The sequence below is a fragment of the Euprymna scolopes genome, chromosome 11 (genome assembly GCF_053919585.1).
Source record: "Euprymna scolopes isolate OS-2025 chromosome 11, ASM5391958v1, whole genome shotgun sequence".
NCBI lineage: Eukaryota > Metazoa > Mollusca > Cephalopoda > Sepiida > Sepiolidae > Euprymna > Euprymna scolopes.
The window spans coordinates 107,982,277-108,229,776 of record NC_136492.1 but is presented as its reverse complement, the minus strand read 5'-3'; the positions used below and the strand labels follow the sequence as shown (position 1 = coordinate 108,229,776).

The 247,500-nt window shown below is 34.2% G+C and overlaps 4 protein-coding genes across 7 annotated transcripts in view; 2 read left to right on the top strand and 2 right to left on the bottom strand.

Annotated features, from left to right (window-relative positions):
• The window catches only part of LOC145288057 (uncharacterized), an 85,181-nt gene extending 70,600 nt beyond the window's left edge, over positions 1–14,581 (bottom strand). Inside the window, exon 1 of the mRNA XM_080136092.1 lies at positions 13,140–14,581. The gene's annotated coding sequence lies outside the window, so the exon portion shown is untranslated. The remainder of the gene's footprint in view (positions 1–13,139) is intronic.
• The window catches only part of LOC145288055 (serpin B10-like), a 60,911-nt gene extending 11,693 nt beyond the window's left edge, over positions 1–49,218 (top strand). Inside the window, exons 1-2 of one of the 2 annotated variants that reach the window (XM_080136088.1) lie at positions 30,821–30,865; positions 48,047–49,218. In XM_080136088.1, coding sequence (XP_079992214.1) covers positions 48,080–49,186 — 1,107 coding nt within the window. In that variant the 5' untranslated portion in view covers positions 30,821–30,865; positions 48,047–48,079 and the 3' untranslated portion in view covers positions 49,187–49,218. Of the gene's footprint in view, positions 1–30,820; positions 30,866–48,046 lie in introns of those variants that run through there. The other variant, XM_080136087.1, reaches the window with a different exon arrangement.
• A 16,777-nt stretch (positions 49,219–65,995) lies between these two features.
• LOC145288052 (uncharacterized) lies at positions 65,996–138,582 on the top strand. Of its 3 annotated transcripts, none has more exons than XM_080136084.1 (12): positions 65,996–66,150; positions 70,876–70,964; positions 78,671–78,939; positions 82,281–85,901; positions 91,758–92,850; positions 102,355–102,444; positions 107,952–109,437; positions 114,463–114,628; positions 123,297–123,506; positions 128,920–128,970; positions 129,181–129,249; positions 135,465–138,582. In XM_080136084.1, the coding sequence occupies exons 2-12, from the start codon at positions 70,903–70,905 to the stop codon at positions 136,979–136,981; spliced, it is 8,634 nt and encodes a 2,877-aa protein (XP_079992210.1). In that variant the 5' UTR covers positions 65,996–66,150; positions 70,876–70,902; the 3' UTR covers positions 136,982–138,582. The 3 variants fall into 3 exon arrangements, with proteins under 3 accessions (XP_079992210.1, XP_079992209.1, XP_079992211.1); XM_080136083.1 differs by lacking the exon at positions 65,996–66,150 and adding an exon at positions 66,281–66,407; XM_080136085.1 differs by lacking the exons at positions 65,996–66,150; positions 128,920–128,970 and adding an exon at positions 66,285–66,407.
• Positions 138,583–139,397: 815 nt separating this feature from the next.
• LOC145288054 (dynein light chain Tctex-type 5-like) lies at positions 139,398–198,378 on the bottom strand. Its single transcript, XM_080136086.1, has 6 exons — positions 197,883–198,378; positions 166,728–166,851; positions 163,855–163,948; positions 153,224–153,314; positions 146,555–147,260; positions 139,398–140,803 (listed from the first exon to the last, which is right to left on the bottom strand). Exons 2-5 carry the CDS (start codon positions 166,836–166,838, stop codon positions 147,092–147,094), a joined length of 465 nt encoding a protein of 154 aa, XP_079992212.1. The 5' UTR covers positions 166,839–166,851; positions 197,883–198,378; the 3' UTR covers positions 139,398–140,803; positions 146,555–147,091.
• Positions 198,379–247,500: the final 49,122 nt, after the last annotated feature.

The window sequence follows — 247,500 nt, the reverse complement described above, 5'->3', positions numbered from 1 at the left end:
ACCACTGCATTCCCCCCTCGGCAGCTCACGATGTGACACGATTAGAAGAGAAAACTAAGGAAAAGACCACAGAAACAGCATTGGGGATGGTTGTCAAGCGAAAACAATCTGATGTTGCAGGTCTCCTATAACTTGTTTGACTATTGTACTCTTGGCCTGAATCACCACAATACAACATTTACTTTAAGGACTACCCTACTTAAAGATATCTCCAATGTGTTTGAAATTAAAATTTTTGTTCTTCATAAATTCCTTGGCAGAACAAAATAAAAAAAAAAAATTAAATTAAAAAGAAAACACTTAATGGAACGAACCCTACCTTTTTCTAAAGAATAGACCACCCAGTGTTTTCCTATTTGTTCATAACCGAAAATATGCAGGTCAATCGTTAAATGAGAGTGGAATTTAAATGAGGGAAGAATCAATAAGGATGGAGTTTGGGAGTGGATAGTGCCCTATCAAGATGAATAGGACTTTGGTGGGAGGCCAAGAGCAAAAAAAAAAAAAAAAAAAGCATGGGGAGTGGGTATCTTAGAGGATATCTATTACCAAATCAAAACAAGACTTGTTCACTAGACTAACAAAGAAGCTAACTTGCTGACACCTGATATGACAAGAAAGTACATGCACTATACCACGGCCACCGAGATATAGAATGCTTGTTAACTGAAAAATGCCTGCAGGCAATGTAGGTAAGATTTGTCAGACTGTCACTGTCGATAATATATGAGGGCATTTTTAAAAAGAGCATTAAAACATGTTAAAAAAGAAAAGAAAGGAACCCAATTCGATTAATAATGAAACTGAACTTTATTCAATATAAAATATAAATATTATCTATGTAAAATTATGTAATTTTAAATCAATATACAATCTAATACTGATAAAACTGAATTAGGAATTTAGGGAACAAACAATTAAAGAAACATATTCAACACAAACAATTCTTCGTCTTCAGGACAAGATCAGTGTAGTATCTGTTCTGGTGCTGCAATTCACCTTTTCTGTCCTCGGTCGGTGGAGGAGAAATCCTTCATGACTGAGACAATTTTTATTTTTGTTCTTATCCAGTGTGCCCTTTATTGGGGAGCTGGATTTTCCTCACAAGATTATATATATATATATATATATATATATATATATATATATATATATATATATATATAACTATTGCTTTTAATACAGAAATTATATTTAAAGTTTTGGTTTTCTGTTCTATGTCCATTTTTTCCCATGTTTTTCATCAAATTGTGTTGTGTATTTTCATCAGGTTAGGAATCCTATACTCCACTATAGACTTCATTTTCATATCAGTGCAGAATACATGAATATGAAAATGAAGTTCACATAACTAAAGAAATAATCTTACCATGATGTGAACATTGGTTAAAAACTAAGAAAATATAGTAAACATCTACGATATTAAATCAGGGTGGTGATGAATTTGGGAGGAGACATCATTATTATTATTATTATTATTATTATTATTTCACTCACTAAGAGTTGTCTCACAGGCCATCATCAGTGATTGCTCACTGGCAGTAACCTGTGGTGTTCCCTGGAGACCATGTGACAACAAGTCTCTCCAGATTTCCAGTGTTCTCCACCTCTTAGCTACTTGTGCAGATGATTGCACGTTGTCGCAACAACCGTTTGCCATTGATTTCTCGTTGGCATCAACCATTGGTGTTTTCTGGGGTTTGGTTGACAAAATGCTTCCCCAAGGTACCAGATTTGAACTGCACACTTTCAGTAGAGATCTAATTAGTATTCTCCCACTTCAGTCTTTCCATCCTCTCTGACTTTCATAACTAGTTGGTGTGGTGCCAGTCGATGTCATCTACACCAGTTTTAAAAAATATTTTTTATTGCTATAATAATAATAATAATAATAATAATAATAATAATGGCGCTTGTGCAGTATACTCACAATGCTATATTTAAAATAGTACTTCCAAGTGTAATTACATTTTTATGGTATTTTTTTCATTAAATTGTTAGGTGAAAGTGCAGAATAGTTAGAAAGCCTCTCCCCCATTAAGAATGGCTTTCTAAATAAGACGTTATTATTTCAGCACAGTGCGCACAACATCTATTTATAAGATAAAAGACAAGAAAATATGTTGACTAAAATATAATGTACTCTTTACTTTTAGTTCATATCAAAACTTTAAAATAAAACTGATTAGTTAATGAATTTTTAAGATGAATTTGTGATCGTATGTCTCGGGAGAGAAAAGAGAATTTCCATTTCATTTCCTATTTCAGTCATGGACATTATTTACAGTTAAAATGTTATAAAACAAATAAACAAAACTTTAAATTTTAAATATATTTAAAAAAAAATAAATTACGCCTGGTGTGGAAATTATCTTCCTCCATCTTTCTTTCCTTTTTCTTTCCTTCTTTCTGCTGCTCTGTTCTTCCTTCCTTTCTTCTTAACCCCTTTCCTACCCCCTTCCCTAGCTTCCCCCTTTTTTATGTCACCTGACTCCCTTATGCCCGTTGATTGGATGAGACGTTTTCGTGCTAAATTGACGCATGTGTGTGATATTTTGAGTTAAGTGGTCAGTTGTGAACAAGGCTTCGAGGAGACCAGAACTGTCAAAGGTATTCCCTGTCGGTCTCGGATAAAAAGGGTACGCCTGGAATTTACTAAGGCGTTGAACAACTCTGTCTTGACGAGACATTAAAGTTGTTGAAAAGAAGAACCTAGTTTTCTAAGACACTTGAAAACTAATACTATTATCGAGAAAAGATAATAGAAGTTGTTGAAAAGAAGAACCTAGTTTTCTAAGACACTTGAAAACTAATACTATTATCGAGAAAAGATAATAGAAGTTTTGAACAGAAGAACCTAGTTTTCTAAGACACTTGAAAACTAATACTATTATCGAGAAAAGATAATAGAAGTTTTGAACAGAAGAACCTAGTTTTCTAAGACACTTGAAAACTAATACTATTATCGAGAAAAGATAATAGAAGTTTTGAACAGAAAATTCGCCGCAGGGAAGTTTTCGAAGATACCAGAAAACACCAGAATATTCAGCCTTAAGAAATTTCGACCTTGCTGAAAGGACTACGAAAAACGAATTTCCAGGAAAAAGAAAAAAAAAAAGGGAACTTTTAAACAACACAAACTCAAAAAATAAAACCCACAAGGAACGAACTTTCTAAATGTTCCATTCGTAAAAGGGCGCCCAGAAGCTTCCAGTAAGTGCTCCCCTCCTTTCCCCCCCTTCTTCCTCCTTCTCTATCTCTCTTTCCTTCTGTTTCCCTTCACTCTCTCCCCCGTTTTGGTTACTACTACAAGGACTCTTGTAAGCCAGATGGACATTTTTGGCAGCCCATAGAGGTCACTACTTTTTCTTTAGATATCTTTGTTAATAAATTCTATTTCTCCTATTTTTCTCTTTTTGTTTGTAATTTTTTCCTTCAGTTTCAGAGTTAGTAGTAACGATTAATTGTTTAAGAAGAATTAACTTCCACGGGAAAAAGTGGATAATAAAATTTCTTCACTCGTGCTAAAATATTGAATTCAGCGATCGTTTTAGTTAAAAAAAAACAACAACAAAAACAAAAAAAAACTGTTGTGAAAAATGCTTCTAACTTTAAAATATTTGAAAATACTCAATGAAAAGTTTTATTTATTATTAAAAGAACGGACTGAAAAATGTTTTCATATAAAAATTGTTTGTTTTGCAGTTTAAAAAAAGAAATAAAATAAAATATTCGACTTTTTTCGATAGACATATAAGAAAAGTTGAAAAACAAGTTCACTTACTGTTATATTTTGTTAGATTAAAATTATCCCAATGTGCAATTATTATAATTGCAATTATGTAATTATCCAAATGGAGAATTGTTCTTTCTCTTTAAGAGAAGAAAATACATGCACGTTTGGATTACCTTCATAAAATTATCACAGCCATTCTCTAAGTTTTTGAATTCTGACAAATTTAATCTCTTTCTATCACATCTTATCTTGACCTTAAGCTACTGCTTGAAGAAAGGAATCAAGGTAATGTATCTTTAGCCATAGCTATTGGTGGTTGAAAAGGTTTCTTGTACTTATTAAAAGAAGTAAGCTTAGTTTTGGCAGCATTAAATGTTACCATCTATTTTTGACCCCATTCCACTACAGACCAGAGGGCTTCCTCTAGGGTTTCGACTATTGCCTTGGATATGTGTCCATTTGTTTTCCCTTTGTGCCTGTTATAGAGCGTGGTGTGATCAGCAAATATACCGATCTCAGAGACTATTTGATCAGGGAGGTCATTCATGAATATCAGGAATAATAAAGATCCAAGGATCGATCAGTATTTATATTATATTGTTTAGATGTACACCCATCGAGGACAACCTGGATTATTCTCTTATTTAAGAAGGATTTAATTATGTTGAGTATTCGTCCAGTCGAGCCAAAATCAATTCATGGTGCATTTGTGCAAGTGGCCTGACCAGTAGAATATATAACACAATATGAAGCTTGTGTCACCCCATCTAAGTAGCATCCCATCGAAATTTAGTTAAGAAAGCATGCTATTAGTTCATGTTTGTATCTCCTACCCAGGTGATTGACACAAAATTTGCCAACAAGAACACATCTAGCCATCTAGCTAAACACCTTTGATCCTCTAGTTTGTCACAACCTTGTTTATCTTTGGATCAAGGATGGGATTCCAATCTTCCATTAAAATTAGGTACTTTGGAACAAATGTTAATTACAAGTGTTAATTTCAATGCCCTATATAGTGAAAACATATTACACTTTGATCCTAGCCTGGAAAAATGCCTGAATGTTAGGAAAACGGCAAGTTAGAGGCTTATGACTAGAATGCTGTTTTAGAAAATTAATGGTTTTAATATTTCATCACACACGCAGGTAATGGAGATTTGGTGTTTCTAACTGAAACTATGAGGGACATTCCAAAAGTAATGCCTCCTATTTTTATTCCTGCTGAATGGATCAGAGGTGATTGCAAATGACATTGCTATGATGAATGAACTTATGTATTCATGACCTGAAAGTTTCATCTTTCTGTTGCAGGTATCGATGGTGTGAGGCTCTAAGAAAGCAACCTCTGTCATGAACATGTCTCAGAAGTAGAGATGCATCACTGAATTCCTCTATGCAGAAAAAATTGAACCGATCAACATTCAACGGCGTGTGTTAAACGTGTATGAAGCAGTTGATGTCCCCACAGTTGAGAGATGGATCCGTCGATTTCAGAGTGCCGACAGAGATGGGAGTGACAAAGTGCACTCTGGACTTTTACAACCGAAACATTGTTCATTGCTGGCAAAAAAGTGCATTGAGAATGGTGGTGACTATGTAGAAAAATAAATTTTGAAGCAGAAAAGATCACTCGTTTTAATGGTACCACTCCCGTTTTCATAGCTCTTTAATGTTTTAGTTTTTGAGTTAAAAAAATAGGAGGCCTTATTTTTGCAATGACCAGCATATGTCATTGAGGAAGCACAAGTGCAACAAGTTCATCTGGGCACATGCACAGGGATGTAACATTTTAAGTGATGGGACAGCAGGTGAAGGGTGGTAGACTGGGTGTGGGACCCAGTAGGTTAGAGACTCTTTTTTGAATCGTATCTAAAAGAGAGAGAGAGAGAGAGAGAGAGAGAGAGAGAGAGAGAGTAGTGGTTGCATGCATGGGTGAATAGTGGCTTTGTAAAGATATGGGATAGTGATAAGTTTTCTAGTCCAGTAAAGGGAGCACACTTTATTTGCAGTAAACTTGGCAGTACCTTATATATATGTGTTTTTATTCACATTATCTGTGCATGTTAAGCCGATGAATATAAATGTTGGACTCAGAGATTGGTAAACAGTATGGGCCTATTAGATTAGAGGCTTTTTTGATCCCTATCTAAGAGAGAGAGACCATTTATGGGTGAATGGTGGCTTTGTAGAGATATAAGATACAAACAAGGTTTCTAACTCAGTAGAGAGAGCCCACCTTTTTTGCAGTAGACTTAGCAGTACCTTACACGTATATGTTTTCATATTATTTGTGAATGTGAAGCCAAAGAATTTAAATGTTGGACTCTCAGCAAACACCTACTGTTATGTTTACTTCAATTTCCTCTGTAGGCCAGCGTTATTGTTAATTTAATCTATGACACTTCTGTTCCTTAAAAAATTCAGAAAATTTAAAAGAGAATTAGGATTGTCTTTGTTGTGGTATCAATACTTTTGTGGATTATTTTATAGTGACTAACAATATCTATTAAAGGCAAACTATAATTGTCCTGAACTGTAAGGATGGGCAAAATAAGTAATTCACATCTTTTTCCAAACAATGTTAACATGTCAGATCATGTCTCTTGTATCTCCGCCATCTTGGATTTTTATTTTGTCTGTCAGTTTTTATGGAAATCAATGATTTTAGAATGATTCAATGTAAAAACTACACCCATAGTAAACAATTTGTTGCATACGATAAATTGAACACAAGTTGCTATTGTAACCCATAGCTGGGGGTAAATTCTGGGCCAATACCTTTCCTATCGGTATTAGTGCATTAATGATCTTTCCATTTTGAAAGCATGATGACTGATAACTTCACAAAATGAATGCTAACCATTAGTGATGGGACGATTCCAATATTTTTCTCCGATTCTATACAATTACCGATTCTATACTAAATTCCCTATTCTGATTCTTTATAAATTTCTAAATATTTAACAATAGTCGTTATTCTTATTTTTCTGATCCCCAATTAATCATCCCAACTGTATTAACCATACTGCACTATGTAACCATGTTAAAAAATACTTAACACCTTTTTTTTTAATTAAAGATATATGGACACATCATTCAATAAGTCCTGGGTTTGACATATAGATGGTACCATTAGTAAAAAATCCATACGATTTTTATAAAATACTAACCTTCAGGCGACATGTATGAAACTTTTTGCTCAATCAGATTATTAGTTTAAAAATTAGTTATTTAAGTGAAGCTACTGTTAAAGATTTTCAAAACAATGGAAAAATCCGATTTTTGTGCAGTGATAAAGCATTGCTTTTTGCTGGGGAAAATACTATTCAAGTAAAGAATTGGCTTAACCAGTGTTATTCAGACTCTGGTCTATCAGAAATCTACGACTCCAAAAAGTATCTCATCCCTGATGCAATCCTCTATCTGCATAAGTACCAGATACATCCTAAAATGTCTCTTGTATCTCAGCCATCTTCAATTTTTATTTTGTTTGTCAGTTTTCATGCAAATCAATCATTTTAGAGTTATTCAATGTTAAAACAACACCCATAGTAAACAATTTATTGTATACCGTTAACTGAACACAATTTGCTATTGTAACTCGTAGCTGAGGGTAAATTTTTAGGCTTTTCCCAGTATTGATGCATTAATTGGTCTTTTTTTAATGTAATGATTGATAAGTTCGCAAAATGGGTGCTAACCATATTGCGATATGTAACTATATGAAAAATACTGAAAACTTTTTTGATTAAAGATGTCTGAAGACATCACTCAATATGTCCCGGTCCTTGCATACAGATGGTGCCACTAATAAAATACCCATATGATTTTTGTAAAGTACTAACCTTCAGACTGCATGTATCACAATTTGAACCCAATCATATTATTAGTTCACAAATTAGAGTTATTTCAGTGAAGCTACTGTCTCAAATTTTCTTAATAATGGAAAAATTTGAATTTCGTGAGTGTATTGTAATGTGACTAAAAAGAAAATACTTGACAAAAAAGAAAATAGAGCCCCAGTGCCCTCTTGGTGTGACTAGTCCCGAGAAATTCAACCCCTAGGCCAAGCTAATTGTCATAATACCTACGGGCACTGATTAACATTACCAAGTATACCAACTAATAATTTTAAGGGGGCCAGTGTGTGTGTGTGTGTGTGTGTGTGTGTGTGTGTGTGTGTGTGTGTGTTTGGCTAGACAATAAAATTTTGCAATATTCATGTGAAAATAACAAGTAATAATTGTTGGTTAAAGATATTTCCGGGCAAGAGGGAAGGTGTTGATTCGCTTTGGAAATTTAATTGTGTGTGTGTTTGGGAGTTACATAATAAATTTAAATGCACTGACCAGTGAAAATGACAAATAAATAGTTGTTTAGATCTAAGATTTAATTCTGTGCAGAGTTGAAGCCAGTTCATTTATGATTTGATCGCTGAGTAATAAAAGTGAACGCACTGACAGGGTGAGCGTGCCTTTGATGATTGGTTGTTTTGATTGGCTATTATTTTTTTAAATTATTATTAAAAGGTTTGCCCTTGTGCAAAAAGGGGGAATTCCATTTCAATTGAGAATAAAAAGAAAATGTCAACTCGGAGAGAGTTGACCATTTGATCGTGGTGGTCATGGGGTTAGTTTCTTTGGAGTTTGAATGAAAGAATTACTTTTAAATTATTGTTAAATGTCATTTTGATTGATGATAAGAAAAATCCTCAAAACAGGAGAGTTAAGCTGTTGACTCCAGCTAAAATTCAGGACATGCTGTTATCACATGCCATTGGGAAAACTTAAATTGCCTCAGCTAATCTGGCATGTTAGATTGACTAATCCACTTTTACATCAGTCGATGTGGCACACATTGATTGGATGATTGAAAGGAAAGATCACACATGTGTCCAATCACATTTTTGGGATAAACAGCAGTGCAGAGTTGTTTTCTAGCAGTCAGTTTGGAGAGAGTCACTCCATTAGTCAGCTGTCAGAGAGTATTCCAGCAGTTCAGAGAGAGGTAGTCAGGTCCAGACTCCTGCAAAATAGCAGCTTCTGTCATAATTCCATCACAGCATCTGTAAAATCTCTTGGAATAAAGGAAAACCAGATAAAGGAACAGTATGTCAAGATCAAAATGGCAAGGCATCCCTCCCCTGACATTTGAAAAAAAAAGTGAAAAGCAAATTAAGTTAGAGAGAAGGAAAAATAAAAAGAGAAAAAAAAACAAAAAACAATGGCGCCTGTCACTGAAGTTTGTTGATGATAACATTGGTACACACAAAATTTTTGTTTGTTTTATATTATTTGGATTCGTCAGATTACTGGTAAATAAATAATACGAATAACCAATCCTCATCTCAAAAATTAAGAAACGTCATATCAATTTGTGTTTTTTTGTCAACTATATTCTTTTTAGTCTCGTTCTTTTTAATTGCATATTGTATCAATTATTGATTTTGATTTGAATAAAATGTTAGAAATACAAACCACAGCTTGCGTCCTTTGCTACATTAGCAAGTGTAGTTTCCGTTGCTTTATTTCTGATTGACATCATATCGGCCTTTTGAGTGAACCCATTGCATTTTCATAACGAGAACGTTCAGGAACCACTAGAACTTTTCTTTTGTCCTATTTGTATTTTATTTATAACATTGCGCGGTTGGCTGTCAGTTTAGGATCACAGCTCCGTCACTTATTGGAGCAGCAACCAGGCACTTGCCAAGCAGAGCAGAATTATAGTATATAGCATTGTTTTCTGATTGGAAAAAAATGCTTCAAGCAAAATGACTGCTTGATAAGTTTTATTTGGCTTCTGTTTCATCAAAAACAATGGTTAAGACGTGGTGCTGTGGTATTCAGTTGTACAAGCGAAATGCGTTAAATGCTCTGGTTATCCAATTCCAGCAGTTATACCAGAAACATAAAAACGTTCACAAATTCATTTTGGTCAATAGTAAATTGATGCTGTATAAGGTAACAGAAGTTGAAGATATCAGTGGGCAGTGTATTCATAATTTTGTATCTGCTGTGTTCAAAGTGGATACAAAAACAATGTATGGACGATTCAGAGTGTTGTTTGCTACTGTTTCAAAAATGTTTTTACATCAATATGTGACAATGGATGAAACATGAATCTATCATATCACTCCAGAGTAAACTGATAATCAACTAAGTAGACAACTGCAGGGGAAATTCCTCCAGAGTTACCAAAGAGAAAAACATCAGCAGGCAAGCTTTTGGCCTCTATATTTTGTTCATCGATTACCTTGAAAAAGGATTTAGATTTGTTAGAGAGATAGACATGAAGCAACACCAGAATAAAGAGTTGCATTATTAGCATAGATGCTAATCTTTTGAATAACATTCTTAGGAAGATCGTTGATACAGAAAATAAACAGTATGTGGCCTAGAATAGTGCTCTGAGGAACATCACAACTGACAAGAAAAGAGAATGAGGAGGCACGATACAGAGTTACCCATAAGCTTCGATCAGAAACAAAGAATACACTACAGCAATGGATAGATGTGCACGTTCTTTGAAGATCATGCTAGAAAAGATTCTCATTCTGAACTTTTCACGCACGCGCAAAACAAGATTACAAAATCTTATACTAGAAAGCACTCTCTGTGTTTGTACCGAAAGTGTATATCTAAGGGGAGATAACTCTAGCTTTACAGCTTAAATCAACCCAAATTATTAATATAATCTTATGATATATGATATATTAATATAGAAATACTAAGAAATAAAGATTTACAAAGTGAATGGTTAATGTCTATGATTTATTTTAATAACTAGCCTGGGTGCCCGGCGTGACCCGGGTTTTTGGAGGTGTTTGTTGAACAAAAAATAAAATGGTAGTAGGCAAGAAGGATTAATCCAGTACTGCAAAGGAGGAATAGAATGTGAAAAAAAAAAAAACATGACTTCTTTGCCGTTGTGTCCATCGGCAAACTGGAAGTGGTGAAGGTTTAAATTAAAGCTAGTCAATCGAAAAGAGGGGATTACTTTCGAAAATATTGGCAAAAAAAGCGAGCCCTCCTTATAGAAAAGTGTCCAGTTGAGGGTGAAGGAATCTATGTTTTTAGCCGATTCTTGATATTTGTTGTCTGAAGGGTCGAGCTTCAAAACGATACTGATCTTGTGAAAATCCGTTGCCTCTGTCGAAAGTTTTAGGCAGATATACATACATTTAAACAAGCGGGTAAGATTTATATTATAGATGAACAATTGTCTTGTGTTATTGATTTCTCATATTAGTGTTAAGTTGTTGGGCAATCAAGAAGTCATGATTATTTTATCATATTTCTCTTAATCTGTCTGTCTGTTTGTCTGCCTGTCCATTCCATTTTTTCTCAAAAACAACTGGAGCGATCTGGTTGAAATTGTGTCTCGATATTGGTTATGATAAGATGCAGTAAACTAAGTATTATGGCATCCGTTAGAAATTAATAGAGATTAGTATTTAAGTTCCACTTTTTTTTGCAAACTACTGAGCCAATCTGGCAAAAATTTTGTATAGACTAAGTTGCAGCAAACTAAGTATTATGGTATCTGTTCCATGCACAGAGATGAATAAGAATTAGCATTTAAGTTCAACTTTTTTCTCTGAAACTACTGGGTCGATTTAGTCGAAATTTTGTAAGAACGTTTATTACTATTAGGTTGCAGCGATTAATAAGGATTAGTATTTTACGAGAAAATGAGTAAAATTTTAACTATATTCAACCATCGATTTGACATAAAGCATCTATTCTAAGTCAATTTTACCCGTTTTTAACAAGCGAAAAATCTAGTATAATAACAGTATAGATACATGCCAAGTTCCAAATATCTCTTTTTTTTTTTACCTACCAAACACTTCTTTCAAAACTTTGTCACATTTTTATAGACCTGTTTCATTATGCAGAAACAATCAATTATTATTAAGCAGAAACAATCAATTATGACCTGTTTCATTATGCAGAAACAATCAATTATGATTATGTTAATATCGTATACTTACCAGAAAAATATAAATTTTTTTAGTTAGAAAAAATATGCATGACAATATGTCAACAAAAGAAATTTAATTGAAAATCCAGCATTGCGTATTTCATAGGAGACCAAACAATATATATATATATATATATATATATATATATATATATATATATATATATATATATATATATATATATAAACTACTTCATTTACTCACATAAAATTAATATACGAAAGTATAGATTTATGCGTGAACTTTAAGTATTTACTTCAAAAGTGCTCAATACGTAGGTAGAGCTAGTTAGTAATTTATAAAATATATATGGCGATTAAGCTACACTGAATATTCGGCGTTTCATCCACTTTAGGATTCGTCAGGCATTCGGCGTTTCATCCACTTTAGGAATCTGTCAGGCTTATGCCTTACGAATCCTAAAGTGGATGAAACGCCGAATATTCAGTGTAGCTTAATCGCCATATATATATATATATATATATATATATATATATATATATATATATATATTGTTCATGTATATTGATATTCATAATATTTGACTAAGTCGATCTATAACAAAATATATCAATTTTATGTCAGGACAACCAAAAGTAAAGAGTTAATAATAAATGAGAGTTCAAGTGAATAAGGAGTTGTTTAGTTTGTAAGAGGAAGTTGAGCAGACATGTTTATTTCAGTTGACACCATGTGAGTCTGCAAGGGGCAATGTGTTTAGTAATTTGTGAATGTTACATGTTGCATCTGATGAAAGTATTTTGCCCAGGAGGCTGGATGTTAGATGTACTCATATCTCTCAGACCCGAAAAAAAAAGAAAAAGAAAAGAAAAATACACGACAGAAAAAGATGTTTGGGTTTTATATATATATTTTTTTTATAAAATATGAAGGTGAATATTATTTTTAATATTTTTACCCCTGTGATTGATTGAGAGAAGCTATTGATTTGAGCATTTGTCTAATTGAGAGAAAATACTTAAAAAACAAAAAAGTTCACTGTTTTTTTTGTTTTGTTTATTAAGTGAGTCAGACTTCTGCATGACGATCGTGCCTCAGAGTTGTCCGGTTTTTTCATTAAATCACGACTATCGTAATAGATGACCGTGATTAAATCCTCTTCGTTGGACACAGCCTTTCCTTAAGCAGATTTTTATCCTGTTAGCATGACTCATCGCTTGCATATGAAAACGGGGAAAGGGTTATGTAGAATAAATGACGACAAACGTCCATTCTTACATTAAAACACAACTTTATTGATTATAGTAAGAATGTAGAAAGAGACGAAATTTAATAGTGAAATGAGTGTAGATATGAGAATTAATTTCCTCAGATGCTTTAGAACGCGGCAGAGAGCAAAAAAAAAAAAAAAAAAAAAAAAAAAAAAACGAAATGGATAAAAACAAGCCTTACCTGATGTGATGAATTTCAGTCTTCTTTGGTAGGGGTTGCGAAAAATATGCCCATTTCTCGCGTCTCTGAGAGTCTAGTAGTTTTTTTTGAAGTGTTAAATTGCTTCTCTTTGGAGAAGCTAATAAAAGGGAGCAGAAACCATTTATTTATGGTATCTGGAAGAATAAAACTCCATTAACGGAGCCAAACTATTTTAGTTCAAGGGAAGGCGATATTCATCTAAAAAAATTCCTATCGCATTAGGAAAAAATTCTTGGGTAAAGGAAAGCATGGTTGACCTTGAAGCAGTCCCTTTTAGGGAGATACTTAATTTAGCATCTTGCCTCTAGCAGTGTGTTTTGCAAAGAAAGCGAAAATGTCTGTAAGTTTTAAAAAACTGCGCACGCAGGAAGTTTTAGAGGTCCAATCAAAAGCCTAAAAAGAAAACATGGCATTCAGCGCCTCAACCAATAAGGCTCGCCTTCTCGTGTACAATTTCCAACAATGAAAAGTTAGGCAGTCCTATGAGAGAAGAAAAGAGTTCATGTATGTGTGTTGGGGTTACTGTTCTACAGTTAGCCATGGCGGATTTTTTTTTTTTCAATCAGTTTTCACCCCAAACAAGGTACAGTGTCACTTTAAAGTAGGGGATACTATTGGGGATATAAGTTTCAGGGGCATTATGGAGGGAGATAAGCAGCAAGATGTTTGTTCACATTACACTTGAACTTCTGCATGTCAGTACAGTTGGGAAAGCAGAATCCTGGAACGGAGTTCCAAAGTCTAGCAGTTCTGAGGAAGAAACTATTGGAGCAAAAGGCTTTCTTACACCTAGGATCTCTACTGTGAAGGGATGGGATTTTAGCTGCTTGTCGGGTTTGTCGAGGGTATTCACGTCGAGTGGGTACAAGTGCTTGTAGTTCATCAGAGCATTCACCATTAAAGTACTTGTAGAACAGGCAGAGGGATGCAACATTTCATCAGTGGGACAGAGGCTGAAGCTTAGAAGACAGTTAAGGAACTATCAGATTGGCGACTCTCTTTTGAACCCTGTCCAGGAGAGAGACAAGTAGCAGATGCACCAGCCCAAATATGACAACAATACTCCATACATGGGCGAATGGTGGCCTTATAGACGTAAGGATACTTTCAGGCATAAATAGTTTTCTAGCACAGTAGAAAGAGCCGACCTTCTTTGCAGCAGCCTTGGCAATGCTCTCAATGTATCTATTCCAGTTCATGTTTCCTGTAAACGTTAGGCTAAGGAGTTTAAAGGAAGTACTTTTGGGTAATGTGTATTTGGCCATTGCTATATGTGTTAGAGAAGGTTTCTTGTAGTTATTGAAGGAAACAAGCTTAGTCTTGGCAGCATTGAATGTGACCATCCATTTTTGTCCCCATTCCACTACAGATTGGAGGTCATCCTCTAGTGTTTCTGCCATTTCTTTAGATATATGTTCATTTGTTTTCCCCACGTGCCTGTTATAGAGTGGTGTCATCAGCAAATACACCCATCTCAGAAACAATTTTATCAGGGAGGTCATTTATGAATATCAGGAATAATAAAAGTCCAAGGATAGAACCTGTAGCAGAGTAGGAACGTGCGTATGGTGGCTATATGCAAATACCAAGTCATGTGTTAAAGGACATCATGGTAAGGAAAAAGAAAAAAGACAATAAAAAAAGAGAGCATGTTAGAGAGGATGACCACGTAAGTGATGTGGGTCACGTCACAGCTGTAATGAGAAGTCATGTATGGCGGGAGAATGAGGAATAAAGGTTTTTTTCTTAGAATCTGAAACATGAGTTGAAGTTCTTTCCTCCTTCTTATTCTTTGTCTCGTTTGCAACTGAGTTTATAACGTGTGGGTCTTAAGTGTCTACATGTTAATGCATATGTAAATGTGTGTACTACATTACACAAAGACCCAGGCAGGTTCTGTTGAGCCCCAAGAGAGAAGTGTGTTGTCAGCCAGAAAGGAATAAGGAGTGTAAAAATATTTCAACCCAACAATCTTTTGTAAGACTGTGAAATATAAGATTAATTAATCTGTGATTTACTTCATCTCATTGTTCGCGCACACACACACACACACACACACACACACACACACACACACACACATATCTATAATATAAAGCTGAACGTCTCTGTGTGTGTCTGGTCACGAATAGGCTCCTATATGGTTGACTATTATAGAAAATTGATCACATATAATGATAGAAGATGTATCAAGACACAGGAATGGGTATGTTTGATCTGGCATAATGATGATTCATTAAAATTGTGGGGGTCTGCGTACGCGCCTGGTCCTGGTCCACAAAGTATGGAAATAAAAAATTAAAAAAAAAAAAAACGTTTACAAGTGTTTTTGATATAGACGTACATAATAATACTTTGATAAGTATGCTTTAACTTTAATAGGGATGGTATAATAAAATTGTGGGGTCTGCGTTCGCGCTTGGCCTCCATAGAAGTGAAATAGGCACAAACTTTAATAAAGACTTTTCATATCTATCTGCGTAAGTATACTTTGATAATTATGTTTCAGTATGGTATAATAAAATTATGGGGTGTTCGTTCGCGCCTGACCTCCATAGAATGGAAATATATCACAAAGTTTAACAAGGTTTTTTAATACAGATCCACAGAATATTGTGATAAGTGTTTCAGTGTGAACAGGTATGGTATAATAAATTATGGGGTTTATCTATTTTATTTTTACTTTCATCATATTTTGCTTTGGATTTAATGCCTCCAAATTCGAAGCTATCTCTTTACAACCCTTCCTTTTGATAACCTATCATACTTTCATAAATCAGAGTCCATTTTCTGTAGCGTTTCGATTCTGGCTTGAGGCAGTTGCCTGTCTAGCCGCATTGATGAACTGTGACATAGTGAAACAGTACTGTGTGTGAATGACTATATATATATATATATATATATATATATATATATATATATATATATATATATATATATACTAGCTGTATCCGGCCACGTGTTGCTGTGGCTCAGTTTGTTAAAATGAACACATTCCTCAAGAAAAATTGCATTTTGTTCGTTTATTTACTTTTATTATTTTTTGCAATTTTTTTAATCAATAAAAGTTATTTTTTTCCCCCAAAAAAAGATTAATTTTTTACCATAAATTGTTAGGTGAAAGTTTTTTTTTTCAGGAAAACTTGCACTTTTTTTTTTAAAGAAATTTGGCAGTAAACGTTTCTCTTTGAAAACGGAATTTTTATTATAAAAAGAACAGATGAATGCTTTACATGAACAATGTAAATAGTTATGTGAATGTAGAGAAAAGTTTGATTCTTTTTTTCATGAGAATGTACAAATTATTTTTTTTAACAGATGTTCAGAAAATAAATAGAAAAATACTTCCATCATTAATTATGCAGAAAAATAAATAAGATGTTGATTTAGTGTTTCAACATCATGCTTATAAATTATGATAAAACTTGCTAAGTATGCACTGTTTTACGGTTGTTGTAAAAATGGAACAGAAACTTAAATTTCGCTCCGTTTTAATTTTTCTTAATTTTTTAATTGTGCCCCCCCCCCAAACGAATATAATCAAAACAGTAACATTCAACAATTTTACTTTATGTATATAAAACACAAAATATTTAAAAAAAAAAAAAAAAAAAGTTAATAACGAAAGGGAAATAATTCCATTTTTAAACGAAAAAGTCAGTTTGGTATATCTTTTTGTTATTTTTTACATAAGTCCAGCTTTCACATTGGAAATGTCGACATTTATAGGCTGTCGGGTACGTTTACAACGAATAAACACTCCAATCTAGTAGATGTATCAAAATTTTTGTAGGAATTTTTGACACCCCTATCACGAAACTGCGAATAAGATATAAAAATCTCGTAATTTCTCTTTTAAAACTGGGTTGTTTATTTTCTTTATGGATTACACTTCCAAAATAAACTATTAAAGTTGTTTTAAAAGTAATAGAAATATTTTTTTTATTTAAAAAAAAAAACAGTAATGAATTTTCCTAACTCAATATTTTTCAATTTTTAAACTTTAAAAATCTATCAAAATTTTTCTATTGATTCTATTTTTACGATATTTTCAGGATCAATGTGAAATTTTATGCTCTTTCCAATAAACCGAATATAATATTTTAGACAAACGTTTTTTTTTAATCCACGCCCCCCCCCCATTTACAAGTGTCTATTAAAAAGTAAATAATTAATTTACACACCAAAGTTTTATATATCACAAATTGAAGAGAAAAGGTCAATAAATAATATATTCAAATTTAAAACAAAAAAAGTAATGTTTTTTAGAAATTTACCCGTAAAGTTCGAAGTTTTTTTTTTTAAACCACGTTGTTTGTTTTTTAAACCACGTTGTTTGTTTTTTAAACCACGTCGTTTTTTGTTTTTTTTAATGAAACCTTGGTCTTTGCTCCTTTAATTGAAAAAAATTAGGGCTTGAATTACATTTTTCGAGTAGTTATAAGCTTGGAAAGACAGGGGGTAGAATAATTCACGCCTCCCATTTTGAAATGTCTATTAAAAAGTAAATAATTAATTTACTCACCAAAGTGTTATATATCATAAATTGAAGAGAAAAGGTCAATAAATAATATATTCAAATTTAAAACAAAAAAACTAGTGTTTTTAGAAATTTACCTGTAAAGTCCGAAGTTTAAAACCTTTTTAAAAAAAAACACGTTGTTTTTTTTTTGTTTTTTTTGTTTTTTTTAATGAAACCTTGGTCCTTGCTTCTTTAATTGAAAAAAAAAATTAGGGCTTGAATTACATTTTTCGAGGAGTTATAAGCTTGGAAAACGGGGTGGAATTATTCACTATTTTTCACGAAATTTCTGACACACCTACCAATCTACCCATGTTAGAACGGCTTTCGGAATAGACACCCCTAACCTTGCCAGCATACCCGAAAAGCTATAAAAGTTGACGTGTCGAATGTGAACGATGAGTTGGACGTAATGTAAAAATGTACCGAATTTAAAAGGGAACGAAATTCAAATTTCCGTTCCATTTTTACAACAACCGTAAAGCAGAGCATTCGATGCAAATTTTACATAACTTACTGTATTAATGCTATTTTTTAAGCAAAAAAAAAAATATATATATATATATATTTAGGTGTGGCTATAAATTCCTAAACTCATGTCACCCTAAATAATTTAGGTGACTGAAATAGGAATCTAATCGAATCTTTAATTTCCTGATAGTATGTGAGAAATTTATTTTTCTTCGAGTTATATCGAATTCATTAATACGGACTTTAGGGGCTTTTTTTTTTTTAAATTATTTTTTATTGTTACAAATTACGATGCTTTATTTATATAAAATAAAAACAAAAATAAATTCTTGCGTTTTTTATTTACTACTGAAAACTATAACTTTAGTAAAGGTATTTTTTGTTTAAACAAAATAAAACATTTTCACTAAGAGTTAAGTAAAAATAATTAGTTCATTATATTCTGCGATCATTATTTGATAAATACTGAAATTTTCATTAAAATTGGTTAATTTCCTGATTTTTGGTGAATTTTTAAGTAAAGGGAAGGGTCAGAATGTTTATACACTTTGAGCGTCGGCATTCATTGTCTGTCCCTACCATTTTTCGATGAATATTTGATAGCAAAGCGACCACGTGTGGTTAATTTAAATCAAATTTCAATCACATGGTTACATTATCAATAATCATGTGAAAATTGAAAATTTTTGAATTTGAAACCCATTGAAAATTTACCGATATTGTAAACACATTATGTTTACATTAAGCCTGTGAGACCAAAATATCGTTTTCTGAGATTTAAAAAAAAACGTGAGATCAGGAGAAAGAAATGTCCAGAAAAAAGAAATTTTTAACTTTTATTGTCTGAAATTTTCAAAAATCGCTAATTCACCCCCCCAAAAAACCTCCATATTTTAACTTCCTACAATAAAAAATGATAAATATAGTATATTCAATATATAAAATGTTCCGTGTTTTCTCACTATATGTTTCTGGAATTATATTGAAGCGGTTAGCTCCCCAGAAGGCTTACATATTTTATGAAGCTAGTTTTACCTGTTTTTTTTTCAGAGAGGGTATTTTTTTTTTTGCAAGAAACAAATCATAAACTCAAACTTTTTATAATAAAAGTTAAATTGAAATATGCTGCAAATTAAACATCACAATAATGGTGCAACATATTTTGAAATTAGAAAAATAAAAAAAACGAAAAAACTTTGTTTTAGCATGTTAAAAGTATTTAGGTTGGTAGATAATTAAATTCTACTGTATTGGTATAAGTTTTTTTTTTTTGCTGTTGTTTCTCGCTTTTTACAATTTTCGACTAAATACTTCTAAATTAAGCGGGATTGCTTAGATCGTATTTTAAAATAAACTTCGGAGGTTGGAATGCCCTCCCCACCTAAAATGTAATTGGAAAAATCGATTTTATAGCGAGATTTAAGAATGGTTAGCCGAAAAAAAGTGAAAAACAAAACAAATAATCAATAAATAATTGTTACCAAAGGCAATAAATAAATGCTACTTTCTTTTACTTAAAAAAGATTTGACCTCTGCAGTGTCTACCAAATTACTCAGACAATTTCTGGTCTAAACATTTGAAATTTTACATAAAAGGTATTTAGCAAGCTTTTTAATCGGTTTGGGTCGAAAATTTGAGCTACAAATATATAAATGTATGTATGTATGTATATATGTTTGTATGTCTGTCTAAAACTTTCGACAGAGGCGACAGGTTTTTACAAGATCAGTATCGTTTTAAAGTTCGACCTTTCAGACGACAAATATCAATAAATTGGCTAAAAACATTAATATCTTCGCCTTCAATTGCTTGTTTTGCCAATAATTTTGACAGTAATCCTCTCCTTTCGATTGTATAGCCATAATTTAAACCTACGTCACTTCCGGTTTGGCGGTGGTTGTAACAGCAAAGACATCAGTTTTTTTTGTTCTTTTCCTCTTTGACGGTATGGGTTCGAGCCTGCCTTCCTACTACCATTTTTTTTTATGCTCAACGTCGTGACCATCGTCATAGATGGCTTGTCAGCTGAAAAATGACGTCATCGCCATAGGTCCTAGCTAGCAAGATAAGTGGAACACAGACTGTCGATAATGAGCAGACACTTTTTACAGAAACCGTTAGAAAACTTCAAAATTGGATTAAAAATGATAAACATGATACTTTGTACTGAAACTCATCCAATATTACTAATAAAAATATTAATAATAAAAAACGAATTGAAAGGGAGAAAAGTTGTTAAAAAGTTTAAAAAGAAAAGGAATACGATTTGATTTGTATGTAACTGAAGTTTATTCAATAGAAATAAATAAAAATGAACAATAAATATTTTTAAATCAAAAGAACAATATTTTAAAAATCAAAACTGAAAAGCAAACGATAAATTAGTTTAACTGAAATACAAAGAATAAATTAGTTTAACTGAAATACGAACAATAAATTAGTTTAACTGAAAAACGAACAATAAATTAGTTTAACTGAAAAACGAACAATAAATTGGTTTAACTGAATAACGAACAATAAATTAGTTTAACTTAGTAACGAACAATTAGTCTAACTGAATAACAAACAATAAGTTAAAAATTAGATTCAAACAAATGTTAGTATAAACAAAGTTACTAAGGCAGAAATATTTCAAACATTGAATATTAAAACTTTTCAAAAATCTGTTGTAGAATTTAATTAAAAGTTTGAATTTTTCTTTTTCTGATATATTTATTTTTTTTTACTAATATTGTCATTCTCTTTGCGACAAAAATTGTTTATAAGGGAATTCGATGAACTCCATATCAGCATTTTTTTCAATTTGCTGAATAGTGTGACTCTCATCACAAGAGTCAACATGAAATAATCGATTTTGATCAGCCAAAATATAGAAAGTTATGTACATGGCTAATTTTCTCTGATGAATCAAATATAAAAAAGAATCGCATTTTGTAAGTTTGTTTATAACTATATAATTATATAAGACAAAATTATTAGTTATATCATTTGGATATAGCAGAGAACCTCTGTTAATACCCTGAAAGTAGCTGTTTAATTCAGCTATTTCTTCAACAGCCTCTCTCCCGGATATTAAATTTTTGCAGCTATTGCATTTCAGTTTTTTGAAAACTGCATGACAGCAATAACCTGCTAAGAATAATATAACAGGAAGTACTTCCTTGCATTGTTTAACATCATCTTCTGTTACATCTATGTTTAATTTATAAACATGTAACTCTTGCTCCCTTGTCATTTCATCCCAGTTAGTTTCTTTTAAATTTTTCAATTCAATAGTTCGATTATTAATTGGTAAGCTCAATTTTAAAACTGACAACATTCTGAGTTTTTTTTTCAAATTCATACACCTGACGTATCGATATATTATGCTGATCTCCACTAAGTTGTTGATACTGGCCAAACCTTGCCTCAAGGTTATCTGTCTGAAACTTTCCTGGTAATATATACACCATGTTCAGTACATTTATACAATATTTAGTCAATTCTAAAATTGCGTAAGTAGTATGGTGCAAAGCAGTATATGTTTCCTTTGTTAACTTACCAGTTCTTCCAGGAATGCTATTCCAAGTTTCTAACCAGTCACAGAACACATTTAGGAAACTATAATTATCACTATTTAATGTAAGTGGATTAGCATATTTATTATGAAGTCGACAACCTTTATATGGTGTTTTCACATTCAGTATTGTCCACCAAATATAAAATATTTGAATGTATTCTGAGATTTCTGCATAATTTGGCAAGCATTCCTGTTTTTCTAAGGTTAGCAAACCTTGAATAGTATATTCGTTGAAAATTTGCAAAACCAAATTAACATTTTGCCTTTTAAAAGTTGTCGGAGAAAGAGATTTTGAAGTCAACTTATAGCAATATTTCACAAGTGATTGAGATTCTAGGGCATAAAGTTTATGTAAACTAGAAAATGGAGCACTTTGGATGTTATCTAATTCATGATTTCCATTATAACAAAACTTTGGGAACATTATGCATTTATGTTCATCTTTTTGGCCAAGCCAATTGTTTCTAATGCATTTTAATATATGCATTGAGTCGAATAAGAAGAAAAGAGGGCTAGACGTTCTAACTAGATGGGGATGTACAATTGAAAGCTTTGATGGGCTACAAAAGAAAGACATAGTTTTTTTATTTATTGCATTATTATCTATTATAACAGATAATACCTTAAACCCTATATCTTCTAAGTGAATTATTACATGTTTAATTATGTCAAATAAGTTCTCAGCTAGAAGACATTTAGTTGGCATAACATGCACAACATCCTTATATTGTGAGAATACACTGCTAAGCATAAAAGCAAATGCACTTGTGGCAGGTTCATTGCTGTTGTTAGCTAAGCCAACAATATTACCACCTTTATAATCAAGATAAGGTTTGAGATATATTTCATCAACAAGTAAAGATACTGTGATGTCATTCTGCATTAGTAACTTGAACTTACTTTTAATATACATGAGAAAATTGTTATCGTGTTGTTCAATGACAGGATTCATAGAAGTTGATAAGGTTAATCTTCGAATGGTTGAATAGCATGGTAAAATTACATTTTTAGTGTCTCTTAACAGTCTATACCCTCTAGAGGAGCAGTTATATAATAAGGAAGAAAATACCATCATTTCACTCGAATAATTAACCTTATTCATTGTCATTATGTTAATTTGTTCATATATGAACTTAATGGCATTAAAATATTTAAATGATTCATCTTGCACTAATAGCAAAAATGATAAGATTAATTTTAATAAAGAACTTATATTAGTAGTTTTCATTTCCTGTTCTTCGATGTCCATTTTTTTTAATGTTTTCCATCAAAATCTGCAGAGTATTTTCGTCTGTTACATGTTTAAGAATTCTATACTTCCCTATAGCACTCATTTCCACATCACTACAGAATACTCTAACGACCAAGTCCGGTTCAATCACCATAGACATTTTTATTTGGGGCATGGGCATCTCTTTATATGGCATATAATGATGGCATTGCCTTGCCTAATAGAAGTCCAATAATTTTTATCTATAAACGTTAATTTTTTATATAAATCATCAATATTATGGAAAGTTTTATGTTCCGTAACTCTAAATCGTCAGCAACACTTTCACATAATGCACGCTTAAGAGTAGAATTTTCTAAATGCATTTCCTTTGCATTAGGAGACTCTCTAAAAGTGGTTGCTGACGATAAATAGGAGGGACAGTTTGGTAATATTCGAGGAAGAGCACCATCCTTAAGATAAGGATTTTTTAATTTAACACTAATTGTCTTTCCAGTCCTTTCATCAAATGCTGATGCCTCTCGCTGTATGTCTTCAGCTCGAAAATGAAGTTCACATACCTAAAGAAATAATTTAAAAGAAAATCGTACCATGTTTGACTTAATACAAAAAAAAAAAAGAAAATTACATGACAAAAAATGATAAAATAAAAAAAATAAGGTAAATGTGCAGAATTAGTTCACCCTCGAAAAATCCTTTTAAATTACCACTTTTATAGGTTTTCGGGGGTGCTGAAAACGAAAATAATGTTTAAAATTACGGCAAACTAATAGTTTCCAAGATATAAAGAGATGTTAGTTAACAAAAAAAGGGGGGGGGGAAATGATTTAACCTAAAAGACCACCCACTTTATGGCCAATTTTTTTTTTTTTACATGGGTAACGAGCAATTTTTTTTTAAATTACATTTTCGCCTCAAACAAGGTGAAGTGCCTCTTTGAAGGGTCTAAAAAATGGAAATTTTGGATATAGGTTCCTTGGACATGGATCTAACTTAATAACTTGATTTGAGCCCCAAACACTAAATGTTAAGGGGTCATAACAGGGGTCAAATTTTTTAAAAAATTGACCGCTGCGGTCTCTACCAAATTACTCAAACAATTTCTGGTGTAAACATTTGAAATTTTACATAAAGGGTCTTCAGAGATAGGGCAAGCTTTTTAATCGGTTTGGGTTGAAAATTTGAGCTATCAATATATAAATGTACGTATGTATGTTTGCATGTCTGCCTAACAATTTCGATAGAGGCGATGGATTTTCACAAGATCAGTATCGTTTTTAAGCTTGACCTTTCAGACGACAAATACCATAAAATTGGCTAAAAGAATTAATTTCTTCACCTTCAACTGGGCACTTTTCTACAGGAAGGGATCGCTTTTTTCACTGATATTTTCGAATGTCATCCCCTCTTTTCGATTGTCTAGACTTAATTTAAACCTATGTCACTTCCGGTTTGGCAGTGGTCGTAACAGCAAAGACGTTATGTTTTTTTCACGTTCTTTTCCTGCTTCGTGGTTTGGGTTCAAGCCTGCCTTCTTACTACCACTTTTTTTTGTGTGCTCAACACACACCTCCACACACCTGGGCAACGCCAGGCACCAATGCTAGTAATAATAATTTGTACATGCAAGTTCAATCTATTAGTGAACATATGATTTTTTTTTCTGCTTTGAACATTTTGGATAGAAACCTTGCACACCAACAACATTTGTTCAACTCCAATTGAATTTATCTTTATTCTTAGAAATGTCAGTTACATTCGTAAGAAACAAGATTATAAAATATTCTGAACATATAAACACAAACTGCTAATATCTGATCATCAAATGCTGAAAGGCCAGGCCTTAGTCTGTGATAAGGACAAAACCCCGTGACATTTGACTAACCACTGTTTTCGAGCTGTGATGATAATTTTACAACCGGACATCTGTTGGATAACCCCGCCTTTTTTTTCAGTTTCCTTATCTTTTTGTTTTTGCTGGGGATGGGTATACCACCATTAGCGTGGTGGCAGGGGGGGGGCGGGGGGCCAGGCGTCCCCCAGCCAAGGTTTCTGGAGGGCGCCAAAATGGGGTTTTAGGGGGCGCACCCTTTGTAGGAGACCCAAGAAAGTTTAAAATAAAGACCTTTGTTCCATTTCTGAGGCTGTTTGGAGGGCAAATTTAGCATTTCTATGCATTTGGAGTGTATGTGTATCATCATTTGGAGTGTATGTGTATCAATCTTTCCCTCAATACTGGAGTTAATACCATCGGGGGCAGGCATGGCTCCAAGGGGGCATTGTCCCCCCCCCACAAAAGATGATTTTTGTTCCATAATGCCCTAGGGTGGGGGGCATACCATCGGTGCCAGACAGGTGAGAATGGTTAACAGTTTCACATGAATATTTTATTGACCTTTATAATTATTAAATAAAGGCTGACCACTCCATCAGCCGGATTGCACTTAATGGACACATATGATAATAATTGAATGAATATGAATGAATAAATGAATAAGCTGATTTTATTCTGGTTGGTCCCGAAAAACGGCAGTAACGTCAACAAAATCATAAAGTTTGTGCCGAAGAAAAGTTAGCTGTTATATTTGGTCAAAATATTAGTTGCATGTTGCTACAGGTACCCAATATACTGATTAAATTTGATTTTTCGAACAACAAACCTGCAGTTAGTACCAATTGTACTAAGTGTATTTTCAAATTGCAAGAAAGGACCACCTAGAATGCCACAGTTAGTACCATTTGTACTAAGTGTATTTTCCAAACTTGGGAGGGAACCACCACGGTACTAACCGGCATACTGTCTGACAATGATGGTATGACCCCCCCCCTGAATGCCCCCCAAAAAATCGAGAGAAGGGCAATTCTTTAGCATAAAGTAATGCATTTTAGTGCTAAAAATGCATCAACGGGGGCATCTGGAGGCCTTAAAAGGGCAATATTTTCCGGGGCTCCACCCTGTACCCTGCTGGGGGGCTTACAGCACCCCCCAGACCCCAGCTGCATTTTTTTGCGACTTCGTCGCTCATATCCGACTTCGCTCGGCCGTTGGGGGGGGGGGGGCGCCAAATCAGTGATTGGCCCCTGCAGCCATCGACCTCCCACCACGCGTTTGTATACCACCTGATACCAGACATTCTATTACCATATATTTTGTATACTATTTCAGAGACTTGAACCGAGAGATCTTTTTAAGATTCTTACTGTCCCTTTAAACACAATTGTTTGTATCTCCCTTGCTTATTTCAAATGATGGGCTTATCTGACTTTTTTTTCTTTTTTGCCGGCTCCTCACAACTTTAAATGGTTTTGTCCGAAATCTAGAAAAAGGCACGTCTTTTACTTGCTAATTTTTGGGTGATGAGATGGATTTATGCTTATTTATACACAATAGTATTTATTATAGAGTAGGTGACAGCTACTGTACAATCTGATGGAAGACGGTTACTATGCAATGCAACACAATGGAGTGTATAAATATTTCCACTGGATTATCTGTAAAAAGTTGAATATCTAATGCAGCAGCAAGTTCAGGGAACACATATACCAGAAAGAACAGTTGGAAATAAGTCATTCACTATTCACTATTCTTACAGTTATGTACCTAGAAAACAAAGTTATTAAACCTGACATTTATAGTCTATAGTAAGACAAGAAAGAGAAAGTAGCAACTTTAGTTGAAGTGAGTGTCCCTAATGATGCTGGCTTAAATAGGGCTGAGAGACAGAGAGACAGAAAGAGACAGAGAGAGAGAGAGAGAGAGAGAGAGAGGGTAACGAAATACCAAACTCTTATGTACTACATAAAAAAAATGAAATCTTCGGAAGATCTCCATCATTCCAGTAATTATAGGAGCAATGGGATTCATGAAAAAGATTTTCAACAACTACCTGGTGAATATAACCAGTGGACCAAGTGCAAGAGAAATACAAACGATTGCAATTAAAGGAATGGTTAGAATTTAGAGTAGCTCTTGATTGAAGTGTTTGAAATAATAGATCTATGCCTGGCATTCCGTATGATGTACATACTCCTGAGGAAAATTTTTTTAAAAAATGATAAGGAAATTGAAAAAAATAAAAAAATAGATAGAGTGTTATATTAGTTAAAATTTTTCCATGATTTTAAATGAATTAATAGTCAAAAGAAAACATTTTATTGAATTATTTTTCTCTCGATTTAGACTTTACAACTCGACATAGGTAAATGTGTAAGAGAGTCGCTGACGCTAGGAGCAGCAGCAGCCACATAGATAAGCAAATGATCAAGCTGGCTGTGCAAAATGACGTCACACCAGAGACAAAAGGACACGCGTGGATGCAGAAGGGTCTTTGGAGAAGTGGTGTCCGGGATGTGACGAGTGAAGCATGTGTTCAAGGCATGTCCGGTGTTCGGAAAAGCATGTGTTTGAGACATGTGGGTGACGTCACAGTAAGGACAAAAAGTCACAAGCAACCGGAGAAGGAGAAATGAACTGTTTAAATATTTAGAAAAAATGTGTTGTTGGAAATACCAGACACATGGAACAATAATTATTTTTCTCTCGATTTCCAGTTTATAACTTGACATAGGTAATCATGATTAATGACTATAAGTCAGAAGTTTTGACATAGACGGACGTTTTTATTGATTTTTTTATGAAAAGTTCTTCTATTTTCCACTTTCCAAATATGGAAAGAAATTTTTTTCTTTTTTTTTAATGTCGGACTAATAATTGTTTTCATTCGTTTTGTATATATTGAGATATTGTTACAATTATATATATAAAAAAAAATGTCTGAATAATTATCTTTTTTATACATCAGACACACTTGTTTTTATTTTTGCATGCAAATATATTGTAACAACAGGTGTTTCTTGCATTTTTTTTTTCTAATCAATAAAAGTATGTGTCTTATAAGAAAGAATTTATTTAGATAGTCTGTAAATCTATTATAAACAGATTTCTCTATTGTTTATCGTGTCGTATTTTGTAAACGGGTATATGTAGAACAAACATTCATTTCTCTAGTCAAAATGTTTTGTGTTTTATTTTTCTCATGCCTAAAATTTAAAAAGAGAAAGTATATTAATTTATTTTTTGGTGTTTTCTGCAATATTTCACTGTGTCTGGCAGACGAACAAACACCGAGAAACGTTAAGGATTGTAAGGTAACAGTTTTCATGTGAATTTATGCTGCAAACTCTTCAAAATATTTTTTAGTTTTTTTTCAGTTAGACTAATGCTTACATTGTGGTTAATAATTACCAGGACTTTACTCACTTCTACTTCTATTAAAAAAAAAGGAGCCACTTCTTTCCCCATTCTATCTGCACATTCAAATAACCTGTTGAAAAATGCAACACATTGCCAACATTATATTCAAATAAATTACTATTTCCTTGCTTCTCTACTACCAAATAAAATAAGCTATCAATTTCTCTATTTACTTACATACCACTGTACTCTGTATATATTGACATACTGTTGTACTTTATATTTAGTGACATACCATCATACTCTACATATACTGAAAATACATTTGTATTCTATATATATACTGACATTATAGTATTGTATATATTTACTCACATAACATTGTACTTTATATTTACTGATATACCTTTGTACCTTATATTTGCTCACATACCACTATACTCTATATTTACTGACATACTGTTGTATTTCATTTTACAAACATACCATTTTACTCTATATTTACTGATTTACGTTCGTACCTTATATTTATTGGCATTATATTAGTTTTTTTATATTTACTGACATACCATTTTACTCTATATTTACTGATTTCCATTCGTTCCTTTTATTTATTGGCATTATATTAGTTTTTTATATTTACTGACATACCATTTTACCATATATTTACTGATATACGTTCATACCTTATATTTATTGGCATTATATTAGTTCTTTATATTGACTGACATACCTTGTACTCTATATTTAATGACATACCATTATACTCTATATTGATTGACATATCTGGAGATAAATAAGATATGTAATATAATGTAATCTGATGAACTTGTAACACTTGTATCCCCTCGACATAAATACTAACGTGACAAGCAGCAAAATCACACCCTTCATAGTAGAGGTCCCTAGATACCATGATTAAAAGTTAAAAACAATATTTATAAAATAAGCAGAGGGATGTAACCTTGTGTCAATTTAACAGGAGTTAATTAACAGCATTTTTATTTTTAAATGTGGATAATATAGCGGTATATTTTCTACAGAAAGAGAAAAAAGGAGACACAGAACAATCCATTCCTTGGGATGACTAAACTGTCGATTAAGAGTTGTCTTTGTTATCTTTTCTTATAATGGCATCATTGCATCAACAACTTTATAATCTTCTGATTTTCTTATTCCTATGTAAACGCAGGACAATGCTGAGTATAAAGCATTTATTCAGTTATCTATCTATCTATCTATCTATCTATCTATCTATCTATCTATCTATCTATCTATCTATCTATCTATCTAATTGTCTATCTATCTAGCAAAGTAAATAGCAGAGTTGAATCGTGGGAAACAATAAGTTGAGCGGGCATTGCAGGTGCAGAAAGTGCAATGTTGTAACAGGTATCAAACTGGGTGACTGATCAAGTTGCACCGGAAGGTATGCAAATGGGAACCGGATTTGACATGTCAAGGGTTACGGTTTGAAGAAGCTGAGTTAATTTTAGTAAGTTGGTTTTCGAAACGTCAAAGAGATAAGATGGGTTTAAAAAAGTCTCCCCCATAAGGGGGCGATAGTTTCCAAATGGATACAGAGAAACCACAAGCCAAGGATTGTCATTCATTCCAGTTCTGCTTTGACGACATGTCTGCGAGTGAATAAAGAAAAAATATATAAAAACACTCATTCGTCTTGGGTTCCTATCTTGAAAGCGTCTTTGTTACAACAGGTTCCAGCTCCCCCAAGGATGATTCATGAATCTCCCAGAGGCACCAGCAGAAGACAGGTATATCATGTTGTGTATTATAAATGTACTGTGAACTATATGTTCTGATGCACACAACCACTAGACAAGACACGAGCCGTTAAGACATTAGAACAACAGTTAAATAAAAGAGTTAAAATTCACAAACAAATGGATAACAACGAGAGACCATTATATATAACATTATGTATAAACTCCTGCCTGACATGATATTAATCTGAAAATCAACTTTTCATTTTTAAACACATAGGCGTTATTTATTTTTATTTCATCTAAAACACCCAACATTTTTACCAGTGTTCTCTGAACATTTAATATTCTATCTGTTTGGGGTATCTTTACCTGATGTAAAGTTTGCATATAATATCCCTACCCCAAATATTATTCTTAAAAAGAATCTAAAGAAAAAAAAGAACATAGTCATCTTGGGTTGAAATTGAACCGTTACTTATTAGTGCAGTTATATAAAATTGTTAATGACTATTTAGCATATATTTGATTTGTGAATTTAGTAGATTTTTTCTTTTTACTAGGAAGTCACTACTTATCAAGACCTAAAGCACACTCGAGGATAAGGGTTAATGAATGTACAGTGGTCACTGAGACAACAGTGTAGTGATCGTTAGTGGTGAAAATTGGATAGAATTTGATTATTTAAGGGGGCGGGTGAACAAGTACTTGTTTATATTGGACTTGAACACAGCCATATTTAATCAGCTGGAATGCAGGCGAGCGGAATAGAAGTGGGCAGTTCTAGGAAAGAATCTTTGTTCATGGAATTTACCTTTAAATTCAGGCACAGATAGTGGGGTTATAAAGTTAAGCGATCATAATTACTGCAATCAAGTATGTGTTTATTAAAAAAATATAAGCAATCAATTTTAACTGTAAAGTTAAATAAAAGTTTATACAATTTTTTTCTCATTTCAGTTCTGACAATCGAGGGATTCCATCTTTTAAAAATGGATGACAGGTGAATTTATATATATATATATATATATATATATATATATATATATATATATATATATATATATATATATATATATATATATATATATATATACACACATACACACATATATATATATATATATATATATATATATATATATATATATATATATATATACACACACACACACACATATATATATAGCATATATTTAGGCAGCATTTTTTCATTCAGACAGACATTGTTAAAAACAGTACAACAAAGCTACTGCTTAGTACGAGGGGCATGCAATATGTAATGCCCCTGATCCACTTCCAGTTGTCTGATCTAGCTGAAATTTTATATCTGCGGGTTATTTGGCAAATTACAGCTTTTTTTTTTTTTTTTTATATGGGGGGTGACCACTTATCAAGGCCCGAAGGCCACGCAGGGATAAGGGTTATTGCGTGTACAGTAATCCATGATGAGATAGTATTGTAGTAATCATTAGTATTGGGGGTTTTGATAGAGTGTCTTACTTAAGGCGGCGGTTTGTCAGGAGTTTGTTTATGTTGGACTTGAAGACGTCCAAGTTGTAGTCAGGTGGGAAACAGGCAAGCGGCAGAGAGAGAGAGTCCCACTGGCATGCAGTTCTAAGAAAGAAGCTTTGCTCATGGAATCTACGTTTGGATTTAGGCACAGATAAATAGTGGGGAAAATTATTGACAGTAGTTTCAGCCAGACGGGTGTTTCTCGTGAAAGATTGGCGAGGGGGGGGCGAGGGATTGGAGCTCAGACGAGCACCTGCCATGGAAATAACGATAAAACAAAGAGAGGCTTGCAACGTCTCTTCTGTGGGAAAGAGGTTGCAGGGAGTGTCTTTCATTATCAAGAGTTAAGAAATGAAGATTGACTCTTTATGCTGTTGCTTTTATTTTTATTTAAATTATTCGTTATAGTTTTTTTGTTTTGTTTTTGTTTTGTTTTGAAACACTATTTTGAATGTTTTGAAAAAATTGTTATTGTTAAGGGGAGGTAATTCTGTCATTTTTTCAAAAATTTAATCTAAGGGAAACAACTCTGTAAATCTGTCCAAAGGAGATAATTAAATAGTTTGTGGTTGTATAAGGAAGATGTTGGTTATCTCTGCCCTATTGTTCATTTTTTGTTTTAATTTTTCTATCAGTAACAATTCTTTTATTCTAAAGTTTCCTTAGTTTTTCTCGGTTGCTAGTATTTTAACAATTATATTTTTTTTGGTAAAATATAAGTTTTTATGATGAAATCAATTTAATTTTAACAACAAATTATGTGCATAAACATCCAAAGTTAATGCTTGTATCAGTTTTATTTAAATTTTCGTTCTTTTTTATTGTCGCACATCTCTTTTTAAATTCCAGCAGTAGTGCTCCATCATCACCATGTCCCACCTGCCCTGGTAGCGTGTTTCCATTTCTGGCAAGTCTTGGTGAAAGTGCTCTCTTTGCTCCTCGCATAAAAAGCTAATATTTTCGGGAAGCCATTCTATGGGGGAGTACAGGTAGTGCATCTTGATTCTCATATTGCCGCCAAAGTTCTTAAATGCCACTGGCATGTTTGCTACTAGATCTTCATAGTGCTCCAATTTTATGTTATTTACGAAATTCATCCAACTTGATCGAAGCAGTTTATAGGTTTTGTTAGATGTTAAAACATACAACAACAACAACTCCATATAAAATAACAAAACCGACAAGAAACATTTAACGTTGGATAGCTTTTATGCACGATAAAAGTTTGGTTAAAATTTAAGTATTAAAAATGTCAGATTTTGTACTTGGAAAGAAAGAGAAAGGAAGGGATTGAAAGATGAGTGTTTTTTTTTTTTTATTTTAAGATGCTTATTCCTTTTGCTGGGAGAATACATTTTCTTCAGTTTTGGTGAGTTTGTAGTAGAGAAATATTGTCAGCTTTAGCTTTGAAACTGAGCCTTTTTCTCGCCATATTTGTCTCTTGCTTGCTGGGTCTCTCTCCTTTCTTCTGTCTCTCTCTCTCTCAAAACCTCAGCTATTTATTTATCCCAACTGGCTTCCAAAACCTGCCGACTGCTCACCCTTTATTTTAGGCATGCATGCGTTCCATTAGTTGGATTAATTTCTACTATTTTTCTTTTCCTTAACAGAAAGGTGTAGGAGTTAATGCGCAAAGTCACTTTTATACACTTTATATGTTACAGCCGACGAGTCAACATCCATTTGGAGTTTTATTATTCTATTCATAGATCCTTGCAAGTTCCACACTTCTTGCTCAACATAATTCGTCATCTTCTCAAACATGGGAGAATTTTTGATCAGCTGTCTAATTTGAGGACCACTGAAAATACCAGCCTTTCATTTTTCAGTGGGCAAATTTGGGAAGGTTTCACACAGAAATTGAAAACACCATCCATCTTTATCCAATGCTTTCATGAATTACTTCGTCAAAGCAAGCTTTTACAGATTTACAGAGTTGTTTCCCTTAGATCAAACCAAGCTTTATGTGTAGTGGAGGAAATAGAATACGTTCGTTGTCAACTACAAAGTATAAGCTCTTCCATACTGGCCATTCTTTTTTTCACATAATGATAAGCTCGGTCTCTACTATCCCTGAGGCATAAAAACATGGGTATTTTATAGCTCTGGACTATTGACAAAGCAAGAAGGTGATCATTTTTAAGTCAATGAAAATCAGCCATTTATGTTGGTTATAAGAAATCTTTTTGAGGACGTACTTAATTACTCCCTGTTGTTATTTTTAATGTAGTCGAACGTGCCAATGGCACAGATGCAAATTGATTTCCATTGTGTAACAACACACATTTTAAAGGCCGTTTGCTGCTGTCGATAAAAAGTTACCAGTCCTCCGATTTCTATTCAGTTATGACAAGGTGTATTAGTAGCTTCACAATGTCATTGCAATAGACCAAATCTTTTTCTTGAGCAAAATATCTTATGAATTCCTGATACCTGGTATGGGAGGAACGGTACATGTACAGTTTAATCAAGATATTAAAAAATGATCGAAAAAAAAAGTTATATTGTACGTATCCGATTTGGACTGAAGATCTCCGAAAAAAATTTCTCTTAATTTGATCGAGTAGTTTTTTTTTTTTTACAGTGGAAAAACATGTTTTTATGAGAGCACATTGAAGGTAGACATCTTTGAATTTTTTGAACACGCCATGAGGAGATAATTGGGTTTAAAGCGTCGACACACCCTCACCATATTAGCTTTTCTTCTTAAAAATCGAACCTTTTGCTTGGTATCATAAAATGTTTTTTCGCTGTAAAAAAAAAATAAAAATTACTTGATGAAATTAAGTGAAATTTTTTTTCTGGGGGACTTCATTCCATAACAGATACATACAATATAAACCTTTTTCGATATTTTCAATTTTTTAATGTCTTGATTAAACTGTACAAGTACCAGAGAAACTTATCCAAACTTCATCATTCAGCATGTTCTTATCTTTTAAACGAGATGCAAGAAGTTTGGCAGAGTCTTTTGGCAAATTTAAATTGCAGACAAAATGGTTTAGTTTGTGTTGAGAAAAAGTTCTGGCTGTTTATGATTGTCATCAGAAAAGAATGCATCATCAGTAGTGACAATGCTTTGAGTTTCATCCTCGCTACTGCTGCTGCTTTCTTCAGTACCTTTAATTACAGGTACGGGAATTTCTTTACTATGAGGAGTAGGGCAAATAGCTGAGGGCAGACTGAGATACTCCCGTGCTCAATTCTTTTCTGTTAATTCCCATGATACGGATAGCACAGGCGTAACAATTGCTTGCATCATTTGAAGGTTCTCGTCAAATCATGGGGATGCCAAAGTTCATAGAATTTCATGTGCCCTTGCTCCATGGATGGAAATGCTCTGTGTATCTTTTGCAAACCATATGAGGTGCCCAACTTTTGTCTGGATCATCGAGCTTCATGCCAAAATATGCACTTCCAGTCGCTATTCATATTACCTGAAAAAAATAAAAGTTAAATTGTATATGTTGTTCCCATTAAATTTATTTATCATATTTCTGAGAGTCTATGATATATATATATATATATATATATATATATATATATATATATATATATGTATATATATATATATATAAACTTTGCTAATAATTTTCTATAATATATATATATATATATATATATATATATATATATATATATATATATATATATATATATAAAATAATGAAATCCAAAAAGAAGCAGTGTTTATCTGATATAAGCAATGGTACACTTCAATCTAATATAAATACCAGTATTTACATATAGATGTTTTAATCCCAACCAAATAAAAAAAAGCTCAATACACACACATTAGAGGGTAGAGCTTATTATAAGAGAAAAGAAATTAAAACTGTAAGTTGAAATTTACAATTGTTCGACTGAATACTCCAAAAAACAATTTACAAAGTCCTTATTCCGCAGAGTTTCAAAGAATTTTTTTTTTTTTTTTACATTTTCACCCCAAACAAGGCACATTGCCACTTTGGTGTAGGGGCCACTATCAGGGTCAGCAACTACTGGAGCACTATGTAGGGATTTGGGCAGCAAGATGTCGGTTCACATTGCACTTGAACTTTTGCACGTCAGTACAGTTAGGGAAGCAGGATCCTGGAATGGAATTGCAGAGTCTAGTGGTTCTGGGGAAGAAACTACTGGAGTAGAAAGATCTCTTACATCTAGGGATCTTTACTGTGTGGGGGTGAGATTTTGCTGCCTGTTGGGTTTGTCGAGGGTGTCTGCATCGTGGGGGCACAAGTGTCTGCAGTTCATCAGAGCATTCACCATTAAAATACTTGTAGAACAAGCAGAGGGATGCAACGTTTCATCGATGGGACAGAGGCTGAAGCTTAGATGCCAGTTCAGGGCCTATCAGATTGGCGACTCTTTTTTGAACGTTGTCTAGGAGTGAGAGACTAGTAGTAGACGCACTAGCCCAGATGTGACAACAATACTCCATACATGGGCGAATGGTGGCCTTATAGAGATGCAGGTGTCACCAGCCCACTCTCTCACCTGCACCCGCCTGTTGCGGACGATCGTCGACCTCCGAACCCTTCTACTGCCGGTGATAATTCTTGGCCGTCTAAGTTACGGGTACGCGGGTGGTGACTGAATCATCGGTGGATCGTCTAGTTATCCGATCTGAACCAGTCATTGTGTATCCTCTTAATGACGAACGTCGTCGAAAGAGGGCCGTGGATTTGTGGTGTAGTTTAAAGAAAAACAGGACAAACGATTATACACACCATAATATATTCAAATGAAACAGTAGAGTTCTTATCACTCTTTCAGAACTTTGAAGGAAGCGATGTGTTACCGTTCTACAAACAATATCGAAGGCGTCAGCTTTCAAACTTATCGTGCATGTCTCAAAAGCTCCTCGGCTCTATGCATCTATCTTTTCATCTGAGAGTCTGTTGCTCTGGCATTCTCGGCTTCTCCACCCCTGCTTCTTCCTGCAGTCTCTCGGCAGTCTCTCAGCAGTCTCTTCACCCCTGGCCTTCCTGGCAGTATCTGTCTTTTATCTCTTTAACTTGGATATATATAACAGCCTTCAAGTTTGACCTCTGAATCCGACGCAGATATTATTTCACTGACAGATATATATTCAATTGTCAATTCATGAGTTGATTTCATCATTCCTAAAAATAACACAATCACTTTCCTCAAATATCCGATTGAGTTTCAAACAAACAGTTATTAATCTTCAACATACACAGAGTTCAGGTTCTTAAATAAACAGCTTGAAACCAAGTGGTTTCGTCTTACTTTCTAACGGGGGAGGGGAGGGAAATAAAAATGGGGACAACTTTCGATAATTCAAATATACTAAATTTGTACTGTAGTTGATTCTTAGTCATTAGTAGGGCTTTGACAACAACATTTTCTTTGTTTTTATATTGTTTTACAGAGTATATATCTAAAACAGTTACACATAGTTGTCACCCCTTTACTTCGTTACACAGGATACTTTCAAGTGTCAGTAGTTTTCTAGCATGGTAGAGAGAGCCTACCTTTTTTGCAGCGGCCCTGGCAATGTTTTCAATATAATTGTTCCAGCTCATGTTTCCTGTGAACGTTAGGCCAAGCAGTTTGAAAGATGTACTCTCAGACAGGGAGTCACTGCCCATTGCTATTGGTGGCAGAGAAGGTTTCTTGTAGTTATTGAAGGAAACAAGTTTAGTCTTGGCAGTATTGAATGTGACTATCCATTTATGTCCCCATTCCACTACAGATTGGAGGTCATCCTCTAGTGTTTTTGCCATTTCTTTAGATATGTGTTCATTTGTTTTCCTGTCATGCCTGTTATAGAGTGTAGTGTCATCAGCATATATACTCATCTCAGAGGCAGTTTTGTCGGGGAGGTCATTAATAAATATCAGGAACTATAGATGTCCAAGAATAGACCCCTGAGGCACTCCCGCATTTATATCACACTGTTTAGATGTTCGACCGACGAGGACAACCTGGATTTTTCTCTTATCTAAGAAGGATTTAATTATGTTAAGTATTCTACCAGTGATACCGTATGATTTAATTTTCCTGAGGAGACCCTTGTGCCATACCCTGTCAAAAGCCTTAGATATATCTAGAGCTCCCGCTCTGCCCTCCCCCGCTTTGTCCAGTGAATGGTATATACGTTCAGAAATTACAGTGAGGATGTCAGCTGTGGAACGGGCTTGTCTAAATCCATAATGTTTGTCAGTCAGAAGTTTAGCATGAGTAAGGTGCCGGACTAGAGCATGGTTAATTATGGTCTCAAATATGTTATCCTTGCTATTCTTCTCATCAGAGGACAGAAAGAAACCTGCAAATTATATTTGTAGCAATGCTAAAATTTGTTGGTTATGTCATTAAGTAAAACCGCAATTTATTATAGTCATAAATTGCAAAGATGTACATGTCCTTTAAAAACAACGAGTAAAAAAAATGTGGGAAATGTAAAAAATAATAAAAACAAACTGGGCATAAAATTTCAGCTTGCATAAAGATTGTTTCAAAGGTAATTCAAAAGGTGAAAATAATTCTTTAGAAAGAATCAAATCCAAATTTTAAATTCAGTTAAATATAATTAGTCTGATTGAAAAATTTTCAACACAGCTTAAATTATGGAAATTGTTTTGCGTACAGTGCAGTAGTCCAAAGATAGGTTGGTCCCCAGTTGAGTGGATTTGAGAAATAAGATGGACAGAAAATCGACGTTATCTCCCATTGTTGGCTTAATTAGAAAAGACAATTTTAAACTTTTAAAAACTAAAGTCAGCCTAAAAAGTTGTCAGCACGTGAATGTTTTTCTGCAAAGTATTACAAGTTCAGTGTCAAAAAGTGGGGAGTAAAGATTAGAAAGTTTTAAGCGTGGCAAAACCTTAGCTTATTGGTAATTATAAGGCTGATAATTATAAGGCTGATAAGCAAATTCTAGCATTGCTACAAATAAAATTTGCTGATTTCTTTCTGTTCTCTAATGAGACGAATAGAAAGAATAGCATTCTTTGAAACTCTGTGGAATAAGGACTTTGTAAATTGTTTTTTTGGAGTATTCAATCGAACAATAAATTCGATTGGCAATTTCAACTTACCGTTTTAATTTCTTTTCTTTTCCCAAATAACTCTGCCAATTTTCAGTCTACAGATTCGAGATTTGACATAAGGTGTATTGAGATTTGGGGAAATCTTTTTAATCGGTTTTCGGCCAGAAAATTTGCCTGTCAAGAGGTCAAAGTTCAACGATTTGACCTTTGAAAATTCTACCAAACTCCTTCACCAATTTTGGGTCTAAACACTTGAAATGTTAGATGTAGGTTACTTGGACATGGATCAAACGTTTTAATTTGATTTGAGCCCAAAACAATAAATGTTAAGGGGTTAAAATTGGGGTCCAAGTTAAAAAAAATTTGACCTCTGCGATCTCTACAAAATTATATTCAGCCAATTTTTGGTCTAAACATTTGAAATTTTACATAAAGTCTGATCAGACATAGGGCAAGCTTTATAATCGGTTTTTGGCCGAAAATTTGGCTGCCAAGGGGTCAGATTCAAAAGATTTGACCTTTGCGGTCTCTAGCAAACTATTCAGCCAATTTTGGGGTCTAAACATTTGAAATTTTACATAAAGAGTATTCAGACATGCAGCAAGCTTTTAAATCATTTTTTGGGTGAAAATTGGGCTGCCAAGAGGTCAAAGTTGAAAGAGTTGACCTTTGCAGACTCTACCAAACTTCTCCACCAATTTGGGGTTTAAACATTTGAAATCTTAGATGTAGGTAACCTGGACATGAGTCAAACTTTTTAATATATATATATATATAGTACTAGAATCGGACGATCAAGCCTTTATGGGCTTTAGAATTAAGATGCAACATAATATTAGTTACTTTTATTTTCTCTACCGCTCTCCCTTGACCCAGGACTGTACCCTAATAAACAAAGTCTCTGACAGCGTAGATACAACACTTTCCCTTGATACTAGTGCACAAGTTCATGTATTTGGTGACTGCAATGTCCACCACAGAAACTGGCTTGGATTCTCTAATTACACAGACGCAGCTGGTATCACAACACATAGGTTCTCTATATCTCATTCCCTATCACAGATGGTTACGTTTCCAACGCGTTTCCCTGACCAGCAAGAGCAACACGCATCACTCTGTTTCTGACCACAGTACAGTTCCTGATGATTGTGTTATGAACGCCCACAGCCCACTTGGGAATGCTGATCATGTAGTAATAATAGTTGAAATCACCCTAAACTCTAGAGCCAAAATGGAAGATCCATTGCTCAAAACAATGAGATATTATAAAAAGGCTGACTGGGAAGCCATCATGGATCTCATCAGAGACGCCCTATGGTGAAATATCTTTTCACTTCCTGCTAAACAGTGTGCAAATGAGACCACTGAATGGTTCAAAACAGCAATTGAAGCACATGTCTCCACGTGGAAATTTTATAGCAAGTCCCACTCTCCCCAATGGTTTACTTCCACATATGCAGCTGCCATCGCGCAAAGGCAGCACGCGTACCACAGATTTAACCAACATAAATTCAGTTCAAACAGACAGAAGTATATAGAAGCCAGAAGTAACTGTAAGAAAGAAATAGCGACAGCTAAGAGAGAAGTTACTGAAACCACCCAAAAACGCATCCAAGCTCAGAAATTAGGAACCCATGACTTCTGGAAAATCTACAACAGTGCAGTAAATAATGGGCAATCAATAATTCCTCCGCTATCCAACAATCGTGAAGTTGTTTGCTCAGCAACCGAGAAGGCTAACATGCTTGCCAGTCGGTTTGCCTTTAACTCCACACTAAACCCTGCTAACCACCCTCTTCCAGACTTTCCTTTGCGGACAGATGCCACACTTGACGATCTGAAAATCACCCCTTCTCAGGTGCATGCTATTATAAAAAATCTTGACACTGCAAAAGCATGTGGACCTGATCTCATCCCGGCTGTACTATTAAAAAAGTGCTCTGCCGAAGTAGCTCCAATCCTCTCCAAACTATACAACAAATGCCTTAATGAATCTTGCTTTCCTGCCTGCTGGAAAACTGCTTCTGTGGTACCAGTTTTCAAGAATTCTAGTGAAAGAACTGACCCAGCAAATTACTGCCCCATTAACCTCCTCCCACTTTTTGCCAAAATATTTGAGTCCATAATTAACCAAGCTCTAGTCCATCACCTTACAGATGTTAAGCTTCTTACCGACCAACAATATGGATTTAGGCAAGCTCGTTCCATGGCAGATATTCTAACTGTAATCTCCGAGCGTATATACCATTCACTTGACAAAGCAGGGGAGGGTAGAACTGTAGCTCTAGATATATCTAAGGCTTTTGACAGGGTATGGCACAAGGGTCTCCTCAGGAAAATTAAATCATACGGTATCACTGGTAGAATACTTAACATAATTAAATCCTTCTTAGATAAGAGAAAAATCCAGGTTGTCCTCGTCGGTCGAACATCTAAACAGTGTGATATAAATGCGGGAGTGCCTCAGGGGTCTATCCTTGGACCTCTATTATTCCTAATATTCATAAATGACCTCCCTGACAAAATTGTCTGTGAGATGGGTATATATGCTGATGACACCACACTCTATAACAGACACAACAGGAAAACAAATGAGCATATATCTAAAGAAATGTCAGAAACACTAGAGGATGACCTCCAATCTGTAGTGGAATGGGGACAAAAATGGATGGTCACATTCAATGCTGCCAAGACTAAACTTGTTTCCTTCAATAACTACAAGAAACCATCTCTACCATCAATAGCAATGGCCAAAGACTCTTTATTTGAAAGCACATCTTTTAAACTCCTCTGCCTAACGTTCACAGGAAACATGAGTTGGAACAATTACATTGAGAGCATTGCCAGGACCGCTGCGAAGAAAGTAGGTTCTCTCTACCATGCTAGAAAGCTACTGACGCCTGAAAGTATCCTGTACCTCTATAAGGCCACCATTCGCCCATGTATGGAGTATTGTTGTCATATTTGTGCCGGTGCATCTGCTACTAGTCTTTCATTCCTGCACAAGGTTCAAAAGAGAGTCGCCAACCTAATAGGTCCTGAACTATCATCCAAGCTTCAGCCTCTGTCCCATCAATGCAATGTAGCATCCCTCTGCCTGTTCTACAAGTACTTTAATGGTGAATGTTCCGATGAGCTGCAAGCACTTGTACCCCCAGTATGTAAATACCCCCGACAAACCCGACAGGCAGTAAAATCCCACCCCTTCACACTAGAGATCCCTAGATGTAAGAGAGCCTTCTACTCCAATAGTTTATTCCCCAGAACCGCTAGACTTTGGAACTCCCTTCCAGGTTCCTGCTTCCCCAACTGTACTGACATGCAGAAGTTCAAATGTAATGTGAACCGACATCTTGCTGCCCAACTCCCCACCTAGTACCCCTGTAGCCTGTGTCCCTAATACTAGCCCCCTACATCAAAGTGGCAATGTGCCTTGTTAGGGGTGAAAATGTAATAAAAAAAAAAGTGCTTCCACTGCATTGACTGGGCTTTGGTCTCTGGATCATAGTGATGGACCCAGGTTTCATCCTGTGTAATCAGTCTTTTGAAAAACTTTGACTCATCTTCTTGACACATCAAATTCATCCTCAAGCACTCAACGCGTTCTCGCTTCTGGAATGGTGTGAGCAACCTGGGAATTCATCTGGCAGACACATTATGCATATGCAAATGGTCATGAATGATAGTTTCCACAGACCCTGTACTAATCTTGATATCTTGGGCTATTTGGCAAATAGTAATGCACCGATCTTCCAAAATGACAGCCTCAACTTGACGGACAGATGCCTCATCAATGGCAGAAGGGGGGGGGGGGCGACCCGGTCTGAGAGCTGTTTTCACAGACTTCTGGCCATGTTTGAATTCACGATGCCAGCGTTTTACAAGGTCATATGATGGGGCATTATCACCATAAGTTTCTTTCATTTCATCAAAAGTCTCCTGTGGTGTGTGCCCTTTCAAATACAAAACTGCTCGACATTCAACAGGCTCCATTTCACACCTGACTCAGTTCAAACACCTGTAAAACAGAAACCACAATTAGTTCAGAGCTGTAATTTTTACACATCACCCGTAGAGATATAAATCATTGCACATGCAAAATTTCAGCTAGATCAGACAACTGGAAGTGGAGGGGCATTACTTATTGCACGCCCCTTTTCATTATTCAAATTCTTTCTTCTTTCAAATATGTGGATGCCAAAGTTCATAATCCTCAAAAGTTTATTCCAGTAATGGAACATTGGGTAGTAAATGATTAATAGTTCTTTCATTTCTGTATTTGATTAAGGGACATTTACTCGGTTATTTACAATTATAAAAAAAAAAAATGAATGATAGCTCAAAACAATGAGCTAATTTAACGAAAACAGTGTTATTTTGGGAGTTAGCACATCAAAATTGTCCCAAGTCAGTAGACAAAACAAAGACATAAAATTTGCTGTTGACAAGTGTTATAAACACGAGTTGTTTTCAATTTTCGTCAAAGGGTCGATCTTTAATATAGGAAACAATTTATTTAAAAAAAAAAAGGGATATATTAAATATTTAATTTAAATGTAGGTACATTTTTTTAATTATTAATTACAAAACCTTTTAATAAACAAACGCATAGACCGTGTCTCTAGCATTCTAAAATCTTATTTTAAAATGAGTTCATTCTCTACCATTATACAAGTATACTAGGGGCGTTCCAAAATAATGCCTCCTATTTTTTATTCCTCCAAAATGGATCAGATGGAATTGCAAATTGCATTGTTATGATGATAGAACTTATGCATTCATGACCTGAAAGTTTCTCTCTGTTGCAGATATTGACGATGTGGGACTCTAAAAAAGCAACTTCTGGCATGGACGTGTGTCAGAAGCAGAAATGCATCATTGAATTTCTGGCAAAAGCGCATTGAGAATGGTGGTGACTATGTAGCAAGATGCATTCTGGAGCACAAAATGTCACTCGTTTTAATTGTACAACTCTTATTGTTATAGCTCTCCAAGTTTTTGAGATAAAAGAATAGGAAGTTTTACTTTTGGAATAACCCTCATATGACAAAGCATGCTCCAGTTTCCCCTGCACAGCCATCGCTCATTGTTGGCAAGAATACATTGACTATGGTGGTAAAAAAATAAATTCTGAAGCACAAAATATCACTCGTTTTAATGGTATCACTCACGTCTTCGTAGTTCTTCAACTTTTTGAGTTAAAACATAGGAGTCTTTACTTTTGGAACAACCCTTATATATATATATATATATATATATATTATATATATATATATATATATATATATATATATATATATATATATATATATATAATTCATTGAAATTTTGAAATACTTTCGGATTATAGATTGTATAATACTGGAAAAATTAAAGTCCATATAAATATTAATATCAATATTTATAAGACAATGCCAACCAGATAAAGAAGTTCAATACACGAGATATAGCAATAGCGTAAATGAAAATTTGGAATAAGATTCTGTAAATTAAAAAATTTACAACAAATTTATTATTTGACAAGGAATACAAAAATTTTAAGTTTTTTCCTTAACCCATGGATTTTCAATAAATGGTTCGTCTCATTAGAGGGAATGTTTTTAGCAAAATGATGTTTATAGGCAGTCATGAATTTTGCTATTTCTTGTATTCCTTGCCAAAAATATATTTGCCATAAATTTTTTAATTTACAGAATTTAATTTCAAATTTTCATATATATATATATATATATATATATATATATATATATATATATATATATATATATATATATATATATATATATATATATATATATATACCAGCTCTCTATTTCTGTGCTAGAAAGTTACTTATGCCTGAAAGTTATTCTGTACCTCTATAAGGCCACCATTCTCCCATGTATGGAATATTGTTGTCATATTTGGGTTGGTGCATCTGCTACTAGTCTCTCACTCCTGGACAGAGCTCAAACAAGAGTCGCCAACATAATGAGCTCCGAACTGTCAGCCTCTTTCCCATCAACAAAATCTTGCATTCCTCTGTCTGTCTTACGAGTATTTTAATGGTATATGCCCTGACGAACTACAAGCCCTTGTATCCCCTGAACATAAATATCCCCAACAAACCCGACAAGCAGAAAAATCCCACCCCCTACACAGTAGAGATTCCCAGATGCCAGAAAGCCTTCTACTCTAATAGTTTCTTCCCCAGAACTGCTAGACTTTGGAATTCCCTTCTGGGTTCCTGCTTCCCCAACTGTACTGACATGCAGAAGTTCAACTTACTGCTCAACTCCCTACATAGTATCCCTGCAATTATGTCCCCGATAGTAGCCCTTTACATCAAAGTGGCATCGTGCCTTGTTTGGAGTGAAAATGCAATACAAAAGAAAAAAAAAAAAACAGGCATTCAAATGTTGATGTCACGAATATACACATTTATAAATTTCAGCATAAAATATTTTTTTAGCATCATAGTTATTGACTAAGCACCGAGTAGTGATTTTTTTTCTATCTTTTATTCAACCGGTAAGAAAACAATTTTGAGAACAGATAAAAAAAACAAAAAACTACTGTCAAAAGACGAATTAATGTGAAGTCTTTGGATTCATCAGACTAATGCTCTCATCTTAAGTATCATTTACATGTTTCAGTCAATGTAACCTCCGAACTTCTTCAGGTGTATCTTTTCAAACCCAGGAATGTTTCTGTTGAACTCTGAACTTCTGGAGAAGGTCAGAGGTTACATTGACCGAAACGTTGTGAAAATGACGCTCAAGATGAGAACAATAGTCCAATGAATCCAAATAATGCGAATAACCAATCTTCATCTCAAAAATTCAGAAACGTGACAAATTTCTTGTTGATCATCTTCTATAATATAAATCTCACCTGTTTAAATGTATGTATGTATATATGTACGTATGTATGTATGTTTGTATGTATGTTTGTATGTATGTTTGTATGCCTCGCAAAAACTTTTGACAGCGACGACAGATCCTGACAATATCAGTATCATTTTTGAAGCTCGACGTCAACAAACATTGAAAAATTGGCCAAAACATTCATTTCTCCACCCTAAACTCGGTCGTTTTATACAAGGAGGGGTCTATTTTTTTCGCCGACATTTTAGCAAGTCATCGTCACTGTTGGATTGACTTTGGTTAATTTCAACGCTTTTTTTTTTTTGCTCAACACACACCTCCAAACATCCGGGCACCCATGCTAGTTTATAATGAAATAGCAGAGCGTTGCTATTGTTGACCAAGGGAAGAGTCTATCAAGCATGTGTGCAAAGTATTATGATCTGTGGAAGTGAAACCCGGCCAGCAAGAATTTAGGACATGTGTTGCATGAAGAGAAATGATATGAGAATGATACGATGGGTGTGTCATGTGATTGTTAAAGACACGCTTTTGATTCTGATTATCTCCCGTGGAAGATTGAATTGACAGTATAGAGAGATGCATGGAAAATAGGAGATTTTGTTGGTGCAGTCACATTGAAAGAATGGATAAGAGGAGGTTTTTAGGTTGGTAGATGTAGAACAGTTAAGGTAGCAGGATCAGTTGGCAAGGGAAGATCAATAAAAACATGGGAGGAAGTGGTAAATATGGTTTTGAGAGAAAGAGGGTTAAATAAAGACCTGGGCAGAGATAGACGTTATGAATATGGATTATTTCCTCTTCGATAATCCAAGCTATAAAAGTTGTACATTCCCAAGTAGACGAGTAGGAAGATTCTTAATTGAATGAAAGATTACTAGACGGAATTTCTTGTCCTGTTTTCATTAGAATAGGTTAGTTTGGAAGTCAATTTTTAAAAAGCTGTCCAACACATGCTAGATAATATACTACTACTACTACTACTACTACTACTACTGATGGTGGTGGTGATGATGATGATGATGATGATGATGATGATGATGATGATGATGATGATGATGATGATGAAACCTTCTTTTTCTTTTCAATTTTCTTATCTTTTAGTTTTTATTGAGGATGGTGCATCCTATCTAATGCCAGATATTCACCTGCTATTTCAGACACTTTAATTAAGTGATCATTTTTTAAAATTCTAACCGTCCGTTTAAGTAGAATTGCTTTTTATCTCTCTTGCACTTGGTTCACTGAGTATCCTTGTCAGGTACTTTTTGGAATTCTTTTCATGTTATGCACATATATTTATGTGTATGTGTTTATGTGTGTGTGTGTGTCTCCTATAATGATGAAACTAATGAAGCATCCATCATATAAATATCCGAGATGAAAATAAAAAAAATCCCTATAAACGAAAATCTCCTTGGGAGAATATGTTTGCAATGAAATTACTACAGTTTTTGTAGCAAGCCATCCTTAATGAAGCGCAATTGGATTTATTTTTAAGTTTATCTTGTGAAAGTTTTATAATGGTTACTGATCCGGTCTGTAGGCTTAACGTGTAGTGTTCAAGTTCCCCAATACTGTTAAATCACTTTACACTTGGGAAAAGGTATGATCTCAGTAGTAGGGAATGGGATGTTTCGGTGTAGCTGATTCGGAGTGGTCGATTCAGCGTGGCTGATTTGGCATTGCCATTTCGGCTTGGTCAATTCGAGAGGGAAAATTCAGTGGAGGGAAAATTTGGTGTCCACCATGCTAGTCATATTTTTATAAAGATTTTATAAATTAAAAAAAATTAAGAAAAACAATATGAAAATGAAAGAAGGATGTTGTAGTTTGTTTGAAGCATTGTGTGTAGTGTGAAAGGGGTTGTATTTGAAGGCTATATCAATGAAGCTGTGTTTGAATGTTATATCAATGTGGTTTTATTTGAAGGCTATATCAATGCATTTGTGTTTGAAGGCTATATCAATGCAGTTGTGTTTGAAGGCTATATCAATGCAGTTGTGTTTGAAGGCTATATCAATGTGGTTGTGTAAAGGCTATATCAATGTGGTTATGTTTGAAGGTTATATCAATGCGGTTCATTTTATATGCTAACTCGTGTTCACAGTGTTTCCCACAAACTTCATTGATATAGCCTTTAAATACAACTCCTTTTAATATGAAAATATATCACTTTAACTATTTTTAAGAAAAATCATGTGTTTACTAAACTCTTTTTAGCTAATTATTTTCTAATTAATTTTTTAAGGATCAAAAACTTAAAAAAATATTTGTAAGTTCTTTTTTTTAAATTAAGAAAAACAACATAAAAATGTAATCTCGTTGTTGACGACTGAATGTTGTCTGTTTTTGTGTCATGTTTTAAATAAACACGGTTATTTTTAAGTTCTTTTTTAATTGAAAAAAAAAACAATATTAAAATATTATCTCGTTGTTGACGACTGCATGTTGTTTGTTTTTGTTGTGTTTAAAATAAACATGGTTATTTTAAGTTCTTTTTTTTTTTTAATCAAATCAGTTTTTTTCTTTTAATAATTTGTATTTCAATTTTATTCAAAGAAGAAATATCTTCATTTACTTAATTAATATTAAAAATATAAAAAAACCTTTGACTATAACGATAAAACACTAATTTGACACCGAATCGTCCTCACCCCCACCCCCGAATCGGTCACACGCAGATTCCCATAAAATGCTGTATGCAAATCAAAAATGTTTTGTATCATTTCTCATAGTATGGTGTCATCACTTTTGTAAAATAAAAAATATTTTCTACTTTTATAGTCTTGAAAAAAGAAAAACTTTCAATCGTAGAACATGGATTTTGCTGTCGGCAACCTCAGTTGGAGCAGCAACCAGTTGGTTTCCAATTTCTACATGAATTCTAATAATCTTGAACCGCAAGGCAACACATGTCTTTCAACTCTTGGGATCACTTCTTTATTAACCATGATTCAACTGAGTTCTTGGAATAGTTCATCCTTGCATATGAAAGAATGTCTAAATGGAGACTTGCAGAAAATCCTTGGTTTTGCTTTCTTTAAAGAATATTTAGATTCCGTCGTATCGGAAGACAAAAATCAGATTTTCAGACAGAAGATTTTCGCTTTCTATCATAAAAATATGACTGTAAGCAAGTATTTCAATCAAATAATGCAACAGATATTTCATATTGATTTCATTCCTATAGACTTTGCAGCTATCAATGCCTCAGCAGTCATAAATGAACACATTGGAGATTTTTCTGATAGAAAAGTTACCCAGTTCGTTAAAGATGACACGTTGTCAGCAGATATGAAAGTAGCACTATTCAATGGAATATATTTCAAAGGAGAATGGCAACACAAATTCTTTCAAAAATATACAACAATGCAAGAGTTTGAGATCAGCAGTGGTAAAACTGTACCTGTAAACATGATGTTCGCCAGGCAGAAATTTTGTGTAAAAGATGATAACAACCTGGAGTATAGCTCCATTAAAATACCTTACGTTGATAAGCATCAAGATATGTACATTCTCTTACCAAAAAAGAGGAATGGCTTGTTTCAGTTGGAAAAGAAACTGAGTCCAGAATTTATTCAATCTTTCCTTTCTCAGACCAATTGTCAAGAAAAACTAACGGAACTTTATTTACCAAAATTTAAACTTGAGAGTAATTTCGACATGGATATGATTACATTTATTCCTCAAGGCTGGATTGTTGAGAGGAGGAAGCTGACTAAAATGTGGCATCAAACAACGATTGATGTAAGCGAGGGAGGGACAGAAGCGGTTGCCACTTCAGGTGCTGTCAATGGACTGATGGGGCCGCTAGCAACACGATTCCTTGTTGATCATCCATTTTTATTTTTCATTGTTGACCAAAAATTTAAAATTGTAATTTTCATTGGCAGAGTTGTTAACCCAAATCAAGGAAAAAAATAAAACAATTATAATAATAAAATGTACCCACTTGTTGTTGTTGTTGTTGTTGTTGTAGAGCATCATTTATTCATTGAAAATTAAAATAATTGAATAGTAAAAACTAATCACTTACTGTTGTTGTTGTTGTTGTTGTTGTTGTAGATCATCATTTATTCATTGAAAATTAAAATAATTGAATAGTAAAAACTAATCACTTGCTGTTGTTGTTTTTGAGTATCGTTTATTCATTTGATATGAATCAGCTGATTATTATTGGTATACGTTTCTCTGATATCTTTCTATTCAGAATTATTTCTAGAAAGATATCAAAATACTTACGAGAGGGACCATGTGAAGATCACCAACATCCTAAATGAAAATGTTTCCAGGGAACTAACTGAATTCGAACTTGGTGCATCCAGTTTGTCAGTTTGTTTCGTTAACCATTTAGTCACTGTCACCTCCAAATATTGCATGTTGAGCACAAATGAATTACAAACAAATACAAAATATGAAAGGAAGTTTATGACGAATTATTTCTGTAAAATTTGTGAATAAAATTAAAAATTTCTAAATTCTGTTTAAGTATTCTGAGTTGAGCAAATTTTGTTAAACTTATAAGCAAAAAAAAAAAAATAGTAGCCTTTTATTAGCAGCCCGTGTCGATAACCACTTGACCATCTTCACCTTCCTTTTGTTGTTGCTGCTGTTGTTTTTCAAATAAATTAAAATTTAATGTCTTCTTTATTGTGATAAATCATCCAATTCAATTGTTCTACTTTGTTTTCCAGGAGTTTGTCATAATTAGCAAATTTGGAAATTCAAGCTCTTTATTTAATTTAGTTTAGTTGACAAATTTGAGAACATCAATCATACTAGAAAGATGAAAAAGAAACGATACAATATAGAAGGAAAATGAAAAAAAAGAAAACCTAAAATTGTTTATATGTTTATTGATGTTTTGTCTTTCTTCCAAGACTTCCTCAAGATGATTGATTTCATGAAAAACATCATAGATAAAAGTCGAAAATATATGGTGTGTTTATGGTGTGGAAAGAAAGATTATCATCATATCATATGCAAAGATTCTATTGTTGGCATTGGTTTCCCTGATAATTTTCTCGAAAAACATCGGGTACTTACGAGAGGGACCACGAGAAGGTGCCAACATCCTAAGTGAAAGTGATTTTTGTAGAACGAACTGGATTCGAATTTAGAACACCCAGGTTGTCAGTGCATATTGTTAATCACTTAGCCACCGTCATCTCCCAGAAAGAAAGATCTTTAAAATCCAGATTATGTGATGCGTTTATGAAGTGGAATCTAAAAATAATAGCCATCTAATGCAAAAGTTTTGTTTACAATGTTGTGTAAAATATCTAGTTGAATATAAATTTAAATTTCGTATTAATTTGATGGTTAAAAGAGATCAAATGTAGCTTGTTTAATATTAAAGGAATGATCATATTTTAATGTATGAGAGAATAGTGCACTTAAAGAATTGTTATTTTTTAAAATATCTCTTTTGTGTCCACTAAGACATTTCTTCAGGTTTCATTGAGTTTCACCAATACATATAGCAGTTATTGTATGACATGGACGTGGGCCTTTTAGGAAAACTTTTTGCTGTTTTTATGGATGCCAGTTTCAATACATCAGTTCATTGAACTTGAAAACGACCATGTTGTAGTCTGCAGGGAAACATTTTCATGGTAACGTGTTCCACAGTTAAGAAGTTCTTGGAAGTTTGTTTGATTTTAGGTACACAGAAGAAGAAGAGTTTTTTATTTTTGTTTTTTTGCGGTTTTGAAAGAAAGACAAGTTCTTGCTAAACAGATCTTATGGGAATGGCAAGCAGAGTTTGAAACTCAATTGTGTACATACCATGGAAATAGAAATAGAGTAACGAAAAACAGACAACGTCTCTTCTGTGAGAAAAAGTCTGCACAAAGGGATGAGATCATCTTTTAGTAGATTGCAAAGTCGATTTTGGAATACTGCTGCCATAACTAGGGAAGCATTACTTGTCTTGACAAAGTCGATTTTATACTTTATCAAGGAAAGCAACACTGCCATATTTATGGCAGCATTATTCTATCTTGAGTTGAATCTAATTATTATATGGGTAGAGGATTGTACCACCAGGAGTCAGGTACTTCTTAAGTAGTAGAATGATCCAACCATTTTTCTAGTGACTTTAACAATGAATTTGATGTAAGTCCTCCATTTCAGGATTGAAGTGAAAGTCACTTATAGAAGTTTGTCAATGCAAGGGTTTTCTCATGGAGAATTGCAACTCATTTCAACTAAATCAAGACAAAGATTTGAGCATTGATAATCAAAGGAGTAAGACTTGGTTTTATAGACGTTAAAGGTAACAGGAGACTCTTTCCTCCATTATTATTTACTTCAGACTGGAGGAGAGATTATCAGCAAGGTTTTGATCATCAATCCTCTTTGAAATTCTGCTGTAGATATTAACAAATGACTTCAGAATATAATTTGGAAGACCATTGATGAATATCAGCAAGAAAGTTGGGCTCAGAATGCGTCATTAATTGATTAAATCCAATAAGCATTTAATTTACTTTTCTATTCATAAATTTTATTCAAAAATTCTATTAAAATATTTTAAATATTTTAATTTATATAAAAATATTTAAAATATTTCCAAAATGTGTAAAAATATAGAGATTATTAATATTTTTAATAGTTTGAATGCATAAATGAATGGAATCTGTGTTAAACATAGTCAACCAGCTCAGCAAAAATAACCTCCTCAGTGACGTGCAATATGGTTTCCGTTCTGCTAGATCTACAGCAGATATGCTAACAGTTATATCTCATTAGATTAGAGAATCTCCAACAGAGGATTCCTTTCTAGGGCAATTGCCCTTGACATATTAAAAGCCTTTGATAGAGTATGGCATAAAGGTCTACTCCACAAAATCTCCAGTTATGGTACAGCTGAAAATGTCTTCTCAATTATTAAATCATTTCTCTCTGATAGGCTCATAAGAGTATTGGTTGATAGACACAAATCAGAAGCTCACAGTATTAATGCTGGAGTCTCTCAGGGGTTCATCTTGGGCTGAACTCTCTTCATGATATACATCAATGATCTCCCAAATCACATCCTAAGATTATTTGTATACATTTATGCTGATGACACTACCATCTATGGCAACACATCAAAAGCCATAAATGACCAAGTTTTCTGATTCTCTCTCCTCTGATCTTGAGCATGTGGTGCAATGGGGAAAGAGGTGGTTGATTAATTTTAATGCATCTAAAACCAAGCTTCTATCTTTACATCATCAATTGAAATGAATGGCTCTCGTCTTGGTGAGGCCCCATGTTTTGACAAGCTTCTAGGTCTGACCTTTACTCCTAATCTGAAATGGAACACTTACATCAAACCCATTGTCAAGGTCACCAGAAAAATGGTGGGATCATTCTACCACTCCAGTAGATATCTCACTGCTGATACAATTCTCTACCTGTATAAGAGTCAAGTACGTCCTAGGATGGAATACTATCGCTACATCTGGGCAGGGGCTGCTAAAAGCAGCCTATCCTGCCTTGACAGAATTCAAAATAGACTTTGTAGCCTAGTCGGGGATGCACTTTTCTCTTCTCTGCAACCTCTTTCCCACAGAAGGGATGTTACGAACCTGTCTCTGCTTTATTGTTATTTCCATGGCAAGTGCTCGTCTGAGCTCCAATCTATAATCCCCCCATGCCAAACTTTCACAAAAAACACTCGTCTAACTGAAACCACTGTCAATAATTTCCCCCACTTTTTATCTGTTCCTAAACCTAAATGTAGATTCCATGAACAAAGCTTCTTTCTTAGAATTGCACACCTGTGGAACTCTGTTCCATTTCCTTGCTTTCCAGATGACTACAATCTGGTTGCATTCAAGTCCAATGTAAACAAGTTCTTGGTGAGCTGTTCCCTTAAATAATCCAATTTACCAAATTTCCACTACTAATGATTACTACGATATTGTTCCATTGACTACTGTACACCCATTTACCCTTATCCTCAAGTGGCCTCCCGGCCTTGATAAGTGGTGACTTCTTTGAAATAAAAAAAGGTTTTTAAATATTTATAAAATATGTAAAAATATAGCAGTTAAACTATTGATATTTATTAATATGTATTATTAACATATATCATTAATATTTCCAATATTTTCATTTATATAAAAATATTTAAAATATTTATAAAATATGTAAAAATATACCGGCTCAACTATTGATATTTATTAACATATTTTATTCACATATCTTATTAATATTTCCACTATTTTGATTTATACATAAATATTTAAAATATTTAAAAAATATGTAAAAATATAGCGGTTAAACTATGTCAATAAACCTATCCACTGATAATGAGAATGTGTCAATTGACTGTACAGTTAATCAAGTAGACACAAGGCATGAGGTAACAGCAATAGCAAAGGAGGATGACAAAACAGATGATCGGTTAAAGATGATGTGTATTGTGATTAGCTGGAGTGAGAATTGGTGTCTTGCGAGGTTGAGATTCTTGGGTTCTTGAGGTAGTTACTGGTAGCCGGACGTCAGTGGCCACTGGAGCAAGTAGCTGGACATCATTGGGCACTGTTACAGGTAACTGGACATCAGTTGGGCACTGGTATGGATAACTGAACGTCAGTGGGCACTGTTACAGGTAACTGGACGTCAGTTGGGCACTGGTATGGATAACTGAACGTCAGTGGGCACTGTTACAGGTAGCTAGACGTCAGTTGGGCACTGGTATGGATAGCTGGATGTCAGTTGGGCACTGGTATAGATAGCTGGACGTCAGTTGGGCACTGGTATGGATAGCTGGATGTCAGTTGGGCACTGGTATGGATAGCTGGACGTCAGTTGGGCACTGGTATGGATAGCTGGATGTCAGTTGGGCACTGGTATAGATAACTGGACGTCAGTTGGGCACTGGTATGGATAGCTGGATGTCAGTTGGGCACTGGTATAGATAGCTGGACGTCAGTTGGGCACTGGTATGGATAGCTGGATGTCAGTTGGGAACTGGTATAGATAGCTGGATGTCAGTTGGGCACTGGTATGGATAGCTGGATGTCAGTTGGGCACTGGTATGGAAAGCTGGACGTCAATTGGGCACTGGTATGGAAAGCTGGATGTCAGTTGGGCACTGGTATGGATAGCTGGACGTCAGTTGGGCATTGGTATGGATAGCTGGATGTCAGTTGGGCACTGGTATAGATAGCTGGACGTCAGTTGGGCACTGGTATAGATAGCTGGACGTCAGTTGGGCACTGGTATAGATAGCTGGATGTCAGTTGGGCACTGGTATAGATAGCTAGACGTCAGTTGGGCACTGGTATGGATAGCTGGATGTCAGTTGGGCACTGGTATAGATAGCTGGACGTCAGTTGGGCACTGGTATGGATAGCTGGATGTCAGTTGGGCATTGGTATGGATAGCTGGATGTCAGTTGGGCACTGGTATGGATAGCTGGATGTCAGTTGGGCACTGGTATAGAAAGCTGGACATCAGTTAGGCACTGGTATGGATAGCTGGATGTCAGTTGGGCACTGGTATAGATAGCTGGACGTCAGTTGGGCACTGGTATGGATAGCTGGATGTCAGTTGGGCACTGGTATAGATAGCTGGACGTCAATTGGGCACTGGTATAGATAGCTGGACGTCAGTTGGGCACTGGTATGGATAGCTGGATGTCAGTTGGGCACTGGTATAGATAGCTGGACGTCAGTTGGGCACTGGTATGGATAGCTGGATGTCAATTGGGCACTGGTATAGATAGCTGGATGTCAGTTGGGCACTGGTATAGATAGCTGGACGTCAATTGAGCACTGGTATAGATAGCTGGACGTCAGTTGGGCACTGGTATGGATAGCTGGATGTCAGTTGGGCACTGGTATAGATAGCTGGACGTCAGTTGGGCACTGGTATGGATAGCTGGATGTCAATTGGGCACTGGTATAGATAGCTGGATGTCAGTTGGGCACTGGTATAGATAGCTGGACGTCAATTGGGCACTGGTATAGATAGCTGGACGTCAGTTGGGCACTGGTATAGATAGCTGGATGTCAGTTGGGCACTGGTATAGATAGCTGGACGTCAGTTGGGCACTGGTATGGATAGCTGGATGTCAGTTGGGCACTGGTATAGATAGCTGGACGTCAGTTGGGCACTGGTATGGATAGCTGGATGTCAGTTGGGCACTGGTATAGATAGCTGGACGTCAGTTGGGCACTGGTATGGATAGCTGGATGTCAATTGGGCACTGGTATAGATAGCTGTACGTCAGTTGGGCACTGGTATAGATAGCTGGACGTCAGTTGGGCACTGGTATGGATAGCTGGATGTCAGTTGGGCACTGGTATAGATAGCTGGACGTCAGTTGGGCACTGGTATGGATAGCTGGATGTCAATTGGGCACTGGTATAGATAGCTGGATGTCAGTTGGGCACTGGTATGGATAGCTGGACGTCAGTTGGGCACTGGTATAGATAGCTGGACGTCAGTTGGGCACTGGTATAGATAGCTGGATGTCAGTTGGGCACTGGTATAGATAGCTGGACGTCAATTGGGCACTGGTATAGATAGCTGGACGTCAGTTGGGCACTGGTATAGATAGCTGGACGTCAGTTGGGCACTGGTATAGATAGCTGGACGTCAGTTGGGCACTGGTATAGATAGCTGGATGTCAGTTGGGCACTGGTATAGATAGCTGGACGTCAGTTGGGCACTGGTATAGATAGCTGGATGTCAGTTGGGCACTGGTATAGATAGCTGGACGTCAGTTGGGCACTGGTATGGATAGCTGGATGTCAATTGGGCACTGGTATAGATAGCTGGATGTCAGTTGGGCACTGGTATGGATAGCTGGACGTCAGTTGGGCACTGGTATGGATAGCTGGATGTCAATTGGGCACTGGTATAGATAGCTGGATGTCAGTTGGGCACTGGTATGGATAGCTGGACGTCAGTTGGGCACTGGTATGGATAGCTGGATGTCAATTGGGCACTGGTATAGATAGCTGGATGTCAGTTGGGCACTGGTATAGATAGCTGGATGTCAGTTGGGCACTGGTATAGATAGCTGGATGTCAGTTGGGCACTGGTATAGATAGCTGGACGTCAGTTGGGCACTGGTATAGATAGCTGGATGTCAGTTGGGCACTGGTATAGATAGCTGGACGTCAGTTGGGCACTGGTATGGATAGCTGGATGTCAATTGGGCACTGGTATAGATAGCTGGATGTCAGTTGGGCACTGGTATGGATAGCTGGATGTCAATTGGGCACTGGTATAGATAGCTGGATGTCAGTTGGGCACTGGTATAGATAGCTGGATGTCAGTTGGGCACTGGTATAGATAGCTGGATGTCAGTTGGGCACTGGTATAGATAGCTGGACGTCAGTTGGGCACTGGTATAGATAGCTGGATGTCAGTTGGGCACTGGTATAGATAGCTGGACGTCAGTTGGGCACTGGTATGGATAGCTGGATGTCAATTGGGCACTGGTATAGATAGCTGGATGTCAGTTGGGCACTGGTATGGATAGCTGGACGTCAGTTGGGCACTGGTATGGATAGCTGGATGTCAATTGGGCACTGGTATAGATAGCTGGATGTCAGTTGGGCACTGGTATAGATAGCTGGATGTCAGTTGGGCACTGGTATAGATAGCTGGATGTCAGTTGGGCATTGGTATAGATAGCTGGATGTCAGTTGGGCACTGGTATAGATAGCTGGATGTCAGTTGGGCACTGGTATAGATAGCTGGATGTCAGTTGGGCACTGGTATAGATAGCTGGATGTCAGTTGGGCACTAAACAAGCATTGAGATAATCAAAGACTTGACAAATCAGATCACCAAAGCAGAGGTTATCATAAAAGATTGAAAACTTAGGACAATTGTGAAGTTGAGAAGGAAAGGAAAGATGAAGGAGTCAGTGGATAAAAATTTAGTACATATGAACATGTATCTGGAGGCAAAGAGGGAAGCAAGAAGCCAAGAATTAGGCTGACATAATCAGATTTCCAGATATACTATGAAGTGATAACCAAAAAAAAAAAAAAAACAAAAAAACAAAGTGTTCAGGATAGCTAAACAAATGGCCAAGACTGATATGGATATTATTGGAGAGAAATTCATTTAAAATGACAATGGAGTGTGCAGCAACCACCATAACATACTATTTTCTCTTGTGAATTAATGCCCCCTTGCTGACTGATGCAACCATGCACTGACCAGTCAGCTAATAGAGCGCATTAATCCTATGTGTCTATAAGGAACTAATTACCCCTGTCAGGAACTAGCCAGCAGCCAACAGATGAGCTCAGACCACCAAAGATGACAAACCTCTCTTCTCACTCTCTGTCCGCTGAATCTTTCCCTAGGCTGCGACTACTTCACTAAAGCACAGAATATTAACCAACACCTCTTTTTAAAACAAAACAACAAAAGAGTTTATTTCAAAAGAAGAGGGACTGTGTCCGAGGTGAAAGACAGAAAAGGAATAGAAAGTTCTAGGATGTTCTCGTGTTAGGAGGCAGAAACTTGAAGTGCCACCAGGTTGTCCAGTTGAGGTCTTCAGTGAAGTAGTGCAGCCTGGGGGAAATCTTCTTTAGTGGTCTGAGCTCCTCTGTTGGCTGCTGGCTAGTTCCTGACAGGAGTAATTAGTTTCTTAAGGGACATATAGAATTAATGCACCCTACTAGCTGACTGGTTGATGCTTGGCTGCATCAGTCAGTAAGGGGCATTAATCCACAAGAGAAAATAGTTTGTTATGGTGACTGCTACAAGTGTTAGCAACAAATGAACAGGATAAGAAATGTCGCTATAAAAGAGAACACCCAACCTAAAAGAGTTTGCTTCTTCTGTGGGAACTTGCGGCTGCTATGTCCGGCGTGTAATGCTGAGTGTAGGAAATGTAAAAAAAAACGGACATTGGGCTAAGGTATGTAAATCTATCTATATAAGAGCCAGGTACGTCCAAGGATGGAATACTGTTGCCACATCTGGGCAGGAACTGCTAGAAAGAACTTGTCCTGCCTTGATAGAGTTCAAAATAGACTTTGTAGCCTCGTAGGAGATGTCCTTTTCTCTTCCCTGCAACCTCTATCTCAGTTTGTCTCTGATGTATCGTTATTTTCATGGAAAGTGTTCGACTGAGCTTCAGTCTATGGTCCCCCCTCGCCAAACTTTCACAAGAAACGCTCGTCTAGCTGAAAATACTATCAATAATTCCCCCCACTCTTTATCTGTGCCTAAACCTAAACGTAGATTCCATGAACAAAGCTTCTTTCTTAGAACTGCACGCCTGTGGAATTGTCTTCTGTTTTCCTGCTTTCCGGTTGACTACAATATGGTTGTCTTCAAGCCTAATATAAATAAGTTCTTGATGAGCCGTTCCATATAAGTTAACAAATTTACCGAATTTCCATTACTAATGATTACTATATTGTCCAATTTCTACTGTACACTCTTTAACCCTTATTCTCGAGTGGCCTCTTGGCCTTGATAATGTGGTGATGCCTATGTAAAAAAAAATAAAATCTTATTCTACTGTTGCTGAATTATACGACTCTGACTCGCCCCGCCTAGTCTTGCCTGACTAGGGACAGAAGCAAAAGATATTACGTTCACTAAATGTAAAATAAATAGGCATATTATGTATGCAATGGTAGATTCTGGTAGTGTGGGAACATTTATCAGCAAAAATACCGCAAAATAACTTAAACTCTTCACGATTCCCCCTAAAAAAAATACACTGGCGAAATTATTGGCAAAACTATCGTAGACATTGTGCTAAAAAATAAGACACATCCCGGCATGACAGTGGAAGTTATTAAGGATCTATTTATTGACATAATTATCAAGAAAGACTCCTAAAAAAAATACAAGAGTGACTCTAAAATTCAACGGTCCTGAGGATGAAGTCATTACTGGAGCTATTAACAAGAATAACTCTTTTCCATCTATAAACATCCATCTCCCTCCTCTCTTTTCTCACCTTTCTCCATGTACAACTCGTATTGCCACTGAATCACATAATCACACAATTGCTGACAACAAATTCATGGAGAAAACTGCTAAGATGTTGAAAGAAGACATAATAGAGTCCTCGTTGTCTCCTTGGCAAGCTCAGGTTCTGATGACATCCAATGAAAATTACAAAATAAGAATGGCCGTTGACTACAGTGATACCATAAATAGATTTACGGAACTGAATGCTTATCCTATGCCTAACATCAATAAAATGATTGACGACATAGCGTGGTATAGTATCTTTACTACACTCGACCTAAAGTCTGCCTATTACCAAATACCGATAAGTCACATTGATCGGAAATACATAGCTTTCGAAGTAAGTGGTAAACTTTACCAATTCACTCATCTCCCTTTTGGCGTTACTAATGGAGTAAATGCATTCCAAAGATGTATTGATGACATCATAGATAAGGAAGACCTTAGAGATACTTTTGTGTATGTAGACAATATCACAATATATGGAAGAAATCAAAAAGAGCATGACCACAATTGTTAAAGATTCTATGATGTGGTGAAAAGATACAACATTACACTGAATGAAAGCAAGAACATTATTTCGACTGCTACAATCACTCTACTTGGATACATGATACAAAGCAACCAAATTGCTTCCAACTACCAAACACTGAAACCACTTCTCGAAATGCCACCATCTCTAAATCTTGCATCTCAAAAACGAGTAGTAGAAATATTTTCATACTATAGCAAGTTTATTCAAAACTTCTCCAACAAGATACTATTGCTCAATCATAACAAGGAATTTCCAATGTCTTCATCTGTTTTAAACTCTTTACAGACTTTAAAAAAAAACGCTACTCTAATTAGCAGTTGACCCAAATAAAGAATTTGAAATAGAGACGGATGCAAGTAATTATATAATGCTACATTAAACCAACAAGGTCGACTTGTTGCATTCTTTTTATGGACGCTGAATCTGAACGAAATCCAACATTTTGCTGTTGAAAAGGAAGCTGCTTCAATCATTGAAGTTCTTCAAAAGTGGCGCCACTTCTTACTTGGCAGACACTTCAAAGTCATTACGGATCAAAAGAGCATTAGTTTTATGCTTGACAATAGTAGAAAATCGAAAATTAAAAATGACAAAATATGTTGATGGCGTGTTGAACTGTCACAGTTCAAATTCAATATTGTCTACCTTCCAGGAATGGAAAAGGCAGCTACTGACACATCCTCTCACATCTCAGCTCTCACTCACACTTTGCAAGACCTATGTGATTTGCATATTCGATTATGCCATCCTGGTGTTACACAACTCTGCTACTTTATCAGAACAGGGAATACCCCTCTCTTGAAAGCAGATAAAAAGCATAATCAACTTCTGCTCCTCCTGAAGCCCAAATTTGTCAGTAGTAAAAAGGGAATACTCATAAAGGCCATACTATCTTTCCAGCGATTGAACATCAATTTTAAAGGGCCATTACCAACTTCTCTACATGGTAACAAATATTTCCTTACTATGATTGATGAGTATTCTCGCTTTCCCTTTGCTTTTCCCTGTAAGAACATGACAAGCAAAACAATCATCCGTTGTCTAAACCAACTATTTTCAATTTTCGGGATGCCTGATATCATACATACTGACCGGGCTGCTGACTTCCTTGCGTGAGAAATTAAAGACTTCTTACATGGAAAAAGTATTGCTACCTCTAACACAAGTAAATACCACCCTGAAGGTAATGGACAGGTTGAGAAACTGAACGGCGCTTTATGGCAGGCCATTCAAGTAACCTTACACTCTAGCAACATGAAGCTGCCCTGTTGGGAAGACGTATTACCTGAAGCTCTCCACTCAATTAGATCGTTACTCTGCTCTGCCACTAATGCGACTCTTCATGACAAACTATTTAAATACAACTGTAAATCCTTCTCCGGGACTTCAATTGCTTCTTGGGCAAAACTGGGCCGAATATAAGTGAGAAATCACACTAAAACTAATAAGCTCGACCCTCCTGTTATTCCAGCTACTGTTTTAGACATCAACCCTTACTATGCTCATGTGCGACTACCTTATGGTGCAGAAATTACAGTCAATGTATGAGACATAGCTCCTAGCTCCTTGAATGAAAAAGACTTTTATAATGAAACCAACCCTGCTACTCCTGAGACCCTCAAGAACTATCCATTGATGAAGGCACAGATGATGAGGAGGAGAAGAATCCTTTGTCTGCCCATGAAGAACATAGAGGAAAACGAATAATTAGTGAAGGTTATTCAAGCAATGTACACAAATGTTTTGTTACTCTTGTAAGAATTATTCACATATTTGAATGTTAAAGAAGTAAATCAGGGTTCTGTGCCAAGTTATGGGCTACTGAAAAGCCATAATATGTGAAGATATTGAATGATTTCCGAGTTCAACAATATACACCTGAAGTTGGTTGGAGGTTATATCAATCAAAACGTTGTGAAAATAACATTCAAGATGAGAACGGTAGTCTAAATAATGAAATTAATATATAGATTATCAATCTGTATTTCAAAAATCCAAACACAAGATTTCCATGCCATCTAATGCACACACTTTAAATCTGATTATGTCTGATATTTCATAATCATTCGATTACATTCTTTAGTTAATCCTTTAGCATTAATGTTTCATTGGAAGATACTACATATTATCATAGCACAGTATGATATAAGATGGGAATCATAAATAAATGCTGTAAAACTATGTTGTTTTCCTATTAAAAACATTTGGGTTGTTTTCATGTGTTTGCAACAAAAGTTTTTTGGAAAAAAGAGATGAGACTGTGATTGGAGTAATGATGAACCTTGTTTGCTACAGAGAACTCTTTCTGGTGAAACTGGAGGTTTGATCTTTCAGTAATTTTGCAAATGTGACAGAGATAAAACCCAGGAAGAGTCAACATACGGATCTATCATTCTCTGATCATCTCTGTATTTGTATCTAATAAGCCAGGATGTGTTAGTTGCTGAATGGCAAATTCATGGAGGGAGTAATGTTGCTTTTGTGAATGTGAAACTCTCATTCACTTGTGTGTTCTAGATCAAACCTTCCCTGACTTTGTATGCAATTGCTAAGCATTACTTTAACATCCATCATTCTCTTTTTAATGAGACAGTTTTTACTTTCTGGCAATGGCTTCTGGTCCTAAGTTGAAGTTGAAGTAACGTTGATTTAGAAGGATCTTCCTTGCCTCAGCATTGCATGAGTGCGAAAAGTCCCATTGCACTCTCTATACACACCAAAAAGTTTATTGAAGAGACAAAGAATACATTCACTTAGTTAAGGAGAAAGGAATCATTGTTAATTTTTCATATTTGAAGGAGATTATGTAAAAATGATTAATAGTTTTTATTAAGGATTGAAAAAAAAAAAAAATTAATTTAGTGGACAAAAAAAACAGTCATGAGGTTATTTATTACAACTGGCATAAACCTTCTTTTTGCATTCACCTTTCCCTTGTTCATGGATCAAATGTTTTCTAATGCTATGAAAGCTCAATCTCTACTTCTCATGATTCAGCAAATCAGCAGTTTCCAAATTCCACTCTGTGCCAACAGTCACTTAATTTCAAGTTTTCTTTGGTTGGTCAACCTTCCTGCAATTTAAAACCTTCAAGCTTCTGCAACAGTTTATACAGCAGGATGAACATTTCACATAACTATACCAGCAAAATCGATTCATTCTCAGGATATCCCCCATGCTGAACAAGTGTCCTGATTTTCAGCAAATCCTCTGACCAAATACGTTGTGTTTGAGTTAGGGTTTCATATTGTAGATCTATCTGATTATGGATCTGTCATTGCACTGCAGACAAACGAGAGAAGAATGGGAAAAGTCCCCGCATTCACCGTCGTATAACATGATGCTCCTGATACAGATGCTATACAACTTACTCCAGACATAGAGAGGAACAGCATGTAATGATACTTGCTGCAAAACCAAAAAGAATAATCAAAGTCAGGGGATACGTAACCTGAAATGCACATTTTGTCTTAGACAAGGAATGTACAAAACTGTCCAAAATTGACATCATCACATTTTGAAAGCAGAACATATGATAAGGCAAAAGGAGAGTTAATGTACCATTTGAGGTGGCTAACTGGCAAATCAGTATATCTGTCACATTCAATAAGTGTGTGTAGGGGAGGCCTTGTGTGTATGTGAGGGGGGGGTCTTATAGTATTTTTTTTCTCCATTGTAAATATACTCATTTTTCTTGTACATAAAAATCATTTGTTTCCCAACTCCCCATTTTATATTCTATGTTTGGGTTTTAAGAAGGGTCATTATTGTATGAGATATGAGCGTGTTGCCGTGAATGATATATGAGTCTGATAGTTGGTGTGTAAGACTTGCTAACTTAGACAGTCAGTTATAGCTAAAGATAACCTGTATATTTACAATGGAGAAAAAATACTATAAGACCCCCATCCTCTTCTTTTGCCCTATGTCAAATTATACATCTAATTTTTTAGATGTAAATAGTGAAAACTTGATGAGGCGCCATTGGACAATGTCAAGTATTCAGAGAGAGAGAGAGAGAGAGAGAGAGAGAGAGAAAGAGAGAGAGAGAGAGAGAGAGAGTGAATGTTCTCACACACAAAGTTCTTCACATGCTGGTGTGGGTATTGGTGACAAAGACCTGCAATATGTAAATATAAGTAACTTTGACCAACTAGGAGGACTTCATATAAACCAGACAATTCTTAGGCAATATCTTCATGAGCTCTATGTAGCAGCCCAATTTGCTCAACAGCAGCCAATAAATCATATAAAAGGGATGTTTTTCTATTCAACTCATTTGGGACTTGTCCCTTAAATTTGTCGCTGGGCAAAATGGTGACTCTATCAGGATAATTATCAACCAGCAACAGCTCTGACTACAACTAGTAGCAACTATATTCTGCCTGCTATTATCACAGCATATACAGCAGAACTGTTCTAGTTGCCACTAGCAGCAGCTCTCTCCTCCTCACTATCACCCTCACAGCAGCAGCTCTGTTCCTAGCACCAAGGCTAATAAACTTTGCTACATATCAAATACTGCTGCAGCAATCATCATATTTTATTAGAGCTGTGACAACAGCATATTCTTTTCAGTGTTTTGACTCTTGAGTATATATCCGTTAATATCTTATATGTTTTTATATAGACAAATGTGGTTCTTGGTTGATTGACTGTGTCTTATTGCGTCGGATATATAGTTGAGAGTCAAAAGAATGAAAAGAATATGCTGTTGTCACAGCCCTAATCATTATACACTGTGATGAGCTGACCCATAATCACTTTTAACATGGCTGGCTATTTCTCAATACTACAATCGTCATCATCTATTAAAGCATCATAAAGAAAATACTTGTCATAGGCCATATGCACATAAGTAGTTAAATATTGTTTTCAATTTCTGAGCGATTATCGATGCTGTAATGAAACTACCATTTCTTTTTGTTCTAACTCAACAGATTTGACACTGCTTTTGTTTTTAAGTCAATAAACGCTTTAAAATAAGTTGTAATACACACACACAAAAAAAGTACTCAGGTAGGTAAGAAAGCAACTGATCTTGCCTTTGGTAACATTTATGTATATATTCTTTCACACTCTATTTTGTTTTGTTGTCGCGTTCATCGCCCATTCATTCATTTATGTTTTTTACTGACGGGACGGAAATCGTATTGTGATACATTTGTGCCTGTTGCAGTTCAACTCTGTCATTTTCATTAAAATGCAAATAAACTTCAATTAAAACCATTAGGGATTTTTGAATTAGAGTAAATGTGATATTGTGGCGACTGCTGAAGTGAGGTCATTGAAAAATAATGGTGAAAGAAACAATACGAATGGGTCGCAATGCATCTAGCTAAAAGGATGACCAACAACCTCTCCCCCTCCAAGACACACAGTTTTAGTAGCCCTGTAAATATTTGTAAAATTTGTAGTTATCGTTATATGATTACTGTTTCTACTTCACTTCTGGTTGCTACTTCGTTTTTAATAGTATATCCCGTTTATTAAATTGTGAAGTGAAAGTACAGTATATGGCTGGTAAAGGAAGCCTCTCTACATTTCCAAGAAGGAGGAGGAGCAACCAGAAGTGAAACAGCACGGAACGATGATGTCATATTCCAAAAATCATATAACTTGATCAAGTGTTTTTTGGTACTAGTGCAGAGAGGCTGCAGAGCACTTATTGATCCGTGCTGAAATAATAATGTTATTATTTAGAAAGCCATTCTTAACATGGGGAGAAGGGCGTTTTGTTCTGTACTTCAACCTTACAATTTAATAAGAACAGAAAACTTTAATTAAAGTTGAAAATACTATTTAAAAATAGTGTGGATCAATAAGTGCATTAGCGCCTTTTTTTTCTTTTTTTTTTAACTAAGAAAATCAATTTTCATGACGAAGCGAGGCGAGGCATTATGTTTCGATCTGCCATGTTTTATAAACAAGGGGGAAACAACTCAATTCGAACTATCGAGATCAAAATCAGCCTTATAATGGCTACGAAACGAATTTATACTAAAATTGTAAAAAAAAAAAAAAAAAAATGATTTTCTAAACTATCAGATTAATTTACGTGGTTTTTGGAATATGACATATTCGTTCCGTGATGGAGATGGATATGTACATCAATACATCATACATATTTTTCTGCAATCTATTTTTTTTTTTTTGTAAATATTTAAAATATTAAAAGTAAGCCCCCCCCCCTCTCTACTATTTTTTTGTTGTTTGTCCAACGATTGATTTTTTAATTCCGATTCAAGTGAATGTCGGTCGCGTCATTAGATTTCTCCAACGTGCTCAGCAGCAGATGAAACGGAAGTGAGGTTGGTATCTACCATTTGTATTGAAGGGAATAGAGCAACCGACAATTGTTACTTCCAGCCGATATATCTCGCTAAGATTACATGTAAGTTTCTATTTTATTGTTTGTGAGATTAACTGCACAGAAAACGAATAAAGTCGATTGAAATAATGTGTTAATAGGTTATGAGCATTTTTGACTTTCGTAAGCTAGCCTCCCTTGCGTTTTTCGCTCACTTCTTTCGCTTGTCTCCCATGAGTTCAGCCTCAACGTCTCCTCGCTTTCTCTGTTGAAAATTCTTTCTAATAATATGCTACTCTCTTTTTAACGACTTTCTTTTTCCATTCATTATGGATTCACTGGTGAGTTGAAAACAATTTAGGAACATTTATTTACCACACTACCGTGTTTGTGAAGTCTCATATTACACTTGCAGTAAAAAATACGTATCCAAGAAAATTTCAAAGAAAAAAAAAGAAGGCAACCCCCCCCCCCATCCATTCATATTTATAAATTATTTTTTCTTATTAAACAATTTTGCTTTAAAATGCCCCTTTTTGGAGAGGTGAATTGTCCTCACATTAAAAACCTACCTTGTGTCTAACTCTGCCCTCGTGGGGAGGCAAGTGAATAGGAACAGTTTTGCCTTTTTCTTGTTTGTTTAAAAGTGGTTGATTTAAAAAAAGTGAACATAGCTAATATTCACTTGTCACCGGAAAATAATCTTTTTTTTTTTTGTTTGATTGTAATAAATAAATTTTTAATTAAAAATGTCTAGAATTGTTTTCTAAACATTGTTTATATTTTCTTCAAATAATTTTTATGTGACCAAAAAGGGCAAAATTTCCTTAAACAAAATTTGTAGACGTTTTTTCTCTCCTTCGTTTTTTTCGGTTTATAAATCGCCATAATCTTGTGCTTTTGCGTCTCGTTGACAAAATCCGGATTTGTTTTATAATAGACAGGGGTACGAAAAATCCTTAACAACAAAAATAAACCCGCAAAAACGCGTAGTTTGCGCTTCCTCTTTTTTTTTTTTTTTTTTTTTTATAACCATGCGTGCCACGAACGAAGGCAAATCGTGAAAGAAAATCGTTTTTCGTAACAAAAAAACAAACAAAAAAAACAAAACGCGAAAAATTGGTGCAAGTGCACTAATTGATCCATAGTATTTTAAAGTTTAATTAAAGTTTTATAGTTGTTTTATTAAAGTGTAAGGATAAAGTACCGAACAGTTCCCAAACACCCTCCACCTGCCCCATGTTAAGAATGGCTTTCTAAATGTTATATCAGCGTGGATCAATAAGTGCTCTAATACCGAGAAATTTCCTCACAAATTACGTAGAAACAAATCATTTTATTCAAAATTTTACAAACTACCAAAATCTATCATTTTTGAAAGAATTCATTTTGAATGATAATTGAGCATTTTTTTTTCATTCTCTTCTCGGAATATTCATTTTTCTTAAGATATTTAATGCCGTCACAGGTTTAATGGTATTTTGGAATTTAAATTTTAGCACTTGTGCAGTGGCCAGTGCACATTAACATTCCCGGCAAATTGTTTTCATTTTAGAAGAGTTCCTACTGCGGTAAGAAGATTCTTCCTTCCCGCCTGCACATGTTCATGCTGAGAAATGGTTTTCTGAATTGCCTTCATATTAATAACACAAGTGTCACTTTTTTTTCATATTCATTTCTGGCTATCATAAGCGATAAAAATGCATTTTTAAATTTATATAAAAAGCATTTTTGGTACTTATGCGCGTCTGTTACTGCACTGAAATATTATTTAGAAAGTCATTCTTAACATGGGAAGGTAGGGTGTTTTATAATTATTCTGTACTTTCACCTTACAATTTAATAAACAAAATATACTTGAATTTAACTTGAAAATACTATTGAACAAATAGCGCGTTAACATAGATGAAGCAAAAGCACCGCATTTTAAACAAGAACCAACTACACAAAAAGGGAAGGGAGTAAAAAAAAAAATAGATAGACAAATGTTACCGAAAGTTACTCTTCTAACTACCTGCTTAAATTTTGTGTTTTAACATATTTTAAAGCGTTTTTTTGGGCCAAAAGAAACCGTAGGGCAAAAATGGCTGCAAATAAGCATTCATTGCACGAGGGGACTCTTGCAAATCGTAAAAAAATCGAAAATTGAACAAAGTACTAGAAACACACCCAATGAATGTCATCAATCATATAAAAATGTAATGTTCTATCAGTATTTTGTTTAATTTTGTAGATTTATATAATTTATTAGTTTCTGACACATTTCTTTAAAATAATTGTTTACAAACATTTAGAAATTTCTAACTAATAATTTTTATCTTTGTCATTTTTTTTTTTGTATTAGGTCCACCCCACCTCCACAATTATCTTTTAAATGACGACTATTAGTGGTTTTAGACTATGCTGAATACGGAAATCGCTTTGAAATTTTGCAGAAATGCGTAGTAATCGAGATATAAAAAGTTGTATTATGCATTGTATTCTTTGGCGGCCATCTTTTTACGCGCGCGCGCCATAAACAAATCTACACGCGTAACAAAGATGGCCGTCAAAGAATACAATGCATAAAACAACTTTTTATATCTCGATAACTACTTATTTCTGCAAAATTTCAATGCGATTTCCGTATTCATCATAGTCGAAAACCTATAAAAGTCGGCATTTAAAAGAAAATTGTGAAGATGGACCAATCTAAAAATACCTTTTTTTTTTTTTTAAGAATGTAAATGAGAAAATTGTTAAACTTTTAAAATATTTATAATTGGTATTTTTTAATTCTAATTAAAAAACAAAAAAACAACAAAATATTTATACTATTGAAAGTAAAATTGTTAAAGTAGAAATTCTAGAATGTATTAACAAATGTTAATTCTAATAGCCAATATTTTGAAACGATTTTTTGTGATAATTTTAAACGAAATTCGGCTTTTAACAAGTGTCAACTATGCAGATACGAACTCCTCGCCATTGACGCGACGCATCATTATTTGATGGAAATAATTTCGTAATTTTATATAAAAAAGTTAATATTTTATACATTTTTAGCTTCATAATTATTGCTAAGTTTCTTTTGTTAATAATTTAATTTTTTATGCCAAATTTATCAATAAGACGATAATATTAATAATACAAATACAAAACACAAACCAGATCAGAAAAGACAAGGGAAGTAACTCCCCTGAAACCATTTCGACATTTTCGCAAAAAAAAAAAAAAACGACGAATTCAAATTCATTTCATTCCTTTAGGTTAAGAGCAGTGTTTTTGGTGCTCGTACATTTATGCTACCGCGTTAATTTTTTAAATATAGTATTTTCAAATGAAGTTCAATGTAGATTTTTACTTTGGTTTCACCTTAATATTTTCCTTTAAAATGACTATAGGTTTCAGTGTATGCTGAAAACGAATATCGTATTTAAATTTTTTCGCAAATAAGTAGTTTTCCCGATATTAAGCAATGTAATTCTTTTTGTTATAAGTGGTAGGCATTGTTGTACGTGCAAGAGCGCACATGCACCAAAAATATGCACATACAACAGTGGTCACCATTTATAACAAAAAGAATTGCATTACTTGATATCCGGAAAACTACTTATTTGCAGAAATTTCAATTCGATATTCGTTTTCAGCATACACGTCATTTTCAAGGTGGAAACCAAGTAAAAATTTACCTTCAATTTTTATGGTATTTTTATTAAATTGTTAGGTGAAAATACAAAATAATTAAAAAACACCCTCCCCTTTCAATGTTAAGAATGGTTTTCTAAATATTATTTCAGCATGGTAAATAGATGCACAAGTACTGTGTTCTGTTCTGATATTACGCTTCATCTTTTGTCCATGGTCAGTGAAAAAGAAATCCTTGTTTTCTCAGGGAATTAAATAAATCCACTCCCAGCAAGTTCCCCTACTCTATATCAGTGCCTAAATCTAAGCTCAAATTTTATAGACATTTTCTTTCCTAGAACAGAATCCCACAGGAGGGAAGTTCTAGGAAAGCTGACTTAAGTTTTATAAATAAATAATAAAGTGTTTTTAAAATTTAAATCTTTTTTTTTATTTTCTTTAAATTTTTATTTTTTATTTTCTTTAAATTTTTTTTTTAAATTTTGGTGGTTGTCCAGAATTCACCCATATTAAAAACAAAAATAGAGAAAAATCTTTATGATGTACGTTCTTGTAACAGAAAAAAATATTGTACATCAATAATCGTGAATTGATCAAGAAATTTTATTTTTAAATAAAATCATATTTTATAGTGAAACTATGAGAGAAAATCTTGCAATGTTGTCTTGGAAATATTCTGAAGAAAGGGAAATGACTCCAAATAATTCAAATTTGTGAAATTAAAAAAAAAAAAAAAATTATTAAACAAAGGGATAACATTGGAAAATTCAAAGTCGCTTAAAACTGATTTTCTTTATAAAAATAAAATTGCTTGATCAATATATGTGATAGGATATTTTCAGTATATGTGTAGAATATTTTCTTTCGATCATGGGTATGTACATCATACAGAATTTTTCTATATTTTTCTTTTTAATAAAATGGTAATTCTGGATGTATGCTTTTTAGTTAAGGGGTTTCAGAATTTTTTTATCCTTACAAAAATCCTTCAGATTGGAGATTGAAATAGTTTTATAATTACAATTCTCAGTTACAATAGAATAGTATTGGTAGTTATATCATTTGTTTTAATTTGAATTTTTATCTCCATTGTATCAGTTCCTTTTTATTTTTTAAGTCAATTTCTGCAATGTTTTAGAACTAATAAATGTAATGTGTATTATAAATTCTTTTCTATTTCAGATGTAAATAAAAGAAATCCTCTTCAAAATGATGCCTGTTATCTCTGGAGTCGACGGCTATTCTCACAGCCCAGTCTCTGTTAAAACAAGGTATGTGTCTGTTTTTGCTGTTTTATTTGAGACTAGCATGCATACCAGGCATTGCCCGGGTCGACATGAAGTTCTGTTTGGAGACACCTGGTACATTAAGGATATTGACATTTTCGTTGATACTCCAGAACAATTTTAAAAAATGGAAAAACTGATAAAAACAAGAAATGTAATCTCCCCCCCCTATCCCCCCCCCAAAGAAATATATGCTCTCCACCAGATATTTCAGCAGAAGGGATACAAAAAGAAGCTATTCTCTGATTATTGAACACTTTTTGTTGCCTGTGCGCTGGAATAATAAAAAAAAAAAAAATGAATCAAAACAACATGAAGAGGGGAAGAAGGCAAAAAGGTTACAGGCAAATGCATTTGTCCGCATGGCCAGGAGTTAGGGTTATGATGCTTGCAAAATAAGCTTTTTAAACATAATTTTAGTTTTTGCCAATTTTTTTAAGTGGTTGTTCTTATATTTTCATAGAATTTATTTGCAACTGAATTATCAAAATAACAATAAAATAATACCCATAAAAAATGTAATAGATTATTTTTATTTAAAATTGTTTTCTTTTTTAATAAAAATTTTCAAATTTTCCTCAGTTTAATAAACAGAGACTAAAAACCTCCCAAAACATGAGAATGAAAATATATTTCCATTTTTAATCTTATTTATTGTACTAAGCTAAAAAAAATTGCTAGGTAAATATGACTAATAATATATTTGAGTACAAAACTTTATTTATGCAAATATTTTTGGTTACACATTTACAACTGAGTTTCCTCAGGCCATTATTTAATATGGATGTGGAAAAAAAAAAAAAAAAAAAAACGATGGATGTTTTTCACATCCATATTAAACAATGGACTGAGGATGTTCAACTAGTTTCCAGCTAGAATTGAAACATGTCTGCAAATGTGTGACCAAAATGTTTGTATAAATGAAATGTTTTATATCAAATAAATATATGGCTCTATTTATTATTGAGGGCTTTTCTGTAAACTGTAAGGATTCATTGGATTATACTCTGTTGACATAAACTTATCATATATATATATATATTTGACTAGCAGGGAGACCCAACATTACCTGGGATTGAATGATGATCAACAACTATTTCACATTCCATATATTTATTGTCATCAAAATCGGAGAAATTGTCCATTTTTCAATTAAATCTGTTCATTGTCTGCTCTAGTTGGGGATCCATCACAGTGCACCAGAAGGAAGCTTCACATACCTCCCCACACTGACTTTGTCCACAATACATTGTAGTTTACATTACACTGTAGAGAATCTATTGTTTTTATAAAATTATTTTAATATATTATGGCTTGAATTTAAGTTTAAAATGAAAAAGTCAGGTACCATTATGAAAATTGTACTTTAAACAGAAACATTCATTTAGAATGCACCTCTGTCATTGTTGATTTTATGTGTCAGGACTTTCAGTTTGTATGGTAATAAAACTTCTCAAATGCACTTGTGATGTTAGGTTGTATAAAGTGTTAACTTTGATCAAAATCGCCTGTTCCTTCTTTCATCAGATGTTTTTATTTTTGATACTTACCAAAGACATTCCAATACAAAAACCTACCTAAGAATACTGCCAGATGCATAAAGTACATTTGTGTGAAATTTCATAAAAATTGGCCCAGCTGTTTTGTAGTCTGTAGGGAACACTCTCTCTCGCACACACAGTTCCTTTTATATAATAGAGATAGCGATTATATAGATGAAAAAAAAGTTTACATTAAGTTTTAGAAAGAACCATATGAGACTCATTACACATGTTTTTGTGCATTTCTTTTGTTACAAAGTTTATAAGTAGGTAACTTTGATCTCATCTAGACCCCTATGTCAGAATTTTTAAAGCTCTAAATTGGATGCATACAAGGATTTTTTTTTTTTTTTTCAAAACAAAAGCACAAATATATTCATATAATTTATGAGAAAAATTGAGTCATTTAAATATTCAGTTTAAAAACTGTTTATTAGTAGCATACATGACCTAATGTTGTCATTAATTTTTCAATGGTTATACATAAGTTTTTTTTTTTTTTTTTTTTTTTTACACAGTGATCATCACTTATCAAGGGCCGGAAGCCACTCAGGGATAAGGGTTATTGCAAGTACATTACGTTAGTGTGGAGATTTGATGAAGTGTTTACTTAAGGGGCGGTTCATTAGGAATTTGTTTACGTTGGACTTGAAGACATCCAAGTTGTAGTCCGGTGGGAAGCAGGCAGACGGAACAGAGTTCCACAGGTGTGCAGTTCTAAGAAAGAAGCTTTGTTCATGGAATCCACGTTTTGATTTAGGCACAGATATAGAGTGTGGGAAATTTTTCACAGTGGATTCAGCTAGACGGGTGTTTTTCGTGAAAGATTGGCGAGGGGGGGTGGGACCAGAGACTGGAGTTCAGACGAGCACCTGCCATGGAAATAACGATAAAACAAGGATAGGCTCGCAACGTCTCTCCTGTGGGAGAGAGGTTGCAGGGTAGAGAAAAGGGCATCCCCCACTAAACCACGAAGTCTATTTTGTACTCTGTCAAGGCAGGATAGGCTGTTTTTAGCAGCTCCTGCCCAGATATGGCAACAGTATTCCATCCTTGGATGTACTTGGCTTTTATATAGATAGAGAATTGCATCAGTAGTGAGATATCTTCTGGAGCGGTAGAAGGATCCCACCATCTTTTAAACGACCTTGGCAACAGACTTGATGTACGTGTTCCATTTCAGATCAGGAGTAAAGGTCAAACCCAGAAGCTTGTCAAAACACGGGACCTCACCCAGACGAGCGCCATCCATCCCAATTGATACCAGATGGGGATCAGAGCGTTGATGATGTAAGGATAGGAGTTTGGTTTTGGATGCATTAAAGTTAACCAGCCACGTCTTCCCCCACTGGACCACGCGCTCGAGATCAGAGGAGAGAGAATCAGAGAGAACTTTATCATTTACAGCCTTTTGATGTGTTGCCATAGACGGTCGTGTCATCAGCATAGATGTCAACGAATGATTTAAGTATGTGTTTAGGGAGGTCATTGATGTAGATCAGGAAGAGAGTTGGGCCCAGGATTGACCCCTGAGGGACTCCAGCATTTATATTACAGGCCTCCGATTTTTGTCCATCGACCACTACTCTTATGAGCCTATCGGAGAGAAATGATTTAATGATTTAGAAAACATTTTCAGTTATACCGTAGCTGAAAATCTTGTGAAGTAGACCCTTAGGCCATACCTTGTCGAAGGCCTTTGATATGTCAAGAGCAATTGCCCTAGAAAGGAAGCCCGACGAGGTCTTCCAGGGAGTCGGAAAGCACTTCTCCTTAAGGCAGCGCTTAAATAGTTTCGTAAGTATGGGAGCGAGTTCTGGTTGAAGCTTTTTTAACACTATAATTGGGATGCCATCAGGGCCAGTTGCTTTACTGGAATCAAGGTTCTTGATTAGCTTGGCGACCTCATGCACGGATATTTGTATATGGGGAGTTGATGGCCTTCGTTGCATAGGGTAGAATTAGCTGCAAAGTTCTTTGCAAATAGTTTGGCCTTGTCTGACGCTGACGAGATGACCTCTGGTCCATTGATAATGGTTGGGATAGAACGCACACTTCTGTTCAGGATCCTATTTGTTATTTGCCAAAACTGGTGGGAACCAAGCCGCTGGTCAGCTACCTTGGATTTAACAGACTGGGCATATAGGTCTCTTGCATTTTTTATTACTCTTTTACAGTGGTTGCTGGCAGTCATGAAAGCAGCTTTAGTCTCAGTGCATCTATTACGTTGGTAGTTGGTAGTTATGGAAAAAGTGATTTCTGGGGAGAACCATGGCTGGCTGTTAGGTTTTTGTTGGAATTTTTTAGATGGTATGAATTGGTCTATGCCTACAATTAACCATTCGGTCAGATCTGATACTATAGAGGACACTTCCTTTTTAAACATGGAGTGCAGAGGTAAATCAGATATGAATGTATGGAAGCTATCCCAGTCAGCCATAGAGTATCGGTATACAGTATGGTGGAGGGGTACGTCTGGGGACTTATCACATTTCGTTTTTATCTTAACTGATACGACGGAGTGGTTGGAGGATCCTAGAGGAGAATGAACGGAACATGAACATAGCTCAGGAGAAGTTGAGAGAAAAAGGTCTAGGAGGCTTGCATATTGACCGGGTGTATCGGGCACACGGGTGGGTTCGCGAACAATCTGAGTGAGGTCATAAACAATGGCAAAATCATGACAAAACCTCCCCTCATCATCTGTCTTATTTGAATGGGTCAGCCATTCCACGTTATGGATGTAAACATTTGTTACAGTAGAAACAATTAGAAATTGTTCATTTGGACATTCAATTAAAAAACAATGCTCAAAATGTGACAACTGAAATGTTTTTGGTAAATCTTGTATGATTCTTTCTGAAACTTACATATTTTAATTGCATCGAATTACATAATAGCTCTACGTTATTTTGTAAATTTATTTCAAGATTCGGATTAATGTTCGTAGATGAATTTTTCTAAAGCAATTTTGAATTACTGACAAATTCATAAACCATAGGTGAAGAAAACCTTTTTTTTTTTTTGTTGTTTAATTCTGAATAGGTGCAAAATAATTGATCTGGAGCAAAAAATTAGATCGGATATCCGGAAGATTTTTTGTTCTTGTTTTTAAGATGTGGTGTTTGATCAGCACTGCTGGAAAGCCATGAGATAAAATAGTTGCATTTTGTATAAAGTGACTTCATATGGAATCATTCATTACATAGAAAAAAATTGTATGTTTTTTTTATTTTTTTATTTATTTTATTTTTTTTTATTTCAATGGTAAGTGCTCTGATGAACTCCTAGCGCTAGTACCCCCTCAATGACAATACCTTCAAGAAACCTGACAAGTGCAAAATCCCACCCCTACACTGTAGAGAGCTCTAGATTCCGTAAAGCCTTCTACTCTAATAGCTTTTTCTCTCTGACTGCTACACTTTGGAATTCCTTCCCAGGTCCCTGCTTCCCTAACTGTACTGACATGCAGAAAATAAAGTGCAGTGCCCAACTCTGTAAATAGTATCCTTGCAAATCTGGTCCCAATTAGTAGCCCCTCATGACCAAGTGGCTCTGTGCCTAGTTTGAGGTGAAACAATAAAAAGAAAAATTACTTAGTTTTGTGACTCAGAATAATGAATAAATTATTCATAATCTGAAAAATTCAATATAAGACATTTTAGTCTTCAAAGATTTTTTTCAGTGATATTTTTTGTATATGGAACACTTTTTTCACACACCTCGCTACTTAATCTCATACTGAGTTTTGTCATAATCAAACTCAGCATTTAGATTCAACAAAAAAAATGTTCATTTGAAATGTTTTGAAAATGAGTTTAGTCGACACATACTATTTTCAGAAAATCTATCCAGGATAAATTTCTAGCAGTTTTTTTTTTTTTTTGTTTTTTTTAGTGGATGAAGAAGCATTAACAAAAAGCATAATTTGAGCATCTTTTAATGTTTTTATGAAGTGTCTGAATCAAAATGAGCTGTTTCTCACTTGATAACTTTTTTATTACAAAACTCAAGTTTTGATTGCACACTTAATTTATTTTTGAAAAACTTTCATTAAACTTAAATTTACTTTAATAAAGGTTTTCATATATATATATATATATATATATATATATAAAATAAAAATTACAATTAAATTTACCAAAATGATCCAAGATGGTAAAATTAAACTATATTATAAATATTAAAGAATTAATATTTATAAAGTTATCTCAGCCAGATGTAAAAGCTCGATAAAACCAAATAGGCGATAGAGCTTATAATTTTACCGTCACTGGATTATTTATCTTCCACCAGACTATCCATTCATGCGTAATCACCTTTTTCTTCACGATATTCCTTCTGCTTCACTTTTTTTGTTTTCAAGTAAGATCTTTGACTTACTTGTTGTTTCATCAAATACTTTTGCATGCAAAATATGATCCTGCATTTTGCTAATTCCTACCCTCTTATGAGAATGAAAGTATTTCTTTGAAACTCCACGGATTAAGGACTATCCACTTATCTAGTGTTTTCTTTTCAGATTAAAAATGTTTTTAACTAATTTTAAAGTGTTTTTTAACATGTTTTATTAACTGTTTGCTCGTATATATATATATATATATATATATATATATATATTGATTTTAAGTTTTTTTTTGAATGAAAAAAATATTTGTTCAATTCTTCCACTTTTATTTTGAAAATGTAATATTTATAAAATATCAATGTTGTTGGTTCCCCGATTTATTGGAGAGGGACCTATGTTTTCAGTAGCATCTATGCTTCAGTGCGTCTGTTAGTCTTGACGATTGCCAGATAACTGTCCATTAGTTTTTCCTGAATTTTTGCCACAAATTGTATTTCATTAAATAGATGTGCGCAGTAAAAAAAATTTTTTTTTTGCGAAAATTTCTGTTGTGTTTCCAGGGGCTCAAGAGTTTTGCCTCATAACTTTGATCCATCCGTTAGATTTTTCTGAAACTTGGCCAAAATATAGAGCCCATTGTTCTTAATATAAATCCAGTATGAGTGACCCTAGCAAAATTCTGGTTTGCATCCCCGGGAACTTTCAGTGCTAAAAATGCCCCTTTTTATGGCTCTTTTTTTTTTCATATCTCAACAAAAACTTGATATGTCTGACTATATAGTGGTTTTTCACAGTGGTCAACTCAAATATACATGTGTTAAGGCCTGAAACTGCATCGTTATCCATTTACACTGGAATTCGGCATCCCCAGGGGCTCAAAAGAGGTAAAAAAATTCCCAAAAATAGCCAAAAATGACACTTTTTGCCCCATAGTGTTTGTGCTCCATCCAATAGATTTTCCTGAAACTTGACCAAAATGTGAGGGCCATTGTTCTTAATAAATTCAGTATGGGTGATCTTAACAAAATTTTGGTTCGCATCCCTCTGGAACTTTTATAGCTAAAAAAAACATCCTTTTTTGGAGCTCCTTTTTTTATATTACTCAAAAACTTGATATACATGTCTATATAGTGGTTTTCCATGGTGCTGAATTCAAATATACATGTCTTAAGGCGTGAAACTGCACCGTTTGTCCATTTTCACTAGGATTCGGCATTCCCAGGAGCTCAAAAGAGGTCACAAATGCCCCTAAATTTCAAAAATGACATTAGAAGGCAGACTGTGTGGGCCTGAGAGTTCAGCCAAGTTATCCTTGGTTGTTCTCGTCCAGATCTTCAACTATCCACTGACCTGTTTGTGCTACTCAGGCATCTTATGCTTGTGTATCCGCTAAAGTTAAAACAAGGAAAAACTTTCAAGTTTATATCTATTTTACTTGTTCCACTAAAAATTTTATGAGTGGCTTTTGCAAAATATTTTGTTTCATGAACAAACTTTGAGAAAAGCTGCAATGGAATTTGTCATTTTTATTCTCATTGTCTAATTTATAATGACTCTGTGTGAGAAAACATTAAATAAAAATAGATTTTGGGGTTTTATAGGATTTCCACCAATTTCATAAGCATCTTTGTCTACAGCTCTTGACACATTTTTCCTTTTCTGCATACATTTTTACTGATTGTGTAAGCAATACCCAGATTGAGTTTCAACTTTTTTTCAGTAAACATGCATTAGTTGAATGACAGTGCAAAACTTTGGCTTTATTTTTTATTTAACTTTTAATTTTCTCTTTCTTTTATTAGGTCTGGATCATTTACATATGGCTTCAAAAGTCCTGAGTTGCCAGTGGGAACTGTATTAAGTGTTATAGTGACCCACGTTACAGACCCCGAATATTTTCACTGTCAGGGAACAAAATATGCTGCAGCCTTTGGTCACCTTGCTGACAAAATACATGCTCATTATTCTAAACTTCAGCCTGATGATGAAACTTTAAAACTGATATCTCCCGGCCAACCTTGTGTGGCTCAATACAGTGTTGACAAGCTGTGGTATAGAGCAAAAGTCAACCGTGAGTAAAATATTTTATGTTAATGTTAAAATATTTTAGCCTTTTTATTTAAATGACTTGATGCTTGTATAGATTTTATGTATCTGTGCATATCTATGCTAACTTTCTCGTGCATGCTTATGTTTTAGCAATTTTTAGTTTTGCGAAAAAGTCTTGCAGAAGAATCTTTATGATGGATGTCTCCATTATAGAACGAAGATGGTATATTCTAACAATGACATAATTTAATCAAGCATTTCCTTTTTATTCTTTTAAGAAAATCAAATTTTATGATGAGCTGAATGAGGGGATATGCTGGGTGTCATAGTTTAAATTTTGCAAAAATTCAAGTGCAACAATTTGATATGACTAGAGAAATTTTGTTTATATTCAAAATAATGAAAACATTTTAATCGCTAAAAATTGTATTTTCTTATATAAAAAAGAACTACCATACTTGAAGGTAATTACGCCAAGTCTGGGGTAATTGTGGCAACTAGCTAAAAGTGCTCTTTTGGGAACTGCACATATAAAGAGCACCTTTTTTTAGTTGGAGCAATTAGCCCCCCCCCCCAGGATTTAGCGCAATTACCCCAAAGTACGGTACTTGATCAATTTTTGTGATTTTTGGAATATAACATCTTTACCATAAAGGTTTTTCTTTATATTTTTATTTTCCTAAATCAATGGAAGTCTAAATATAAATAAGCACTATGTGATTTTTTTTTAAGCATTTGATTGATCAAATTTTCTTTTTTCAAAGAAATCTACTTCAATTTTTATTGGTTAAGCGAGTTTATCACTTTTTCATTGGCAAATCAACTTGATCAGCGTTCAGCATATTCCAGTGGTTTACATCAACTGCCAGTCAAGCCCTAACTAACATTTATGGCAATCTAGTGCTCTAAATGCAAAAGTATTTTTATTTTTTCATACCTCAATTTATGTTTTTTATTTAGTACTAGCAGTTCAGCCCAGCTTTGATCTATGTACTGTTAATAACTTTATGTGCATGTGTGTGTATATATATATATATATATATATATATATATTAAAAAGTTTGACTTATGCCCAGGTAACCTATGTCTAAAATTTCAAGTGTTTAGACCCAAAATTGGCAAAGGAGTTTGGTAAATTCTGCAAAGGTCAACTCTTTCAACTTTGACCTCTTGGCAGCCAAATTTTCGCCCAAAAACTGATTAAAAAGCTTGCTGCATGTCTGAATACCTTTTAGGTAAAATTTCAAATGTTTAAACCCAAAATTGTCTGAATAGTTTGCTAGAGATTGCAAAGGTCAAATTGACTCTTGGTAGCCAAATCTTTGGCCAAAAACTGATTAAAAAAGCTTGCCCTATATCTAAACACACTTTATGTAAAATTTTAAATGTTTAAAGCAAAAACTGGCTGAGAGGTCAAAATTTTAACTTTGACCCATATTTCGACTCTTAACATTTGTTTTGTGCTGAAATCAAGTTAAGTTTTGATCCATGTCCAAGGAACCTACATCTAAAATTTCAAGTGTTTAGACTCAAAATTGATGGAGGAGTTTGGTAGAGTTTTCAAAGGTCAAATCGTTGAACTATGACCCCTTGACAGCCAATTTCTGGATGAAAACTGATTAAAAACATTTTCTCAAATCTCAATACCCCTTATGTCAAATCTTGAGTCTATAAACTGAAAATTGACAGAGTAATTTGATAGGGAAATGTAGACACACAGACAATTTCACTTTTATTTTTCCCATCATTCAATGTCTCATTAAAATCAAATCTATGATTCATCTGTTTCATTTTCAACAATACCTTAAAACAGTAACTATGATGAAAGCTTTATGAAGAATAAAACTTGGTGTTTGTGGTTAGAAATACATAGGTAAAATATGGCAGTTCAAAATAAATTAACAAGACAACTTTTTGATATACTTATGGATGAGGTAAAAGTACGTAATTACACAAAAAAATTAGTGAAAATTATCAAATAGAATTTTAATTGAAAATATGAATCAGTCTTGTACATTTCCAATTTTCTATTTGTACGAATGTAGAAAAGAGAACAGAAGAGATAAGTTAGTAAAGTGCGTTTATGCTAATGGAGAATCAGAAATATGATAAACTTGATTTATATTTTCAAATTTGATAATCTTCTCAAATTTTTTATGTAGATATCTTCTTAGATTTTTTACAATGTAAGTTAAATGCAGTTGTTCTTCAATTTAAAAATATTATATACTAAAATGTAAACATGGATTGCTGAGATTTATTTCCTATTATAAATATAAAAGTTAAATTTTAATAAATATTTTTGTTTAACTTTTTTTTTCCAGTACAAATGTTGCTTTATTTAAATTGTTTATTACAAAAGATTTTTTTTTCATGGCTTCCTTCAATTTTACATTATACTTGCTGAACAGATGACTAAAAGTAAGAAGAAACTTGCATTTTCTACATATGCTGGATGTAATGTTTCGATTTTGTAAAAAAAAAAAAAAGAAATTGGTGCAATTTCTGGTATGTGAAAATTGAAAACCTTCATATTTTGCTTAAACCATCCCATGCATAAATGGATATTGTTACTCTGTAAAAAAAAATGTTTAAAAATTACATAATTTAGTTTAATATAATTTTAGTTAAAATGTTTTTTTTTTTTTTTAAATAAATAATGAAATGGACTCTTATCTTTCAACAAAATGTAATGCTTTGAAATTTTTTTCCTAAAAATGACAATGTATAAATGAAATAGAATAATACCTGAGACTTGCCTAAAATATTGTGCAGGAGAAAGTGGTAAAAGGTGAAAATTAGTTGTTCAACAAGTTGTTTGTGATAAGCAACAAAAATGGATAAAATTGAAGTTATGTTTTTAAAATACATAATTACTGAAACTGATGACAGTTTAAAACATTAAAATGGTATTTGGAAGAGTTACCCCCCCCCCCACATGGCTTTCAAAATGTGCACGGGGATGTTAAACTGCACAAGTGTTAAATATTTTTGGACGAAAACATTTTTGTTACGATGTAACAAAAAAATTTATTAAATAATACATTTTCACTATTAAGTGTTTTTGTACAAAAATAATTTGTAAAAAAAAAAATTCAAATTCTAAGAAAAATTTTTGTAATAAAAAATAAAATTTTAAATTTCCAATGCAAAAATGCAAAAATAAAGTTGGATTTTCTTATGAATTGACCTGAAAAAATACACAGAACTGATTTTTGCCCTTCACTACTTTCTTCTGAACTACTACTTGGAGCAAGAAGTGACAAGTCTCAGGTGTTATGCTCCTTTACTTTTAATTCATATATTTTTTTGCTTTTCTCTGCAGCTCATGAATTCAAGTTTTTTTTTTTTTTTTAATTTCAGGTGAGCTCCCAGATGGCGCTGTTGAAGTATTTTTTGTAGACTATGGTAATGTTGAGGTAGTGGCTCGGAATTTGATAAAGGTGACCAAACCAGACTTCATGGAGATGCCAGCACAGGGCATACTCTGCACTCTTGATGGCATTTCTAATGTCCATGGGTACTGGTCCGCAGAACATATAGCCAAGTTTGAAGACCTCGTTCTTGAGCAATTTTTCACTGCAACAGTGAAATCTGTTGGTGCTAATGGCATCCATTCTGTTGAGCTTAGCAAGGAGGGTGAAAATTTTCAAATAAGTCTCGTTTTTGGTCGATTGACCGGCACCTTGTGCCTCGAAGAAGACAGTGATTCTTCATTACGCTCTGTCACTGTTGGTCGTGACAGGACCAATTTGCAGGTCACTGTTGAATCTGATTCTCGTAACAGAACGCCGCCAAAGGGACGGTCATTGACCAAAAATTTGAAGATTAGACGTGATGGTATTCAAGATGCAGATCTTTTGCGTGAGGATGGTGCTTCATCCAGCGATAGCCAGTCATTTGCCTCCTGCAACTCCGATACCAGCATCTGTTACAAAAACTACAAGTTTCCTGTTGGGTCTCAATTGGACGTCTGCATGATCTTTCTCATTAGTCCGAATGAATTCTGGTGCCAACCGATTAGCATGGGGAGCAAACTGAAAAGCCTTATGAAGGAGCTGAATGAGAATCCAGCTGCTACCAGACTTGAATTTGATGGGATCCCGTCCTCAAAGACGCCATGCTTAGCAAAGTTCAGTGATGACCGAATGTGGTATAGGGCTGAAGTGGTTGAAGTGAAACAAGGAAAAGCCGCCGTTTTCTATGTTGACTATGGAAATGCTGAGATACTACCCCTGTCCGAACTTCGGATGGTCCCCTCTCGTTATGCAGAGGTTCCTACATTGGCTGTGAAATGCTGCTTAAATCTGGATCCTAAATCAGTTTGGTCAGATTCACAAATTGACCGTCTACAGGAACTCGCTCTTGATGAGCGTCTCTCTGCAAAAGTTGTCTCTCGTACTGCGGGCACCTATATATTGGAACTATATGAACTGAACACCCACAGAGATTTAGTCTCTCTTATTGAGCATAAAGGTCTTCTGCATCAGCTGCCCATCAATAATGATATGAATCTGCGAGTCAATGTTTCATGGGTCACTAGTCCTGATGACTTTTGGCTTCAAATGGCTAACAACGAACGGCTGTTGGAAAACATGGAGCAAGAGATGCAAGAATATTATAATATTACAACAGACAAGTATACAGCATACCCATCAGTTGGAGCCTATGTTGTAGTACAATTCAGTGAAGATAATGCTTGGTATCGAGCAATTATTGAAGAAGTTTTCGATTCACAAGTCAAAGTATGCTTTGTTGACTTTGGTAATGGAGAAGTCGTCTCCTCAACTAACCTCCGACCATTGATTCCAGTTTTTTGTCAGTGTCCTTGTCAAGCAGTCAGATGTCAACTGCAGGATGTAAAACCCATATCAGTAAAAGGCTGGACTCCAGAGGTGAAAGAGTATCTTGAAAACTTGACTGGTGATCTCATTTGTACATTTAAAAAGCAAACAAAGAATGTGTTTAAAGTCGAAATCCGACAAGACGGTCAGTCCGTTGCTGAAAACATGATTAAAGCTGGTTTGGCAGCTGCTCCGCTCGATGTGAAAGCAGTCCATGCACATGGAGGGAAGCGGTCAACATCATCTCTCATCCGAGGTGTGGCAAACAGTTTTAAAGTTATTGAGGTTTTGCCCAATCAGGTGAAAAGTGTGATGATCTCCCACTGCAATGGTCTCATGGATTTTTGGTGCCAAATGGCCGGCTTCACAGATGAGCTAAATACTATGATGGATGAACTAGCATTTGAATATGATTCGTCAAATATGCGATCCGTTGGCAGTAGACAGTTTTCTCTTGACAGCCCATGTATTGCGAAATATTCTGAAGATGATACATGGTACCGTGCCGTCGTAGTAGAAACGATGGCTGCAAGTTATTCTGTCCAGTTTGTTGATTACGGCAATATAGAGGAGGTAAACCCTGCTAATATGCGACAGATGAGCAGTAAGTTCATGCGCCTACCAAAACTAGCTGTACCATGCAAATGTTATGGAATCCGTTCCAGTTCTGCTACTCGAGATGATGCATTCACTGAACTAGTACTTGAAAAAACCATGACTGCTCGTTTTATGAATGCACACCCTACAGATGGTGTGTATGAGGTAGAACTCCTGCTAGATGATGGCACACCTGTCCTAGAATCATTAGAATTATCCGCACCGGATACAAGTGACACTAAGGTGCGAAGTAGACTTCAAATTCCTGTCATTCCAGTGGAATCGAAATTGGCCCGAGGGCACTCCAAAATTGGATCTGTGTGTTTTGCTTATTCTCCAGACCATTTTTATATCCATTTTGAAGAGGATGATGACAAAATTGATGAAGTAAGTGAAATGCTGAATGCAGAATATTCACAGGACAAATGGACTAACAAATATCTCCCCTGTATTGAACAAGGAATGATGTGCTGTGCAAAATATTCAGTGGATGACCAATGGTATCGGGCATGTATCCTTGCAAAGAATGGAGATACTGTTTCTGTTTGCTTTATAGACTATGGTAATTCTGAAAATGTCTCTCCACAAAATTTAAGGCCTCTACTGGACGTCTTTTTCTATATGCCTGCGTTAGCTTATAAATTTGGTCTTGCAGGAATTTTGCCAATCGAAACTGAATGGCCTCAAGAAGTCTGTGATTTATTTGAACCGATAGTTGTTGGAGAGACATGGACTGTAAGACACCTTGGAAATAACGAGTGTCTTTTAATGAATGATGAGAACGGCTTTAACGTACTGGATCATCTCGTCAAATCTGGCTATGCCACTTCTGAACATATGAAGGCATTCCCAGAAACTTCCAGGGTTTTGTCACCTTTGAAAGTCTACCATGATGTGATATTTGAAAACCTACAAGACTCGTCTCCACAGAGTCGCTCTCTATCTGATATTTTGTTTCTTCCGGATATCTTTTCAAATGTGGATGTGCCTTCAGATGAAGTTGAATGCAGCATCACACATTTGACCAAAAGCTCACAACCTGGCATCTTCTATTTGCGACTTGCTTCTCAAGACGAAAAGTATTCCGAATTGCTATTGACACTCTGCAACAAGTTAACGAATTACAAGAACCCTGTAGTGGAAGTCAATCATATTTGTTGTGTTTATTTATCAGAAAATAATATGTGTCGAGGGGTCATTACTTCAGTTGATAAATCTCTGGTAGGACAAGTAGATATAAAAGTGATCGACTCTGGTCTCTATCTCCGAGATGTACCAGTTTCTAACATCCGTGGTATTTCTGATGAAGCAGTCGCCATTCCACCCCTTGCTTATCCATGTATCTTGGAAGACTCTTTAAATTGGAATAAACGCCAGAGAAGTCGTTTTGACTTGTTAACGAAAGGACGTTGTCTTACAGTCAAATTTAAGTCTACTTCAAGACCATATACTGTTGAACTGCATGATGAATTTGGGGATAAAATATCTGATGCCATCAATGGAAGACTGACCAAAATAAACAAGGAATCGAATGATGATGAAAGTAAGTTATAAGAAATTAACATTTTGTTTTTTATAAATTTAACATGTTTTTTTAAATTTTTTTTTATTGCTGGTTTTAGTTCGGAAACACATTTTTTCTTTCTCTAGCATGTATCAAAACTCTGCAATAAGAAAAATGGGCCTTGTTAAAATTTTCACTTGCACTTTTGGTTCAAACTATTTTTTCATAGTGAAAATGATTAGCAAAAAGATTGTCATAATAGGAAGAATTCTCATGTGTTATGGCATGATAGCGATCTATATATGTAAGATACTGCTGATTATCACGGGTACATAGACATTATACACTCATGCATCTTTTTTTTTTTTTTTGTAACCTAGGTCATTGATGCTGTGAAAATCAGCTGTTTGAAAACTTTAGTTTTCAAAAGTTTTATTTAAACAAAATAAAGACAGAAAACAGATTTTTTTGTAACCTAGGTCATTGATGCTGTGAAAATCAGCTGTTTGAAAACTTTAGTTTTCAAAAGTTTTATTTAAACAGAATAAAGACAGAAAACTGAAATACAGGTGTATGAGAGAAAGATTCAGAAGGAATGAATTGGAGTAAGGTGGGGGGGGGGCTCTTACATATTTAAACAAATTAATTTTTAGTCATCTGTGTAGACTATCCCTCTCTTTCTCCCCCCTAACCCAGACAGGAGAGCAATGTTTTGTGTCTGTTTTGTTTGGTTGCATACCTCAGAGAAAGCTCTCTTCTTAGCGGAAGTCATGTGATTTCAGATTTTTGCTTTTTGCTGTCTAATATAATAATAATAGAATCTTTTAGAAATTTTTTATAGTAAATGATAATAGAGCAATTAACTGGAATGTGGAAGCAGACTAGAAAATTCACATGTACAACATCTAGAATATTCCTAATCACAGTATTTCAAACAAAACAGAATTGAGCTACATTCGGTGTGAATTATCCCCCCCCCCCCAAGAAACGCTCCAAACTGTACAACTCTTATACATTTTTAGTTTCAATTTCCAAACGCAAAATTCGATCAAAATGTAACTTGTATGGCCTTCTCCATTATTGTTTCCAGTAAATTACAAATTGTAAACAGAAATGTTGTTTATTCGTGCAAGAATCGATTAAATCCTGGAAAAGTTGCCAATTATAAACATTGGTGTAATGGATGTTCCTTTACTCGTTTGTACAAAGTTATAAGATTATAAAGAATACTATTTTAAGAGTCTACATAATGAAATTGATAGGCAGGTCACAGGAAAGGTTTACCTAAATATGCATTGTTACTACAAAAAACAAATGTCAACCAGATTGACAAACTATATAAACTCTATTCATATAAAGCAGACATAACACTTGTGTTCAGGATACTCTTCTAAACAGCATTCACCTGGAATGGGTTGACCCAGCTCCATCCTTGCCACTGCCTCCTTCATAAAAGCTGATGATTTGAAGTGGATGTTCCGATTTCAAACTCTGTAGATTCAGCGGCTCAGGTTGGGATTCAGGTCGTCTTTAACCGTCATTTGTCAGGTTTTTGTTTTACTACATCACTTTTTCCAACCATGTAGTGTAGTTGTGGCAATTGGTTATTATATGAATTCTCCTGGTTTACAGCTAATGTAGATGTCTTGTGAGGATGACTTATTGGAGGGAGTTAATTTTGCAGCAGAAACATGGTGTTTGAGAAGTGCTGCTGTCAAATGCTGCACAGGCAGTGGTAATCAAGTTTTCAATCACCTAACCTCTCCCACTCTTATTGGCCAGGACTTGCTAGCATAAAAGAAGATTGTTCGCACCAACAATTTAATAGATTCTTACTTTGGTGCTGTGTCTCATCTGGGATCTTGACCAGAGCCTGCAATTGAGTTGGCGAAAGTCAGTCAATTTGTGCTTTGATGTCAGTTCTACATTGACCTATATATATATATATATATATATATATATATATATATATATATCTTTGTGTAAAAATTATGCATCCTGTTTCCACTACATTTCATTTAATTAAATGTTTTTGAATTTTGAAACTCCGCTGCTAATCAAATGTGGGCTATATTTAGGTGAATGCAAAGGGAGGGAGTAAAAAGGAGGTGGAAGCTTTTTGTGAAAATTCAAATACTTTCAATTTTTGTGAGATTAACAATCTGTCATGAACATTGATAAATAGTCCACAAATCTCAGTGTATCTAGAATATTTTTTTTAAAGAATATTTAGTGGGGCATAATATGGCCACAACCTCTCATTTAAAAATTCAATTATTTCAGATTTATATGAAATTTGATTCATAATATTTAAACACCAGTTAACAAGATTCTCTGAATTTCAATGTTTTGAAACATATTGCGCATTAAATGTTACTGATTTTTTCTAGAATCAGTCGTGCAATTAATTTGGATCAAAATTAGAATAAAAATTCTAGACAAGGTTTAATATCATAACTTCATTTTAATCTTTGTAAGAGATATAAAAGTTCTGTTCAAGTAATTTATTTTATCCATCCTAGAACTGGGATTCTTCCAGTTTGTGCGTATGTATGTATGTATGTATATATATATATATATATATATATATATATATATATATATATATATATATATATATATATATATATATATATATAAAATAAAATAAAAATTACAATAAGTTTACCAAGGTAATCAAAATGGTAAACTTAAAATATATTATAAATATTAAAGAGTTAATATTTACAAGTAAAGTAATCTCAACCAGATGTAAAAGCTCAATAAAACAGAAAAGGAAATAGAACTTATAATATGAACAAATGATTAATAAAACATGTTAAAAGACACATATATATATATATATATATATATATATATATATATATATATAAGTTCAAACACTACTATCACTAAATTAAAAAAATTTAATGTTTAAAGCTATAAAATATGTATATATTTCAGGCAGGACTTTGTAGTTCAGTGGTAAAACACCAGACTACAGACAATGTAGTTGTGGGTTCGATTCTTGTTAGTCAAGCTATGTTGATGACTACTAGTTAACAAGAAACATGTGTCCATGGATAACTTTTATGTATCTAAAAATATATTATAAATCAACCCTACTAAATCCTATGAATAAATATTCAAAAACAAAGGCCTTTTTCTAAACTACTGGATTTGGCATTAAATAACCCGAAAAGGGTTGATATGCCTTTAAACAAAAATAAACAAACAAACGTATTATAAAAATGCGTTCTGTGAAAGCAAATTCCCAGTCGGGAAATTCATCTTGATTTCATCTTTTTGGACACTCGCATCCCTCATGAAAACTGTCATTATCAGTTAATTCTAACATGACTTTCAATGTTGCTTAAACAACTTTCACCAACCATTTGTTTTCCCTTAATTTATGCAAAGCCCACAAGATAACATCTGTTGACACTGTGTCAAAAGTTTTCTCCAGATCCACAAAAAACAGGTTTCAATTTTTATCAAGATACTTCTCTTGTATTTGCCTTTGGATGAATATAGCATCGGTGATAATCTGTTGCACCTAAAACCAATCCATGCTTATCGGACTTCTTTGCTGCTCAATTGTTTTCTCAACCACTTTCAATACCTGATCCATCAAGCCTTCTTTTATCCAGAGTTTCTCTTTTACCCTTGTAACAGCAGCCTGGACATTTTGTAGTTTTTAACTAGTTTAACCTTACTGTCATCAGTACCATTATGACATTATTATTGCACCTACCTGTCATAACCGCTTTGTTCTGGGAGCGTGTTTGCATTGAGGTCCAAGAATGAAATTGACAATGTCACACTATTTCTTTCTCAATTCTTACCTTATTGTCATTCTGAATGCACTTCTCTCCAACTATATATAATGATGATTTTCTCTTGATTGGAACGTCTTGTCAGACGAGTGCCACTCCCTCATACACTTAAAGTCCATGAGCTCAAAAATGACTTCCATCGCCACAGGACCATTTTAATAGACAAATGCCTGAGGGAGTATCTCTATACACATGATGTTAGAGTCTTAGCTTTGTACGACAGCTAAGTCTCTCTCTCGGTTAAAAATGTTGAGATCCAGCAACAAGCAAGAGCAAGATAGCCAGCAACAAGTTAAACTGCAGACCAGCTTAATGCGGGTACTGGTCTTTCGCTTTATGGTTTTTTTAAATCAGATTTGCTTCTAGAAAGGTTGCCTTCACAACGGCTTACGGGAGCCCTCTCCACCCCAACACACACATACAAACACATACGTTGCTAGTTAGCCGTTGACCCTGAGAAAAGGTTCATTCATATACATACATACATACGTACGTACAGGGTGACCCCCCCCCCCAAAAAAAAAAAAACGGGCTCCAACTCTAATTAGGTCCCGTTTCTTAGTGTTTTGTCCGAATGAAATGAAACTTTGGCCATAACTAGTTTATTATATTCAAAACATCACATCAAAACTCTAGGGTCTTTGGCCTTTTTTTTTTTCTCTCCATTCTACAGCATATGTTCTAGATGGTCTCCATTTAGCTTTTATTTTTTTTGGGGGGGTCACCCTGTATATATATAAAATTTTATTTATATATATATATATATATATATATATATATATATAAAATTTTATTTTCTACTCTCCCTCCATTACATACCTCATTTCCTCTACCTCATCTGCTTATCTCCTATGTTTCAGTTTCTATTCCTTATTTTCCCAAGCTATAATCTGCACGTTTTCCTCTTATTAAATATCCCTGGTGCCTTGCCATATGACCCACTCCTTCTGCTTTGGAATTATGTGATCCCACTCCTATCCTGTTTCACTACCCCCCCCCCCCGGAATTTTTTCCCATTTCTAAACTGAAATGTATTTAAAATTGGTGTTGTCTCCCTTACCATTACCATTGTAATGCTGTTTTTTTTCTCCTCTTATGGTAAGTAGCATTTAGCTTTGAAATGCCATGGCCTAAAAAGTCCCCCCCCCCCGCCTTCTTTCCCCTTTTACTCATTGTAATCGCCTTCTTTATTGACATGATAATGTAATAAAGTCTTAATTTAACTTTAATTATCTCCCTTTTATCATTGCTTTTCTTAATGTGTAGAGCTTCATCTATTCAGACAGGTTAGTCCTTTCATTCCGATAAAACCCATTTTTTCAAGTCAATTTTTCATATATTTGTTTTTGTCATCCATATTTTCTTTGTATTATAGTTGGGAACCCAGCTTTCTCAGCTTCCACCTTGGCTGAAGAGTTGGGGATGGTGAGCAAATTCATATAGATTTGCCATTGTCCACTCACATCCCTGATTTGTTTTTTATGTTATATAAATTATAGTGGGTCGTAAACTTTTGTTTTTCTATTTTTTTATATCTTCCAAACAACAAATTATTAGAACTTTTCAATATCATTTCTTTTGCATCCTCAGTGTACTTTTTTTTTTTTTTTTTTTTTTTTTTTACAAATATACGATTTTTAGTACACTTGTACATATTTTGAACTATTTTAAAAAATATACTTGAAAAACAAAATAATTAAATGATAGTGAAAAAGCTTGGACCAAAAAGAACATTTAAAAAATTCTTGTTGATAAATATTCTTTGGAATTTCCTTCTCATAAAATTGAATATTTCATATTTTACTGTATTTTCTTTTTTGCTTTATGTAATAAGTAATCGAGGGTAAACTCCTTTTATTTTGTCTTTACAATATGTAAAACTATTACTTGTATAGATAAAAGTTATGCAGTAAAATAACACTGAACAGTTAAGGTTTTTCAAAATCTATGTTGCAAACGAAAGAAATGTACAATGATGATTATGTGGAAAAAAAAAGTAATTTTTCATTCTGTTTGAAATTTTGATGTGATTTAAAAATCCATTTCAACCATATTGATGAGGAATCATTTTGTTTTCTAGGTTTGCTCAGGCCTTTTCATGTGTTGCAACATGAGACTTTGGGAATTTACATTTCTCATATTGTCACCCCTGAAGATTTTTGGTGCCAGCCCGAAGAAAGTATTGTCATTCTTAATCAACTTAAAAAAGAAATGCGAGATTGCTGCATCCAAGGGGCCGGTCAGGATGAAATTGAAAACTCCAGAGATGATCTCAAAGCAGGCACTTTGTGTATTGTACGTTTCACAAAAGATGACCAATTCTATCGCGGTAAAATTCAGTCGTTAAAAAGATTTAGCTGTGATGTTTTATTTGTTGACTATGGTTACACCGAAACAGTGGAGAAAAAAAGTATCTGGCCGATGCAGCCAAAATTTTTAGACCTTCCTGCTCAAGCATTTGAGTGCCGTCTTGCCAGTATCCAGAGCAAAGGTGGTTCCTGGTCCAAAAACTCTCTGGAGGTCTTCCAAAACTTGTGTTTAAATCAACTCCTGACGGCCCATGTGATTACAAGTTTGCAGCATCCGGATGGCACTGGCTATGTAATAGACTTACTACTCAAGCAACAAAATGTAGCCGATCTGCTTATAGAGCAAAATGTAGCAGAGACGTTCTCTAAAGTTGAATTGTTTGACAATGTCTTTGTCGAGCGATCCATTATTGACGCATTAGCTAATATGCACTCACTATCGAATCCGAAAGTCTTACAAAAAGGCGAATGTCCAAGAATTCAAGTCTGCCACATTGAATCCTCTCAAAAGTTCTGGGTACAACTACTAAGTAAAGTGCCTCTGCTTGAACACCTGGGAAACCTCTTGACTGAGGTTTATGAGAATGTAACATCAAAGCCAGCTTCCATCGCGGACTTAAAAACAGGGATGATTTGTGCTGTGATAAATTCTCCAATTGGATACTCTTATCGTGGTTGTGTGCAAAATGTTTCCGATGACAATCATACTTGCTCAATCCTTAATATCGATACTGGCATTACAGAAACTGTCGAGTGTTGTTGTTTGAAAGTATTATATCCATGTTTCATGGATATTTCACGCCACGCCTTTCAATGTGGATTATTTACCCCAGATAATGAAAATGTTCTGTTAACAAAAGGATGGTAAGTATTGGTGCACTTTATTTTTTTCAATTTAATTTGCATTATTTGGATTATTCAGACCATGGTTCTCATTTTTGATGCTATTTTCACATTTCCATCTATGTAACAATCCAACCTTTTTCAGGTGAATCTTGGGAAACCTGGTGATATGTATAGAATTTTGCACAGAATCTTATATTTAGTCCAGGGGAGGGGGGGGGAGGGATATCTTGCTGTCGTTCCATTAATTATGATTGGATCTAAATGTTGAGTAATTGGTAACTTTATTCTTAGTATTGCCAATACTGTAGATTGAACCTTCAACCTCAAAAAGACTATCCCTTAGAATTTAAAATATATTTAGTATGTTTATCCCTTGCCCCAGAATTCTCACATATTGAAAAAAAAATGCATGTAGATCGGTATCGTTTTAAACCTTGATCCTTCGGCCGACAAATATTGAAAAATTGGCCAAAAACATTCATTCCTTCACCCTCAACTGGGCAATTTTGTACAATTTATTTATTTGCAGACTGTTATCCTCATCTATGAGGATAAATAAAATAAATAAATAAATAAAAATAAAAGTATTTCATCAATTTACATAATTTTTGGAGTATGATATTTTTTGTTTTATCTCAGATATGTACATCATACAAACTTTATTTTTGCTTGTTAATATCAAGGAAATTCTAGACAGGAACCCTTTTATCTGTTGTGCCACGGATCTTTGTGATTGTGCATAAAACCTTTGCAATGACATAAATATAATAGAAAATATTATCAGTAGGTAACATTTGGTGGTTACAGTTATTTCTTATAGGATTAGCGAATCTCTCGATGGAGGCTTCTTTTCTAGGGCAATTGCTCTTGACATATCAAAAGCCTTTGATAGGGTATAACATCAGCTATGGTATAGCTGGAAATGTCTTGTCAATTATTAAATCATTTCTCTCTGAGTTCATATGAGTAGCAGTTGATGGGTAGAAATCAGAAGCTCATAGTATTAATGCTGGACTCCCTCAGGGGTCCATCCTGAGTCCAACTTTTTTCCTGATCTACATTAATGATTTTCTAAAACACATCCTTAGATCATTTGTAAATATTTTTGCTGACAACACTACCATCTATGGCAGCACATCAAAGGCTGTAAACGACCAAGTTCTCTCTGATCTTGAGCATCTAGTACAATGGTGAAAAAGTGGCTGGTTACTTTTAATGCATCTAAAACCAAGCTTTTGTCTTTACATCATCACCGTTCTGATCCCCATCTGGCATCAATTGAAATGAATGGCTCTCGTCTTGGGGAGGCTCCATCTTTTGACAAGCTTCTGGACTTGACCTTTACTCCTGATCTAAGATGGAATATGGACATCAAATCTGTTGCCAAGGTTGCTGGTAAAATGATGGGATCCTTCTATCGATCCAGTAGATATCTATCTGCTGATGTAATACTCTACCTATATAAGAGCCAGATACGTTCAAGTATGGAGTATTGCTGTCACATCTGGGCAGGAGCTGCTAGGAAGACCTTATCCTGCCTTGACAGAGTTCAGAATAGACTTTGTAGCCTAGTGGTGGATGCCCTTTTCTCTTCCCTGCAACCTCTTTCTCACAGAAGAGATGTTGCGCGCCTGTCTCTGTTTTATAGTTATTTTCATGGCAAGTGCTCGTCTGAGCCCCAATCTCTGGTCCTTCCTCGCTAAGCATTCACGAAAACACTCGTTTGGTTAAAAACACTCAATAATTCCCCCACTCTTTATCTCTGGAACTTTCTTCCGTTTACCTGCTTTCCAGCTGACTACAATATGGCTGCCTTCAAGTCCAATGTGAACAAGTTCTTCATGAGCTGTTCCCTTTAAGTAATCCAATTTTACTAAATTTACACTTTTAACGATTACTATGATATTGTCCTTTAGACCATTGTACACTTCCTTTTTTTTTTTTTTCTTATAAAGGCCTGGAGGCCACTCGGGATAAGGGTTATTGCATGTATAGTAATCAATGTAATAATATAGTAATCGTTAGTAATGGAGATTTGATAAAGTGTTTTACTTAAGAGGGCGGTTTATCAGGAATTTGTTCGTGTTGGACTTGAAGACATCCAAGTTTTAGTCAGGTGGGAAACAAGCAAACGGAAGAGAGTTCCACAGGCGGGCACTAAGAAAGAAGCTTTGTTCATGGAATCTACGTTTTGATTTAGGCACAGATAAAGAGTGGGAAAAATTATTGACAGTGGTTTCAGCTAGACAGGTGTTTTTCGTGAAAGATTGGCGAGGAGGGACTAGAGATTAGAGCTCAGACGAGCACTTGCCATGGAAATAACGATAAAACAAAGACAGGCTCGCAACGTCTCTTCTGTGGGAGAGAGGTTGCAGGGAAGAGAAAAGGGCATCCTCCACTAAGCTACAAAGTCTATTTTGTACTCTGTCATGGCAGGATAAGCTGTTTTTAGCAGCTCCTGCCCAGATGTCATGACAGTACTCCATCCTTAGACGTATTTGGCTTTTATATAGATAGAGAATTGCATCAGCAGTGAGATATCTACTGGAGCGGTAGAAGGATCCCACCATTTTTCTAGTGACCTTCGCAACAGATTTGATGTATGTGTTCCATTTCAGATCAGGAGTAAAGGTCAAGCCCAGAAGCTTGTCAAAACATTGAGTTTCCCCAAGACGAGAGCCATCCATTTCAATTGATGCCAGATGGGGATCAGAGCATTGATGATGTAAAGATAGAAGCTTGATTTTAAATGCATTAAAAGTAACTAGCCACCTCTTTCTCCATGGTACCATGTGCTCAAGATCAGAGGGGAGAGAATCAGAGAGAACTTTGTCATTTACGGCCTTTTGATGTGTTGCCATAGATGGTCGTGTCATCAGCATAGATATCAACGAATGATTTAAGTATGTTTTTTGAGAGATCATTTATGTAGATCAGGAAGAGAGTTGGGCCCAGGATGGACCCCTGAGGGACTCCAGCATTAATACTGTAGGCTTCTGATTTCTGCCCATCAACCACTACTTTTATGAGCCTATCAGAGAGAAATGATTTAATAATTGAGAAAACATTTCCAGTTATACCGTAGCTGGAAATCTTGTGAAGTAGGCTTTTATGCCATACCTTATCAAATGCCTTTGATATGTCAAGCAATTACTCTAGAAAGGAAGCCTTTGTCGAGAAATTCACTAATCCTATGAGATATAACTGTTAGCACATCTGCTGTAGATCTAGCAGAACAGAAACCATATTGCATGTTACTAAGGTTATTTCTTTAACCCTTATCCTGGAGTGGCCTCTGGGCCTTGATAAGTGGTGATTCCCTTGTAAAAAAAAACAAAAAACAAAAAAAAATTTTTCAATGTTATTTTGAATATGAATGTTCACTTTTTAAATTATACTAATTTGATTTATAGTGATCCTAAACAAGTCAATTTTGAGGATTGAATTAACCTGGTCAGGGTTACATTGAAAGAAGTTTGTAAGAGTGTCTTGTGAAGTTTCTGACTTTTGACGGCATTAACTCTGGTTAGATTGAGCTGGCATCCTCTTTGACATATGTGCGCGTGCACACACACATACATTCTGACTTTCCTTTCTGTAATGAAATTTGGGTTCAATTTTTCAGTTGTTTGTAAATGTATGTCAAAATGCATATAAAATCTTGTATCTCTTTCGCCGAATTAGAAAGTTTATAGAATTATCAGATATTATTTTCAATTGTTGTTCTCATCATATTTCATTCATGTACTTTGTTTTTTTGATAACTTTGAATAAACTCCTTTCTTACAGCATGAATTGAGGAGTTAGTTTTAAACTAGACTTTTTAGCTCACGAAAAACTGGTTGAATATGGTTAAATTTGTGCTCATTTCCTAATGAGCATCGAACAGATGCCATAATACTTAGTTCCCCGCACCTTATTATAACAAAGGTTCATACAAGATTTTATCTAGATTGGCTAAGTAGTTTCTGAGAAAAAGTGGAACAGAGACAAAGAGAAATATAGATATTTCTTAATAATAAAATATAAATATTCAGGCTACATCTCTTTATGTCCAATTATTTGTTCAAAAAACAAAAACTGAATCTGCATATTGAAAGTCTTTAATTTGAAGTTTATCAAAATGTTGTTTATTTCCAAACTTATGTTAAGAACAGTTTCAAGATTTCTAACTTTTGTAGTACTAATTGGTTTTTTATATTTAAAAAATCCCCCCACTCCTACCTCTTTTGAAGCTATGACATTTGTCAGGTGTATCATCTGCAACTGGGAAAAATTCCTGCTCCAAAAAGGATGACGTAAAATAATCTGCCAATAAAGCAAGTTTGAATTTCATATGTAAAAACGCACAAATGAAACCATGTAATACTATGGATGCCTCAACTGGAGTGTTAGGAAGTGACCTAAAAAAAAAAAAAAATTTTTTTTTTTTTTGAAAGTAAATAACACAGGACAATAGTTAGAAATGATTCACTATGGCATACAAAAATGATCAGAAATAAAATGTGTAATCAGCTGAGGAATGTTCAAGAATGCAAGTCATTTCTGTTTATCAGTCACTCTGAAATAGACAAAATTTTTAGAATTTCTGATTAGAGTCAATAAATTTATGAGTTTATTGACAGTTTTGAATTGGCAAAAGTTGACAAAAGTTTCTAGTTTAGGACAGTTAATGACTGATTGGGAGAGAATAGCAAACTTTAGATGAGCTGACTTCAACTGACTGATGTTGATGGCCTCAACAGATAACTAAGATGTGGACGTTACTGTTTAGAAGGTTGTTTCCTGTGATGGTATTATACACGTATCCATAGTACAACTGATCTACACACAAAGTGTCAGTCTGTGTTTTCTTTTATGGGTTTGTATTGTTTTATTTTATCTTTTTTACTTGTTAACCAGTGCTCGCATCTTTGGCAATCATCAATTTGAGACAATGACGTGGCCAGAATGAGAAGCTGGAGGGGAAGAAAACCATGGCACACTGTGTTTGTGTTGGCAATTGTTGAGTGACGCATATGCCTTCACATGTGTTATCTCCTCTTACTTATAGTTTATTTAGGAGGATTCTACCATTATTCTAGGTATAAATTCTAAATATAAGTATTTTTGCAATAAAAATATACAAAATGACAGCTGGAAAATCTATGATAGTGTAGTGAATGTGTATTAAACAGTTCCTTTCAGCAGTGTTGCTAATTTAGCAGTTTTCCTGCTAGATATGGAGAATTTGTTTGCAATCTAACAGCTAAAATTTAGATATAGCGGCTAGCAGGTTTTTTTCTAGAAAATTTGGAAATTTTTTGATACCCACACACCCTCAATTTCAGATTAAAAAATAAAGAAAAGTGCTTTTTTTTTTTTTTAAATTTCAAAATGTTGTTGAAAGTGGTTTTTACACACTGAATAAAAAATAAACAAATTGCTTAACGAGTGGGGAGGCTTAGGTAAATATCACTAAATAGGGTTTGTGGGTGATATGAGAAAATATGTATAGGCATTAAAAATGTTTCTTATCTTAAACATTATTACATGAGGAGTCATTTTGAGTAAAAGGTTCATTTTTTTTTACCCATATAAACTTTAGAAATGCACGATTAAAATATGTAAACATTGAAGGAATAATAGTGAAAATGGCTAACACCCGCAATTTCGTAGAGCAAGTAGTAGCCTTGACCTTACGATCAAAAAACCAAGATCGAGTGAAACTGACAAGTTGGAAAATGACAATGAAACAAATGTTATTAATATTTCTATAAGGAAAATAATTTAAACAACTTTTATTTTTAACATAATTTTTTAAAATTACAAATAATTGAAACAACTTTTAACTTTGAATTGAATCTTAATTTAAATGAAAAATAATTAAAGTAGAATAAATGCATGTTATGCAACAAATGATTTCACCGAATTTATTTGTGCCCACTTGGTTTATTCAGTTTTACTGTTTTTTGATCGCAAGGTCAAGGCTACTACTTGCTCTATAAAATTGCAGATAGCAGCCATCTTCATTAATATTTAAGGTAAGAAACATCTTTAATTCCTACATAGACTTGTTCTTTCCTATCACCCACAAACAATATGTAGTGACATTACTGGAGGCTTAATTTTTGAAAAGTTGTAAACAAATGACTTTTACCACTACCCCTATATTCCTAAATTTAGAGTAAGTGGTAGTCATAGATTTTTTATACAAGTTTTCAAGAACGAAGTCTCCAACGGTTAAGCGACAAGCAACCAGTTATTTGTTGTGAAGACAGCTAAAAGAAATGAAATAAAAAGAAAAGTAAACTCTGTTTCAGCACATATAAAAGATACTTGAATTTTAATGTGTTTGGCATAAGGTATTTGTAGATTTTTGTTATTGTTTACAATTTTTCGACTGTTTATTCTACACTTTAACGAATGACTGTGTTTTTCCTATTTACTTACCTTCCCAAAGAGCCAACATTCATGATTTTTACTTATTTATTTATTTATTTTTTTTTGGGGGGGGGGGGGCGAAATTTTTTTAACCCTCAATCTCCTTCATTGACCAAGGACAGAAGAGATAAAGTATAGTATCAGAACAGATACTATATTTTAACGTTAATTTTATTTGGAAAAGTAAACAAATAATACAAATAAACAAAAAATAAAAAGATTGTAAAATTGGCAAATTTAGAGTTAGTAGTATTCATAGATTTTTTATATCAGTTTTCAAGAACAAAGAATTTTGTATTTTTTTTTTGGTTTATTTTTAAAATATTCAGAGCAAATAAAAATATATTTGGTTATAAATTGTAGTGGGCATGAAGTGCTGCTCAATTTAATGTAAAGTAACACCCAGGGCCTTTTTAACGGTTCATGACTCAAGACTATTAAGCATGTTTTTTTGCTATGGGAGATAAATTCTGCATATTTTACTTTTTAAGGTGATTTCACAGATATTAAAGATCAGTTATCTGTCCCAAAAAGTTAGAATCTCCGAGAAACAAGGGATCATTTTCATAAACATATATATGAAAAAATGATCCATTTTAAATTCTAAAATATTTTTTTTTTAAATAGACACACATAATCACCTAAAAAAGCAGAATCTCATTTTTTGGAGGGGAATAGCTGACTAAAATCAGCACATTAACGAGTTTTGTTGTATTTTCTTAAAAATAAAAACTTTTTTCTGTTTTCAAAACAAAAGCAGAAAAATCAGTTCAGTTTTTATTCTGAGTTTAAAGAAATTATTTTCAAGTTTTTCAAATTTGATTTCCAAACAATACTATTTTGTTGTTTTTAACGCTTTTAGTACACATGCACTAAAAGCGTTAAAAAACAACAAAATTTACTAAGTACATGCGTTTCTGTTATTGTATTTATTACTTCTTACTTGTACTTAGGTAGAATTAGGTTTTTATTAGTAAAAAAAAATAACAAACAAAAAAACAAATATATAACAAATAAAAAGGTACTTGTGCACTTATGCTACCATGCTGAAATAATAACGTAATTATTTAGAAACCCATTCTTAACATGGGGAAGGAACGGTGCTTTGGTAACTATTCTGTACTTTCACCTAACAATTAAATAAAAAATGAAACTTGAATTTATTTTTAACTCATTGTCAAGACCATTTTTTCAAATCTGTTAAACAAACCTATTTTTTTTTAATTTAGGATATGTAAGTAATAATAATTCGGCGGTTTGATAAAGAATTTCATTGTAATGCATTTTGTAAATTTTTATCTTGTTTCCACCTTAACATTTTTCTTTAAAATGACTATCTTTTAAGGTTTTCGGGTATGCTGAAAACGAATATCAAATTTAAATTTTCCGCAAATAAGTAGCTTTCCGGATATTAAGCAATGTCATTTCTTATGTTATTGCTGGTGGCCATCTTGGTATGTGTGTTTGCATATAGTTACGTTTGTGCACTCGCACATACCAAGATGGCCACCAGCGGTAACAAGAAATGACATTGCTTAATATCCGGAAAACTACTTATTTGCAGAAAATTTGAATACAATATTCGTTTTCAGCATACCCTAAAACATATAAAAGTAATCATTTTAAATGTTAAGGTGGAAACAAGGTAAAAAATTACCGTTTTATTTCCTTGTTTACATAGTTGAATTTTCAGTAAAACAATAGAATGACAAAAATTATCATCAACTGGTGAATATATAGTTGTTTATCAGGATCCCTGGTATCCTGGTACTGTGAAAGCTACATCAAGGATTCATGTAGAGTACGATTATGGTTGTATCTCAGAAAATATGGTTATATTTTGGGCCAGATAGAGAGGATTTACAAAATTGAAAATGGGACTGGTCCCAAAATGCATAAGTTCTGGTCTACTGGGAATTTCCATCTTTTACAGAAATCCAAAATCTATATGAAAAATTTTCTTCGATTTATTTCTGAGAGTAATTCATATCTACTCAATTTTTTTTTCTTTGAAAGGAGTAGTATATACCGGTCATGAATGCTCTTTAGGCATTCAATGGCTACACCCCAGATTAAGCTCTCCTTTGGTGAGGAGGCAGGAAAACACCTGCTCTCAATAAAGCTATATTTAAATACTACTATGAAACTTAGTTCTGTTCATGAGTAGACAGACACCCACTGTATGATACCATGCACCAGTTTAAAAAATTGAAATTTGTACATCTGAATTTATAATTCATGGCTTATGGTAAAGAGATACATCAGATTTGACTGCATAATCAGAAAGAGCACACAATTTTACATAAGAGTACCAAGTTTCATGAGAATAACTTGAAAAATAAATAAATGGTGGTGAAATTACCAAATTTCTTGAAATGTTGAGGTCCGTAATTTCGCCCACTTTTTCTAAAGAAAAATGTCATGAAAAGCATAAATTTTGGCATAACTTTTGAACTACTGATAGTATTTGCATAATTCAAACGGTTTTAAGCACCTTTTACATAGCTCTTTTGATAAAATAACAATTATCTAAAAGGTCTAAAAAGAAAAAAATCAACTTGTAATGCTACTTATCTACTGGGTTTTAAAATCTCAGTTGGAAACACTGTACTACTATCCAGCTATATGATGGTATCACACACACGCACCCATAGTAGAACTAATCTACACACAATGTGTCAGTCTGTTTTCTTTTATGGATTTGAATTTTTTTATTTTATTTTATTACTTGTAAGCTAGTTGTCGGACCCTTGACAATCGTCGATTTGAGAGATGATGACATGGCCAGAACAAGAATGAGAAAATACAAGATAAAGAAAACCATGGCACACAGAACTAGGGTTGGCAATTTTTGCCTAGAGTCATAGCATGGCTTCACAACCATTTTGTCTGCCATCTATAACAATTTGAGAAATTTCAAATAAATTAAATATTTATTTTTTTTAATGAAAATATTTTTAATAATTGTGAATTAAAATTTTTTTTTTTTTTTTCAAATTTCAATTTTCTATTTATGTTATTTGACAAATGATGAATAGTAATTTTGTTTAATGTTTTACAATGTTAAAATTTTTCTAAATATTTGTTTTATCCGTATAGGACTGGCTACTTGAAAGTGAATGAAGTTGCAGATGAAGGCCATTATTTGGTTTCATTAAAACAAGAACCAAATTTTACATTGTTACCAATGTAAGTTTTTATTTTTTTAAATTTTCTTTATTCTGTTCTCATTTGCTGCTATACATATTTTCTCCGTTGTTTTTCCTCATTATTTTATAATGTTCAGGAATAATTTTTATTTTGTTTATTAGAATTCTTGGCCATCGATTGCACTACATTCCTCGATTATAAATGAATTAAATTTTGACAGCTAAAATTTAATCCTATTTTGTTCGTAAGACCATTCTGTGCATACAATCAATGATTGAACCATGATAAACATAAAAATAGAATTGTTTCTGAATTTTTGAGATGGGGGATTATTTAGATTTTTGAGACTACTGTTCTCATCAGGAGTGATATTTTCATGTTTAGGTCGATAAAACCTCTGACCTTTAGGTGTATCTGGTCAAACTCGAGAATCTGCACAGAATTTTAAACAGAACCTTTTATTTAATCCACAGGGTTAGCATGCTTTTGTTCTGTCAGCCACAACTCTAATTTGCAATTGTGTTTGGAGTGTAGCTCGCACTGAGGATTGAATATTTAACCTCCAGAAGAGAATAACTTACGGATGAATTTTACAAAGTACTTTATCCACTATGCCACAGATCCTTGCAAATAATTTCTGATTCCCAACTTCGACAAAATACACCCAAAGAAAGTTAGATTGCATTGACTGAAACGTGAAAAATAACACTCAAGATGAGAATGGTAGTCCAAATAATCCAAATATGTATTTTAGGTGGTAGTATGGCTGACAAATAACATGAATAAAAAAAACTAATGAGTAGAAGTAGGAAGAGTGGATAAAAAATATCAACAACAAAAAAAGGTTTACTTGAAAATGGATAACATTACAAAGCTTTATTTTTATCATTGTTAAAAGCAACATCATCCATTTTTCAAGTAAATTCTTATAAAAACATCAAGTGTGATAGTAAAATTTACCATAAATTTCTTTCATGCAATTCCTATTTGAATCATGTAAATTACTGACAGCAGATTCCTTTTTTATCCATACTCTATAATAGTTATTTTTTGGAAGTTAGAATTATATTTCACTGAGGTACTGAACTGGCATCATAGATGTGACTTAGAAAAATAGAAAAGAATGATTGAAGTTTAAAGAAATAAGCATTAGTTTCATTGTAAATACCTATAAGCTATTATTTTTTTAATTCATTTGTAGATTTTTTTTTATATATTGTTTGTGACCTATTTGCATTATGATATCATCTGTTTTGTGTCGGGCAATCATTTTTACAATAGTGAAACTTCACAACAGTTATGAAAAAAAAATTTGTAACCCCCATCTCCTCCTTCTCACAGTAAACAGAATGAAAGAAGGTGGTAATTGTTTTTCTGGTATAAATATGTTAACTATCTTTTTTTTTTTTTTTTTTTAACAGAAAATGTGAATCCATTTTTGCGAACCAAGAATGGTTTTCAAGATGTGATAACGCAAATAGGTCACTAATCATTCTTGATCAATTGTAGAAGGGATGGAATATTTAAAAATGAGTAAATGTCAGATTTTCAATCTATGTAATATTCTGCCTATTGCTTCTTTAGTTAGCCCTTATGTTACGCTTTGAAGAATATACTTTTTGAAGGATAAATTGCTTTAAAAAGGTAACTCTGGACAAAAATATGAATGATCTCCCTTTGATGTAACCTCGTTTTTGAATATCGTAATACATGATTTATGTTGTAATGGTATAGGAAAGGAACTTATAATTTTGATGTGCATTGATTTTTCATTGAAGAAAGTCAGCAAAGTACTACGTAAAAAAAAAAAAGAAAAATTCAAAAGAAACAGCAAAAAAAAAAAAAATGAACAATGTTGTTTGCAAAGAGGTGTTGGACTGAAGGAGTAAGTTAAAAAAATTGTGTCATACAATGTAATTTTATTATTTCTATTGAACTATGTAGCACAATATTACTTTCTGAGTATTTATTAGTACTTATTAATTTATCTCATTTGGGTCAGTTCTATACTTTTTTAAAGTAAGTATTATTATACAATGGACACTATTTTCATAGAAATGTTAATAAACTCATTTGATGCATGTTGGTTTTTTCTGTCTAAAAAAACTAATTTTTTGCACTATCTAGAAAAATATCAACTTCATCAAAACATTTGTTGATTAAATATATTTCTCATTCTGTGGAATTTCTATGGGTCCTGTTAGTTTTGACCATTAGTAAGTTTAATGAAAATAATTGTAAAAGTTTAACCATGTTGAAATTGAAAACAAATTCAAAGTGAGTATTGAAAGAGTATGTAAAGCAGTTAGCCCCACCACCCAATTGTTTTTTTGACTTGTATGATACAAAATTGAGTAAAGCTATAGTTAATTACAGATATGTTGAGATGAAACGTAGTTATTGAGTTTGTTTTATATTCAAAAGCAATATTAATACTTTTTTTTTTTTTAAGAAAAGTTACTTGCAAAGATTTTAAGAATCTGGCTAAAATGCCATTTTGAAAATGATTTGAGATGATCTGTAATTTCTTCTAGTATTCTGAAGAATGACGCAAGCAGTATAGATGAAAGCTCTCCGAACGGCTTTTCGGGCATGCATAGGTGACCCAGGACTCGCCGCTATAGAAGAACGTGCTGAGCACACACCCTGATTTTGGTGTTGAGTCAGCCATACTTTCTTGTTCAGATTGTTCATCACCTGCAGGTTTCACGATGTGTTTGTCAATTTCGCTGTCAAGAGACAAGTTGTTGATGATGGTGGAGCTGAGATAGGTGAATTGGTCAACGACTTCGAGGACCCAGCCGTCAATACTGATGGAAGGTAGCAAGGGGATGTCCTGATCCATCATGTTTGTTTGTTGTTTTTTTTTTTATGCTGATGGTTACAGGTGTGGGAGAACTGGCTGATAAGCTGTTGGAGCTCCTCCTCTTTATGGGTGGTGATAGCAGCATCATCAGCAAACAGAAGTACCCTGATGAGTACTGTGTGAACCTTGGTCTTGGTTCTCAGCCGGGCCAGATTTGAAAGTTTGCTATCACTTTTGGTGTGCAGATCTATATCTTCCGTGGAATGTTTAAAGACAAACTTCAGGAGGAATGAGAAAAAGATGCTAAAGAAAGTCGGAGCAAGTACACAACCTTGCTTAACTCCGGTCTGGATTGAGACGGGCTTGGAGGGTTCTTTGTCAAAGCTCACAACACCCTGAATGTCCTTATGGAATGAGATGATGGTGCTGAGCAGGACAACTGATCTTCAGAAGCTGAAACAAACCCTTTCTGCTGACCAGATCAAACGTCTTGGTAAGATTGATAAAGGTGATATAGAAAGAGACATCTGCTGCTTGCGGCATTTTTCCTAAAGCTGACAAATGTAAAAAATCATATCCACAATGAATCTCGCAGTCCTGAAGTCACACTGAGACTCTGGGTAGTTGCGCTCTATATCTACAGTAAAGTACTGAAATATATTTAGAGCAATTAATTTACACAGAAACATCCGCATTACATCTGCCACAGAGAATTGGTGAGTTGAGTGCATTTAGCCTGAAGATTCCATGCAGGAATGAAATATAGATTTTTCATACTTTAGTTCTAAGCTGTGTTCATGTATTAAGCACCATTGAAGTAAATACTGAAAATCTATCCTCTTATATATTATATCACCTTATAATATGTGTATACATGAAATATTAATATCTATAAATCACTGGAATTGCAAATTTGGAATCCGTGCTTTTGATCTAATGTCCTTGACCTTTTTAAAACATTTTATTCAAAATAAAAAATATCTAAAAATAACATTGGAAACAAATGTTCTGACATTTTTAGTGCTCCTTTTGATGTTTTCTATTATTAGATAACCAAACAACATTGCTAGTAAGAAAAATAAGCATAAAAGAAACAAACCTGACTTTTTAAATTGACTTTTTTCCATCATTAAATCATGTATTTGAAATCCTTTTTATTTCATTAAAAATGAAACCAACTATTTTAGACCTATCCATGACTTATAATTTTGTATCCCTATACCAAACTCAAACAGTTTTAAGCAGGTTAAAAGGAGAAAATATTAATATTTAATTTAAAATTTTTTTATTTTTTTGTTGCAGTAGTGTTTAAAGTTTGTTAGTTTTTGTTATTCTTGCAGTAATTTTTCATTAATTTTACTATTTTGTTTCTGTAACGGTTTTGAACAAATTTTATGTGCAAGTTTATATTAAAGTTAAGGGCATTAGTATCTTGCTGCATAAACCCTCCTATTTTTTAAAATTTATATTCATACTATTAAATCATTTGAAAATTTATATTTAAATAGAAAATTTTTTAAATTATCAGTTTTTTTTAATTTTTTACAAAGAGGTCGCCACTTATCTAGGATAAGGGTTAATGAGTGTCAGGTGGCCAGTGAGACAACACTGTGATGATCATTAATGGTGGTGATTGGTAGGATTTGACTATTTAAGATGGCTGATCAATAAGAACTTGTTTACATTGGGATTAAAAGAAAAAATAGTTCTGAATTGAAAGAAATTCAAAAAGCTATCAAATTTATCTCAAACATTCGGTATTCTTTGAGAATTAAGGTGCAACGGTATATATATATATATATATATATATATATATATATAAAATTGAGAGGATATTATCAATCATAGCTGTTATTCAAAGCAATATTGTTAAAGCAAAATTAGAAATTTGTTTTTAATGACTGTAAAACAAAACTTTAAAACAAAAAAAAAAAACTCTTCTGGGTCGTATTTCTTTCTGGTTAAAGATGAAAAACAAAATTTACAAATTCCTGTGAAAATCGGAAAAGATATGAATAAGTAATACATTTATATTTGATCAAAAGTTTGAGGCATATTACAAATTAGAATCTTTTTTTTTAAATTATATTATTATCTTATATTACTTTTGCAAAATTCAGTCATTACTTGAACTCTGATTAGACCTGATCAAATATGTATACAATTTTTGCATTTAAAAGATTAGGTTTTGTAATATTTCATTTTATATGCCTAATATTTTTCATGTTTTAAAAAAAGAAAACCTGTCTTCGTCTAGAATTCCCCCATATTAAAAAAACAAAAATGAAGAAAAATCTGTATTTTGTATGTACTTGTGGCAGTAAGAAAATATCGTACACCAAAGATCCTGTAAATTGATCAAGTAGTTTTAAATAAAAAAAAAATCAAATTTTATAGGGAAATTATGAGAGATGATCTCGTAATGCCATCTTGAAAATATTCTGAAGGAAGGGAAATAACTCCAAATAATTTAAATTTGGAAAATTTTTTAAAAGTTATTCAGAGAGAGGTGGGAAGTATTTAAAAAAAAAACTCAAATTCACTTAAAAATGATTTTTGTTATGAAAATAAAACTACTAAATCAATTTACATGATTTTTGGTATAGAGCATTTTCTGTCACAAGTAGTTACATCATACAGATTTTTATTAATTTTTTTTTTATATAGATGGGATTTTGGACAAGGACTTAAACCAAATTGGAAGAAATTCAATGTAAAATCTTGTAATTTGTATTTGTAGGTATTCCCAACCGAACTATATCACAGGATTTACCGCTGAAGTTACTATTTGTTTTACGACTGACCCAACTAATTTCTGGTGTCAGTTTACAGAATCTGCTGGTTTGGACTATTTGATGGGAAGATTGAAGTATTTATTAAAGAATAATGACAATGTTACCATTCCTGAATCTGAATTGCGGGTTGGTCTGCCATGTGTTGCACAATATTCTGAAGATGGTGTCTTTTACCGTGCAGAAGTATTGGTGCTTGATATGGAATCAGCTTCTGTACAAGTGAGCTTCTGTGACTATGGCAATGTTGAAGAGATTGCACTTTCGGATTTAAAACCAGCACCTTCTGAGCTTTTGATACTACCAAAACAGGCATTTCATTGCTGTCTGAATGAGTCATTTCCTCTTATTGGAGAAGAGTGGTCTGAAGAGATGTGCTCGACTTTTGAACAAGTAGTAACCGATAAAGTTTTTAACTTAACAGTTATCTCTGTATCAGATGCATCTGACAAGAAATGCATGGTAAACATGACTGATAAGAATGGAAACTGTTTGCTGGAGATTCTCAGGAAAAGTGGAATAGCCAAAGATCAAAATGGTTTAGCAGAAGTCTCCGCCAGAGAGACTGCTAATTCACCAAATTATAGCAGTGCTGTAGAACTTTCTGTATCTGACGAGGAAATTTTACATACAGAGGAGAGTGAAGAATATAAAGACATTAGTCAAGCAAGTGAAGAATTTGGTTCTGAAGAATTTCATGATGCACTACATGATGATGAGACTTTACAATTGAAAGACAATGTCTCATCTTTTGATGTTGGTGAAAATAATGATAAAATCGAATCAAGTTCTATAAAGCAATCCAGCACAAGAGACAGTGGGTTTGTGGCTGATTTTAGTACAAGTCCTGATAATGTAAAGGCACCATTTGATATAGGGGAGGATAAGAACATTGACAACTCCATTTCATCCTCGGATAGTATAACCAACGAAAGTAAATCAGACAAAATGGACACTAAAGTAAATCTTTCAAATCATGTGACTGCGCTTTTTGATTCGAACCCTAATGAGTGGGAAGATATGGATCGCGATTTAAATACACGATTTGGAACCAATTACTTTTCCAAGGACTCAAAAATTGCAACTATTCTTAGTAGATTAGATGGTTCACAGTCGTTTGATCTTGATTCAACATTTGGTGACAGTGATAACGAAACGATATCACCATTTTCTGAATGGCCACTGGAGACAGGTTTGCGTTTAAAAGCATTTATGCTGCACTGCGTTAGTCCAGATCATTTTTATTTAAGATTATGCTCAATGGCTGAAGAAAGAGTTCAGCTGTTTAGTGCAATTGAAAACTCTCTGCCAACATTGGAACTGGCTGACGAGAAAACCTTTTTGCCAGGGTCGGCCTGTTTGGCTAAATGTAATGGAGATGCAGAAGTGTGGCAACGTGCTATTGTACGAGATGAGGAAAACGATGCAATTAAGGTGAGTATATGAGCATTAGACCTCATTATATATTTTTGTGATACAAAACTGCATTTTTGAACAATGACTTAAAAAAAAAAAAAAAAAAAAATGCAATTTTGAACAATGAAAAAAAAATACAGAAAAGGCTAGTTAACCTGTTTTGACTTCACTCAACAGATCTAAATCAATGTTAGGATTATGATTAAAGCAAAAATATGATTTAAAAAAAATTTTTTTTTTATTACATTTTCACCCCAATCAAGGCACATTGCCACTTTGATGTAGGGGGCTACTATCAGGGACATAAGCTACAAGGATACTATGTGGGGAGTTGGGCAGCAAGATTACACAAACTTCTGCATGTCAGTACAGTTGGGGAAGCAAGAACCCGGAAGAGAATTTAAAAGTCTAGCGGTTCTGGGGAAGAAACTACTGGAGGGATCTCAACTGTGAAGGGGTGGGATTTTGCTGCTTGTCAGGTTTGTCGGGGATATTTACGTCGGGGGGGGGGTACAAGTGCTTGGAGTTCGTCGGAGCATTCACCGTTAAAGTACTTGTAGAACAGACAGAGGGATGCTACATTTCATCGATGGAACAGAGGCTGAAGCTTAGATGACAGTTCAGGAGCAATCAGGTTGGCGACTCTCTTTTGAACCTTGTCTAGGAGTGAGAGACTAGTGGCAGATGCACCAGCCCAAATATGACAACAATACTCCATACATGGGCGAATGGTGGCCTTATAGAGGTACAGGATACTTTCAGGCGTTAGTAGCTTTTTAGCACGGTAGAGAGAACCTACCTTTTTCGCAGCGGTCCCGGCAATGCTCTCAATGTAATTGTTCCAACACGTTTCCTGTGAACGTTAGACCGAGGAGATTAAATGGAAATTATAGCGAGTATGGTAAGAAAGGAGCAGGGAGTAGATTAAACAGAAACCATATTAAGTTCAAAGGGATTGTCTTTTGTTTACCAAGAGAAAGTCTCGGACTTTAATGTAAATGCTTTCTAGAATCTTTTAATGATAGGGTGAGATTGGCTTAGAATGGAGAATAAGTCGACATTGAAATTAAATTGAACAATTATTCATAAGGTGCTCATCGATGGAGGAACCATAGATATCTAATGTTTTCAATTCATAAAAATGTCCCTCCCCCCGCTCCCATTTCTATTTATTTATTTAAAGTGTAATTGCAGTCTGCACTTTGTTTGTTAAACAACACGTTCCAAACATTTTCTGTATAAATTATTTGCCATTAGATGTTTGGAATAATTACTAGGGCTATGACAACAGCATATTCTTTTCATTGTTTTGAAACCTTTGAGACCTTCTCTTTGTAGATAAAACGAAAATCTCCTTAAGAGTTAATGTGATTTCTATTTGACTTTTGCCCCTCTTTTTTTCTCTTTCTTGTTATAATCTCCATTTCCTCAAATTTTTCTTTTAATTGTAATTCTAATCTCTATTTAGTTTTGTTGGGTGAGGTCCAAAACTAATTAGCTTGGCCTTGTCTTTATAATTAAAAAAAAAAAAAAATTATGTTTAAAAATGAATACTGTCTGTACATGGTCATATTGAGCATTTTATAAATAACCGTTCTTGTATCTAATTTCAGCATTGATTTAGTCTACATTCTCGTTAAGTCACACTCACCTCAGCGTTTAAAGATTCTAGAAACTATTTACATTAAGTCTTTGAGATCTTCTCTTTGTAAACAAAAGAAAATCTCATTGTTCTTAATGTGGTTTCTATTTGATTTTCTTCCTCTCTTTTTTTTTTTCTCGTTATAATCTTCATTTCATCATATTTCTGTTTCAATCCTAATCTATATTAATCTCTGTGGAGCAAGATTCAAAATCATTTAGTTAGTTCCTTACGTTGTCTTATTAATTCCTTATGTTTTAAAAAAAAAATAAAAAAAATAAATACATTATAGATAGTATTAGGAGCTGGGAGAGGCTAAGTTTGGGGATGATTGTCCCTTCGTCAGAAGCATCGATTCTGTGGTGGGTGCTTTTGCTCTGCACCTGTCTGTAATACAAAAGAAAGAAGAAAAAATATTGGATGCTATGCCACAATATTAAATGATTTGTAGTCTTCATTCATGGATATTCCTCACTCAACCTTAAGTGACTATAACAAAAGGCAAGAACAACATATATATAAAGTTTTTTAAAATTTTTTATTTACATGAAAAAACAATTTTTTTACATTTTATTTATGGTTAGCGTTGTAGATTTCCTGTTGCGTTAATACATGTAAATTTTATAATTTACTCTATATTCATAATTGAAAATTGTTGCCTGCTGTCTCACAATCTAATTAGGTAAGAATTTTGTCAGCTTCTGGATGCTGCTGAAAGTCAGTTTTAAGACCATAAACTGCATTAATACCAAAATACTATAACACATTTTGTAAGAAAATCTTATTTTTCTCAAAAATGATAAATGTCATTATTAAGCGACTGTCATATATAATCCTAAATACTAAATATGTGACAATTATTGACATATTTTAAAGTATGTTCACTGCCATTTTTTTTCATTATAATTAGTGAAAGTTGTTTGCAAATGAAATCAACATTAATTGCTGAAATAAGTTTTGTAAGCATATGCTTGCCTTATTTGATGGTATCATCTGTGCAAAATGTAAAGCAATCCCTTGCTTCAATTCCAGCTTCATTCTAGCAATCATTTGGTAGAGAAAAGTTTGCTCAGTTGTTCTTTATTTGCTGCTTCAACAATGCTAATTTTTTTTTTTTTACAAGGTGGTCACCACTTATCAAGGCCCGGAAGCCACTCAGGGATAAGGGTTATTGTGTGTACAGTATGTTAGTGTTGAGATTTGATAGTGTCTACTTAAGGGGGCGGTTCATCAGGAATTTGTTTATGTTGGACTTGAAGACATCCAGGTTGTAGTCAGGTGGGAAACAGGCAGACGGAACAGAGTTCCACAGGCGTGCACTTCCAAGGAAGAAGCTTTGTTCATGGAATCTACGTTTTGGTTTTAGCACAGATAAATACTGGGGAAAATTTTTTACAGTGGTTTCAGCTAGACAAGTGCTTTTCGTGAAAGATTGGTGAGGGGGGACCAGGGATTGGAGCTCAGACGAGCACTTGCCATGGAAGTAATGATAAAACAAAGACAGGCTCGCAACGTCTCTCCTGTGGGAGAGAGGTTGCAGGGAAGAGAAAAGGGCATCCCCCACTAAGCCACGAAGCCTATTTTGTACTCTGTCAAGGCAGGATAGAGCATAAAACACTCCTGCCCAGATGTGGCAACAGTACTCCATCCTTGGACGTACTTGGCTTTTAATTGCATCAGCAGTGAAATATCTTCTGGAGCGGTAGAAGAATCCCACCATTTTTCCAGCGACCTTCGCAATAGACTTGATGTACGTGTTCCATTTCAGGTCAGGAGTAAAGATCAATCCCAGAAGCTTATTAAAGCATGGAGCTTCCCCTAGTCGAGAGCCGTCCATTTCAATTGATGCCAGATGGGGATCAGAACGTTGATGATGTAAAGATAGGAGCTTAGTTTTAAATGCATTAAAAGTAACCAGCCACCTCTCCCCCCACTGTACCACGCGCTCCAGATCAGAAGAGAGAGAATTAGAGAGAAGTTTGTTATTTATGGCCTTAGATGTGTTGCCATAGATGGTCGTGTTATCAGCATAGATGTCAACGAATGATTTAAGTATGTGTTTTGGGAGATCATTGATGTAGATCAGGAAGAGAGTTTGGCCCAGGATGGAGCGCTGAGGGACTCCAGCATTAATACTGTAGGCCTCTGATTTCTGCCCATCAACCACTACTCTTATGAGCCTATCAAAGAAAAATGATTTAATGATCGAGAAAACATTTCCAGTTATACCATAGCTGGAAATCTTGTGGAGTAGGCCCTTATGCCATACCTTATCGAAGGCTTTTGATATGTCAGGAGCAATTGCCCTAGAGAGGAAGCCTTTGTCGAGAGATTCGTTAATCCTATGAGATATAACCGTTAGCACATCTGCTGTAGATCTAGCAGAACAGAAACCATTTTGTATGTCACTAAGAAGGTTATTTCTGCTAAGGTGGTTGACTTCATCTCTATTTAATATGGATTCCAGCAACTTACTCATGACAAACAGGAGACTTATTGGTCTGTACTGAGAGGGGGATGACTTATCACCTGAGTTCTTAAATACAGGACATACTGATGCGGTTTTCCAGGGTGTTGGGAAGCACTTCTCTTTAAGGCAACACTTAAACAGTTTTGTAAGTATGGGAGCAAGTTCTGGTTGAAGCTTTTTTAGCACTATAGTTGTTTTAAAAAAATGCAAGGCTTTTTTTTTTTTTTTTTTTTAATAGAGACTTAGTGTAGCATACATTGTGGGAGGGGGTATTTTTTAGGCAGGGTAAGAACACCATTTTCAAATCGAGGCTTCCCATTTCATTGTATAAGTTTTTTTTAACTCTCTCACCTCCCAAACAATGCATATAGCCACTTGGATGTAAAAGCTACAAGCAGCATTACATTAAAACTTCTGCATGTAAATTTTATATATTAAGTCAAGGAAACTAGAAACAGGAAGGAAATTTCAAAGTTTAGCAGTCCAAAGGAAGAAGCTATTAGAGTAGGTTTTCGAGCATCAAGGAATCTTAAGTGAAAGGGTGAGATTTTGCTGCTTGTTGGAGTAGAGAAGTACCATAGGCAATGGAACAGGGATTGGAGCTTGGCTGATAGTGCGGGACCTATTAAATTGAGGACTCTTCTTTTTTTTTTTTTTTTTTTTTTTTTCAATTGCAAAATTATTTGTTTTGAAGAACTCCCGAAGTTTTGGAACTAGCTTAAAAACTGCTGATGTAGAGGAAAGCAAAAATTTACCAAAGTCTAAATGTTTTAAACACAAATCTGAATAAAAGGTGTCGGGTGTTAACTTTCCAACATTTTAATCTTTTTATTTTTGCAATCTTGTTTTTTATGCCATGCTCACATTTCTTGTAAAAATTTCTAAATTCCTAACTATGCACGATTGACCTTTTTTCTTTTGTTTTGTCAAGGTATTTTTTGTCGATACTGGAAAAGAAGAAAAGATTTGCAAGAGTTCTATCCGAAGATGTCCATTATCTTTGTTTAGCCAATCCGTACTTGCTATTTCCTGCTTCTTGGCCGATATCCAACCTCTTAATGGATCTTGGACATCTGCTGCCTTGGATCTCTTTAAAGGTAAACACTTCTCTCAAATAGGTATCGGTTTATTTATTTTTTCTTAATTTAAAAAATTTTTTCACCATTTCACTCCAAACATCATATTACTATCGAAACATAAGGGGTCAGATTTATAGCAGGAATTCTAAGGAAGATATTTATTCACATTTAAATTCATGCATGTTGGTACAGTCATGGGGAGCAGGGAGGGAATTCCAAAAGTGAGCGATCTGAAGAAAGAAGCAATTATAATATAAAGTTTCACAGGTTTTTGGAGACCTCTACAGTGAAGGAGTGTGATTTTTGCTGCTTGTTGGGTGGATCAAGGGTAGTTATGTTGAGTGGAGTACAAATGAAAAAAAGGTACAATGTATTAGCGCATGCAGATCATATGAAGAACAAAATGTTGAAGAAATATCTGATTCTGAATTATTAGAACATTGTCTTCAGAATGAAATGTTAGACAAAATAACAAATAATCAAGCGGGCCAGAATGAGTTTGGAAATTTGTATGAAGATCAAATAATGTAAGAAGACAAATTTTGCTACAGTGTAATGCAAGAGATCTAGATCTCTCAAAGAAAGAAATATGGGAATGAGAGGAAAGTAATGAAACCAGCAGAAGTACATCATCTACTTGGGGTATAAAACCCTTTATATTTTAGGGATATATAGTGATGCTATCTGTGACATGCCTAATTAACATAAGAGTAGAAAAGTGAATATGTATATATAATATATATATATATATATATATGGCTCTCTTAAGAATGAGGTAAAAGAAACTTGACTAGCCACTAACAAAGTTGATCTAAAACTTCACAATTTTTTTATCTGCATCAGTTAATTTCCTGTAGATCAAAAAATCAGTAACTGTTATTTTTGTGTGTTGTGCAAAAATAATTTATTAGTTATCAAAATCTCCAATTAATCCTTTATGACCTGGTTGAACTAATTTGTTCAGTCATAAATAAATGAATATAACTGCGTAAATAAGGGGGAATTGATTCAGACACGTCTTGTATGTATTGTTCAATATTTGAGTAGATGTCAGATATCTCCAGTATATTGTAACTGTTCATTGTTTGCATTCAATATGCCGATATGTAAAATTAACAAATATTTTTTTAATCATCTACATCATAATTCAAGTCAAAGAGTTAATGCACTTTTAGAATTTATTCTTTTTCATTATTATGTTATACTACATCAACATTTTGGATAGAATTTTAAAAATCAATTTAAAAATGAAATATTTTGATTGTTTAAATTTTCTCTGGACTAATGTTAACTTCATTACTCCTTTGGCTAAGACCAAAGCATCTCTTCTGTCCTCGGATAGTGAAGGAGAAATCTCTCTATGTAATTTACTTTCTATCCTAATCCAATACCTCCCACATTAAAAAAAAATGACCTTTGCGTCTAACTCTGTTTTCAGGAAAAGATAATTAAATAGGAACATCATGAGAGAAACTCTGTTGAAAGAAGTGAAGGAAAATTATCAGTACAATATAGTCTCGTTTATATGAGATCCAAAATTTGCTTTAAATATGAAATAATGGAAAATAAAACATGAGCAAATTAATGTTATAAAATGTTAGTTTTTAGATACAAAACCTGAAATGCAACTCAAAACTCTGCTCCATGTGAGTATACTGGTTATGTAATGGCAATTGGAGCAGGACAATATAATGTCATGAGAAGACAAAAAAAAACTCTGGCAGCCATCTTGGTTCATTGAATAAAGCATTATATTGTCACGCATTTTTTATGTAAGCAAAAGATTTCTAATTTTTCTGAGTATATGCATGAAAAGAGCCGATATTGACATAATAATAACCGTTTGTTTCTGCATAACAAAACAAATCTGTAAACAATGTATCAAAATTTTAACATGCTGGAGGAGCTGTTTTACATGAAAAATAAACATTTATATAGTTATATTTTTATATATGATCTGTTATATCTAATATTGCGCTTGTGATTTGGTTTTCAAGTATTTTATTCAAATTAAATCAACGCTTCTATAACCGAACTCACATCCCCAACGTTAATCTTGCATAGCCAACACATCGTTCTGGCATGCGCCAGATGACATCATGACCTGATTTACTTTAAATAGTTGAAAAACTGAATAAAATTTCATGTACGTCGCGTTAGGTCAGTTGATTAGCGCGTTGATTCATTATCTAAACGTTTTGGGTTTCAATCGTGGTGTAAGATGTCTTTTTTTTTTTTTTTTTTTTCTTCGATTTTTTAAATTTAAATATTGAACCAATGTTATTTAAGCCATTTTTCACGTAACATTCGTTTTTCTGTTTTTTTTTTTTTTTTTACTTCGCTTATTCACCTCCAACCATACACCCGGGTACCCACCGATTTTTTTCAATTTTAATATCGAAACAGGCTTATTTAAGCCATTTTTCACATGCTCGTTTTCTGTTTCCATCGTTTGTTTGCCTTACGTTAGTTTTTTGTTTTTTTTTTCTCAATGTTTTGATTACCCCCCCCCCCCGGCTTAAAACGTTTTCTTTTTTTTTCTTCGCTTATAACAAACAAACAAACCTACGTCGTCGTCGTAACGCTCGACAACTTTCGGGCACGCATCTGTCAATTTGGTTCTTACTTAAATAAATTCAAACATCTTTCAGTAACTCATTCTGGCTGGTCAATTTTATTTTCAAACTTCGCCTCAGGACTTCGGGTTCGATCTTGATTTTTATTTAACACCACACACACAAACACCCGGGCAACGCCGGGTACCCCCACTAGTTCAATATAAAATATAAATAGTATCTATGTAAAATTAAGTAATTTTAAAGCATTATACAATTTAATACTGATAAAACTGAATTATGAATTTAGGAAACAATTAAAAAAAACATTAAACACCAACGGTGAATAATTTTAAAAGTGAAAACTATCAGTAAGTAATTTTAAGAATGAAAACAAATGATAAAATATAAAAAATTGAAATAAAACAAATAATTTAAATACAAACAAACAAAAGTTACTAGTGCAGAAATATTTTTTTTAGTTTAATTTAGAGAAAAATCACATGGGTTGAACGTTATTTTTTTAACTTTGCAGATGAGGATTGATAATATAAGTATTATCTATGTAAAATTAAGTAATTTTAAAGCAATATACAATTTAATACTGATAAAACTGAATTATGAATTTAGGAAACAAAGAATTAAATAACATATTAAACACCAACGATGAATAATTTTAAAAGTGAAAGCAAACGATAAATAATTTTAAGAATGAAAACAAACGATATTTGTTTTCATTCTAATATACTTGACACCACTTTTTTATGGAAGTAAAGAAAAACCACAGTTGGAACATTAGTAACTTATCCTGTCTTTAGTAACACTTATCTTTGGCACAGGATAATAGTGTAGTATCTGTTCTGATGCTACACTTCATTGTTCTGTCCTCGGTCAGTGGAGGAGAAATCCTTCATGACTGAGACAATTTTTATTCTATTTTTGTTCCTATCCAGAGTGCCCCTTTTTGGGGAGCTAGATTTTCCCCACATTAAAAACCGACCTTGTGTCTAACTGTGCCCTCGTGGGGAGGCAAGTAAATAAATTTAAAAAAAAATATTTTTGACAAATATTCTCATGTAAAAATTATTTGTTTATAATTCTAAAAAGAAACAATCAATTTTAATATATAACACTCAGTCACCGCTAATTTTCTTAATAGCCGCGTGGTGAATAATTTTCAAACCGATTAGAAAAAATATAGAACTTCAAAATAATTTGGAAATACTTAATGAAAGGTTTTATTCATTACTAAAAAGACATTTTGACTATTATTCTCATGTAAAAATTATTTGTTTATAATTTTCAAATCTAAAACAAAATAAAATTAAATTTTCAACCTTCCTGATAGACTTTTTAGCCTTATAAAAAATAAACAGTTAAAAATATCAACATAATATTTGCTGTATTAGCAATAAATAGTATTGTTTCTTTAATTTATATTAACAATGTTATCAAACGTTATGAAAGTACTTGAATACAGTTCTAATTAAATACACGTTTAATTATTAATAAATAACATTATTTACTTTACTATGTTTGGTTGGAATAAAAATTTTCCTTATGGCACGTATCCAAATTGAGACTTGCTCGTTCTCTTTAGGCAAAGAAAATATATGTACTTTGGGGCCTTTTGGATAATTTCCCCAGCAATTTGGAACAATGCAAGAATAAACCATGTTAGACAGCAAACTGAAAACTAAACAAAACTGCTGCTGATAAGGGACTGTTAGCCTAGATCATATACCTACAAGTGGATCTGATAATGACGTCACGCTATCATGTGCATTGGCCTTCTTTACTCTTGGTAGCCACGGTTTAAGGGAGATATTACTAAATGCTGAAGTAGGAAATTTTAGAATATTTAAAATGTAGAAATAACATGTAGGAAACCAAAATGGTATTAGAATATTTGTAGAAGTTAAAATGAAGCATAGTTAAAATGAAAGAGGCAGTAGGATAAAGTAAATGAATTTTAAATGTATTACTAATATAGATAATAAATAAAAAATGGGTGTATAGATCTATGGAAATGGATACTAAAAGTTAAAAATCTAAATTTTACAATAATGGGGGGGGGTGTAAATTGATGTTTGTGAAGATGACCATGATCATGCAAATGTTCTGTGGGTTTGAAGATGGCTTGTTAGACCGATTCAAGTTCTGAAGTATTTCCCGCATGTTGAACACTGGTGGGATAATTCTGTATCAGATGTTGATTGCTCTGTTGTTTTTTTTTTTTCTAGTGTTCTTCATTGCGTGTGGATTCAGCAATATTAGAATTAAGTTTTTAGTATTAGTAGTAGAAGTATTAGTTTTTATTAAATGGGAAAGTAAGGGGCACATTATCAGGTTTCGCTTGGTAAGGTTAAACAGTGCAGTTGTAACGTAATTAATCATATAGTTAATCCAAATTACAATTTCTAATGTAGAGATTTGATAAAAATAGGGTGTTAGATTAAATAAATGTATTACTTTCTCAAATCATAAGAAAATAATTAACTAGATTGCATTAAGTGGTTGCTTATCACATATTGCTAGTTTGTGTAGTAGATGTTGAAGAAGCGAAGAAAAATATACACCTAGTAATTCAACTGTCTGAAAGAAGAAAAGGAAGATTAATTATTTAGCAAAATGGCAGTACACAAGGAATACTATCTGCAGTGTAGAAAGAGATTACCATTAGCCAAAATATGATGGGGAAGGGGAATAACCAGTTAGGAGTTAAGGTACTTTAAAATGGTTATAGTTGTACCAGTTTTTATGCATACACCTGGATAAAATCTTATCTTTTTTATTTAACAGACTTTTGTGCTTAATAAGTCTTCATCCATACAAAGTCCACAGTATCTGTCTAGAGCCTTATAGATCTTCATCTTTTTTTTTCATCAACTACCATTTAAGCCTATATTAAATGTTATCTTTGAGATGTCAGTTGTAGGTCTGTGAATTTGGAAAAGTTTTTATTTCTAAAAGAATGAGAATGAGATTCTAGTAGATTCTAAATAAATAGTTTTATTATATTTATGTAGCACCCTAAAGTTATCTTCAATAATTTTTTAACCAAATACACATATGTTGCCTGTTCTTTCCATTTTTAGGCTAGAAGGTCTAAGTATATTCTTTAGATATTTTTGATGAATAGTTCTATTGTGTTCACCATTCACATTATCAATGCTTAAACTGGGTCTAGATCTTTTTCATTGTCATGTTATGGGTAAGAATACAGGAAATACCTCTTAGTTTGAGCATCTCTGTTACTACCAGTCGGGTGCTCTAAAAACTTTAAATAACCAATTATTTTCTTTGTAGGCCAAATTTCTTAAAGCATATAATTGGGAGTTTTTGTCAAATAATATAACTGTTAAATGAAATTCTGGAGATTCTTCTAGTTACAATAGATACAAGAAAATTAATTATAGATCTGCGATGGTTAGAATCCTTATGAACATAATATAATATTTGGGTAGTTGTTTGGTAAGGCTCCAATATGAGAGTCAATAGGTTAAGTATTAAATCTAGGAAGTTAACTACCTTTTCATTAATGTCAATTATAAATTTTAAATCTGTTTTTAAACATTTCATATAGTCTTTATAATTTTTTTTGTATACTTTTTTAATTGGTTTAATAGCAAAGACAGCTTTATTCCTATATAAAATTCCATTTTCGACTAAAGATAACTCCTAAAATGCTAATAAACTTCATAAATGATATCCTTAAAATGGCGGCAGCACTTTTCAATAGCTCTGTTTGACATAAAGTTCTGATTTGATACCTGCAGCATTTTGAGTATATAATGTTGTGAATTTCACTTAATACCCTTATCTTGAAGGTCGAATAATAATACTTGTCTATATTCTACTTAAGTCTATCCATTTGATTTTCTATGCAAATAACGATGGCTTTGGAACCACAGTCAATAAAATAATTCAGTTCACTTGTAAACTTTATGTTCAGAATAAAATCCTAATGCAAAAGCCCCCTTGTTTGAATTGGAGAAGCTATGGCACAGTAGGCTTAGATGGGTGTTAAGCAAACATTTATCAATAACTTCAAAAATTTTTTTTTTTCTTTTACTGTGTAAGAACATGTTCCGACTTCTGTAGGGCATGGAATTTAGGAAAATGAGTATCCAACTGCAAAATGTAAATTTTAGGGGTCTGTGACCAAAAGCATTCTATTTGGGGACAATTTGCTAACGGGCGGAAATCTGGCATTCACGAACGAACTTCAACTGGCTATATCTCAAGAACTGTTAAGATGAAGCAGACAAATGAGACCATTTTTTGATATTGCAGGCAATGAGCTTTTCAAATATTCAAGTTTCAAATTTGTAAATGTTCTAAAAAATTCCAACAGTTTACAAATGGTTAAAATCACTGAAAAGAATAATACGTTGGATTCAGATCACTATGGAACATGTAAAAATTTCAACAATATGCAATACAATAATAAACATAATATTTAATACATATTATGGGGATGCATCAGTTAAAACACAAGAAAGACTTGTATTCATTATTGCATCCATCAATTCCTTACAACTGCAAATAGTGTGCCCTGCTCCTTTGCAATATCTGCACACCAAATGCTCTTTGGTATTAATGACACTAGGAACACTTTTCTTGAGGCCTGTATTTGGGGGGGGGGTCTGATTTTGGCAGCTAGAAGTTTATAACTTGCACTATTTTTCTTCAAACCTTAATTGTTAGAATTTTTTGGACCAATTTTATCTAAAACTTGACCATAAAGAAAAAGCCTTATTATTTCCAAAATTAATCATAAGGTGTTTCTTAATAAACATTTCCGATTTTATACAGTCTGATACAGTCTGACATTGTCAAACTGGTTGTTTATTTTCTTTGTTTATTTATATGGCACTTTTTGAGGCGTATGTTGCCTTTATTGCCAGACTTGAAGTTGAGAAAACCAATGTTCCTATTTTCGTCAACTCCACTTTCTAATCAGTGGTTCTGGATGAACTCATCAAAGAATGTTTCCAATTCTGTTGCTGTTTATATTCTTCAAATACATGTTTGATGTCATCCAGAAGTCTGTCACTGGCTGGAACATCCTATTTCAAGAAAATCTGGTTCAAAACTTGTCTGGAATTTGGTTCCTTATAAAACCGAGATTTCTTACAATCTTAGAAAATCTCAAAGAGAGCAATGTTTGTGATTTCATTTAGCTTGAATCTAAATATAAATGATAACCAAAATATATTAACGCCACAAATCAGTTCAACTTACAGCATTGGTAATACCTTATGTAAACTAAGACCAATATTTAAAAAAAATCAACATAAATCACAAACTGCAAGGATTTTCTTAAAATACAAGAATTAAGAACATCATATGATAGGAAATTCCCTATTCAGATCCACCATTATGTGACCTCTAAACAAGAAAATTGTTGAATTTGATTAAATTTTATAAATGCTTACTAAACTGCACTGCATCATCGACTTCTGGAGATGTTTAGTACCGAAGCTGTTTACTATCATATTAAACATGGGGTTGGGAAAAGAGGAAAAATAAGTGAATTATTCTGAATTGAAATGTCTCTAAATTACTTGAAATTTGTCTCATAAAATCGGAAATGTTCTTTATTAAGAACCTTATGATTAATTTTGGAAATAATAAGGCTTTTTCTTTATGGTCAAGTTTTAGATAAAATTGGTCCAAAAAATTCTAACAATTAAGGTTTGAAGAAAAATAGTGCAAGTTATAAACTTCTAGCTGCCAAAATCAGACCCCCCCCCAAAAAAAAACAAAAAACAAAAAAAAACTAGAAATAGAGGTCTGGATCATAAAATGTGGACAAGAATTACTCAAATTATGGCTTTGGAGTCAGCAGTTGCAATTTATAGTCTGAATAATGCAAAAAATGGCTAGGCCAAAATTTTTGGTTTGTAATTGAATTAAAATGGTTCCCTGGATTTTTTATTTTTTTTTTAATTTAATTTTTTTTCCACCCAAGCAGTATTAGACTGCTAACAATCAACGTCAGGTCTCCCTGCTATTAATAGGTTAGAAAAATGTGATCAGATTTTGTTATCTGAACCAAATTTCATGTTTGGAATTGTCTGTTTCTGTTTTTAGTCTTTTTTTTATATAATTTTTTTCCTTTGCAGATTTAACACACAATGTGCCATTGGAGTTAAAAGCTGAAGTTAGATCTGGTGCCCAGCACGGCATTTATTTGTACAAAGAAGGAGACGATGAAGCAATCAACGACCGTTTTGTTGATCTTGGATTTGCCGTAACTGAGTCTGGTTCAAAACTTGAAGTTAACAGAGAACTTGAACGTAGTTTGTTGGATCCTCGTCGTACAGAACATATGGGTAAGTATTTGCGTGTGTGCGTAAATGCTGTCATGACAGAAATTTGCACATTGTTTTAAGATTTTATTTTCCATTTTCTTTTGTTTTGCATGTTTGTTGTGATTATTTTAAGCTTAAGGTTTATGGCTAGCAACAGTTACTTTAGTTTTTTTTGCAATGATTGGATTTCATGATTTTTGGTAGACGTCTTAATTTACTTTTAAGATATAAACATAAGATTCTTTCAGATATAAAAGTAATCAGTTTAAAACATTCTAGGCGCTTCTTAGTTATAATGGTAAAATTCGGAAAAAAAAAAAAATATTGAATTTCAAGTGAAACCAATGGTATCTACTTAATTGTCATGTCATAGTAATGAACATATCCAAAAATTATAAAAAATAAGGTAGAAAATTAATTATCAATAAAAAATTTTCAGACAATTAGAGAAAATCTAGTTTTGCTAAAAAAATAAAGTTTCAATTGTAATAAGGAAGGTAATTATTTTCTGAATGCTTTGAAAATTTTAGGCCAATTTAGCAAAAAATTTTCACTAATTGTCTTTGAAAATTGTTTTCATTGATAATTGATTTTCAATCTTATTGTTTTTTTTTTTTTATAGTTTTTGGATATTTTCATTACTGCGACATGGCAGATACCATTGATTTTACTTAAAGTGCAATATTTTGATTTTCAAATTTTGCTCTAATTGTGAAGAAGCACCACATTTTGTTAATGTTCAATACGTTCTTTTGATGTTAAAATCTTACGTAAATACTTTCATACCTGTCTATACAACAGAAATGATTGCATGATTCGTATAAGATATGAATATCACTAATGAATTTCACTTGAATTAAAATGTAAATTTCAAGTTTTTTCAAAGTTGAGTAATTTCTTTTTATGTTGTATAATTTAAATATAAAAATTTTGGTTAGTGTCCACATTATATATTAAAAATATATTATATTAAAAAACAAAAATAAAAAAGAATCTGTACGATGTACTTACCCATGATTGAACAAAAATATCATATTTAAAAAATCACGTAAATTGATGAAGTATTATTTTTAAATTTCATACATTCTTTTTTTAAGTATCCCAGGAGTGACTGTCTTGCCTGGTATTTTGAAAAAAAAAAAAAAAATGGCAAGGCAGATAACTCAACCATAATTCAAGTTTACTAGTAATGACTTTAAAATAACTTTCTTTAGAAAAAAAAAAAAAACTACTTTATCAATTTGCATGATTTTTCAAATGTGTTCTTTTCGTTCAGTCATGAGTATGTACACCATACAGATTTTTTTTATATTTTTGTTCTTTTTCTATAGGGGGAATTTTAAATAAGTCCCCCAAATTTTTACTTTTTTTTTTTTAGATTGCATCATAAAATAATTAAAGGTTTGATATTCATATGTTAGGAATAAGATAAAGTTATGAAAAATTAACAATTGTAATGTTTATCAATTCATACATTTCTTGGTACTTTTGCACTTTGGTGCCCGTTTTTCCGTGAGTTTTACTTGGCAATGCCTGGTGAATGATGAAAACCGCCGGATTATACTGAGTGAGCAAAAAGAGATGTGAGCGAGCAGACGGTAAAAATTGGAAGGAAAGGAAAGAGTTTAAAATATTTTACAGTTAACCACAGCCATAATTTCGTGGACCCTATGACTCATGTGGAGAGGATGTGGAAAGAGGTGAAACAACGAAATGATAGTGTGGAACCAACTGCTCGACAGTTTTTTTAGTGAATTTATGTGGAAACAAAAATTTGGAAAGAATTCTTTTGTCTCTATCATAAAGCATGTAGAAAAATCTACCCGGTTCAAGGACTTCCTACTACATTCTCTAACAATTCGTCGATTGCTTTACTTCAACCAGTAGAAACTACTATCTTTAAGCAAATAGCCTTGTAAAAAAAAAAGTATTCAACGCAAGATATTTATATACCCTTCAAATCAAAAAAAAAATGTGTAAATACTTTTTCATTAATTTAATGAATAAGATACCAAAATAACTTTCCATACAAAAGCAAAACAAAAAATATATTTGTTCACTAATTCAAAGAAGCAAAATTTTTATTACCTCCCCATAAAAAAAAAAAAATTAAATAGAACAGTAAAATTTGTGGAATTATTACGGTAGTTTTTTTTTTTTTGTTATTCACATCTGTTCGCATGGTATAATCTAGTTGTTTCTGTCATCTGCCGGACAATGCCAAGCGGAAAAACGGACACTAAAGTGTAGAAGTACCCATTTTTTCTTTTTGTCAAAATATTGAAATATGGAAATAGTATCTATAACATCAGAGAATAATTTTTGGAATATTGTAACCTTATTCAAAAGTTTGTAAAAAAAAAAATAGTTTTAATTAGTAAAATATATTTGTAAGATTTGCATGAATTTTTTTATTTTGATTTGTCATTTTATTTTTGTAACGTAATTATGTTGTCTTTTTTGTTTCCCCTGCAGCTCTGTGTCTGATGCATGTAACCATTACTGCTGCTTGTTAACCACTTGTGTTTTCCACATTAGCCAACCAACACAACTTGAGGACAACCAATGTCTGCCTAACACCTGTTCTTTGTCAACTATGGGAGGGGTGGGGATTTTAGGGCATTGGTATTCGGGTGTATTTTATCTTATGATGATGAGCTCCAATTTCTTTTAATTCTTACAAAAACACACATTTCAGTTGCGTTAGTAATAGATTCTACATGTTTAACATGAGACAATGGTTTTATTGTTGATGCAACATCATTGTTATAGCTTTACAACTGTTAGGTGATATCTGATGTTTATGACATTTTATTAATTTTTATCGATATTCTTTCTTTAAACTATAATTAAATTTAACATTTATGTTTCAAGTTTAAAATTTTAAAATTTGTTTAACTTTATGCACTATTTAAATAAATATATCACCAATGTTTTGAATTTTGAATCTAATATGAAATCTGACATGTTTTGACTTGTGTTGTGAAAGTAATATCTAAGATAAGTACAATAATCCAAATAATATAGGTTTGTTATGTTTTGGCTAGGACTTTGTTTCAAGTGAAACTAGTTTGCGAAGAGCCAGTCTCATTTTCTCATCCCAATCAGCCTGATTCAACGGTAAGACAGGATCGAGAGCTGGAGGTCAGGTAGGATGCAAGAGCTGCTGGAAGTGTCGACCTCCTGTATACAGCACCTGTTATTCACAGATATTCACCCATCTGGTCAGGTTCAGCATTGCTTAACTTTGGCTATCTAATGAGAAGCAGTGTGTTAATGTGATTATACCATATCGTTAAATTATACTTATTAGTGCTGTCTCTGAGAATGTCATCAATGCTGCTGTTCCCATGTTGCCGGAAGTTTCAGATTTGTACAACAAACTTTCTTGGTGTGTGACCCGACCGAATGTGATCAGCATTCAATCCATTCTCGGAGCTAAATTTGCTACTCGTGCTTGGCTATTTTATTGACATTAAAGAAAACAACATTTTAATTAGTCTATCCTTGGGATGTTTGATATAATTATAGTAGAGAATTCATTAACATCAGCTCTTTGCCACCTCTCTCCAACCTTTGTAATTTATTTCCATTCAATTTAAAATTTTATTGCAACACTTTGATGCTGTATGATAATCGTCATTTGTTTCTCATAAGACATTTTAATGTTTTCATTTTGCATCATTTTTAAAGTTTTGGTATCCACAAAAAAAAATCCAACATTATATCATATAAATTTTGAAACTCAGCTTTTTCAACATTCTTTGCTTTGCTAATGATCAATTCTAAACTTTTTGCACTTGGAAGAATTTCACTCTAGGAATGAGAAGAAAAAAAATGTTCCTTATAATCTTGGGTATGTCCTTTTATCAAAATTAGTTGTACCATGTGTGATAGTGTTTGTAAGGTAAGTTAGAAATGAAATTTTCTGTAGGTTCAATGTCTCTTCATATCTGTCGAACTGCATTGCTTACCTTGTGCCCATAACTTCAGAGAAAGGTACTGTCTTTTTTTGAAATGCAATAAGAATTTCCAAATAAAATCGTACATAATATAATGACAACTATATTTCTCAGAGAAAGAGAGTGTGTGTGTGTGTGTGGGGGGGGGTAAAACAAGTTATCAGTTTTGATGATTTAAGAATTTCTTAGTTTATCCATTTTTTTTTTTAATTCCCAACCTAATGAAAAGTTGAAGCAGGGTGGGGTGGGGGTAGTTCATTTTTAATGCAATAATTCTGGATTTTTGCTTTGTCTTCTGACATTTTTTGCTATCATTAAAATTCTATTGAGTGATTAGAAGTGGGTGGGGGACGATTCTTATTTGCAATCTCATTCAAGTAATTCTCTTTCTAAATTCTTTCAATTTACCAATTGTGCAATTTCTTTGCTATTTCAGAGAACAGAAAGTTGACTTTTGGTTTACTTTCGGGGGCACCTCATAACTCTCACTTCCCTTATTTTGTTCTTTAGTTTTCATATTTCATGAGCAATATTTCTGACAAAGAGGGACGAATTGCTATTTTCTGGGTCAGAATCTATCTCTTATTGTTGGTTAGTTTTTGACCTTGAAGTGGTATTTTTTTTTTTTTTGCAAATATAATTAGCATAAAGATTTTGAAAGCTCTTTGTTTTGCTTAAATTATTTAAGCAAAACACTAGATAGTTGTAACTTTTGGTATTATAAATCTTATACTATATTTTTTACCTTAAATTTTGAGTGCATTCTGAGTTTCTCTTGGATGGGATGAAGTGTCTTCTATCAATCTTCAGTTATTTGAAAATCAAATAAATTGGTGATTTTGATAAGGTAGGGATTGTTTCTTTAGCGATTTCAAGGGCCAGTGCAAAATACTAAAAATTAGCCTTGTGTTACTCATAGGTTTATAAACTCAACATATTTAGACTCGGCACATTTTAAATAAAAACTTGTACAAAAAATATCAGAATAATCGATTTACAAGAACCTAGAAGCAAAATTATATACATAATGAAAAAATATTTACAAAACTTGGACCTGCATGTTAATATTTGTACACATTGTTTTCTGATATAACATAACTTGCATGAAATAGTCCATGAATAGCTTGGTTTTTTTTCTTTTTTTTTTTTCTTTTTCTTTTTTTTTACTTTTTTTCTCTTTTTTTTTTTTTCTTTTTTTTTCTTTTTTAAATTATACTTTTGTTTTGATCCCCACCCCCACCCCTCCTCGGCCTAACTATTACAAAAGATTATGGCTTCAGCTACAGATTATATTATCCACGTTATACTTGTACATCAAGTCTGTGTTGCTTAAAGCAATGACGAGTTTTTCAAAGGAGGATTGCGGCTGAAACAGGAGGTGTCAGTAAATGCCTGAATGGCATGGGAGAAAATCTTTAATGTTTGCTCTTTTAATTGAAATTTATGGAATCTGTTGCCTTTCTTTATTACAGAGCTGTCTTTCCATGACATTTCCTGTTGCCGTGAAAGCTGCTATGATGATGGTAATTACGCTTCCTTTCCATCCAGAATTAGATGCTCCTCCAAAAACTGCTAGCTTTCTTGTAATGCATAAATAATATTTATCTGATGTGTTCTTAGACTTTTTTTTTTCTTATATATATATTTTTTTTTTGTTTAAATATACAAACAGGAACCCAAAATATTATTTAGCTTTTGTTTTTATATTTCTGATTTTTTTTGTGCTTTGACAGATTTTGACTGTGATACATTAGACCACACAAGCAATCATGAAGATTTTTTGATTGAAGACTCTATAAAAGGTAATTATTTTTTTAAATAACTGCCGTCTGCATGAATATTTATTTATGTAAACATAAAAAAGTAAAAGCCATATCTAAACAATACTGTGGATTGATGTTATTTTTTGGGAATATCTATGAACATATCTTATATGTAAAGGCAAATTATCTCTTATTAAAATAGTTTCAGTAAAAAAGTTTTCTCAGTCATGTTAGACCTCTCTAACTGCTTGTCATGTGCAAATTTTTGCAACTGGTTCAATATAATAGAAAAAAGAATGCAAGTAGCGTGTAATGCATTTGGCTTTGACATTCTAGGATAACTGTAGGGCACATCTACTTAGTACGCTGGTTAAGTAATGTATGCATAATATGGATTGTGCTATATTATATATTATGTTCAAGTAAAATCAAAGTGTATATGGTAGGTATTATTTATTGAATAATTACCTCCCATGTTAGGAGTGGATCAATAAATAATGTTATTGTTTCAACGTGGTCCATAATCTGCATAAGTATGCAGTTGTTAAATGTAGAAAGCCTGAAAGAGATCCGGCATTTTAACTGATTTTATTCCAGAAAATCTGTGTAGTTATTAGCAATAATTGTAAAAGTATGTGTACTCTAAAGAAACTAATCACATAAGTTATATCAAAATATTTTTTAAAATGCCTAATTACATTCCATTAATGAACATGTAAACCTGCACAAACTAGGGATGCCAGTAAGCAATCATGCTTATAATATGTATCCATCTTGTATGTCTTGGACAGTTTTAATGTTTTGCTTTAATGTTTAGAGATAAACGTGAAAGAAATATTGAAGCATTTTAAACTTTTGAAATGAAAGTTATTGTTCTGAAAAACCCTATAATCAATCAATACCATGCACTGAAGTTGCTTGTAAGAAGTTGTTTTGAAGCAAAAGAAACATCAGAATAAAAAGAAAACTTGTAAAAAGATGACGACGATGATGAAGATGGGAAAGAAGAAAAACAACAAGTGGATGAAAATGTTGCAGACGAATACAAAAAAGTAGATGAAAATGTTGCAGACGAAGATGGAAAAGTAGATGAAAATGTTGCAGACGAAGAGGGAAAAGTAGATGAAAATGTTGCAGACGAAGAGGGAAAAGTAGATGAAAATGTTGCAGACGAAGACGGAAAAGTAGATGAAAATGTTGCAGACGGTGAATAATAAAAATCTGAAAAAGAATAAATAGAAGAAAAAGAAAAATGCAAAGCCGAAGATGCAGGAGATGGTGAAAAGGATGAAGATGGTATCAAAGGAAGGAGATACATAAAAATGAACATGCGGAGACAGAAGACGAGGGAAAAATAAGAGCAAGAAGATGGCACAGAAGACGAAAGAAGACGAAGGGTTACTGCAGAAGTAATGCTAGTGAAGTGAGAATCAGAAGTGACTGCCACTTATAAACGTGTTTGTTTACCTGCTCATGTAACAAATGTCGATTGTGATGGATTTAACACGCTGCACACTGATTTAATAACATATATAGTTGGGAATTTTCGTGAGAACATGTTACAACAATAATTTATGTCGTTTTAGTAGTGAGTAAATATTTTGTTGCAGATAATGTGTCTGATAGCAATATTGAGGAAGGCTTTTTCAATGTTTGGAAAATAGTATTCTTTTATTCAAAAAATGACTAATTCTGACACTATGGTGTTTGAATGCCATTCTGTCATTCTTCTGAACTTAGAATTGGAAGGAAGTGGTCCGTATTCTTAAATGTTATGCAAACATAATATGTATGAAACAAAACATTTACTAAGTGGAATAATTACCTGGTGTCTTGTAGTTAATTATTACTGTTAATAAAGAATTGGTGAGTTTTGTAGGAGGACTAAAATTAGAGAGGAAAATATTTGTTACTACCATTATAAGATTACGGTATTGAGAGAGTGAGTCAAGAAGGAGAAAATATACTTTGTATCAAAAGATGAGGAAATGTGCATAGTCTTGTACAAAAACATACTGCCGTATAAGTTTGGAATGGTGAGTGCAGAAGCTTTGCATAGGAATTGCCTCGTTGGATTCTTATGTCTGAAGTTGTGAAGGAAAAATCATTATCATTTTATTATATTAGATAGAAGAAAAGATATAGTCTTTAAGTACCTGATGCTGATGAACAATTTGCAAGTCTTTTAAATCTTTTTCTAACAACATGCCCTGAATTATGCTCATCCTTAGTTCTGTCTCCACTAGGATCTTTTGATCACTCGGGTGTCTCAAAGATAAAACAAAGTATAACAAAACCCCAAATATCCATCTCCATCAAACTGTGTACCGATATTCGATGGCTGACTGAGTTTCTGAATGTTCATATCTGAACTCCGCCTACGCTCAATGCTTGAAAAGAATGCATTGGATATAGCATCTGGCTTAACTGATTTGTTGATTATGGACATAGACAACTACACCAAAAATTTCAACAGAAGATGAACAGCAAGCTTTGGTACACTCATGAATGTGCTGCTACCATTGCACACAGAAACTACTATTTGCTTTCAATGTAATAGAGGTTTTGAAACTAAAACCGCCTTTAGAACTGTGAACAATCACTGCAAAAGGATTATAGAAAATGCAAGAGTATGCTCAGTTCACCAAGTCCAAATAGCTTGGTTCTCATGAGTTTTGGCGAATAACAAACGAGGTCTTAAATAGATGTGTTCTCTGTTCTGACCATTATCAATCGGCCTAAGGTGATTTTCTCAACACTTTACCTATACAAGAGCCAGGTACGTCCTAAAATGGAGTACTGTTGCCAGATCCAGGTGGGAGTTGCTCAAACCAGCTTATCCTGCCTTGACAAAGTTCAAAACTGGCTTCGAAATCTAGTAGATGAAGCCGTTTTCTGCAACCTTTTTCCTACAGAAAAGATGTTGCGAGCCTGACTCTGCTCTATCGTTATTTTCATGGCAAGTGCTCGTCTGAGCTTCACTCTGTGATGCCCCCTTGCTAAACTTGCACAAAACACACTCATCTAGTTACAATAACTATCAACAATTTCCCCCACAATCTATCTGTGCCTACATCTAAACGCAGATTCCATGAACAAAGCTCCTTTTCTAGAACTGTTCGACTTTTCAGCTGACTACAATATGGCTGTCTTCAAATCCAACTTTAGCAAGTTCTTGTTGAGCCGTTCCCCTAAATAATCCATTTCTACCCTAGTTCTGCCACTATTACTATGCCATTGTCCCGGTGACCACCGTACACTTATTAACTCTTATCCTCGTGTGACCTTCAGGTCACTAAAAGTAGTGACTCCTGTTAAAATAAGAAAAAGAAAAAAGTGCAATTCTGTTCCAAAGACCATATTACGATTCATATTCTTTTTAATTTTTATAATTTTAAAGTCACATGTTCTCATTCTTTTTATGGATGTCTGGTTCAAATTCTACCTCATTATCGATCACGATGAAGCATACTCATACAAGTGTTCTAATTATTATGCAGGTTCAGAGATGCTGAAAGCTATGTGTCACATGTATCGCAATCTAAAAGGATACGATAAAATCTGATGTCTGCAACTCAAAGATGTGTCAATTTCTTCATAAAAAGCAATACATAAAAATAAATGCATACAGCAAATCCATTAAGGATATGGATTTCCTGTTAATTGACAAAAGAAGATTTATTTTTATATATAGAAAAATTCTATGAGTAAATTTATATCCCAAGTTTGCCTCTCCTTAACTCTCTACTTTCCATCATAATTTCGGAGGCACTGTTAAGAGTTTCAGTTAGGCTGTTCATGGGAATTACACCATGCTCATGACTTGGACATCATTACTGCGTCTGTGAAACAGTTAAAGGATTAACTGAAAATATAGGTAAATCGTCTGGAGGTCGAGGGTTTGAGGGTGAACTTGCCTAAAACCAAAGTGATGGTGTGTGGCTTTGACCTACAATCCCTAAAGGACTCTGGTTAGAATGCTGTTAGAAGCAATGCAATTTAACCTGTGTCTATTGTGGGTATGAGTCAATAAAAAGTGCACTTACCTGAAAATTAAGTTCCGAATCATAATTCGTACAGTCATAGAAGCAGGAAACGGGGAGGGAATTCCAAAATCTAGCAGTCCAAGGGAAGAAACTATTGTAGTAGAAGACTTTCCATTATTTACAGACCTCAACAATGAAGGAGTTATTGCTAGACTGGTTTGTTGGGTGTATGAACGTTAAGGGGATACAGGTGCAATTAGTTCATCAGAGCACATTTCATTAAAATACTTGGAAAACACAAGGATGTAACATTGTGACGATGGGACAGAGGTTTGCTTGGTTAGGACATCTTAGATCGGAGACTTTTGGACCTGTACTCATGATCCTAAATGAGCATTTTAAGTAACAATATGCCTTGTTTGGGGTGAAAAAAAGTAGTTTAAAAAAAAGTGTTTTCTTATTTCCATTACATTAATTTAATCCTCCATTGATACCTTCAGTTTCATGGAAAGACTGGAAACTCTGCCTACAGGTATGTCAAATCCTCAAACTACATCCACAGCAATTACTGTTTTCAGTAGTTACCTCACCACGGTTTGGTCAACTAATCCTTTGATTGGCTTTGGGGGGGATTGAAACTGATACCTTCAGACAATGCTCACTTAGAATCTTAGATATTCCGCTTCTCTATCCACTGTGCCACAGGCCTCAAAGGGCAATGAAGGTTGTATTTTTTGGTCTTATAAATCTACAATCTTCCAATTGTATTGATTAATTTATTTTTAACTTTTTGGACTATTATCCTCATTTTCTAGTTGTTTTTCAGGCGGTCAGAGGATTAGTCGACCAAACCGTGGTGAGATAGCAACTACTGAAAGCAGTAATTACTGTGGATGTAGTTGGAGGATTTGACATTCCTATCCCGTTGCGGTTAACCTGACGAAGGCAAGAGAAATAATTGGCCGAAACATAAAAACAACAAGTAGAAGATGAGGATAACAGTCCAAATAATTAAATGATCTGTTCTGTTATCAAAACACTGATTTAAGAATCTGTTACATTGATTGAATATAAAAGAATATATAAAAATATTCTTAAACTGGAGAAAGTACTTGGATATATACATTTCATTTTGATCAAAGGGTGTCTCAATAATATATCGAGGTAGACAAATTTATATGTAAACTGATCTTCTACTCTAAATTCTAAAATAATTTTTCCCTTAGTTTGCTCTCCCCCCTAAAACTTATTTTTTTATGTATTTTTTTGTGGAAAAATATCCTAATCTACAAATTTGCTTTACTTTTAAATGTAAATATAATTTTCTTTTTATTTTGACAAACTTTTGTGTATTATATCCTAGAATTTAATAAACTTGTAAGATTTTCATCTATATATTTTCCCTTGTGCCATTTTTACCAAAATTTGATTTTAAATTTGCCATTTTTTTAATTTATTCACTAATTAAACATTTTTCAAATGATTTCGAATGTGTTTTTTATTATCAGTAACACATCATCCAAGTTGCAGCTCGCTCCTCACACGAGGGCTGTAGTTCCACAGGTTTGCAAATTCATCCAGATTTAGTAATTTTTGCTATTGGCTACTCATATCCTTGAAATTGATGATGATTGGATAATGGGAGAATTGTTTAAAAAAAAAAAAAAAAAAAAAAAAAAAAAGCTATTGTTCACCACACTTGTAGATTCTGCAAAAATTACAAATGCCTAATTTCAACCCAATATGATTTCTAGTCTTCTTGGTATCTTAGCTGCAGCTATTTTACTCTTATAATGGTTTCTTGATGCTAGCAATTGTTGTATTTATTTGCTAAAAACGTTTGAATGACATGTAACCATTTTTGTTACATCTTAGTCATAAGGATGTTTTTTTTTTATCTCGGTGGAAGCAAAGTTACCAACTGTCTTTAAAATGCTATCTACTGAGATGTGGGAGTAGTTTTTAATGTGATTGTGTAATATATTTTTGGAACAAGTTTTCGGATGAGATATAAATAAGAGAAGCAATAACTTGAAACATTTTCAGATGCAATTTGAATTCTGAAATAAAATAACGAGAATCAGATTAAGGGGGGGGGGCATTCTTGGAAACTATCCGATGAAATATTTAACACAATTTTTTTCTGTATTCTATTAATACCATAAATATTAACTTGAGCAAAATCCATGAATGTTGAAGAAAAGATGAAATTGATATTGGAATGTGTTTCTAACTTTGCTTAATTTATTTATTTTTTTTTTTTTGTAGAATGTGCTGTTAGACACAATAAGGATGAGAGTTTGTTAGCAGAAAAGACAGTAGTGCCCCTTGGAATAGAGTTGCAGCAGGAATTAAAGGAAACTGATCACGATAAAACGGGAGAACAGCAGCAGAATTCTGTTGAGGAAACAGAGAAACGTGTAGCAGAATGTATTACGGGGCACATTAGTGAAGATGAAGATGCTGTCAAGGAAAAGAGGAAAGATGATTTAAAGGAAGAGGAGAAAAGTTCAATGAAAAGCAAAAATAACGAAAATGTGGATGAAAACTTGAAGGAAGTGTCCATGGAAGAAAGAACGAAAGATGATTTGGAGGAAAGGCTAATAGAAGATCTGGAGGAAAAGGTGAAAGATCACTTGGAAGAAAAGTTGGAGAGAGAAATAAATAATGACTTGGTGAAAGGGTCAATGGAAAGTATAGAGGAAAAAGTGAAAAAGTCATCATTAGAGAAATCAGAGGAGAAAGATGAGATGGAGGAAGCAAAGGAGAAAGATGAGATGGAGGAAGCTGAGGAGAAAGATGAGATGGAGGAAGCTGAGGAGAAAGATAAGATGGAGGAAGCTGAGGCGAAAGATGAGTTGAAGGAAGCAGAGGAGAAAGATGAGATGGAGGAAGCAGAGGAGAAAGATGAGATGGAGGAAGCGGAGGAGAAAGATGAGATGGAGGAAGCAGAGGAGAAAGATGAGATGGAGGAAGCGGAGGAGAAAGATGAGATGGAGGAAGCAGAGGAGAAAGATGAGATGGAGGAAGCGGAGGAGAAAGATGAGATGGAGGAAGCGGCGGAGAAAGATGAGATGGAGGAAGCGGCGGAGAAAGATGAGATGGAGGAAGCGGAGAAGAAAGATGAGATGGAGGAAGCGGAGAAGAAAGATGAGATGGAGGAAGCGGAGAAGAAAGATGAGATGGAGGAAGCGGAGAAGAAAGATGAGATGGAGGAAGCGGAGGAGAAAGAGGAGATGGAGGAAGCGGAGAAGAAAGATGAGATGGAGGAAGCGGAGGGGAAAGATGAGTTGAAGGAAGCAGAGGAGAAAGATGAGATGGAGGAAGCGGAGGCAAAAGATGAGATGAAGGAAGCGGAGGCAAAAGATGAGATGAAGGAAGCAGAGGGGAAAGATGAGTTGGAGGAAGCGGAGGGGAAAGATGAGATGGAGGAAGCGGAGGGGAAATATGAGTTGGAGGAAGCGGAGGCGAAAGCTGAGATGGAGAAAGATGAGAAAGCTGAGATGGAGGAAGTGGAGGAGAAAGATGAGTTGGAGTTGGATGCCGATTATTCTGATGGACTGGAGGTGAAGGATTGTTTGGAAGAGAAAGATGATATGAAAAAGAAAGATAATTCTGGGGAAATGGAGGATAACGATGTCTCTGAGGAAGTTGAGAAGAAAGATGAGGAAGAGTCAGCAGACGACTTGGAAGAAGAGGAGGAGGAGGATGAAGAAAATTTTGAGGAAGCATCAACAGAAGATTTGGACAAAAAAAAAAGTAAATCAGAAGATCTTAGTGAATGAATGCAAGAAAATTTGTTGAATTTAAAATTAACTTTTCACACATTTCTTTATTCTCTTCTAATGATTTCTGAACTTTGTTTTCCACCAAGTTTCAGTTTGGAAAATACTCATTTTTTGTTTTTAATTTTAAACCAGTGAAAATAATCAAAATTAAAAAAATTTTTTTTTTTTTGTAAATACTTAAAATTCATTGAATAACTGTTGAGAAAGGAAACCAAGACCAAAGGTTGACTATGTCTTTCAGGAATTCTTGCATTTGGCCTTTTAATTTGAAGACTTTTTCCCCAAATGATACTGTTGAAACTTTTCCCACTTCTCACTCTTCTCAAACAAATGTTTAAGTGACCTGCTTTCAAAGTGACCAACGAGCAGGTTACTTACTTTCTTTTAATGGAGGATTGAGATGTTCATTAGAATTGCGAACATATGAATCAGTTTTAATCAGTTATTTCTGCTGTTTGAATATTGCAGTTTTTATTTCCACATAATGGATAGCAACACCTAAAGAAGCATTTATGTTTCTATCTATGTCTGACTTTGAAATATTGAGTAATTAAAGATTACCTTCTAAATAACTGCATTCTTAAAAGGTAAATGTTATCAACTTGATGTGCTCTGTTTGACTTCTAACATGAGAACTGGGTTGTGAAACAGTTAAGAAATATTTTAACAAGCGCAGATCAAATGAAAGCGTCAAATGAGAACATTCCAATCTTTTTGCTGCTGAACCTTACAAAAAAAAAAAATGTATAAAAGAACGTCTTATAATGTTGCTTCTGCCAAAGGTAACATTTTTTACAAGTTGAACTGTTTTTTTTTTGTTTTTTTTTTCTTTGTTACTACAAAGAAAAAAGATAGTTTGCAGATGTTACAGAGCAAATCTAAACACAGAAACCGTTTGTTTACCTCTTAATAGTGTGATCACCTAAAAAAAATAACTGGAAATCAAATGTTAAATTATTTAACTATTTGAGATGAAGGTATGAACAATCTGAATCTTTATAAATTGTACAGTGCACATATCAGAAAAGAATCCCGCCAAAATCTTTAGCATTTTTTTTTTTTTTTCACGACAATAACACTTTATATGAAAAAAATAAAAAAAAGAAGCAGATTTATTGCTTGCTCTCACATTTTCACTAATCTTTATTTTCAATACTGGAATAACTTTTTTAATGGAAAAAAACAAAAACAAAATGGATAAAACCAATTAACATTTTGGATTAACAAAATACAAAAAAAAAAACAATTTTTGTTTAATCATTCATTATTTATTTATCCTCTCATTTGTGAGATTTTTTTTGTTTATTTTGTTTTTTTTTTAATTATGAAGAAAATCATTTCTCTGATCTGAACACAAAAAATATCAGTCACTTGAACACGTGACATCTTTTGGTTTCACTCCTCTTCACAATCTCCCTCTCTTCATTCTTAATAACTTCTAAACCTTACAAGGATGTTTAATATCTCAACTTCGTTGACATTCTGCTTTTTTTATTTAAAATATATGGACTAAAGTTTTTTGTTGTTGCTCTTTTTTTTTTCTTTTGCATTATTTAAAAGAAAAAAGAATAATAAAACCAAAGAAAGCTAATCCATAATTTTGCTTCATCCTTTCTTTCATTTTTGTCAAAATGTTCATGCACATTTACAGTTATTCGTTGTCAGCTCTTTTATCTGATAAGCGTACTTGCATTTATCGATAAGTTAGCATGCTCATTAGCGTTTTTAAACATTTACAAAACAATCTCTAAGGATTTTAATTACCCATACTAGTAAAATTTTAATAATTTAAAAAAATCATCAAACAAGCTCAGACATACAGCCTTTTTTATTTTTTTCTTTAAAATTGCAGGACATTTTTGTTTAGAGAAACTTGAGATCTATTATTGATTGTTAAGCAACTTATTTCCCTGAATAATAGGTTCTTTTTAATAAAATCACAAAATATAAGAGTTTAATTGAAAATGAGATTTTCTTTTTTTTTGTCACTTTATTCAAAAAGGTTTGCCATTTTACAAAGTCAAGTGTTGAATATGATATATTTCATGTGATGCCCATTTTCGGTGATGCAGATATGAATGCATTTATGAAAGTTTGCATCCACTCTCTGCAGCAGGTTTTTGTCTATTTCTGTGATTATCAATACAATTCTGTGCGAAAAGAATGAACCTAGTTTAGAATTGTCTCTTGAGAACTATCTGATGTCAAGTTAAGTTAAAATGCTCACACAATTCTCTCTAAACAATTATGACTGACCATTATTTTTCACATAGCTCTCGTATGTCAAAATCTTAGTTCAAAATGTGTTCAGTTAAACATTTTATCTGAAACAAACAAAATAATTCATTATTAAATCATAAAATCACATGTCTTTGCCCCCCCCCGAACCCCCCCCCCCCATGCTTTTGTGATATATTTATACTAATATAGGGTAGAGTAATAGCAATTTCAAAATCACCTGTTATTTCTGCCCTACCCTGTACATTTCAAAATTGTTTTAGTTATAATTTGTAATTAAACTGAACAAGTTGCCCATCTCTCTGTCTTAGCTATCTATTCATTTCTTTTGCTCTATCTCACTATTTTGATTCAACCTTTCTTTAATAATTTTTAACATGTCTCAGTATTTAGAGAAAAAGTGACTCTTTTCAGCTAATTTGTATGCCTGTAACATGCTTATGCTGTGTACAATTGAAATTAAAGCACAGTATTTTATCTAATCAGAGACCATGTTGATGGGTAGAGTAGGATCGCGGAAGGATGATGTTTTGTTATGGCAAACTGGATACTAATTAAATAATAAAAGTAAAAGTTTGAATAGTTTAAAAAGGAAATTAATCTTATTTAATATGAGGTTGATAAGAAAGTTCTTGTGGTTTTTAACTTTTAAATTCAGATGAACATATCTGGATTCAAACAAATTTTGTTGATCGAAATAAGCACCATCAGATTCAACACACTTTAGCCAATGCAAAACAAGTGTATTTATGCCAGTAAAAATCTTGCTTTTTGCGGCAATGAAGTTGTTGAAGGCATTTTTGATATTGGTGTTTCTCACGCAGAAAGTTGTTGAGATGATTAAAAAAAGTGGTAGTCGGTAGGTGAGAGGTCTGGAGAGTATGGCAGATGAGACAGTTTTGTAACTCAATTCGTTCAACTTTTGCAGGTTTGGTTTAGCAATGAACATTGTTGTGGAGGAGAATTGCGTCTTTTCTTTTGACTAATGCTTGGTATTGTCAAAGTCACGGTACTTTTCTGCCATAATGATTTCACCTGCATCCAAAAAACTAGTGGATGAGACTGGTCTCATACCACCAAAGTTAGCATGACCTTCTTTTGGTGCAATTCTGACTTTGAGAAGTAACGTGGAGTTTTGCCGGTGTCTAACCACTAAGCCGAACATTGCCGGTTGTCGTAAAGAACCCACTTTTCATTGCAAGTCATAACCCAGTTGAAAAATAGGTTGTTCTTGTTGCATAATGGTGTTTCTTTTGGTTGTCATTCAATTTGTCTGGCATTCATCTATCAAGTTTTCTTGTCTTTCCAATCTCTCTCAAGTGCTTGGAAATCATTGTGTACCTTGCGTCTAATTCATAAGCAAATTCTCAAACCGTTGTGCATGGATTGGCTTCTTAATTGATCGTTGTCAACATCCGATGGCCGACTTTGTCGCCGCCACAAAATTTCTTAAACCAGTAGTCGTTACTGGGCCAAATGCTTTGTTGATATCGTGAGCTGTTTCAACAATTTTTCGGTCTAGCTTGAATTGAAATAAGAAAATTATGTGAGTTTGCTTTTTTCCATCTTGTATTCAACGTTCTGAAAAGAAGACATAATTGTTTTAAAACGATTGTAATTTAAATGATTAGATAAAGCGAAAAGCACTCTTTAAAATGATATATAAAGTAAAGGTATCATAACGAAAAACTTATTTGAAATCAAAATTTAAAATTTCGCAAGAACTTCCTTGTTCGCATAATATTTATGTAAATGAAAATGTAGTTAATCAATTTATTCAACTTTGATATGCTGCCGCCTCTATTAATTCTCGAAAGACAATGGATACCCCCTGTAATGGTGGTTGTGTGTGTAAGTGTGAGGCAAGAGTTGCACAATCTCCCACCATACCCCCTTCTGAAGTGGCATTGCTTGAGTTCAGCGGCAAGAAGTCCATGATTACTGGAAACAATGCTGAGAGTGCATACAGCACCTGGAATTCCCAAATGGTCACCCATTTTAGTACTGACCAGGCTCAATGTTGCTTAACTTTGGTGATCTGACAGGAACCGGTGTGTCAACGTGATTATCTAACTTGGATAAATCTACATAATAAATAATCAAAAAAAATTTAATTTGCTTGAAATTACTTGTAACAATTGAAAAGTTTTAAAATCACTATTTTCGTCAATAAGTAATTTTGATAAATACAAATTGAACTATTTTTTTTTCATTAATTTTTCTTGTAAAAAAAAAAATAAATGAAAGACAAAAATATCTGCTGTAAGGAAAGTGGGTGCCATCTACTATACTAAAAAAAAAACTCATGTGTATCTTATATCTTTACAAACCCACCATCCACTCATGAAGTATTGCCACATCTGAGCTGTTGCATCAGCCACTAGTCTTTTGCTTTTAGATAAGGTCCCAAAAAAGAATCTTCAATCTAAGAGGTCCCACACTGTCTACTAAGCTCCAGCCCCTGTCTCATTGTCACAATGTTCTTATGCTTATACATCAATGGAATATGTTCTAATGAATTTGCTGTTCTGATGCCTCCTTGATCCTCAATCAACCTAACAATGAGGTTCACAGGTGTCTTCAAAGCTTTCGGTTCTAATAGTCTTTTTTTTCTAGCACTGTTAACCTTTGGAATTCTATCCTTACTCTGTTTCCCTTACTGTACTGACAAGCAAAAATTTTAATGTAATGTAAATAAAGATCTTGCATAACTCTGCACTTAGTATGACCTTATGAATATGGCCCATAATTCATAGTATTCCTTCAGTGGCAATATGCCTTGTTTCGAATGAATAAAAGTTTAAAAAAAAAAAAATTAAAAAAAAATGGGTAAGGTTTTGGCCTCCATATATTATAATACATCATTGGTTTGAAGGAAGGAATGTCTAAAACTTGCCACAAAAGATAATGTATCCTTTATGAAGTTGATGCATCAGGTCACAAATCACGTTAGCAAAATTTTATAAATTACACTTAAAATTGCTCTTTCACTCACTCTTTTCTTAATATTTCTTTACAGCATAATGGATTTGGAACAAATTCAGTACTCCAACATTAGCTTAAAAGAATTTCCCATGACTATGACGGTCTTGGAAGTCGTGCTTTAAAGGCAACTTGAAATTATGAAATTAAGAAAAACTGACGAGCCAATGACAGTTTTGCATAGAAACATGTCAGGTTTTCTCATCTGTGAATGGATTTCAACCATTGGAAGGTTAGAACACAGACTCATAATATTGGAAAAAGAAACCCTTCAGTAGGGATCTATGTTAGAAGTTGGGTTCTAAGTTTTGGCTTATATTTTATTTTATTTTTTTCTCCACATTGAAGTTCTTATCTATCTCCATAGTTTTACACTTCTTGCACTTCTTGTGTACTCCATGCTTATAATTTCAATAAAAAACTGACTTACACTTCACTCCCTTTCCACATACGGAGCAGGAGAACCTTCCTCTTTCTTGAGGCTTTCCAATATTACAAACACATTTTGTTCTCATTAGCCTCCGTTCTTCCAAATCTTTATAAGAAGATCTTTATTTCACAGTCAACTACTTAATCATCAGCATACATTTCTTCCAGCTAACTCCTACAAAACTCCCTGGACAATGCTTCTATGAAAAGCAACAGACTCGAGACAGAACTTAGACGCACTTCTACTTTAATGCTGTCATTAAATGTTCTGAGCTTCCCGAACCTTTTTTTTTTTTTTTTTATTGATTTAAACATAAAAATAATTTGTGACTAAAATATTTGTAGTACTTGATCATATAATTATAATATATGATAAGTATGATGATGGCAACATGTTTTGTGAGACAATCGTGTTCTATGTCTTGTCTGGTGCATTTGTAGCATTTATTGTGACTAAAGTGTAAGCTATAGTTGCCTCTGGATGCAGGCCTGGACAAGTGATAAGGAGACTTAAATTTACCCACTTTACCAGGATCTGCGATGTTAAGATTTATTAGTAACTAGCGAGGGGTACCCTGTGTTGCCCGGGTGTTTGCAGGTGTGTGTGGAAACTCCAGGGGTGGGGGTGGGGGGTTAAAAAAAAAGTAAGTATGAGGATCGAACCCGAACCCTTGAGGCAAAGTTGTAAATTAAAGTGTGAAAAAAAAAAAAGTGCGACGTTAACGATTGCCCCACCGCGAGATGCTAACGGAAACACGTTTGAATTTATTTAATTACTTGGATTTGGCAGGTGCCTGTTTTAATGAGTTAATGAGGTCAAGTTTGACTGCGGGATTTCATTTACTGCTGAACGCTTTTTTTTTCCCCCCCAAGATGTTATAGGAAAAAGACTAACCCACATGTGGCGAGCGACAAATGTTGAATATTTATCTTCCTGAAATCGAGCAAATTAAATAGACAGGTGAGCTTCGTTAACTCTGAGATATTACGATTTATATGTGATATAAAAAGTTTTAAAAAGTTGTGAAGCGAGCGACCGCTTCTCTGAAAGAAGCCTTTTGTAGACACACAGAAAAAGCGAACATACATACATACATACATACATACATTTTCGCTTTTATATTAATAGATTAGTGAATCTCTCAACAAAGGCTTCCTTTCTAGGGCAATTGCTCTAGACATCAAAGGCCTTCGATAAGGTATGGCATAACGGTCTACTTCACAAAATTTCCAGCTGCGGTATAACTGGAAATGTTTTCTCAATTATTAAATCATTTCTCTTTGATAGGCTCATAAGAGCAGTGGTTGATGGGCAGAAATCAGAGGCCCACAGTATTAATGCTGGAGTCCTTCAGGGGTCCGTCCTGGGTCCAACTTTCTTCCTGATCTACATCAATGATTTCCCAAAACACATATTTAAATCATTCGTTGACATCTATGCTGATGACACGACCATCTACGACAACATATCAAAGGCGGTAAATGACAAAGTTCTCTCTGATCTTGAGCGCATGGTACAGTGGGGAAAGAGGTGGCTGGTTACTTTTAATGCATCTAAAACCAAGCTCCTATCTTTACATCATCAATGCTCTGATCTCTGTCATCAATTGAAATGTCTTGGGGAGGCTCCATGTTTGGCAAACTTCTGGGATTGATCTTTACTCCTGATCTGAAATGGAACACGTACATCAAGTCTATTGCCAAGATCGCTGGAAAAATGGTGGGATTCTTCTACTGCTCCAGAAGATATCTCACTGCTGATGCAATTCTCTATCTATATAAAAGCCAAGTATGTCCAAGGATGGAGTACTGCTGCCACATCTGGACAGGAGCTGCTGAAAACAGCCTATTCTGCCTTGACAGAGTACAAAATAGACTTTGTGTCTTAGTTGGGGATGCCCTTTTCTCTTCCCTGCAACCTCTCTCCCACAGAAGAGACGTTGCGAGTCTGTCTTTGTTTTATCATTATTTCCATGGCAAATGCTCATCTGAGCTCCAATCTCTGGCCCTCCCTCACCTATCTTTCACAAAAAACACTTGTCTAGCTGAAACCACTGTAAATAATTTTCTCCACTCTTTATCTATGCCTAAATCAAAATGTAGATTCCATGGAGAAAGCTTCTTTCTTAGAAGTGCATGCCTGTGGAACTTCCGTTTGCCTATTTCACACTTGACGACAACTTAGATGTCTTCAAGTCCAACATAAACAAATTCCTGATAAACCACCCCCTTAAGTAAGACACTTTATTAATCTCCATTACTAACGATTACCGTGATATTATCCCATTGATTACTGTACATGCAATAACCCTTATCCCCGAGTGGCTTCCGAGCCTTGATAAGTGGTGACTCCCATGTAAAAAAAAAAAAAAAAAAAAAGCCAAGCCAGTACGGTTGGTGCCAGTTAACTGCAGGAGTTGCCGGAAAGATATTACAGTGCTTCACCATCTACCTATTTATACTACAAACCAATTATAATTACATGTAAAAGGAAATTTGTATGTGCATCTGTGAGTTTGTTCCCTATGAACTCGAAAATGGCTGGACCTATTTTTATGGAATTGACATGAAGATACTTTGTGCCTGTCAGTGTTCTTAGATAGGTTTTGTATAAGAATATCTTCGATAATCAAAATAATCCAATGAAAAAAGGAACAGGCGATTTTTAACCAGACTTTACACCTTAAATAGCCTAACATCACAAGTGCATTTGAGAAGTTTTATGACCACACAAGCAGCAAGGCTAAGCATATAAAATCAACAGTAGGTTTTTTGAGATAACAGAAACGCGTTCAAAATGAATGTTTCTGTTTAGAGCACAATTGCACCATGATATTTGACTTTTATATTTTAAACTTTAATATGACTTAGTCTACAATGTATTGTGGACTAATCACTGTGGGGAAGCAGGTGAAGCTTTCTCCTAGTACACGGAGATGGGTCCTCAACTAGAGCAAGCAATCAATCGATTTGATTGAAAAATGGATGATTTTCACCGATTTCGACGACAATAAGAACATGGGAGTGTGAAACATTCGTTGATTATCATTCAATCCTGGCCAGTCTTAGATCTCCCTGCTAGTAACTATTTACAATGCCTCCCCACGGGACAGAGTTAGACACCAGGGTCGTTTTTTAATGTGGAGAAAAGGTACAAAAATAAAAAAATTGTCTCAGTCCACCGAAAGAGAACAAGAAATGGAAGTGTAGCATCTGAAGAACAGATACTACACTTTGATCTTGCCAAAAAGTAGATCTTCCTGCTACTAGTTAATAATTAAAAGTGGATTTAAAATATTTTTTGCAAATGCCAAATGCTTTTTAAGAATATCATTTAAATGTTTTAGTTAAGTTGTTTTTGCAACATTTCCCTTCATTCTATTTGGCATAGCCTGTCTTATGTTGTGAAGTAACGCATTCATTGCTTATAACATCTCATTGATGTGGTTGGATTAAATTGATGATAATTATAACTTTTCTCCAACATAAACTTCTTTGTTCTATCATCATCCTCATCGTATGAATCCAAAGATTCTATTGTTTCCATTGGTTTCTCCAATATTTTTGATTTTCAGAATTCTTTTTAGAAAAACATCAGCTATTTACAGGAGGAACCACATGAAGTTTGCCAACATTCTAAATGAAAGTGACTTTTGTGGAATGAACTAGATTCGAATTTAGAACACTCAGGTCATCAGTCTGTCATTAACCAGTGAACAACTGTCACCTTTTATTTATTCTATAATTATTGTAGTGGGTCAGATTGCTGAAACAATCTTTCACTTGGTGCTTGTATCACTAAGTGAAAGATTTGTATGGAATATTGAGATAACCTGCTCCACTATTGGTGATAGCGTGCCTCATTAGCGGTTGGGATAAAATACCTTATGCGCAAGTAATAAGGGTGCAGAAGAGACTTACCTCAGATTTCTGGATGAGTTTGTGTAGCATGCAAAGTCCGGTTACAGATAAAAAAAGAAAAGCAAAATGGTGGCAGGACCTAATTATATGTTGGTGGGTCCTGTGGAGTCTCATTACTCATATGCAAATAAGATGGTGCCGGTTTGAATAAAAAGCCTGTTCGGAGAAGGAGCAAGATTTTTGGAGTTGTTTGCTGCAGCGTGTTATGTTGATGTGTGAGCATTTTAAGTACAAAACCAAAACCACAATGGTTGTGATGCTTTCTCGATCAAGCAGATAACCGACACTTATGCTTTGGTAATAATCGTGCTACTTTCAGGTAATACTTTACGTTTATTGCAGATAGCGTGTATTGAGTAATGCTTTAGCAATTATTGTCGATTGTAGAAATAGTTTATATATTATTTGAACGGTTTTCGTATATGTTTTTTTTTTTCTTTGTGCAACTGAAAATAACCAATCTTCATATAAAAGAAAATCACTTGAATCTCGCAAATTCACATAAAGAAGTGAACAGCACAATATTATAAGATGTGTTTATTCTTGGTAGAATGCAATAGTGTAAACATGTGCTACAAATGAAGGCCTTTCATAAGACACCTCAGCGCTGACGTCTGTTTTGACCGAATGTAATTGTTTCCGACTAACTATTAGATCCTGCTGCTTGTTTTCTGCGATGATCACCGTGACAACAAACTTGAAGCGACTGCAAAAAAGTCAAAGAACAGTATTTTTAATATATTTTGTTTGTTTAAGAATTATTTTTATTGATTCTTTTTCAGAATTGTTTCCTTGTTTTGCTATCACGTTTGGACTGATTTGCCCTCTAATCTTGTTCAAGTGCCTTGTGTTGAACTCGAGTTCATTGTGGTACACAGTTCAGTTTTCTAGTCTGTATGTCATTCTTTCAATCAACTTGTTAAATCATCTTCCTGCCTTTGCTTAGGATTGAACTGAGAACATACTTTAACCAATCTTCCAGTGTCTCTGGGACACATGGTTATAATAACTTGATGTTCTGAGTTCAATCCCAAGTAAAGGCAGGAAGATGATTTAATAAATTAACTGAAACAATGGCACTAGTTTTGGAGAATAGATTGCAAATGGTATACGTCTATGGCTTCAATATGACGTTTTTTGAGTTTTGCCGTAAGACATCTGAAGAAAACCAGTGAAACAAAGTCCAAAACGTAAGAATAACAATCAAGATTTAATAAATAAGATCATTGTTAATAAAATATTTTTGAAACAAGTCAAAGACACAATGTGACATTTTTGTTTAGTTTAAAAATATAAAAGCATTAATTTGCATATGAGAGAGAGAGAGGAGTGGCTGCATTAAAAAAAGGCGAATTGTAGAGGACAAGGGGTCAACTGTTTGGCAGCTCAGAGAACATGCGACTTACAACATCTGAAAAGAGGAGTGCTGTTAATTTCTATTTAAATTACAAGCTGTTTTTGGATTATATCATTTGAGAGTTAAACTTTTTGAGAATTGGCTTCCTCATCTTATGGGGAATATTAATTACGATTTGAGAGTCTGACTTTTTGATTTTAATTTTTTTTTTTTTTTTGTGTACAAAGAGCTGGCTGTGTATTGAGGGCTAGCTATATATAGCTGTGTATGAAGCACTGGAGATGTAAGTGCCGATCTCTGCATTGGTCTGTGATGTGAAATGATTATGGAGCATGTGGTTCAAAAATTTAAAGGCATTAAGTTGCATATGAAAGAGGATTGGCTGTGTTGGAGGACAAGGAGTCGTAAGTTTGACAGCTGAGAGAGCCCGTTGAAATTAAGAAGTATTGCAAATTACAGTATCAGAAAAAAGAAGCGCTGTCGATGTTTATTCAGATTGCAGGTTAGGTACACAATTGAACTGTTGGATTCTGTCATTTTACGTTAAGAGTAAGTATTCTGACTTTGTGATCAAATTTAATTTTATTCCAGAGTAGTGGAGATTTCCGATCTTTTTGGCTCCTCTTTAATTACGTTCCCGGATTGTGTCTGTTAAAGTATGAGCTATCAAGGTGGAATGGAGAGGCTCTCGAATCATATGAGTTAGGTGATGCTTGCACAATCATTGCCGATAGTGTGGAAAAATATAGGGTATCTTCCAATGGATTAGAGGCCATTGCAGATTTCATTGTTATGATGACTAAACTTATGCATTCATGATCTGAAAGTTTCATCTCTGTTGCAGATATTGACAATGTAAGAAAAACAGCTTTTTTCATGGACATGCGTCAAAAACAGATGCATCATTGAATTTTTCCATACAGAAAAAATGAAACTGATCAACATTCACTGCTGAACATTTATATGAAGCTAATGCAGTTGATCTCAATACAGGAGATGGGTTTATTGATTTCAGAGTGGTGACAGAGATTCGTGTAACAAAGTGCACTCCAGACTTTTATGACTAAGCCATCAAAAGAGGCTGGCAAAAGTGCATTAAAAATAATGTTGACTATGTAGAAAAATAAATTCTGGAGTACAAAAGGTCATTGGTTTTAATGGTACCACTCCTGTCCTTGTAGTTCTTCAAAGTTCTTTAAAACAAAAAAAAAAAATAGGAGGCCTTACTTTTGGAATGAACCTCGTACATTCATAAACAGCTGAGGATAGAATGTTTTATAGGTAATGTTGTGTAGTAATGTGTTCACTTTCAATATAATACATCTGATTGATGCTGATCTTGTACTTTTGAAATCCCCATTTGACGACAGCGAATATCATTATCATGCTTCCACGATTATTGTGTTAGTGCATCTCAATGGCACTATTTTGCGGGCTTCATGGCTGATAGCATGTCTCATTGGCAATGGTGTTGGCTGTTGCTTTCACACTCATTGCTGATACGGCGTAATGCTTAAATGATTATTAGGGATATCCTGTCTTCCAAGTAGTGTTGCATTCACGTTCATTGCTTGTAGTGTGTCTAATTGGAGGTGGACTATTGCTTTACTGATCATTCGAAATAGTTTGTCTCTTTGATGATGGTAGGTGTGATGTTTTTGTGATCATTGCTGAGAATGTGTCCAATTCATGATAGTGTGGAGTAATGCTTACACTCATTTCCGATATGGGATTTCATTGGCGATGGTGTTGAATATTGTATACTATGTCATCGTATGACCAATAAAGTGGATGTGTAACAGCACAGACGGCTATATGCAAATACCGAGCTGTGAGCGGTAAGGAAAAAGAAGACTATAACAAGGAGAGAGCACGTTCAAGAAGACAATCATGTTAGAGATGTGGATGACGTTTGAGAGCACGATTACGTGAGAGACGTCACAGTCATAATAAGAAGTCACGCATGGCGGGAGAATGAGGAAATAAATATTGTTCCTCATCAAATCATCTCTCAGGACTGTCATCGTTATCTAAAAAGCCAGTTATTCATCTTGCATCTAAAATGTGTTGATGAGTTAATGTTCCAACATTGTCCACTTATTTCCACTCACATTTTGTTCTACAATGGACGGTAGTCAGCTTCATTCATACTTTTTTTCCGGCCTGAATTGAACCAGATTCTCTTATCTCCACTTCATTTTTAAGGATAACAAAAAGAACCTACACTCATTCTGAAATACCATTTACTGAAGCATGGAAACCTCTTCTTGTTCTACCCACACATGTACCTGTAGATTACTTCAAGTGATGATATTTTACCCATTTCGTCTATTGCGCTTCTATTAGGTCAACATGCAGCCACAGTAATATTATCTTTTTATATTCCACTTTTGGAGCCCTGCCACCTTGATTTGAATGCTATGCCATCAGTCAGTAGGACAACCTTCATTGGACTTCTCTAACTTTGACTTAATCCTAATCCAATCTTTAAGAATAATTAATTTAACACAGTTACAATCATTGCTCCAATGTCACTTTCAGTGTTTGCCATATCACTAATATGCTGGACCTGTTGTATCAACCGTTGACAGATAGGTCCCATTTCTATAATGTGTTATGCCAGTTGCAAATGCAGTTTGAATTTCACTGACCTCATGCATCAATCGATTGGCACCAAATGCTTGCATTACTTTGCAGGCTTCTGTAGTGAGATCTGGGTAAACCTTCTTCACCAAGAATATGGTGCATCTCATGCAAATGCTTTAACACCTCCATCTTCAATGTTACACATGTCATAAGCTTTTCCATCACCAGCGGGTACTTTTTTCAGCTTTTACTCATCTTTGTGAGAACATCCATCTGATTAATTGCCAGGGACACAAGGCAAGTCTTTTAAATGTAAGTCATGAGTAGGGCTATGACAACAGTATATTCTTTTCCTTGTTTTGATTCTCAGCTATATATCCATTGATATCTTATATGCTTTTCATGTAGAGTGATGTTCTTGGTTGATTAATTGTGTCTGTGTCAGATATATACTCGAGAGTTAAAAAAATGAAAAGAATATGCTGTTGTCATAGCCCTAGTCATAAGCTTTTATTATATCTTTAGAAAATTCCCAATCAGCAGTTTACAAATATCCTTGCTTTTTCTTTGGTCTGCACTCTGTTCTCTTTAATAATTAAAGACTTAATCTGTGCCAACACTATTGTCGAATCTGTTCACTTCTATGTGCTTTAGCTCCCACTTTGGTATCAAGTTGACGCAATCCGTTTCTGCCAAATTTATGTGGTTACCACCTGTCTTCTTCCCCATCCATACAGCAACCTCTTTGACACATCGTACCTCCAATAAAATTCACATTGATATGCTGCTTGCATCACACCAAAGAACACCATCGTTCACCTTGCGTACATACCATTTCTCTCTCACCAGGTCGTCTTGCTCAGAACCCTCAAATCTATAATCCTCTATATTCTTTCATGTTTCTTCTGCCTCACTCTTGCAACTCCCAACCATCCAGTTACTAATGACTCACATGCTTCCTACATGTAGAGAATAACTCTTTTTTTTTTTTTTTTGTTTTTTTTACATAGGAGTCACCACTTATCAACACCCAGAGGCCACTCGAGGACAAGGGTTAAAGAATGTACAGTATCAGAATCATAGTAATCGCTAGTAGTGGAAATTCAGTAAATTTGTTAACTTAAGTGGAGCGGCTCATCAAAAACTTGTTTATGTTGGACTTGCAGATGGCTATATTGTAGTCAGTTGGAAAGCAGGTAAACGGAAGACAGTTCCACAGGCGTGCACTTCTAACAAAGAAGCTTTGTTCATGGAATCTATGTTTAGGTTTAGGCACAGATAAAGAATAGGGGAAATCAGCTTTCTTCCTACATATTATTCTCCAGAACACCAACTCTCCTTAATCCTTCTACACCTTGAACCTGACAACTGCTCCTTTGTCGAGTAACTCTGAAGAGGTACAAAATGGTACGAAAATAACAGCAAAGACCGAAGAACAGCACTGAGGACCAGATAGTAGGAAAAGGCTTGTGCCTAAGTCCAAACATAGATTCCAGGAACAGAACTTCTTTCTCAGAAGTGCACGATTGTGGAACTCTCTTGCGTTCGTCTTTTTCCCACCTGACTACAACTTGGATGTCTTCAAATCCAACATAAACAAATTCCTGACAAACCGCCCCCTTAAGTAAGACACTCTATCAAATCTCCAATACTAATGATTACTACAATGCTATCTCATTGATTACTGTACACGCAATAACCCTTATCCCTGAGTAGCCTCCAGGCCTTGATAAGTGGTGACCCCCATGTAAAAAAAAAAAAAGGAACTGAAAATGCTCGTCGAAGAGCAGGATAACATCATTGGAAACGAGATAGTAAAAAGTTTGGTGACGACTATGAAAACTGAATAGTAGCAAAGTCTTTGTGATGTCCCTGAGAACGGGATAACAGGAAGTGCTAGAAGACGTCACATGTATAACAAAGTGCTTCAAGTCCTGATATAGTTGCATGCAATCCGCAACGATCCATTTACTAATGATTTACATATTTGACACCTCTCAGGAACAACTTTCATTTAGTCAGCTTTGTTTCCACATATTCCTCTCTGGAATATCAACTCCTTAGTTCTTCTACACTTTAAGTCTAATGACTTCTTCCTCATCAAGTGACTCCAAAGGTTTTGCTCTCAATCAATATTTTTTGCTCAATCATTCTTTCCTCTTCCTGCACGAAACTTCCATAGATATTCACCCGATTCTTTAATATGTGTGGCTTACTTTTCCCACACTATTCCACTGTCCATTTTTTTCATTTTTCAACAAGTCTTTATCTTTCTCTCTTTGACGGAATTGTAATTACTGACCAGCTGTGGCACTCTTTACAAATGATCGCCATTGACTATGATTCTGCACCTTTCTGAGCAACTCAGTCATATTAATGTCCGCGATGTCCTTCACATTGTCTAACATTCTTGTTTTTGGTCTTCCACATCCTCTTTTGTCAAGGGTTGTACCAAAAAGCAGATATTTTGTTAGGCCGTCTGTTCTGGCCAAATGATCCAAAAATCACAATTTTCTCTCATTGATGTTGTCCAACACTCTTCAACACGATCCATTCGTTTTTATATCTCTATAAGTCCTTATATTTAACCTTAAAACCAACCTGTACACCCCTTGGAAAATACCTTGCTATTAATTGTGCCATCCCCAATTTAGTGATGTCATTATTTCTTCTTACAATAAAACAAGAGTTGAAAAACTGGAATGAAAGGAAAACTGTCTACTCACCTTTTGACGTAAGCAACTTTCAATTTATAACGTATTTCATTTGCGATTTGTTTGGCAAGAGATTTCATCTTCTTCTCTTCATAACATTCATCTGCAAATAATAGATATGCTTTTATATCGTTTCCCTAAAATCAAACGAACGCAATCATCAGTTATTTATAATGCAAATGGCAAAAGTCTGTATGTATGTCTTGCCAAAACTTGAAAAACACTCAATAAACCTTTTATAAAGTTTTTTTTTTTTTTTAAATCGGCATAACCTCAGAAAAATAATATCTGAAATTTAGAGAAATGGATTCATTCTTTGGGGGTAAAATAGCCATTTATATCATTTAATGTTATCAAGCAGTAAATACGATTTCCAATGTGTGTTATGGTGTGATGTGTAGCATTAGTACACATGCACCATATTGACTTAAAAAGAACGGTGGGAATTGACATGTTCGTTCGTCTTCATTTTTATTACAACTTATTCAACAGAAAAAAAGCATCTGCAACAGCATTATCAGCCTGCCTTTCTCAAAATGGACATTCAGTAGTATACTTTTCCAGGACCCTGATGCAGTTGGAGTGTCGACACTCAGCAGAATCGTGAATCAGCAACCATTGTCGAATCTGTACATAAATGGTATGATCTCTTACTAGGTCGACATTTTACCATCATTACTGACCAATAGGCCGCTTCATATATGTTCAACACTCAGACACCAAACCGCATTAAAAATGATAGACTACTTTGATGGAGACTTGAATTTTCCAGCTATTCTTCTGATATAGTATAAAGACCAGGTTCCTTTAATAGCTTTGTAGATACTCTTTCTCTTTCATGCTCATTATCAGTAAAAGATCTGCATACAGCGCTTTGTCATCCAGGAGCATCGAGGCTGAATCATTTTGTTAGACAGAAGAATCTATCATTCTCTATGGAAGATGTTAAACGTCAAATGTCAAATATGTGCTTTTTTTTTTTTTTTTTTTTTTTACATAGGCATCACCACATTATCAAGGCCCAGAGGCCACTCAAGGATAAGGGTTAAAGAGTGTGCAGTAGAAATTGGACAATATAGTAATCATTAGTAATGAAAATTTGGTAAATTTGATAACTTATATGGAACGGCTCATCAAGAACTTATTTACTTTAGACTTGAACACAACCATATTGTAGTCAGCCGGAAAGCAGGAAAACGGAAGACAATTCCACAGGCGTGCAGTTCTAAGAAAGAAGCTTTGTTCATGGAATCTACGTTTAGGTTTAGGCACAGATAAAGAGTGGGGGAAATTATTGATAGTGTTTACAGCTAGACGAGTGTTTCTTGTGAAAGTTTGGCGAGGGGGGACCATAGATTGAAGCTCAGTTGAACACTTTCCATGAAAATAACGATACATCAGAGACAAACTCGCAACATCTCTTCTGTGAGATAGAGGTTGCAAGATAGAGAAAAGGACATCTCCTACGAGGCTACGAAGTCTATTTTGAACTCTATCAAGGCAGGACAAGTCCTTTCTAGCAGCTCCTGCCCAGATGTGGCAACAGTATTCCATCCTTGGACGTACCTGGCTCTTATATAGATAGAGAATAGCATCAGCAGTGAGATATCTACCGGATCGATAGAAAGATCCCACCATTTTTCCAGCAGCCTTGGCAACAGATTTGATGTACGTGTTCCATTTAAGATCAGGAGTAATGGTCAAGCCCAGAAGCTTGTCAAAACTTGAGGCCTCCTGAAGACTAGAGCCATTCATTTCAATTGATGACAAATGTGGATTAGAATGTTGATGATGTAAAGAGAGAAGCTTGGTTTTAGATGCATTAAAAGTAACCAGCCACTCCTTTCCCCATTGTACTACGTGCTGCAGTAAAACCAAGATTCTTCAAACCCAAACCCTCAGGTCGTTTAATCCATTCTCGATCAACCTTTGAACGCCTTCCAATAGATTTCATGGGCCCAAAATCATTTACAAATAATTGCAAATATCTACTCGTGATCGTAAATGAATATTCACATTATCCTTTTGTCTATCCATGCCAAGATATATTAACAAAAACTGTCATAAAATGTCTCCAGAATTTATTTACCTTATTTGGTTGCCCACAATCCATCCATAGTGATCGAGGGAGGCAGTTCATTTCAAGTGAACTAAAAGAGTTTCTCTGACAACATGGAGTTGTGATTGCCCATTCAACTCCATACCATCTAATTGGCAATGGACAATGCGAAAGAGTAAATGATACAATTTGGAAAACGATCAAACTCACCCTCAAGACCAGTCGATTAGATGATCGTCATTGGCAAGAAGTACTTGCCATTGCTTTGCACTCTATTCGATCGCGCATTTGTACAGCAACTAACACAACTCCACATGAGAGAATGTTCAGTTTTTCAACACAAGTCTGCCCCCCCCTCCTAATAGAACCAGTAGAAATAATATCTGCTACTTACAATTTTGCCAGAATTCTTTTCCCTGACGGCTGTCAGTCAACAGTCTCAACAGAATACCTAGCTCCCACCCCTACCACTGAACAATCCTTTACAAACCCGGGATCTTCTGTCTTCACTGATTATTGTAAACCACCAGAGTCTACCCCATCAAATAGCTCTGAACCGGAGGTGAACGATCAACAAAAATCTTTAAGAATAATGCCACACCAAATGGTGAATGTTTCTTTTCAGTCGATAAAACAAAGTGTCCAGAAACAGAAGCGCAGCAGCAGCAGTCAGACTTGAAGAAGGACGCATAAGAGTTCTTCCAGAATCAACAAAACGGAGATGGAAGATCATCTGTAACCTGAAATTTAAATAAATATGTGACGGAGAGTGTTATAATGTGATGTGTAGCGTTAGTACACATGCGCTGCATAGACTTAAAAATAATGTTGCAAATTGGCATGTTCATTCGTTCGTTCATTCATTCTGTTTACCGTTCGTTTGTTATGCATCCTTACTGGTTGTATTTTATGTTGAATAAAACCTTTTTACTCATTTAAAAAGGTCTTCATTTTTATTACAATATTATCGTTTAAAGAGAAGTAACTCTATTTTTATCACAGAGTTATTTTCTTTACACCAACTTAAGTTATGTGTGTGTGTATGTTCAGAGAGAAAAATGGGCCTGGCGAAGAAGAAATAAAAACATTTGTCCTGGCTAAATAGAGGATGGAAGAGAATAGTTGGAAAGAGAGATGGATAGAAGTTATGTCACACATTTACCCCGAGAAGTGTTGTGCAGCTTTGCTAATGTTAAATAAACTACATCGATTTTATTTTATTTAAAATTTTAGACATTTTATTCGCAAAGAAATTTATTGAGAAGAATGCTAAAATTTTTTTTTAAGTATTTTTTGGGCACGTGCGTATTTTATTTTAAAAAAGTCAGCCATCTTTAATCAACTCTATGGATTTATTTATTCATTTATTGTCTCTTTTTTTTAAAGGAATAAAAAAAATCCAACTTTCAATCAACATAACCTTAGGAAGAAATTATTGTAACATTTTTTCGTGGTTGTACTGGGTAAATATTTATTTTCAATAAAAATTTGTTAATTTTTATTGAAAAATGTGGCACAAGGTGGTGGTGAGTGGGGGATAAATTGTGGGGTGGAAACAAGAATGATATCGACAGACTTTTGCGAACTGAGCTAATCTTGCTAATTCCTACTTTCAATCTACTCTCACCACAATACCACATTTATACTATATATCCATCAGCGTTTACACCCTTTATCAATCACCATAAAAACACCACACCGTGAGTAATTTACTTAAAACTGATATTCCTTTGGGTATGCAAGATTTGGGCGATTATATTTATAGTCAGCAGTGATAAGAAAAGAAAATCAAGTACCAGAATACATCACTGTATAAAATATACTGGATGTTGGTTGAGGAACTGAATTAGTGTTTACACCACCTTTAGCAGTGTTACTAATGAAACACTGAATCTCTTTGAATTTTTCAATTATAGCTTTTTGTTTTGAGATGAGACAAGGATCACTGCTGATCCTGACTGGATTAATAAATACAATTCTTTACCGGAAATTCTTTACAATTCAAAAATGATCTGACTTGATTAATACTATATTTTGCTTGTGACAACTACATTTAATATTTGTAATTTAATAATTTCTTTTTCTCTACGAATAGAATTTGTAGCAGCAGAAGCAGCATATACTCGTAGCTTAAGATTTTAAATATCTTTAGTTTGTAAACTCGGTGTTGATTGGTGCTAGCAGTCATCTTTTTTTCTGGCTTGCCCAATCAGATGCTATTTCTTTGGCGAGCTGAACACGTGACAAAGTGCATAAAGGTTAATCTATGGCTGCTCTTTCTTTCTTCCATTCCTACTCTCAAACTAGCAACACTCTTCACAGGGCTCGGACCTGTCCCTAACTTCTCTTCTGGGATGCAACAGCCTACTGGGGATCTACTAAGATGAGAAGACAAAGAATCCATTATGGCTAACAATACATATACACTATAATTTAAACATTTTTTAAATAGAAAAGCGTAAATAATTACAATTTAAAGCTTCTCTGACTGGATTAATACTGCTCATTTTTGATTGAGACAACTACATTTAATATTCGTAGTTGGATAATTTTTATTTTTTTGTACGATAAAGTTATTTGTTTTGCCATCCCCTTTTGGATCATTTTTCATTTAAAAGAATTGCTTTCCACTCAAGATAAATAAACCGACTTGGATTTTTATTTACTTTTTCACTCGTTCGTCTCTTTATAATTCTGAAGTACTTGCTTGCACATCACTTTATAATGAGGAATTCCATTATATGGCATAATCATCTTGATATGCCAGTTTTTGTTAGATCATTACAGTTAAGCGATGCTGAGCATGGCTAGTACCAAATGAGTGGCTATTTGGGAATACTAGGCGCTGTATGTTATTAAGTATGCAAATAGGTATAATACTTCATGAATCTAAACGCTCATACCTTTTCACAATTCGAGGTCATTCTTGGTTAATGTGTAGCACCTGTTTTTCTTATATTCTAGAGGATTACCATACAGGAGGTAAATGAAGTTCCTCTGTTGTGACGAAGACGATTCATCTAGGAAAAGGAAACGCTGATAAAAAAGCAAAACCTAGATAGAAAGAACCTCTTGCCCCTGTAGGGTAATCTTCTAGTGATGGTGTTACGAACAAAACACCTGCTTCCGATTTGTTATAAGCCATTACGGAAGTAGTAAGGCTAATAAAACTGTCATGGTAATGCGCAATCTGTGTCGTTATGTGGTGTATAGAATTTAATCCTTATCTAAAAATGATAAATGAAGGGAATGAGGTAAAAGTGAGGGACAGCGTTTACTGGCCTAGTCAAGAAACAAGACCAAGCATTGAGTATTCTAATGAATCCCTGTGATCACACGTCTGTAACTGGCTAATAGGCAAAAAAGGGCTAACCGGAGGTAGTGAAACATGAACTGATTTCTTTGTATCAAAGTAAAATAAAGCACAATTTCCAAAACTTAATAGAAAATGTGTTTCACTCCTCTAAATTAATTGTAAAATATTTCAAAGAAATCCAATTTATTTTTCTTGTGAAATAACTTTCACAATCATACTTTAAAACAAACAAAGTTGGTGCATTAAAAACAAATCGTATTTCAGAAAATTGTGTGGTGTTATTTATGGGCATTAAGTCTATATCTAAATTAAGTATGTCTAAAAATTAAGTATGTCTAAATAAAAAAAAGCACAATAACTTTAGCAGTGATGAACTATATTTTATCTAATATAATAATGTATATTATAGTTTGTAACTGTATTCTTTAGGTATCTCCACGATGTTGTGTAAAATGTCAGTATTGTACACATTAATAACAATGTCATCATTTCATATGTTTGTGTCAATTTCTATGGATGGACATTCTCGTTATAATGGTTAATGGAAGTAACATTTTTTTTGCTATGGATAAAAAACAATATAAGACTTATCTTTTGTAAATCAAATAGATTTTTATTAACGAACTACACAGACGCGAGATCATAAAATAAAATTAAATTTAACGTCTTCCGTTGAAACTTATGCATCTAAAGATAATGTTGCTGATAGGCCTCCATACTTTTTTGAAAAAAGGCGCAAAAAAAACAAAAAAAACAAATACAGATCACCCTCTATCAATTTAAATGATAAAATCCAAACGAATTTTTTTAGGCCGATTTGGGATTTGCGATTTTTATTATCTCAAGAGTCATTTAGTTAATAATGATGATGAGAGAAAGTCTTATATTAACGTTTAATAAGCAACTTTATTTGTCATCTTCGTTAGTAGCGTGTACAAAAGAGAAACAGATTAGTAGGTGGAAGTGTTCTTGTGTAAAGATGGATTTAATATATTGCCAGCTTGTTGAGGAGAGTACAGTTCCGTTTTTACGTGTTTATTGTCAGTAGTCGTCGGGACGAAGGAGGATGGTTAAAGGAGGAAGAAATAGCAAAGTCTTCAGTGTATCTACATGTTGTAGTAGGTGCATATGTGTCGGTGTATCGACAAGAAAAGTTCTGTAGCATGATAAACAAAGTTCGTTTGGGAACCGCACGTGGAAACAAATGTGAGTTTGAAGAGAGCCATGTTAGCTTGTTGTACCCATGTAAGGCCTAGATGAAGCCCCAGACTAATGTCTTCTGCTAGCTGAAGCCAGGGAGAAAAAGACAGAGGGTTTGTGATTTTGCTTTTTATGTACTCAGTCACGTGATTTACAACTGGCTTGTGATTGGACAAGCCAGGGGAAAAATATGATTTCAAATCTCGAGCTGCGAGAATTAGCTCCTGCCTGTGATTGTAGCAAGTTTCGGTTGCTACAGTCTTATATTAAGATATATGAATATATATTTTTTATTATTGGAAACCTGTTATTAAAATCTTTGTTTAGACTTCATATCGCATAATATTTGAATTTAATATCATTTAAAGCTTTTTAATAATAATTATTTTTTAGAATTCTGTTTTTTTTTGTTGTAATTCAAATAATTATGTTACCGAAAAAAAATATTTAAGAAAAAATTGTTGTTTTTTTTAACATAATAATATTGATTTTATGTCCAATTTTATTTACAACTTTAAATTAAGTGAAATAAATAAGGGGATATATATATATATATATATATATATATATATATATATATATATATATATATATATATATATATAACTATTTTTTAATTATTTGATCTTTTCAACTTGAAAAAAAACGATGAAATTTTTATCGACCTACTTTTATTTTGTTTAGTTTTCATAACATGAAACATGGAGATGAGAAGGGAGAACATCTAAAAATATTTCCTCTAATATATTTAAGAAACCTACTTTTATTATATAAGTTTATTTAATAATGAATAAATATCGAAAATTTCTGTAAGGTATGACTATTATTTGATTTTTGCGAGATTTTTAAAACATGGGTATGTTTACGGCTTAAAAAAACGTCACTGCATAGGAACGTTGTTTCAAAGCGTCGATAATGTAAACACGATTTTTGTCTCGCATTTTCATTATTTTTGTATGCTGTAAAATTAAAAAAAAATATTAGCAGTTTATTTGAAGCTTCTTCTTTTAAATGGTAAAAAAGTTAGGATGATAATATTAAATTACAATTACATCGTGTTACATACAGGAGGGGTGGTTTAAAACTGAGGCGTGCGTTGGAGGCACTTAATATTCTTTTTGTGGAGAATTATTACACTGAGTAATGAGAGGACTCAGCGTAATCATCCTCTAATAAACTTTTTACAGCTTTAAGTACCCGGTATACTAGAATTCTTAATAGAAAGATATCAGGGAAATGAATAATCATGAATAATCCTCCTCCTCCTCCTCATCATCATCATCATCAAAACAATAAAATATTATTATTTTACACACACACACACACATACATACATACATACATACATACATACATACATACATACATACATACATACATACACACGTACACGTTTTTCTCTTATCTAAGTTCTATAAAGCAACATTCAGTTATTACTTCTTTCTACTGATATTTTAACATCTTTTTTCTTTTCTGTTCATATAAATTAATATTGTGGATTTTAAAAATCAGACCCAAATAGCAACCCGTCTGACACATCTATACATGATTCGAACCAGCCCACATTTTTGTTTCCTTCTTCAACCATGTTATTAGCATGAATATATTTTATGTTGCATTATTTTTCTTCTGAAAATACTTATTCCGGTCAAGAAAAAGCCTTCAATCGGATTTTTTTTTCTTAATCACCGATTCTTCTTAAACATTAGTAGGAAACAACTACTTCCATTCATTATAGTAAAAGGGAGATAAAAAATATTTTCCCAAAGAGTAACTTCCCTTGAAAGCATTTAAAATTCATAGCAATTCCTTATTTTTTATGTAAGTAGCTTCAAAAATTTCAAAAACACAGTCTCCCTTCTGTTAATTTTATCTTCTGATGCACTAATGTTTGCTTGACATGCTTTAAAATTTGCTTAGTAAAAAACTCTGTCGTTGTAGCTGATTCTGTAGAAATCTTGCCTGCTAAGATGACACTCTGAATTCAATTCCTATCTAAAGATCTAATATGATTTTTGTTTGCACTATTCTTATTTTTAATAATAAATAGTTCACTGTTTATTAAAAAAAATGTCAAATCATTTTTATATTTATTCATATGCTCAAAAACAGTTTTCTTTTGCAGGCGAAGAAATTCTATTTCAATGGCGTAAATTATTAAGATAAATAAACAGAAATCCAGTAAATGTATGATAAAAACGGTTATATAAATCCAAAATAAATGAATAAATAATAAAATAAAATTCATCACTAAATAATTAAGTAAATATTGAAAAAAAAAAAATTGCCTTGACAAAATTCAAAATCGTTTTCGCAATTTAATGAGGAATGATCTAATGCAAACATGTCAAACACACGGCATATGGGCCACATGCGGCCCATTACAAGCTTATTTGCGGCCTGCACAGACGATTTTATGCAACTTCGAAAAAGTGAGGACGATAAAGGAAACTATCATGGAACTTGCACGACTGGACTTCACTCTGCGGTGCCTTTTTATTACCTTCACAGCAAAAACTCGTCTATCACTACTGCACATAACTTTCGTTTCTTCATTTGGGTGCCTAACATCAAACGGAATTTCTATAAACAAAATTTCTTTCCAAGAACTTTTCATCTGTGGAACACATTGTCACAGGACTGCTTATCTGAAGAATACAGCTTGGTCATCTTCAAATCTAATAAACATGTCGTGGTTTGCAAACTAACCACTCCCATGTTTGTAAACAAAAACACGCCATCAGATGAAACTGATATTCTTCAAAACACATCACGACCACGTGGGCTAAAATAGCAACGACCGTTTTCAAACAACAAAGAGAAAACACAAAAACTTCATCTTTCACAAACTAAACAAAAACAAAAGACTATTATTTCAAACTTAGATTAAAATAAATACAGTTAATAAATACCGAAGATACTTTTAACTGTAAGTAATATGGTGTGAAATTAATTATAGTCATGCGTTGTTTAGCAACATCATCACTGGCCGTGGAGACTGTAGCATAAACGATTTTCCATAAAGTCAGTGGCTTTCACAGCAAATTCTGTTCTGTCTGAGAGCTAAAAGCACTCCCACCTCGACGAGAATCATCGACATTCCCAGTTGCCGCCTGTCTCTTGGGACTCTCTCACAGCCTGCCACTTCAATTTCTGAACCTGCTCACTTCCAACGACTCCAGCTTACTCCTGCAGCGACTCCAGCGCTTCCAGCTCACTCTTGCAGTTCCAATGCTTCCAGCCACCAGCCACCAGCGCCTGTGGGCCACTGACGTCCAACTACCTGTACATCTGGCTACTTGTCCCAGTGCCCACTAACGTCCAGTTACCCGTTCTAGTGTCCACTGACGTCCAATTACTCGTTCCAGTATCCACTGACGTCCAACTACCTGCTCCAGTGCCCACTGACGTCCGACTACTCATTCCAATGGCCACTGACGTCCAGCTGCCCGTACCAACTGCCCGTACCAGCGCCCACTGACGTTCAATTACCCGTACCAGTGCCACTAACGTCCAGCTACCTGTTCCAGTGCCCACTGATCTCCAGCTAGCTATACCAGTGCCCACTGACGTCCGGCTACCAGTTCGTACTTCAAGGACACAAGAATCTCAACCTCGCGAGACGCCCGTTCTCGTTCTAGCTGATCTTGAATCCATTGCCGTACATTTTACCTCTTTTTGGTAAGCAATAAAGCAGAATATCCTATTGCCGTGAACCGAACATCTGTGTTTGTCATCCTTCTTTTCTATTGCCGTCACTGTTCTTGCCTTGTGTCTACTTTATTAGTTGTATGGTCGATTAGCACCTTCGCACACTCGACCCACTGCAACAAACAATTGTCAAAACCATCTTCATAAGCAATCAAAATTCGTTCCATTCATTATCTTTAATTCTCTCATCCTTTTCATCAATTTCTCAATCTATGCATCTCGTTTACTCGTATTCTCAAGTGGTTTTATCTTTGATAAAAATGGTGATTCATTAATCAAAAAAAAAAAAAAAAAAGAAGAGAAATTCAGTTTAAAAGAATGATATTCGTTGCGCATTTTCAGATTATTTCGATTTACCTTCAAGAAATTCTTCCATTGTTTCTTTCATGATTTTTTCAGCATTGTCGCGACTGAAAGGATTTTTCGGACCCAAAAGTCGAGAAGATTCGTACTGCAAAAAAAAAAAAAAAAAAAAACTATACAAAAGTAAATAAAAAAGACAAACACTTTCACCCCCCCACGAAAAAAGGCAAAAAAAAAAACAACAACAAAAAAAAACAAACAAACAAACAAACAAACAAACAAACAAACAAACAAACAAAAAATGAAAATATCTTTTGTAATTTTGAGAAAAGAAAATTCAACAGTTTACGTGAAGACATGATCAATGTTGACGATTAGAAATAGGCCGCCGGCTCAGAAAGTGCCGACTCTCTTACCATCATGTAGTTGAAATGTAGCCATCCTTGAGATTCATTACTGAAATTCCACGCATGTTCTTGTCGAGAACCGACACGGGGTTACGAGATAAAATCTGTTGTGTATCAAGCAACTATCACGCCAGATTTGCTCAATAACACTCAGAAACAAAGCAAAACGTTCATACACCTCTCGTGATCAGGAGCTGTGACTTAAAGATGTACAAATTCCCTTTATTATAAAACGGAAAGTACTGAAACAATGATTAGCCCAGTCATTGGTCTCTAGACGCCAGTGACGTCTTGTGCAGTTTTTCAATAGATTTTAACTCAAAATGATCCATCATATCATAATATTTAACAAACAAATAGTGTTTTTTTTTATGCTTAAACACATTTTTTTATCGCAATCTAATCACGCCGTAATTTAATGACGTTATCTGTTCAGTTTCAGCACAAATAGAATAGTGTTCATTTATTTTCTTTTTAAATGCAATGAACGAATTTTAGTCTTTAAAATCCATGAAACAACGAAATGTTTATTTACTTTTAAAGCATAAACAACACACAACTTTTCCCTTTTAAATTAATTCTTGTTTTTCTTTGGGTTTTTTTTTTCAATAATATTGGATAAGTTCAGTTTTAGTATACCTCGTGCTCCTTATTTTCTGTTTTTAAATGCATTTTTTGAGTTTTCTAATAAGTTTTGCAAAAAGCTCTCATTCATTATCGACATCTGACTGTTCGACAGATCTTGTTTGCTTGTACTTCGTGTATTACACCATTTTTCAGTGACTATTTATTTACGACAGCCACGGTACAGTACACAGCATCCTTTTCTGATCTTTTCCCAATTAACATGGAGTGAAACACTGAAACAGAGGTGTGTACTCATTCCGACACTCTTTTGTATCTTCTTACCTCTGCCGTTGTCCTATGCTTCCAACAAGGAAGTGTTTTCATACCAGAAATAGCAGCCTCTTTAACTTTGCCCGGTGCTTCTATATTATACAAACGAAAAAAAAAAAAAAAAAAAAAAATTAAAGTGAAACAAATTATACCTACGTAAATGCTAGGTCTCAAGTAGTAAAACATCCAAAAATCACGGAAAATGATGAGGTAGAAAAATAATTATTAGTGAAATAAGACAATTGTTAAATGAAACGAAATCACTTTATTACGCTTACTAAAAAAATAAATAAGTTGACAAGGGGGACAATTAAGTTCTGTTGCTTACGTCACGTGACGAACGTAATTAAAATGTCGAACAAAATTTATTCTCCATACACACTTTATCGAAAATAGATTTTCATTAATAATTATTTTCCTACATCATTTTCTGTAATTTTTGGATATGTTACTATCTGCGACATGACAATTATATAGGTACCATCTGTTTTACATGAAATTCATTTTTTTCGTTTGTATGGTATAGAAGCACCCCTTGCCTACGTTCGAACTGAGACAAAAGTGAAGAAGATACCCATAAATACGATGCTTATTTATTGATGACGCAACACTGACAGCAAACTCTGAAGAAGCATTGCAGTAACTCATCAGAGTTTTGTGAATAAAATCAACTTCATTTTATTCAGATGATATTTAAGTTAACTGGTAAATGATAAAAGTGTAACATAGCGCATATGGTGCACATGTGAGAAAATCAGCAGTAGCCTTAGGATAGCTGACTAGCAAAACTATTAGCAGCAGCAGCAGCAGCCGTCTTAGCACGTATGCAAATCAAGCAAGTGTCATGGGAAGAAGAAGGAGAGAAAAGGGAAATGTAAAAGACAGCGCGTGATCGAGCAAAGGGAGCGGTCAGAGATGTCTTGACTCGTGTGCGGCGATAAAAAATGCGCCGTTGGGTCAGTGAAATGCATTGTCGGAAATTACTGGAATAAATGGTTTCCGTATTCACCAAAAAAAAAAAAAAAAAAAAAAGATGAAAAGCTGAGTCGTATTTTTAGTATGTCTTTCATTGTTTGTTTATTCCTGCAACGGTACGAGATAACATGTGGGTCAGAGAGGTTTGATACGAGGTGCCTTCAATAAGTTTGAAGACTGTTTTTCGTACAGGCACTTTTATTGATAGTACACATATGAAACTCTAATCTCCCTTTGAAGTAATCTCCTCCGGCTGCAAATACTTTTTGTATCGTTCCAACAACTTCTGGAATCCAACTTCAAAATGAACCTCCTCTCTGAAAAGTCAGCCCTCTTTTATCTCCAACCAGGAGCATCTCATCTGCATATCAGGTGGTAACATTGCAGGCATATAAAGAGATAAGGCAGCCATTTTTATTTCTTTTTTCTTCATTCATTTCGTTGCACGACCGACCCGTTGAATTATGCACACGTGCTAGTTAGGTAAGTCATGCGTTTCCGTACAATTATATATAAATGTTTATATAAAAATATGCATTCAAATTCATCGGCATTTTAATTGTATAAATAATCGAATAATTAAAACATTTTGGTTAAAAAATAAAAAGAAAAAAAACATCGGGTGAAAAAAAAAGAGAACGAAATTACCACGACTTTTTTGTTCATCTCAACTGACATCGGCTTCACAGAAAAGACTTCAAAGAAACCAAATTTGCGATGGTCCCGTTCAACTGAAAACATACTTTTTCTGTGTTCCATATTTATATTATAGCTAAAAAAAAAAAAAAAGATATAATACTTATTAAAACGTAGGAACGAAATAATTTAACAACGTATACAAACAAATACAGAGTATGCATATATAAAATGACTTGTGAACACACACACATATATGTCTATTTAAAAAAAAAGAGTCACCACTTATCAAAGCCTAAAGACCACTCGAGGACAAGAGTTAATGAGTGTACATACAGCGGTCACTGGGACAACAGCGTAGTGGTGGAAAGTGAGTATAATTTCACTATTTAAGGGGATAACATAACAAGAACTTGTTTACATTGGACTTGAAGACGACCATATTGTAGTCAACTGGAAAGCAGGTCAGCGAAACAGAGTTTCATAGGCGGGTAGTTGTAGAAAAGAAACTTTGTTTGTGGAATCTGCGTTTATATTTAGACACAGAGAGTGGGAGAAATTGTTGATAGTTGTTGTAGTTAGATGAGTGGTTTTATGAAATGTTGGCAAGGGGGGACCGTAGATCGATGCTCAGTCGAGCACTTGCCATAAAATAACGATAGAGTAGAGACAGGCCCGAAATTCGTCTCATCTTATGCCAAACATGGCAGTTAATAATCTGTACTCAACAATCGGTTACACAGAGACCATGTCATTTGTGATGTCAGTGGACTGTTTCTGTCGGACTGTTCAACTCTAGGGGGGCATACCCTCTCAAACCTTTCTTTCTCGCTTTGACGATAAGTTAGGTCATACCTAACTGCCTGATGTACCCTCGCCGGGGAATGCTAACTGATCTACGCAGGTAATTTTTAAGAGATCAGAATATACTACCCCTTGTGCTATGGCCCAGTCTCATTACCTTCCGATCTTGTGCCACACCATCCTGCATACTTTGACATTTAGCGGAAACAGATTAGGTAATTTGCGGACGTAGTTGTAAACATATCACATGACATTATTTTATAATTACGATTTTTTTTTTCTATTTGGAGCCGCTCTTTGTACAAAATATATTTTTCAAGATAAGTTTTTTTCATCTTTCACGTTATTGTTTCATAGATATAGGAATTAAATATATTTTAATCCTATAGACACACCTCAGATAAATAAATGTTGAAAATATGTCATATTCAATCAAAAGGCGAATTCTTTTTCACGTATATATTTTTTCGTTGAACACAGCAAGATGAAGCAGCATGTATGCGGGAGTTTTACGACCATCCGATTGGGCTTTTCTGATTTTTTGAGATGAAGATTGGTTATTCGTATTATTTGGATTCATCAGACTACTGTTCTCATCTTGAGTGTGTTTTTCACAACGTTTCACTCGATGTAACCTCCGACCTTCTTCAGGTGTATCTTGTCGAACTCGGGAATGTTTCTGTCGAGTTCAGGAATTTCACTGGACAATACCTAAACTTCAACTTCACCTTCACCATCCATATAATGTAAAAAAGGAACCGTTCGTTGCCTATTACACCGAGAAAAAGAAATATGTCGTAACAGCAATGCATATCAAGATGAGATGGAGAGTTTAAGACAAACTCTCCACTGAAACAACTATCCAGAGAGCATGACATCAGCTCCAAGAAATCTGGACGAGACACAAAAGGACACCACTGAGAAACTCACCACAGTTTGTATACCACACATGAAGATCTTGTCTGAAAAACTTCAACGAATATTTCATCCATATGACATCAGGACAGTATTCAGGAGTGATTCAACTCTCCAGAAACAGTTTATGAGAGTCAAGCTCCCAACAGAAAACATCATGACTAAGAACTGAAAGAAATTAAATCCCATGTAAATGTGGAAAACTATACAAAGGTGAATCACGTCGTCCACCAAAAGTACGGTTAGAAGAACACTGAAAAGTCGTAGTACGTGGAGAGATTGAAAAATCAGGAATAGCTGACCATATGTGGAAGGAAAAGGGAAACCATCTACCATTATGAGACGAAGTAAAAATTATAGCCAGAGAAGAACGGTGGAGAGTAAGACGACTGAAAGAAGCAGCACATATGCTGGGGAATAAGCAATTACTAAGTAGACCTAGTATAGAATTTAATACGATATGGGCACCGTTAATTATGAATAATATATAATATATACAAGTAATAAGTGAAAAACAATAAGATATATAGATTTACAGTAATATATAGTAATAATTAGTAATAAATGGTGATATTTACAACTAGAAATAAAAATAGGTTTAAGGCTCCTAAAAATTCGTGACAGAATTTCCCGCAAGGATCCATGGCGCAGTGGTTAGAGTATTTGGAACATCAGTTGTAAAAAATGATATTCGGTTGAAGGTTGAAGGTTCAATCCTTAGTGTGGACGACCGAAAAATACAATTGCGAAGTTATCCGGTCATGGCTAACGGAACAAAAGATTAGTAAAGAAAGAGTGGTGCTGCTAAAGATGTTTATTTCAGTGGGGTTTTTGAAGTCTAAAATTGGAAATAGGGTGCATACCTGTGTCTCAGTTTAGCGCAACTATTTTTTTCACGGAGACAAAATATATTTTTACATGCAAAATTTTTCATTGTTCTTCGTCTGGTCGACAGTATTTTAAAAATTTGAAATTGTTTGAATTATTTATGGTCCAACGTAGTTGTTGTGGCGTAATTTTGTACTTTTTTATTTCTTGCATCTGCATAATGCAAATTGTTTCGTATGAATTTTTTTTTTTAATTTTCACCCCAAACAAGGCACATTGTTACTTTGATGTAGGGAGATACTATTAGGGACACAGGCTACAGAGGTACTAGGTGGGGAGGTAGGGGCAAGACGTCGGTTCACGTTACACTTGAACTTCTGCATGTCAGTACAGTTGGGGAAGCAGGAACCTGGCAGGGAGTCCCAAAGTCTAGCGGTTCTGGGGAAGAAACTACTGGAGTAGAAGGCTCTCTTACATCTAGGGATTTCTACTGTGAAGGGGTGGGATTTTACTGCTTGTCGGGTTTGTCGGGGGTATTTACGTAGAGGGAGTACAAGTGCTTGCAGCCCGTCGGAACATACACCGTTAAAGTACTTATAGAACAGGCAGAGGGATGCTACATTACGTCGATGGGACAGAGGCTGTAGCTTGCTATTACTATTGGTGGTAGTTCAGGACCTATTAGGTTGGTGACTCTCTTTTGAACCTTGTCTAGGAGCGAGAGACTAGTAGCAGATGCACCGGCACAAATATGACAACAATACTCCATACATGGGCGAATGGTGGCCTTATAGAGGTATAGGATACTTTCAGGCGTTAGTAGCTTTCTAGCACGGTAGAGAGAACCTACCTTTTTCGCAGCGGTCCTGGCAATGCTCTCAATGTAATTGTTCCAACTCATGTTTCCTGTGAACGTTAGGCCGAGGAGTTTAAAGGATGTGCTTTCGGATAAAGAGTCTTTAGCCATTGCTATTAGTGGTAGAGAAGGTTTCTCGCAGTTATTGAAGGAAACAAGTTTAGTCTTGGCTGCATTGAATGTGACCATCCATTTTTGTCTCCATTCCACTACAGATTGGAGGTCATCCTCTAGTGTTTCTGTTATTTCTTTAGATATGTGTTCATTTGTTTTCCTGTCGTGTCTGTTATAGAGCGTGGTGTCATCATCATATATACCCATCTCACAGACAATTTTGTCAGGGAGGTCATTTATGAATATTAGGAATAATAGAGGTCTCCCGCATTTATATCATATTGTTTAGATGTACGGCCATCGAGGACAACCTGGATTTTTCTCTTATCTAAGAAGGATTTACTTATGTTAAGTATTCTTCCAGTGATACTGTATGGTCTGATTTCCCTGAGAAGACCTTCCTGCCATACCCTGTCAAAAGCCTTAGATATATCTAGAGCTACCGCTCTACACTTCCCTGCTTTGTCAAGTGAATGGTATATACGCTCGGAGATTACAGTTAGAATGTCTGATTTGGAACGGGCTTGCCTAAATCCATATTGTTGGTCGGTAAGAAGTTTAGCATCTGTAAGCTGATGGACTAGAGCTTGGTTAATTATGGACTCAAATATTTTGGCAAAAAGTGGGAGGAGGCTAATGGGCCGGTAATTTGCTGGGTTAGTTCTTTCGCCAGAATTCTTGTAAACTGGTACCACAGAAGCAGTTTTCTAGCAGGCAGGAAAGCAAGATTCATTAAAGCATTTGTTGTATAGTTTGGAGAGGATTGGAGCACAGCCGGGATGAGATCAGGTCCACATGCTTTTGCAGTGTCAAGATTTTTTATAATGGCATGCACCTGAGAAGGGGCGATTTTCAGATCGTCAAGTGTGGCGTCTGTCCGCAAAGGAAAGTCTGGAAGAGGGTGGTTAGCAGGGTCTAGTGTGGAGTTGGAGGCAAATCGACTGGCAAGCATGTTAGCCTTCTCGATTGCTGAGCAAACAACTTCATGACTGTTGGATAGTGGGGGAATTGTTGATTGCCCATTATTTACTACACTGTTGTAGATTTTCCAGAAGTCACAGGTTCCTAGTTTCTGAGCTCCGATGCGTTTTTGGGTGGTTTCAGTAAATTCTCTCTGAGCTGTCGCTATTTCTTTCTTACAGTTACTTCTGGCTTCTATATACTTCTGTCTGTTTGAATTGGATTTATGTCGGTTAAATCTGTGGTACGCGTGCTGCCTTTGCGCGATGGCAACTGCACATGTGGAAGTAAACCATTGGGGAGAGTGGGGCTTGCTATAAAATTTCCGCGTGGGGACATGTGCCTCAATTGCTGTTTTGAACCCTTCAGTGGTCGCATTTGCACACTGTTTAGCAGGAAGTGAAAAGATATTTCGTCATGAGGCGTCTCTAATGAGATCCCCGATGGCTTCCCAGTCGGTCTTTTTATAATATCTCGTTGTTTTGAGAAATGGCTCTTCCATTTTGGCTCTAGAGTTTAGGGTGATTTCAACTATTATCATTACATGATCAGCATTCCCAAGTGGGCTGTGGGCGTTCGTAACACAATCATCAGGAACTGTGGTTAGAAACAGATCTAAGAGTGATGCGTGTTGTTCTTGCTGGTCAAGGAAACGGGTTGGAAACGTAACCGTCTGTGATAGGGAATGAGATATAGAGAAGCTATGTGTTGTGGTACCAGCTGCGTCTGTGTAATTAGATAATCCAAGCCAGTTACTGCGGTGGACATTGAAGTCACCAAATACATGAACTTGTGCGCTAGTGTCGAGGGAAAGTGCTGTATCTATGCTGTCAGAGACTTTGTTTATTAGGATACAGTCCTGGGTCGAGGGAGAGCAGTAGAGAAAATAAAAGTAACTAATATTATGTTGCATCTTAATTCTAAAGCCCATAAAGGCTTGATCGTCCGATTCTAGTTTTCTTTCTCTAGTCAGGGAGAGGGTGTTTCGAATATAGACTCCAAGCCCGTGCATATGTCTGTCAGAGTCCTTACGGCAGAGTGGGAGATATCCGGGCATGTTAAAGTAGTTAGAGGTGATGGAATCATTTAGATTCGTTGTAGGTTGTTCTCTGCTTACTTTTATTTTTCAATTCAGTTTTTACTTGACTCAAATTTTTCATGGCATAATATTGAATGTTTATTTATCTATTTATTTATTTATTCTGGTGATGTATACTAATGTAGACTTATCTAATGTAACTCGGCTAGGTAATTTGTATCCTCGGACCCCAAAATCATTCCTGTAATGATCTGATCCCTGTTGATTGCGGTGTAATATATTTCTTGTGTAGTTCTAGGAGGCCCACCCTCCTAGGCTTTGCCTCCTCTTAGAGAAAGGGTTAGTTTATTGCTAATCGTCTGAGGCGCCCTTACTGGGGAATGCCGACAGGGCTGCCTGAGCATTGTTTGCTAGTGCTCCTTCTCAGGGGCGCTCTCTTCTCAATCCCATTTTCCGACCCTGGTGTCATAGTTCTTGAAGTGGGAGAAAATAAATGCACTTAAATGATGTATTAAACGTGCGCAGCCCGACAGATCGCTGACTCCCAACGTCGTGTATCGTGGATTTTTCGTTCGACTATTCCTCTTATGGCCCGATCGTCATTTTCTCGCTGGCGACTGTCGATGGGAACACACGTAGTTTCACAAAAATAGAAATATAATAAATCGTAGAACAAAGAAAGGAGAACACAAACGCCAATGTTCATATATAATTGACTGTTGGAATGTGAGTGTGTGTGTGAGTGTGTGTGTGTGTGTGTGTGTGTTTTCTCATTGTTCTATCGATGTTACGTTCGTCTCTATTTCTGTTTCACAATCAACTCTAAAACTGTCCAACTCCCATCCACCGCGACGGGCATCTAGTTGTCAACTGTCTCCTCTATGTTGGTATCATGAGGTTGCTACCTCCCGGCTACTGGAAGCTGCCCTTCCATGTTTTATCTGTAGGTTTCTATTGTCATTTCAACACTAAAAAGCTCTATCTAAAAATACCTAGAGATTCATTGTTTGTTACTTCCTATCTATTGTTTCCTATTCCTTTGTCTATTGCCCCCCTCCTCTCAGCACTTAGTGACTCAAGTCCACTTTATAGTATCACAAAGGTCCGTTTGAAACACACCTGTTTACTAATGATTTTCATCATGGGCAACGTGGATACCCCCACAACAATTTAAAAAATAAAAGAACGGATAAAAACATGTAAATGTAATCGCCCCCCAAAAGAAGTATCTGATATTGATACCCTGTCCACCAGATATTTCAGCAGAGGAGATACAAAGAGAAGAAACTATTCTCCGGATATTGAACACTGGGAAGCACCCCCTCCTAAAAAAATTAAAAATAAATCATTATAACTTTTGTTTAAACAAAAAATAGCAGCGAATGCCCGTGCGATCGCAAAAAAAAAAAAAAAAAATAGCCCAGTAGGCAGGCTTGGACCTTGAACGCAAATGAAGGGAATAAGGTAACCTGAGAACTGTTTTGCTCACTGTCCTAAGAAAACTCACGATTTTGTGAACCTAAGAAAGTGAACATTTTTTACGACGTGACCCAAGGTTATTTAACCCCTAAGAAAAGTAAAGATCTACCAAAAATTAATTCCAAAACCAATTAAATAAAAATTTCGTCATTTTATGTTTCTAATGTACCCCCTCCAATTGAATTTGTCATATTTTGGGGTGTTTTATTTATGAAATTGTTAGGTGAAAGTACAGAATGGTCTCATAAAATTAATTAAATTTATCGTTATTTTATGTTTCAAATGTAATTCCCGTCAAATAAAACAAATTTTATTTGTCATGTTTTGCCCCCTCCCCCCTCAATCGCCAAATTTGGAAAAATGTTAGAGGTGACATGTCTCGTTGAACGCTTGGTGGCCGCAAATTGGCTGCTCATTTTATGTTAAATCTATATAGAAAATTGATCCCCTACTCTAAAATGTTAATTTATTTTTCAAAATTTCTTCATTCATATTATTTAGGCAAAAAAAGAAGACCTTCATTTTATAGTGATTAAACGACGCTAGATTACGTCGTAAAAAATACCTTTTTTTAACTAGAAAAATAAGTTTATAATCGATTAGATTAATGTGAAGAAAGAAAAAAGTATAAATTGTGGAATTTAGAGGGAGGGCAGTAAATCTTCATTTTTTTTAGGTGTTAAACGACGCTGGGTCACATCGAAAAAATTTACCGATTTCTGTATAGCCGTTTAAAGAATAAAAAACAAACAAATTAAATCTTTTCAGTTTTTTTCATAAGTGATTTTTTTGTTTGAATATTAAAAAAAACAATAAAAGCCAAACATTTTTCTATCTACACGGAATTATTGTTCCAGTTTAGAAGTTTCTAGGGGCAAATAACTCTAAAAAAAGTCGATGTTGGAAATGATAATTCCAAATAAATCAAATTAAATATATTATCAATATAATTGTTGTTTAAAGTTTATTAAATAACAATTTTAAATAGAATATATAAAACAATTCTCTCGCTAAAAGCATTAACTAAGATATCGCTATTTAGTAAAATCGATTTTTCTTAATGTAATATGCAAATAAGGTAATCTCTTAATTGTATATTTTGCAAGAATCATACTATATATAGAAATAAATGAAAGATTGAAGTAAGGAAGGTTTGGTATATATTAATCAAACTGTGAACATTCCAACATAAAAAAAAAACAGGAATACGAATTTTTATATATATATATATATATATATATATATATATATATATATATATATATATATATATATATATATATGTAACTTGTAGGCTGGATTTGATTTTTAGATAAACCAAATTAAAATTGTTGATAAAATGTGTATCTATTGAAAATTTATAGTTTTTAAATATATGAATTTTTAGAAATATAAATCTGCTAAGTATATTGATTTGTTAAAATATAAACTTGTTGAAATTGTTCTTTACTTTTTGTCCAACTTTGATAACATTCGAGCCAGCGTAAAATGACATAAAATGGGTTGATACGCCGTCAAATAAAGCAACCAGCCAATCAATTTGTTCGTTAACTGATGTCACATAACGAAATTAGTCTTTACTGTTTTGTTAAACTGTATTTTATTATTCTAAACTATGATTTCAACCGTTTATTTAAGTTTCTGATCAAAATTTTAACCGTTATATTTTATTGTTTTTAACTATTTTTCTCTGACACGTTCGTCCTCATCCGAAAACATGTATTTCAATACATTCCTTTTGCTATCGAAATATTTCACCTCAATAGCAACACTTGCAACACTCACTCAGCCCCATCTCTCACTTCAATCGGGTCATTTGGCATTTTACGGGAATCGAATATTTTATAGGAAAATGTTCCGTGAATAAGCAGCCACACGGGCTAAGGATGTTTGTTAGTGTGAATATACGTACGTACATACGTATTAGGCATCGTGGCACTGTGTATGCCTATCTTGTTCTGTTAGTGCGTGTGTTTTTGTCATTTCGTCCTCTCCCCGCCCTAGGGCATTAGGGGGTTGTGAACATATGTTCTTGGGTCCTTTGAGATGCACCGAGTTTAATCTGTAGAGAAATCTGATTTCGTTGAGACTATTTTTTTTTTCAAGGTTTGCTAATTTGGCACAGACTTGTTAGATTTTGGTTTTAAAACTATTTTCTATTGGTTGATAAATAATGAGTTAACGCGTGCCTGTGAAAACTCTGACTTGATTTTAGAAATAAAGTATGCACGAGCCTTTCCTAGTCTCACACAAAAACGTGTTCACATTTCAAGCTATATTACTTGTCGCATACATACGCGCACACAAACATACGCGCGCACGTCCACACACGTACATATATTCACGTTCGCGTACATATACTCACATTAACGTGTATATACACACACGCTAACGTACACACATGTACTCACACACGCGCGTACGTACGCACACAAGGACAACGTCACTTCCCCTTTCAAAGGGAATACACACATGCACAAAAGACCACCGGAAACAAGTATAAAAGAAAGAGCAATAAGCGGCTTCTTCCTTTTTAGGACCACCTTTCGAGCTGTACGGTCTACGGACCGACAGCGTGTCTTTTCGGCATACGCGCGCACGCGCGTGCCTCACACCACTTGCTACTATGTGGGACAAAAATCCAACAGACAGTATGTACACTTTATACGCTTTCTCTCTCCATGAACTGGATTGACATTCTCACTCTTTCTCACTCTATCTCCCCTTCGGCCTTGGTCTATCAACAGAGACATGTGCGCGACTCTCTACTGAGCTTAACCCTCTCTTTCTACAGGCCGACTTGCCACTTCGCGTTTCTCTATTGCATTCCCCTTTCCTTCCACGCACGTAGTCGTCAACGGCTGAATGAACACGTGTACACCCAAGACTTTCATTTCTCAACAGAAAATAAACGACATGTTTATTTTATTCCAGCATTTGAGTTCTTTGTTTCCTTCATTCAATTCGTTTCATTATTTTTTTCTAGTAGCGGATTAGGGTATTTATATCCTAGTCTTCTACAAGTATACTCTAGCGGACCGTTCATCCAACTCGCATCTCCATTCACCGTAAACACACAAAACACAAGCATATTTGGCAGCGACATAAAAATCTAAAAGGAAATATATTTCAAACACGAAATAGTTCTACACTTCGAACAAACAGATCATTTTGTAAAGTTTATTTTTTAAGTGTGGAAATCTACTTTGTATAAAATAAACCGCCAACATATCCGAGCAAGCAAACCTTTATAAAGGTAACACTGGATAATATGACGATTTATTGTGCGTTTTTTAATATCTCGTCACTCAGATTATTATTGATCTTGACCAATAAGAGTTTTTTTTTATAATATAAAGTCACCACTTATCAAGGCCTGGAGGCCACTCAAGGATGAGGGTTAATGAGTGTCAGGTGAGACAACACCGTGATGATCGGGGATGATGGAAATTGGGTAAAAATTAATCTCAAGCTATTACTTAAAAACAACGACAACAACAACAACAACAACAGCAACAACAACAAACACCACCTGTCGACAGTATACATATATTTATTTTCCATTTGTTAGAAATATAACTCAGGGTAGATGAGGACTGAGGGACAAAATAGAAGAAGTGAGAGTTACGGGGCTGCCGAAAATGTACTCACAATTCATTTTCTACTCTCCATACATTTTCAAAAGAAATATTGTTTTATATAAGATGCATTTCTGAAAACTGTTCTGGCATTGTGTCATACACCCTCCGGGCAACGTTGATGTACGAGTCCTGCTAGTTTTATATAAAATGCATTTCTAAAAACAATATCGAAAATACACATTTTGCTGAAATATTAAAAACAACTTATGAGTAAATGAAAGGAAGTTGGCATATCAATCAACATTCCTCCGTGAATGAATGATTGTCGCGGAGTGCCCCTGTCTTCAGCATTGTTGGAGCTTAACCAAACATAGCTTGAATATGTTTAAAAGCCAACATTGTTCATAAAAATTGAAAGAGTTTAGATGAGAACAGAAAGTTTTAGTTAATATTTCAAGTTTGTTGGTGTAATGTCCTAGGCTCGACTTGCAAAACTGAAACAAAAGATAAAAGGAAAGAAGAAAGAAAGACAGAAAGAATGACGTGTACAGGGTGGAACGATAAAGTTGTCGCCCTAAAGAAAACAACATTGCAATTTTATTGAAAAATGTATTCAGGTAACTTGATTATGTAGTATGACATCTATTTAATGTAGCTGCATTCAGCTTTAATCACCGCCTCGATACAGGCCTGGAACTGGGAGCATGCCTTTTCCACAATCTCCGACGGGAGATCGGCGAATACTCGGCGGCTGGCGGCGATGAGGATGGCTTTGGTGTTGTCGAAGATCGTGATTTTCTCGACGTATGATCAAACGAAGTAGTCTAGCGGGTTCAGGTTAAAGAAGTAAGCCAGTGAGAGAAGGGTACGGTGTAGCACTCCTTCTGAAGTCAATCCTGGGCCTCTTTGGAATTGTGGACCGACGCTGAGTCCTGCTGACACATCCAGGGTTTGCCAGCGGCTATTTGATTGTATCAGGGGATGACCACACTCTTCAGCACATTCAGGTACACTTTTGTGTTGAGTTTCAAGCCGACTTCGAAGATATGAGGTAGCATGATGTGGCCCTCACTTAAAACCACAAGAAAGACCATAACTGTGGCCGGAAACCTCAAATCTTGAAACGTTCAGATTTGCATTTTGAGGGTGCTGTCATAACTTGGATCGGTAGAGAGCATGAATTGTACAGCGGCGCATATCCAATATCGCTCCTTGAAAATCGTGTCACTTTCACACATGATAGAAGGCTCCAATAGCTCTTGGGATTTGTACACCACTGGCCAAGTAGTAGATTGTCTGCAAAAAAAAAGAAAAAAAAACAGAAGAAAAGAAGAAAAAAGGAAAACAGGTTTTCATAAAACGGAAATGGAATCATGTCGTCTTTTCTAGGGCGACAATTTTAATCGTTTCACCCTGTATTTTCAATCGGCGCCGGAGTCAAACTGATTTAACCCCCCCCCTCCGGACACTGTTTTTTTTATTTCTGGTATCTCAATGAGCATGTTTCAGAAAGCCAGAAGAAGGTATGGAAGTGTGTTAATCGACTGTAAGGTAGACACAGGGGCGAAAGATAACAGCAATAGCAAAAGAAGAATGACAGACACTGATATTCGTTTAATGACGACGGATATCGTCTTTTATTTAACAAGCAAACAATGAAAGTGAAAAGTTTGTAGGGTCTGGAGATCGTGATCAGTCAAAGTGAGGCAGGATCAGCTTCTGGAACGGGATAACTAGACATCAGTAAGCATTGGAACAGGAACCAGACGACAGAGGGTACTGGAACAGGGCGGCTGGACGTCAGTAGCCAATGGAATGGGTAGCCTAACGTCAACAGACCCTGGGACGGTAGCTGCAAGAGGCACTGGGAACTGCAGGAGGTGATGGAAGCTGCAGGGGACGTTGGGAGCTTCAGGGAGCGCTGGATGCTGCAGGAGGTGCTGGGAGCTGCAGAAGGGACCGAAGGCTGCAGGTGGGGCCGAAGGCTACAGCAGGCGCTGGAAGTTACAAGAGTGAGCCGGTGTTCGCTGGTTGTAGTAGTAGTAGTAGAAGTAGTAGTCATATGCAAGTAGTTTGTGGTTCGCATACAAGTAGTGTTGAAAAGGTATCCACAAAAAAGTAGTTTGAACTACTGTTACTGTTGCTGAGACCCCTTCGGCGATTGCCGGACTCAAACGACTTGATTGGGTGCGTCACAATTGTGATTCGGGAGTTTTCCTGTCTCCTTGCCGGATCGAGAGTTTGTATTTATTTGCTTCCCCACTGAGCAAATTAGGCACAAGGCCGTTTTTTAATGTGGAGAGATTGGGGAAATGAGGACCGGCGCCCCAGGGAGGAGGGGAGCTGGATAGTGACAATTTGTATGAAGGGTTTCCTCTACATTGACCAATAACTGATTGCTACAAGAGTAATGGTCTTATATGTAGAGTTGCCCCCACATATGGTCTTTGATTGCAGTATCTGCCGGAACAGATACTACACTTTTGAGCTTTGATCTTGGCCAAAAGGCCAAGCCATTCTTTAGTTCTCTCCCACTACAAGAACATCATGGTTAGAAAGGAGCATTGAGAAGTTAGCACCCCAAAAGAGGGGCACTCTTACCTGAAAAAGTGCCTGGGCAGTCTCGTCGACATTCCCCGATAAAGGCGTCTCAGGTGATTAGCAATAAACTAACCCTTTCTTAAAGAGAGAAGGCAAAGCCTGGGAGGATGGACCTCCTAGAACTGCACAGAAGAGACGTTGCGAGCCTGTCTTTGTTTTATCGTTATTTCCATGGCAGGTGCTCGTCTGAGCTCCAATCCCTCGTTCCCGCTCGCCAATCTTTCACGATAAACACCCGTCTGGCTGAAACTACTGTTAATAATTTTCCCCACTCTCTATCTGTGCCTAAATCCAAACGTAGATTCCATGAGAAAAGCTTCTTTCTTAGAACTGCATGCCAGTGGAACTCTCTGGCGCTTGCCTATTTCCCACCTGACTACAACTTGGACGTCTTCAAGTCCAACATAAACAAACTCCTGAAAAACTGCCCCCTTAAGTAAGACACTCTATCAAATCTCCAATACTAATACTACAATACTATCTCATTGATTACTGTACACGCAATAACCCTTATCCCTGAGTGGCCTTCGGGCCTTGATGAGTGGTGACCCCCATGTAAAAAAAAAAAAAAGAACTAAACTCTCACCACACAACCAACATCACAGGAATAGTCTAATATCTGTTGATTTTGGTGGATTTATTTGTTTCCCCACTGAGCAAATTAAGCGCACAAAAATTTGTTGATTTTGGTGCCCAGGACGCAGAAGCGCTATGTTTATGAAAAATAGTTGGTATAACAAACGCCGCTCTTGGTAAACGAATAAATGATTACAATTAATTTCTAACTGAATTTTTCACAATCAAAAGAGTTTCAGATGCATATTAATTACGTTTATGTTCAATTCGGATTGGAATCAAAAGTCTGCTGTTATTGATTATTTGGAAAAAGTCAAGTTTTATGTTTTTTTCCCGTTTGCGGTCAAAACGAAAGAAAATCTACATAACACCCACGTACACTGTGTGATAGTTTGTAACCGGTATCCCCTAGAGAATTCTCTAATCAACAGAGTCCAAGATAGAACCTCTTCCGTTCGAGGAAGGGGGTTACCGAAAATAAAAATGGAGGTCATATAACGACCCCTTGACTATATCAAGCATCTTGATTTTCTTTCTTCTTAACAATGAAAGAATATTACATGGCGGCAGCAGTGGTTCCCTTTGTTTCTACCCTTTATGAACTAAAATTAAACAGATGAGATGTGTTAAATATATACGGGCGACAGTTCAAAACACAAAATAAAACAACGCGACATGTTACATGATGAAATAATACACACGACACCATATTATAAACCATGTGTAAACATTGGTTTCGTCATACATATCTTTCAAATGTTAAACTCTTGTCAGAAGATAAATAATAACTGACACCGTGGATATATATATATATATATATATATATATATATATATATATATATATATATATATATATATATATATATATATATAAGACTCGAATCGGCTTGCTTATTCGCTTGCTTTGGTGTTTAGACAGTCCTTCCGGTTCCGGTTTAAGAGTCCAGTTATGGATCTCCGGTTGATACATACAGACAATATAGTCGAGATTTATTAATTAACAACAAATAACGATAAGACAATTGTTTAAAAGAAATAAATAAAAAAATGATCAATTTACGTGATTAAAAATATTTTTCTTTGCCTAATATCTTTGTGCGTGATTAAAACATATTTTTCTCCGATTTCGGTTTAAGTCCAGTTTAGGATCTCCGGTTTCGCGCAAACACTTGACGTTATAGGCAAATTTATTAATTGATAACAACTAACGATAAGACAAAAAAGGTGCTTTTGCGTTTAACGACTCACGCTGAAATAATAACCTTATTATTTAGAAACCTATCGTTTAACATGGGAAGGGTAGGGTGTTTTGTAACTATTCTGCACTTTCACCTAACAATTTATAAAAAAGGTATCGCAAAACTTGAATTTAACTTGAAAACACTATTTAAAATATAGCGCGGGTCGTTAAATGTAAAAACACCTCTTGTGCGGTCGGTCGTCCGGGGACAATCGATCCAACAACTAACAAGGTAGACACGGGCAAAAGGTAAACGGCAAAAAGGCAAAGAGGAATGACAGACACAGGTTGTTTGGTTAAAGAGGAGGGTTCGTCTTTTATTTGCAAAGGAAGCGAAAATCGTATGATCTGGATGCTGGTTGTACAGAAGGTCGCACGTCACCGGAGGCTAAGGTCTGGACGTCTGGAACAGGTACTCTAGACGTAGGGTGGTCTAAGGTCGCTCACTGGCTCTGGACGATCGGCTGGCCGTCAGGGCGATCAGGAACGGTCTGTGGACACTGAGAACGTGGGGGTCAGTGTTAAAGGACGGACGGTAGACACTGAGAACATGGGGTCAGTGTTAAGGAACGGACGGTCGGTAGGGAGCCAGGTGCAGGCGAGGTTGCAGACCGAAGGAGCAAGGTGCATGCGAGGTCGCAGGTCGGAGGAGCAAGGTGCAGGCGAGGTTGCAGACCGGAGAAGCAAGGTGCAGACGAGGTTGCAAGCCGGAGGAGCAAGGTGCAGACGAAGTTGCAAGAGGAGCTGGAAGTTGCTGGAGTGGGCTGGAGGCACCAAGGGTTGGAAAGCCGCTGGAGTGAGCTAGAGCACGGCTACTGAGAGAGTAGGCAAGCGTGACAGCGTGACGTCATTTCCTGATCAACATATAGGTATAGAAAGTTTCCGGTGTTGAACCACATGGCCATAAAAATATTTTTCGTTGCCTTAGATTGTGCATGTTTTTTTATTCTCCTGAAGAGAAAAAAACAATTTTCCATTTGGATAGTTATATAATTGCAATTATTATAATAATTGCATATTGGGATAATTTTAATCTAACAAAATATAACAGTAAGTGGGTTGTTTTTGAATTTTTATATCTATCGAAGGAAATCGAATATTTCATTTTATTGTTTTTTAATTGCAAAACACAATTTTTATATGAGAATATTTTTCAGTCCGTTCTTTTAAAAATAAATAAAATTTTTCATTGAGTATTTCCAAATATTTTAAAGTTAGAAGCATTTTTCAGGACAGTTTTTTTAAAAACTAAAACAATTGATAAATTCAGTACTTTAGCACCGTGCGTAATTTATTTCTTTGAAATATATTTTAAACTTAAAAGTTTTTGTTTGTTTGTTTATTTTATAACATTTTATCTGTAAATTGCATGACTGAAATGGGAAATGAAATAGGAAATTCTCTCGGACACTTCATTCATACGAACAAAAATTCATCTTAAAAAATTAATTAACTAATCAGTTTTAATTAAAGTTTTGATAGAAACTAAAAATAACGAGTACATTCAATTTTAATTAACATATATTCTTGTGTTTATCTTATAAATAAATATTGTTTGGTATTTTTGCCGTGTACTTACCGTGCTGAAATAATGTTATTTAGAAAGCCATTCTTAATAGGGAGAGGCTTTCTAACTGTTCTGCACTTTCACCTAACAATTTAATGAAAAAAAAAGATACCATAAAATTTAAGTTTAAATCCTATCTAAAATATACCACGATACGTACACTGCACAAGCACCACTATTATTATTATTATTATTATTATTATTATTATTATTATTATTATTATTATTATTATTATTATTATTATTATAACAACAATAATAATAATAAAGGTACTTCACGAGGAACGTGGACCCTGCGTAAACGGGTTTTAATTTAATGGTTGCTCCCTAAAACGTGCACACGCAAAAGGTTTTCATTGGTTTATTTTATCACGAAAACATTTTTGAAGGTACTATTTAAGCCCCCCCCCCAAAAAAAAATAAAAGGCTAAAAGCATTATTTGAATATGTATGAAAAAATAGATGCAACAAAAACTAAAAATATTTAGTGTGGGAAATATAATAATAAAAATAAATTAAAATGAAATGAAAATAAAAGCCGCAACTTTGCAACTACAATTGCATTTTCACATTGCCCGTTTTTATCTGCGTCAATATAAAACAAGTACGAAATAAAAGTATGAATCAAATTGAATTAAAGAAATAAAAAAAAACATCGAAAAATAAAATAAATGCACACTCGATTACAAAAATATTACAACCCGTTTACGCAGGATTCATGTTTTCCGTAACGTGCTAAAAAAACACCGTGGATGACCTCGACTGGCGCCACACCAACTAATTGTGAAGGTTAAGGGAGGATGGACAGTGAGGTGGGAGAGTACTAACCAGATCTCCACAGGAAGTGTGCAGTTCAAATCTGGTACAGGCATTTTGTTAACCAAACCCCAGAAAACACCAATAGCAGATGCCAACGAGAAATCAATGGCAAACGGCTGTTGCGATAACGTGCAATCATCTGACAAGAGGTTAAGAGGTGGAGAACAAATAATGGAGGTGGGGGACTGTTAATCGGTTCTGGAAATGGGGGATCGATTTACTAGAACGTTGTATGTGAAACTGAATCCCCTTCTAAATCTTTAAATATTGATTTTCTTCATTTTTTTTATATAATCTGGTAGCTTAGTGTCCAATAATCCGCAGAAATAGTTGAAAAGATGAGAAGAAAAAAAACTGTAAGGTGTGCTGATTATTCACATGCACCTACAAGGAATGAGGTGGGGTCATAAGTCATACATAAAAAAAAGAACTTCAAAACGTGTGTATGAAAGGACTTTTCATTTTTTTTTAAAGATTTACTTTGAAAAGGTCTCACTGTTAAATGTTACTTAACAATGCGCACTCTCTCCTTGTATTTTTTCTTTTCGTTTTTTCTTTCATTTTTTTTTAACAGATTACACCCCTATTATATAAAGAATTTTTCATTTAATCTAAGGGTAATGACGTTAAAACCTTTATTATCCAATGTATTCCGTATTGTTTTCACTAGTCGCCATGTTTGTTTTCGTACGCGCATGCATTCTATTTTGCGCGAGAGCGCGAAATTGCGTATTGTTCTCATTTGTCGCCATGTTTGTTTTCGCACGCGCGTGCATTCAATTTTTGTGCGTTTATACATTAATTCTGTATACTCACTATTCCATAGCTAGCTATAACATATACTGACTCAACGGGCCACGGGTAGTCTCACTCTCTCTCTCTCTCTCTCTATATATATATATATATATATATATATAATAAATTCATATACAGATAGTTTTCTACAGAAAACAAATATACATATACGTTTGTTCTTTCGTATTTAAATAAATAAATAAATAAATAAATAAATAATAATAATAATAATAATAATAATAATAATAATAATAATAATAAAACCATGTGAATTTAATATTGTCTGGAACTAAATATTACGCCAATGGCTACGAACGAACCTTCTATGTGTTGAACATCTGCAGACCTAACTGAAGCATTCAGATTTTTTAAGCAGCGTTGTAACCTTTATTTCTCAGTCAAAAATATTCCGTTTGAAAAACAGGTTGACCATATTTTGTTACTGTCAGGAGAAGAAGGCCTTAAAAGGTACAACACCAAGGCATTCGAAAATGAAGCCGATAGAAGTAACCCAGAAATCACTTGGCGAAAATTTGCAACTACAACTGCATTTCCACATTGCTCGTTTTTATCTGCGTCAATATAAACAAAGGGAATCAGAGAATTTGGATGACTTTCTAGCCATATGTAAATCACATACATTAAAGTGCAAATTCCGAGATATCCAGGAAAGAGAGAAACGACTTATAGAGCAGGTCATATCTGAAACAAAGCATCCATAACTTCAAAAACAACTTCTAGCAAAGGGTGGAGATTTGACACTGCAGGAAGCTATAAACTGTGGCAGTACATGAAGCTTCCATAGACCACATGAGGCAACTAGCGGAACTAGACGAAATAAAAGAACAAAAAATAGATGCAGTGAAATACAATCACTGTAAACTATGCGGAGGCTCCCATCCAAGTGGAAAATGTCCATATGTTCAACTTGTGAACGGAAAAATCATTGGGCCAAAGTCTGCACCAACAAAAACGAAAAAGCAGAAAGGCATGTGCCAACACTCAAAACATGGAAGGAAGCAAGTAGTAAACCATGAAGCCGAGAAACACAAAGGAACCAGCACAAGCAATCGTGTGCACTCTGAAAATGCCCCTCAGAGGGACAATGAAGAGGTATTTAATAAGTTTGAACAAAGGTCTTTTGACTCTACCCAAAATCAAAGTGACCGACTGAAAGATTTTCACAAACCTTATAATCAAACTGCCCAAGACATCTACTTTCTGAAAGTTAAAGCTGATACAGGAGCCGAAGGCAATAAACTTCCGTTACGTACCTTCTGAAGATGTTCCCACACCTGATAAGTGCAGCAGGTCAACCACTCCTCGGTGCAACAAAATGACGAACCAACTGTTTTAACAACATATGATGGTTCTAAAATTAAACAGAACGGATCTATAAGAATACTTTGTTTACACAAAGGAAAATGGAAGACACTAAAGTTCTTTGTTGTGACAACAGAAGGGCCCGCTATCATAGGACTACCTTCGACCAGAGACCTTAACCTGGTAACTCTACATTGTGCAATAGAAGAAACCCAAGTTTCGATGAGATCAACACAGGATTTGGTAAATATGTACCCAGGCCGTTTTTGCAATATCGGTAATTTGGAGGGTAAATATCATATTGTCTTGAAACCAGACAACCAACCTATCATACATGCACAGAGAAAATGTCCCATACATATGAGGGAAGAAATCCAGACTGAGTTGGAAAATATAGTAAAACAAGGTGTCATACGAAGAGCAACCGAGCCTATAGAATGGGCCAGCAGCTGGGTTTATGTGTGTAAAAGCAATGGGAAACTCCGTCGGTGTTTAAATCCGAAAGATTTAAACACGACCATCATAAGATACCATTACAAAGTCTCTAAAATGGAAGAACTTGCGCATAAACTCTTTGGTGCCAAATATTTTTTTTAAATTGGATGCCAAAAATGGCTATTGGTCTATCAAACTCGATGCAGTCTTACAACTGTTGACTACCTTCAGCTCCCCTTTTGGAAGATTTTGTTTCCAATGGATTCCTTATGGTCTGGTGATGTCTCAAGATGTGTTTATCCAGAAGATGGAAATGATCCTGGAGAAGTGGCCTAGCACTCTAAGGCCGATAGATGTTGTCATTGGTTTGGAGGAACTCAAGAAGAGCATGACGAGAACCTTTACAATTTAATGAGGATTGCACAGAAGGAAGGACTTAGTTTCAACCGTGAAAAGTGTGCAATGAATGAAAAACAGATACGATCAGAATGGTATGCATCCTGATCACAGCAAAATAACAGAAATAAAGATGTTACCTAGTCCATTAAACACCACCGACCTGCAGAGGTTAGGGTTAGGGTTAGGGTTAGGGTTGAGAAGCATCACGTACATGGCATATTTTATTCCACACCTGTCAGATATCACAGTACCATTGAGAGATCTCCTAAAAAGGAAGTGGAGTACCAGTGGACAGAAAATCACCAGAGATTCCTCCAGCAAATAAAGGATCTAATTTGCAATGATATGTTGCTGTCGTACTTTTACTCTGCAAAGTAAACCCTCACCCAAGTCGATGTATCAAGTAGAGGATTTGGCGCCGCTCTCCTTCAAGAAGAAGAACCCATAGCATTTGCATCCAAATCTTTAACAGAGACTTAACAACGTGATACCAATATAGAGCAGAAGCTCCTTGTAGTTGTTTTTGGCTCTGGATGATTCCGGACTTACATCTATCGAAATACGTTCCAGGTGGAAAGTAATCATAAGCCTCTGGAAATGATTAACTTAAAAAATTTGGTTGCAGCTCAACCTCGCCTCCAACGCATGCTGTTATGTTTGCAAGGGTATGATATGACGGTTGTATATCGCCCTAGAAAAGATATGACATTAGTGGATGGATTCTCAAGGTTACCAACTAAAAAAGCTAAAGAAGCCATTGACTTGGATCTTAGGGTGGATTTTGTTAAATTTACAACCAAAAAACTAACTCGGTTTTTTAGTGCTGCTGGTATATGGTACATTGTTATGCAACAAATGAGGATGCCACTCTATGTGAATTGAAGGACATTACTCTAGGAGATTGGCCCGACACACTCAGAGAAGTAGACAAAAATATGAGACCTTATTGGTCCTATCGGGACGAACTATCCATTGAACATGGAATATTATTGAAATCAAACAGAATAATAATATTCAAACCAATGCAACAAGAGGTACTACAAAAAATAAATTATAGATACCAAGTTATGGAGAAATGTAAACTCCAAGCAAAAACTTGTGTTTTTTTAGCGCAACATTAACAAGAACATAGACAACATAGCATAACAATGTACCATATACCAGCAGCACCAAAAAGCACAGAGTAACGAACCCCTGATTCCCTAAGATATTCCAGTAAGGCCATGGCAGATAGTGGCCACTGACTTTTTTCACATTGAAGGTCTCAACTTTATACTCCTTGTGGACTATTATTCCAAGTTTCCATTTGTGAGATTGTTAAAGTTCTCCAGTCACAAAGTTATCAAACAGACAAAGCAAATATTTGGAGAACAAGGGATTCCAGAGAAAATGGTAAGTAACAATGGTCCACACTTCAGCTTTATCCATTTCAAACAATTCGCAAAAGAACGAAGCTTTGAACATCACACGCCCTCACCCATGTTTCCATAGTCAAATGGTTTCGCGGAACGCTGTGTCCAGACAGTAAACTCTGCATTAAAAAAAGCTGTTTCAAGTAATCGTGATACTAGTGGTATTACTATACCTGCATTCCACTCCTATAGATCATCCTACCCCATCACCAGATGAACTTCTATACCGAAGGAAGCTAGCTGGGAACATCCCAATGAAATGCACGAACCAAAACACTAACAACGAGAAGATAATATGACTGTATCAGAGGCAAGAAAATCAGACGATATACCATGATCAACATACAAAAGATCTGCCCAGATTACACATAGGACAACCTGTAAGTGTTTTAAATAAAGAAACAGGTGAGAGGTCTCCTGTACTTATTATACAAATGAGCAGAGAACCAAGTTCGTACATGGTACAGATCCCTTTTGGAAAAAACTCTTCGCCGAAAGTGACAACACCTTATGATAGACCCCTCCGGAATTACATCACATCCGGAAGTATACTCAACTGAAATTTATTAGGAGGTTGTCACTCAGTATAGCGACAAACAGTACACAAAAGAAACAATCACCTTTTAAACAAACACCCCATGAATGCCAGATACGGATACCTGCAACAATCTTACAACAGTTCAAATCATCAGCTTAGGACGTGTCATCAGACCCCCCCCAAAAGATTTAGAGATGGGGCAGTTACTAATTGACTTTTTATTTTGTCTAATCGTTTCATAAAACGTTTTCCTTTTCTTATCTTTCATCTAATCACTGAAAGAAGAGGGATGTGATAGTTTGTAACCGTTACCTCTCCTTAGAGAACTCTCTAATCAACAAAGTTTAAGATAGAACCCCTTCCGTTCGGGGCGAGTTTACCGAAAAAAAAAACGTCTTGTTTTTCTGCCTTTTTTATAATGATGCACGTGCGCCATGTCGGTCACGTGGCTGACTCTACCGAAACACCGCCAAAGCGATGTTCTGATACACACCGCGACACGCATGTCCGGTAGTTTTCTAACTTTCCAATATGCAAAAGAGAATGAATTCGTAGATTGTTTAGGAAGACAGTCTTCGAATGAACAAGAGAATTCGTGTATTTTATTTGTTTGACTCAGTGTGGGATTAATAGTATTACTTTTTTAATTATTAAGTTAGAACTTTTAAATTTCTTCTAATATATTATTAATTTAATCTTTTTATTTTGTTCAATTGGTTTAGTATTGCTGTGTAGCGAAAGATTCATAACGGAGACGAGATATAACGGGTGATCTAACGGGGACGCATAACAGCATTACTTGGTGTACACAGCGACGACGATGAGACAATTATTTGAGAGGTACACGTTTATAATATGAGGCTAAAATGTGAAAAGATGATGTAATGAACAGTTCTTTAAACACAGAGGGGAGATACATTATTGATGAGGGGGATACTGTCAACACTTTGGAAGGGTATCATATAACGTTCATTATACAAGACGAAAAAAACACATTACCTTGCGGTTGATGACAAACAAAGACAAATGCTTACAAACAATATGAAGACATTTATTTTCCAGCTAGCGATGAGAATGATGAGAATTCGATGTCTGGCCAAAATTACCACATTGTCTCGTCTTCCTTCCCTTCGCCTCCAAAAGGAGCTTAAGTTAACCCCCTCTCCAACTTAACTAGACCATATATATATATATATATATATATATATATATATATATATATATATATATATATATATATATATATATATATATATATAATTGTCTGTATTTTTGAGATGAGGTGTTTTCATTGATTGAGATTGTCGGACTGACTTCCTCATCTTGGTTGTTATAGTCACAACGTTTCGGCCGTTTTGCCTTCCGGCCTTCATCAGGTGTTTTGTATCGAACTGGGGAACCGTTTGTTAGGAGTCTCGAACCCAACCCAGTGACATATGGCCGAGTGGTCCTAGGCGTTGTATCAAAGTTTACAGTTATCCAAAGGTGCTGAGTTTAATCCTGAACGAAGGCAGTGAAAAGTAACATTCAAAATAGAGAATCAGCAACCCCCGTAATAATAATAAAGGGTTCCCCAGTTCGATACAAAACACCCGATGAAGGCCGGAGGGCAAAACGGCCGAAACGTTGTGACTATAACAACCAAGATGAGGAAGTCAGTCCGACAATCTCAATCGATGAGTCATCAAAGTTTTCGAACGCGAGTGGGCATATTTCTTACTTTTTTAGAGCTACGCGGGCAAAACAAAAAACAAAAACAAAAAATGACCTAGACGTTTTTATAATGTTTTGTTATTATTGTTATTATTTATACTATTTTTATACTGTTATTATTGTTATTATTTGTTTTTATACAGTTTTGTTATCATTGTTATTATTTTTTGCTTTTTAGTGAAATTGGTTCTTTAAAACTTCATTCTTTTAAATTATTTTCTGCAAAAAAAGAAAAACAAACAAAAAACAAAACAAAACATCACATTATTTTCACACATTTTCATTATAAAAATTTTTCCTGGATATTTTTATGTTTTTCATAAGAGCTCCGCGGGCCGGATTAAAGACTTTGATGGGCCGGATCTGTCCCGTAGGCCACAGTTTCGAGACCCCTGGTCTAGAATACTAATTATATTTTTTGATACATTATATGATTTTGATTCTATGAAAATGTCCAAAATTTAAGGAATCTTAAAAAGAAATTGACATTCAGGGAATCTTCTTAATTGGTGTCGATTGATAAATTTAAAGCAAACTTGAAATATCTGTATTTCAAAATGGGAGACTGTGCTCATAATATGATCCTTTAAAGAAACTGAAATTTCGGTACTATTTATTAATTTGTATCTATTGTTAAAATGTCGCAATGATATGAAGTAATTGAATTTTACCGAAAGTCTTATACCATTTCTAACCCAATTCGCATAAATTAAATATAATCCACATTACTTACCTTACGCGTAACAATTGTGTTTAAAAATTCACAATGATAGGTTAATTTGCTTAGGAATAAATCCTATACATGGAAACATATAAACGTATACAAATACCTAAATCGAGATATAACTAAGAGAATATTATTTGCGCGCGCGCACACACACACACACACACACACACACACACACACACACACACACACACACACACACACACACACACACACACACACGAAACAAAAAACAAACAAAAACAGAGCAAGAATGATAAATCATTAAATAATTTCATATCTATTCGATATCATTCAAACACGGTAGTGTTATATCTATCTATACATATATATATATATATATATATATATATATATATATGTATGTATATATATATATATGTATGTATATATATATATATATATATATATATGTATGTATATATATATATATATATATATATATATTTAAGTGGCAGTTTTAGTCATTTACAACTGCTTTAAAGCTTTACCGCTCACTCATAATTATTTTTTTGTTTATTTTTTTTTTCTGTGATTCGTTTGTTATATTCTTATATTCTTGCTTATCTATTTTATAAAATTTCTGTTTTATCCGCCTCTACGAAGATTTTATTAGAGTTGTTTATGTTTCTAACGATTCTGTGTAGTTTATTTTGGAAACTATTATGTTGGTTGTGGAATTCTGAATTTTTGATTACGTTTAAGAGGTCATTTTCAAAGTTTATCATAAGAACTACTACTTTTGCATTTTTTAGGGTTTTAAACAGAAAAATTTTTTTTGTTTATGTTTTCATTTTTAAGAAAGAAATTTTTTTGCCATCACCATCGACGTATTAGTTCATCTGTTTTTTTTTTTTTTTTTTTTTTTTAATTAATTTAATAATATAATTATGGTTGGAAGGTGTTGGGATATTTTCAAGCGATGATTCAAAGTAAACCTTTTCCATATCTAATTTTTGCGTGGTGAAATAAATCCTGTTGACTATAAATCCTAATCAACTGTTTCAGGAGCAAAGTATGATTACTTCATTTAATCATATAAATTAATATACGAAGATATAATTTTATGCATAAATTTTTCAGTATTTACTTCAACAGTGCTCGATACATACGTAGAGCTAGGTAGTAGGTCATGAAAATATATATGGCAATTAAGCTACACAGAATATTCCGCATTTCATTCTCGTGAGAATTCGTCAGGCTTATGCGAAAAGTTGTGGTTGTAGCGCATTTATATATATGCACATGCTATTGAGTTTTTTGTTAGCCAATCAGCTTTCTAATTTCCACCGCGCCCATCCTAATCAGGCAATGAGCAGGCAATTACAGAACAAAGGCTCAGTTGACCTCCGGTTCACCCCTTCTCTTGTTGACCTACTTCCAGCGAAGGTGTAGTTGGATATGCTTTTTTTAAATTCTATATTTTGAATATTATATTGCTTTCATATATATATATATATATATATATATATATATATATATATATATATATATATATATATATGTATATATATATATATATATATATATATGGACTTATTTATTAATATATCTGCTTATTTGATTTTATTCTTTATTTTATTTATTTACTTATTTTCTATTATTGTCAATTTCAAAATTTATTTGTATCGCTATCCTAGAGTAAAGTTTATCCTGTGCACATAATTGTTGGCTATTTCTCTCCTACAATTAAATAGATGTTAGGGTTCTTTAAAGAATAGGAAAGCGAATTTTTCATTCAGCAATAATCTACATGGATCGTCTAGGTCCCTACATGTACTTGCTTGTCTTACTATTTTCCATTCGACTTCGGCGAACGCCCACTTTCTTTGAGTTCCCAGTATTGGTTTGCTAGTGCTGTTTTCATTCTGTTTTTTTTTTTTTTTTTTTTTTTTAACATACTTTTACGGTCGGAATACCTGGTTTTGAAATCTAAGGATGTCATACCTGTGTAATATTTCTTGATATTTGGGTTTCTTTTGCAATTATTGTGGCCTGATAAACTATGCTTTTGGTTAGACATTTATTTTAAAGTGGGCAGCCTGTGTGGGATCTATAGTTGCATTTATCCTGGTCATTATTAGTATTTTTATTTCTATTTTTGTTTTAGTTATTATTATTATTATTATTATTATTATTATTATTATTATTATTATTATTTCTACTATTTACATTTTTGACAATTGTGTAAGTTTTAATTTTGTCATGTTCTTTTATTATTTCTTTTATTATTATAATATATATATATATATATATATATATACTTATTTATTATTAAATAAACATGTTTACATCCCGCTGCTACAAACAGCCATTTGTTTCAATCAAACAACAGATATCATCAGGCAGCGACTTGACTATTCAAAAGTTCAATGAATAATGGTAGATTATTCATTGAACTTTTTTTTTTGATTATTCATTGAACTTTTGAAGTCAAGTCGCTTCCTGATGATATCTGTTGTTTGATTGAAACAGATGGCTGTTTGTAGCAGCGGGATGTAAACATGTTTATTTAACAATAAATGAGTATTATTAGCTCTTCTTTATTGAGCACTATCTAACAACCTCGTTGAATTCATTAGTTTATTACTTTTGAATAACAAAAACCCGAGTATATATATATATATTTTTTTTTTTACAAAGGCATCACCACATTATCAAGGCCCAGAGGCCACTCAAGGATAAGGGTTAAAGAGTGTACAGTAGAAATTGGTCAATATAGTAATCATTAGTAATGAAAATTTGGTAAATTTAATAACTTATATGGAACGGCTCATCAAGAACTTATTTACTTTAGACTTGAAGACAACCATATTGTAGTCAGCCGGAAAGCAGGAAAACGGAAGACAATTCCACAGGCGTGCAGTTCTAAGAAAGAAGCTTTGTTCATGGAATCTACATTTAGGTTTAGGCACAGATAAAGAGTGGGGGAAATTATTGATAGTGTTTACAGCTAGACGAGTGTTTCTTGTGAAAGTTTGGCGAGGGGGGACCATAGATTGAAGCTCAGTTGAACACTTTCCATGAAAATAACGATACATCAGAGACAAACTCGCAACATCTCTTCTGTGAGATAGAGGTTGCAAGGAGGAGAAAAGGACATCTCCTACGAGGCTACGAAGTCTATTTTGAACTCTATCAAGGCAGGACAAGCCCTTTCTAGCAGCTCCTGCCCAGATGTGGCAACAGTATTCCATCCTTGGACGTACCTGGCTCTTATATAGGTAGAGAATAGCATCAGCAGTGAGATATCTAGTGGATCGATAGAAAGATCCCACCATTTTTCCAGCGGCCTTGGCAACAGATTTGATATACGTGTTCCATTTAAGATCAGGAGTAATGGTCAAGCCCAGAAGCTTGTCAAAACTTGAGGCCTCCTGAAGACGAGAGCCATTCATTTCAATTGATGACAAATGTGGATTAGAATGTTGATGATGTAAAGAGAGAAGCTTGGTTTTAGATGCATTAAAAGTAACCAGCCACTCCTTTCCCCATTGTACTACGTGCTCAAGATCAGAGGAGAGAGAATTGGAGAGAACTTGGTCGTTTACTGTCTTAGATGTGGTACCATAAATGGTAGTGTCGTCAGCATAAATGTCTACAAATGATGTAAGGATATGATTTGGAAGATCATTAATGTAGATCAGGAAAAGAGTTGGGCCCAGGATAGATCCCTGAGGGACACCGGCATTAATACTGTGAGCTTCTGATTTTTGCCCCTCAACTACTACTCTTATGAACCTATCAGAAAGAAATGATTTAATAATTGAGAAGACTTTTCCAGCTATACCATAGCTAGCGATCTTATGAAGTAAACCTTTATGCCATACCCTATCAAAGGCTTTAGATATGTCAAGAGCAATTGCCCTAGAAAGATTGCCACCGTCGAGAGATTTGCTAATCCTATGCGATATAACTGTAAGGACATCTGCTGTAGATCTAGCAGAACGGAAACCATATTGAGTGTCACTAAGAAGGTTATTTTTGTTGAGATGTTTGATTACTTCTGTATTTAACACAGATTCTAGCAACTTACTCATGACGCACAAGAGACTTATTGGCCTGTACTGAGAGGGGGATGAGCGATCACCTGAATTCTTAAATACAGGGCATACTGATGAGATTTTCCAGGGAGATGGGAAACTATTCTCCTTAAGACAACGTTTAAACAGTTTTGTAAGTATGGGCGCTAATTCAGGTTGAAGTTTTTTGAGTACTATAATTGGAATACCATCAGGGCCAGTTGCTTTACTCGAATCAAGGTTTTTGATTAGCTTCGCAACATCACGTACAGATATACGTATATCACATAGCGTGTTTTCTGATACAGGAGGAAATATTGGGGGTTGGCGGTCTTGGTCGCAAAGGGTAGAATTAGCTGCAAAGTTCTTGACAAAGAGTTTGGCTTTGTCTGATGCTGACGAGATTACCTCAGGTCCATTGATAATAGTTGGGATGGAGCACACGCTTCTGTTCAGGATTCTGTTTGCTATTTGCCAAAACTGGTGGGAACCAAGCCGCTGCTCAGCTACTTTGGACTTAACAGATTGAGCATGCAACACTCTTGCGTTCCTTATTACTTTCTTACAATGGTTGCTGGCAGTCCTGAAAACGGCTTTAGTTTCCATACATCTATTACATTTGAAGCAGTGGAAAAAGTGATTTCTGTGCGCAATGGCAGCAGCACATTCTGGAGAGAACCATGGCTGGCTGTTAGGTTTTTGCTGAAACTTTTTAGAGGGTATGAAATGGTCAATACCTACAATTAACCATTCAGTTAGGTCTAATACTATAGAGGACACATCCTTTTTAAACATGGAATGCAGAGGTAGATCAAATACAAATGTACGGAAGCTATCCCAGTCAGCCTTAGTGTATCGATATACTGTACGATGAAGAGGTACGTCTGGGGACTTATTACATTTCATTTTTATCTTAATTGATACAACAGAGTGGTCGGAAGATCCAAGAGGCGACAGAACAGAAACTGAACATAGTTCAGGGCAAGTTGTGAGAAAAAGGTCTAGTAGGCTCGCATACTGGCCGTCATTATCGGGCACACGGGTAGGTTCCTGAACAATCTGAGTGAGGTCATAGGCAATGGAGAAATCATGACAGAACCTCCCCTCATCATCGGTCTTGTTTGAGTGGGTCAACCATTCGACGTTGTGAACATTGAAGTCTCCACATACATGAATGTTAGCTGAAGGATAAGTAGAAAGGACTTGGTCAATTTTCTCAGATATGCTTTGAAAGATAGTAACTCCGCTGTTGTGGGGGCGATAGAGAGTAAATATAAATGCAGTAGTGTGAGCTAAAGCAACCCGGAAGCACATATAGGGTAAGTTAGGATCTTCCCTGGAGATGTCCCTCCCACATGGAAAGCTATCTTTAATATAGGCACATATTCCATGCCCATGGCGATCTTGGGGGTCAGATTTAGAAGTTAAGTTAGAGTATCCTGAAATTGCAAACTCATCTAGGGAAATAGCCTGTCCAATGCCAGTTTCACTTAAACATAAAAGGTCTGGTTTAGTCTCCTGTAATTGGGTTTCAACCTCTGGAAGGTTAGAACGAAGACCCCTGATGTTGGAGAAGGAGACATGGTAGTAGGGGTCTACGTTGGAAGTTGGAGAACCGGGTTTAATCGTGTATTTTTTCTTGAAACTTGTCATGATGAAATTTTGGAATTTGTGGACTAGGTCGACAGATTTACTTAGAGCAGGACAGAGAGGGGAAATTAAGAGAGAAAAAGAAACGAAGAATTTTTTTTTTATTTGTAGCTAATGATAAGGTAAAGCCGTAACAATTACCCACTAGTATGGCATCGAGATGCCCCACCAGAAGCTACTGCATGGTCCAGAATCCATTCACCAAATGGCAATACAGCAGCCCCAGTACTTTGCACCTGCTGATAGGACAGCCTCCTTAGTGGTTAATCCAAGGTTCGGGTCCCTGACTATCAGGCGGATAACGTCAGCCCAGACAAAACGTTTACCTCCAGCACCCTTACTAGTGACATGGCTACAAGGATAGACATAGAAACAGAAAATTTCCGCCATCTCAGCCAACTGTTCGCAAAAATACTGCCAACCTAGAAAACAGCTTTTTCTTCTCCCTTTGTCCGAAAAATCACTCATTTAAAAAATATATAGTATATATATATACTAGCTGTATAAAAAAAATCCACGTGCAGGCACCCTTACAGTGGGTATCCATAGTCTGTTAAGACTTAAGGAAGCTACTGTGTGAGTGTGTGTGTGTGTGTGTGTGTGTGTGCACGCGCATATATCTTGACACTATTCATTTTTTTTTTTAGTTATTTGGCTTAAGTCTTTCTAAGATTTTTTAAAAAATTATCTTTATGATCTATTTAAACATAACAGACGGGTCATAAGGACAGCTTAAAAAGATTTGAAAAATGTAGAAAAACAAATTACTTACGAGTCAAATTTCACAGCAATTTTGCGAAAGTTTATAAGATCCTATCCCTTTCGCTGATTGATACGAATTGCGTGCAAGTACTGTCCGCGCTGTCGTCAAGAATGGCTGCACACATATTCATATCGATCGAGTTCTTGCCTCTTTCAAAAGCATCGACCAGAAACAATTCTCTTTGCAAAATCATGAACACATTGATTCTTTTATTAATGATTAAACGGGTGCGTTATGGCTCAAAACAATAGAACTTGTTAACGGGCGACGCAAAGATTCGATTGTAAATATCGAATTGTCGTGTAACCAAGGCGCCACCTTTGAGATGCATCGCGTCAATGCATACAACAAACGTGTTTGTATGTGGGCGTATCTGAAGCTTAGATGAACCAACTTGAGTTCGTGTGAAGATGTCACTTCTGGATTGCATTTATTTATGTAGACATCATTTGAGATGGCCTCTTTAGCAACGTATCAACACTTTTTGGCTCCTATAATTCAGAAAAAAAACTTATTTAATCGATTCATTGTAATGTTGCCGTTACAAACAAACAAACAAACAAACAAACAAAGGAAATAAATAAATAAAAATCTGAGTAGGCATTTTTTCTTTTTTAATCTTGCTCGAAACTGGGGCATTATACACTTGAAATCACCGGAACAGCACGTAAATTCTCTTCTCTTCGCCATAACACCAAAATGAAGAAAAAGAAAAAAAAATTACGAACCGGACTTTCGGCCCTGATGAGGCTATGTATTAGCGAAATATCAGACTTACAAAAAAAAAAAAAAAAAAAAAAAAAATCAGTGAACTAAAATGATTTTATCATTATATTCGACACTTCAAAGTTTTCAAATCTCAATAAATGTATATATATATATATATATATATATATATATATATATATATATATATATATATATATATATATATATATATATATGTATATAAAATATTTAAAAAGCAATTTTTTAAAAGTCTGACGGAAAGGCAATGTGGAAATAGGAAATAGCCAAGACATTTTAGCAAATAGAAAATTTTATATATATATATATATATATATATATATATATATATATATATATATATATATATATGATAGAAACATTTTATTGAAAATTAATTCAAATTTTCCCAAAAAAAAAAAGTTAAAAATCTGTAAAGAAAGTATACAGAATTTTTGATTATTCGGCAAGAAATACATATAAACTTGAAAGACCTTATCCCGCGGAGTTTTGAAAAATGCAATCCTTCTCGTCAGAGGAAAGAGATTTGCAAAATAGACAATAAAATTTGCAGATTAATGCATTAAGAAAAATTACAAATATGAATTGAATCATATTTACATAAAAAGTTTTTAACAGGTTGTGAAAGTTTCATAATGATTATTAAATCAGAAACAAGGAAACAGTAGAAGTATAAAAGGATATGGTAAAATCCAGAAAGAACAGGATAAATCCAAATAAGCCCATTGATAATCCATAAGAATGGAAATCAGAATTACAGATGTCCAGGGTAAATTCATGCTTCCAGTAAATCCACCAGATCACAGAGAAGCTTAGTCTTGGCAACATTTAACGTTACCATCCATTTTTGTCCCCATTCCACTACAGACTGGAGTTCTTCCTTTAGGGTTTCCACCATTGCGTTTTATATGTGTTCATTTGTTTCCCCCCTCGTGCCTGTTATAGAGAGTGGTGTCGTCAGCAAATATACCTATGTCAGAGATAATTTTATCGGGGAGATTATTTATGAATATCAGGAATAATAAAGGACCAAGGATCGACTCCTAAGGTACACCCGTATTTATATCATATTGTTTTGACGTACGACCATTGAGGATAACCTAGATTCTTCTATAATATTAGAAGGATTTAATTATATTAAGTATTCGTCCAGTAATACCATAGAATCTGATTTTCATGAGAAGACCCTCGTGCCATACCCTGTCAAAAGCATTAGATGTATCTAGGGCTGCTGCCCTCCCTACCCCTGCCTTATTGTGCATGGTATGTACGTTCAGAGATTACAGTTAGCATATCTGCAGTAGAACGCGCTTACCTAAATCCATATTGATGGTCAGACAGTTGTTTACCAACCGTAAGGTGGTGGACTAGAGCTTCATTAATTATAGACTCAAATATTTTAGCGAAAAGAGGGAGGATGCTAATGAGGTAATAATTTAATGGGTTAGTTCTTTCGCCAGAATTCTTGTAAAATGGTACAACAGAAGCAGTTTTCTAACAGCCAGTGAAGCAAGATTCGTTAAGGTATTTGTTGAAAAGTTTGGAGAGAACTAGAGCAACCTCAGTGGATCATTTTTTTAATAGTACAGATATCAGGTCCTTATGCTTTTGAGGTGTGATTTTCAGATAATCGAGTGTGGTTTCTGTCCGTAAAGGAAAAGGGAATGGTTAGCTGGGTTCAAAGTAGAGTTTGAGGCAAACTGACGGACAAGCATGTCAGCTTTTTGGTTGCCGTGCAAACAACCTCATGATTGTTGGATAGTGGGGGAATTGTTGATTGCCCATTATTTACTACACTGTTGTAGATTTTCCAGAAATCACGAGTTCCTAATTTCTGCGCTGTAATGCGTTTTTTTTTTTTAGGCTTCGGTATATTCTTTCTTAGCTGTCGCTATTTCTTTCTTACAGTTACTTTCAACTTCTATAAACATTTGTCTATTTGTACTGGACTTGTGCCGGGTAAATATGGGGTATGTCTATTGCCTTTGAGGTATAGCAGCTGCGCAAGTACACCGTGTCCAAAAAGTCACCGAAGGGTTGAAAAGCTTTGTCATTTTACCATTAATGATCACTTTTTCTCTATTTCAGATTTGGAAATTAATTGAGGATAAGCATAAAATTGAACAACGTACGCAGATTGTGAAATTGTTTTACCAAAATCAGGTGTCAATTGCTTTGACTCAGAGAGCTTATCAACGGCATTTTCATGTAAGAGATAGCTCAAGTCGCAACACAATTCGAAACATCGCGTGCCGATTTGAAGATCAAGATGCTTTACTTGATCTTCCGCGAGCTTGCAGACTTTGAGACGTCATTACAAATGAAAATAGGAAACGAGTACAAGAGAGAGTGGAGCAGCATCCCGAACATCGATTCGACGACATTCCACACAATTTGAATCGAAGTTCACTACACAATATTCTGCACAGTTCAAAACTCTCTCCTTATAAAGTGCAGCTTGTTCAACAATTGAAGCCTGAAGATTTTAAAACAAAGATTCAATATACAGTTCAAATGCAAGAACTTGTCCGAAATGACCCCAATTTCCTGCAAAAATTGATTATGTCAGATAAAGCCCATTTTCTTTTGAATGAATTCATTAACAAACAAAATTACAAATTTTGGGGCCCTGAAAATACAAGGGCAATTCATCAAAATTAGTTGCATCTGTATGATGTCCAGTAACGAAGAAGAAGATTATTGGACCTTATCTTTTTGAAGATCAAGACGAAAATGATGTCACTGTTACTGGAAAGAGATACCGGACTACGATTACAGATTTCCTGTGCCCACAAATTCAAAATAGGCTCGGATTATGGTTCCAACAAGATGGGGCAATGACACATACAGTGAAAGACACAACGAAGCTTCTCAGGCAATAATTTTGTAACAACATTATCTCTCGCTATAGTAATGTTAAATGGCCACCACGTTCCTCAGACTTGACTAGCCCCGACTTTTTTTGTAGAGATATCTTAAAGAAAGACTCTATGTTAACAAACCCCAAACCCTGAAGGAAAACATCAGGAACGAAATAAGGGAATTAAATCGCAATCCAGAGATTCTGCAATCTGGCATAAATAATGATTTAGAAAGAGCATAAATACCCGGAGCTGAAAATGGGCAACATTTAAAAGACTGTTTTTCACCAACAAAGATTGCTTGAATTTTGCATGTTTTTACAAATTCCCAATGTCTTATTCAGATTATGTTAAAATTACAGAAAGATATCATCAAAAATAAAGAATCTATTTAAGTTCAAAATCCTTCAGTGACTTTTTGGAAACCATTGGGAGAGTGGGGTTTACTATAGAACTTCCGTGTGGGAATATGCGCTTCAATTGTTGCTTTGAACCATTAAGTGTCCTCGTTTGCGAACTGTTCCACAGGAAGAGAAAAGATATTTCCCCATGGGGCATCTCTTACATGATCTCTGATGGCATATATATATATATATATATATATATATATATATATATATATATATATATATATATATATATATATATATATATATATATATATAATGTTAACAGTCCACGTATGCTTCTGGGATAGTGATTTAAAGGTTATGAGGGTTTCTGAAGCATGAAAAACGATTTACTTTTTGTATTTAATATTTTCATTGTTATTTTTTATATTTCAAGCGGACCTCCGCTCTTGGTCACTACTTTTATGTCACCAAGAGCGGAGGTCCGCTTGAAATATAAAAAAATAACAATAAAAATATTAAATACAAAAAGTAACATCGTTTTTCATGCTTCAAAAAACCCTCATAACCTTCAAATCACTATATATATATATATATATATATATATATATATATATATATATGATGAGATGGTAGACATCGAAACCCTATTGATTAAGGAGATTAATTTTCTAAAGCATTCTTTGTCTTGCTTAGAATAATAAACATTCTTTGATATGAAACTCAACAACTTCATTTCATTTTAATGAGAGTTTTTTGAAATTCATTGAATCACAATTTAATTTATTTGCTCTATCTTGCATATCGAGCAATTCTTGTTTAGATGGGATAACTTATAGAATACTGCTGCCAGTAATATTTTGTAAACCTTACAATCTCACGTTTCCATAACAACTGATTGTTAAATAAAAACTATTCTGAAGAATTATATATATATATATATATATATATATATATATATATATATATATATATATATATATATTGCTCACACTAGATAGTTATTTAGAGTATTTTGACTACGTTTTAATCGACTTTATCCCTCGCTGCCGACGATTACTATGAAAAGTGTTAGCCGAAAGACGTTTCAGAAGAGTTTTTATTTATGTTTTTTTTTTTAAATTTATTTCTCCGCTATCCGTCATTCCCCCTTTTAATGTGTTTTAAACATCGAATTGAAGTAATGGAGTAAACACATTTTTGGAGTGTTCTTTGGTTTCTCTTCTATGTGGCATTTTTTTCTTCTTTAGTAATATAAGTTAAAACAAAACAAAATGAAAAACACTTCAACAAATTAATAATAATGGCATTCTGCCTAATATTATTCAAACGTTTAATATGTACAGACATTACCTTTGTGAATTTTTGACACGAGGATTGGTTTTTCGTTTGAAAATGACATTCAAGATGGGAACAGTAGTCCGAGAAATCCAACTAATATGAATGTCCCTCTCTATATAATTAAAAAATGATTAAAAATACAAAGCTGACAATTATTACGAGATATACGCGCGAGCCACTGTGCCATATGCACGAAATTATATTTAAATTATAAATTGTATTTAAGTCATAAATTGTATTAAAATTGTAAATTGTAATTAAATTATAAATTGTGAATTGTATTTAAATTATGAATTGTATTTAAATTATAAATTGTAGTTAAATTATAAATTGTATTAAAATTATTAATTGTATTTAAATAGGAAATGGTGTTTAACTTATAAATTGTATTTAAATTATGAATTGTATTTAATTCATAAATTGTGTTTAAATTATAAATTGTATTTAAATTATAAATTGTATTTAAATTATGAATTGAATTTAAATCATTAATTGTATTTAAATTAAAAATTCTGTTTATATTATGAATTGTATTTAAATTATAAATTTATTTAAATTATAAATTATAATTAAATTATGAATTGTATTTAAATTATTAATTGTATTTAAATTATTAATTGTATTTAAATTAGAAATGGGTTTTAAATTATAAATTGATATAAAATTATAAATTGTATTTAAATTATGAATTGTATTTAAATTATAAATTGTATTTAAATTATAAATTGTATTTAAATTATAAATTGTAATTAAATTATAAATTGTATTTAAATTATTACTTGTATTTAAAATAGAAATGGTATCTAAATTATAAATTGTATTTAAATTATTAATTGTATTTAAAGCATAAATGGTGTTTAAATTATAAATTTTGTTTAAATTATAAATTGTATTTAAATTATACATTGCATTTTAATTATAAATTGTATTTAAATAATAAATTGCATTTAAGTTATACATTGTATTTAAGTTATAAATTGTATTTAAATTATAAAGTGTATTTAAATTATGAATTGTATTTAAATTATAAATTATATTTAAATTACAAATGGTATTTAATTTATAAATTGTATTTAAATTATGAATTGTATTTAAATTATAAATTATATTTAAATTACAAATGGTATTTAAATTATAAATTGTATTTAAATTATAAATTGTAATTAAATTATTTATTGTATTTAAATTATTAATTGTATTAATATTAGAAATGGTGTTAAAATTATAAATTGTATTTTAATTATAAAGTGTAATTAAATTATAAATTGTATTTAAATTATAAATTGTAATTAAATTATAAATGATGTTTAAATTATAAATTGTATTTAAATTATAAATTGTATTTAAATTATCAATTGTATTTAAATTATAAATTGTATTTAAATTATAAATTGTATTTAAATTATAAATTGTATTTAAAATGTAAATTGCATTTAAATTACAAATTGTATTTAAATTATAAATTTTATTTAAATTATACATTGTATTGCAATTATAAATTATATTAAAATTATAAATTGTATTTAAATTATAAATTTTATTTCAATCATAAATTGTATTTAAATTATAAATTGTATTTAAATTGCAAATTTTATTCAAATTTTAAATTGTATTTAAATTATAAATTTATTTAGATTATAAATTGTATTTAAATTATTAATTGTATTAATATTAGAAATGGTGTTAACATTATAAATTGCATTTAAATTATAAATTCTATTTAAATTTTAAATTGCATTTAAATTATTAATGTTGTATTTTTTTTGTAGTTTCGTTTATTATTATTATTTAGATGATGAACGTTTTTTTTTTTGCTTTTCATGTTAAGAAGAGTAAGAGTCTTAGAAATCTTCATGTTTTGTGATAGTAACATTAACAATATATAAAGAGAGAGAGAGAGAGGGAGGGAGAGAGAGAGAGAGAGAGATTAGAGTCTTAATCATGTTGTTGGAAGAGATGCTAGTTATTATATATATTCATTCTGAGTGTTCATATTGTTGAGATGTTCATATTGTAAGAGATAGGATGGAGACATTAACAAGTATATATAGTAGTATAAAGTATAAAGTAGTATATATAGTAGTATAAAGTATAAAGTAGTATATATAGTAGTATAAAGTATAAAGTAGTATATTAACAAGTATATATAAAGAGAGAGAGAGAGAGAGAGAGAGAGAGAGAGAGAGAGAGAGAGAGTACATATAAATACACTTTGAGAGGCGATTAGATATCTAGATAGATAGACCGAGAGATTGGCATTTATGCTTTTGATAATTCTGTATGAAACGGGAGTGTTTATATAGCATAAATAGTTTGACACATATACTTTCTAACACATATTTTTTAGATGATGATTTTATCAAAGGTTTTATAACATGAATGGACAATACCTTTTCTCGTTATAATGATGAACACAGAAGACGGCAGTTATGAAAAACAGATCAGATGGAGACATTAACAAGTATATATAAAGAGAGGGAGTACATATAAATACACTTTGATAAGATGATTCGATATCTAGATAGATAGACCGAGAGATTGGCATTTATGCTTTTGATAATTCTGTATGAAACGGGAGTGTTTATATAGCATAAATAGTTTGACACATATACTTTCTAACACATATTTTTTAGATGATGATTTTATCAAAGGTTCTTATAACATAAATGGACAATACCTTTTTACGTTGAATTACAACAGGGACGTCTATTATGAAAAACATGATGATCATTTATTTCTTCCATATCACCGGTCAATAGCTTTGCATCCAGGAATTCAAAGTTTCTTTACATCTTCTTCTAAAACCCTCTCGCTTCCAGACCGTGCCAAGGTTCGGCCTGAACCTCTCTTGACTCTTCGACTCTCTGACTAACTCTAACTTCGAACTCTTTCCTATATTGAGAAATCACATGTATGTCTGACCAACGTGACTATAATTCACGTGTCATTAACATGCGCGATTTGCACGTTTTTTAAACATTTCTGATGACCAGGAAATTTCCCATTTTCTTTTGTTGTTTTACAAAGGAATTTAACCTACTTATCTAATTCATATAACCCATATTTTATCATGCATTCTTTCTAACAATGTTCATAGTTTCCAACCAAATTTGTATTTATTAAATATTTTATCGGAATCAACAATTTACTGGACATTCCATTTAAAACCTATTGTTCTTTAAAACTTTTCTCCAGGGTTCGATTCCCGTTTTATCTGATATTATTTTCATTTACTAATTTTCTTTATTTTTACTCACATGCAAAAGGGGACAAGCCTTTTTCATGTAACATCCCTTCCTTCCATATTTCAAAAAGAAATGTATGCATTTTTAATTTAGTACATTTTTTTATATATATCTACACAACCCTTGGCTAAGAAAGATCAGGCTAAAAAATCCTTTAGTCCTTTCCAACTGACTTCACAATTATCATGATTTATTTTATTTTGTTTATTTTCTTTTTCTTTATTAGATCAGACCCTCTCTGATCTTCTTGGCATTTACTTTTTGGGTGTAGGGTATTCCTCCCCTGATCCACGTCAGCTGCTTTATCCAGCCATCCTTATGCCGTAAACTAGAGGTTCCACTTTACCTCTTTCGAAATTGACGACCCCTTTCGTCCCAAAAGTACCTTGATCGTATTCTTTGCCCGGTTGTTCTATTAAGTATGGATTTGTTTCCATTTTGTAACTGTCTTATCTTTTTCTGGGACATGTCAAAGCTCATAATTAATCTTCGTGGTTGGTTTCTAAAGTTTAAGATATACCTTTGTTATCACACTGATTCACATGGATTTCCTTGCTTGGACTCTTGGAACTTGATGAAGATCTAGAAAATATCATTCTTAACTAGCAAACACATTTTGCGCCACAGTACCTATTTGCGCACTAAATTCTATGTAATGCCCGATTTTTGTGATTTTTATTTTCTCTCACCAGAGTTTCCAAAATCCAGCAGAGATATCCCACATTCATGCGTCTCTAAAAAAAATACAAGGTTATATCTTCCTACGTACTTACGGTGTTTTCTACTTTTCTCTCACCTCATTATGCTATATGTGATTAGCCTTCGGGCTCTCATAGCCCTTTTTTCATAAGGATTCTCGTATCCTCTTGAACGCCTGCATTTTAACTTATTGTGTTGAGACTTATTCCTCTGCTCAAAATCGTTACATTCGGCCTGCTTTAAAAGCACACAATATCGCAGGTTCCCATCTGTATTTTTCGAATTAGGGGCATCCCTAGTGCTTATCATCTCCCTACCAAGTTACTCTTCTTGGGAAAAAATTTATGGGCATCATAAAAAAAAAACCAAAACCAATTGTCAAAAAAAAAAATCTTTCTTTCGGCTTATCACATCTGAAATACCCGTTTACGTAATTTATTTTGTCCCATCTCTAAAATTCTAACTGATTTTTAAGCCAACCATTCGTCTTAATTAGCCTTATTTTCTCCTAGATCATTTTAATTTTAATGCATATATCTAATAATGACTTTGAATTCCTGTCGCAAAAAAAAAAATTGCATACATTTAAGACATTTTGCAATATAAAAACATTAAAAAAATACGTTACATTATACATTTCAAGGTCCGTTAACACAAAAACAATAAATTGTCCATTTTTTCAAAGACAAAACAATTAAAACACAGAAAAAGCCGAAAACTTCAACCATGAGCATAAAATTGATTTTCATTTCTGCGTATTTCATTCTATTTTATAATAACACAAGATTTTAAAAGTACCTTCGACTTTGACACAAAATTATTACAATGATTGACAGATTGAACTGTAAACAAAATCTGCTTTGACCCGCATTTACAATAACATTACTGACACATTTTTTTTAAACAAAACAATTCATTTTTTTAATTATGCACGGTGATTTGTTCTTACAACTATTTATTTATTTTTTTTCCATTCATTACTACGAGTTTCTTTTGCGGCATATCGGCCTTTTTTTTTTTTTTAAATATTTCTTGTATACTTTTGTTCCTTGTGTGTATGTGTGCTCAATTTTTTTTCTTTTTGTTTTCATTCATCTCTACTACTATTATTTTGCGGCATATCGGCCTTTTTTTCTAATTTTCTTGTATACTTTTGTTCTATTGTGTGTATGTGTGTGTTCATTTTTTCTCCTTTTTTTCTTTAATACCGCGTATGTGTGAATGCTTCTCATTTTTTTTTAATTCATTATTGTTTTATTTCGTTTTGCATTTTTTTCCTTTGTTTTTTTTCTTTTTCGCGTTCTCATCGTCTAGATGTAATGGAACTTTGAACGTTGTGTTTTATCCGTGGTAACGCCAGTTTCTTTTTTTAAATCCACCCTTGCATGAGTGGGCTAGTCACATTCACCAAATTTCATATATGTTGTATTTTGTGTTTCCCTCCCCTGATCCATTTAAATTATGAATAGGATTTAAATTATAAACTGTATTTAAATTATGAATTGCATTTAAATTATAAATTGTGTTTAAATTATAAATTGTATTTAAATTATAAATTGTATTTAAATTATGAATTGTAATTAAATTATAAATTGCATTTAAATTATAAATTGTATTTAAATTATAAATTGTATTTAAATTACAAATTGCATTTAAATTATAAATTGCGTTTAAATTATAAATTGCATTTGAATTATAAATTGTATTTAAATTATAAATTGTATTTAAATTATAAATTGTATTTAAATTATAAATTGTATTTAAATTATAAATTTTGTTTAAATTATAAATTGCATTTAAATTATAAATTGTATTTTAATTATAAATTGCGTTTAAATTATAAATTGTATTTAAGTTATAAATTGTATTTAAATTATAAATTGTGTTTAAATCATAAATTGTATTTAAATTATAAATTGTATTTAAATTATAAATTGTATTTAAATTATAAATTACATTTAAATTATAAATTGTATTTAAATTATAAATTGTATTTAAATTATAAATTGTGTTTAAATTATAAAAGTCAAAAATCAATCTTAGAAATAAACCACATATTTGTATGATAAAAAATATTTTTCTGTGATTTATTTTAATTTAAAGTTGGCCCTCTCTTAAAATACGCTTTATATGTATTTCAAAAAATTATATTTTAATTAATGAAATTTGGAATATATATTCTCTTGAGTAACAAGAGTCCATTTTTAGAGGGCATCCCGACTTTAACATTTCTGAAAAAATATTATGATGATGATGATGATGATAATAATAATAATAATAATAATAATAATAATAATAATAATAATAATAATAATAATAATAACAACTTTTAATCTCTCATACTAATGAACCGATCATTATGTATTTTGGAATTTTAGTATGTAGAATATAAAAATACAGCTTATAATGTGGAAACCTTTATGCATAAATATTAATATTTATTTTGTCTTATTCGCTTATTGTTTATGAACAGATCATTGCGAAGTTTGGAATATATATTGTCTGAACTTTACCATTTAGGAGGTGCACCCACCCAAAGTCATACTCACCCCGCAAAATTTTTAGATATAAAATATTTAATGAAGAAAAGAATTTCTCTGCATTAAATTTTGAGTTGTATTAAGTAATAAATACATTAAAAAAAACCTGGGCGTACGCATGAGCGCCAATTTTTAAGTTAATAATAAAGAGAATAACTGTGGAACTCATGTAGGTTTTGCACTATAGAATAACTGCTTAACTAAAGGCATTGTTCCCCATTCTATAACATTTGCTAACAAAAATACTAATTACAAAAATACTACACAAGGGATACTTCGTTTGATTTTAAATTAAAATAAACACATTCAGTATCCTGAAAAAAAAACCCAATAGTGAACCCTTATTTGGAGTTTAAAGAAGGCGAGTGCTCAATAATCAAATGGAAAATATTTCGATGGCTGTAGATGTAGATATTTAGACGACTAGTGTAGATTATACTTGAATGGGAAACTTGAAATTCAAAATTTAAAGACACCTCAAAACTTATTAAACTGTAGAAATGAAATAGAATCCAACTGTAAACATAGAATAAACTTAAGTTTAGGATGACTATTTACATAACAAAAAATAGCCGTATAAAGTAGCAACAAGTGACAAAATTATTACAAAAGAAATTATTCCACTCAAGCGGTTATAAGATAAGGCTACTTATTAATTTGACACATAAAAAAAGATCTGATATGCTCAATCAATAGATAAGATAAGGATGTCGTATAAAGGTCGGTAAGGCCTTTGTTTCATTCATTAATAGATGAAAATATTAATCCGTGGAGAGAAATAAATTATACAATAATTTAAAATGATAATAACAGCAAATAATTATATTATACACAGTAAAAGCAAAAGAAAAAACCGAAGAAATTAAGTTTTTATTTATTTTTTTAAGCATTTCCCATTTCCTGTATCACGTCGAATTGACAGGAAAACAGGAGACTACTATTTCCAACAAAGATCAAATTGGAGACTAGAAATGTTTTTGTTTTGTTGTAAATTCTATGTTGGAAACAATGTCGAATCCGATACACTTAACATCTGCAGGGAATGTTTTTCTTGGGAAGAATTTTCAAACAAATCTATAAGTTCGTTTTGAATATGAAGAATGAGTCAAATATGTAGAATCGAAATAGAAATAGCGAGAAAGAAAGAAAGAGAGAGAAAGAGATAAAGAGAGAAAGAGAGAGAGAGAGAAAGGAGAGAGATAGATAGATAGATAGATAGAGAGAGAGAGAGAGAGAGAGAGAGAGAGAGAGAGAGAGAGAGAGAAATAGAAAAAATAATCAAATATTGAAAGAAAAGAATGAGACGAACAGATGAAAAGGAAGAAACGAAATAGGAAAAAAGAAAAATGGTTATAGAAAAAAAAAGAAAAAAAAGAAAAGAGAATATATTAAAAAGTAATCTGCAATTATGTCTGATGATTCAAATGGAAAATTCAAAGAAAGCAAAACGTATGGAAGAATAGAACAAGTGGAGGGAAACAGCAAATAATTAAAAAAAATGATGAAAATAATGAATAGAAAAGGATGAGAGGATATTAAAATAAAAATGAGAAAAAGGTGTTAGATGCAAGTATTGTGGAATACAATAATAGCAATTGTGTTCATAATATTTGTTAGCAATAAATAATTAGCAAAAATATCAAGGGATGTGATGTTATGAAGAAGTGATAATAAAGATGATAAGAGATGAAGAGCCAAGTATCGGAAGCAGAAGAAAAAGGAGAAAAAGCAACATAAGCAGTAGGAGTAGCGACATCAAAGCAAAAATAACTCTAATCAAAGAAATTGCACACGAAACGACCACACAAGAGTTGTCGAACATGAGAACCACATGAATACAAAATGGCAGCGCGAAATGAAAGATTCCAAAATAATTATAGACCAATAACCTGTTTACAAGTCATGTCAAAAATTTTTTAAGACACAACTGAACTAACAGAACTCCCACTCCGTTAATGTGTGCTACTCCCTAAAAAAGAAAAAAAAAGATGCCGAAAGATGACAACAGAGAAACATGAAAGTATGTATTTAAGCAAACCCGCAGATATTTAATCGTCATCTCTGACCGCATATACCATGCACTAGATAAAGCAGGGGAAGCTATGGTAACCTTTCATAAACCAAAAGCCATCGCTATATCAAAAACCTTTGATAAAGTCAGGCATGAAATGATCATAATGAAAATTAAAATTAAATCATACAAAATTAAATCATAAAATATTACTGGACGAATGCTAAATATAATTATACCCTTCTTGGACATACACCCAAAATAGGATGATATTAAGATATGGATGTTTCAGAGTTGATCTTCCGATCTTTATTATTTCTGATATTCATAAACAACCCCACCTTGAAAAAAACGTGTCGGCCTATTTGCCGATGATACAAGATCTATAAGGATTCAAGAAAAATAATTAAGCCAATGGAGAGTATTCAGAAAATGACCTTCAGTTCGTAGTGGAATGGGGCTATAAATTAATAGTAGCATTTAATGCTACTAAGACTAAACTTCTTTCTTTTAATAATTATAAGAAGTCTTTTCAACCACTGATAGTCATTACCCAAAACGCCCCTGTATGAGACCCCTTCCTTCAAACTTCTCGGCTTAATGCAACATGAACTATCTACGTTCCTGAATTTATTGAGATGAGGATTGGTTATTCGATATTATTTGAATTCTTCGGACTACTATTCTTATGTTGAGTGCCACCTTACACGAGAAGATGTTCAAACATTACTAGATCATGTGAACTCTATTCGTTCACGTCATTTCACGATGAAAAAAAAAAGAAACACCTAACAAATTATCGTCCCTAGATATCCTGATAAGCCTCACTGACCAGAGTTTTATGTCATCTATATACTAAAAGTCAACTTTCACTGGACAGTACCTAAAATTCAACTCCCATCATCCATAAAATGTAAAGATAAGAATCGCCCGTTGCCTACAAAACCGTGCAAAAACAATATGTAGCAACATCAGTGCATATCAAGAGGAGATGGACAGTTTAAGAGAAATGCTCTACCGGAACAACTATCCAGCGAGCATGACATCAGCTCCAAGAAATCTGGACCAGACAAAAAAAGGACACCACTAAGAAACTCACCACAGTTTGTATACCATATATGTAAGGCTTGTCCGAAAAAAAACTTCAACGAATATGTAATCCATATGACATCAGGACAGTATTCAAAATCTATTCATCTCTAGAAACAACTTATGCGAGTTAAGCTCTCCACAAAAAAAAAAGAAAAAAAAAGAAGATAACTGTGTATATGAGATCCCATGTAAATTTGGAAAACTATACAAAGGTGAGATATGTTGTCCACTAAAGTATGGTTAGAAGAACATTGAAAAGCCGTAGTACATGGAGACATTTAATAGTTGGGAATGGCTGACCATATATGGAGGGAAAAGGGAAACCATCTATTATTATGGGACAAAGTAAACATGATAGACAGAGAAGAACGGTTGAGAGTAAGACGACTCAAAGAAGCAGCACATATGCTGGGGAATAACCAATTACTAAGTAAACCTAGTATAGAATTTAACACGATATGGGGCTGTTAATTATAAATAATAGATAATATATACAGTAATAGGTAAATAATAACAATGGTTAATCACTAATCCATCCCCACTTATCAACCATCATGATGTTGATGAAGAAGGGAAACAAAGAAAATACATGGAGCTTGCTGGAGATTCGAAATAGATGACAAAAAATAACATAATAAAAATAATGTAGTCATTACGTTTGTTTGCTTCCACTCGTGTTCGTTGAAAAAGAAGCTTTTTAGTGCAGAATCGTCTCCGTTGACTGAGTTGCGCCTCCTACGTTGTGCTAATTGATTAAAGAGTCTAGATTGGTTGTCAATTGAGAGATGAAACGTACATTAAAGAAAATAACAGACAAGCAAAGGATCGACAAATTGAATAAAGTGGAGTTGGAGGTGAACAGCCAGACCAGCAGGTTAGCCTTCTCTGTTGCCGTGAAAATTACCCTATGGTTGTTGAATAGTGGGAAATTGTTGATTGCCCATTATATTTACTACACGAAAATAAATTTTTCCAGAAATCGCGAGTTTCTAAATTCTGCGACTTAATGTGTTTTCTGGTGATTTCGGTATGTCTTCTCTTTGCTGCGGCTATTTCACTCTTGCAATTATTTCCAGCTTCTATATACTTTTGTCTCTTTGTACTAAACTTATGTCGGATAAGTCTGTGGAATGCATGCTGCGTTTGAGCAATGGTAGCTGCACAAGTAGAAGTGAACCATTGGGATAAATGGTATTTGCTATGAAACTTCCGTATGGGAACATGTGATTTGAACCATCCAGTGGCCTCATTTGTATACTATTCAGCAGGAACAGAAAATATTCTACTCCATGGGTCATCTCTGATGTGTTCCTCGATGGCTTCCCAGTCAGCCTTCTTGGAGTGACGTGTTGTTCTGAGCAATGAGTCGATAGATTAGGGTTATGTCTACCAATATTACAACGTGATCGGCATTCCAGAGTGGGTTATGGGGATTTGTAAAAAATATTCTTGGAAACTGTGGTTAGAAATAGGTATAGAAGTGAGGCTTGCTGATCCCGACCATCTGGGATAATTGTAAGGGACGTGACAGTCTGTGTCAGGGAATGGTATATAGAAAACTATGCGCCTGTATAACTAAAGAAAAAAGCCAATTACTGTGGTGGAAAGAACAGTCTGATTTTGATAAACATTAACCCTCACAAATGCATTTTAGAAATTTTATCACCGCACAAACAGAAGGGCTCGGCATATAAAATCCACAGTAGGTTCTTTGATAAGACAGGGGCGCGTTTGAAATGGATGTTTCTGTTTTTAACACAATTGAACCAAGATACTTGACTTTTGAATTTTAAACTTTAATTATCCAAATAATTTTATAAAATCCACCGTAGATACTTTACAGTGCACAGTAGACTACAATAGATTGCGGACTAATCACTGCGGGGAGGCATGTGAAGCTTCCTCCTGATGTACCATGGTGAGTCCCTGACTAGAGTAGGCAACCAATCCATTTAATTGAAAAAATGGGCAATTTCACCCATTTCGATGACAATAAAAATATTGGAAGTGTAAAAAATTCGTTGATCCTAATCCAATTCTAGGCAACGCCGGGTCTCCCTGCTAGTATATTATAAACCTAAATCTGACCCCCACAAAAAATTCGTACACACATTTTGTAACAGATGGTTTATATCACACAAAATAGTCAGAAACGGAAAGAATGATATGAGAGAGCAGTATCGATACGTCCACTTGAAAAGGGCGGAGAGCGCTGGGATGCTAGTGAGACTTGTTGACACTCAAAGTTATTGTGCGCCAGTGTATGTGTGTTCGAGTCTCGCGCGAAACATTGTTCCTGCGATTCGAGTCTGCAGCCAGCTGGAAGAGGTTGTATTTTTTCCAATCCAGCCCTTCTCAAAATTTCGACATAACTCTAAAAGAACTTCTGTCTTTTTTTTTTTTATAGATCCAGTTTGCTGTACCATTAAGATGACAGCTGGACCCTCATCGTGTTTCATTTACAAAAGGATCATTTTAATGAAATTTGGCTGTTCAGTCACAATAAAATAAATCAAAACAAACTACATCCCCCTTTTTGACCCAAATCTGTAAACGACAATAAAATCTTCTTTTTTATTTTCTAGGATTAAAAAAAAATGTTTTAACAGCAAAATATTTCGTTAACGCCCGTATCCGATTTTATTAATCTGATGTCACATTTTTTAGTTACATTTTTCTAAAAAAAAAAAAAAAAAAAAAAAAAGAAATCTTACAAGGATAAAAAGTTCGAAGAAAACTTCAAATTAATGACATACTCTTTTTTTTTTTTTTTTCTTTCTACTCATTTTTTTTTCTTTTTGGCTTTCACTTTCATATTATTTGAAGTAATTATTTAAATATTTATCATTTATTTTATGTTATTTTATATTCATAAATATACCACCTTTTTTGGCAATTTTATAAGTTCCAAATCTTAGCGACCATTGATCAGAATTTAACAAATGAAGGCTTGTTGAAAAGGTACTGACCTGAATTGTGTGGTGAGATGTGTGACATTTTTCCTTAAGGTCGCACATTAAGGGGATCATCCATCATCCAGCCTATTTTTTTTTTTTTTTTTACAGCCAAATAATATTTCAATCATACTAATTTGCTTTCTTAGTTTTGCATATGAATTACAAAATATCTGATAGTTTCTCAAAACCTTTGGCCTTGATGGAGGGCAGACTAAAACTTGCTTCTATGGTTTCAAATGATCTGAAATAACAGCAAGGGGAGATTGATTCCAAATATGTTATATCTACCTTTTTGTTTTTCATACCTAAAGTAAATTTCACAGTGTATAGCGCTTATTTGTATACTTCATAATCGTACCTTATTTCCAAAAGAGGGGAGACATAACATATGAGAAATATTTGGAATCAAGTCTCTCCTTGCTGTTATTTCAGATCATTTGAAACTATAGCAGCAAGTTTTAGTCTGCTCTCCATCAACGCTAGAGGTTTTGGGTGTATATATATATATATATATATATATATATATATATATATATATATATATATATATATATATACACGCACGCACACACACAAACACATATATATATGTATGAATGTTAGCAATAAGTACTGATCTATTGTGATAAGTAATAAAATCGTACATCTAAAAACAAGAATAGGTTTAAGGATCTCAAAATTTATGTTAGGATTGCATGCAAGGACCCGTAGCTTAATGGATTAAGGACTCGGTAAAGTTCAGTTGTAAGTAACACTCTATTGGAGGTTGCAGGTTCAATCCTCTATGCGGGCAATACTCTGAATGCGAATCGTTAAACTCGGGAATCTTTTTGTCAAATTACTTAAGACTTCTACCCGGTCATGGTTGAGGGAACGAGATCCTATTACACCCACGGATTAAATAAAGGATTCTGTTAAAAGTTTTATGCAAATTCTCCAATTTGACAGGATGCACCTGTAGGTCATCGGCCGAATGGTTGTGAAATTAACACTCAAGATGAAAACGGTAGATAGAATGATTCGTCTTATACATGTATATTATTTTAACTTCATGTTTTTTTTTTACTTCTAAGTGGATATTAGTAAAATCTATTGATTTTTCACCCCCCCCTTTTTTGTTAAAGCATTCACTTTAAACAAGGCTAGCGATATTGGCTTGGAGTTACTAATGGCCAAAAGGCGATCACACAAAATGAAACTTTTAGATCTTGGAGATACTCTAAATAAAGAGTTGATCAGCGAGTGTCTGATCACATTACACATGAATTTCTGCATGTTAGTACAGTCGGAGAAGCAGGTTACAGGGAGGGAATTCAAAAGTTTCACAGTTTGAAGAAATAAACTTTCAGAATAAAAGGCTCTCCAGCATTAGGAAATCTCTTCAGTGAAGGGTCGGATTTTGCTGCTTGTCAGGTTAATCAGAGTATTTACAGCGCTATAACTTTGCTGACGTACTTTCCACTAAAATACTTGTAGAACAAGCACTTTGAATGCAATATTGCGGCGATAGGACTGATGCTGGTGCTTGGCCAATAGTATAGAACCTGTTAGATTTGAGACTCTTTTTTGGACCCTATCCAATGTATATATATATATATATATATATATATATATATATATATATATATATATATATATATATATAATTATTTTCTACTATAATAATGAAAATAAAGGTACATTCCAAACATTTTATTTAAAAATTTGCATTTTTATTAAATTAGGCTTTTTACAAATAATCAAAATTATAAGACCAAGGGTATAAATTGTTAGATTTATGATAATTCTAATATTTTTAGTTCAGTTAGAGATTAGCAATCACTGTGTATATATATATATACATGCCCAAAGCAAGAAAACTAACCGAAGTTGAGCGCTCTAGAATTCTAGGATTCCATAAACAAGGTTTGTCACAGCGAGCGATAGTAGCTAAAGTAAATCGCAGTAAAACTGTTATTTGCAACTTTCTAAAGAACACTGAGAATTATGGAAAAGAAAAAACCTTTGGTAGGCCCCGAAAATTTCTCCTGCATTGAGTAGGAGAATCAGACGGGTTGTTATGAATGACAGAGGACTTTCTTCTAGTCAAATTAAGGCGGTTACAGGTGATGATTGCAGTCCAATAACCATAAGACGACACTTACAACAAAAAGGTATGGTAAATAAAAAGCGTAAACAAATTCCTCGATTGCTTCCACACCACAAAGTGGACGGCTTAAGATTTGGTCGTGAATACCAAATCTGGGGATTTGAGAAGTGGAAGAAAGTCCCGTTTTCTGATGAGAAAAAATTCAATTTAGCTGCTCCTGATGACTTCCAGCGATATTAGCATGACAAAAACATGCCCCTTGAAATTTTTTCCACGCGTTATAGTGATGGAGGGTCCGTAATGGTATGGGGTGCCTTTTCTTACAGAGGGACGATGGGGCTCCAGGTGGTGGAAGGTCGTCAGACAGCAGCTGGTTATGTTAGCATGCTACAAAAAGCATCTTTGATAATGGAGGGTCATCGTTTGTGTGAGGATGGATGGTTATTCCCACAGGATAATGCTGCAATCTACACTGCAAGACGGACCTTGTGCTTTCTACAAAAAAAAAAAAAAAAAAAAAAAAAAATATGGAGTCCATCTCTTGGGACATCCTGCATGCTCACCGGACTTGAACCCAATTGAAAATGTTTGGGGATGGATGACAAGAGAGGTTTATCGAAATGGCAAACAATATTCATCAAAAAACTTCGTGAAGCCATCTTCAGAAACTGGAGCAGGATCCCCCGCACCTTAATGGAAACCTTTATTTCTAACATGCCCCAAATAATTTTTGAAGTCATCAAAAGCAGTGGAGGTAGAACTCATTATTAGGTTTGATTGGTGAATGTTTTCTACACTTTTCATACACTTTTTGTACAATTTAATAGAATTTTCATCTCTGGTCTTATAATTTTGATCATGTGTAAAAAGCTCAATTTAATAAAAATGTAAATCTTAAAAATGAACCTTTGGAATGTAGCTTTTTGCTTTCATCAGCTTTTCTATTATAGTATTGGTAACCTTAAGTTGGAAGAGTTTAAAATCTATCCTTAAAAAAAGTTTTTTTTAAAAAAGATTTTTAAGTGATCTTAAATTTTTGATCAGCAGTGTATATATATATATATATATATATATATATATATATATATATATATATATATACAAGCATTTCAGCCCAGCGTTGCCGGGGGTTTGGATGTGTATGTTGAGGAAAAAAGTGGTAGTAGGAAGGCAGGCTCGAACCCTTACCGCGAAGGAGGAAAAGAACGGGGAAAAACGTGACGTCTTTGCTGTTACGACCACCGCCAAACCGGAAGTGACGTAAGTTTAAATTAAGGCTAGACAATCGAAAAGAGGGGATGACTTTCGACAATATCGGCGAAAAAAAGCGACCCCTCCCTGTAGAAAACTGTCCAGTTGAAGGTGAAGAAATTAATGTTTTTAGCCAATTTTTCGAGATTTGTCGTCTGAAAGGTTAAAAACGATACTGATCTTGTGAAAATCCGTCGCCTCTGTCGAAAGTTTTAGGCAAACATGCAAACATACATACATACATTTATATATTGGTAGTTCAAATTTTCGACCCAAACCGATTAAAAAGCTTGCCTTATCTCTGAATACCCTTTATGTAAAATTTCAAATGTTTAGACCAGAAATTGTCTGAGTAATTTATTAGAGACCGCAGCGGTCAATATTTTTTTTTAACTTTGACCCCTATTATCACCCCTTAAGATTTATTGTTTTGGGCTCAAATCAAATTATTAAGTTAGATCCATGTCCAAGGAACCTATATCTAAAATTTCAAGTGTTTAGACCCAAAATTGTCGGAGGAGTTTGGTAGAGTTCTCAAAGGTCAAATCATTGAATTTTGACCCCTGAACAGCAAAATTTCTGGCTGAAAACTGATTACAAAGATTTTTTGATATCTCAATAACCTGTATAGCAAATTTCGAGCCTGTAGGCTGAAAATTGACAGAGTTATTGTGTAGGGAAATGTACACAGACAGACCGACACACAGACAGACAGACACTTTCACTTATATACAGTATATATATAATATATATATATATATATATATATATATATATATATATATATATATATATATATAGAGAGAGAGAGAGAGAGAGAGAGAGAGAGAGAGAGAGAGACTAGTGGTTGATGCACCGGCCCATATGTGGCAACAAAACTCCATATATGAGCAAATCGTGGATTTAAAGAGATGTAGAATACTGTCAAGTGTAAGTATTTTTCCATCGAGGTAAAAGAAAACCAAGTTTTTTTTGCAGCAGCCTTGGAAATCTTTTCTATGTATTTATTTTAATTTAGAATAATTGCTAATAGTTGCATTGTAATTCACTACATGATGCTTGCGAAGTTAGCGAAGGGAATTTTCTTAATAAAATAAAATTGATAACAAGACAAAAATTAAGTCATCGATTTTTTTAAAATGTAAATATTTGGGTAAATCTCATTCATTTTCTTTTAAAAACAAAAACAGTCTACAGGGTCAGTAAATTTATTAGCATGGGCTTCGTCACTAGAGCAATAGCTCTTGACATATTTAAAGCATTTGATAGGGTTTGGCCTAAAGGTCTAGTTCACAAGATTTCCAGTCATGGAGTATCTGGAAATGTCTTCCCAGCTATCAAACCCTTTCTCTATGATAAGTTCATATAGTCGTCGATGGGCAGGAGTCTGAAGCTCATAGTATCAACGCTGGCGTACCTCAGAGATTCATCCTGGCTCCAATTCGCTTCCTGGTGTTAATCAACGATCTCACATTCTAATATCATTCGTCGACATTTATGCAAGCAACATCCATTGCAGCATTGCAGCACTACAATCTTTCTGTGTCTCTCTTCTTCGACCTTGAGCACGTGGTGCAATGGGGCAAAAGATTGCTGGTTAATTTTAACGCATTTAAAACCAATCTTTTATCTTTTCACCACCAATGCTCTGATCCCCATTTGGCCCAAAATAAAATGTTAGGCTCTCGTCTGGAAGAAGCTTGATAAGCTTCTGGGTCTGACCTTTACTCCTGTTCTGAAATGGAAGACTTGCATCAAATCTGTTGCCAAAACTGCTGGAAAAAATATCTGGATCATTTTACCGTCCCAGAAGGTATCTAACTCCCGATGCTATCTTCTATTTGTATGAACCAAATATGTCATAAGATGGAGTAAGGTTGCCACATCTGGAAAAGAGCTACTGAGGACCCTTTCCTGCCTTGACAGTGTTCAAAACCGGCTTTTAAATCTAATGGGCAATGTATTTTTTCCTTCATTACACCCTCTTACTCACAGAAGATACACTGCGAGTCTACCTCTGCTCTATCATTATTTATGTGGCACTAGCTCGACTGAGCCTCTATCCATGTCTCCACACCTTCAAAACATTCATAACGAAAACTCATCTAACTACAACCATTGTCAACAATTTCCCTTACTCTCAATATATGCCTAAAACTAAACACAAATTCCGTGATCAAAGTGTCCTTTCTAGAACTTCCCTCCTGTGGAACTTTGTACCGTGTGGTTGCTTTCCATTTGACTACAACATGATATTTTTCAAGTCCAATGTAAACAAGTCCTTGTTGAGCCGTCCTCTTAAAAAATTAAATTCCACCGAATTTCTACCACAACGGATCATTACGGTTTTGTCTCATTGGTCACCTAATACTCATTGACCCTTACACTTGAGTTTTCTTTGGGCCTTCATAAGTAGTAAATTCCTTGTAAAAGAAACTCAACAAAAACAACCTACTCAGTGGCAAGCAATATGGTTTCCATCCTGCGAGATCTACAGCTGATGTATTGACTGTAATTTCACATAGGATCAGTGAATCTACCGACGGAGGTTTCCTCTCTAGGGCAATAGCTCTTAGTATATCAAAGAAGTTTGATAGGATTTGGCATAAGTGTCTACTTCACAAGATTTTCAGCTACGGAATATCTGGAAATGTTTCCCTAACCATCGAATCTTTTCTTCCCGATAGGTTTATGCAAGTAATCGTCGAAGAAGTCCGAAGCTCAAAGTATCAATATTGGCATGCTTCCAGGGCCGAACTTTCTTCCTTATCTTCATCAATGATCTCTTAAATCACATTCTAAGTTCATTCGTCGACATATAAGCAGACGACACTACCATCTATAAAAGCCGTTCAAAGAATAACAAAGAGCAAGATCTCTCTGAGTCTCTCTCTTCCGACTTTAAGCCCGTGGTGCAACGGGGCAAAAAATGCAGCAAAATGGTTAATCCAAAACCAAGTTTGCATCTTTTCACCATAAACGCTCTGATCCCTACTTGGTCCTATTTGATATCAATAAAGAAGTTCCTGTTTTGACAAACTTTTATGAAATTGAAGACTTACATCAAATCTGTTGCCAATGTCGCTGGAAAAATGGTTGCGTCATTATACCGCTCCAGAAGACATCTCACTCCCAGCACATCTATCTGCATACCAAATACATCTTAAAATGGAATACTACTCTCGCATCTGAACAGGAGCTGCTTGGAACATTCTTTCCTGCCTCGACAGAGCTCAAAACCGGCTTCGAAATCTAGTAGGCGATGCTCTTTTCTCCTCCGTGCAACCTCTTTCCCACAGAAGAGACTTTGCGAGTCTGTCTCTGCTCTATCTGTTATTTTCATGACAAATGCTCGTCTGAGCTTCAATCTATAGTTTCTCCTGCTAAACTTTCACAAAAACACTTTTCTAGCTATAACCACTATCATCAATTTCTCCCACTCCCTATCTGTTCCTAAATCTAAATGCAAATTCCAGGAACAAGGCTTCTTCCCTAGAATTGCCCGGCTGTATCGGTCTGCTTTTCAGCTGACTACAATATGATCTCCTTCAAGTTCAATGTAAACACGTTCTTGTTGAGCCTTCCACTTACATGATCAAATCCTAGTCAATTTCCGCCACTATCGATCACTACGCCGTTGTTTCAAGTGACAACAATACACTCATTAACCCTTATCCTCGAATGACCTTCGGGCTTTGATAATTGCAAAAACACTTATGTATCGAAAACAACTGATAGTTGTTGATATCAAATGGCAAATAATCTCAACCAATTGTGTTATCAAACCTCACATACATACTGTAACAAAGGAAAGAAGAAACAGATATTGGTTTGAAAGACTGATTTGCTAAACAAGTCTCTACAGCAGTCTCTCTTCTCCAAGAGTCGATTAAAACAAACGAGGCTTGACATATTTATCGCACTAGTCTTTTAAAGAAGTCAATGTTTAGAGACATTTTGAAGACTTATATCGTCGTCAAATTGCGCGTACATTTTGAGATAAATAATGGAGAGACATGCGGAAACAGGGTTAAAGGGAATCGCGAATTAAGAATCTTTTTTTGGAGGGGTTAATATTCAAGATCAATTCGATGCTTAGAATAAATGCCCTTTTCTCTGAAATTCCATCAGATAGTGTTACAACCTTAAAAGTCGGAGTTTTAATGTCACACTAATACTTGCATTCCATAAGAATTTTATGAGACTTCTAGCATAGTTACGACATTTGAAGCGACCAAGAAAACAATTTAACGCGTTAAGCCACGTCCTTCGTAAATAGGTTAGTTGATTGTTTTAGTTTTATGGCATATCAACTCTTTTCAGGTTATTTAATGCCAAATCCAATGATTTTGAAGAAAAGTTTTTAATAGAATATATGTGGGTTTTTTTTCAAGTCGGTTTCTATTTAACCTATAGTTGGGACCCTAACAGGTACAACCACTCCGGTTCAGAGTGGGCCTGGGATCAATGGCAATTAAGGGGTGGCTCCACACTCCCCAAAGCCCGCAAGCTGGGGCCTCACCATCGAATATAGTTTAAGGTCATAAATTCGTAAATAGGAGACCTAACCACTAAAAACTGATGTCATGCCCCAGATCCAAGCAAACAAGATCTGTGGAACAGTCAAACTGTCGATAGAGAATAAGAGTTTTTTTACACCCCCCCAAAAAAAAACCCCCAGAAAACTTAAAAAATTGAATTGAAAAAATAAAAACATTGATTTATACTGAAACGGAATTCATTCAATATTAATAAAAAAAAAAAATGAGAATTGATTCAAAAGGGAGAACTTGTATATTGTTTTTGTTGTTTCATGGATTTAAAAGACTAAAAGATATTCATTATTTTTTTGAAATCGCATTGAAAATATAAAGGAACACAATTAGATTTATACTGAAACTGAACTCATCGCATATAAATTATGAAGCAAAAGCAAGAATTATGCACAGGGTGGAACGATAAAATTGTCACCTTAAAGAAAAAACACGACAACTTTATTTTAAAACTTTTATCGTAAGAATCACATCAGGTAATTTGATTATGTAGTAGAACTGACATTTATTCAATGTAGCCGACTTCAGCATCAATTACCAGAACTGGGAGCATGCCTTTTCCGCAAGCGCCGGTGAGAGCTCGGCGAATACTCGGAGGGTGGCGGCGATTAGACTGGCTTTGGTGCTGTGGGAGGTCATGTTGGTGATGTTCTCGAGGATGACCAAATGAAGTAGTCCAGCGAGTTCAGGTCGGGGGAGAAGAGGGCCAGTGAGAGAAGGATCCAAGTCGTAGCACTCCTTCTGAAGCCAAGCCTGGGTCTCTTTGGACTTGTGGGTCGGTGCTGATTCCTGCTGCCACACCCAGGGTCTGCCAGCAGCCACCTGATTGCACCAGGGGATCACCACACTCTTCAGCACATTCAGGTACACTTTAGTGTTGACTTTCAAGCCGACTTCGAAGATATGATCCTCACTTAAAACCACACCAAAGACCATGACCGTGGCTGTAAACTTTGTTTTCATCACCCTGAGCACGTCCCTGTTATTCTGGCAATCCAGCGATGCATTTTGAGGGTGCTGGAAATGATCCTCTTGTCATAACTTGGATCGGTAGAGAGCATGAGTTATACAGCGACGCATCTTCGATCTCGCTCGTTGAACATAGTGTGCTAATTTCAGACATGATAGAACGCTCCTATCGCTCTTGGGATTTGTACACAACTGGCCAACTAGATGGTCTGCAATAAAAAAAGAAAAAAAAAGAAAAAGAAAACAGGTTTTCATCAAACGGAGATGGAATCATGTCATCTTTTCTTGTGCGACAATTTTGTCGTTCCACCCTGAATGTAAAATTATGTAAGCTTGAAGCAAAAGATAATGAAATAGTGCAAAAACTGAATCATGAATTTAGGGATAAACAATAATCAAACAAACAAATTAAAAACGCACGATAAATAATTTAAAAAATGAAAGCGAATGATGACTTTTAATGAAAACGAATGATGAATGATTTTTAGTGAAAACTAAAAAATAAATAATACATAATCTTTAAATGGAAATTATTTTAAAAAAATATATAATAATTTAAATACAAATGCAGATATATATTCTTTTAAGTAAAAATTATAGAAAAAAATTTGCCACATAATTTAGTTAAGAATGGATTTCTAAATAATAATGCTATTATTTCAAATTGCGTATTCTGCATAAATATCAAAAACTAATTAATTAATGAATTTTTAAGTGTTATAAAACTTGTTGATGCAAACAAATTCTCAACGATTTGTAAATAAATATATAAATAGTTTTAGTTTACACGTTTTTTATGGAAATATGTTTGTGTTTCTTGATATATATTTTTGAACAAAGATAAACATTACTTTTGAAAATATTATTATACAAAAAATCTTCCTCGCAGAAATAATATACTTGAACCATTTTTTTTTATACAAAAAAGTTTTAATGAAGTTCAATAAATTTAAAAGGAAGAAATTAACAAGTTAAAACACTTACGGTCGAGACTAAACGTTTGCTACGTTTATTGACTCCCGATATCGGAAACAAAAAGTATCTTTATATATATGAATAACACCGTGAAAAAAAAAATCATCTTTTATTAAGATAACGGACTTGAAAAGTCGTCTGTAAAATTATTTGTTTATCAGATTTAAAAACTAAAAATAATTAATTTTCAACTTTCTGACCAAAAATTCACTATTTTTTCTTTTATAAGAAAAATAATTCAACATTGTTTGCTGTATCGTACAGGAAAAAATTGTAAAACTCTAATTTAAAAATTATTTGAAAATGAGTGCATTTTTTAACTTAAAAGTAAAGTCATATGTGAATTAGTAATAAAATATACTTAACAAATATAAAACTTCAAAGTATTTTCCAGGCAAAATATTATCTCTTTTAATTACACGTGTCAAATTGTAAAATAATTTTTAGCTTTCGGAAAAAAATGCAGTCGCTTTTGGGCCAGTTTTATGAATCCCTCAATGATTTCTTTGAGAATTGAAACAGAAAATTACTATTCCTCCTAATATTCAGCACTGTAGACTCGTTGAACTTCATCCTGTAACGTTAGCAGGTCACGTGATGTTTAGTAACCAGGCCTTTTATTTACAAAAGCCACGGTTAAGAACCACTTGACCACCCACGAACTAAAACGACGTTAATCTGAAAAAAAAAAAAAACAACAACAAAAAACAAAAACAAAACAAAACAAAACAAAACAAACAAACAAACAAACAAACAAACAAAACAAAACAAACAAACAAACAAAAAACAAACAAAAAAACAAACAAAAAAAAACAAACCAAAAAACAAAACAAAAACAAAACAACCAAACAAAACTGCTGAAACTACATTTTTCACTATCTGTTTTGTTTGGTTCCTGTTTCGTTCCTGCATACATTAGCAGTAAAATATTAAAAGAAGAAAAAAAAGTCGATCTCTTCCAAACGCTTATCGAAAAACCCTCCAAAAACAAAAAGACAAAAGTTACGAGAAATTGTGCTGACAACGAAAACATGAAAATGATTTAATGTCGAAAATAAAACAAATCGCATGACGATTATTAATCGAAAGTGTTTTTTACCCTTGTGTATCTTTAGAGTTGAATAATATTCTTTTTGTTTTCATTTTGAAGAATTAAACTCCATTCTGAACAAAGGGAGACAATTCAAGAAGTTCTAAAAGTTCCAATAATGACTGTTTAAAAGTATTTATAACTTTTAATGGTTACTTGGCTTTATTACGAATGTTTACTTTTGTAAAAAAAAAAAAAAATAGTTCGTTCCTTTTAAAAAAGTCATACATTTCCACATAATAATCACTTTGATTCATTTCAGAAATTTCTTAGAGAGATGGCTAATTAAAACTTTGGTTTTAAAAAATCACTCATTAAAAAAAAAGTTCGTTTTCTTAAAAACAAATGTCACACATTTTCATATAAATAAAATAAAAAAAAATGCCAGTTCTAATTTATTTCGGAATTCTAATCTATTATACAAAGGACAAAATGGGCACGAGCGTTTGTGTATGTCCACGAAAGGCTTTTTTTTTTGCGCCGGGGTTCTCGTGTCGGTTGGATTCCGGGAGAAGTTTTTGCATATTTCCTAGATCGAAATATCTAAGTTTGCAAACGGTCATCGTCTCTATCTTCTTTTTTTTGATCGAGTTTTAAAAAATTCCCTCGTTTCGAGTGTTTGTTTGTCTTTTTCGTATAAATAAAGCGAAGCTAATCGTCTGATGCTTCACGGCATTTAAGTAATTAGGTTTTGTCAATGTGGGGGAAACCCTTCATATCAGACAATTTTTTAAAAAGTCAATTAAGTTTGGTTAATGTGGGAAATCCTTCATATCAGACAATTGCTATTTATTTGGGCACTGCCAGAGTGCCCCGTTTTGGGGGAAGCTGTTTTTCCCCACATTAAAAAACGACCTTGTGTCTAATTTGCTTTCGTGGGTAAGCAGATAAATACCAAGACAGAAACCGGAAAGTTAAACTGGCCCTCAGCCAGATTTAAAAGCAACTTTCATTTCTGCGCCGGCTCCTATGATTCTCAACTAGTTGGATTCACTGCCCTCTTTGGCCTAATGGTTAGTGATGAAGACTAATTATCATACGTTTTCGAATTCGATCCCACCTCTCTCTCTATCTTTACTTTTTTAAAATTTTATTTCGTCCTTGTGCCACTATCCTCCACCCGGGCAAAAGTCAATTACCAACTCATTTAATTCACTATCCTCTTTTTTCATGTTCGAACCTGACTGCCTGCCTAATACCACTTTTTTTTTTTTTTGCTCAACACACACCTCCAAACACCCGGGCAACGCCGGGCACCCCGCTAGTTATTAAAGAAAAAACGTAAATTAAAATAATAATTCATTAAATAGTTAGATAATAATGCTTTATTTTGTGTTAATGTAGTGCTTTAGTTTTGCTCTTAACAATTTACAACTCTTTCAATTATCTCCCTTTGTTCGAATGGAATTCTTTAAAACTCGAAACAAAAAATGTTCCTTAAAACTAAAATAAACACGTTCTTTTATTTTTAACTAATTTCTTTTTTTATTTATCAAAAGCTAAATACTCCAAATAAAACTAAATACTTGAAATAAAATTAAATTCGTTGAATAAAATTAAATTCGTTGAATAAAATTAAATTCGTTGAATAAAATTAAATTCCTCAAATAAAATTGAATTTTGCAAGTGATAATTAGCCAAAATCGAAGCACAAGAACACATACTTGTAAAGCAATTAGGAAAGTTTCCATTCGATTTAAAATACAAACCGAAAATGAAACTAAATAAGAAAAAATGAAAGTAACCTTACTTTACAGTGAAAACAAATTGCAATCAAATTTAATGCAAATCTAAAATATTTAAATTTTTAAATGGAAGGTTGTGTACATACAATATCCCTAAAACCTTTAAAATACTCCAACGAAACTGAACTTTAGGTAATGCAAAACATTGAAGGAATCTGATTTTTTACGAAAAGTTTTCATTATCTCTTTGCCTACTTTTTATAAAACTAAACAACTAAATATAGCCCACATTACGACCATTCGCACTGTTTATATGTTGTGTTTAATTTGAGAAGTTCAAACTAAAACTCGGGTGACAGATATCCCAAAAGCTTATTCGCATGAAAAAATTTGCTATTGAATAAATATTAATTGTTCAATTGAAAGGAGTTAAGATCTTCTTATAATCCTTACAACGAATCATATGCTATTTTGAAAAAAATGGTATCTTTTTGTTCAGGTGTTTTTTTTTTATTCTGTGAGACACGTTATTGAATTTTGTTGCTCGAAGAAAGAATTACAGAAAGAGAAGAATACAAGAATAAGAATAAGAATGTGAAAAAAGAATAGAATAAGCATATAAAGAAGAAGAAAACGAAAAAAAGGAGAGGAAGAATAAGAATAAGAATGAAAAGAAGAATAAAATAAAAAGAAGATGAAAAGCAAAAAAGAAGAATGAAAATAATAACAATAAATATAATAAAGAGATAAAAGAAAAAGAAGACGAAAGAAGACGAATGAGAAAAATAAGAAGAAAGTTAAGAAGAAGAAAGACAACAACAACAAAGGAAGAAGAAGAAGAAGAAGAAGAAGAAGAATGAAAATAATCAGATGAAAAAACAAAGATCGTTTTTCTAGATTTATCTTATCTCGTGGACCAACAAATATGTCGACTGAAATTACTCTTGGTATTTCCCGGCCACCATTCGCTCGGTGTGCGACCACAGCGATATTCGATGGTCGCCGACAATTGTTGACCGATTTCTGATGGTGTCAACACTAAATGAAAGAAGGAAGCAAGTCTTTTAGAAATGGCAAATTATTATAAACAACGCACCCACAAATCATACTTATACAAATATACACACTTATACAATTTACGTGTGTGTGTATATATATATATATATATATATATATATATATATATATATATATATATATATATATATATATATATATTACTACTTAATTTACTCACATAAAATTAATATACGAAAGTATAAATTTATGCGTAAACTTTAAGTATTTACTTCAAAAGTGCTTAATACGTAGGTAGAGCTAGTTAGTAAGTTATAACATATATATGGCGATTAAGCTGCACTGAATATTCAGCGTTTCATCCACTCTAGGACTCTTCAGGCTTATGCGCCTGAAGCTTATGCGCCATAAGCCTGATGAGTCCTAGAGTGTATGAAACGCGGAATATTCAGTGTAGCTTAATCGCCATATATATATATATATATATATATATATATATATATATATATATATATATATATATATATATATATATACTAGCAGGGAGCCCCAACGTTGCCCGGGATCGAATGATGATCAACAAATCTTTCACACTCCTATATTTTTTTTTATTGTCATCGAAATTCGTGATATCGCCATGCAGTAACTTAATCCAAAGTATATGTTATTTTACATTGCACTCGAGAGAACCTACTCTTTCTTCTATAAAATTATTTTATACAAACTTCTTTCCAGTTAACGAAAAAAACAAAGATGAAGAAATTTACGTGCGGGGTTTGAACCACGCAAAAAAAAAAAAAAAACCCAAAAAAAACAAAACAAAAACAAAAAACAAAACAAAAAAAAACACGTAAATTTTCAAATCTTATAAAATTCTTTGTAGTTAATGAAAAAAAAAATTACGTGCGGAGTTTGAACCTACAGACCACGTCATGCAAAAAAAAAACAACAAAAAACAAAACAAAAACAAAACAAAAAAACACGCTATCAACTTACAGTAAAAGTTTCACGACTCGTTGTTCTATCTATCTATAAGCGACGACATGGAAAAAATGGCTTTACCGATGATAGATAAATTAAAATAACGGTTTTGATTATCGATTATCGGTAATTATCGGAGGTATTCTGAAACAAAATTTTACTAAGATCACTCCCAGACTTACACACTAAAGTTCTGTAAATTTTAAAGAAAATCTGTTCAGCCGTTTCGGAATCTATACGAAACGAACTCACACACACACAGACAAAGTTGCATTTATATAATTGTAGAGATACACTTATACAATAAATATGTATATACACTTACACAATATATATGTATATACACTTATACATATATATACACACACGCTTATACTATATATATATACACACACACGCTTATACTATATATATATATACACACACACGCTTATACTATATATATATATATACACACACACACATATATATATATATATATATATATATATATATATATATATATATATATACAGCGACAATTATAAACAACTGGGGTCCCTTTTAAAGTAGATCATCACACATCAATAATATTAGTAATTAATCTAGATTTGAAAGATAACCATTTAAACTCTGGAAATATACGGATATACTCTGCCTTTGGTACAGTCAGAGAAACAGAAACAAGTTGAGAATTTTAGACTAGCAGTTCGAGTAAAGAAGCTATTAGAGTAGTAGTAGTAGTAGTAGTAGTAGTAGTAGTCATCCGGCATCTGGAGATCTCTACAGTCAAGGGATGAGATCTAGCTTACTGACAGGCCACAGTACACTCATTAACCCTTATCCTCAAGTGACCTCGTGGCATTGATAAGTGGAGACTTCTTTCAGAATCCACAGAGAACTACTTTTCTCTTTCACCCATACACAGACAAAGTTCCTTCTGAGAAAGTCGCTCAGTAATGCCGTACATATTAATTTTCCTGAGAAGATCTTCATGCCAGATCTTGTCAAAAGCCTTGAATATATCAAGCGCTACTGCCATAGCTTCGGTGTATATTAAATACGTTCAGATTGACTATTAAGGTATCCGTATTTGAACGAGATTGCCTAAATCTATACAGATGTTCAGAAATAAGGTTAACATTAACGAAGTCGTGGAGTATCGCTTGCTCGGTTAATAATTTAAGGATCTAACAGCAGTAGAAGACTAATAAGAGCGATGATTTTGCAGAGTAGTTATTTCACTAGAATTCTTGAATACTGATATCACAGAGGTAATTATCATGCTATCACGAGAGAAAAATTTTGCAAGACATTTATTTTAGATCTTAGAGGGGCCAAGGGCTAGTCCACAGAGCATTTCTTTAATACTATCATCATCTCATCTCTCATCATCTCCGTCGTCTTTCAGGATGCTTCACCATCGAATCTACACGACTTCTCCAGTTCTCTCAATCTCGCATGACAGTTTGCAGGTCTCAAACATTTTCCAATCCTGTGTCTTCTAACAGGTTGTCAATGTAAGTCATTCTTCTTCTACCACGGGTTGTGTGTTCATCTGTTGGTATCCAGAGAACAAGCTTGCTGGCTTCCTCTTCGCTGTGCCTCATGCAATGATCGGCTACTCTCATCCTTCTCTGCTGTACTCTCAGTGATACTGGTAGTAGGTCACCATAAAGCTGTTGGTTTGCTGCATGGCTCCTCCATGACGTATTGAGGGCCATCCTGAGCATCCGTAGGTAACAGCCACCCAGTCTCTTCTTCAGCGCATTTCTAAGAGTCCATGCCTCAGCACCATAGAGAAGGACCATGCTCTAAGGTACTTGAAGATTTCGACAACTTTGAGGAGAGTCCCATCAAGTGCTTTCACTGCAATTAGGTCAATTATTACTATAATACTATTAATAATATAGCAGAGATAAGTGTTTGAAAAGTAATCTGCTATGATTATCTCCCTTGGGGCTTGTGAAATGTTATTGACAGTTATTTATCTTTGACAATATTTTACGCATAATGACGTAACTTCCTCTTTATGTTTATTATATTAACGAGATTTGCCTATTCGTACAATCAGTCTCAAATATGTAAATAAAGCCGTTAATACGTCTCTCTAGACGTGTGCGTCTGTTAAAAGAAAAAAGCCTTGCAACGTGTTTTCATTTTTTTATCCTTTCTTCTTTATCGTCAGTTTACAGCACAAAGTCAACAATCTATTTTGATCAAGGTACGTCTTTTCTTTTTTTTTTCTTGTAACTTTAAGCTTTAACAATTAATCAACAATAAGAACATGCTTTGGAGGTGATAGGTTTGTTTATGATATCCAGAATTTGGGAAGAAGTTATAATCAGATCATCGAGTATGTGTTCAGTCCGTAGTGGAAAGTTTGTGATGGAGTGATTTGTGGAACCACTGGACAAGCAGATTAGCTTTATCAGATGCTATGTAGGCGACATCATGATGGTTGGATATGTCGGATATCCAGATCCTCGGGAGTGACATCAAAGAAAAGTCGGTCAGAAGCCTGAATGCGGATACCCGAGAATGCGTCAAAGAGTCAAAATGTGGGACGTAGAATCTCTGGAGATTAGGTAAGCGAAATTGATCCACATTTCAAGACAATGCATATTGGAATGTTGAAGTCATCTGTATCAATAAAATGGCAGACAACGGGAAGAGAGAGTGCGACCACGACGGTCGAGCTAAGCGGCACATTTTTTCTTCCACTGCAAGAACACACACACACCCCACCCCTATGTGTGTTTTCATTACGTTGTCGAATGTATAAATCGAGACAATTCCAAAGTTGATTTTTAGAAATTATATCGACTGATGAACACCATTTGGTGATCAGTTGCAGCGTATATATAACAGATAGAGGTGGAATTGTTGATTGTTCATTCTTCATCACATTATTATAGATTTTCCAGAAATTGTATGTACCTAATTTCTGGATATCTCGGTATACCTAATCTTATCTGCAGCTATTTTATTTTTGCAATGATTTCTTGATGTTATAAGTTTTTGTCTATTTGCATCAGTCTTATGACGATTGAATCGACAGAATGCACATATTGAAATGGACCGTTGCAGAGAGTAGGGATTGTTTATAATATCTAATCATTTTGAGCAACGACTCTTCAGCTTAAAATAAAAATTTTAGGGTAGTATTGATCATTATCACAAGATGATCATCATTCGTCAGCGTAATCAGAAATATATCGAGAAGTGGGACTTGCTGAGCTTCACGATCTGAAAGGCGAATCGTAAATTGATTGTCTATGAAAGGTAACGTGCAACAGAGGAACCATGCGTGCTCTTATCAGCTCTGTCTGCATAGCTCGCTAAACCACGCCAATATCAATGGTGAATATTATAATTCCCAAATACACGTATTAAGGCACTCCGATTTAAGGAGAGTGCGACATCAGTATTATCTGAGATGAGTCAAACTGAATACAAACTTGGGCTGAAAGCGAATAATAGAAGAAGTATAAGTTACTAACATAATGCTGTAAGATTAATCTAAATCACATCTAGGCCTGATCATCCGATTCTCTTGTCAATGCATATGTTTATCAGAATTCTTATCGCAAAGTGAGAAATATCTAGTCATGATTAAAAGAGATTGAGAAGTCTAGGTTAGTTTCACTTAGTGCTAGGGAATCTAGGGAGTTTACTGTAAGAAATTATTCTACATCATCGAAGTTAGTCCTAAGCTCTCGGATATTTAGTGGGAGGGGGAACAGCTTCAAAGGAGGAGGCGATTTGATTGATTTTTGGGGGACGTTTAGTTTTGTTGTTTTTCTTTATATTGTCATAATCATTTACATTAATTAATAGATAGTGAGTTGGACAAAGTGGGCATTTGTGATCATAAGACAAAGTTCACACTAGTAGACTCTTAGGCGAGCATTCATCTGTAGAGTTATGGCCCCGAGAAAACCTACCTTTCAATCCAGAGTGTTCTTTTTTTTGAAAATGTGGATTTCATAGCATTAAAAACCGAGGCACTCTGCAATTAAACCATTTTCTTTTTCAATTTTTGAAGAGTTCAACATTAGGCAAGTCGAGACAACTACAAAATTTTCTCTGGAAATGTGTAACGTGGCCGTTACGCTCGAACCGTTTTCGTCACAATTCAAACCTCTCTCAGCTCACCACGCCGTCCGGCACCATCCGGAACAAACAAACAAAAATAAATAAATCTGACTCGGCTTTTCTTTCTTTTTTTTTTTTCACAAGTCGTTTATTACCGTTTTTCTTTCTCTCATCTCGACACCCGCTTAAAGAGTCTCTCGCTACTACTGCGGGGCCACCCGTCCATCTCCCCTGACTACCGGTTTTCTTTCTGCCCTAATACACACTAGCTGTAGACAGCCATTTTTCGCTTTCGACTTTACACATCCATCTATTTCAACCGCATTTTTTCTTTTCTCTCGACCACGTGGTGTCCTTTTTTCTTTTTCTTGTCGCGCCAGTTTGTGCACATTTCTAATTTGCATACGTTCTTTTTTAGGCTACTGCTGCTAATATCCCCGCAAGTCAGTTATCTTACAGATCTTCCTAATATTTTCCCACGCGCTCATAGTGCTCTGTTGCAAATGTTGTGAATAAACTTTTCATCGCATGCATTTATTTCAGAATTTAAATTTCTTCAAAAAAAAGCAAAAAAAAAACAAACAAACTTTTTGTTTAAAAAAAAAATCACATATTTCCAAATAATGGCTATTTCCATACATTTAAAATAATGATTCTTTTAATTTATTCCTAAATTTAACAAAAATATCTTAATTTGACAATTTTCATTTATTTCGAAGTTTTAAATCGTCTTCATGTTTCTCGAATTGAACTCTAAAAAAATAATGGAAACAAAGATGCAGAAGTGTCAAAAGTGATCTTATGTCTTTCTATGCTCTAATGGAAAAACAAGTAAATAGGGATTTTGCACGAGAAAGTTTTTGGCCACGAACATCTAGCGTGTCCGCCTCAAGACTTGTTCTGCCAGCACCAAAATTGACAGAGTCTAAACCATTCTTATAATGACCTTTTCCCTGTTGATTAAAGTAAGATTCTGGTTCTAGGAGGCCCATACTTCCAATCTTTGCCTTTTCTCTTTGAGAAGGGGTTAGTTTATTGCTAATCACCTGAGGCGCTTCTACCGGGAAATGGCAACGGAGCTGTTCATGCATCTTTTTGCAGATCAGTGCTCCTCCTCGAGGGTGCTGGCTTTTCAATCCCTTGTGTCTCATTTCTCACAGCAGGAGGATAAGTACTCGTACCCATCTCGCTTAAAAATCAAAACTACGTCTTTTCTTTGCCATGAGATAGGTGTGTCAGAAACTTTGTGAAAAATATTGAATAATTCCACCCCCTGTCTTTCCAAGCTTATAACTACTCGAAAAATGTAATTCAAACCTTAATTTTTTTTTCAATTAAAGGAGCAAAGACCAAGGTTTCATTTAAAAAAAGCAAAAAAACAAAAAACAAACAAACAAAAACAAAACAAACAACGTGGTTTAAAGAAAAAGGTTTTAAACTTCGGACTTTACAGGTAAATTTCTAAAAAACACTACTTTTTTGTTTGTTTTAAATTTGAATATATTATTTATTGATCTTTTATCTTCAATTTGTGATATATAACACTTTGGTGAGCAAATTAATTATTTACTTTTTAATAGACATTTCAAAATGGGGGGGGGGCGTGAATTAATTCGACCCCCTGTCTTTCCAAGCTTATAACTACTCGAAAAATGTAATTCAAACCCTATTTTTTTTCAATTAAAGAAGTAAGGACCAAGGTTTCATTTAAAAAAGAAAAAAAAAGAAAAAAAAAACAAACAACGTGGTTTAAAAAAAGGTTTTAAACTTCAGACTTTACAGGCAAATTTAAAAAAACACTACTTTTTTGTTTTAAATTTGAATATATTATTTATTGATCTTTTATTTTCAATTTGTGATACATAAAACTTTAGTGAGTAAATTAATTATTTACTTTTTAGTATACATTTCAAAATGGGGGGGGCGTGAATTAAAAAAACGTTTGTGTAAAATATTATATTCAGTTTATTGGAAAGAGCATAAAATTTCACATCGACCCTGAAAATATCGTAAAAATAGAAGCAATAGAAAAATTTTGATAGATTTTTAAAGTTTAAAAATTGAAAAATACTGAACTTGTAAAATTCAATTAATTTCATTATTGTTTTTTAAAAAATAAAAAAATATATTTCTATTACGTTTTATACAACTTTAATAGTTTATTTTGGAAGTATAATCCATAAGGAAAATAAACAACCCACTTTTAAAACAGAGAAATTACAAGTTTTTTTATATTTTATTCGCGGTTTCGTGTTAGGGGTGTCAAAAATTCCTACAAAAATTCTGATACATCTATCCATGAGACTAAATATACAGTAGAATTAGTGAAACTGTTCGAGCAGCTGAAATGGATAGAATAGTAAGGATGGGTAGCGGGTGGTTGGGCTTGGGGAAAGGGCGGTTTTCAGACATGTTAACAGCAACGTGTTTACACTGTGGAATTTGCTTTACGGTCACAGCTCTTTTTATCCTCGTTTCTATAACCATTGCTATCAACAAGAGCAATATTACAATCAAATCGTTGGGTCCCTTTTACAGCCGAAAATGAAGGGAAGGGAGAGAGAGAGAGAGAGAGAGAGAGAGAGAGAGAGAGAGCGAGGAGGTGGAGGAGGAGAAAACAACAGTCTGTTGAATAAAACAATGTTAGAATTGTGACCCGCATTCTTTGCTTGTTCTCGCAAATTAAAAGTGCTCTAATACCATCTGCTCAAATTTCGCTATGTGAGTTTCTGTCTGTGTCACGTAAGCTGTGAAGGGTTTATTCTGTTTTCCTTCTCCCGTTCAGCCATCTCCCGTCCCTCCCATTTTACGCCCCACCTATCTCTACATCCCTCATTGTACCCTTTTTCCATGAATCCCGTTATCCGTCGTTCGTGGCATTTCCTTTACTTTTCGTGAGATTTATTTCCTTACACTGTCATGCCCTTCCCTCCCACCTCCCCACACCATACTATCCCTAAAAACATTCTTACCTCCCATCCCTCTATTTTCCCTCCTGTCTCTTTCTATCTCACCAGCTCTCTATTTCTGTCTTTTTAGTTATTTCTATCCTCAAACTCTCTCTTTATCCCATCTCTCTCTATCCTCTTCCATCTCAACCCATTCTCTTTCTATTCCCCTCGTTTTACTCCCCTTTTCTACCCCATTTCTCTCTACAACTTCTCTCTATCCCCTTCTCTTTCTAGGCCTCCTCCTCCTTTCTCTCTATGCCGCCTTTTTCTGTCTCCTCTCTACATTCTCCCTCTTTCTACTCCCGCTCTTTATTTCTTCTGTTTATACCGTCTTCTTTCTCTCCCCTCGTTCTATCCGTGTTTTATATCGTCGTCCATCTCTACTCCCTCTCTGTCCATCTCCCTCTCTCTACCACTTCTACCCCCATCCTCTTTCTCCATGCTACATCTCCCTATCTCCTCCTCTCTCTATTCATCTTTCTTAATCTCCTCTTTACTCTGCCCCACCTCTATTTCCTCTCTATTTCCTCTCTTTATATCTCCTCCTCTCTCTCTTTACCGCTTCTCCCTATCATCTCTTTCTGTGCCTTCCCTCTCTATTCTTGCTCTCTCTCTGTCCCCCCCCTCTATCGCACCGTCTCTCTATCTATCTCTCTCTCTTTCTCTATCTATCTCTCTCTCTCCACGTCTTCTCTTTTCATCTATTTGTCATATTCACTCAGTCTCTTTTGTTAATCATAATCTAGTTTAATGACGATTGTGTTTATTTATTTGTTTTTGCTTTTTGTTTAGCACTTATGTTCAACATACTCCATTTCATATTTTTCAAACACGTTCACTGTATACACATTCGTTTACATACATGCCCGTGTACACACACACATATACGCGCACACGCACACGTGTACGAAAAGCATTCCAAAAGTAATGCCTCCCGTTTTTTCCGTCCGAATGGATTAGAGGGACTGCAAATTGTATTTTTGTTTTTTACATGGTAGTCACCATTTATCAAGGCCCGGAAGCCACTCGGGGATAAGGGTCATTGCGTGTACAGTAATCAATGGGATAATATCGTAGTAATCGTTAGTAATGGAGATTTGTCTTACTTAAGGGGGGCGGTTTATCAGGAATTTGTTTATGTTGGACTTGAAGACATCCAAGTTGTAGTCAGGTGGGAAACAGGCAAACGGAAGAGAGTTCCACAGGTGTACACTTCTAAGAAAGAAGCTTTGTTATAATGATTGAGCTTATGCACCAAGTACCTGAAAATTTCATCTCTCTGTTGCAGATATTGACAGTGTGTGAAACTCTAAGAAAGCAACCCCTGTCATGGATGTGCATCAGGAGCAGAGATGTGCCATGGGATTGCAAACAAAAGTAGTGACTATGTAGAATTCCTAGCAAATGGTGGTGACTATGTAGAAAAATAAATTCTTGGTTACAATGGGTCGCTCCTTTTAATGGCACTACTCCCGTCTTCGTAACTTTTCAACTTTTTGATTAAAAAAAGAAATAGAAAGGTTTACTTTTGGAACGGCCCTCGTATATGTCTTTCTTTTTCGCTATCTAATTGCCTCTTCTTTAATTCTTTTATTGTCTACTATTCATTCTTTCTCTTAGACAAATTTCTCATGAATAAAAACATTTTTTTTTGTAAACGATAAACATCTCTAATTATTAAACAACCCTAACCGTTTTCACTTCCATTTATGTGCGTATCATTTTTTAAAATAATTTTTTCCTCAATTTATGTCAGCATCGAAATAATTCTTCCTTTTACATTCCACAGGAAAAAAAAAAGGTCAGACAAGTGTTTTCTTTAACAGCAACAATATTCTAGTGTTTACTGATTGTTTTTGATATTTATCCATTTTATATACCCCCCTCCCCCGCTGCAAATAAAAAAAACAAAAACAAAAACAAAACAAAAAAACAAACAAAAAACAATTATGGAAACCAACGCTAAAATCTATAACCATTCTCGTCTGTTGGCGATAAAGGGAATTAATTCTTCGTTCTGAAATATTTTAATTGAGGATTATAATTTAGAAAGTGGGTCTTGGGTTTACTTTTGGCATGAAAGGACAAGATGTGTTTTTGAGCTCAGTTTAAACCGATTGTGTACGATACTTGACCTTATAGAGAGGATGAGGATGAGGATGAGGAGGAGGAGGAGGAGGAGGAGGGGGATGATGACGAGAAAAAAAAAAAAAAAAGAAAAAAAAAGAATAAGTATAAGGAATGCTGAAGCCGGCAAATAGAAATATGCAATGAAACCAGTTCTGTTTGTTTCTTGTTTTTCCTATCCTTAACTTTGAAGATTGTTCGACCTGGGATCAAAGTGAAGTAATAGTTTCTCCTCGTCTTTTTCAAAGCGCTGCGCTGAGCCCCCCCCCCCTCCGCCAAATAAATAAATAAATAAAAATGAAAAACAAAAGTAGCAACAAAAGCAAAAGTAGAGACAAACAAACAAACAAAAAATAAAGACTTTATGAATATGCTTGTACGACGAATCCAATCTCCAGTGGCAGTAATTTTAATTCTTCCGGAGCTGAAAGTGAGTCGAGTATTCTGTTCATCATTATTGCACTCATTAAGAATTCTCACACAGGTCATCGTCAGAGATTTCTCACTGACAAAGACCGGTGGTGTTCCCTGAAGTATGGGTGACAACAATCTCCCCAAATTCCAGTAATTGTCACCTCTTTCGACAACTTTTGCAAATAAATTTGCGCCATCGCAACAGTATGAGTGTCAGAAGTCGCCATTAAAAAGGAGTGATTAATTAGACTCGCTATCTTTCGAAGCTTATAACAATATGAATAATGTAATTTAAACCCTAATTTTTTTTCAATAAAAGGATCAAATTTTTTCAATAAAAGGATCAATTTTTTCAATAAAAGGATCATTTTTTTTCAATAAAAGGATCAATTTTCTTCAATAAAAGGATCAATTTTCTTCAATAAAAGGATCAAAGATCAAATTTTAAAATAATAAAAGGTTTATATTTTATATTCCATGTACTTTTTTAATAAAATAACTTTTTAAGCAAGTGTCTGAAAAGACCGCGATTTTGTAAGCGATTATCAGCTGTTAGCAAAGCGGTGTTTCCTCTCTTTCTTCCAGTTGTCAAATACGGATGCCTAAAACAGCCATAATTAATTATTTCAAAAACGTAAAAACAACATATACACGTGGGCCGTCGTGCCTTGTGCGTGAAATATGTGTCACCGTACTTGAAAAATGATCACATTTCACTCATCAGTTTTTGCTGTTTAAACACAAACCAATTTTCCATTTTTTAAATTCTCTTAAAGAAATGCATGAGTTTTTGATTTAATATATTTTATTTCTTCTTTATGCAGTGATTTTTTTTTAAATCTAAAAACAAAAACATTGAATGAAATAGAAAAATTTGATGTAAGTGTCTGATATTTACTGGACAATATAACTAAAATATGAGGTTTCACTAAAAAAAAAAATCAACGTGGTTTTAAAAAAAGGTTTTAAACTTTTTACTTTACATGTAAATTTGCACAAAACTATTCTTTTTTGTTTTAAATTAGATTATTTATTGATCTTTTATCTTCAATTTGTGATATATAAATCTGAGGTGAGAAAATTAATTATTTTCATTTTAATAGACATTTCAAAATGGGGGATGGTGAATTAAAAAAAAAAACGTTTGCTAGAATATTATATTCGGTTTATTGAATATAGCATAAAATTTCACATTAAACCTGCAAATATCGTAAAAATTGAACCAATAGAAAAGTTTTGATAGATTTTTAAATTGAAAAAAATTTGACTCGTAAAATTCAATTCATTTCATTACGTAGAAAAAATGGCTGCATGAGCGCGCGCAGGCACTTTGTAAACACTGTTTTTAAAAAATAATATTTCTATTATTTTTCAAAAAACTTTAATAGTTTATATTGAAAGTATATTCAATAAAGAAATTAAACAAAACACTTTAAAAAGAGACATTAAGAGTTTTGTATATTTTATTTGCAGTTTTGTGTTAAGGGTGTCAAAAATCGCCCCAAAATTATGACACACCTATCGCAACAGTCGCTTGCCGTTGATTTATCGCTGACACTGACCATTGGTATTCACTAGAATTTGGGTGGTAATAAACCTCCCCGACGTCCCAGTCCCCTCCACACTAATCCAGTGGAGGTCTGGTAAGTGCTTTCACTCCTCGGTCTTTCCATCTTCTCTGACTCTTCAATTTTTGTTCCTTTTTCCTTTTGGGGGTTATGAGGGGTAGGAAAGGAATATGGATAGATGGGAAGGGGAAAGATATAGGAGGGTGAGGGAGATGGAAAGAGGAGGGAGATAGGAAGGAGAAGGTGATTGAAAGAAACATTGGTAGTCTGTCTACAACTTCGCAGCTTCGGTTTTCTTGATTTACTTTTGTTTTACTCACTTGCATTTTCTATATGATCGGTTTGCGATTTTCATTCTTGTAGATCATGTTCCGCCTTCGAGGGTTTTCTTTAATATTTCCGCTGTTTTCAGCAATACTGTCCTGAATCTTCCTCTTGATTCCGATTTCTCCTCTACTTGTTTCCAAGTTCTTTGGGATTGTTCCTAATGCTCATACACTTATTAGTCTGATGTTGATTTTCTTCATGTTTCATATTCCTTTTAGTTATCTGCATATTTGTTTCGCTTTTCTGTCTCTTTGCTCTTTACTCTGTGAACTGTTGACAGCTTCTTATTTTCTCGTTGATTATTATGATGTCCGGTCTTCTGGCTTGAATGGGTTTAAGTGTTTGTACCTTCATATCCCAAAAGATTTTGTGGTCTTCATTTTCCAGTATAGTCTCTGGCTTGTGTTTGAACCATTTGTCTGCGTGTTCGAGATGCAGTCGTCTGCATAACTCACAATGGCCTGACTTTCCCATGCGATCATCTATGTCCTGGCTGAATATTTTGGTTGTGTTTATCAGCTTTTCTAGATCCTGTTTTTGCAAACAAGCTAATAATAATAATAATAATAATAATAATAATAATAATAATAATAATAATAATAATTATTATTATTATTATTATTATTATTATTATTATTATTATTATTATTGTGTGTGTGAATGGTGAATCTCGGAATGATCTTGTATGGAACATGACTAAGAACTGACCATATGCCATATTATACCCAGGTAATGAGTGATATCTAAATAATAATAATAATAATAATAATAATAATAATAATAATAATAATAATAATAATAATTATTATTATTATTATTATTATTATTATTATTATTATTATTATTAGAAGTTCAGCTCGGCTTTACTCGGGCCCTATGTACTGTTCATAACTTTATGTGCATAGGTATGTATATATTAAAAAGTTTGACTCATGTCAGGTAACCTACATCTAAAATTTCAAGTGCTTAGACCCAAAATTGGTGGAAGAGTTTGGTAGAGTCTGCAAAGGTCAACTCTTTCAACTTTAATCTCTTGCCAGCCAAATTTTCGCCCAAAGACTGATTGAAAAGCTTGCTGCATGTCTGAGTAACCTTTATGTAACATTTCAAATGTTTAAACCAAAATTGGCTGGGTAGTTTGCTAGAGACAGCAAAGGTAAAATGTTTTAAACTTTGACCCCAATGTTGATACTTTGATATTTATTGTTTTGGATTTAAATCAAATCAAAAAAGTTTGATCCATGTCCAAGTAACCTACATCTAAAATTACAGATTTCCAGTACTCTCCACATCTTTTCGATAACAGTTACAAATGTTTTTGCGTTTTCGCAACAGTCGCTTGCCATTGACTTCTCACTGGCAATGACTATTGGTCTTCACTGGAATTTGGGCGGTAACAAGTCTCCGCAATGTCCTAGCCCTTTTTGCACTCATCCAGTGGAGGTCTGGTTAGTGCTTTCTCTCATTGGTCTTCCCATCATCTTGGACCCTTCACGTCTATTTTGTGTTTAAGATTTCAGCTGTTTTCGGCGTTACTGTCTGTTGTATAATCTTAGTCTTGCCCTTCATTCTGATTTTTCTTAGTATTTTTTACAAGTTCTTTTGGACTGTTCCTAGTGCTTTTAAAATTATTGATTATTATATTGATTTTGTTCGTGTTACATTATTATTATTATTATTATTATTATTATTATTATTATTATTATCATTATTATTATTATTATTATTATTATTAAACCTTCCGCTTTCCGGAAAATTTATAATAGTGTGTTGAACGATGGGTAATAAACAATTTGCTCACTATTCAACCACCATGAAGTCGCTTCCACGGTAACGAACAAGGCTGAATTGTCTATTCAGTGGTACACACATAAAAACCTTTACATGCATACGAAAAGAGCCAGAATTGAGGGATCCCAATGTGTAAGCAGTTACTCGAACAGTCTTAATCAGATATGTTCTCGTGAAATACGTCCTCGAATACTTAACCTCCTCGCCCTGTACAATCTGTTGTATATACACACCTTTAATGCTTAACAAGTAAAATGGCTACATTATATACAATCGTTATCAGTTTTTTTTTCCCACAAAAGTTGTCACATTATTTCAGTTTCAGCGCTTATCTTCCGACATTCTCTCTTACGAGAATGGAATTTTTTTCAGGGTAAAATGATCCTCATACTAGCGACAGTTATTCACCTTGAAAATGATATCACTTATTCCTGATCAACATTATTTATTTAGGCAATCCCATTCTACTTCGAATATTCTAACGGTTATCCTGGTGATGACCTGTATGAAAACTCGTAGTAGTAGTAGTAGTAGTAGTAGTAGTAGTAGTAGTAGTAATAATAATAATAATAATAATAATAATAATAATAATAATAATAATAATAATAATAATAATCGAAAACGGAACAGTGAATGAAATCAGCAAGGAATCCTCAAGACAACCCTACGAAAAATGGCCAACTGGAGTGTACCAGGTCATGACAGAAAAATACTTATTGGTTTAAGAAATTCACAACACTACATGAACGGCTAGTTCAGCACCTGAAAAGATGTGTCCACGAAGCACATGTACCGAAATGGATGACCAAAGGTAGAACCACTCTGGTGCAAAAAAAAAAAAAAAAAAAAAGACGCAGAAAAAGGGATTATCCTTAGCAAGTACAGACCTATAACATGTTTACCTACAATGTGGAAAATACGAACAGCACAACTGAGAGAACAAATTTATCATTCCCTTCATAACCGCAGACTACTCCCAGAGGAACAGAAAGGATTCCAAAAAGGAAAAAGAGGAACGTATGGCATATTATACATAGACCAAAGAATCCTGAATGCGATAAAAAGTAGAAAAAAGAATTTAGCCATGGCATGGATCGACTACAAGAAAGCGTATGACATGATCCTGCAAGCATGGATAATAGAATACCCGAGAATGTACAAAATACCAGGCACGATAATCAATTGGATAGAAAATACAATGAAAATAAAATGAAAACATGGAAACTTGAAGTGACATCTGATGGATAACACATAACTTATATTAAAATACAAAGAGGGATCTTCCACTGCTGTTCATCATTGCCATGGTACTTCTGAACAATATGCAAAGAAAATGCCAAGCCGGATACAAATTCACTAATACAAATGAAAGAATGAACCACCTAATGTATATGGATGACCTGAAACTGTTTGCAAAAAAAAAAAAAAAAGAAGGGACTAGAGACACTAACAACTAGAATCTTCAGCCAGGATATCCAAATGGAATTCAGTGGGAAAGTGTGCACTGCTGATCATAAGGATGGGAAAACTGGAAGCAACAGAAGGTAAGATATTACCCAATCCAATTGAGATGAGAGCACTAGGTGAACATGATAGCTACAAATACTTGAGATTTCTGAAATCAAACACAATCAAAGCAACAAAAATGAAGGAGAAAAGAATACCCCAGAATACCCCAGAAGACAAGGAAACTCCTTGAAACTAAACCATATAATAGAATCCTAATTAAAGGAATAAACACGTGGGCAGTGTCATTAGTAAGAAATCCTGGATCGTTTATAAGCTGAACCTAAGAAGAACCGAGGAATCTCGAACACAAGATCAAGAAACGCATGACAATGCACTACAGCCAAAAGATGATACTGACTGACTCTATGTGGAAAGGAAAGACGGAGGAAAGGGATGGTCTGTATGTATGAATGTGTAAATAAAATAAATAAAAACGAAATTAGAAAAATACATTATACGGAACACCAAAAGAATAATTGCCACAGCAAGAGACACTGAAGAAACAAACAAGATAGAAAACGAAGAGACGAGGAATAAGACGAGGAAGTAAAAATGGAGAGAGAAACACCCACACGGACGATTCATAAAGATTACAAAAGGCGAGACTAACGAAAACACTTGGAAATGGCTACAAAAAGAAACCTAAGCAGGGAAACTGAATCCTTAATAACATACACACAAGATAACATGATTAGAACCAACAAAATCAAAGCAAGGATCGACAAGACACAAAAAAACAGCAAATGCAAACTCTGCAGACAAAGAGACGAAACAATAAACCACATAAGTGAAGGCATCAAACTAGCACAAAAAGAATATAAAAATAGACACGATCAAGTGGGATGTCAGTAACCTGGCAATTATGCAGACAATTGCATTTTGAACACCCATACAAATGGTACAAGTACAAATCAGTAGCAGTACTGGAATATGAAAGTCACAAGATCTTATGGAACATGGATATACAAACGGATAAACCTATCCAAGCAAGAAGGTCAGATGTCATATTAGTTAACAAGAAGGAAAAGTCTTGCTAGATCGTAGATTTTGCGGTTCCAAACTGAGAAGCAGAGCAAATACACAGAACTGACCAGAGAGCTCAATGGGATCTGGAAAATGATGAAAGTTAAGATAACACCACTAATAGTAGGAGCGCTTGGAACAATACCGAAAAAATTTGAAAAAAGAATGGGAGAAATTGGAATCAGAGGAATGGCTGAAAAGATACAATGGATAACAATAATGAAAACTGCATAAATATTAAGGAACCCCCTAGAATATGGAGACTAACATGACACATAAACTAAAGACACAAACTGGACATACAGAAATGGCTACAGATGTAAAAAAAGGAGCATCACATAAAATCATGAAAACTGAGACAATATAATTGTAAAATACCCCCATGTATCCCTGCGTTCCGGCGACTTCCCTCTGTTTTTTTTGTATGTGTATATTACCATAAACTAACATCACACTAATTAAATGAGGAGAGTCAAGGAGGATGGAAAGACCGAGGAGAAAGAAAGCACTAGCCATACCTCCACTGGATGAGTGTAGAGAGGAAGCTTGGGGAAGTTTTTTGCCACCTAAATACCAGTGAACGAGAAATCAATGGTAAGTGGATGTTGCAATAACGAAAATTCTTTTGCAAAAGAGATGGAGAGTTCTGGAAATCTAGGAAGACTTGTCACTTAGACTCAGAGAACACCACAAGTCGTTATCAAAGAGAAATCTTTGATGATGGCCGGTGTGATTACTCCTAGTGAGTAAATAATAATAATAATAATAATAATAATAATAATAATAATAATAATAATAATAATAATAATAATAATAATAATAAAAATGAACTAGAGACATTAATAAATACCACCAGGATCTTCAGCCAGGATATACAAATGAAGTTTGGTATGGAAAAGTGCGTACTACTAGTTATAAGAAAGTGAAAACTAGAGACGACAGAAGGCATGGAACTACCCAACCAAACGGAGATGAGGGCACTAGGGAAACAAGACGCCTATAAATACCTAGGAGTACTGGAAGCAGACACCATCAAAGCAACAGAAATGAAAGAGAGAATTAGGAATGAATACCTCAGAAGAACAAGAAAACTATAGCAGAAACATAATAAAAGGCATAAATACATGGGCAGTATCACTAATAAGATACTCTGGACTGTTCATAGGGTGGACTAAAGAAGAACTGAGACAACTCGATCAGAAGACCAGGTAACTCATGAACATGCACAACGTACTACATCCGAAGGACGATGTTGACCGACTATATGTAAAAAGGAAAGACGGCGGGAGGGGACTGGTTAATATAGAAGACTGGTTAATATAGAAGACTGTGAATGACAGCAAAAAAGAACCAGAAAAATACTTAATGCAAAACACTGAAAGAATAA

What these genes read in the sequence shown, in the direction of transcription:
- LOC145288054 (XM_080136086.1), bottom strand. Translation starts at nt 166,838, where the DNA reads ATGGAACACAGAAAAAGTATGTTTTCAGTTGAACGGGACCATCGCAAA. An exon ending in AGATGAACAAAAAAGTCGTG is followed by an intron (nt 163,949 to 166,727) that starts GTAATTTCGTTC and finishes TTTTTTTTGCAG; the next exon opens with TACGAATCTTCTCGACTTTT. An exon ending in AATGGAAGAATTTCTTGAAG is followed by an intron (nt 153,315 to 163,854) that starts GTAAATCGAAAT and finishes TATTATTTGCAG; the next exon opens with ATGAATGTTATGAAGAGAAG.
- LOC145288052 (XM_080136084.1), top strand. Translation starts at nt 70,903, where the DNA reads ATGATGCCTGTTATCTCTGGAGTCGACGGCTATTCTCACAGCCCAGTC. An exon ending in GGAATCGAATGATGATGAAA is followed by an intron (nt 85,902 to 91,757) that starts GTAAGTTATAAG and finishes TTTGTTTTCTAG; the next exon opens with GTTTGCTCAGGCCTTTTCAT. An exon ending in AGGAAAACGATGCAATTAAG is followed by an intron (nt 109,438 to 114,462) that starts GTGAGTATATGA and finishes TGTTTTGTCAAG; the next exon opens with GTATTTTTTGTCGATACTGG.